A 288,358-nucleotide genomic window follows, 5' to 3' on the forward strand; every position below is an offset into this window, starting at 1 on the left:
GAATCCCCTGCAAACCTCAATTTTAGCTGAAAAAATCACTTTTTTCACACTTTTTTGTGTGGGAAAGTTGTGGCATCACCGGGCTCACTCAAATTTCCCACCTCCCAGCGTTCCCCTGGGTCTCCCAGTGAAAATGGTGCCTCACTTGTGTGGGAGGCCAAAGTACCCGCGACAGGCAAGGGCCCAAAACGTAGTGTGGTGACATCAAAATTGCCTATCTCAAAACCACCTGGTTTTGCAAGGGGGGTCACCTGGGTTTTTGGCCCGGTGCTCGGCGGCCATCTAGGGAAACCTACCAAACCCATACATTTCTGAAAACTAGACACCCGGGGGCTTCCAGGGAGGTATGGCTTGCGTGGATCCCCCAACGTTTCCTTACCCAGAATCCCCTGCAAACCTGAATTTTAGCTGAAAAAATCACTTTTTTCACACTTTTTTGTGTGGGAAAGTTGTGGCATCACCGGGCTCACTCAAATTTCCCACCTCCCAGCGTTCCCCTGGGTCTCCCGGTAAAAATGGTACCTCACTTGTGTGGGAGGCCCAAGTACCCACGACAGGCAAGGGCCCAAAACCTAGTGTGGTGACATCAAAATTGCCTATCTCAAAACCACCTGGTTTTGCAAGGGGGTTCACCTGGGTTTTTGGCCCGGTGCTCGGCGGCCATCTAGGGAAACCTACCAAACCCATACATTTCTGAAAACTAGACACCCAGGGGCTTCCAGGGAGGTATGGCTTGCGTGGATCCCCCAACGTTTCCTTACCCAGAATCCCCTGCAAACCTCAATTTTAGGTGAAAAAACAATTTTTTCACACTTTGTTGTGTGGGAAAGTTGTGGCATCACCGGGCTCACTCAAATTTCCCACCTCCCAGCGTTCCCCTGGGTCTCCAGGTAAAAATGGTGCCTCACTTGTGTGGGAGGCCCAAGTACCCGCGACAGGCAAGGGCCCAAGACGTAGTGATGCGACATTTGGGATAGGCAATGTTGATGTCGCATCACTACGTTTTCGCGGGTACTTGGGCCTCCCACACAAGTGAGGCACCATTTTGTGAAAAAAGGGATTTTTTCAGCTAAAATTGAGGTTTGCAGGGGATTCTGGGTAAGGAAACGTTGGGGGATCCATGCAAGCCATACCTCCCTGGAAGGCCCCGGGTGTCTAGTTTTCAGAAATGTATGGGTTTGGTAGGTTTCCCTAGATGGCCGCCGAGCACCGGGCCAAAAACCCAGGTGACCCCCCTTGCAAAACCAGGTGGTTTTGACATAGGCAATTTTGATGTCACCACACTACGTTTTGGGCCCTTGCCTGTCGCGGGTACTTGGGCCTTCCACACAAGTGAGGCACCATTTTTACCGGGAGACCCAGGGAAACGCTGGGAGGTGGGAAATTTGAGTGAGCCCGGTGATGCCACAACTTTCCCACACAAAAAAGTGTGAAAAAAGTGATTTTTTCAGCTAAAATTGAGGTTTGCAGGGGATTCTGGGCAAGGAAATGTTGGGGGATCCACGCAAGCCATACCTCCCTGGAAGCCGCCCGGTGTCTAGTTTTCAGAAATGTATGGAGTTGGTAGGTTTCCCTAGATGGCAGCCATGCACCGGGCCAAAAACCCAAGTGACCCGCCTTGCAAAACCAGGTGGTTTTGAGATAGGCAATTTTGATGTTACCTCACTACGTTTTGCGCCTTTCCTCTCGCGGGCACTAGGCCAACACACACAAGTGAGGTACTGTTTTTCTCGTAAGACTTTGTGGAACGCGGGGTGGGTGGAAATTTGTGGATCCACGCAGATTCCGGAACTTTCCACGACAGAAATGTGGGGAAAATGTGTTTTTTTGGACAATGTTTTAGGTTTGCAAGGGATTCTGGGTAACAGACCCTGGTGGGAGGCAGTCAAGTCACCCCATCCTGGATTTCCCTGGGTGTCTAGTTTTCAAAAATGTATAGGTTTGCTAGGTTTCCCAAGGTGCCCGCAGAGCTAGGGTTCAAAAACTACAGCTAGTCATTTTGCCAAAAAAGGGTCATTTTTCACTGCAAAATTGAGGTGTGACCATGTTGCGTTTTGCGCGTTTCCTGTCGCGGGCACTAGGCCGACCCACACAAGTGAGGTACCGTTTTTCTCGTAAGACTTTGGGGAACGCGGGGTGGGTGGAAATTTGTGGATCCACGCAGATTCCGGAACTTTCTACGACAGAAATGTGGGGAAAATGTGTTTTTTTTGACAATGTTTTAGGTTTGCAAGGGATTCTGGGTAACAGACCCTGGTGGGAGGCAGTCAAGTCATCCCTTCCGGGATTTCCCTGGGTGTCTAGTTTTCAAAAATGTATAGGTTTGCTAGGTTTCCCAAGGTGCCCGCAGAGCTAGGGTTCAAAAACTACAGCTAGTCATTTTGCCAAAAAAAGGTCATTTTTCACTGCGAAATTGAGGTGTGATCACGTTGCGTTTTGCGCCGTTTCCTGTCGCGGGCACTAGGCCGACCCACACAAGTGAGGTACCGTTTTTCTCGTAAGACTTTGGGGAACTCGGGGTGGGTGGAAATTTGTGGATCCACGCAGATTCCGGAACTTTCCTCGAGAGAAATGTGGGGAAAATGTGTTTTTTTTGGACAATTTTTTAGGTTTGCAAGGGATTCTGGGTAACAGACCCTGGTGGGAGGCAGTCAAGTCACCCCATCCTGGATTCCCCTGGGTGTCTAGTTTTCAAAAATGTATAGGTTTGCTAGGTTTCTCAAGGTGCCCGCAGAGCTAGGGTTAAAAAACTACAGCTAGTCATTTTGCCAAAAAAGGGTCATTTTTCACTGCGAAATTGAGGTGTGACCACGTTGTGTTTTGCGTCGTTTCCTGTCGCGGGCACTTGGCTGACCCACACAAGTGAGGTACCGTTTTTCTCTTAAGACTTTGGGGAAAGTGGGGTGGGTGGAAATTTGTGGATCCACGCAGATTCCGGAACTTTCCACGACAGAAATGTGGGGAAAATTTGGTTTTTTTGACAATGTTTAGGTTTGCAAGGGATTCTGGGTAACAGACCCTGGTGGGAGGCAGTCAAGTCACCCCATCTTGGATTCCCCTGGGTGTCTAGTTTTCAAAAATGTATAGGTTTGCTAGGTTTCCCAAGGTGCCCGCAGAGCTAGGGCTCAAAAACTACAGCTAGTCATTTTGCCAAAAAAGGCTCATTTTTCACTGCGAAATTGAGGTGTGATCACGTTGCGTTTTGTGCCGTTTCCTGTCGCGGGCACTAGGCCGACCCACACAAGTGAGGTACCGTTTTTCTCGTAAGACTTTGGGGAACGCGGGGTGGGTGGAAATTTGTGGATCCACGCAGATTCCGGAACTTTCCACGACAGAAATGTGGGGAAAATGTGTTTTTTTTGACAATTTTTTAGGTTTGCAAGGGATTCTGGGTAACAGACCCTGGTGGGAGGCAGTCAAGTCATCCCATCCTGGATTCCCCTGGGTGTCTAGTTTTCAAAAATGTATAGGTTTGCTAGGTTTCCCTAGGTGCCCGCAGAGCTAGGGTTCAAAAACTACAGCTAGTCATTTTGCCAAAAAAGGGTCATTTTTCACTGCGAAATTGAGGTGTGACCACGTTGCGTTTTGTGCCGTTTCCTGTCGCGGGCACTAGGCCGACCCACACAAGTGAGGTACCGTTTTTCTCGTAAGACTTTGGGGAACGCAGGGTGGGTGGAAATTTGTGGATCCACGCAGATTCCGGAACTTTCCACGACAGAAATGTGGGGAAAATGTGTTTTTTTTGGACAATTTTTTAGGTTTGCAAGGGATTCTGGGTAACAGACCCTGGTGGGAGGCAGTCAAGTCACCCCATCCTGGATTCCCCTGGGTGTCTAGTTTTCAAAAATGTATAGGTTTGCTAGGTTTCCTGTAAGACCTGGGTTCTCCAGGCCCTAAGGGGGTAACGAGACACGAGCGGTTGGGCACCCAAAGGCTTGTGTGTAAAGCGACCATACAACACACGCATCCTCTGAAGCAAGGAACGCACACAATAAGGGACGCCACACTGTAGAGATTTATGCAAATAACTCAAGTTTATCCAAGCAGTTCGAGATAAATGCAGTTCATGAGATAACAATGCAATTCATAAGATATAAATGCACTTCATGAGATATAAATGCGGTTAATGAGATAAAAATGCAATTCATAAGATATAAATGCACTTCATGAGATATAAATGCAGTTAATGAGATGACAATGGCAAGCTTCACTTATATTAGCATTGGGTTCGCCAGCACCATATTCACCAGCATGATATTCACCAGTAGAATATTCACCAGTATGTTTCCTGAAGGCTCTAGGCCACCCTCGTGTTTCTCACTCCCCGTGGTAGGGTTTGGGGAGCGCAGCGCCACTCCTGGGGGCGTGCAGGGATCCAGGGCAGACCTCGCGGGCCTACCGCTACCTTGGTTACCTGTAGCGCCTCAGTGGCGATCACCGCGCTCTACGCACTAAGCGGGCCTTGTACACCTCGGGACAAATCTGACGAACACAGTACTACTCGTAATAACTGAGCATTTGACTTCTGAGGAGAGCCCACGATCAATAGCAATGAATACCTCAGAACGGAGCATTCAGAACAGAGCGCTACTCGTAATCAATAGCAATGAATACTTCAGAACGGAGCATTTAGAACAGAGCGCTACTCGTAATCAATAGCAATGAATACTTCAGAACGGAGCATTTAGAACAGAGCGCTACTCGTAATCAGTAGCAGTGAATACTTCAGAACGGAGCATTTAGAACAGAGCGCTACTCGTAATCAATAGCAATGAATACTTCAGAACGGAACATTTAGAACAGAGCGCTACTCGTTAGCAATAGCAATGAATACTTCAGAACGGAGCATTTAGAACAGAGCGCTACTCGTAATCAATAGCAGTGAATACTTCAGAACGGAGCAGTTCACGGAGCACAACGAGTCGTACGGAGCGAGCCTCTCGTACTCCGGTGCAGTTCGTGAGACACAAAGTTTCTGAATAGTCAGTGGGGAACAAGGGGCGAATCCCTCGGAGGGGTCTCTCTGTCGTGGTGACCAGGGGACTCCCACGGAGAGGGAACCCGGGCTCAGGGTGCGGTGTGGCTCCCAGCCTGTAGGGGGCGCACCGGGGTCAGTCCCAAGCCTCCGGGCTTACCTTGCTCGACGTCGGGAGGCGTCCACACCGGCTCCGAAGTCCGCAGGCGATCCTGTTGCGACGGGGTCCGGCCACGGCCTCACGCACCTTCACCACAGCTGCGACGGCAGCGACGAGGCCCCGAGCTTCTCCTCGGGCCTCGCGATGATGAGGGGCACTCTTCTGGCCTCCGGGCCGCAGCGGTGAGCGCGCTTCAGCCTCCACGCCACAGGGGGGGCTCAAATTAAGCTGGGGAGCTCCGCGCTCAACGGAGCACGCTGCCGGGGATCCCAGGCCTGGTCAGGGAGCGCAGGGGTCACAGCGCTAAGACCTGGTCGATCCTCAGCGATACCACAATCGGTTAGGCATGTAGTTTCAAGGTTCAGTCTGGACACGCAGTCTCAGCATTCAGTTCCTGCAATCAGTTGCTCTAGAAAGTCTTGATGGCGCAGATGTATCTGGCGCCCTTAAGGGGTTCTGTTACAGGGGGTTAGGGAGTAAGTTGGCGACTAGGTCCTTCCTAGTCAGGCTGGGCAGAGGTTCCCTGGGTCCTCCTACTGCTGGGCAAGATCAGTGGGCTTTACAGGATCCCTCACTCACTTAAGAGGCAGCACCTAAATCCTGTCACTCTCAGAGGCATAAGTCCCTGGCTAGGCCCTACCGCCTACACTCCTGCGTGGATTCTCCAGCTCTGCTTTACCCCACTGGCCAACTAACTAGAAAAAGTTCCCTCCCTCACTTAAGTAGCCCTAGGTCAGGTGACCTCTAGCCAAGGCGGCAAAAGTAAAACCACACCTCCCTCTAGAAGGTTCCAGCACATTCCAGGTGCTTGCCCATTCTACCTATGGGATAAAAAAAGGCGGGCTGGTGTCGCAACATTGTTGTGGGGTTCCAGCCAGCTCCTGGCAGCTAGGGTGCTACTAATAAAGACCACTCTGCCATAGCAGGGGTCTGTGGCAGCCATCTTGGGAGAAGGGAGCACCTGCACCTTAACACTGATTAGCAATGAAAAGGCGCCCGGAGACCCAAGTCCAACATCAAAATGAGGGTGGAAAAAAATGAGGCACGATCAAAAATAGATGGGGAGACCACCCTAGGGCTGACAGATCCAACACGCGTCCCCCCCAGCCGAAAGAGGGGAGAGCTACCCAACCTCTAGGGAGTTCTCATCGCTAAGGCGGAAAAACCTGGAGAGACCGTCAGCATTGGGGTGGTCAACTCCGGGCCGATGTTCCACCCGAAAGTCCATCCCCTGTAGGGAAATGGACCACCTCAACAACTTGGGGTTTTCGCCTCTCATCTGCATGAGCCAGCGAAGGGGGCGGTGGTCGGTCTGAATGAGGAAGTGAGTTCCAAAGGGATATGGCCTCAACTTCTTCAGAGCCCAGACCACCGCAAAGGCTTCTCTCTCAATGGTGCTCCATCGCCGTTCCCGAGGGAGGAGTCTTCTGGATATGAAGGCCACTGGTTGATCTTGGCCCTCGGTGTTGAGTTGCGAGAGCACCGCACCTATGCCGTGCTCTGAGGCGTCGGTCTGCACAATAAATTCCTTGCTGAAATCTGGTGTTGCTAGTACTGGAGCGGTACACATCGCATGTTTCAGCGTGTCAAAGGCTTCTTGGCATGCAGCTGTCCATATGACCTTGCGAGGTTGCTTCTTAGAGGTCAATTCTGTCAAGGGGGTTTCGATGGTACCATATCCCTTGACGAACCGGCGGTAGTACCCAGTGAGGCCGAGGAAAGCTCGGACCTCTGTTTGGGTCTTGGGGGGCTCCCAAGCCAAGATGGTCTCTATTTTGGCCTGGAGGGGTTGCACCTTACCTCTGCCCACCAGGTGTCCCAGGTACACGACAGATCCCTGTCCAATCTGGCACTTGCTGGCTTTAATTGTTAGGCCAGCACGTTGCAGCGCCTGCAATACCTCCTGGAGGTGTTGCAGATGGTCCTCCCAGGTGCCACTGAAGACAGCTATGTCATCCAGGTAGGCCGCTGAGAAGGACTCCAGGCCAGATAGTACCTGATTCACTAACCGCTGGAATGTGGCCGAAGCATTTTTGAGCCCAAAGGGCATCACTCGGAACTGGTAGTGGCCCTCGGGGGTGGAGAATGCTGTTTTCTCCCTTGCTCCATCGGCCATGGGAATCTGCCAATATCCGGATGTCAGATCAATGGTGCTGAGGTACCTGGCTGCTCCCAGCCAGTCCACCAGCTCGTCTGCACGTGGGATGGGGTGAGCATCTGTCTTCGTGACAGAGTTCAACCCCCGGTAGTCCACACAGAACCGAAGCTCCGGTGTCGTACCCGGTGGGGCCGCTTTCGGCATCAACACCACTGGACTAGCCCACGGGCTGCTGGAAGGTTCTATCACCCCCAGCTCCAACATTTTGGCTACCTCACGATGGATGCTATCCCTCACTCGGTCAAAGAGCCAGTAAGACTTGTTCTTCACCGGGGGGCTGTCCCCTGTGTCCACATCATGGGTACACAGATGAGTGATTCCAGGCGTGAGGGCGAACAACAAGGCGAACTGTCCCAGGACATGGCGGCAGTCCCTCTGTTGCTCTGGGGTCAAGGATGGGGAGAGGACTACACCTTCCACCGAACCATCCTTCTCTTGTACCGCTAGAAGGTCAGGAAGAGCTTCACTCTCTTCCTCTTCGCTCCCATCCGTCACCATAAGGAGAGCAAGCTCTGATCGCTCATGGTGCGGCTTCAGGCGTTTGACGTGGAACACCCTGAGGGGCTGTCGGGGGGTCTTCAAGTTCACTACGTATGTGGTCTGGCCTCGTCGCTCCACAATGTCATACGGACCAGTCCACCGGTCCTGGAGGGCACAAAGCTCCCCAGGTTCCATGACCCACACCTTCTGTCCAATGTCCAACTCGACCGTCCGAGCGTTGCGGTCATACCACTCCTTCATCACGGTCTGGCTAGCCTCCAGGTTCTCTGAGGCCGCCATCCACAGCTTGGCCATCTGGCTGCGGAACGCCAGCATGTAGCTGACAATGTCACGGGGAAGCTTCTGCGAAGTCTTCTCCCTCCCCTCTTTCACTAAACTGAGGGGACCCCTAACGGGATGGCCTTAGAGCAACTCAAACGAGCTGAACCCGACTCCCTTCTGCGGTACCTCCCAGTAGGAGAATAACAAGCAGGGGAGGAGGACGTCCCATTAATGCCTCAAGCCCTCTGGCAGGCTCCGGATCATTCCCTTCAAGGTTTTGTTGAAGCGCTCTACCAGTCCGTTAGTCTGGGGGTGGTAAGGAGTGGAGAACCGGTAGGTCACTCCACACTCCTTCCACATGGCCTGCATGTAGGCCGACATGAAATTCGTGCCCCTGTCCGACACCACGACCTTGGGGAATCCCACTCGGGTAAAAATCCCCAATAGTGCCCGCGTCACCACCGGTGCAGTGATGGTCCTCAGAGGAATAGCCTCTGGGTACCTTGTGGCGTGGTCCACCAAAACCAGAATGAACCGGTGTCCCGCTGCGGTCGGAGGGTCCAATGGCCCAACAATATCAATACCGACCCTCTCAAAAGGGGTCCCGACCACGGGGAGCGGTTCCAAAGGGACCTTCAATTTAGTCCCAGTCTTGCCACTTGCCTGACAAGACTTACAGGTCTTGCAAAAGGTGTCTGAGGCAATCCTCATCCTGGGCCAATAAAAATGTGGGACCAAACGTGCAAAGGTTTTGTCCTGACCCAGATGTCCGGCTAAGGGTATCTCGTGCGCTAACTCCAGCAGGAAGGCCCGGTAACATTGGGGGACCACTATGGCCCTCGAAGATCCATGTACCGGCACCCTGGGCTCACTGTATAGGAGACCATCCTCCCAATACACATGATATCCTCTCATCTCCTGACTGGCCACTTGGGCTTCGGCCTGTCGCCGCATGCCTTCAAGCGTGGGGCACGCCCTTTGTGCCTGACAAAATTCCTCCCGGGTAGGGCCCCCTCCCACATGCCAGTCAGCAAGGGTCGGCAAGTCCTCCCCGGGAACGACATCCTCCTCCGCGGACTCCGGGGGCACCTCTGCGGCCTCCCCATCCATCTCACGGGGCGTGTCCTCTACCACCTTCTTCTTTCCTCTTCTGGTGTTGGGTTGGGCCCTGATTCCAGGCTCCAACCCAGGGTGAGTTCCATGCTGGGCAGCCATGGACCGCGTGACTACGCAAGTCCACCCTGGTAATCCCAGCATCTCGGTGTGAGCTCGAAACTCGACAGCTTTCCACTTGGTGTGCGCCAGGTCGTTCTCTAGCAAGCACCCCACAGGCAAGGCAGGGCTCACCGCAACTCTTAGTAGGCCTTTGACTCCTTCCCACTCAAATGGAACACGAGCCACGGGATAGTGACTCACTCTGCCGTCAGCCAATACGGCCGGATGAAACTCCTCGGGGACTACTTGGTCTGGGGACACCAGCCGCCTCACTACGGTGGTCATGCTGGCACCTGTGTCCCTCAGAGCCTCCACCTCCTCCCCGTTAACTCTCACCCTCTGCTGATATTTAGCAGTGTTCTGGGGCAGGGACACTACGGGGACCACCTCTCTATCCCCGAGTGAAACCAGGGTCAGGCCTGTCCACTCCCCTTCCCATCTAAGGGCAGCTCCACCCCAAGCGCTATACTACTCACCCCGGGACTTTTCCTGCCCGTTGGGACTGGGGTCACTTGCGACACTTGGGATCTCCCTTGTAGTGTCCAATCTCCCCACATTCGTAGCACCGCACAATCCTTGGCTGCTGACTCCTGTCAGGGTAAGTGGGTCTTGTGGAATTGGACGGGGATGGGGTTCCTACTCCCTTCCCAAACTTATTTTGGGGGCCTTTAGAGAACTCCACCTTTTTATCTCCCCCCTCTTTCTTCTGGGGGAAACCCTGTACGCCTTTCGAGCCATCTCCCCTGGGGCCCTTGTGAGACACCCGGGTGCTCACCCAAATATCTGCCTCCTCCGCAAGCTCACAGGGATCCATCAACTTGCGGTCCACCAGATGTTGGCGCAGCTCCGGAAAGCACTTATCCAAGAGGTGCTCCCGTAAAAAAAGATTGTACACCCCTTGGTAGTCTTGCACCTCGGTGCCACGCACCCAACCATCTAGTGCCTTGCGGGCATAATCAAAAAAATCTACCCACGTCTGTGTGGACAGCTTATGGCTGCCACGGAACTTCTGCCTGTACCTCTCGGGGTTAAGACCACATTTCTTCAGTAAAGCCTCTTTCATGGGGGCATACCTGACCTGATCCGCCTTGGCCAAATATAACAGGGTGTCCCTGACGTTGGGAGGTATATAACGATATAGGCCACCTCCCCAATTACTCTCGGGTACCCCATGGGCAGCCAAGGCTACCTCGTATGCCTCCAACCATTTAGCAATGTCGTCCCCCACTGTGTAGTTGGCAATGACCTCCTTTGGTAGGTAGAATTTTGACTCGTGAGAATCTTTAGGTATGCTGCCACCATTGTTGGACGCATTCAATTGGAGGGCGCGCAGCTCCAACTCTTTCAGCTGAAGCTCGTGCGCCAGCTTCTTTTCCTCCATCGCCCATCTCTTGTGTTCTCTTTCTCTCTCTCATGTTCCAATTTCGCTAGCTCCCACTTTAATTGCCTCTCTTCCCTCTTGTCCTCGTACTCCTCTGGAGACGCGCTCCTCCTAGATCCTGTCCTACTACTGGCCCCAGAACGTCTCCCTAGGGGCACATTTTCAGACATGTCCACATTAAGTATGTCTAGTACTTCTTGGGCGCTCTCCTCCTGAGGTGCATCTGGCGCCTCCTGTCCCTCATCCTCTCTCCCTTCTGGGTGGGACTCTACCCATGCCCTAATGGCGGTACGGAGTTCCGGTCCTATGGCCTTCCGCACCCCAGGCACCCCCATCCCCTGCCCGAACTCTCTCAGTTGCTTTACAGTGTACCCCTCGAGGTCAGCTAACCAGAATTCAATCGTGACAGGTGGGGACCTAGATACTAAGGAAGAAATTCCTAGGATATGAGTGACAGTTACCAGTAACCAGGATTCTTTTACACTCTCAGCCTGGACAGTGGAATCAATAAATACAGCAAATAATAGTTGCAGAGCTTTGAAACAACAGGCGTTTAATTGTGGCGCCCTCAGCTTCACGGAAGGGTGCTGTATGGTCACAGGTCCTAATATCCCACCGATCGCCAACAATGTAAGACCTGGGGTCTCCAGGCCCTAAGGGGGTAACATGACACGAGCGGCTGGGCACCCAAAGGCTTGTGTGTAAAGCGACCATACAACACACGCATCCTCTGAAGCAAGGAACGCACACAATAAGGGACGCCACACTGTAGAGATTTATGCAAATAACTCAAGTTTATCCAAGCAGTTCGAGATAAATGCAGTTCATGAGATAACAATGCAATTCATAAAATATAAATGCACTTTATGAGATATAAATGCGGTTAATGAGATAAAAATGCAATTCATAAGATATAAATGCACTTCAGGAGATATAAATGCAGTTAATGAGATGACAATGGCAAGCTTCACTTATATTAGCATTGGGTTCGCCAGCACCATATTCACCAGCATGATATTCACCAGTAGGATATTCACCAGTATGTTTCCTGAAGGCTCTAGGCCACCCTCGTGTTTCTCACTCCCCGTGGTAGGGTTTGGGGAGCGCAGCGCCACTCCTCGGGGCGTGCAGGGACCCAGGGCAGACCTCGCGGGTCTACCGCTACCTTGGTTACCTGTAGCGCCTCAGTGGCGATCACCGCGGGACAAATCTGACGAACACAGTACTACTCGTAATAACTGAGCATTTGACTTCTGAGGAGAGCCCACGATCATAACGCTCCTCGTAATCTTTAATCAGTTAATACCTCAGAGCAGAGCCTTTAGAACACAGCGCTACTCGTAATCAATAGCAATGAATACCTCAGAACGGAGCATTTAGAACAGAGCGCTACTCGTAATCAATAGCAATGAATACTTCAGAACGGAGCATTTAGAACAGAGCGCTACTCGTAATCAATAGCAATGAATACTTCAGAACGGAGCATTTAGAACAGAGCGCTACTCGTAATCAGTAGCAGTGAATACTTCAGAACGGAGCATTTAGAACAGAGCGCTACTCGTAATCAATAGCAATGAATACTTCAGAACGGATCATTTAGAACAGAGCGCTACTCGTAAGCAATAGCAATGAATACTTTAGAACGGAGCATTTAGAACAGAGCGCTACTCGTAATCAATAGCAGTGAATACTTCAGAACGGAGCAGTTCACGGAGCACAACGAGTCGTACGGAGCGAGCCTCTCGTACTCCGGTGCAGTTTGTGAGACACAAAGTTTCTGAATAGTCAGTGGGGAACAAGGGGCGAATCCCTCAGAGGGGTCTCTCTGTCGTGGTGACCAGGGGACTCCCACGGAGAGGGAACCCGGGCTCAGGGTGCGGTGTGGCTCCCAGCCTGTAGGGGGCGCACCGGGGTCAGTCCCAAGCCTCCGGGATTACCTTGCTCGACGTCGGGAGGCGTCCACACCGGCTCCGAAGTCCGCAGGCGATCCTGTTGCGACGGGGGCCGGCCACGGCCTCACGCACCTTCACCACAGCTGCGACGGCAGCGACAGGGCCCCGGGCTTCTCCTCGGGCCTCACGACGATGAGGGGCACTCTTCCGGCCTCCGGGCCGCAGCGGTGAGCGCGCTTCAGCCTCCACGCCACAGGGGGGGCTCTAATTAAGCTGGGGAGCTCCGCGCTCAACGGAGCACGCTGCCGGGGATCCCAGGCCAGGTCAGGGAGCGCAGTGGTCACAGCGCTAAGACCTGGTTGATCCTCAGCGATACCACAATCGGTTAGGCATGTAGTTTCAAGGTTCAGTCTGGACACGCAGTCTCAGCATTCAGTTCCTGCAATCAGTTGCTCTAGAAAGTCTTGATGGCGCAGATGTATCTGGCGCCCTTAAGGGGTTCTGTTACAGGGGGTTAGGGAGTGAGTTGGCGACTAGGTCCTTCCTAGTCAGGCTGGGCAGAGGTTCCCTGCGTCCTCCTACTGCTGGGCAAGATCAGTGGGCTTTACAGGATCCCTCACTCACTTAGAGGCAGCACCTAAATCCTGTCACTCTCAGAGGCATAAGTCCCTGGCTAGGCCTTACCGCCTTCACTCCTGCGTGGATTCTCCAGCTCTGCTTTACCCCACTGGCCAACTAACTAGAAAAAGTTCCCTCCCTCACTTAAGTAGCCCTAGGTCAGGTGACCTCTAGCCAAGGCGGCAAAAGTAAAACCACACCTCCCTTCTAGAAGGTTCCAGCACATTCCAGGAGCTTCCCCATTCTACCTATGGGACAAAAAAAGGCGGGCTGGTGTCGCAACATTGTTGTGGGGTTCCAGCCAGCTCCTGGCAGCTAGGGTGCTACTAATAAAGACCACTCTGCAGTAGCAGGGGTCTGTGGCAGCCATCTTGGGAGAAGGGAGCACCTGCACCTTAACACTGATTGGCAATGAAAAGGCGCCCGGAGACCTAAGTCCAACATCAAAATGAGGGTGGAAAAAAATGAGGCACGATCAAAAATAGATGGGGAGACCACCCTAGGGCTGACAGGTCCAAAACGCGTCCCCCCCAGCCGAAAGAGGGGAGAGCTACCCAACCTCTAGGGAGTTCTCATCGCTAAGGCGGAAAAACCTGGAGAGACCGTCAGCATTGGCGTGGTCAACTCCGGGCCGATGTTCCACCCGAAAGTCCATCCCCTGTAGGGAAATGGACCACCTCAACAACTTGGGGTTTTCGCCTCTCATCTGCAAGAGCCAGCGAAGGGGGCGGTGGTCGGTCTGAATGAGGAAGTGAGTTCCAAAGAGATATGGCCTCAACTTCTTCAGTGCCCAGACCACCGCGAAGGCTTCTCTCTCAATGGTGCTCCATCGCCGTTCCCGAGGGAGGAGTCTTCTGGATATGAAGGCCACTGGTTGATCTTGGCCCTCGGTGTTGAGTTGCGAGAGCACCGCACCTATGCCGTGCTCTGAGGCGTCGGTCTGCACAATAAATTCCTTGCTGAAATCTGGTGTTGCTAGTACTGGAGCGGTACACATCGCATGTTTCAGCGTGTCAAAGGCTTCTTGGCATGCAGCTGTACATATGACCTTGCGAGGTTGCTTCTTCGATGTCAATTCCGTCAAGGGGGTTACGATGGTACCATATCCCTTGACGAACCGGCGGTAATACCCAGTGAGGCCGAGGAAAGCTCGGACCTCTGTTTGGGTCTTGGGGGGCTCCCAAGCCAAGATGGTCTCTATTTTGGCCTGGAGGGGTTGCACCTTACCTCCACCCACCAGGTGTCCCAGGTACACGACAGATCCCTGTCCAATCTGGCACTTGCTGGCTTTAATTGTTAGGCCAGCACGTTGCAGCGCCTGCAATACCTCCTGGAGGTGTTGCAGATGATCCTCCCAGGTGCCACTGAAGACAGCTATGTCATCCAGGTAGGCCGCTGAGAAGGACTCCAGGCCAGATAGTACCTGATTCACTAACCGCTGGAATGTGGCCGGAGCATTTTTGAGCCCAAAGGGCATCACTCGGAACTGGTAGTGGCCCTCGGGGGTGGAGAATGCTGTTTTCTCCCTTGCTCCATCGGCCATGGCAATCTGCCAATATCCGGATGTCAGATCAATGGTGCTGAGGTACCGGGCTGCTCCCAGCCGGTTCACCAGCTCATCTGCACGTGGGATGGGGTGAGCATCTGTCTTCGTGACAGAGTTCAACCCCCGGTAGTCCACACAGAACCGAAGCTCCGGTGTCGTACCCGGTGGGGCCGCTTTCGGCACCAACACCACTGGACTAGCCCACGGGCTGCTGGAAGGTTCTATCACCCCCAGCTCCAACATTTTGGCTACCTCACGCTGGATGCTATCCCTCACTCGGTCAGAGAGCCGGTAAGACTTGTTCTTCTTCACCGGGGGGCTGTCCCCTGTGTCCACATCATGGGTACACAGATGAGTGATTCCAGGCGTGAGGGAGAACAACGAGGCGAACTGTCCCAGGACATGGCGGCAGTCCCTCTGTTGCTCTGGGGTCAAGGATGGGGAGAGGACTACACCTTCCACCGAACCATCCTTCTCTTGTACCGCTAGAAGGTCAGGAAGAGCTTCACTCTCTTCCTCTTCGCTCCCATCCGTCACCATAAGGAGAGCAAGCTCTGATCGCTCATGGTGCGGCTTCAGGCGGTTGACGTGGAACACCCTGAGGGGCTGTCGGGGGGTCTTCAAGTCCACTACGTATGTGGTCTGGCCTCGTCGCTCCACAATGTCATACGGACCCGTCCACCGGTCCTGGAGGGCACAAAGCTCCCCAGGTTCCATGACCCACACCTTCTGTCCAACGTCCAACTCGACCGTCCGAGCGTTGTTGTCATACCACTCCTTCATCACGGTCTGGCTAGCCTCCAGGTTCTCTGAGGCCGCCTTCCACAGCTTGGCCATCTGGCTGCGGAACACCAGCATGTAGCTGACAATGTCACGGGGAAGCTTCTGCGAAGTCTTCTCCCACCCCTCTTTCACTAAACTGAGGGGACCCCTAACGGGATGGCGATAGAGCAACTCAAACGGGCTGAACCCGACTCCCTTCTGCGGTACCTCCCGGTAGGAGAATAACCAGCAGGGGAGGAGGACGTCCCATTTACGCCTCAAGCCCTCTGGCAGGCTCCGGATCATTCCCTTCAAGGTTTTGTTGAAGCGCTCTACCAGTCCGTTAGTCTGGGGGTGGTAAGGAGTGGAGAACCGGTAGGTCACTCCACACTCCTTCCACATGGCCTGCATGTAGGCCGACATGAAATTCGTGCCCCTGTCCGACACCACGACCTTGGGGAATCCCACTCGGGCAAAAATCCCCAATAGTTCCCGCGCCACCACCGGTGCAGGGATGGTCCTCAGAGGAATAGCCTCTGGGTACCTTGTGGCGTGGTCCACCAAAACTAGAATGAACCGGTGTCCCGCTGCGGTCGGAGGGTCCAATGGCCCAACAATATCAATACCGACCCTCTCAAAAGGGGTCCCGACCATGGGGAGCGGTTCCAAAGGGACCTTCAATTTAGTCCCAGTCTTGCCACTTGCCTGACAAGACTTACAGGTCTTGCAAAAGGTGTCTGAGGCAATCCTCATCCTGGGCCAATAAAAATGTGGGACCAAACGTGCAAAGGTTTTGTCCTGACCCAGATGTCCGGCTAAGGGTATCTCATGCGCTAACTCCAGCAGGAAGGCCCGGTAACATTGGGGGACCACTATGGCCCTCAAAGATCCATGTACCGGCACCCTGGGCTCACTGTATAGGAGACCATCCTCCCAATACACATGATATCCTCCCATCTCCTGACTGGCCACTTGGGCTTCGGCCTGTCGCCGCATGCCTTCAAGCGTGGGGCACGCCCTTTGTGCCTGACAAAATTCCTCCCGGGTAGGGCCCCCTCCCACATGCCAGTCAGCAAGGGTCGGCAAGTCCTCCCCGGGAACGACATCCTCCTCCGCGGACTCCGGGGGCACCTCTGCGGCCTCCCCATCCATCTCACGGGGCGTGTCCTCTACCACCTTCTTCTTTCCTTTTCTGGCGTTGGGTTGGGCCATGATTCCAGGCTCCAACCCAGAGTGAGTTCCATGCTGGGCAGCCATGGACCGCGTGACTACGCAAGTCCACCCTGGTAATCCCAGCATCGCGGTGTGAGCTCGAAACTCGACATCTTTCCACTTGGTGTGCTCCAGGTCGTTCCCTAGCAAGCACCCCTCAGGCAAGGCAAGGCTCACCGCAACTCTTAGTAGGCCTTTGACTCCTCCCCACTCAAATGGAACACGAGCCACGGGATAGTGACTCACACTGCCGTCAGCCAATACGGCCGGATGGAACTCCTCAGGGACTACTTGGTCTGGGGACACCAGCCGCCTCACTACGGTGGTCATGCTGGCACCTGTGTCCCTCAGAGCCTCCACCTCCTCCCCGTTAACTCTCACCCTCTGCTAATATTTAGCAGTGTTCGGGGGCAGGGACACTACGGGGACCACCTCTCTATCCCCGAGTGAAACCAGGGTCAGGCCTGTCCACTCCCCTTCCCTATCTAAGGGCAGCTCCACCACAAGCGCTATACTACTCACCCCGGGACTTTTCCCGCCCGTTGGGGCTGGGGGTCGCTTGCGACACTTGGGATCTCCCTTGTAGTGTCCAATCTCCCCACATTCGTAGCACCGCACAATCCTTGGCTGCTGACTCCTGTCAGGGTAAGTGGGTCTTGTGGAATTGGACGGGGGTGGGGTTCCTACTCCCTTCCCAAACTTATTTTGGGGGCCTTTAGAGAACTCCACCTTTTTATCTCCCCCCTCTTTCTTCTGGGGGAAACCCTGTCCGCCTTTCGAGCCATCTCCCCTGGGGCCCTTGTGAGACACCCGGGTGCTCACCCAAATATCTGCCTCCTCCGCAAGCTCACGGGGATCCATCAACTTGCGGTCCACCAGATGTTGGCGCAGCTCCGGAAAGCACTTATCCAAGAGGTGCTCCCGTAAAAAAAAATTGTACACCCCTTGGTAGTCCTGCACCTCGCTGCCACGCACCCAACCATCTAGTGCCTTGCGGGCATAATCAAAAAAATCTACCCACGTCTGTGTGGACAGCTTATGGCTGCCACGGAACTTCTGCCTGTACCTCTCGGGGTTAAGACCAAATTTCTTCAGTAAAGCCTCTTTCATGGGGGCATACCTGACCTGATCCGCCTTGGCCAAATATAACAGGGTGTCCCTGACGTTGGGAGGTATATAACGATATAGGCCACCTCCCCAATTACTCTCGGGTACCCCATGGGCAGTCAAGGCTACCTCGTATGCCTCCAACCATTTAGCAATGTCGTCCCCCACTGTGTAGTTGGCAATGACCTCCTTTGGTAGGTAGAATTTTGACTTGTGAGACTCTTTAGGTATGCTGCCACCATTGTCCTTATTGGACGCATTCAATTGGAGGGCGCGCAGCTCCAACTCTTTCAGCTGAAGCTCGTGCGCCAGCTTCTTTTCCTCCATTGCCCATCTCTTGTTTTCTCTTTCTCTCTCTCTCTCATGTTCCAATTTCGCTAGCTCCCACTTTAATTGCCTCTCTTCCCTCCTGTCCTCGTACTCCTCTGGAGACGCGCTCCTCCTAGATCCTGTCCTACTACTGGCCCCAGAACGTCTCCCTGGGGGACATTTTCAGACATATCCACATTAAGTATGTCTAGTACTTCTTGGGCGCTCTCCTCCTGAGGTGCATCTTGGTACGGAGTTCCGGTCCTTTGGCCTTCCGCACCCCAGGCACCCCCATCCCCTGCCCGAACTCTCTCAGTTGCTTTACAGTGTACCCCTCGAGGTCAGCTAACCGGAATTCCATCGTGACAGGTGGGGACCTGGATACTAAGGAAGAAATTCCTAGGATATGGGTGATAGTTACCAGCTAACCAGGATTCTTTTACACTCTCAGCCTGGACAGTGGAATCAATAAATACAGCAATTAATAGTTGCAGAGCTTTGAAACAACAGGCGTTTAATTGTGCCGCCCTCCGCCCTCCGCTTCTCGGCAGGGTGCTGTATGGTCACAGGTCCTAATATCCCACCGCTCGCCAACAATGTAAGACCTGGGGTCTCCAGGCCCTAAGGGGGTAACGTGACACGAGCGGCTGGGCACCCAAAGGCTTGTGTGTAAAGCGACCATACAACACACGCATCCTCTGAAGCAAGGAACGCACACAATAAGGGACGCCACACTGTAGAGATTTATGCAAATAACTCAAGTTTATTCAAGCAGTTCGAGATAAATGCAGTTCATGAGATAACAATGCAATTCATTAGATATAAATGCACTTCATGAGATATAAATGCGGTTAATGAGATAAAAATGCAATTCATAAGATATAAATGCACTTCATGAGATATAAATGCAGTTAATGAGATGACAATGGCAAGCTTCACTTATATTAGCATTGGGTTTGCCAGCACCATATTCACCAACATGATATTCACCAGTAGGATATTCACCAGTATGTTTCCTGAAGGCTTTAGGCCACCCTCGTGTTTCTCACTCCCCGTGGTAGGGTTTGGGGAGCGCAGCGCCACTCCTGGGGGGAGTGCAGGGACCCAGGGCAGACCTCGCGGGCCTACCGCTACCTTGGTTACCTGTAGCGCCTCAGTGGCGATCACCGCGCTCTACGCGCTAAGCGGGCCTTGTACACCTCGGGACAAATCTGACGAACACAGTACTACTCGTAATAACTGAGCATTTGACTTCTGAGGAGAGCCCACGATCATAACGCTCCTCGTAATCTTTAATCAGTTAATACCTCAGAGCAGAGCCTTTAGAACACAGCGCTACTCATAATCAATAGCAATGAATACCTCAGAACGGAGCATTTAGAACAGAGCGCTACTCGTAATCAATAGCAATGAATACTTCAGAACGGAGCATTTAGAACAGAGCGCTACTCGTAATCAGTAGCAGTGAATACTTCAGAACGGAGCATTTAGAACAGAGCGCTACCCGTAATCAATAGCAATGAATACTTCAGAACGGAGCATTTAGAACAGAGCGCTACTCGTAATCAATAGCAGTGAATACTTCAGAACGGAGCAGTTCACGGAGCACAACGAGTCGTACGGAGCGAGCCTCTCGTACTCCGGTGCAGTTCGTGAGACACAAAGTTTCTGAATAGTCAGTGGGGAACAAGGGGCGAATCCCTCGGAGGGGTCTCTCTGTCGTGGTGACCAGGGGACTCCCACGGAGGGGGAACCCGGGCTCAGGGTGCGGTGTGGCTCCCAGCCTGTAGGGGGCGCACCGGGGTCAGTCCCAAGCCTCCGGGCTTACCTTGCTCGACGTCGGGAGGCGTCCACACCGGCTCCGAAGTCCGCAGGCGATCCTGTTGCGACGGGGGCCGGCCACGGCCTCACGCACCTTCACCACAGCTGCGACGGCAGCGACGGGGCCCCGGGCTTCTCCTCGGGCCTCGCGACGATGAGGGGCTCTCTTCTGGCCTCCGGGCCGCAGCGGTGAGCGCGCTTCAGCCTCCACGCCACAGGGGGGGCTCAAATTAAGCTGGGGAGCTCCGCGCTCAACGGAGCACGCTTCCGGGGATCCCAGGCCAGGTCAGGGAGCGCAGGGGTCACAGCGCTAAGACCTGGTTGAACCTCAGCAATACCACAATCGGTTAGGCATGTAGTTTCAAGGTTCAGTTTGGACACACAGTCTCAGCATTCAGTTCCTGCAATCAGTTGCTCTAGAAAGTCTTGATGGCGCAGATGTAACTGGCGCCCTTAAGGGGTTCTGTTACAGGGGGTTAGGGAGTGAGTTGGCGACTAGGTCCTTCGTAGTCAGGCTGGGCAGAGGTTACCTGGGTCCTCCTACTGCTGGGCAAGATCAGTGGGCTTTACAGGATCCCTCACTCACTTAAGAGGCAGCACCTAAATCACTCTCAGAGGCATAAGTCCCTGGCTAGGCCCTACCGCCTACACTCCTGCGTGGATTCTCCAGCTCTGCTTTACCCCACTGGCCAACTAACTAGAAAAAGTTCCCTCCCTCACTTAAGTAGCCCTAGGTCAGGTGACCTCTAGCCAAGGCGGCAAAAGTAAAACCACACCTCCCTTCTAGAAGGTTCCAGCACATTCCAGGAGCTTCCCCACTCTACCTATGGGACAAAAAAAGGCGGGCTGGTGTCGCAACATTGTTGTGGGGTTCCAGCCAGCTCCTGGCAGCTAGGGTGCTACTAATAAAGACCACTCTGCAGTAGCAGGGGTCTGTGGCAGCCATCTTGGGAGAAGGGAGCACCTGCACCTTAACACTGATTGGCAATGAAAAGGCGCCCGGAGACCTAAGTCCAACATCAAAATGAGAGTGGAAAAAAATGAGGCACGATCAAAAATAGATGGGGAGACCACCCTAGGGCTGACAGGTCCAACATTTCCCAATGTGCCCGCAGAGCTAGGGTTCAAAAACTACAGCTTGTCATTTTGCCAAAAAAGGGTCATTTTTCACTGCGAAATTGAGGTGTGACCACGTTGCGTTTTGCGCCGTTTCCTGTCGCGGGCACTAGGCCGACCCACACAAGTGAGGTACCGTTTTTCTCGTAAGACTTTGGGGAACGCGGGGTGGGTGGAAATTTGTGGATCCACGCAGATTCCGGGAACTTTCCACGACAGAAATGTGGGGAAAATGTGTTTTTTTTTGTCAATTTTTTAGGTTTGCAAGGGATTCTGGGTAACAGACCCTGGTGGGAGGCAGTCAAGTCACCCCATCCTGGATTTCCCTGGATGTCTAGTTTTCAAAAATGTATAGGTTCGCTAGGTTCCCAAAGGTGCCCGCAGAGCTAGGGTTCAAAAACTACAGCTAGTCATTTTGCCAAAAAAGGGTCATTTTTCACTGCGAAATTGAGGTGTGACCACGTTGCGTTTTGCACCGTTTCCTGTCGCGGGCACTAGGCCGACCCACACAAGTGAGGTACCGTTTTTCTCGTAAGACTTTGGGGAACGCGGGCTGGGTGGAAATTTGTGGATCCACGCAGATTCCGGAACTTTCCACGACAGAAATGTGGGGGAAATGTGTTTTTTTTGACAATTTTTTAGGTTTGCAATTGATTCTGGGTAACAGACCCTGGTGGGTGGCAGTCAAGTCACCCCTTCCTGGATTCCCCTGGGTGTCTAGCTTTCAAAAATGTATAGGTTTGCTAGGTTTCCCAAGGTGCCCGCAGAGCTAGGGTTCAAAAACTACAGCTTGTCATTTTGCCAAAAAAGGGTCATTTTTCACTGCGAAATTGAGGTGTGACCACGTTGCGTTTTGCGCCGTTTCCTGTCGTGGGCACTATGCCTACCCACACAAGTGAGGTACCATTGTTATCGGGAGACTTAGGGTAATTCAGTTTTGTAAAGGAACTGTTATTATCTATTGACTTTCGATGCATTTCTGCCTTCCAAATGAAAGATATTGTGTAAAAAAGAAGTCATTCTAAAAAATGACTGATAATTCTCATGCTAGTATGAGTATTCCCAAATTCAGAAATGTGCAAATATCTACTGTTTCTAAACTCTATATTTTGTTCTCATTTCAGAAATACATAGGTGTCTTTCATACCAATTTTTCCATGTACACTTTTTTACAGAATTATTACTATATACCCGGTACAAAATAAAAAACCATTGCAAGTTGCTGCTCAGTTTTTGGCTCTGGGTTCGTCGGGTTCTTAGTGAACCTACAAGTCCTATATATCCCCACAACCAGTAATGTCCAGCGGATGCAACGGTATATTGCTTTTGAAGAGCTGTCATAATTAGAAGAAGTTACAGGTGAAAACGTTGACACAAAAGGCTGTTTTTTTCAACTAATTTTCAATTTATCCTATATTTAACTGTTTGTTTCTATAAAAAAACCTTGATGGATCTTCACAAATGACCCCTTGCTGAATTCAGAATTTTGTCTTCTTCTCGAAAATGTATAGTTTTCCAGGATCCATTATTGCTTTTGTACCCATTTCTGCCATTAACTGGAAGGAGGTCAAAAGCTCCAAAAATAGCAAAAATCGTCCCAAAATATGTCCCAAAAAAATGCCAAAACTGTGTAAAAAATGTTGGGTTTCTGACAAAAGTCTGGTATCCCCGAAAAGCTGGGAAAATGATGATTTCAGCCCCACAAACCCTTTTTTGATAACATTTACAGGGAAAATCCCAGATGCTTTCATTTGCAGCCCATTTTTCCCATTTTTCCAAAAAAAAACCAAAATGTTGCTGTATTTTGGCTCATTTCTGTGACCCCTCTGGGAGAATCCACAAACCCTGAGTACCTTTAGAATCCCCATGATGTTGGAAGAAAAGGACGCAAATTTGGCGTGGATACCTTATGTGGTCAAAAAGTTACAGGGGCCTAAGCGCGCACTACCCCAAATAGCCAAAAAAAAGGCTTGGCACAGGAGGGGGAAAAGGCCTGGCAGCGAAGGGGTTAAAAAGAACAATAAAAGATGATGGTCTTGTTTCAGTGCAAGGTGCAAGATCAGGTTTGTCTGGAGTTCTTGAACTTTTAATTGTTGTGCTCTTTTCGGTCCCTGATTGATAGGGGTTGTGATGGAGGAAAGTTAAAGTGAAATTGTGCACCGTCCCCCCTCACCCCACCCCCCGAGAACCAAGAAGTTGTTGTCTGGTGAGACTGGTTTGATCTGGAGATGGGGTCTCTCCCCTTTCCTTGATAAGGCAGAGTTTCAATGGGGGAGGAATTTGTTAAGCTCTATCTAAGAGTACCGAAGAAATTGTTAGTTGATGTAGCTGGTTCAATCTGAAGGCAAGAATGTCTCCCCTTTCCTTGATAAGGTAAGGTTTACGGTTGGTAGGTTTGTTCAACCCGGTCGGACGCCTTCTTTAGGGCTCTTTCATCCCCCTGGAGGTATTTCTCTGCTCAGGAGATTGATTGTGGCTCAACTGAATTAAGGCAGACCAGTATTGCTTGTCCGCAGGAGCTCACCCCTGACTGATTCCAGAGAGGACGCAGCCAACGTCAGCAGAGGCTGCGGATAGACTTGCAAAGGTGTATAATGCTACCCTCGACCAGGGGGTGACGTGTAAACTTGAAGGCAAGAACCCAAGTCGGGATTTCACGTATCGGCCTTTTATCCTGCTGTTGAAGGCTTCTCCCAGATATTGCTGTGGTTTCAAGATCCCTAGTCAGCATTTCAAGAATCGGCCTTTAATCATGCCGTTGAAGGCTTCTCCCAGATATTGCTGTAGTTTCAAGGTCCCTAGTCGGCATTTCAAGTATCGGCCTTTTATCCTGCCGTTGAAGGCTTCTCCCAGATATTGCTGTGGTTTCAAGATTCCTAGTCGGTGTTTCAAGTACCGGCCTTTTATCCTGCCGTTGAATGCTTCCCCCAGATATTGCTGTGGTATCAAGATCCCTATTCGGCATTTCACGTACCGGCCTTTTATACCGCTGTTGAAGGCTTCTCCAAGATATTGCTGTGGTATCAAGATCCCTATTTGGCATTTCACGTATCAGTCTTTTATCCTGCCATTTAAGGCTTCTCCTGGATATTGCTGTGGTTACAAGATCCCTAGTCGATATTTAACGTATCAGCCTTTTACCCTGACGTTGAAGGCTTCTCCCGGATATTGCTGTGGTTTCAAGATCCCTAGTCGGCATTTCACGTATGATCGGCCTTTTACCCTGCCACTGAAGGCTTCTCCTGGATATTGCTGTGGTTTAAAGAACCCTAGTCGGCATTTAACATATTGGCCTTTTACCCTGCCGCTAAAGGCTTCTCGCGGATATTGCTGTGGTTTCAAGATCCCTAGTCGGCATTTCACGTATCGGCCTTTTACCCTGCTGTTGAAGGCTTCTTTCGGATATTGCTGTGGTTTTAAGATCCCTAGTCTGCATTTCACATATCGGCCTTTTACCGTGCCGTTGAAGGCTTCTCCCGGATATTTTACTCCCCAAAAACATATTAACTAGAAGAATGTATAAGGTCACGGCCACGGACTGGAAGGCTGCTTTAATTTCAGCCTCGGCCAGTAGCCTTACTGCTTATCCTACAACGGCAGAGGGGTTCTGTAATTGGATTACCAACACACTGGATACTGTTGCTCCAGTCAAATGTTGTGTCATTAATAGAGTCAAACCCTCAGCCCCGTGGTTCTTGGATGAACTTTGTCGAAAGCAAGAACGGAGGTGGCGGGCGGACCCTTGTCTTTGGGAAAAAGTGAAACAGAGATCCTTGCTGAAGGAATATAAGCGTGCCATCTTCCAGGCAAAATCCCGATTTTTTTACTGACAAGATTAAGTCAGCTGATAAATCATCCAGCATGCTCCTCAAAGTCAATAAATAAATTGCTGAACCTCCAGGAGCACCACTACTGAATCCTACCCAAGACTTTTGTGATGATATAGGCCTTTACTTTCAGGAGAAAGTCATGAAAAATGTTCAGAGCTCTCCCCTTCTGAGGAAACTGAGGCTGCCGCAGATCTTGCCTTGGCACCCTTACCTCCTATGCCCAGCCTGGCATCGTTTCCTGCTATCACAGTCACCCGCATAAAGGTACTCTTATTTGGCCTCAAATCCGGTTCCCCCACTGATCCTTGCAGGGTTTGCACACTTAGACTTGTGCCCGAACTTATAGCGGACTTCCTGTGCAAAGTTTTTCATAACATTCTTTCATCTGGGCATTATCCGAACATCTGGAAGGAAGGCAAGGTCTCACCCCTCCTTAAGAAGCCCAATGCCAACCCTTCAGAGTTGAAGAACTATAGACCTATCTCCCTTCTCCCCGCCCCCGCTAAAATGCTGGAAACAATTTATCAATATCAAACTTATTCAATTTATTGAAACTCATGACATCTTGGACAGCTCTCAGAATGGTTTTTGGGCAGGTCACAGCACTGAATACGCCTTGGTTGCAGCCTCAGATTGCATCCGCATGCAAGTTGACCGGGGCGGATCAGCGGTGTTGATTCTGCTGCACCTCTCAGCGGCGTTTGACACCATTTTCCCAGTTCGCATGTGTCAGCGACTGCAGGATATAGGTGTCACCGGGAAGTCCTTGGAGCTTCTCCACTCTTTTATGCACGGCAGAACAAATGTTGTCAGCTTCGGCGGTTTCAAAGCCATGTCCATCAGTCTTCCTTGTGGGGTCACCAGGGCTCTTCGCTCAGCCCAACTCTTTTCAGTCTCTATGTGACCCCCTTGTCTTCATTGGTGAGATCTTTTGGCTCCCAGGTCCGCTCCTATGCGGATGACACGCAAATCATAATATCCATCTCTAATGATTTGCAGCTGGTTACTCAAAGGTTTAATCTATGTATGACCAGCATAATACGTTGGATGAAGGACAACTCTCTTAAAATCAATACGGACAAAACTGAAGTATTGATTTCGTCCCTCAGTCCTTGATCTGGTCTGCCACCTGGTGGTCCGAAATCTGCGGTCCTCTTCCTGTCCCAGTGACAATGGCTAAAAATCTGGGAGTCAGTTTTGATGAGGGCCTGTCTTTTGATGCCCAGGTGAACCGCACAATTAGTACTTGTTTCCATATTCTAAAAACTCTTAAGAAAGTGCTGCCATACATGCCTTCGGATCTACATCGGCCCACCATCATTGCCCTAGTTACCTCTCGGCTAGACTATTGCAATTCATTATACCTCAATGTCAGCAAAGGCTCCTTGAACAAGCTTCTGGTGGTGCAAAATTCTGTGGCAAGACTTATTCTTAACATCCCTAAACATCAGTCCATTAGGGAAGGAATCCGTGCCTTGCATTGGCTTCCGATCAGGAAGCGCATCACCTTTAAGGCTCTGAACTTGGTCTACTAGGCCATGCATTGCACAGGATCATTACATCTTAAAACTTTGTTCCATTGGTACACCCCCCCGGGCGGAACCTTGAGGTCTTCTACTCAGGAAAACCTTGTCTCGCCTAGATTTCTTAGGTCCATGTGGGGTGGCCGCTCATTTTCAGTGGCGGACACTAGACTTTGGAATACTTTGCCTCCCTTTATCACCACGGTGAACTCACTCGAGTCCTTTAAGAAGATCTTAAAGAACTGGCTCTTTGCCTCGAAGTTGGTTATGGCTAGTCTCTCTTTCATCTCACCCAGCGCCTTGATACCTTTTGGTTTTAGTGCGCTTTATAAATAACCATCCTATCCTATCCTATATTGCAGTGGTTTCAAGATCCCTAGTCGGCATTTCACATATCGGCCTTTTATCCTGCCGTTGAAGGCTTCTTCCGGATATTGCTGTGGTTTCAAGATCCCTAGTTGGCATTCCACGTATCGGCCTTTTATCCTGCCATTGAAGGCTGCTCCCAGATATTACTGTGGTTTCAAGATCCCTAGTTGGCATTACACGTATTGGCTTTTTATCCTGCCGTTAAAGGCTTCTCCCACATATTGCCGTGGTTTCAAGATCCCTAGCCGGCATTTCACGTATCGGCCTTTTATCCTGCTGTTGAAGGCTTCTCCCAGATATTGCTGTGGTTTCAAGATTGTACAGCTATCTAATACCATCCAGGCAAGTGTACATTTCTCTAGGGTTGCCCTGTTGCCTAAAGATGACAATATTTTGGACCTTGTGTTGACAGCTCTTTTAAAGGTTTCATAACTCGCTGCTGCAGACAGTAATTCAGCTAGACCAAGCAAATCAATTGTTGCATTGAGATAGCCTCTGGTAGGTGAGTGAGATCAACACTAGGTCATCAGCGTGGAGAGGATTTGAGAGGAGTATGGAGTCAAACTTCGGGGCATTGGAGTTGATCGAGGTCAAAGAAGGGGGACAGTCTGCCAGAAATAGATTGAAAAGTGTAAGGGCCAGGACACCCTTCTGTTTAAGCCCACCAGCCGTTGGAATTGCCCTGGATACGTTGGCTACGCTTACCAGCTTGATTCTGACCCAGGTGTTAGAGTATGGATGCTCAATGGCTCCTGAGAGTACCGTGGGTACAAGCCAGCTCCTTAATTTCCTCCTGAGCCTACCTTGGTTTACACAATTGAAAGCGGCTTTATAGTCGATGTAGCAGAAGTAAAGAGGGATTTTGGCAGCTTTCGAGGACTCAAACAGTAATGACAATGCCATGATGCTTGTCAAAGTACTGATTTTTTTCTAAACCCAGTCTGGATGATCGTGATGATTGAGTTTTTTGCAGCTCAGTCGAGAAGAGGCTTCAGTAAAATGCCTGCATAGTACTTTGCTTCATTGTTGATGAGTCTGTAGTTTTCTGCTTCAGATCTGTCCCCTCTTTGAAAAGAGGCACTATAGTGGAGCCTTTCCAAGATGCTGGTGTCATGGCTCCTGTTAGGGCGTGATTAAATAGTGGGGCCATGTGCTTTGCCCATTTTGTCAGATCGGTCTTGTAGATGGCCTGGGATATTCCGCTTGGACCTGGGGCTCAGGTGGTTCTGCCCTTAGGTATCTGCCGATGTATGGCGTTTGTGATGATGGGCGTATGATGTATGGCGTTTGTGTCAATGATGTGCAAACGATGTATGGCATTTGTGTCGATGATGGGTGAACGATGAATGACGTTTGTGTCGATGATGGGCGTACGATGTATGGTGTTTGTGTTGATGATGGGTGTACGATGTATGGCGTTTGTGTCGATGATGTGCAAACCATGCATGGCATTTGTGTTGATGATGGGTGTACGATGAATGACGTTTGTGTCGATGATGGACGTACGATGTACGGTGTTTGTGTCGATGATGTGTGTACAATGTATGGCGTTTGTGTCGATGATGGATGTACGATGCATGGCGTTTGTGTCGATGATGGGTGTACGATGTATGGCGTTTGTGTTGATGATGGGTGCACGATGTATGGCGTTTGTGTCGATGATGGGTATACGATGTATGGCGTTTGTGTCGATGATGGGCGTACAATCTGCATCTTTGGACTGAGCGGCAGGCGTGCCATTTCCCTCCAGTGGAGCATCCCTTTCAGCTTCTGTTGTTACCACTGTGCCAGTGTGTCTGCAGAAGTGGGCACGCAGGAAGCTGGCCCATGCTTCCTCAGAGATGCTGGATTCCAGATGAGGCTGTGATGGATTTCTTGGGGCATTTACCAATCGCCAGAACGCCTTGTAGTTCTGCTGCTTGAAATCCTGTTGCTCCAGATAAGCCCTGCAGAAACATGTGCAGCTATCACCACAGCTACAGCACCTCGGCACTGCAGAAACATGCGCAGCTATCACCACAGCTACAGCACCTCGACACTGCAGAAACATGTGCAGCTATCAACACAGCTGCAGCACCTCGGCACTGCAGAAACATGCGCAGCTATCACCACAGCTGCAGCACCTCAGCACTGCAGAAACATGTGCATCTATCAACAGAGCTGCAGCACCTCAGCACTGTAGGAACACGGGCAGCTGTCAACACTGCTGCAGCACCTCGGCACTGCAGAAACATGTGCAGCTGTCGACACAGCTGCAGCACCTCAGCACTGCAGAAACATGCACATCTACCAACACAGCTGCAGCACCTCAGCACTGCAGAAACATGTGCAGCTATCAACACAGCTAAGGCACATCGGTACTGCAGAAACATGTGCAGCTGTCGACACAGCTGCAGCACCTCAGCACTGCAGAAACATGCACATCTACCAACACAGCTGCAGCACCTCAGCACTGCAGAAACATGTGCAGCTATCAACACAGCTAAGGCACATCGGTACTGCAGGAACATGTGCAGCTATCTATACAGCTGTAGCACCTGTACGCTACAGGAACACACACAACTATTACCACAGCTGCAGTATTCAGGATCACAGACAGCTATCACCACAGCTGCTGCACCTGGGCACTGCAGGAACATGCACAGCTATACACCCAGCTGCAGCACATCGGCACTGCAGGAAAACTTGCAGCTGTTACCACTGTTCCAGCACTTGTGCACTAGAGGAACAAGTGCAGCTATCACCACAGCTGCATCACTTGTGCACTGCAGAAACATGCACAGCTATCACCACAGCCGCAGCGCTTGTACGCTGCAGAAACATGCACAGCTATCACCACAGCTGCAGCACTTGTGCACTGCAGAAACATGCACAGCTATCACCACAGCCGCAGCGCTTTTACACTGCAGAAACATACACAGCTATCACCACAGCAGCAGCACTCGTGCACTGCAGAAACATGCACAGCTATCACCACAGCCGCAGCGCTTGTACGCTGCAGAAACATGCACAGCTATCACCACAGCCGCAGCACTTGTGCACTGCAGAAACATGCACAGCTATCACCACAGCCGCAGCGCTTGTACGCTGCCGAAACATGCACAGCTATCACCACAGCCGCAGCGCTTGTACGCTGCAGAAACATGCACAGCTATCACCACAGCTGCAGCACTCGTGCACTGCAGAAACATGCACAGCTATCGCTGTTGCAGGGATTCTGCCCGGGGACAGAACTATGGTTGCGATTATGGAACCTTAGTATGAAGGGACTGAGTTATTCTACCACCTTAGTACCCATGAGCCCGGGACCGACTAGCTATAGTGTCTCACTTGCTCCCCTACTCACTCCCAGAGGAACAAGTGGTTAGACACCCCAGAACACAACACTCCAGACTCTCTCAGGAATCGCGGTTGCAGGACACACCCTTTCGCTCACGTTCTTGTACTCATCCACAATTAGATCTGACAGAGACACGAACAAGTTTAAAATGTTTATTTTAATTAACGTGCTCTAGTATGCAGTATACATGCCACAATCAGCAGAAAAATGCCTAACACAAATAGGGTCAGCATAGCAAGTAGTCCGTAAATCTAAAAAGGAGATGTCATGGTGAAGGACAGCGTAGCCGTACCTCCCTCCCTTGTAAGGAAGCAAGATGATTATATATTAGAAGATCTCTGGGCGTTATCAGCAGACCCCGTACCTCAGTCTATAGATGGTAGTTCTACATCACAGGTGCTGTCATGGTGAAGGGCAGCCTGGCCGTACCTCTCTCCCTTGTAAGGAAGCAAGATGATTATATATTAGAAGATCTCTGGGCGTTATCAGCAGACCCCGTACCTCAGTCTATAGATGGTAGATCTACATCACAGGTGCTGTCATGGTGAAGGGCAGCGTAGCCGTACCTCCCTCCCTTGTAAGGAAGCAAGATGATTATATATTAGAAGATCTCTGGGCGTTATATATAGATGGTAGATCTACATCACAGGGGCTGTCATGCTCTTCTCCCGGGAAAGGTCCCTCTCCATGTGCGTCTTACCTATCCGTGTACCCTCATATGAATAAAGTATGTGTTCCCAAACAACAGCTGCATCGGCATGCTGTGTCTAGGTGCTAGGGCCTGACCAGAACAGAATAACAAGGGGCATTGTTGTTCGACCTTGTTCACAATGTTCAGACTAAATCCCAGGAACGAGCAAAGTGTAAAAAACAACAGTAGGTTCTATGTGGAAGTTTCAGTGTGGCACAAGCAAAATAAACTCATGTAATAACGTGGGTAAAGAAGCAGACAGTCAGCAGCGTGCTCCTGCTGACATAGGGAAGACGACAATGCCCAGATGGGCCACGTGACACCCTCCCTTTGGTCAGGATGGTAGTACTAACCAGATACACAAGTCAGAGGTAAGCAAAACCAAAGCGTCACTGTCAAATGTTCAAATTCAAAAAATGTGGACAAAAGGTGAGGAAAAAAAACATTTGGGACCAAAAATATATCCAATTACAGCGTATCATCAGGGCCCAATATATAGCTCCCCAAATGGAATACCATAACGTCCACTAAGGCGTCGAGACCTGTTGGAGCTTATGGCCAACTGTTGCCATCTAATTAAGCAAATCTAATGAACAGACATGCTCCTGATTTCCTGTTGTCGTTAGGAGCATTCCCGGACTACCTGTGTCAATTTCGATGAAACTCAGATCACAGCAGCTGAATTTCCTGGAGAAAGACTGCAACTTGCTGATAGGCTACCCACTCTTCTATGGGACTTTCTTCTTCGATATGTTGTTCCTGATCACGGTTCTGCTGTATCACAAGGTACGCTGGTACCTCCTGTATCTCTACTACATGCTCAGGACCTGGTGGAACTATCGTGGGAGAAGCGACAGAAAGAGGCAATATGACTTTGACGCCTTTATCTCTTAAAGCAGCTGTGATGAGGCTTGAGTTGTCCGCGAGTTCCTGCCCAACTTGGAAGAGCGGGGACTGCCGTTCTTCAAAGTGTGTCTGCATGCCAGGGACTTCGAGGTGGGCAAGGACATCTCGGGTAACATCATGGACAGCATTTATTAGAGCCGCTGGGTGGTGTGTCTGATCAGCCTCCATTACCTGCGTAGCCACTGATGCTCCTTGGAAGTGCAGATGACCACATACCGCCTTCTGGCGGAGAGGAGGGATTCCTTGGTGATGGTTTTCCTGAAGAAAGTGTCCATGAGGAGCCTCTCCCGCTACCACCAACTGGCCAAACTGGTGAAGAAGAAAACCTACCTTGAGTGGGAGGAGGACCTGGGTCAGCAGCCTCTGTTCTGGGCCCGACTATGTGAAGACATTGGAGGGGATAGAATCGAACAACAGGACATCATAGTCAAGTGAGATTAACAGGTGTCCTTCAGCCATTGTGATACCAGAAATAGGCATGCTATGGATGGAAGAGGCAAGCATCCCGAGTAAGACCTGGTCAGCACAGAGACCAGTTCCCTCACAAATGGCTGGCTGGGAGAGAGAGAGAAAAAGTCCCTGAAAATTAATGGGATGGATAGCCGAGCAGCAGAGAAGGCTCCAGAAGATACAGAAAGAGAGAGAGAGGCCAGCTTCTCCAAGACGATTGTGCTGGACAAAAGCTCAGCTCATTGAAGGAAACCCAGCATCTGGAAAGTGGACGGTTGGGACAGACATGCTCCCCGGACATTGCACCCAACAACGCATTTATATCTCAGCTATAAAAAATGTTATTGTCAGTCAGTCACAATACTTTATTCGGTATAAAAGAATACCATAAAAGTACAAGTAAAATACATCAATTCAACAATCTAAAAACCTACATAATACATATTTAATACGTCAATCATATTAGTGGCAAATTCATTTTAGCACAATACGTTTCTCTCAATCTTCCATCAGAGAGAGACAAACAAATAGTTATCTTGAAATATGATTCCTATGACAATGGTCTTAAAAACAATATGTTAAAAAAAACAATTTAAAAGAAACCAGTGCACCAAAATTAGTGCAAAGCGCAGCCACTAGAGGCATTGGCACAGTACAACCCATGTTACTCCAAATTCTGCCTATGCCTAACAACTAGTTTCAGAAAATTAACTATCGATTTGGCAAGCGGTTCAGCATCTAAAAATTGAAGGGCAAGAAATGCAGGACGACACCTGCGCAGGCCCCATACTTTTAAAATTGGTATGAGCCACTGTTTCCTCAAGTCCAGATCAAATTTACAAAACAGTGTTATATGAATCGTGGTTTGAGGAGAAATCTCATCACAAGGGCAGGGTTGTAGGAATTTTTCCCAGGTGTTAATTTTGGGAAAAGTGACCAGATGATGGAAAATGTTTAGTCTTAATCTAATTAGCAGGAATCTTTCATAGCCCGAGAAGTTAAAAGTTAAATAGGGCTGAACTGCCAGTGTTGTTTGGATTTGTAACGAGTGTTGCACGGTAACTTTGGAGACCTCACTGGACAGCCTCAAAGATTCTAAGTGCGCCAAACAAACCTTTTTAAGCTGTTTTCTCGGTATTGCAGCAATTAGGGTGGGGGAATAATAATATTGTAACATGCCAAGGTCGCTAAGGAATCTCTTAATATAAGCAATCCATCCGATCTTGTGTGCATTATCTAGGGAAATACAGTCCTCTATGAACCCTCGGCAGAGAGTGGTTTCGTTGGACGACCAAATGCGATGCCATAGGAGCAGGGGTTGGATCCTAATCAGATCTGTTAGATAAGACAAACCCGCTTCCAGATGACATGCGTAGGTCGATGTGCCCCGCGGGACTGCCAATAGAAAACTGTTTTCCACCCTTTGCACATCCGCGACCTTGGCATATCCCCAAACACCAGCCCCATATTTTATGCTGCCTATACATTTTGCCCTATAAATTTCTAAAAGTTCTAGCGTAGGTCGTCTGCCTAATTTGTTGCCAAAATTAGCCAAGGTAACTGTTGTTCTCATAAAGATGAGTTTCCTGGATTCGATAGCATACTTCCAGGAGCATTTGTGGTCAAATACAATACCCAGATACGGATACGTAATTGTGCTCTCTAATTTTTGGTTTTCAATAAACATGGTCTTTGTGTTCTTGCTCCTCGACCCGGCGGACATTACAAAGGTTTTTTTAATGTAAATCTTCAGGTCGAGGTTGGCCATGAAAGTATGGTATTTCACGAGAGCACGCTGTAATTCCATGGGAGTACGAGCTACAATTACAGCGTCGTCCGCATAGAGTAGAACCGGTATTGGGCGATTGTTTATAATGGGGAGGTCCTGTGACCCTGTTACCATGGCTTTTTCCTGGCCATTGGTGTATAGATTGAATAAAAATGGTGCCAGGACACATCCCTGCCTTACCCCGCGCTCTACTCTAAACGACTTTGTTAACTCGCCCCCCAGGCCGTATCTAACTCTAGCTGTGGCATCTGAATATAATTCACACAAAAAAGTTATAAGGGACTCCTCTATTCCCATGTCCGCTAAGATAGTCCACAGTTTAGTATGGTTAACACAATCAAATGCTGCTGAGAGATTGACGTATGCCATATATAGAGCCCCCCCCTTTAGCATTTACATATTTGCCTATTAATAAAGATAGATTAAGGGCTTGTTCTGTTGTTCCCAGGCCCTCACGAAACCCAAATTGCAGGTCAGATAGAGCTTTGTTATCTGATGCCCATTGCTGGAGGTGTTCCAAGATAACACGGCCAGCCACTTTCCCCAGCGAATCCAACAGGGAAATAGGGCGGTAGCAGGATGGTGATTGGCGGTCCCCTTTTTTAAAGATGGGCACAAGAATTGATTGAGACCACGAGTCAATAAGTCCCAAAGCACAAGATGCTTGGAGAACCCTAATTAAAATTGGCAGTCATAAATCCATGGTGAATTTAAAAAGATCAATTGGGACCCCATTGGGGCCTGGAGCTTTACCATTTTTGCTAGCCATTAGGGCGAGCTCCACCTCCTCGTATGATATATCGATAGGCAAGGGGAAGGATGTTGCTTTTGACCCGGATAGAGTTGAATGTGTTTCAGTTGAAGGGAGGCTAAATATCCGCTCAAAATAATCAACCCATAGCTGTTCATCAATCGCAACATCGATGCTAGGATTAATCGGTGTGTCTGATAGAAAGGGGTACTTCACAACCTTCCAGAAGGCGGCGCTGTCCCTCAGAGTACATAATTTATGCAGTTGGTCCCAAAGGTCTTTTTTCAGGTTATTCTTCCTGCATTTTAAGGCCCGATTATAAATTTTCCTGGAAGCTGCAATTTCTTTTGTATTTCTGACCTTTTTATGAAGGGCTGCTTTCAGGTTCTGGTAAGCTTTTGTACAGGAACTATCAAACCATCCCTTAGTTCTATTTTTGCCAGTTTTTATGTTAACAAATAGAATTTCCTTTATTGCTGCTAGCAATATTGCAAAATTTGCCATAATTCCCTCGTTGGTAGTGGCTGGGTCAAGGCATTTGTCAACCACTGGTCTTAGATTTGCAACCAGTGTTGCTGTGATAGCCTTCTGATCCACTTCTTCCCACCTTAAAGAATAGCCATTTAATCTATCTATTGTTAACTTATTTTGACTTAAGGTCGTCTTGATGTTAAACCTCTCACATTTTTTGGTGGTTTTTAGAGTAATACTATTTGGGTAATGGTCGCTAATAGCGATATCATGAGTTTTACAGATGATTAATTCATTTCCCGCTGACACAGAGAAAAAAATAAACTCAATTGTACTTAGCCTACCTCTGCCATTAAAAGTAGGCATGACGGGTATGGGAGGGTTCACCAGATCGTTGACAAGAGCAAGATCCAGACTACAGATAGTTCCATTCAAGCAATGCCCAACTGAAGTGTGGGGAAAATGAGTTACCGGGTCACTATTTTCATCCACAATACCACAAACTGTGTTTGCGCTCTGATTGCAAAGACTTTGATTAAAATCCCCACCCCATATTATAACCAACTCCTTGTGTACCTTATTGGATAATTCTTGGAGGCATAAGTATATTTCCTTCATCGCCTTTATTAAACCATCCGCAGAAAGATTATTATAAAAGTTCACTGTTACAAGGGCCTTAATATTATTCTGATGTAAAATAAGTATTTGGAAGTTTAAGTCCAATTTAATAGGAACTATACTAGTGAATTGAAGAAGATTAGATACAAAGATAGTCAAACCACCTTTTGCTCTACCAGAGGGAGAAGGCAGTGCTGGAGAAAAATATGTTTTATAGCCCTCAACGTGTAGTTCGAATGGCGCCCATGTTTCCTGTAAGCATAAGATGCCAAAGTTGAGAGCGAAATCAAGCCAGATGCCATTCGCAACATTTGCGCGCAGACCAGCAACATTCCAGAATAATATTTTCAGAGATGGATCATCTTTGTTTGTTACAGATTCAAGATCCATTCCCGTAAATTCCTCATAGTGGGTCATCTGGGTAATGTTGGAGGGGGCTTCTTCATTCACGTCACCATCTAGGTTCGAATTATCTAAATATGCACCAGGGGTAGATATATTGATCATAGTATTAGGTAACAGGCCCTCCAGCCGAAGTCAATCCACCCTTTCCAATTCAGAAAGTTTATCGAAATAGTTAAAAGTCGGGTTGTTATATCTGGTTCTAGTCCCTTCCATCAGTTCCACATTTGCTATACCCCTATGACAGGTAGTTGACGATAAGAGGGGAAATTGGGGGTAGAAAAAACTCAAGTCCCTGGTGTGAATTTCGCTCTCACCATAATGAGCGGCCAATTGCATATATGTTGAACCACCCGCCTGTCCCTAAAATTGATGACAATACAGTCCCCCGGCAAATCCTTTCTTCTATGACCCAGCCAACTTAACCTTCTCGCAAATAATATTTCCCCAGATATCTTAGACGGGAGTGGTCTGTTCTTATTTAGCCAATGCACGGCTTTATTTCTTAGCTCAGGGTAGGGGTCTGATTTTTCTTGGGGTAGCTCCGGAACGCCAACTAGCACTATGGTATATGGTGATGATTGTGGGGGTAAATCAATGTGTGCGAATGACCTCTTAGGATTACCAGTCGGGGAGTACTCCTTAGGAACACCAAGGTTATTATACACCTGTCCCGCAGATTCTGTGTCCTTACACAAGTCGCTCACCCCTCTTTCTAAAACCTTGGCTTCAGTTGCCCTTGAAGCCATCTGGGAAGGCCTAACAATAGTTTCAGTATTCTTCGTTGTTTGAGGCAATAAAGGCCTAAGGCCAGATAATGACTGGGTAGTTTTATCGGAACCAGGTTTTTGAGGTCTGGTGCTTGGTTGTGGATCAATGGCCTTCGTGGGTGCTCTATACGTCAGTTGCCCTGGAATAGTAGAGGTGTTTTTCATTATTTTCTCAAAATTATCTATTTTTTCCCCAATGCGTTTTACCCTTTCCAGGAGTGGTATCATTAGAGATTTCATGAGATGGTTAATTTTATCCAAAAGTCCCTCACTGTCTGAGAGAAAAGGTGGTGGAGTAAAAACTTTCTCTGTGGTTACAACATGTGAACCTCTATCATTTGTTAAGGTAGATACAAGGTCAGATACATTATTACTTACATTTTTCCCTTTTGTTGCATTTGATTTAGCAGCAACTTTCTTATGTTTATTACCACCTACGTTCCCCTTAACATTTCTTACAATTTGCCCATCGTTGTTAGTGTCTTTCAACTTACACCTGGCCTTCTGCCCTCTGGTTGTCACCCGCGAGGTGACACTATTTACGCTCAGCGGTGAGGCAGGGACCAAGATTGAACTTGATGGTGTCTCAGAGGACCCATTGGCTGTAAGATCCTCTGCCTGAGCAGAAGGAACAATGATGGATTTATAAAGAAAAGTAGTGGGGGTCAATGATAACCTTGTTGAAAAGGGCAGGAATTCAGGGGAAACATTGCCCGTGGTCGGAGCAGTGTCCTGAATTATGGGTATATGATGGGCCCCTGGAAGGGCAGCAAAGGATGGTGCCAATATCGAGTCCTGGGAGTTAATCGTGAACGTCGATATATTGGCGAAGGGCAGAGGAGGAAGAGAACCGACAGGGAGGGAGAGGCGGCGCTCTGTATTTTCAATGGTATTAGCCACCACCCCAATAGTTTTCTGCAGCATACGGTCAATTGCAGTCAGACTGGGTAGTGGTTGACTTAGAACAACTTTTTGCTTTGAGGCGGGGACAGATAGCACGGGGTTATTCTTCCCCATTCTTTACGACTATGGATAGAGGAATAGATGTTGTGGACGCAGATATCAGTAGGCGAATAAATACAACACTATGTATTACACAGGAAAGATACTATAACATGATAAAAATTAACCTGTGAGCTACAATTGCAATCTGTGTTAATAGCTTTTTTACACTTGCTGCTATTTAAAAGATCATCTATTATACATAACAGATTTAGAAGGCACAAAATCACAAAACCAGGAGGGGTGGCCCGACCCGACCTCTCCCGGCCACTAACGGTCACAAACGGTCCCGCCCTTGTCCCGGGCTTCTCCCGGGACGCTCCCGCTACGCGGGAACACTGGGATAGTTAAATAGTAATATCCTTAGAGGGCGTTGATCATTCCCAGCCCAGGTGTGCTCAGTGGGGGAATCCTGGGACTTGGAGTCCGCCTCCGCTGCTCAGGTGTCGCTCAACAAGCCCCCAAAATCCAAAATACAGGTGGGAGCCCCACGTCACTCTCCCAGAGCCCACAGTCAGAGGGACAACGCTAAGGTCCAAAAATACAGCCAACAAACCTCCACGCTGCGGCACCCTCGAAGCGGGTGCGGCGAGGTCAATTATAGCAGCTGGAGGAGTGGGCGTTGCTCGTTCCCAGCCCAGGTCAATCAATCAATCAAGCATTTGTATAGCGCGCTACTCACCCGGAGGGTCTCAAGGCGCTTGGGAGAGGGGGGTCCGCTACTGCTCGAAAAGCCAGGTCTTGAGTTGCTTCCTGAAGGAGAGGTGGTCTTGGGTCAGGCGGAGGTGGATGGGGAGGGAGTTCCACATCTTGGCAGCCAGGTAGGAGAAGGATCTTCCTCCTGTTGTGGCTCTTCGGATGCGGGGGACGGCGGCGAGGGCGTGGCTGGTTGATCGAAGCTGGCGGGTGGGAGTGTAGAAGGTCAAGCGGTCGTTGAGGTATCTTGGGCCTTGGTTGTGGAGAGCTTTGTGTGCGTGGGTGAGGAGTCCGAACGTGATTCTCTTGCTGACGGGGAGCCAGTGCAGGTTTCTCAGGTGTACGGAGATGTGGCTGTGTCGGGGAATGTCCAGGATGAGGCGTGATGAGGCGTTCTGGATGCGCTGGAGTCGTTTCTGGAGTTTGGCTGTGGTTCCGGCGTAGAGGGAGTTGCCGTAGTCCAGTCGGCTGGTGACGAGGGCTTGGGTGACCGTCTTCCTGGTTTCGGTGGGGATCCACCGGAAGATCTTACGTAGCATGCGTAGGATGTTGAAGCATGATGCGGAGACGGCGTTGACTTGTCTGGTCATGGAGAGGGAGGAGTCCAGGACGAAGCCCAGGTTGCGTGCGTGGTCTGTTGGTTTGGGGGCGCTGCCAAGGGCAGAGGGCCACCAGGAGTCGTCCCAGGCGGAGGGTGATGATCCCAGGATGAGAACTTCTGTCTTATCCGAGTTCAGTTTCAGGCGGCTGTTCGTCATCCACTCGGCTACATCTTTCATCCCTTCGTGTAGGTTGGTTCTGGCGGTGGCGGGGTCGTTGGTGAGGGAGAGGATCAGCTGGGTGTCGTCGGCGTAGGAGATGATGTTGAGGGTGCGATGGCTGCGAGCAGGCTCATGTAGACGTTGAAGAGGGTGGGGCTGAGTGATGATCCTTGTGGTACGCCGCAGATGACTTTGGTGGCCTCGGATCTGAACGGGGGTAGGCGGACTCTGTGTTCTTCCGGCGAGGAAGGAGATGATCCATTCCAGTGCCTTCTCCTGGATACCGATGTTGTTGAGGCGCTGCACTAGGGTGCGGTGGCAGACCGTGTCGAACGCCGCGGAGAGGTCCAGGAGGATGAGGGCCATTGTTTCCCCGTTGTCGAGCAAAGCTCGGATGTCGTCGGTGGCTGCGATGAGGGTGGTCTCGGTGCTGTGGTTGGCCTGGAAGCCGGACTGCGAGTGTTCGAGGGATCTGTTCGTCTCGAGGAAGGTGGCCAGTTGTCTGTTGATGGTTTTCTCGATGACTTTGGCCGGAAAAGGAAGGAGCGAGATGGATCAGTAGTTTTTGAGGTCGGTGGGGTCCGCTGATGGTTTCTTCAGTAGGGCGCTGAGTTCGGCGTGCTTCCAGCTCTCTGGGAAGGTGGCGGTGTCGAAGGAGGCGTTGATGATGTCCCGTAGGTGGGGTGCGATGACGGAGTCGGCCTTGTTGAAGACGTGGTGAGGGCAGGGGTCGGTTGGAGATCCCGAGTGGATGGAGTTCATCGTGCGGATGGTGTCTTCGGTGTTGACTGGGGTCCAGGCGTGGAGGGTGGTGGTGGGGGGCGTTGTTCCGGTCGTAGGGTGCGTTGGCTGTGTGCTGAAACTGTTGTGTATGTCTGCGATCTTGCTGTGGAAGAACGAGGCGAGCGAGTTGCAGAGGTCTTGCGAGGGCGTGATGTCGTTGTTTCCGGCGCTGGGGTTCGAGAGCTCTTTGACGATGTTGAAGAGTTCCTTGCTGTTGCGGGCGTTGTTGTCCAGTCGTTCCTTGAATGCGGATTTCTTGGTGATGTCTTCGAGTGGCGAGCTTGAGGGTGGTCATGTTGTCTGTAGTTGGGTCCCTGCGCCAGGCTTTCTCGAGGGCCCGGCGGTTCTTCTTGGAGCTCTTGAGTTCGTCGGTAAACCAAGATGCTTTCTTGGTGCCGGGTCTGGCGGGGGGGGTCTTCAGTGGAGCGAGGGCGTCTGCGCAGTTGCTGATCCATTTCGTGAGGTTGTTGGCGGCTTGGTTGGGGTTCGCTGATCTGGTGGGGGGGTTCTGGCTCAGGGATGTGGTGAGCTGGTCGGCAGTGATCTTGTTCCAGCTTCTGCGGGGGACCAGTTGCGGGTGGTGGTGAGTCGTGGTCCTTCTGAAGCTGAAGTGGACGCAGCTGTGGTCTGTCCAGTGGAGTCCGGTGGCGTGGCTGAAGGTGATGTCCTTGCTGGAGGAGAAGACGGGGTCGAGCGTGTGGCGGGCGTAGTGGGTGGGGGTGGTCACCAGTTGCTTGAGTCCGAGGTTGGCGAGGTTGTCCAGCAGGGTGGTGGTGTTGCGGTCGTTGTTGTTCTCCAGGTGGAAGTTGAGGTCCCCGAGGAGGATTTAGTCAGCGGAGGGGAGGGCGTGCGGGCTGATGAAGTCGGCGATGTCTTCGCTGAATTGTGTGCGAGGTCCCGGGGGTCTGTAGATGAGGGTGCCTCTGAGGGTGGTCTTGGGGTCGGTGTGGATCTGGAAGTGCAGGTGTTCGGCAGCTGTGAGGGTGTCTTCGGAGTTGGTCGTGATGCGGATGGTGTTCTTGTGGACGATGGTGATGCCTCCTCCATTCTGGTTGGCGCGGTCCCTCCGGGTGATCTTGTATCCGTCCGGGATGGCGATGGCGATGTCAGGTGCTGAGGAAGCGTTCATCCAGGTTTCCGTGAGGAAGGCGACGTCTGGGCATGTGGCGTCGAGCAGGTTCCAGAGTTCCACTGCGTGCCTGTGGACGGAGCGGGTGTTGAGCAGGATGCACTTCAGGTGCTTCAGGTTGGTGCTTGGCTTGGTGGGTGCGGTACGGGTCCGGATGCAGGAGAACTTGCAGGATTGGCAGGTGAAGGGTCCGTGGGTGCGTCTTGGGGTGGCTCTGCAGCAGCCGGGGCTCCGGCCGGTGTTGAGTGCGATGAGAGTGGCAGCGTTGTAGGTCTTGCGGGTGAGCTGGCATCTGCGGGAGCCAGGGGGTCTTGCGCTGGGCGCGGGCCAGGCGCGGACGGGCGCAGACGGGCTTGCCTTAGGCGCGCCCGCTGCGCGCGGCCGCTGCGCGGCCTCCATATGAGTGGGAGAGGGAGGGAGGAGCAGCTGGGAGGTGGGAGCGGGGCGGCCAATAGGGTGCGAGGGGGCGGAGCTACGGGACGCGGCAGCCAATAGGGTGCGAGGGGGCGGAGCTACGGGACGCGGCGGCAGGAAACGGGCGGCGAGGGGGAGACACGGGGAATGACAGAAGAAAAAAGGGACACAATCTGGGCACCAAAGGAGAGGGGAACAATCAAGGCAGCAAAATACACAGGTACAGTGGGGGAGAATCACTCACTCGTGGGTACAGAAGAGAAGGAGGGCACAGTCACTCTAACGCAGGCAGACACAATGCAGCAGCGGTCAGTGGTCACACAGGGGGCTGCGTGGCGGTGAGGGGAGCGACCTGCCTGGTAAACAGGGTCAGAGGTCGCTCTCTCTACCGCTGCGCGGCCTCCATATGAGTGGGAGAGGGAGGGAGGAGCAGCTGGGAGGTGGGAGCGGGGCGGCCAATAGGGTGCGAGGGGGGCGGAGCTACGGGACGTGGCGGCCAATAGGGTGCGAGGGGGGCGGAGCTACGGGACACGGCGGCAGGAAACGGGCGGCGAGGGGGAGACGCGGGGAATGACAGAAGAAAAAAGGGACACAATCTGGGCACCAAAGCAGAGGGGAACAATCAAGGCAGCAAAATACACAGGTACAGTGGGGGAGAATCACTCACTCGTGGGTACAGAAGAGAAGGAGGGCACAGTCACTCTAACGCAGGCAGACACAATGCAGCAGCGGTCAGTGGTCACACAGGGGGCTGCGTGGCGGTGAGGGGAGCGACCTGCCTGGTAAACAGGGTCAGAGGTCGCTCTTGTCAGGTCAGGTGTGCTCAGTGGGGGAATCCTGGGACTTGGAGTCCGCCTCCGCTGCTCAGGCGTCGCTCAACAAGCCCCCAAAATCCAAAATACAGGTGGGAGCCCCACGTCACTCTCCCAGAGCCCACAGTCAGAGGGACAACGCTAAGGTTCCAAAAATACAGCCAACAAACCTCCACGCTGCGGCTCCCGCGAAGCGGGTGCGGCGAGGTCAATTATAGCAGCTGGAGGAGTGGGCGTTGCTCGTTCCCAGCCCAGGTGTGCTCAGTGGGGGAATCCTGGGACTTGGAGTCCGCCTCCGCTGCTCAGGCGTCCCTCAACAAGCCCCCAAAATCCAAAATACAGGTGGGAGCCCCACGTCACTCTCCCAGAGCCCACAGTCAGAGGGACAACGCTAAGGTTCCAAAAATACAGCCAACAAACCTCCACGCTGCGGCGTTATTGTCAATAATAACTTCTTTCTCTGTGCTCAACCAAATAAAACCAAGCAATGATAAATGTTAACTTGTGCCGCATAGAAAGGCATATGTGAAATGAAAAGGCAGATTTATTATAATGACCTCCCATACATAGGTAAATATGGTCTGGTTTTGCAGGTAAGAAGTGCCAAGGTGTTTACTTTATGCAGGGCACTGGTGCATCTAGGCTCATACGTTTGGTATAACTCTCTCACTGCTGCACCCATGCTCAGCGAAGTCCTTCTAAATGGATCAGAAAGCATAACCAGAGGGTTGCCTAAATAAGGAATCCAGGCTTGGGCAGTGGCCCAGCACACTGCCCCAACCCCTCCTCACTCCCTTCAACCACATTCTAACAGCTCCTCAAAGGCTGTGCATCTGGGCACAATCATACTGAGTCTGGTGAGAGTGTCATCGAGCTGTGGGAACAGCAATGGGTATTCAGCGCACTACCTAACTTGAAAACCCAGTAAATTTAGCATTATTACAAACATTCTGCAAGCTCAGCTAGAGGAAACAATTAGACCAACTTTCCCAATAATTATTTAGATCCACAATTATTAGTTAGCTGATGAATACCAGGCTCATTCAGTGATGCTGGAACGAGGGGTGCAGAAGGGGCTGCATCAACCACTCACCTCACGGAAGGAGATTCAGAAAAATGGTCAGCGTGCTGCTTACACATCTTAGGACAACAAAAGTCAAGCACAAGAAAACGGCAAAAATATTTTTCTAACAAAATCATATTTTTTATGATACAGATCTATGATGTTACATGTGACTGGGAGCAAAATCCGAGCAATTTGTAACTTGAGAGCAAACACACAGGCACATGCACAGGAATAGGTTAAAGGAAAAAGTAATTTTTAAGGTTTCCTAAATCACGCTCTTTTATAAACGTGTAGAAAATATTTTAGCATCACTCTTATTGGAAATTGAAATGGGACATGCAACTTTTTAATATGGGAAAACATATTTGAAAGGTCAGCACTAACCAATGTCACCAAGTGTGTACTTTGTGTGATAGTAACCAGATTAAAACCACTCTTTTTATTGTTCTTTTTTAGACATTGCCCATTTCACTGGACTCAACACAATTAGAGATCAACAAATCAATGTACTTTAAAGCATCTTATTTTGTGACATCATAGCAAAGGCATTAATAATGTACATTGTATGTTCGGCATCATATTATGCTACTTTATGATATTTCAGTAAAGCTTCTACCGTGCTGTTGGCATACTCTCTCTGTTTGAGTTCATGACGTGTGTGCGTGTGCATGAACCCACTGAGCCCCACTGAACTACCATGGTGTTAGTAGGGGCTCACCTGCTGGTTAACAGAACCCCCTGGGTCTAGCTGTTATAGTTTAGACAATCCTAGTACTCAGCTACTCATAGGGTCTAGGAGACAAAATATACAACAAATGTTTGCCTACAAGCTCATAATTGGTTACGGAAATGTTGGGATCCTGTTTTAAAAAGTATAGGCTTGCACAGAAAGTATATTTACATAAATATGAGGTGACTACATCGTAAATAGATATTGTGTAGCTTTATGCAATTAGCATACGTTTATCACATTTCGCTGTTAATATGACTCTGCATGCTAAGCACTGAGCACTGATACTACTGTACTCTCCATATGACAAATCTGAATCCTGGTAGGGCAAACACAGTCCTTCATCCTTCTCAGGTCAATGCATTGAGTACCATTATATTTGGTAATACTAAGACATATTTACGCTGCTTGGAACAGGTAAATCAGAGTGTTACAACCTACTTCAAATGTTATCATAAATGCCTTATTACTGTACTTATAAGCGGACACGGGGAGATTCAAGGGGTTGCTCATTTAGCCAGAGACAGGCCCAGCTCAGCCCTTCTTTCTACTAAGGGGCTTTAGTAGTGGCATTTAGACTCTTGCTGGCAGAGCCAGTGCCACAACTAGCCACTGTGCCAGCCTGTGAGGATTCCGACAAGAGTTTTGGGGAACAGACGACCACGCCGGATAAGGTGTATCCCTATCTGAAAAGGCGGACTGAGCAAAAAACAATGCAATGGAATGCGATCCGAGCCTGTGGCAAAGATTCATTCAATCATTCCATTTACCACTTGTATTTCACATTATTTTGGGGTGCCTTACACCATTGCACAACACCACCATGGGCATTGTTTTTAAAGGGTGCTCAGTATTATGTTGCAGTATTGAAGGTTTTGTAAGTGCAACTCCTGCCCTGTAGAAGAAAGGGAAGCAGTAGGTTATTCCATCTGGAGGGTACTCTGTGGGTCCAAAATGAGGGTCTAAATCAGTCTATGAGTTGTCAGTAACAGAAGCATGGATAGATTTAGGTGCTATTAACAAAGTTTTCAGTTTTAACCTGAGAGAATTTACAGTGAGGGGATCAATTATCACATTCATAAGATGGAAGAGCTCTGGGATATCACGAGTAACAAAGATCTCAGCCAAGCTGGGGACTTTAAGTGGCAGAGCTGTGAGGGCTCAGAAGTGGGAGTCTGGGTGAATGAGAGCTTTGCACGACTGGTTTGTGAATCCAGCACTTCATGTGAGCACCTACACCTTTGAGGCACCAGTTTTTTTTAGGTCTCGCGCCTAGCGTTGCACTGCGCAGCAATGCTCGTGCAGTGCGAGACCTTTAGTAGGTGAAAAACGGGGATTTAGCACTGAACTAGGAATCTCACACGCTCGTGCGTGTGCGATTCCTTTTGTGCTACCCCATTAGCCTTTGCGTGCGTTTTTTTATAAAAGACTGCACGCAATTGGCCAAAGGCGGGCGCATTGCTCCGCCCACGGTCTATTGGTGTCTATTACACGCTTGGTGCGCGTAATAGAAACCAATAGGCCATGTGGATTCAATTATCGTGCCCAGACACGAGCGCGATAATTGAAACCACATGGCTTGCAGTGGTGCGTGCACCACTCGCGGGCTTCTTTTTTTTTTTTTGATTCATTGCACATGGAAGCAACAAAAGGCTGGAGTAAACATCAAAGCTATTTTCTTTGCCAGTGCTTGATTTCATGCGTTTGGTCTGCGCTGGACTGGTCTATTACAAGTATGTGGCTACCAAGTTTGGGTAGCAGCATATCTTTTTATTTTTGTGGCATGCTTTGCAATAAGAAATATAAAATATCAATTGCATCAGATTGCTAAGGTCAGAACGCTTGGCTTTGCCGATGATTTATTGTTTTTCTTTGCATTCTTTTAGCTTAGATTTGTTCCTCGTTTTAAATTCTGATGTGTCATAACGCGGGGCAGGAGAATCTATATACGCCAGACTCGGGAGAAAATGAGTTCTCTGGGAGAACCCTTAGATATAAAAGCCATCATTTGGTCTTTTGAAATATTACCTATGACGCCATCACCAAAGACGCAGCGCTTCTGATCTGGGTTTCCATTTAGGATCACATTGCGTTCTGGGAGTTGTAATATTGGTACACATAACGTGATCTAACAGACCCAACAAACCTGAAAACAATGATGTGCAAAAGACATGCCCAGGACAGGCGCATTGCCTCAGCGGTGACGTGAAGCCATCTGGTAACATTAGTATGTCACCTTTTCTAATGGATTCGAAAATGGTCTTGGCGTTACTCCAAAAGCAGGCTTCATGTCGTGCGAGTGTAGCATACTATTATTTCCCGCTGCCTGTTCGCCCCTTCCCTTCCTACAGAAGTACGTGTGAAGTTTCAAGATGGAGGAAGCTTGCATTGCTCAGTCTATAGTAAGTCTGCCGGGGGGTACGCGAATATTTCAGGAAGGGGGATACCTGCTCTCTGATTTCTGGATGAAACCAAACCTTGACTCAAATAAGTGCTAACGTGTTCCCACTTTTCTAGTTATCAGGGCATTGAATTTATCGGAGATTTACCCATTTTCGCCCCGCTGGCCTAAGAGCTCGCGCGCTGCATCTCACTAACTTGCCCCCGGGGCTGAAAAGGCACTTGTGTCGATGTCATGCAAACACTTAAGATGTTGGAAGTGGTGTGCCAGCTGTAATGTGACTCTCATTTCAGGCTCTCGACTCACGGTGGGAGGAGTTCCTCGCCCCTCACCTACAGGTAAATGTGGATTATTCCCAAAGGCACCTGCTTCTAAAAAGTCCACAGGGTTGGCTCCATGCCAGTCGTGTTGCAGCCAGGGAGATCTGCATGCGGCTGCGCCTCCATTGGTCCCGGAGGCTTGCAGGCCTGCGCTCGGCGCGGATACACAGTTTGCCGTCCCTGCCAGGCCTCCCCTTTGACACCGCCCATTTGGCGTGAAGTGATTCTGGTGGTGTAAAGCTTTGAGGGCGTGCTTCAGGAAAGATGAAGGGGCGCGTGGACAATGGCAAAGAAATGTCTTTCCTACTGATGAGGTAATTCAGTGGGTTGAACACCTGCTCCTGTGATCTATGTGTAACCTACAGCCAGTAAACGAGATCTCAAATTGCCCCAATCGCGCGAGGTGTTCTTGTGCTGTCCAAATTTTCACAAATGTGGTACATTCAATACAACATGTATTACAGGAAAAGCTACTCCCTCTGTAACATTCAGAGACATTTTAAGGCGTGGGCACAGTGGGCGCTGGCCAAGGGCCCCAACCTTTCAGGGGCCCCTGATAGAGCCAGTTCTGGACTGCAGAGTCTTGCCCTGATGACCATGAACAATTCTCAAACATATTGATTTCAATACTCTTCTCCTTTCATTTATTTTGAATGTGGGTGATGTGTGGGAGTCTATCACATACAGTTTGCAGAGAAATGTTGTGTTTTTGTTTTATGCAACATCAATAAAAATTTCTTTTAGATCGAAACAGGACCCCGCGCGAGAAACGGGAAGGTGTCACGTGGGTAATTTGTGATATTAGTGAGCTGCTGTTGCGTTACAATAGTGAACACACACGAGACTATCACTGAATTTTAGATGTAAACACATTTCGATTTGGCCCAGTGTGTCTGTGCACTGTCAGTGACCTGCCAAAGAGGGCGCGAAAGAGCTGAAACTAGATCAAAAATTCAAAGCTGTTCGAAACAGGGCCCCAAATATACATTTGTACCAGGGCCCGTGACATTAGATCATCAGGTAGGGATAATCCCCAGTTGTAATACAAGGTATTATTTCCTGCTGCATACTGTTAGACAGAGATATATAGCAGTTGTCATCTGGCGCCAGGTGGCTGCAATAAGTGGGGTTGCAAAACTGCCAGCCACCCGAAACACGAAGCAATTTCAATCCAAGTGTGCAAGGGAACAAAAAATCTGAACGGTTCACCTTGGAGAGGCGGGTCAGTGGCCGCCTGATAGTGCACATGGGGCGCGAGAGGTGACAGGTGGGGCCAGCGAGGTGCGCAACAGTGCACGGGGGAATCCGACGGGGCATGCGGGCCCCTCCATTCTCCTCTCACCCCTCCCCGTTCCCGTCGGCGGCACTGGGCAGGCATCGACACGGGCACACGCATGGTGACGTCAAACCCAACCTGAGAGACTTTGGCCAGGTGAGACGGCTGCGTCCATGGGCGTCCGCAGTGGGGGCAAGGAGGGGCAAGCGCCCCTCCTTGCCCCCCCCCCCTGCGGACGCCCATGGCTGCGTCCAAGATTCCTGGTGCTGGCGGCCTGGCCCGCATTTGTTAAAATGTCTGTCATGAACCCCGATTTGCACTACTCGTTTCTGCGTGTACGTGGCACTTTATATTTCATTCTGATGCGATATCTGACTATCTCTCGATCTTTCTATCAACCTGTCTATCATTTAATTTTACAAGTGTTTTCATTATTGTAATTATTAACAAAGCAACTTCAATATTACGCAGCTTAAACCGATTTCCTCCTGCTCTAAAATACGTCCTATTTTTACCCATATCTATGGCATATTTTCTTACTGACAAGGATAAACGTTTAAGTCAGAAATGCAAGCATATAACCAAGTGACCAGTAGATCTTTAGGCAAACGCCACGCCTACAGAGATATTAAGGCACATAGTCACGCATCCACCTATCTACCCCATACCACATAATCCTGGCATTTATCCATCCATGCAACCATCAGTATAACAAGCATTTGCAATGCAATAGGTCTCGCATTATTAAAGTTTCAGCTATTGGCATTGCTAAATAATGCAACACCAATAGCGCAAACTTTAACAATGCGAGACCTATTGCATTGCATATGCTTGTTAAGTGCCAGGTCTTCAGACTTGCAGAAAGTGAGAACAAAACCAGTTCCGTCCTGCTCTGTGACTGTAATATGAACCCGGAAGTCCCAGCGCAGCCAGAGAGGGGCAGACGCACAGACACGCCCACCTAACAAAGAAAGAAACTGAAACTTAAGTTCACTTCCTGCATTTCGGCATCATGGCGGCAGCAGCTCAGCTTGGGAACCTCCAGGAAGAGGCCACTTGTTCCATCTGTTTGGAATATTTTACTGATCCGGTGATGATCGATTGTGGACACAACTTCTGCCGCTCCTGCATCACTCAGAGCTGGGAGGGGAGAGATGGAAACTGCCCCTGTCCACAGTGCAGGGAAATATCTTCTGGGAAAAGCCTCCGACCCAACAGGCAACTGGGGAACATGGTGGAAATTGCAAAACAGCTTCAGCTGCCCCCCGTGAGGCCCCCGGAGGAGAATCTGTGCGAGAAACATCACGAGAAACTGAATCTGTTCTGTGCAGAGGATCAAAGGATGATATGTGTGGTGTGCTGGGAGTCCAAGGAGCATACAACACACTCAGCAAGTCCTCTAGAGAAGGCTGCAGAGGAGTACAAGGTATGTCTATAGGCATTCAGGGATCACAGTTTCACACTATGATCCCCATTGAGGAGCCTGCATATGACTATAGGGGGGGGGAGGGGGTGTGCGTGTGTGTCAATTGAAGATCACAGGGCACAGGCGCGCAACACCCATTGAACAAGGGCTTCAGCCCCCCCCCCCACCCACCCCCCCCGTCGTGTGTGGCAGCCCGGGATGAGACCGCTTCCCGGGCAGACACAAAGCCGCGCCCGAGCATAGTGCCAATATCGGCAACCGTTATCATATCATACATCAGTACATAATCATAATAAAACACACGACACTGAATGTAAGTGGAGAAATATTGCTGCAGGTTTATTAGCATAATAAATATGCAAACACGGTGGGTTATCTTACGGGCGATCCCAGGGCAGGCCAGCCCCATGGCGCCTGCCCGTCTGATAAGCCTAGGGTCACCATGGCAGCGCCAATTGGTGACCACCAAATGTTGGGAGGGTCCACCCCTCCCATCCGTGAACCTCCAGTCCACATGCTTCACCACGCCCCCCCGTGATGGGTGGGCGGAGCATACATGGCAGCCCCCGGTTGCTCAGACCCACAACCGCCTGTCGGTAGCGGGGCGCCGTAGGTCTTCCAGTGGACACGCTAAAAGATCCCTGGGTATCCTGGCTTAGCACCACACGGTGCTGCTGCATGCTATACCCCTTGGTATGTGCAGACCCTGGATCGCCCTGTAACTCCTCCTGCAACACAAAAGTGAAAGTTGTTAGAAAAACCTTCCCCCCCCTTCTTGTCCCTCCTGATGCCGGGTAAGCGGATGGGCGGGTGAGGCAAAACGAGCGGACAAGAGGGCGAGGAGGGGGCGGGGACCGAATATGTACCCCCCTCAAGGCTCCTCCCCGCCGGAAGCAGCTACCTGCTTGGGGTCTCCCTAGGTCAAGCCCAGGGACAAGACCTCCCACCCCTGTGCCTTCCTGTGGCACTAAGGCGGCCGCCCTCAAGGGGGCGGGCCGCTGCGCAACCCCCACCCCGGGCAGCCTTACATAGTGCCAATATCGGCAACCGTTATCATATCATACATCAGTACATAATCATAATAAAACACACGACACTGAATGTAAGTGGAGAAATATTGCTGCAGGTTTATTAGCATAATAAATATGCAAACACGGTGGGTTATCTTACGGGCGATCCCAGGGCAGGCCAGCCCCATGGCGCCTGCCCGTCTGATAAGCCTAGGGTCACCATGGCAGCGCCAATTGGTGACCACCAAATGTTGGGAGGGTCCACCCCTCCCATCCGTGAACCTCCAGTCCACATGCTTCACCACGCCCCCCCGTGATGGGTGGGCGGAGCATACATGGCAGCCCCCGGTTGCTCAGACCCACAACCGCCTGTCGGTAGCGGGGCGCCGTAGGTCTTCCAGTGGACACGCTAAAAGATCCCTGGGTATCCTGGCTTAGCACCACACGGTGCTGCTGCATGCTATACCCCTTGGTATGTGCAGACCCTGGATCGCCCTGTAACTCCTCCACAGCCTTGGGAGTGGCCACCGTCACTACCAGGGCCCCCCACCAAGGTAGACCTATTTCCTTACAACCTGCTGCAGCCAAAGCTTCCCCTAGGTCCAGTAGGAAAAGAACCGTGCCTAAACCAGGGAGGTGCACCCCATCTCCCTCCCGGCACCCTGTGGACTTGGCGTGTGTAAGACCATGCCTGATGAAGCCCAAAACCTCTTTGCTCTGCGCAACTGCGCATGGCTCCAGGTGGACCTTTTTACCTACAGCAACTGATACCGGGCTTCTCCCAGGTCCAGCCAAGACAATCTACGCCCAGCTGGACCGGCGGGCGGCCTGCCCCACAGGACAGGTGCCCTCATCCTTTCTAACTCCCCCGTGGATTGTGACTGAAGTGACCGTAAACCTAAAACTAGGCGTTGGTCCAATGTAGCCTTTGAATGGTTGAAGAACAATCCCCTTGACAAGACACTCGTGCCTGACAGTGCCAATGCGGGAGGGGTAAGAGTTGACAAGCCCGCCTTACCTCCTCCTTCACTCAGTTGGAGTATGTCCATCGCATTCCAAGAGTCTCCACCAAATGAGAAGCCTTGCCCTCCCAAACTTTTGCTAGTATACCAGGGAGAGACAGGGCTGAGTGACCACAGAGGAGGACCAACGTGTAAACTTCTTCACTATCTTGGATACTGGGTGCGCCAATTGTTCTCCTGCTAATTGGTAGCCCAAAAGCATTACCCTGGGGTTTCCCTCAATCATGTGGACATATCGCCCCCGAGGAAGGCCACTTCCACAACCTGCATAGCTGCCAGCCCGTGCTGGAGGGCAGGATACGTTACCCGGTACCGATACTCGCGTCCATGGTACCTGTTTCGTCGAACTCAAGGACGGGCTACTAAGTGAGCAACCAGGCTCCGCCCACTCCTGCCTGGCAGAGCCCTTGCGGGAGGAGGTAAGGGTTGACAGGCCTACCTTCCTTCCTCTTTCACTCCGTTGGAGAACGCCCATCGTATTCCATCAGTCACCACCCAAAGTGAAGCCTTGCCCTCCCAAAATTCTGCTATTATACCAGGGAGAGGCAGGACAGAGTGACCACAGAGGAGAACCACGTGTAAAATGCTTCTCTATTTGAATACTGGGAAAGCCAAATTGTTCTCCTGCAGATTGTAGCCCAAAGTGTTACCCTGGTGCTTCCCTTAATCATATGGACCATGGCCCAGTTGGAAGGCCACCTGCATAGCTGCCAGCCAGTGCTGGAGGGGGGAGAAGTTACCCGGTACTGATGCTCGCATCAAGGTACCTGTTTCGTCTAACTCAAGGGCGTGCTACTAAGTGAGCAACCAGGCTCCGCCCTAGAACCCCGAGGCCAAACCCAAGCCCCTCCAAGTTCTGCTGCCTCACCTGCCTGTTAACACGAATCCCAGGGCAGACCACCGGCCTATAATCCATGCTTGGCCATGCCGAGCTAAAATACCTCTGAACAGCCTGACAACAAGCTAACCACCAGCAAAGAGTTCTGAATGTTTCTGACGCTGCCAAGAAACATGCCATAAAAGTAACAATTCACCTTCTATGAAACAAACGTGCCCTTGTGGCGATCCGAGTAGTGCTCCCGCCAGGCCGGCAGCCCTACTCAGGCAACCCGCACCCTCTTGGCACTGCCACACCCCCGCCCCAGCTGCCCTCGAGTGCCTGGTCGTGTGTAGCCACAACCTAGGTTTCATCACTGCGTCATACCGGGGTATGATGACCCATCTAACTCGACTGCTGAGTGCCTATTGCACCATTGCAAGTATGCCTTTGCCTGCTCAGAGTCTGGCTGAAAAGTTGGAAGGCATTGACCCCCCAGCCCAGGGTGAAGATGTCAGCATTACAGTACCTGGTGCTATAGACGGTCCCTGACCCTGATGGGACAGAAAGCAAATCCCTTGCTCCTGTTGAGCACGAACCCAAAACCAATTGCTCACCATGGTTTAATACCTTCCTGCTGCTAATCATTCCTAGCTGAATGTTGACAAATCCATGTTCTGTAATGGCACTACTTCGCAGCCTGCACCATTCTGCCAGTGCCGAAAAGACCTTTGGCATGCTGCCTGGCCTCATCAATCTTGCCCTGTTCTAGCAGCGCCCGCTTCAGCCGTGGAGCAAACAACTCGCCGGTACCCCCAAACTGGCCCTGATGCGAGACAAACCGGGCCAAGGCACAACAGTGGGTGTACTAACTAATAGCAGGTCTAACAGCGTCAACAGGCACCCTCAGCTTACAATAGGCGTGATGGAGTGAGGGTATCCAGTGAGAATCCAGATGACAACTTCCCATCTGACCGACCGTGGTGGGACCCACTCCTGTATATTCTAGTACACATGGCGGCATGCCATTGAGACCACCATCCAGTCCCCGATAAGTACCACTATCTGCCTATGCTACAATCTTGCCTGTTCCTTCCTGCCCAGATATACCACGCGATGGTTGCTCTCCTCCGTCACTTGGCCCGACCACACCTAGCAGAACAAACACAGCGAGAGGAAGCAGCCTGTGACCTACCCCAAGACTCTACGAAATCCTCCTACCAAATGACGTGGGAGCTCGCGGACCCCTATTGCTCCAGGAATTGGAGGGGGGGGAAGGGCCGTCCTATCTGGAGATGTGTGTAGAGGAGGACCGCGGCCTAGAGTACCTATTGTAGGGTGCAACGATCGCCTGATGGTCTGATACTAATAACCGTAGTAACAACTCAATCAGCACAGGGCTAGTTGCCCCCCCCCCCGTCTTACAACCGTGCGTGACAAGCGGGGGGATTAAAGGAAGGCTAACCCCGGTCAAACACAAAGCACCACCACGTGGCTGTGCCCAAAAACCACCAACCCGCATCAAACCGACCTGATGGAAAGACAACCAGCGCCTAAAGCTCTACCCCCGCGGATGACCCTGCACATATATGAAACGCACACCCCCACGCATAGTCTGAGATAGGCCGCAAGATGACAGAAAACATCAACACCATATCTATTGTCGCTTTGACCGCCGACTGCGAGGAGACACGCATGCGGCATCCCGGAGGACACCACACCTCAAATCGTTCCAAGACCGCGAAACATAGCCAGACAGAAGCATGTTGCACCCGCTCCCCATGATCAATATAAGGGAAATCGGGAACACAAATTAATGACTAGTGTAGCCAACCGAGTCGGTAGCTGTGCTGAACACCCAAGGCCTCCCCCAGGGCAAAGCCGGCCAAACCCCGGAAGCGTGCTTTGCAGGCCGAGGCAACTTGTGCGTGCTTGCACCCCGTGACCACACCCGAGTGATGCACCCGGTGTCCCCTCTTGTGTCGCTGCAACCATAAAACATCATGTAAACCTGTCCCTGGTGACACCCTGAGTACCTGCACCCGGGTCTCCTTGTGCTTGAGGAAGCTATTCTGTGCCTAGGTGACGCCCCTCTCGACTGGTGATTTGCTGTTTCTGTCATTGCATGCCGATATATGATCCAGCAAGACATCCCCGGCACGTCAAGGGTGTAGGCTTAGTCACTGGTAGTTAGTTGCCTAAGAAATCAGCAGCAACTGGGCTAGTGAATAAAGTTGCAACGTTAGCTTAGAGCGCTGACTGTTGCTTAAGATGCAGGCCCCTGCCTAATATTGCTGCCCATACCAAACATGATGCCCCTAGCCATACATCTAGCAGCCGGGCCGTTATGCCACACCCCTTCCCCGGCTGCCTACCTAGTTTGTCTCAAGTGCAAACCTATTAAAGACAAGAGCCTTCAGAGTCCAGGGTCTATAGAAGGATTGCCTCATATGCTGTGGCAACAGGCGAATTTCCCCCCAAACAGTGAGCCACCCAAGGGAAAACTACAGCACCGCCCAGCAGCACTACACTCCTAGATAAGTTGGCAAATACTCCATTATCTTTAGCTTAATAAGGCGGTGCAAATATAAATTGAAGCACGCATAATGTGGGACCCTTTTCACGTACTAGCCCTTAAACCCTAGCTTAGGCCCTGCCACCCGTGAGCTGTGCAAAACCACCGATCGATCCCCGTACCGGCTGGCCGTAACAACCGTATCACTAAGAAGGGATGGCAACGGAGCGCATTATATAATCGCGGTTGTTCCCTAATGCCCTATCCATTCTCCAATCTCCAGCTGGACTCGTTCTCTTCCCGAGCGAAGGTCAGCGGACAAGAGGGCGAGGAGGGGGCGGGGACCGAATATGTACCCCCCTCAAGGCTCCTCCCCGCCGGAAGCAGCTACCTGCTTGGGGTCTCCCTAGGTCAAGCCCAGGGACAAGACCTCCCACCCCTGTGCCTTCCTGTGGCACTAAGGCGGCCGCCCTCAAGGGGGCGGGCCGCTGCGCAACCCCCACCCCGGGCAGCCTTACACTTCACAGGTCTTTAAAAAGACCATGTGCATGTTAATGAGGCCTCGCTGTTGTTTAACCCCTTCTAAGAGCCCCTGCAGCTCCACTATGCCTAGATTGAGCCCCCCCACCCCCGAAATTGTTGGTTAGCCCCCTCCCCCCCCGAAATTTGGCTCTAGTTGCGCCTCTGACAGGGCATGTCTGTGGATATTCAGGGATCACAAAGTCACTGTGAGCCCCATCAAGGAGGCAGCCAGAAAGCACGAGCTATGTGTCACACGTCACTCTGTGTCCCTCATAGAGTCGGCTGCAGAAGACCACAGGGTATGTGTGTGCTCAGGATTCACTAGTGAATACACTCCTGGAGGCCTTCAGAAGTTTCAATGTCTCTGGGTCTTCAGTGATCAAAGGCGCCCTGTGAGTCCCATAAAGATAGTTGTCCAAGTGCACACGTTATGTGAGTGGGTGCTCAGAGCTCACTAATGAAGACATGCAATGAGTCATACAAAGGAATACAAGGTATATAAGGTGGATTTTAGGAAATCACAGGTTGTTCAAGCCTCAAAGAAGGGTCTGGAAAAGAGGACAAGGCACGTCTGTGGGCATTCAGGGGTCACAAAGGCACACCGAGCCCCAATGAAAAACCTGCAAACAAGCACAAGGTGCATGTGGGTGTTTAGGAGCGACAAGTGAAGAGCACAAGGTATGTCTGTGAATATTCAGGGAACACAAAGTCACCTGGTGAGCCACACCAAGGGGCAGCCGGAGAGCACAAGCTGTGTGTGAGTGTTCAGAGGTCAACAGTCACCCTTTGTATAGGGTGACCAGATGGCTCTGTGTCACTGGAACGCCGTTTTTCTTTTCCTGGACTTTGCTTTTATATATCATTTTTATCTGGTGTGTTGAAGCAGTAGGATTCAGTAAAATGAACCAAGACCACAGTGCCTGTGCCTGTGGCATGGCGTCATCTAGTCACCATACCTGTGAGTGTCATTGAGGAGACTGCAGAAGAGAACAGGGTATGTCTGTGGATGTTGAGTGAATCAAAAGTCATTGGAGAGTCCATATAGGGGGCTGCTAAGAGCTCTTGGTATGTCGGTGATTGTTTATAGGTTATAATGTGCCGGTTGGCACACAAAGAGAAGTCTGTGCAAGGAGTGTATGTGGGTGTTCAGGATTTATAAGTGAAGACACTCTGTAAGTTACCCAGATGAAGAATCTGCAGAGGAGCACAAGGTAGGTGTGTTGGTGTTCAGGTACTACAAGTGAAGTCACTTGTTAAGTCCTTAAGAGGATACAGAGTATGTTTTCGGGTGTTAAGAGATCACAATTCACCCTGTGGATCCAATAGAGAAGTGTGCCCAAGAGCACACAGTATATATGTGGGAGGTCAGGATTCACAAGTAAAGACATCCTCCGAGTCTCACAGGGAATACAAGTTACGTATGTCTGCCTGTAGGGATCACAGGTGGAACACTATGAGCCTCATAGAAGAGGATACAGAAGAGCACAAGATATGTCTGTGGGTATTCAGGGATCAAAGTGGACTCTGTGGATCCCCTGGAGAAGACTGCCCAAAGTCACAAGGAATATTTGTGGGTGCTTAGGGATCGTAAGCAAAGGCACTCTGTGAAACCTATATAAACAGGAAAAGAGCACAGTGCGGCTGTCGGAGCGCTAAGACAACAGGTGTATACCTTGAGCCACAGAGGCGGCTGCAGAGGATCAGAAGGGATGTGCGTGGGTGTTTTTGGATCTCACGTGGTACTCAAAGGGTTCAGTGTGGCAGTGACAGTTGTTGGTGTCAGAAGGCTTTATGCAGCAATGTAGGGTGTAGCACACAGGCCCACAAGGGTATCAGACACAGCAGAAGATGTGCATCAATGCAATGTGTAGCACACAGGCCCACAAGGGTATCAGACACAGCAGAAGATGTGCAGCAATGCAATGTGTAGTACACAGGCTCCCAAGGGTATCAGACACAGCAGAAGATGTGCAGCAATGCAATGTGTAGTACACAGGCTCCCAAGGGTATCAGACACAGCAGAAGATGTGCAGCAATGTAGGGTGTAGCACACAGGCCCACAAGGGTATCAGACACAGCAGAAGATGTGCAGCAAAGCAGTGTGTAGTACACAGGCTCCCAAGGGTATCAGACACAGCAGAAGATGTGCATCAATGCAATGTGTAGTACACAGGCTCCCAAGGGTATCAGACACAGCAGAAGATGTGCAGCAATGCAATGTGTAGCGCACAGGCTCCCAAGGGTATCAGGCACAGCAGAAGAGGTGCAGCAATGCAATGTGTAATACACAGGCTCCCAAGGGTATTAGACACAGCAGAAGATGTGCAGCAATGCAATGTGTAGTACACAGGCTCCCAAGGGTATCAGACACAGCAGAAGATGTGCAGCAATGCAATGTGTAGCACACAGGCTCCTAGGGGTATCAGACACAGCAAAAGATGTGCAGCAATGCAATGTGTAGCACACAGGCTCCTAGGGGTATCAGACACAGCAGAAGATGTGCAGCAATGCAATGTGTAGTACACAGGCTCCCAAGGGTATTGGACACAGCAGAAGATGTGCAGCAATGCAATGTGTAGCACACAGGCTCCCAAGGGTATCAGACGCAGCAGAAGAGGTGCAGCAATGCAATGTGTAGCGCACAGACTCCCAAGGGTATCAGTCACAGCAGAAGATGTGCAGCAATGCAATGTGTAGTACACAGACCCACAAGGGTATCAGACACAGCAGAAGATGTGCAGCAATGCAATGTGTAGTACACAGACCCACAAGGGTATCAGACACAGCAGAAGATGTGCAGCAATGCAATGTGTAGTACACAGGCTCCCAAGAGCATCTGTGCAGATGACTCCCAGCAATGCAGGGTTCATCAGGCAGAGGTTCAGCTGGACTGGTTGCTTGTCACAGACCCCGTAGGAGCCAGGTGCCTCTTTTCTGTTGCAAACTCTGTAAGGGGCTGGTGTCTGAATTGTATTTCAGATGCTGGAATGGGTTGGAACCTGCCCTGATGTAAACTCTCTCTGAGGGCAACTACCTGATTCCGGTCATAGGCCCTGAGAGCGGCTGATGTCTGCTCCCTATCTCTTATTGTCTCTTTCTTGCCTTCTACTTTGTGTGGTGTCTGCTGTCTGTTCTCTCTCACAGACCCTGTATGAGGCTGGCACCTGCCCTCTTGATGTAAATGTGTGTTTTCTGTGTACATGGCGCTGGTGTCTGCTCTCTCACTTTGGCTGTCTGTTTTCTCTGTCACAGACCTTTTATGAGGCTGGTTGCTCTCCTGATGTGCCTGTCTTTTCTCCATCTGAGATCCTATAGGAGTCGGGTACCTGCTCTCTCAATATGTCTATTCTCAGTCACAGACCCTTTATGAGGCTGGTTGCTCTCCTGCTGTGCCTGTCTTTTCTCCATCTGAGATCCTGTAGGAGTCTGGTACCCACTCCCTCAATATGTCTATTCTCAGTCACAGACCCTTTATGAGGCCGGTTGCTCTCCTGCTGTGCCTGTCTGTTCTTCATCTGAGATCCTGTAGAAGTCGAGTACCTGCTCCCTCAATATGTCTGTTCTCAGTCACAGACCCTTTATGAGGCCGGTTGCTCTCCTTTTATGCATGTCTTTTCTCCATCTGAGATCCTGTAGGAGTCTGGTACCCACTCCCTCAATATGTCTATTCTTAGTCACAGACCCTTTATGAGGCTGGTTGCTCTCCTGCTGTGCCTGTCTGTTCTCCATCTGAGATCCTGTATATTCTCAGTCACAGACCCTTTATGAGACTGATATCTGCTCTCGTCCTGTGACTGTTCTCTGTCATAGAACCTGTAAACGCTTGGTGCCCGCTCTCTCGTTTTTGTTGTCTCTTCTCTGTTGCATACTCTCTATGGGGCTGGCACCTGCTCTGTCACTGTGTCTGTCTGTTCTCTGTCACAGACCCTGCCTGGGGTTGGGGCCTGCACTCTTCCTGTGCCTGTCACAGACTGATCATTTCTTTGGTTGTCTGTTCTCCCTCACAGACCCTGCATGGGGCTGGCACCGGCTCTCTTGCTGTGTTTCTCTTTTCTCTGTCACAGACCCAGCCTGGGGTTGGGGCCTGCACTCTTCCTGTGCGTCACAGACTGTGATCATTTCTTTGATTGTCTGTTCTCTCTCACAGACCCTGCATGGGGCCGGCACCTGCTCTCTCGCTGTGGCTCTCTTTTCTCTGTCACAGACCCTGCCTGGGGTTGGGGCCTGCACTCTTCCTGTGCCTGTCGCAGACTGTGATCATGTCTTTGGTTGTCTGTTCTCTCTCACAGACCCTGCATGGGGCTGGCACCTGCATGGGACAAGGTCAAGAGAGGGTTCATCAGTCAAGAGGGTGCATGTTATGTTCTATCCATTTAATGAAGCTCAATGAAGCACACCTGGAGCTGCATCTTGCCACTCGGCCTGCACATAACTCGCACCTAATAACTGAAACAGTCAGCTTTTCAACAGTTTTTGTAATTTAGCAAAATCCGAGCAGCAGCAGCTATAGAGTGAAAGCTGATTCCATGCTGTCGGACAGTGTAGTAGAACGCTCTGCCTCCATATGTCGAGGCACGAATGCGAGTGTAGGAGAGTAGAATCTGCACTTATGTTGCCCCCACTTTTTTTCTGATGTATACACTGGTTTCTGGCTATAGTCTGGCTGGGACCCTACTAATCAGGGCCCCAGCCTCTCTGTTCTCTCTAAACAACTTGGAGTGCATATTAGATGCACTAGTGATTGGATACTGTGGTACCTTATGAGCCCCTAGTATATGGTACCTTAGGTACCAAGGGCATAGGTACTTCACAGGCCTACGAGGGGCTGAAGCATGTATTATGCCACCCCTGGAAAGCAGACTAAATCTGACACCACAGGCCTGCTACGGCAGCCTAAGTGAGGTAGTGTTAGCACTCCTCACTGAGGTATAGGTTCCCTATATCTCACCTTACACACACATATAAACCTATCAGTCACCCCTAAGGCAGGCCCTATCAATCCTGAGGGCAGGGTGCTTGGTTTCCATGTGAGTGGGTGCCTCTGCCTGAGCTGGGCCCTTCTGCAGCTTTCAGAGTCTATTCTCTGTAGCTGTTTGTGGATGCGGTCAAACCATATACTCTTAAGTGCATTATAACCTAGCGGTAAATGCTAACTTTGGGATGGCTGCATCAAAACATGTTGTGTTTGGTGTAACCACCTTTCAGACAGGATTTAGTGTATTGGGGCTGGGTGGGTGCATTCCTAGAGTGCTTTGAAGTCCTGCACTGGGGGAGCAGTAGGCTCGTCTGTGCATATGCCAGCTCAAACTGGTTCAGGGGCTACCAGCCTCTGCTCTGGCGTGAAACTGGACAATGGAAAGTGGGTGTAACCACCCACTCCCCTGACCCTCCCATAGGAGTGGTCATAGAGCTAGTCCCTCCCTTTCCTTTAGTATAAGATACGGAAACCTTGCCATTGCAAACTAGATCTCCCTGGTCGACATTCTGAAGAAGAATCCTGGACCTTCGACGTTCCACTACCTCTGAAAGACTGAAGAATCTCCCTTGGAGTCAAGGAGTGACTCCCCTGCTTGGCAGGCACCAAAACTTTGCATCAACGGTCGCAAACTTTCCCGCTCCCGCTGGAGTCCGAAGTCCCTGCAGCCCCGGAAGTGGATTTCCTGACTTCTCGACGGCCATTGTAAGTCCCCAGCAAACCTGATGCGAGTGAACCCCACGAGTGACGAGGAGCAGCTATTGTCGAGTGCAACCCCTTCACGACGTTCTGTGAACTTATGCATTGGACAAGCCTCCAGCAGGAATTCCATAGAAAATCAGAGGCCTACCTCGTCCCGAGTGACCGTGGGCTCCTGTGAAGTGAATCCTCCCGAGGTGTCTTCGCGATCCCTTGCCGGTTGGCTTGTGGGTCCCCTGAAGACTTTTTCATCGAACCAAAGGGATCCCCTGGTTGCTCCAGGCCTGACCTGACTTACCCTTGCTGGGTGAGTCCCTCAGACCTTGCTGGTCTGCCCTGCTGACTCTCTTCACATTCCACGAGACTTGCTGTTGCCAAGGCTTGTTGGCTCCAATCCGGTTGCCAACACCTCAGTAAGCTGCAGACTTCGTTGGACACTCCGAATCCAGCTCCTGGTTGTCGTCAACACCTCCTGGACCTCGTGGCTGAAGAGTCAAGACACCCCTGGTCACCTGAAAACACCTGACTTCTGTGGGCATCCAGCTTCCTGGCCCCGGGTCACTGGCAAGTGACTTTGAACTCTGTCTCCACTGCTTTCAGGTCTTCTTTCTTCAGAATCCAGCCTTGGATTCCACCGGACACTTCTCCTGTCTTCACAAGCAGCAAATCTTCTTTGGCTCCCATTGAAAACGACGCAGCGACCCGACACCAAAAGACACCTATGCACCCGGCTTCCCTGGGTGAGGTAACTCAAGTACTCCGGTGCCCTAGTGTGTGTTCGCACTAGAACTACTTACCCTGTAAGTGACTTGCTTGTAGACTCTCCTGAAGTATCCTAAAACTTTAAAATTCCAACCGCGACTTGCTCCATTGAAGTCTATTGGGATCCGCGGCTGTGTTCTCACACTGCATGCGTCTCCCGCGGGTCCCTTACTTACCTGCCTTGGGTGGATTAGTGAGGCCCCAGCGCTTCTGAAGACCTTAGGCCTTCTCCCTTGTCAAGTCATTCTTCTTGTGCCTCTTTACATTCCTCAGAGACTTAGCCTGAAGGCTGCTCTCCACAGCTGCCACTAGGATAGCTTTCTTTAAAAGGTTGTCTTAAACCTATCTACCATAAGAGTCGGATTGGTGCAAGGTGGCCACTTGTAACGTCCTGGCTTTCTCGGGGTTGGGACAAACAGACAACGGACCAGAGAAAGGGAGGTTAAGGAGGATTTAATAAACAGATAAACAACTACAGACAACAAAGAATACCGGTACTGGAATCACCAGTTAAAGTACGATACCCATTCACAGCTCTTCTAACCGTCCTCCGCATGCACACCGGTCCCGGTATGCTCCAACGGAGGGCACAGTGCTAAGCAGTGGCCGACAATGCCACTCGACCGCTGTGAAGGGTAGTTCCAAGGTTGTGGAATATACGGGGGGCACGTGGGAGTCACCCGGCCGGGCTCTCTACCACCTGGGAACAGCCGCTCTACCAGTTTCCCCCAGAGTACTGCCACAACACAAAGACGCTGGGAACACCTCCTAGTGTGCGTCTCTTTTATCCGGGTTTAAGTGATGATACCCAAGGTGGTGCAGAGAATGGATGGGAGCAGCCGCTCTACCTATCCCAGTTCTCCTACGAGTGTCGATGGCTAAGACGCGGAAACACCTCCTGGATAGCGTCTTAGCTCTAAGCGTGTGTTCACCCAAGTAACGAGGGTTGGGAGCTTCGGCTCGCACCAACCTCGATTTCTCCAAATTGTCAGGCCGTTGGGAGCTTCGGCTCTACCAACGGTACTTGTGCCCAATGACGTTGAATACGGCTCTCAGAACGGGACAGGACACGGGCAGGAAGCACACGCCAGCACCTCTCCTCCGCTCCTTAGAATGTTCCTTCCGCCGCTCCACTCTCCAACGGGTCCGTGTACCTCAACCAGGTACTCCGGCAAAGATCAGAATATCCGACGCCGAGTCCCAGTGATCTTCTCCTTAAGTAGTACTCTCGGCGTTGTATAACATGAAAACTAGGCGTTACCCTTGGTGTTATGTAACCAGAACTCTTGAGTTGCATAACATGAAAACTAGGCGTTACCCTTGGTGTTATGTAACCAGAACTCTTGAGTTCCATGAGGCAATTGTTGCCGGAGGGCATTCTGGGAGTTGTAGTCCGCTCTCCTCCAAGCGCACCAGGTTCACGGAAGTGGCATCGTGGGAGGGAATCCATGTGCGGGAGGGGATTCCTGACACCACTTTAACTAGTGACCAGCATATGCCAGGCCAACTTCTCACATTGGTGGGCAGCGTGTGGGATTACAGCTTGCCCCTGTTTTACCAGAAAATCTCTATTTGAATTACTAACTGAAAACCACTAAAGGTACTCAAGGTACATATAAAGTCAAGCTTAGTATCAACAAGTTCTACTGAACTTAGAGCTGTGAGTGAAGGGATAGCACACCCTTGTTACAGCTCAAGCTAGGATCAGTAGGCCACAAACTAGTGTAGGTAGTACAAAACTGCACAACACTAAACTGTCCTTAAGCGTTGGAGCCAGTGGGTCCACCCAGCCTCAGTATAAGGACATTACTTTCTTTGACTTGAAAGCCATGTGTGCTGCAAGGCACCTGAGGATAGGACAGAGTCCCTCCACACTACACCTGATAGATCTGCTGATAGCAGATGATCTTAAGTTAGCTCTAGGAGCTAAGGGGTCTGAATCAGGGAGTGGGTCAGCTATAGTCTCTGGGTCAGATGATGAAAATCAAGATGACCTGGACTCTGTGGTTGAAGGGCCAGATCCACAGGGATCTAAAAAGGACAGAGGAATTCTCCCTAAGAGAACTGACAGAGTGGAGGAGAGGCCTAGGTCCCTTTCTAGGGAATCTGACCACTCATATCACTCTGGCAGAGAATCTGTCCACCAGAGGAGCTTATATCTTCCTAGAAGAGAGACCTCCTCTGAAAGAATGTACAAACTGCTACAGTATGAGGAAGCAAGAGTTGCCCTCAAGGCCAAGCAGTTGGCATTAGATGGAGAAGCCTTTGAGCTCCAGAAAGCTTCTAGAAAAGAGGGTTTAGAACCCCTTGGTGGCAGCAACAGTGTCCCTAGAGTCAGAGATTATATTCCAGACCATAGGAACCTGTCCAAGGTTGTTCCTCCCTACCAGAGTGGGGATGATATCCACAAATGGATAACTGCTATGGAGAGGGCCTGTAGAGTACAACAGGTCCCCCAGAAACAGTGGGCAGCAATCTTGTGGCTCTCCTTTTCTGATAAAGGTAGAGACAAGCTCCTCACTGTTAGAGAAGAGGATGCTGATGATTATGAAGTCCTGAAGAGTGCATTAATAGATGGGTTTGGCGTAACCACTGAACAATACAGGTTGAAGTTTAGAGACACCCAGAAAGCACAGACTCAGGACTGGACTGACTTTGTTGATTGTGCAACCAAGGCTCTGGAGGGTTGGCTGGTTGGTAGTAGAGTTACTGATTTTAAGGGATTTCATAATCTTATGATGAGAGAACAGATTCTTAATAATTGCCAAAACCAGTTGTTGCATCAGTACCTGGCGGACTCTGATCTGACCTCTCCCCAAGAATTGGGAACGAAGGCAGACAAATGGGTCAGAACCAGGGCGAGGCAGAAAACCCAGAACCAAGGGGGTGACACTAAGAAGCAAGATCCTAAAGGCTCAGAGAAAGGTGGGGATAAGTCAAAAGAGCAGAAGTCTTCACCAGGGCCCCAAAAATCTGCATCTGGTGGGGATTCACAGTCCAACAAGGGAAAAGGCCAAAAGCAGCCCAGGTGCAAATTCTGTAAACAGAAAGGGCACTGGACTTCTGACTGTAACAAGTCCAAAGACCAAACCACCACCACTCCTGCCCCTAAGGCAACTGTTCCCCCTAGTACAGCTACTGGTGGAGGTGGTAATCAGAATAAGGGTGTAGTAGGGTTGACCCTGGGTTCTGAAGTGGACTCTGGCCTAGTCAGAGTACCCACTCAGGCATTGTTGATTTGTGATGGAGACATTGATATGTCCTTCCTAGTGAGCCCCAGTAATCTGGGCAAATACAAACAACATCCTGTAATAAATGGCAAACAGGCTTTGGCATTCAGGGACACAGGTGCTAGTGTCACCATGGTGGCAGAGGATCTTGTGGACCCTGGACAGATCATCCTGGGCGAAATGTACCAGGTTACCCATGCAAGCAAAGTCAGGACCAACCATAGCCTGGCAGTTGTGAATTTCTCCTGGGGAGGGGTAACTGGCCTCAAGAAGGTAGTAGTCAGTGCAGACCTCCCTGTCGAATGTCTATTGGGCAATGATCTAGAGACTTCAGCCTGGTCTGAAGTAGTTATGGACTCATGCTGAGATGTTGGGCATACCTGCAGAGTTATTTGCTGTGACCAGGTCACAGGCCAAAATGCATAAAGCTGAACCAGCTCTGGATCCTGAAACTATGGACCAGATGCTACCAAAGAGGAGGAGCAGTAGGTTTAAGGCAGTGCCTTCCCCTCTGCCTCAGATCACAGATTCCCCTCCTGAGGGAGGAGAAGCAGATCCTGAAGAAGGAACTGCCCCAGAGGAACTTGAGCCTGATCAGGTTGAGTTCTTGGGGGCAGGGGACCTTCTAGGGAAGATCTGAGCAAAGAACAACAGTGTTGCCCCTCTCTTGAACCCCTCAGATAGCAGGCTGCTGCTGGGAGTGCTAGTGGGTCCCATAACGTTTATTGGGATGAGGGACTCCTATATGCTGCGGCTAGAGATCCAACCCTTGGAGCCACCAGGAGGTTGGTAATACCTCAGAAGTTTAGGGGGTTCCTCTTGACCCTAGCACATGACATCCCTTTAGCAGGACACTTGGGCCAAAACAAGACCTGGGATAGGCTTGTTCCACGTTTTCATTGGCCACATATGTCAGAGGACACCAAGGAGTTTTGTCGCTCCTGTGTCACTTGCCAAGCCAGTGGCAAGTCGGGTGGCACAACAAAGGCCCCCCTGATACCACTACCTGTGTTGGGGGTGCCCTTTGAAAGGGTAGGGATTGACATTGTTGGTCCACTTGACCCTCCAACAGCATCTGGGCACAGGTCTATCCTGGTGGTAGTGGATCATGCCACCAGGTACCCAGAAGCAATTCCCCTGAGGACCACCACAGCCCCAGTGGTGGCAAGAGCCCTCATTGGAGTTTTTTCCAGAGTGGGTTTCCCTAAGGAGGCTATATCTGACAGAGGTACCAACTTCATGTCAGGGTATCTAAAAGCAATACGGAAGGAGTGTGGTGTAAATGACAAATTCACTACTCCCTATTACCCACAATGCAATGGGTTTGTTGAAAGGTTCAACAAAACCCTAAAGGGAATGATTAAAGGCCTTCCAGAAAAGCTTAGGCGAAAATGGGACCTTTTACTTCCCTGCCTTCTATCTGCATACAGGGAGGTTCCACAGAAGGGGGTTGACTATAGCCCTTTTGTACTTCTGTTTGGGCATCCTGTAAGAGGTCCATTATGTTTGATGAAGGAGGGCTGGGAGTTACCTCTCAAACCTCCCAAACAGAATGTGATGGACTATGTACTTGGTCTCCGCTCCAGGATGGCCGAATACATGAAGAAGGCAACCAAAAACCTGGAGGCCAGCCAAGAACTACAAAAAACTTGGCATGACCAAAAGGCTGTGGTGACTGTGTACCAGCAAGGACAGAAAGTGTGGATGTTGGAGCCTGTGGCACCAGCAGCTCTCCAAGACAAGTGTAGTGGCCCCCATACAATTGTTGAACAAAAGGGAGAAGTCACCTACTTGGTGAATCTTGGAACTCCCATGAGCCCCCTTAGGGTGCTCCATGTCAACAGATTGAAACCATATGTTGACAGGGCTGACATGGGCTTGCTCATGGCAACTGATGAGGAACAGGAGGAGGAGAGTGACCCTCTCCCTGGCCTGCTCTCACAGAACCCTGATGATGGGTCAGTAGATGGTGTTGCTTTGGCAAGCAGCCTCACTGATCATCAGCAAACTGAATGCAGACAAGTTCTGCAACAGTTTAGACATATGTTTAGCCTGACCCCTAGTCGGACTACCTGGTGCACCCATGAGGTGGACACTGGAGACAGTCTGCCTGTCAAGAGTAAAATCTGCAGGCAACCTGACCATGTCAGGGACTGTATCAGGACTGAAGTCCAGAAAATCTTGGAGCTAGGTGTAATTGAGCCTTCAGATAGCCCTTGGGCTAGTCCAGTAGTCCTTGTGCCTAAACCTCATACCCAGGGTGGTAAGAAAGAAATGAGGTTTTGTGTAGACTACAGAAGCCTCAATGCAGTCACCAGGACTGATGCCTATCTAATTCCCAGGGCAGATGAACTGATTGATACTTTGACCTCAGCCAAATATCTGAGTACATTTGACCTAACAGCTGGCTACTGGCAGATCAGGGTTAGCTGAGGATGCCAAGGCCAAAACTGCATTCTCAACCCCTAGTGGGCACTACCACTTTGTGGTGATGCCCTTTGGTTTGAAAAATGCACCTGCCACTTTTCAGAGGTTGCTGAACAAAGTTTTGACAGGTATGGAAACTTATTGCTCAGCTTATCTAGATGATATTGCTGTCTTTAGAAATGTTTTCTAGGCCCTGCAAAAAGAAGGCCTCACTATCAAGGCCACTAAGTGCCAGATAGGGCAGAGACAGGTTGTGTACCTGGGCCACCTTGTAGATGGAGGCCAGGTTCAACCTTTACAGAGTAAAATCCAAACCATCATGGGAAGGGTTGCTCCAACCACCCAGACACAGGTCAGAGCCTTTTTGGGCCTGACTGGGTACTATAGGGGGTTTGTTAAGGGATATGGATCTATAGTGACCCCCTTAAATGATCTGACCTCTAAGAAAATGCCAAAAAAGGTTCAGTGGACAGCTAGCTGTCAAAAGGCATTTGAAGACCCAAAGCAGGCCATGTGCACTGCCCCCGTCTTACAGAGTTCAGACTACACCAAAAAGTTCATTGTCCAAACAGATGCTTCTGAGCTGGGTGTGGGAGCTGTACTGTCTCAACTGAATGATGAAGGTCAAGACCAGCCAGTAACTTTTATTAGCAGAAGGCTGACCCCTAGAGAGAAACGTTGGTCAGCTATAGAGAGGGAGGCCTTTGCTATGGTGTGGCCCCTGAAGAAGCTGAGGCCATACTTGTTTGGCACTCACTTCATAGTTCAGACTGACCACAAGCCCCTCCTATGGCTCAAACAGATGAAAGGTGAAAACCCAAAACTTTTAAGGTGGTCCATTTCCCTACAGGGGATGGACTATACAGTGGAACATAGACCTGGGACCCAACATGCCAATGCAGATGGACTCTCAAGGTATTTCCACTTAGAACATGAAGACTCAACTGGTCAAGGTTAGTTTAACGTCCCTGCGTTTGGGGGGGGGGGGGTTGTGTAGGAGAGTAGGATCTGCACTTATGTTGCCCCACTTTTTTCCTGATGTATACACTGGTTTGTGGCTATAGTCTGGCTGGGACCCTGCTAATCAGGGCCCCAGCTTCTCTGTTCTCTCTAAACAACTTGGAGTGCATATTAGATGCACTAGTGATTGGATACTGTGGTACCTTATGAGCCCCTAGTATATAGTACCTTAGGTACCAAGGGCATAGGTACTTTACAGGCCTACGAGGGGCTGAAGCATGTATTATGCCACACCTGGGAAGCAGACTAAATCTGACACCACAGGGCTGCTACTGCAGCCTGGGTAAGGTAGTGTTAGCACTCCTCACTGAGGTATAGGCTCCCTATATCTCACCTTACACACATATAAACCTATCAGTCACCCCTAAGGCAGGCCCTATCAATCCTGAGGGCAGGGTGCTTGGTTTCCATGTGAGGGGGTGTCTCTGCCTGAGCAGGGCCCCTCTGCAGCTCTCAGAGTCTATTCTCTGTAGTTGTTTGTGGATGCGGTTAAACCATATACTCTTAAGTGCATTATAACCTAGCGGTAAATGCTAACTTTGGGATGGCTGCATCAAAACATGTCGTGTTTGGTGTCAAACGCCTTGGAATCATACCCCCACACCAGTAATGGTGTGGGAGTATGATCCTACCCTTCTAGAGGGATAGACATGTACCTACTGTGGAAACACGGTAGAATCCTGAAAGAGCCCTGGCATCACAAAATGGATGCCATCAGCACAGACACTGGGCTGCCCTCCTGCTCCTGACCGAAACTCGCAGTGGAGGAGGCCCAACAATAGGCATCCTGTGACAGGGAGGTGTAACCACCTTCCAGACAGGATTTAGTGTATTGGGGCTGGGTGGGTGTACTCCTAGAGTGCTTTGAAGTCCTGCACTGGGGGAGCATTAGCTCCTCTGTGCATAAGCCAGCTCAAACCGGTTCAGGGGCTAGCAGCCCCTGCTCTGGCGCGAAACTGGACAAAGGGAAGTGGGTGTAACCACTCACTCCCCTGACCCTCCCATAGGAGTGGTCATAGAGCTAGTCCCTCCCTTTCCTTTAGTATAAGATCGGGAAACCTTGCCATTGCAAACTAGATATCCCTGGACGACGCTCTGAAGAAGAATCCTGGACCTTCGACGTTCCACTACCTCTGGAAGACTGAAGAATCTCCCTTGGAGTCAAGGAGTGACTCCCCTGCTTGGCAGGCACCAAAACTTTGCATCAACGGTCGCAAACTTTCCCGCTCCCGCTGGAGTCCCAAGTCCCTGCAGCCCCAGAAGTGGATTTCCTGACTTCTCGACGGCCATTGTGAGTCCCCAGCAAACCTGAGGCGAGTGGACTCCACGAGTGACGAGGAACAGCAATACCCGGGTACCGTGCACTATTGTCGAGTGCAACCCCTTCACGACCTTCTACGGACTTGTGCATTGGACCACGTGTGGTCCAAGTCGCCAGCAGGATTTCCACCGAAAATCAGAAGCCTACCTAGTCCCGAGTGACCGTGGGCTCCTGTGAAGTGAATCCTCCTGAGGCGTCTTTGCGATCCCTTGCTGGTTGGCTTGTGGGTCCCCTGAAGACCTTTTCATCGAACCAAAGGGCTCCCCTGGTTGCTCCAGGCCTGCCCTGACTTATCCTTGCTGGGTGAGTCCCTCAGACCTTGCTGGTCTGCACCGCTGACTTTCTTCACATTCCACAAGACTTGCTGTTGCCAAGGCTTGTTGGCTCCAATCCGGTTGCCGACACCTCAGTAAGCTGCAGACTTTGTGGGACACTCAGAATCCAGCTCCTGGTCGTCGTCAACACCTCCTGGACCTCGTGGCTGAAGAGTCAAGACACCCGTGATCACCTGAAAACACCCGACTTCTGTGGGCATCCAGCTTCCTGGCCCCGGGTCACTGGCAAGTGACTTTGAACACTGTCTCCACTGCTTTCAGGTCTTCATTCTTCAGAATCCAGCCTTGGATTCCATCGGACACTTCTCCTGTCTTCACAAGCAGCAAGTCTTCTTTGGCTCCCATTGTAAACGACGCCGCGACCCGACACCAAAAGAAACATATGCACCCGGCTTCCCTGGGTGAGGTAACTCGAGTACTCCGGTGCTCCTGTGTGTGTTGGCTCTAGAACTACTTACCCTGTAAGTGACTTGCTTATAGACTCTCCCGAAGTATCCTAAAACTTTAAAATTCCAACCGCGACTTGCTCCATTGAAGTCTTTTGGGATCCGCGGCTGTGTTCTCACACTGCATGCGTCTCCCGCGGGTCCTTTACTTACCTGCCTTGGGTAGATTAGTAAGGCTCCAGTGCTTCTGAAGACCTTAGGCCTTCTCAAGTCGTTCTTCCTAAACCTCTTTTTTAGTATATGTTCTGGTACGCCCCTAGGGCCCCAGCCATATAAGTGCTTAATTTGTTGTGAAACATTGATTTGTGCATATGTTCCTGACTTCTAATCGCATAAAGAGATTAGTAGAGTGTGTCTAGAAATAAATACATATATATTTTATATATATACCTGTGTGGTGTCCTTTCATTTGGTAATTCAAGAGATTATAAGGTAAAACAAGCTGCTTTACATTCCTCTGAGACTTAGCCCCTGAAGGCTGCCCTCCACAGCTACCACTAGGATAGCTTTCTTTAAAAGGTTGTCTTAAACCTATCTACCATAAGAGTCGAATTGGACTGGTGCAAGGTGGCCACTTTAACTAGTGACCAGCATATGCCAGGCCAACTTCTCACAGCGAGGAATGGTTAGAGCGCCTTGTCGCTGGTTCTGAGTGTGCGAGCAGGACATTAATAACGTAATGTGCCTTTCAGATACAAAGGAGAAATGCCCATCAAAGCTTTGTGGGTAATGCAGCATCTTTTGAAAACAATGCGCTTTCTGATTGGAAGCCGGTGGAGGGCCCTGTAGATGGGGGCAGAAGGAGAGCCTGATGGGAGGCTACAAACGAAACAGACAGCCATATTGTGCACCACCTTTAGGTTGGACAGAAGGGTATCGCTCTCTGCCATAAGCCAAGCGTCGCTATTATCCAGACAGCTTTTTACCAAAGCCCGGACCAAATGTTTCCTAGCCGGAGATTGAAGTCGGGGAAACACTTTCCTCAGAATCTGCGTGATCGCAAAGCATGTTCGTCTTGTAGTGGCTATGTGGCTTCTTATAGACAATTCCTGGTCTATTTTAATTAGGTTTCTTGCAGATTGTCTTGGGCAGAGGACTGACCCCAGATCAGGAGGCCACCGGTCAGGAGACCAGAGATGCTGGGCTGCAATATTCCTCATACAATCCCGAAATCGGTATATGGCACCGTCAATGTCGAGTCCCAGGGAGATGATCAACTGGGTATGGTCGGTATAAGAAATGTCTTCAAAAGCAGAGGCTTTAACGATCTGAGCCAAAGGAGCGACATAGATGTTAAACAGCGTCGGGCTCAATGATGAGCCCCGCGGTCCTCATTTGGCGATGGAACCAGATGATATTTAAATGGACCCAGGGTGATTATTTGAGTCCGGCCATCTAAAAAGTGTAACAGTTTAAGGAGAATTTCTGTTGCTGGAGGTGAAATTAGCACAAGACACGCAAGATTACCTGTGTATGATGAATACACATTTGAATTCCATTTTAGAAAATGTTTATCAATGATTGCCAATGGCTGTGAGATGTAGACGCTCATATTAATTTTGACATGGCATTGAAGTACGGGTTTATTTATTTTTTATTTTACAGAGTTTTATATAGCACGAACTTGACCCGAATGGGGTATCAGAGCGCTTTACTTAGCACCAGTTGTATTACATGAGGACACATTCATTTTTTGTTAGGCACAGGGATATTAAGTGATTTGCCCAGAATCACAGGATTTTCAGCATCTTTGCCGAGACTCGAACCCAGTTCCCCAGATTCGAGGTCGAATGCCCTAGACGTTGGGCAACTCCTCTCCCCTACTACATGGTAGTAGATGGTCACTTTCCTTTTGACATAGGAAAAATGCACATATTGTCACAGGTGAGGATTATTGAGATTGTATGACAAATGTGTGGTATATGTAAAATGGGGACTTTCTGTTTTATTCCGAGCCCTGACGAAGTCGCTGGGCGAGATGCCCAAAATGACAAAACACGTGTTGACAGTGGGCAAGGAAAAGTAAAGAGTGAACATGAAACAAAAATGAACTTTCTATTTGAAATCTAATTGCAGAAATTGCATGTCTAAATTCACGTGTGCCTAAGGCTGTATAATTATCTAAAAGATCGGCCAACCACTGAAGGACAGTACCTCTGACACCGATCTCATGCAGTCTGCTTATCAATATTGCATGAGAAACGATGTCCAAGGCCGCTGAGGGGTCCAGCAGCACAAGCATAGCAGGGGCGGCCACATCCAAAGAACGGCGGATGGAAGCAGTGACTGGGACGATAGTAAGCCAGGTTTTTGGGGTCCACGTTAGTTGTTTTAAGTATGAGGAAGAGCACCCGAGCCATCTTCCAAGCTGCTGGTAATATCGCGGACTCTAGAGAAAGGTTGAATAACGATAGGATGGAGGGAGCGAGCACTGCCGATAGAGCATCAAAAGGGATGCTGTGCCGGATCCTGGGAGCATGAATGCAGACGGATTGCTGTCTGTTTTTCCCTTCTTGCGTTGTTCTGTCTCCATTCTGGTGTTATCCATGCTCTTGGTCTTGGGTGTCTCCTGGACGTGGCTAGTTTGTTTGCCGGGTAAGCTGGGGGTCTTGTTATTGACGTCTTTAGAAGTGATGCAAAGGATCTGAAGATGATCTGGGCTGGAAGGAGCAGCCAGTGTAGGTCTTTTAAAGTGAAGGTGATATGATCTCTTCAATCCCACGATGAGCTGCGCCGCTTCATATAGGCTACCGTTCAGGGGTGCTAGGGTGGTGTTGGGGCGACCGTTGAACAGGGCCTTGCCTCTATTCCCTTGTGAAAGGACTTGTAAGTGTGTTCTGAAGTCATCTTCCAGGATAAACAATTTCACTTTCTTTAAGAGAGAACATTGAAATCAACCTTTCTTAGTCGTCTTCGCAGTGTGTTGCTTGAATGAGAGGTCTGTGCCGCGGGTGGGGGTAAACCCTGGTAGGTTTAAGTCGGAGACCCAGGCTTCAATCTGTGGCTGTTTGAGCTGTTGGGATCCAGAAAGAAGTCAGTCTTTTTGGGGTTTAACTTTAATACATTTGTTGACATCCAAGACGGGCGGGATTTGAGGCTGTGGCTGGGTGAGGATATTTTATGTAGCGTTGAGTATCATCTGCAGGCTGAAGGATCTTGATGCTGCTGTCTGTAAGGATGGATCCCAGAGATCCCATGTAGAGGTTAAAGATGAAGAGAGAAAGGATGGAGCTCTGAGGTGCTTTGCAGGAGACGGGGATTTTCTGTGATCTTGCTGAACCTATTTGCATGAACTGGTGCCAGCTGGTGAGGTTGGATGTGAACCATTTCAAGACCGCGTCTGAAAATCCCACTCGGTTTTTCAGGGTGTTGATCAAAGCTGGATGGTCGTCTGTGTCGAAGGCTGCAGAGAGGTCCAGAAACAGGACCATGATGTCAGGAGTTTTTCTTGTTGTTGAGGAGGAGGGTGTTGTTGTCTGCTTGGAGTGTGGCTGTGTCAGGGCTGCAGCATGATCTGAAGACAGATTGGTCGTCCTGTAGAATATTAGCCATGCAAAGTGCCGCTGTAGAGTATGGCAACTGCTTTCTTGTTGATCTTCCCTATAAATGGAAGGTGGTTAATGGGTCAGAAGTTTGTGAAGTCGGCTGGGCCCAGGGATGGTTTCTTTGGCAGTGGAAAGATCTGACTTCTCTTAACAGTGCTTGAAAGTGTCCTATGGCTGAGGGAGATGTTGACAGTGTGGTAGAAGGGCTTAAGGGCCTCTCCTTGAAGCAATTTGATGATGGATGAAGGAAGGGTCTCGTCTTCATAGGAGGTTTCCTTAGACTAGAGTTTAGGATATTGGGGTGATCCATGCGTGAGACTGGATTGAAGAAGATCCATTGGGTGGCGTGACAATGGGGGATGGTTGGAAGCGGAGCGAGAGTGGAGGTGGTGATAATGTTGATCTGATTTGTTTGATGGCATTGCATTTGTCAACTGATGCAGGGACTGTGGGTTCTGAGAGAGGATTGGTTCAATGCTTGACAGCCTTGAAGAGTTTAGTGTTTTTAGTAGGGTGTTTGGCTTCTCCTGTTTTCATATGGCATGTTTGTTTTCGTTACGCTCTGACATCTGTGGTGGTCTGAAGTGTCTGGCAGGTCATTGAATGTATTACAGAAGGAAGTCTGATGGAGTGGAAGGTAACTATTCTTCTTTTCGATTGTCCTTGATACTCAGGTGTAGTATATGCATTGGTCCAGTTGAGGATGGAAAGGTGGTCGGTCCAGTTGAGAATGGAAAGGTGGTCGGTCCAGTTGAGGATGGAAAGGATGTCGGTCCAGTTGAGGACGGAGAGGTGGTCGGTCCAGTTGAGGATGGAAAGGAGGTTGGTCCTGTTTAGGATGGAAAGGTGGTCTGTCTAGTTGAGAATGGAAAGGTGGTCGGTCCAGTTGAGGATGGAGAGGTGGTCGGTCCAGTTGAGGATGGAAAGGAGGTTGGTCCTGTTGAGGATGGAAAGGAGGTTGGTCCTGTTGAGGATGGAAAGGTGGTCTGTCCAGTTGAGGATGGAAAGGTGGTCAGTCCAGTCGAGGGCTATAGGTGTCTAGCCGCAGATATTGGAAGATGCTGATAGAATGAGGCCTGGTGTGTTGACTTTGTGTTGGGTTATTGATAGCTGTTTCATTTCCAATGTCTTTAGAAGTGTGTAGAAGGCGTCCTTCATGTATTTTGTGTTGGAGGTGGAAGTCTTCGAAGAATGTGCGGTGGCTACGTTGAATGAAGGCAGTTAGTGTATACTAAGGATGCTGTTTTGGAGATTGCTAGAGGTCAATAGTAGGAGAGGAGCTTGAAAGAGTTGGGTCTTGTAGAATTACTAACAGTGAGGGTCAGAATGTCTTGTGTATGACTAAAAGCCTCCCTCGTCCTGGTTTGAGTGTGATCTATGTATGGAAGCATCTAATTTTAGGGATGAGGACGCCCAGGATGTGCGTAAAGGAGGGTGTGAACCAGGCTGAAGGTTGAAACTAGGTTGTATCACTGCACAGTATGCATTAATGAACATCAATCAAGAAATGCACATATAATGTACCTTTTTCCATTCTTTTAGCCAAAAATGCTTCCTGTTTATTCTTGATATATGGGCTGCATACATGGTTATTCACTTGTTTGTGTGTTGTTCTAAAATATGTCATAATGTCTCTAGGACAAAGATTGTTTTTTGAAATAGTGCCAAGTCTAAATCTCTCCATGCAGTTAGGCTTAAAGTGAGCACAGTGTCTTTCTAGGCAAGAACAGGACCAAAGAAGTGACACCGTTGTCTGTGTCCTTGTCTGTGACACTGGCGCTGGTGCTCACAACCCTGATATGTGTGACTAGTACATACAATCTGCATATGTGTGGCTGGTACTTACACTATTAATGTATGACTGGAACATACAGTCTGGGCACGTGTGGCAGATACTGTAGTGACTCTTTTTTGTGAGTAAGACCACACTCTACAAATATACACTTATTTCTTGCAATCTCATCCCTGCAGGTAAAACTTCAAGAGTGGCGGCGTCTCCTGAAGAAAGAGGAGGAATATATTCTGGAGTCGAAACTCAAGGAAGAGGAACAATATAAAACCATGAGGGTGAGTGGCTGCAGGGAGTGCTGTGTCTCTGTGTGTCTGTATATGTCTGTGCCGTGTGTTTGTGGTGACACACAGAGGCTGATGAGTTGCCCTACAGACTGGGTCATGGTCCACACCAAATAGATATACTGACCGGGGTCAATGTGCTTGGATATTGGGGCTGAAATCAGCCAAGGGCTCGTCCTAAAATAAATAAAAACACGAATTACTCTTCTGACCTTCAGGTAGTACTTACATACTGGTGTGTGTTTAGTGTATGTGTGCACAGATATCGCATTAGCTGGCTGTGAGTATATACCAGTGTGTGTGTTTGTGCGTGTACGTGTTTAAATATGTATTCATGTATGGATGGCCCTGGAGTTATTCATGGGAGTGCATGCATGTCTACTCATCTCTGTGTGTGTGTGTTTTTGTGGGCATCAACGAGTGTTTCTGTGTGTCTTCGTATGCATGTATATATGTTGAGCCATAGAGTATCCAGATGCATTTGCTCATATCTGTACATGTGTATTTGAGGGTTGTGTATGCTGCAGTCTGGATTTATTGACTGTGGGTTTGTACTTGCATATGTGAATGCCTGTCCAGGGGTTTGCTTATTGCATAATCTGGTGGTATTTGTGAGTGGGCAAAAACATGTCATCTGTATGTGTGTGTGTCTATGAGCTTGTGTGTGCATAGGTCTGGAATTATACATCAGTCTGTATGTGTGTGCGTCTGTGAGCTTGTGCGTGCATATGTCTGGAGTTATACATGAGTCTGTATGGTGTGTGTCTGTGAGCTTGTGTGTGCACAGGTCTGGAGTTATACATCAGTCTGTATGTGCGTCTGTGAGCTGTGTGTGCATAGGTCTCGAGTTATACATCAGTCTGTATTGTGTGCGTCTGTGAGCTTGTGTGTGCTTAGCTCTGGAGTTATACATCAGTCTGTATTGTGTGCGTCTGTGAGCTTGTGTGTGCACAGGTCTGGAGTTATACATCAGTCTATAAGTGTGTACATCTGTGAGCTTGTGTGTGCACAGGTCTGGACTTATACATCAGTCTGTATGTGTGTGCTTCTGTGAGTTTGTGTGTGCATAGGTCTGGAGTTATACATCAGTCTGTATGGTGTGCGTCTGTGAGCTTGTGTGTGCACTTGTCTGGAGTTATACATCAGTCTGTATGTGTGTGCGTCTGTGAGTTTGTGTGTGCACAGGTCTGGAGTTATACATCAGTCTATAAGTGTGTACATCTGTGAGCTTGTGTGTGCACAGGTCTGGACTTATACATCAGTCTGTATGTGTGTGCGTCTGTGAGCTTGTGTGTGCATAGGTCTGGAGTTATACATCAGTCTGTATGGTGTGCGTCTGTGAGCTTGTGTGTGCACTTGTCTGGAGTTATACATCAGTCTGTATGTGTGTGCGTCTGTGAGTTTGTGTGTGCACAGGTCTGGAGTTATACATCAGTCTGTATGTGTGTTCGTCTGTGAGCTTGTGTGTGTACAGGTCTGGAGTTATAAATCAGTCTGTATGTGTGTGCGTCTGTGAGCTTGTGTGTGCACAGGTCTGGAGTTATACATCAGTCTGTATATGTGTGCGTCTGTGAGCTTGTGTGTGCACAGGTCTGGAGTTATACATCAGTCTGTATGTGTGTGCGTCTGTGAGCTTGTGTGTGTACAGGTCTGGAGTTATAAATCAGTCTGTATGTGTGTGCGTCTGTGAGCTTGTGTGTGCACAGGTCTGGAGTTATACATCAGTCTGTATGTGTGTGCGTCTGTGAGCTTGTGTGTGCACAGGTCTGGAGTGCCACTGGCCCCACTATTCAGACTCTCACTATACACAGATTCCTATTACCACACATGTGCTGCACATCCACTGTACACACGTGCACTGGACATGCACACGGAAGGTTAGCACATGGGACTGGGGCTCACACCAAAGCAGTACAATAGATTGCACTCTCATCGGACATGGAAAGAGGTTGAGTCATAACTAATGATCCACAAAACTTGGTACGCTGCCACCACCACATAAGGTGGCTAACTCAGCACAAGGGAAGTAGCGTCATCTCGGTCATGAGTGCACGCTTGGCGCGCCCCTCCACATCAGCAAACAGGTTCTGAAACTCACTCTATCAAGGATGGGCCAAGGATTCTGCACAAGTTATAGTAGCGGATTACACGGCCAGGCAAGGTCAGGACACCAGTTTCACATACAGTCAGGCACTGATTGCGGGCATACACCCCTGTTTATCATTCTGAAGGGGGAACAACCTTTACAACGCAACTTTTACAACGCACTACCTTTACAACGCATTTTTTACAACGCACAATCCATTACAACGCATGACATTACAACGCAGGACACTACAACGCATTTCTAAATACTACCTTTACAACGCATTCCATTACAACGCATACTACCATTACAACGCATACCATTACAACGCATAATATAGTAATATACTATCCAACACTTACCCTACTGTTGCACCCCCTGGAGTTAGAATAGTAATTTTTACCCCTATACTATCCAACACTTACCCTACTGTTGCACCCCCTGGAGTTAGAATAGTAATTTTTACCCCTATACTATCCAACACTTACCCTACTGTTGCACCCCCTGGAGTTAGAATAGTAATTTTTACCCCTATACTATCCAACACTTACCCTACTGTTGCACCCCCTGGAGTTAGAATAGTAATTTTTACCCCTATACTATCCAACACTTACCCTACTGTTGCACCCCCTGGAGTTAGAATAGTAATTTTTACCCCTATACTATCCAACACTTTCCCTACTGTTGCACTCCCTGGAGTTAGAAAAGTAATTTTTACCCCTATACTATCCAACACTTTCCCTACTGTTGCACCCCCTGGAGTTAGAATAGTAATTTTTACCCCTATACTATCCAACACTTACCCTACTGTTGCACCCCCTGGAGTTAGAATAGTAATTTTTACCCCTATACTATCCAACACTTACCCTACTGTTGCACCCCCTGGAGTTAGAATAGTAATTTTTACCCCTATACTATCCAACACTTACCCTACTGTTGCACCCCCTGGAGTTAGAATAGTAATTTTTACCCCTATACTATCCAACACTTACCCTACTGTAGCACCCCCTGGAGTTAGAATAGTAATTTTTACCCCTATACTATCCAACACTTTCCCTACTGTTGCACCCCCTGGAGTTAGAATAGTAATTTTTACCCCTATACTATCTAATACTTACCTTAAATGCAATTTAATATTATGCGTTGTAATGGTATGCGTTGTAAAGGTAGTATGCGTTGTAATGGATATGCGTTGTAAAGGTAGTTTTTAAAAATGCGTTGTAGTGTACTGCGTTGTAATGTCATGCGTTGTAATGGATTGTGCGTTGTAAAAAATGCGTTGTAAAGGTATGCGTTGTAATAGTATGCGTTGTAACGTCATACATCCTTCTGAAGACATTCCCGTCCTAACATACCCTACCGTACAGATCACTGACTACCTTCTGTGGGTTAACTATGGTGTAGGACATTAATTACCCAATCACGCTCTGGGACCCCGATGGTAGATTTTTCACATTACCAACATATCCCCAAAACTAGGAACCCCGTCCAGACGAAGGCTGCTACAGAGGTCCACAGAGGATAGAAACACCGTGTTCACAACTTGACAGAGAACTATGGTTGCCATTGGCAGTCACCCCTTACCCTATTGCAGGACATTATTAATCCAATCACTCTCTAGGATGCAGATTGTGAACAGGCCCTGAAGCTGGGGAACCCTGTCCTGACGAAGACCCTTATAGGCCCACAGAGGGTAGAAACAACAAGGAAGAGGACTATGAATTCCAAATTGACTATGAAATGGGATTCCTTTAAATCAACAGTGAAGCATATAATTGATATGCCCCCCGCCGGATGTCACAAAAGACCTTTCCTTCATCTTGAGCGGGCTAAAGGTGCCCGCATTACATCAAACTCACAAAATGTTAGTTAATCATGGTGGTGATGAGGTATTCGTTTCTCAACTTAATAACATACACTTTCACAATTACAATTCTGTATGCAACAAACATGCCAATGATACTAAATATCTCTAAAACTATTAATGCAAATGTGTTGTTTCCTTAGATACTATGACTTATCCGTGTTTCTTCGGAAATTGAATTAAGGCTACTTCATTGGCACTACCTGTATACTAGTAAACAGCACAGAAGCAAAACCCTCTACCTGTATACTTATGGCACAGCACAGGAGCACAACACTCTACCTGTATACTAGTGACAGAGCATAGGAGCAGCGCAAGAGCACTACCCTCTACCTATATACTAGTGACACATAAAGGAGCACAACCCTCTACCTGTATACTAGTGGCACAGCAGAAGAACACAACCCTCCACCTGTATACTAGTGACACATTCAGGAGCACAACCCTCCACCTGTATACAAGTGATACTGCACAGAAGCACCGTCCTCTACCTGAATACTAGTGGCACAGCACACAAGCACAACCCTCTACCTGTATATTAGTGACATAGCACAAGAGCACACTCCCCTACCCATATAGTAGTGACACAGCAGAGGAGCACATCCCTCTACCAGTATACTAGTGACACATACAGGAGCACAACCCTCCACCTGTATACTAGTGGCACAGCACACAAGCACAACCCTCTACCCGTATAGTAGTGACACAGCAGAGAAGCACATCCGTCTAACTGTATACTAGGGACAGCACAGAAGCACATTCCTCTACCTGAATACTAGTGAATAATCACAGGAGCTTAAATTTCCACCAGTATACTAGTGAAACGTTTCAGGAGCATAAACCTCCACCTGTGTACTAGTGACACATACAGGAGAAAAAACCATCCGCCTGTATACTAGTGGAACAGGACAAGAGGGCAATCGTCTGCCTGTATACTACCGACACAGCACAGGCGCACAAACCTCCACCAGCATACCAGTGATGCAGTACAGGAGCACAACCCTACCTCTATACTAGTGGCACAGCATAGGAGTGCAACCCTCCACCTATATACTAGTGACACAGCACAGGAGCGCAGCCCTCCTCCTGTATAGTAGTGATATAGCACAGGAGCGCAACCCTTCATCTGTATACAGGTGGCACATCACAGGAGCTCAACCCTCTACATGTATACTAGTGGCACAGCACGAAAGCACACACCTTTGCCTGTATTCTAATAGCATATCACAGGAGAACATCCTCTACCTGTATTCTAGTGAAACATCACTGAAGCACAACCCTCTACCTGTTTACTAGTGGCATATTACAGGAGCACAACCCTCTACCTGTAGACTAGTGGCACAGGAACGCAACCCTCCACCTGTATACTGGTGACACATAGAGAAGCACTAATACTACTATACTATACTACTGTATACTAATGGTAAGGCACAGGAGCTCAACCCTCTATCCATATACTAGTCGCACAGCATAGAGGCGCAACCCTCTACCTTTATGTAAGTGACACTGCACAGGAGCACAACACTCTACAGGTATATTAGTGGCACATCACAGAAGAACAACCCTCTACCTACATAGTAGTGACAGCGCAGGAGATCAGCCCTCCACCTGTATACTAGTCACAGCACTCTACCCTCTACTATGCACAACCCTCTACTTGTGTAGTAGTGACACAGCAGAAGAGCGCAACCGCTTATCTTTATACCAGGGACACATACAGGAAGTTAGTCCTCTACCTGTATAGTAGTGATGCAGAATAGGAGCACAACCCTCCACCTGTATACTAGTGACGGCACAATGCTCTAACGTTAGGTGTGGCTCCTCTATTATCTTTATTTTTTATTTGTTTGCCCGCGCCCCTCCCCTCAGTAGATGCCAGCCTCCACTGTCTACCTTTGTATTAGTGGCTCACCACAGGAGCGCACCCCTTTAACTGTATACTAGTGACACACCACAGGAGCGCACCCCTTTAACTGTATACTAGTGACACTGCTCAGGAGCACAAATGTCTACCTCTATACTAGTGACACAGCACGGAGCACAAAGCTCTACGAGCACAAACCCCTATCTCTATACTAGTGACATATGCAGGAGCTCAACCATCTACCTGTAAATTAGTGACACAGCACAAGAGAACAATTCTCTACCCTTTATACTAGTGACACAGCACAGGAGCACAAACCTCTACCTGTATACTAGTGACACATACAGGAGTACAACCCTTTACCTGTATATTAGTGACACAGCACAGGATAACACTCCTCTACTCGTATAATAGTGGCACAGCAGAGGAGCAGAACCCTCTACCCATATACTAGTGACAAATTGCAGGAGTACAACCCTCTGACTGTAAACTAGTGACAGCACAGGAGAAAACCCTTCTACCTCTATACTAGTGACATATACGGAAGCACAACCCTCTGCCTGTTTACTATTAACCGCCTCCACAAGGGTATGAAGGCCGTCGCCGAATGGATGAGGAGCAGCCGACTGAAGCTGAACTCAGACAAGACGGAGATCCGCATCCTCGGACCAACCCCATCAGCCTGGGATGACTCCTGGTGGCCAGCCACGCTGGGAGCAGCACCAACACCCACTGACCATGCACGCAACCTAGGAATCATCCTCGACTCCTCCTCTTCATGTCGAAGCAGGACAACGCCGTCTCCTCCTCCTGCATGCTCCGCAGGATCTACAAGTGGATCCCTACCGAAACAAGAACAACAGTGACACAGGCCCTCGTCAGCAGCAGACTGGACTACGGCAACGCACTCTATGCAGGAATCTCAGCCAAACACCTACAACGACTGCAACGCATCCAAAACACCTCCGCCCGTCTGATCCTCTACATCCCTCGCCCCAGCCACATCACCCCCCACCTGAGAGACCTACACTGGCTCCCCGTCGACAAAAGGATCACCTTCAGACTCCTCACCCACGCACACAATGCACTCCACAACACTGGACCAGCCTACCTTAACAGCAGACTCAACTTCTACACCCCCGCCCGCCAACTCCACTCTGCCAGCCTCGCCCTCGCTGCTGTTCCTCGCATCCAACGAGCGACCTCCGGCGGCAGATCCTTCTCCTTCCTCACCGCCAAGACCTGGAACACCCTGCCTACCCCCCTGCGGCAGACCCAAGACCTACTCACCTTCAGAAGACTCCACAAGACCTGGCTCTTCGAGAAGTAGCAGCACCTCCCCCCCACATCCTCCTCAGCGCCTTGAGACCCTCGCGGGCAAGTAGCGTGCTTGGCAAATAGATTGATTGATTAACACATCACAGGAGCACAACCCTCAACCTGAGTACTAGTGGCAAAGTACAGGAGCACAACCCTGCACCTCGATATTTGTGACACATCACATGAGCTCAACTGTCCACCAGTCTAGTGACACAGCACAGGAACACAACCCCCTACCGGAATAGTAGTGACACATCACAGGGGCACAACCCTCTAACTCTATTACTAGTGGCACAGCAACACAACCCTCCACCTGTATAATAGTGACACACCACAGCAGTGCAATCTTCCACCTGTATACTTGTGACACATTACAGAAGCGCAACCCTCTGCCTTTTTTTTTTAAATTCTTCAAATTTCTTAGTGCGTGTCATCTTTGCCTTCAAGCCCTGAACTGCAGAATAAAGGATCATGCAATCATCTATACATCAGAGAAAAAAAACCTGCCTCCCTTATTAAGCAGCTGGCTCTCCTTGGAGACCCCGAATAATACTAAGCCTGCTTCTGGGAATATTTTAGAGTGTAAAGTTATCGGGGACCAATGGGTATATTTTATGAAGGGTTACCAGAGTATAATTTTCCATCCAACGAGATAAGAACGACTTTCTTTTAAAATGTGCTGCTCGTAAAGATGTATGCCCTATCTCTGAGAGAGCATACCAATGCCTTTCTGATTAATTGCATTGTGTTCTTTTGAGAACCCTGGACAAGAATCCAGCAAATTATTTTTTCAGTGTCTGGTTCCTAAGCAGTCTATACCAGTTTCCTATTCCCGCCAATTTGCTTTTACAAAGTTCACGACTTGTAGGGCGCATACCTTAGCTGTCCCCCAAAATATTTGCTACCAAGAAGTGGACCATCCGTCCAAAACTTAAAAAGAACTGTTTACACTGTCCCCCACATCTGGAAAGAAGCTTCTCCCAAGAGATACATTTACCTCGTAAAGGAAAATTTCCACATTCTTTAAAACCTATTGAATTCCAAAACTTCATCTCCCTATCTGATAGCGATAACCCTAAAAACTTGCTCTGACGGAGGTGCAAAACTGAAGTATCAAAAATGGCCTGATAAAATTTACTAAGAGCTCACAATCGTCCTCTGAACCCCTGAAGAAGCTTGCATCTAGTCTTTTTGGGTAGTTTAGCTTTTTTAATAAAGCTGGTAGACTTATTTCAGATTCATGCACCATTTTGGTTAAAAAAGAATCATCAATTACCCTGCCCCTATCCAAAACCCTCGCCAACGTGTTAATTTAGGCTGCTTGGTAATCACTCTGCATGTGAGGGAGTGCTGATCCACCCTGTGTTTTTTCTAATTGTAAAACACTCAGATTCACTCTAGATACTTTTTTTTTCCAGACAAAAATCTGTATCAATGCATCTAGCTCCTGAAAAAACCTTTTAGGGATTTTAATTGGTATATTGGAAAAAAAGTAATATTCATAATGGTAGGACTGTCATTTAAATCAAGGTAGCTCGTCCAATTAAGGTTAAGGGAAGCAGACACCATCTTTCCAAAAGCCTTTTGCTTTTGCTAAGCGTTGCCTCACAATTCAAGCGATACAAATGAGCAAAATCATTAGTTAGATATATTCCAAGACACCTTATAGGAGTTTTGAACCTTGTTGGGACTGTAGTTTGGCTGGGAGATCTGGAGCAGCTACATTAAAAAGTAGGCCCTCTGTTTCGCTTCGATTGATCTTATAACTCCCTATTCCTGTAAACTCCTCCGTCCTCTGCATTGCCCCTTGTATCTTTAACTCCTCTGGTTGCAGGTAAAGAGTAATGCCATCTGCAAAAAGCTTGAGCCTGGCTATCCCCTCGATTGGTGCCCTGATATCATTTTTACTTCATTTTTCCAACAAAGGGTCGATAAAAATTAAATGCAATTTAGAGAAAAGGGACACCCTTGACGTGTGCCTCTATTAATTGAAACGGTGCCAACCATTTAATCATTTATCATAACTTTGATATCTGCACCACGATGTAGATTCACCAACATTGTGGTGAATTGTGAGGGGAAATACAAATGTTTTCAGGCTATAAAATAAAGGATCCCAGTTTACAAGATCAAATCTCACATCTCAAATTTTCAGCATCGATCATCATTATTAACGCATTTATGTGGTTAGTTGTAGAATAATCTGTTGCCTGTGTTAAAAACTGTGTGTTCGCTGATCTTTGTGGATTAATGACCACGTGGCTGGCCTTATTTGGGTCGCCCAGACTTTCATCGTCATTTTATAATCTGTATTTAGAAGGCTGATGGGTCTGTACGAATTTATATTTTTCTGATTATTGCCTGTCTTAGGGAAGCTTACAATAGTTGATTCTTTGAAAGAAGAGGGGACTTACCCCACCCTCTGTAATATAATTAAAAAGCTATACCAAAAAGGGCACAAATTCTCTGGCAAATTATTGATAGAATTCTGAGGTTAATCCATCATTTTCGCATGCCTTCGCATTGGGCTTTCTTTGGAGTGCTTCTAAGATTTCCATAGGCGTAATTGTCTCCAGCATTGCCTGAGTTTGGCCATTGGGGAGCTGGATAGAAGCATAGTATTGTTCGATACTGGACGTTAAAACTTCTCCTGTTGTTGCTCCACTGGTAATGGGATTCTCCACGATTTTAATCGTAGCCTTTTCAATTTCATTCCAGGTGGACCAGGCTAAAAACCAGCCTATGTGCTGATTTTCTTCGTATAGCTTGTGCTGGAAAGCGTTAAAATTGCTTATCTCCTGTAATGTAAAGAAATCTTCGAGATTTTGTTTTGCCAAACCTAGCTGTGCAGCACCGGGCGCTATTTCATTGGCCCCCTCACTTGCTCTTGTAGCTTGCTCTACTGCAGCCTGGAGCCCCGCTATTTGCCGTGTACGTTCCCTGGCTTGATTTGCTTTGAAGGCGATAACCCTCCTCTCATTGTGGCCTTAAAGGATTCCCATACTGCAAACAGAGAAGCAGTATTTCTACTGATAAGAAAAAACTCAGAGATGAATCCTTTCATCTCAGTTCCTCACTCTGAATCAGCCAGGAGGGATCTGTTTAGTTGCCTCCTCAGCCTATCTCTTCTGGCTGATCCTAGTTCCACCGCAGTGGAGGCCACCGAGTGGTCAGGAAAGCATTAGCCCAGGTATCAGACTGCACCCTATTTATTGTCCGAGAGGTTAAAAAAATCTAGTCGGTATGCAGTTTTAAGTCAATATGAAAAGCACGTATATTGCGCGAAGCCTGGGTGATTCTCACGCCATGGATCAACAAGCTGTAAGCTTGATTTTAATACATCAATCATTTTTTTAGTTTTTGGTTTTAGCTGCTTCTTTGCCTTATTGGATGTATCCGAAGCCAGATCTTTAATGTAATTAAAGTCTCCCCCCGAGATCAGCAGACCGACTGCCCCCATTGCTATATTATGGATCTGGACTAGTGAGTCAAAATCATCACCTACAGGGCCATAGTAATTGACTACGTTGAAACACAGCCCTTTTACCGCAACTTTCAGCCACAACCATCTGCCTTAAGAATCTCAAATCACTGCCCGGACATCCCAATCAATAACTCGATCTAGATAAATTGCTACCCCCTCACTGCAGCTTGGGCTGATGCAAAGAAGGCCATAGAATATTTATGTGGAATAAAGATCTTTGGGGTATTACATTTGAGGAGGGTCTCCTGTAAAAAATAACTTCAGGTGAAAAAGATGTGAGCCACCTCATTAAGCTCCCGTATTAATGCCTATTTATAATACCGTTGGCATTACAAGAAAAGATCCTGACCTTCTGCATCTCAGTAGGTATTACTCATCCTATCCCCAAGTTACAAATCACCCCCACTAAGAGGGCTGCCACCACCATGTCCCAACATTGAAGAGATACCACTACCAAGCCCTGTAAATACTTGCAAGCAATTTCCCACCCAAATCGCAGCCCGATCGATTCTCTCCTGCTGCCCACACTCTTTCTTGCCCATTATATTTCTGCTTATTGTTTTTTCCTTTAAATAGAACAAACGATTCTGTCGGGTTTAAACAATTTCTTAGATTGATATATTTACTTTAATGAACCGAAACGTATTAATAGCACATATAAAGAAACAATCCAACACACCGACAAACAAAATAGAATCAATCATATATTGAAAAGGGAATTGAATTCCCCTGGCAGTCACAAATACAAATTTAATTGCAGTAAGACAATAAGTGACTGTGGTGAAAGCGTGACATATAGTGATTAGTGAGATAGACAGTACACTGTATACATAACAAATACATTGGTGACATGAACAATTATTTGTTTAGAGTATTGTCCTATATGATTTTACACATGTAATGCAGGAGCCCTTGATGAATCAAATCGTGATCAAGAGAACTGTATGGACATATGTTAAATTTCGACGTTTAACATGTCATTGGTGCAAAATGATGCTATCTAGGATGTAGCTTAACTTTAACTTCAAAACATGATTTTGTTAAGGCACAATATGCATTAATCATTCATCCTAGGCATTCTTGCTACAAAGGTAGCAACTGTGAGGTAATGCTGGCTAGAATGCATCTTAACTTCTAAACGTGATTTTGCTAAGAAGCCACATATATGCATTATCAGCCATCCTTTGTGTTGACACTGCAGCTGCTGCAATAGTTCATTCGCCTGCTGGACTGAGCCTAAAATCTGTATTTGCCCCTTAATAGAACCTTCAACTTTAACTGCTGCACCAAGGCAGCCTGGACTTCCTGTTTTTTAAAAAGTTCCAGCATCGACTTGTGACAACGTGGAGCTGCCACTGCGGACATGTGCGAAAAGATGTTAAATCGAGACCCGTCTGAAGCCTGAAATACCTTTTGCATAAAGCAACCAATAAGATTGATTTGTTTGTGCGGAAGTCTCCAAAGTTGACGAAAAAAGTGCGCGGGTACTTGGCATTGGTTGGCTGATGAAATGGAACATGATGTGCCCTCATGATTGAAAAGTGCTCCATATTGGGAGTACACCCTGGGCATCCATTTTTTTTTTAACCAAATCAGAGTTATGTCCTGGGATCCTGCCCCGTCTCTTGTCCCTCTGGGAGGCCTGTGAAATGTAAATTTAGGAGTCTGGATCGATTTTCAAGCTCATCCAGCTTCATATGAACTTCTAGCATCTCCTTTTGATGTTTTACTTCAACAGTTCGAAGACTTTTTTGAGATTCTTCCACATCCGCTATGCTCTGCTCTGCTTGCGCGAGTCTCTGATTTAATTGCAATATATTATTGTTGATTGATTCGAGCTGAGTTTGAACTTCCCTGTTGGCCTTTTATCGTGCACGTTTCAACCCCTGTATCTCTTGCAAAATCGTCTGAAGAATCTCTCCGATCTGAGTTTGTTAAGAGAGGCTTCCCAAGCATCCTTTGCATTCTGGGCACCTTCAAGAGCCCAGGTGGTCAGATGGAAGTTTGAGATGTTGACTGTTCCTGTTATGTGTTCTCAGCTTGCACGACCTGGGGCACTTGGCTAGTGCCTAGAGCCAACGGAGCAGACTAAGCCAAATCCTGCGTTCCTATCCTCGATTCCCCGGGCATTAGCGAGACCTTGGCAACCCTCTTCGAACTAAATTAGGGGTATGTTGGTTTCTCACTAAGGGCATCATTAAGATGGCGGGCGGACAAATCCTTTCGTAGAATGGGATCGCCCGCCATAGGTGCGGGGGTCCCGTGGGTGACATTAGGATGTGCCTGCCACACTGGCAGGCGCATCCTGCATTCTTGACATTGCGGCGGGCGGTGCTCTCAGCATCGCCCACTACAATGCCAAAAAGGCATGTCGTGCAGTTCCATGCACAACCCGGTGCCTGCCATGTTGTGCATGGAACTACAGGGTGGTACCTGTGCATCCCCCACCCCCCAGAATCCCTGGGGGCCTGCTACGGGCTCCCAATGACAAGAACCGCATGCCTTTCCGTGGCGGGAAAGGCGACACCCCGCATGCATCATGATGTGGATGGCGGTGTCTAGCAGACACTACAGCCATATTAACTGCTTTTCAGCCCGGTAGGCAGTCGGGCGGGTTGCCTACCGGTGGAAAACCGGCAGACGGTCTTTCCGTCCGCCGGGCTCCCCCCACCATAGTAATATGGCGGGGGAATTGGCATGCTGGCACATCACAAGCGCTCAGACCTCTCCTTGTATACTTATGGCACAGCACGAGAGCACGCACCTTTACCTGTATTCTAGTGAAACATCACAGGAGCACAACCCTCTACCTGTATACTAGTGACACACCACAGGAGCGCAACCCTCCAACTGCAAACTAGTGACACATACAAGAGCACAGCACTCTACCTGCATACTAATGGTACAGCACAGGAGTGCAACCCTCTAGCCATATACTGGTGACCGTGCTGCAGCGTGGAATGCAAAATCCCTCCCTCCGTCACAGATCATAGATCACACAGACACACTCACTCACTACATTCGCTGGTGGGGCCCATAACACCAACATTCATTCTCTGTTAATCAATCAATCAATTGAATTTGTAAAGCGCGCTACTTACCCGTAGGGTCTCAAGGCGCTGGGGGAGGGGGATCCACTGCTGCTCGAAGAGCCAGGTCTTGAGCTGTTTCCTGAAGGAGAGATGGTTCTGGGTCAGTCGTAGGTGGGTGGGGAGGGAGTTCCATGTCTTGGCCGCCAGGTAGGAGAAGGATCTTCCTCCGGCGGTGGTCTTACGGATACGCGGGACGGTGGCGAGGGCGAGGCTGGCGGAGCGGAGGTGGCGGGTGGGTGTGTAGAATGCGAGGCGGTTCTTGAGGAATGTGGGTCCCATGTCGTGGAGAGCCTTGTGTGAGTGGGTGAGGAGTCTGAACGTGATCCTCTTGCTGATGGGGAGCCAGTGCAGGTCTCTCAGCTGAGGAGAGATGTGGCTGAAGCGGGGGGTGTCCAGGATAAGTCGTGCAGAGGCGTTCTGTATGCGCTGGAGTCTTTTCTGTAGTTTGGCTGTGGTTCCAGCGTAGAGGGTGTTTCCGTAGTCCAGTCGGCTGGTGACGAGGGCCTGGGTGACCGTCTTCCTGGTGTCGGTGGGGATCCACCGGAAGATCTTTCGGAGCATGCGCAGGGTGTTGAAGCAGGATGACGAGACAGCGTTGACTTGCTTGGTCATCGTGAGGGAGGAGTCCAGGATGAAGCCCAGGTTGCGAGCATGGTCCGTTGGCTTTGGAGCAGAGCCCAGGGCAGGGGGCCACCAGGAGTCGTCCCAGGAGGGGGATGTTCCCAGGATGAGGACTTCCATCTTATCTGAGTTCAGTTTCAGCCGGCTGAGCTTCATCCATTCCGCGACGTCTTTCATTCCTTATTGGAGGTTGGCTCTGGCGGTGGCGGGGTCGTTGGTGAGGGATAGGATCAGCTGGGTGTCGTCGGCGTAGGAGATGATGTTGAGGTTGTGTTGGCGTGCGATGGCTGCGATGGGGCTCCTGTAGACGTTGAAGAGGGTGGGGCTGAGCGAGGATTTTTGTGGGACGCCGCAGATGACTTCGGTGGCCGTGGACCGGAACGGGGGAAGGCGGACTCTCTGGGTTCTGCCGGCGAGGAACGAGATGATCCATTCCAAGGCCTTTCCTTGGATCCCGATGTTGCTGAGGCGCTGTATCAGGGTGCGGTGGCATACGGTGTCGAAGGCTGCCGAGAGGTCCAGGAGGAAGAGGGCAGCTGTTTCCCCGTTGTCGAGCAGGGACCTGATGTCGTCGGTGGCTGCGATGAGGGCGGTCTCGGTGCTGTGGTTTGCTCGGAAGCCGGAGTGCGAGGGGTAGAGGGATCCGTTGGTCTCGAGGAAGGCGGAGAGTTGTTTGTTGACGATCTTCTCGATGACTTTGGCCGGAAAGGGGAGGAGCGGGATGGGGCGGAAGTTCTTGAGGTCCGTGGGGTCCGCGGTGGGTTTCTTCAGGAGGGCGCTGAGCTCGGCGTGTTTCCAGCTCTCTGGGAAGGTGGCGGATGCGAAGGAGCTGTTGATGATGTTCCGGAGTTGGCTTGAGATGATGGAGTCGGCTTTGTTGAAGATGTGGTGTGGGCAGGGGTCGGTAGGGGAGCCGGAGTGGATGGTGTTCATCATGTGGGTGGTATCTTCGGTGCTGACCATCGTCCAGGTGCGGAGGGTGGTGGTGGGGGGCGCCAGATCGGTGGTAGGGTGCGCGGTCTGTGCGCCGAAACTGTTGTGTATGTCGGCAATCTTGCGGTGAAAGAACGAGGCGAGTGAGTCGCAGAGGTTCTGCGAGGGTGTGATGTCGTTGTTGCAGGCGCTGGGGCTGGAGAGCTCTTTGACGATGCTGAAGAGTTCCTTGCTGTTGTGGGAGTTGTTGTCCAGTCGTTCTTTGAATGTGGTCCTTTGGGTGGTGCGGATCAGTTGGTGGTGTTTGCGGGTGGCGTTCTTGAGGGCTGTCATGTTTTCTGTAGTCTGGTCGTAGCGCCAGGCTTTCTCGAGGGTACGGCAGGTTTTCTTGGAGTTTTTGAGGTCGTTGGTGAACCAGGAGGCTTTCTTGCTGCCGTGTCTGCTGGGGGGGTTCTTCAGTGGTGCGAGGTCATTGGCGCAGTTGGTGAGCCACTGTGTGAGGTTGCGGGCTGCTTCGTTGGGGTCCGTCGTGTTGGTGGGGGGTTCTAGCTGAGGGAGGTGGTGAGCTGGTCGGTGGTGATCTTGCTCCAGCTTCTGCGGGGAACCTGTTGAGGGTGGTTGTGGGTCGTGGTTCTCCTGAAGTTGAAGTGGATGCAGCTGTGGTCTGTCCAGTGCAGTCCGGTGGAGTGGCTGAAGGAGATGTGCTTTCTGGAGGAGAAGATGGGGTCAAGCGTGTGGCCGGCGGTGTGGGTGGGGGTGTTCACCAGTTGCTTGAGTCCGAGGTTGGCGAGGTTGTCCAGCAGGGTGGCGGTGTTGCTGTCATTGTTGTTCTCCAGGTGGAAGTTGAGGTCTCCTAGGAGGATGTAGTCTGAGGAGGTAAGGGCATGTGGGCTGACGAAGTCTGCGATGGCTTCGCTAAATTGTGTGCGTGGTCCCGGGGGTCTGTAGACGAGGGTGCCTCTGAGGGTGGTCTTGGGGTCGGTGTGTATCTGGAAGTGAAGGTGTTCGGCGGCAGTGAGGGTGTCGTCGGAGTTGTTCGGGATTCGGATGGTGTTTCTGTGGACGATGGCGATGCCTCCTCCGGCTTGGTTGACGCGGTCCTTTCGGGCGATCTTGTAGCCATCCGGGATGGCTATGGCGATGTCGGGAGCTGAGGAGGCGTTCATCCATGTTTCTGTGAGGAAGGCGACGTCTGGTGATGTTGTGTCGAGAAGGTTCCAGAGTTCGACGGCGTGCCTGTGGACGGAGCGGGTGTTGAGCAAGATGCACTTGAGGGGGCAGTTGCTGGAGCCTGGCTTGGTGGGTGCGGTGCAGGATCGGGTGCAGGTGAAGTTGCAGGCGTGGCAGGTGTATGCTCCGTGGGTGCGTTTCGGATTGGCTTGGTAGCAGGCTGGCTGTCGGCCGGTGTTGAGTGTGTGGAGGGTGGCGGCGTCATATCTCTGTCGGGTTGGCTGGCTCCGGCGGAGTTCAGGGATTCTGGTACTGGGCGCGGTCCAGGCGTAGACGGGCTTGCCTTTGGCGCGCCTTTGGCGCGTGGCTGCTGCGCGTACGCGCGGTCCCCGCCATATATGGCGAAGTGGGAGGGAGGAGCAGCTGGGAGGCGGGAGCGGGGCGGCGAATGGGGAACGGGTGCCAAGAGAAGGGGCGGGCCGCAGGAGAGCAGTGGCGGGGAGCGGAAGGGGGGTGGAAAGAGCAGGAAGACGGAGCGGGAGAGCGAGGGCAAGCCTGGGCAAGCCTGGAGAGCAGGGGCCTTAAGGAGAGGTGGCAGCAAGAGAGGCCAAGAAGGCAGCAGCAGCAGAATCAGGGCACACGGGGGCCGTGCGGAGTGGAGTGACTGGGTCAAGGGTCACTGCTCACTGCCGCGTGGTCCCCGCCATATATGGCCAAGTGGGAGGGAGGAGCAGCTGGGAGGCGGGAGCGGGGCGGCGAATGGGGAGTGGGTGCCAAGAGAAGGGGGCGGGCCGCAGGAGAGCAGCGGCGGGGAGCGGAAGGGGGGTGGAAAGAGCGGGAAGACGGAGCGGGAGAGCGAGGGCAAGCCTGGGCAAGCCTGTAGAGCAGGGGCCTTAAGGAGAGGCGGCAGCAAGAGAGGCCAAGAAGGCAGCAGCAGCAGAATCTGGGCACACGGGGTCCGTGCGGAGTGGAGTGACCGGGTCGAGGGTCTGAAAATCTGTTTTCTAAGGAGGTGATTGTTCCATCCGCTGTAATGAAAGGAAATACCCTTCTCTATTCAATAGGGCCTAAACTTCACCTTTTAGTACTCCTCTCATGGATAGGCCATGGATCAACTAGCTGCAGGTTGAAGTGATTATCTTAAAACTACAATCAATTTACATTAATACATTTTCTCATAATAAACAACCCAACGCAGTTTTTGTAATAATAGTAATTTTATCTAAATAATTGCAAAAGATCGATTGTTAAATCAAGCAGCTGACCATCATATTTACCTATTCTGGCTAAAAGTCGTTTTTCTAAGTCAGAATCTTGGTCATCAGTTCAATCTGTCAGAGTTTCTGGAAACAGCTGTCCTGCAGTGTCACCGTCCTCTCCGTCAGCATAACGTCAGGAAATCGATAAGTACCAGGAAGGGAAGAGATGCAACCTCTCTATTCTATGGCCTTTTGTAATAAAATTACATTCTAAAAGTAACTGATGATATTTTAGAGAGTCTCTGATTGGTCGATGAAATCCGTACCACCACTTTCTCATCCGAAAAATGTGTCTTTACATATAGTTCATGTTTGTGAATTAAAAATGTATCTTCTTTTGTTTCTTTCGGGCATCTGGCTAACATCCCAGAGCGTCCTTGGAGGGCACGGTCGGGTTAGGGTCGTATAGAGGCCACTGTTGCTGACGGCAACGCATGCGCACTTCACCCAAGCCTTGTTCAGCGTTGGCAGTCGGGTTCAGCGCCAGATATCAGCTATCTTTAGGCAGGCCATAATGGACAACTTAAGCAAAGAGACACAAAAACGTAATTAATACATAGAAACGACTAATAAAATGTTATCGCTAATACCCATATGTTTGTGTATTTATCTAGCAGAAGCAACACTCATTGCGGGTTATACTCACATTTATAGAGCACAAGTTACAAATACATCACGGAAGCAACATATAACATGTAAACTTTATTTATCTATGATTAACATGCGTACACTGTTTAGTTCACGTATTAATTAAGCCATGCAAATGCAATTCCCACGTGTATTCTTTGTTAGTAAGATTGATTAAATTCCACAGCAAACCAAATAATTTGATTACTATTAGTTAATTAATCTTATTAATCTTAACATGCAAAATGGTTAGGGTATACACACTTTAATATAAAACCCTGCTCCGGCAATCCCCCCTTTGGTGATTTTATCACCACAGCAACACTAAATTTCTTTACCCCTTTTACAGAAACTCAAAATGTATTCTTGCTCTTATTTATAATTCAGTTTCTTCTTCATCTCTTTTTGCCTTTTTATACATACTTTCTTTCCACTCTTCTAATGTTATCTCTTCTAAATCTCTATCTGGATCCTTTTCTTTTCTTTTCAGTTTTTCTCTTTTTATTTTATTCTTTGTTTTCTTGTTTCTACAACACATACAACCTAATCTTAATATTAATAATATGAAAATCACACATGTTAATGGAAACAATATTTTACCTATAAAAGTACTACCTATTTTAACTAAGAAGTTTTTAATAGCAGCTATTTTCTTACCAATCTTTTCCCAAACACCTTCAACCTCCAGTGGTACAATTTCGTCATGCAATTCTGTAATATTTTTAATATAAATTTTCAGATCTTTACTTTCGTCTGGAGTGTAAGTGCAACAATGTTGAACTTTCAGCATTCCACAGACTCCACCCTCCTTTGCCAATAATATATCAAGGGCAAGTCGATTTTGCATTACCATAGCACGCATGGCAACCATTTCAGTATCTACCAATATAAATCCTCCAGCGGTGCTTGTTGACAAGCTATCCACTACTTTTGATAATCTTCTAATTTTGTCTGCAAAAACATCACCTATAATCTCTGTCCAGGATTCTCTTTTACTACGTACTAAATGACTACCTAAACTATGTACACCATCTTCTCCTCTGTCCATGTGAAAGATTTTTGGAAAAACCAGGCCAACATAACATGTGCCATACCAATGGTCTGGCAAACGATAATATGCCCTGTTCCCACAGATAAAATAAAGTCCAGGGAAAACTGGATCTCTACCACCTTTAAATCCCCATCCACCCATGATTCGGTATGTATCATGGCACTCACTATTACCTACAAAATAATTATCATATGCAGTTTGATTCCTTCTAATACACATCTTCCTTTTCTGAGGCAAATCTAAAGCTATAGTTGGACTAGCTTCACCATTCAAATGTTTTTCTTTTTCTATATCCCAGACTGTTTTCTCCCCTTTTCCTTCTGCTACTTTTCTTTGCATTTTCAATCTGCTTTCTTCAACCATGTCTAAGAATGTCTTTTCCTCTTTCTTCAAACTGCAAGTCAAATTGTTTCTAAAAATATATTCTAATGTTAGTTCTTTTAGTTTCTAAGAAAAATTCACCTAATAACTTAGCAGGTCTTACTTTGTTAAATTTGTTATTAGCAGGTACTTGCGCAAAAATGTTATCTACATCTGAAAAATAATATTCTAATTTACCTGTCTGATAAAATAAACTAGCTATTACACTACATGCTATTCCATAAGTTGCTGGAAGGTGATGATAAGTCACTCCTTCTGAAACAGAGGCAGGTAACTGCATGCATACGTAGCAGTCCCTTACGTCCATTGTTTTTACATACTCATACAATAACTTCGAAAACACATTATTTGAAAAATAATTAATAGACCTATCTTTATGTAAATAATGATTATCTATTCTAGTCGGAACTACCTTTTGACGCGCTCACTCAATTCCAGGCACCAGCACTTTCTTCAGAGACTCAGTCTCCCAGGTGGCATTGCTCTCAGGAGGGAGGCGGCTGCATCCGGCATCGCGCATAAAAGCGCCAACAAACATCGCGGTGCGGGACGCGCTCACTCAATTCCAGGCACCAGCACTTTCTTCAGAGACTCAGTCTCCCAGGTGGCATTGCTCTCAGGAGGGAGGCGGCTGCATCCGGCATCGCGCATAAAAGCGCCAACAAACATCGCAGCGCGGGACGCGCTCACTCAATTCCAGGCACCAGCACTTAATTCAGAGACTCAGTCTCACAGGTGGCATTGCTCTCAGGAGGGAGGCGGCTGCATCCGGCATCGCGCATAAAAGCGCCAACAAACATCGTGGCTCGGGACGCGCTCACTCAATTCCAGGCACCAGCACTTTCTTCAGAGACTCAATCTCACAGGTGGCATTGCTCTCAGGAGGGAGGCGGCTGCATCCGGCATCGCGCATAAAAGCGCCAACAAACATCGCGGCTCGGGACGCGCTCACTCAATTCCAGGCACCAGCACTTTCTTCAGAGACTCAGTCTCCCAGGTGGCATTGCTCTCAGGAGGGAGGCGGCTGCATCCGGCATCGCGCATAAAAGCGCCAACAAACATCGCGGCGCGGGACGCGCTCACTCAATTCCAGGCACCAGCACTTTCTTCAGAGACTCAGTCTCCCAGGTGGCATTGCTCTCAGGAGGGAGGCGGCTGCATCCGGCATCGCGCATAAAAGCGCCAACAAACATCGTGGCGCGGGCCATGCCCGGGCGAAGCCCGGGCCAAGGGCGGGCCCGTCCTTGCCCGTCATCGCCAGTAAGAGCCAGGGCAGGGCCAGCCCCCTAATTCATGGGCCCCTGTGCTTACACTTGGATTGATGAGTAAGGTACTGTGATCATCTCTGTTGTTTTTACTGTGGGAGCGCTTTTTACTTACCAGCACCTAATGACTGAATGCTGAGAATGGCGCGCGGTCTGTGAGGATCTCAAATAACTCACACGGATCCACACAATAATAACATTGAAAACAGGGTGATAATAGGTGGAAAAGTGACCGGATTGGGGTGACTGTTGAGACTGCTGAGATAGTGCGCAGGTGGGGATATAAGGCAGCGTCATCAAGGTTCTGTGTTTCCTGCGTTTCATGCGTGGGGGGGGGCGATAACATTGACGCTCTCTACCTGAAGGAGGTCTGTGTAGGTCTGTGTAGGACTTTTAGTCCCAGGAGCCCCGTGATTGCCTCACCCGAACTCACCTGAATTTGGGCCTCTCCAACGCCCACTGACTTCCAGTTAAGAGGCTACTTATTCGGCGCGCTGGAGAAAAGCCCGGGGCAAGGGCCGGACCTTTTAAACGCAAGCTTGTGCCCCGGTGTTAGGGGTTGTGTGCATTATTATTATTATTAGTATAATCTGTGTTTTTGCATTGTTTATTTGATTATTTATTCATTATTTGATTATGGCAGGTAGCCGTGAATCAATTGGGAGAAGCTTTAACATTGGTGTTGCTGGGACATTAGATAACTTCATTATAAGAGCTACTTCGGTCCTGGAAAAAGAGATCGCATTAGCGGAACGCCGAGTGTCTCTTGAATTGGACTATACTAAACGTTCCTCGCTGGGGAGATTGGCCAGAGTTCCCTCCCCAGTTCAACCTCCACCTGATGGCCTAATTCAGTCCCACCCGGTTGACTCAGTTCTGTCCCTATCTGATCAGATTGTTCATCCAGCAATTGAGGGACTACCACAGAGTTCTGCTTCAAATCCTGTGACATCACGGGTGTCAACGAGATCTACACCGCATTTGTTACCAAATAAATCTGTGCCCTCCCCCCTAGGTGCTCATGCAGGTAAACGTAAACGGGGTGGAGGCTTATTGAGACAGATAAATGCGAAAGCTGGTAAATCAAACAATGGTACCAAAATAGGGAAAGGGAAGTATAGTGACCCTCCTGATCCCCCTACCAATAATGCCACCCCGGGCTTGGTGCAGATACCCCCACCCAATGAAATAAGGGATGTTCCATCTCTAAATTTAGGTGCTAGATTCTGGGAAGAAATGGAAAATTTGGTCTCTTCAATTGTCTCTCCTCTAAATGAGCGGCTAACGTGTATTGAAGAGCAACTCCGAGCCATTGATATGAGGGTGGGCTCAAATGTTGATGCGGTGAATATATTAACAACAAAGGTGGAGAGTTTATCCGCACCAATGTCGGTGCCATGTCAGCAATCCTCTTCAAATAACCCAGGGCTCCCAGTTGTGCAAGCAGGTGTTTTACCATCTCCCAATAACATTCCTATTACGAGGTTGGTTGCTGCACCTGTTAACACTGATGCAGCGGACAACATATCGCATGAGAATAGGGGGTTCCATCCTTCTGCCCCTAGAGTTGCTAGTACTGGAAGCCAACTGAGCAGTGCTCGAACTGTAGCAAAGCCAAATAGGGTCCTTTTGGACTTACCCCCAGATTGTGCACCCTATGTAGTGGTTTTGTCTGGGGTTCCAGGGCTTGGTAGTAATACCCCAGAATCTTATGACGAACTTAAGAACAAATCCTTACATTGGTTGAACAAACATAGACCCTTACCTTTACATGTGTTTAGTGAGATCATTCATGTGCGTAGAGTAGGTTGGGTGGGAAGCCGAAAGAAGGATTCTACAGGTATTGTTCTCAACTTTAGAGATAAACGAGCTGTGAAATTTATCTGTGAACGGGGAATTGAGGGTATGGCATCTTGCATTAAGTCCCATCCTCTCTCTTATTTTTACCCTCATGGAAATCACTTGGGAAGGCAGAAACGGTCGGCCCCAGCTTACGACACCAGGGAGCGAGAAAGGGGGTGGTTAAACGATTGTTTATATAACATTCCCATAAACAATAGTTTTGGAGTTTTGGATCAGGTGGATTGACTTTCCCTTTCTACAGGGAGTTCTGAACCCAATGTTGGGATGGCTTTTTGTGATGGTGGGGGTGGTAACAGGCCGGAAAATATTGATGGTGAGATTTTTGGTGGTTTCACAATGGCTTTTGGTGAATTAGAAAGGCCGGCCATTGTGATCCCTGTGTATGAGGGTTCAGGTTTGGGAAGGGAAATATCCCAGGGCCAAGTGGTATTGGAAGCCCCCACACAGTCTGTAAATGCTCACTTTTTGCCAGGTCAGAGTAGTTATCCTTCTTTGTTCACGTTTGCTTCCTGGAATATTGCAGGTTTACAGTGCAGACTCCCGGTAACAGTTGTCAGACTTTGTGGAGGAGTATGACATCTGGGCTTTTCAGGAGACATGGGCTGTCAAACCCACTCACCGCTTAGGATATCTAAATTTTTTTAAAGCAGCAGTGAGAGGGAAACTAGGTAGGTCCTCGGGGGTCCTTACACTTTGGGTTAGGCAATCAAACAACTTTTGTCTGGAGGAGATTCCTACAAATAGCCCAGATATCTTCGCTGTTAAATTACACCGACCTGCCCAACAGGATATTCTTATTGTAAATGTATATATGCGAGGGATGCCAGGGGGGCAGAGTTCGAAAACCTTTGCTGATTTTGACTCCTTTTTTGATTTAGTGGGGCACGATTGTATCACGATCATAGCGGGGCATTTTAATTGCACATTTGAACCCCTAAACCATGAAGAGGAAAATATTATGGATGAGGAGGACACCGAGTGGAATATTCCTCCTCTCGATTTACTACCTATAGAAATGGTCAGAATCGGCCTTACAACTGCTGGGCTTTTGTTTGGAACGTGGCTTTAGGGCAGCCAATGGACGATCAACTTCAGACAAAATGGGTAGGGCCACTTTCGATAATGGTCTGCATAGAAGCAGAACTGATTATATTCTAATCAAGATTGAGTACTGGTCTATTTTAGGTGACATGTCTATCCTTGAACATCCAGAAAGTGATCACAATCCTTTGCTTCTTAGTCTCAATCTTATTGTAACGTCGACTGGTAACGAACCAACAGAGGTGGCCACTGCTGATGCCCTACTAACAAATGATTTACGTAGGGTTCGATGGGCAAGAGTGTTTAATGATATGGAGGCCCTAGAAAATATAAGATCAGAGATTGTACGGTCATTGATTATACTGCGATCCTTTAAATCTCAGGCTGAAATTAACGATAGTATCCTCAATATTCATGAAGACCTATTTTTGAGTTTAAAATCCCATTTTTCTAACACCACTAGACACCAGAAAGCAATGAGTCAGTATAGAGATAAATCATGGTGCAATAAGTTGTGCCGTGAATCTTACAAACTTTTGTCTCTGGCAATTAGGTCTAAACTGATGCCCAATATTAGGACGGCCAGGCAAAACTATAGAAAAGTCTTGCATTGTGCCAAAAAAGAATGGGATGAGCAGCATTGGAAAGATCTTCTCGATGCTAGTAGATTAACAAACATGGCCAAGTTTTGGCATATTGTGAAATGGGGTAATGGTACACAATCACAATCCCCCGCAAATTATGTTTCCCCAGACGACTGGGTAAATCACTTTGGTGCCCAGTTTTCCGTGTCAGGGGTAGTGACTGATCCCTTGCTGTCTGACTTATTATTGGAGTTTAATTTTTGTACTCCAACTAATAATCATATTTTACCGTTTGTCAGTAAGGAGGCAGAGGATGCCCTAAATAAGGCCCCCAGCGGTAGGGCCTCGGGCATGGATTGTGTTCCTGTGGATCTTTTCAAGTATGATACTGCCAACTGGGTGCCCTATATAGTATTTATTGCGAATGCAATAGCTAATCGGGCACGCATCCCAGATTCATGGCGGGTAGCCGAGATCTTGCCAATTTACAAGAAGGGTGACCGCTCCAATCCAGGAAATTACCGTCCGATCAGTTTGATCGATTGCATACAAAAAATTGTTGCAAGGATGGTTCTCGCGAGAATACAGAGTTGGATGGAGCTTGACGACATATTGTCCCCACTACAGGCTGGGTTTCGACCATGTGTAGGCACCATCGAGCAAGTCTTTAGGTTTTTATTGATTTATTGGCGTGTGGTGAGCTTGGGTGGTGGTACCTTCTATGCTGCCTTCATTGACTTCAAGTCTGCGTTCGATTTGGTGCCTAGGAGTAAACTATGGAGGGCATTGAGTGAAATGGGGATGCCTTTGGATTTACTGGCCCTAGTTATCAAGCTACATGACGACAATTTCGCACGTGTTCGCTGGGGTCTACAAGGGCAGGTTACAAACAAATTTACTGTGTCACGCGGGGTTAGACAGGGGTGTGTTCTAGCGCCAACACTCTTTTTGTTGTTCATCAACAGGGTAATGGAGCACTTCTCTGCTTTTCCAACGGCTGCTCCATCCCTGGATTGCACCAAAGTACCGTTACTTATGTTTGCGGATGACACTCTCTTGTTATCTAAAACCCAGATGGGATTGCAACGGGCACTGAACAAATTTGAAGAGTTCTGCTCTGACAATGATCTACAGGTTAATATTGATAAAACCAAATTCATGATCCTCTAAGCAAGTGGATGGCTCTGTAACTATGAATAATACCAAGTTAGTCCAGACCAATGTAATGACCTACCTAGGAATTACATTACAGTCCAAATTAAAATGGAAACCCCAGATTGATGTTTTTTCCCTCAAGTTCGCCCAGTTGACAGGGTGTTTAATTAAAGAACAGCGATCGTCCTTGACCAAAAGGATAGGTCCTGCCCTTAAAATTTACAATTCTAGGATTAGCTCTGCGATCCTGTATGGAGCAGAGCTATGGGGCTTCTCTGACCTATCCATGTTGGTTAAGGTTCAAAACAAATTCTTGAGGAATCTGACAGGTCTTCCTGGTTCTACTCCATTAAAGCCCCTCTTAATGGATTTGGGATGTTATTCCATTGAGGATGTGGCACGTTACAGGCCGCTGGCTCTTTGGCGGCAGATATGGATTACCCCAGAACTTGATCTATTTGCCAGGGCAATCCTGGATGTTGGATCAGTAGCAGGTTCAGGAAACATCCCATGGTTTAAGGAAGTTAGAACGCTTTTGGTGGATATGGGGATGAGTAACCTGTGGTTAGATCCTGTTAATAGCCAATTTCCTACAAAAAAGGTCTTTAAAGAAACACACTGGGCACTAGTGTGTCATAAATATATAATGAAGACTGAGGCTACTTCCCTGACTGGACTATTCTTCAAACACAAGATCGTCCCCCTTATGGAGGACTATTGGGACATTATCACTAGGTCTTGTGATCGTAAATTGTATCACCAATTTAGGGTTGGTAGCCTTCCCATCAAAACCTTCACCAAATCTTGGAACGGCCTGCAAGATGATGTCTGCTGCAAATGGTGTATGGGCCAAAAAGAATCTATCGCCCATATATTCTTTGTATGTCCAGCCTACACTGCCCCACGTAACAAGTGGCTGATACCTATTTGCCGAAACTTAGGCACACGTGTAGGTTCTGAAGCGCTGAGGATTCTGAGAACTAACACCCAGGAATCCTTGGTTATAGCGGTTGCTAAATTTCTCGGTTGGATGTGAATTATTAGGGCCGGGAATATACAAACAACAATAATCTAATTTGGGGACTTCCTGATTGTTGCTAATAGAGTTGTTTCTCTGCTCTCATTCTGATAACTGACGCTATAGAACTGATAATAATCGTGTGGTTTTAACTTACCGAGAATTTTTATTAACAATTTTTATCTTTCTATTTGTTTTTAAAGAAATTTGGATCTTATTGTATGGTATTTTTAATCAGGTCTAATATGCTTTATGAACAAACTGGATTACATTGTATGGTATTTTTAATTATGACGATTGTCATTTTTACTTGTTCTCTTGTTATTGTTATGTCTTTTATGATGAAATATCGAAATAAAGACTAATGAAATGAATCTTCCCTACATTAGTAAGGTTATCAGTGTGTCCTTCTAGTGTATCTATAGTAACCTTGAAAGAAATTAGTAGAGCAAGTGTGCTCCACAGAAGCATTAATAATCCTGTACAACAACAACACATTTTACACCATCTTTTCATGAATGTACATCTACTTTTGCTACTATCTGTGTTAGCCATCTTGTTAGAACTGGACTGTGTCTTTTGACTTAGCCTCTTCTACTTCACGACTAGTTTCTACTTTTTGAATTCTTTACATTCTTGATTCTACCAGTTTTCTATCTTTTGACTTTTATTATTTTTCCATCAGTTGCTTCTTGAATTTATTCAGTTTGGCATCTCATCATTTTTCACTTCTTTCTCGTCATCCCAATACAGAAACTCCTGAATTTCCGTTTCTTCTTCTCCGATGTCGGACAAGATTGCTCTCAGGATTTCTGCTTCTTCTTCCTCTTGAACCACTTTTAGTAAAGTCTCCTCTGGATTTCCTTGACTATCTACCTCTTCATCATTTTCAGGCAGAGCCACGTACGTCCATTCCGATGACTTATACTTCTGGTTAGGTTTCCTCGTTCTTTTACTGTCTTTACTCTCAGTTGTTTCTCCTTCTTTCAATTTTTCTTGGCTTGTCACTTCATTCACCTGTTCAGCTCTCGGTGGATGCACTCGTGTCAGCCGATATCTCAATCTCTTTATTTTGTTTGGCCACACCTCATCTCTCTTAACTCTTTTCTGTTTATCTCCTTTATTATTCTTTTCTTCTCTCCAAGCTCTTTTCCTTAATACTCGACCTTCGGGTACTTCATTCTCACTTTCTTCAGACTCTGTTTCAACTTGCTTTGTCTTTTCAACGGCTTCTTCTTCTTCCACCTTTTTTGTTTTCCCTACTTCTGTCCCTCCTCGGGTCTCTGTCACGCAATCTTCCTGCTGACTACTTGTCCCTTCACCTAACTGGGTGTTGCAGTTCCCTACACCTCCTCGGGGGTCTTCCGCAATCTGTCCCTCTCTCTCTGTACCTGTCCCTTGTTCACTTGAATCAGTTATTTCAGGTGGAATCTTTCTCAACCTTTCGTCTGAAACTTCTTTCTCCCGAATTTCTTTTATTGTCTCTTCATTGACTTTTTCCTTCTTCTTTCTGTGTTCTTTTCTAGAACTTTGTGTTCCTTGTTCGTTTTCAGAATCTGAACTGATGTCAGAAATCTGCAATCTTCTTCTCAGAGAGATACTTCCAGGGACCAAACTTTGTTTTGGTTCTGTCTCCCCCCTTTCAGGGTTTTCTTGTGTTCTCTGCTCTTCATTGTCTGATTCAGTACTTGACTCTGAATTGTCATAGTACTCTTTTTCTTTGCTGTCAACTGGATTTGGTATCCTCAAAGTATGACTAGCATGGATCCAGTTTTTCAATCCAGCACACTTCACAGCTGTTGTCGTGGTCAGAATGACTTGTCTTGGTTTTCCCCACCTCGGAACCAAACAGTTTCTTCTTCTGTGGACTTTTATCCTTACCCAGTCTCCTGGGCTTAGATCATGGGCTTGCTTCCTTTCAAGGGTGGTGGCATCCGCTCCAACCTGATGAAACACAGAATGAACTGCGTCAGCCAGGCCTTTACAGTATTCCAACACCATGTCATCAGTTATAGTCATCAGCTTGTTGACTGGAATGAACACATGCTTCATTGCTCGTCCCATGATTATCTCATGAGGACTTAACCCTGTAGTTCTGTCTGGTATCGCTCGAATTGTCATGAGCACAAGAGGCAAGACATCAGGCCATTTTTATACCCGTGGCTAAACACATTTTCCCTATTCTGTTTTTGATCGTACCATTCATCTGTTCAACCACACCAGAAGTCTCTGGTCGATAGGCACAATGTAGTTTCTGTTGTACATTCAATACTTCACTAATCAATTTTATGATCTCATTGTGAAAATGCCCTCCTCTGTCTGATTCAAGGGTTACTGGAAACCCGAACCTGGGAATGAACTCTCTCAAAAGAAGCTTTGCCACTGTCATCCCATCATTTCTTCTAGTTGGAAATGCTTCCACCCACCTGGAGAATAGGCAGACTATGACCAGAACATACCTCAATCTGTTACAAGGAGGCATCTCAATGAAATCCACCTGCATTCTAGTGAAAGGCCCTCCTTCTCGACCTATGGTTCCTAGACTCACCACTGTCTTTCTTCCAGGATTGTATTGCTGACATATTAGACATCTCTGACATAGGCTCTCTGCTACAAGCCTAAACTTGGGGTTGTACCAGGTCTGCTTAAAAGACCTGATCATGGCATATCTCCCTATGTGTCCCTGGCCATGATACATCCGTGCCTTGGTAGACATCATGCTATCAGGCATTATTGGTCTTCCATCTCGATAGACCCACACACGGTCCTTTTCTCTTGGGGCACACCCTGCTTTTATCCACTGTTTCATTTCCTCATCTCCTGACTCTTCCTGCAATTGTCTCACTTCTTCCCATATTCCCACAACGTTAGTAAACATCACTGAGCAAGAAGCCATTTCCCTTTCCTTTGCCCGATTGACAGAATTCTGGTTCCGTGCACAATACTGTGCCATATCATTAGCATACCTGTTTCCGGTAGTGATATAATCACTACCCTGACCATGGGCAGCACATTTCACCACAGCCAATTGTTTAGGCAGCTTTATCGCCTCAATCAATTTTCCAACCACTTCCGCATTTTTAATAGGGGTTCCACTTGAGGTCAGGAAACCTCTTTGTAGCCATATTTGGCCAAAATCATGGACAACCCCGAAGCCATACTGGCTGTCCGTTATCACAGTCACTCTCACACTTTTCCCAATTTTACATGCTTTTGTCAAAGCAACAAGTTCAGCTACTTGAGCTGATCTCACTCCTTTCAGGTAAGATGCTTCCATAACTGCTGCAACCGTGCACACTGCATATGCTGCACTTAGTACTCCTTCATCTGTTCTCAAACATGACCCATCAACGAACAACACAAAATCACTCTCTGGCAAAGGTACATCTTTTATATCTGGTCGTGGCTTTGTGCAATACTCAAGCACGTCCAAACAATCATGATCTGCTTCATCTCTCACTTCCACTTTCTCAGCATCTGGTAACAAAGTTGCAGGATTCACATTCAAACACCTTGCAAGGCTCACATTTGTTGCACCTAATATGACCTTCTCATACTTAGTCAGCCGACTATGTGTCATATACTGAGTACGACTCCTTGTTAAAAGAATCGCCACATCATGAGGTACAAACACTCTCAATGGATATCCCATCACGATTCCTTCACTCTGTTCCAAACTTCGACATGTTGCAGCCACTGCCTCCAAACACCCAGGTAAAGCTGCAGCCACTTGGTCTAGCATTGATGAAAAGTACGCAATTGGTCTTCTCAATCTTCCATGTTTCTGAATCAACACAGAAAGTGCACATCCATTTCTCTCACTGCAATACAACTCAAACTCTTTATCGTAATCAGCCATGCCTAGTGCTGGTGCTTCACACAAACCTTCTTTCAATCGTTTGAATGCTGCCAATTCTTCCTTGTTCAATTCCAGGGGATCTTTTACATCACTCCTGGTCAAACGCACCAAGGGCTTTGCGATCAGGGAAAAGTTACTAATCCACTGACGGCAGTACCCTACCATTCCCAGAAACATTCTCACCTCTCTTTGAGTCATGGGAGCTCTCATTCCTTTTATGATTCTGATTCTGTCTATTGTTATTATCCTCAGTCGTTTCTCAATTTTATGTCCCAAATACTGTATTTCCTGCTTACAATACTGCAATTTTGCGGGGACACTTTCAGTCCTCCATCTGCCAAATGATTTAGTAGTGCTATTGTGTGTACCTCGCAAGCTTCACGTGTTTTCGACGCCACCAAAAGGTCATCAATATACTGAACTAGTACTGAACTTTCGGGCATTTGCAGACTTTCTAATGACTTCTTCAACAATTGGTTGAATATTGAGGGGCTTTCTGTATACCCCTGTGGGATTCGGCACCATGCCAAAATCCTCTCTCCAAACCGAAATGCAAAAAATTGCTGGCTGTCATGATGTAATGGGATGGAAAAAAAAGCTTGGCATAGATCAATTACTGTATACCATTCCGCATCATGTTGAATCTGGTACAAAATCACTGATGGATTTGGCACAATGGGACAACATGGCACAACGATTTTGTTTACCTTTCTCAAATCCTGTACTATCTTGAATTTTCCATTAGGCTTTTTAAGTCCCATTATTGGTGAATTACATGGACTACTCAGTATTTCTCTTAGAATTCCTTGCTTAATCATTTTCTCAATTATTGGAGTAACTCCTTCAATTATCTCCGGTGTCAATTTATATTGGGGAACATTTGGATAGCTTATTCCTTCTTTTACTTTTATTTTCACTGGATCTACATTTCTCATTAGCCCTACGTCTTCTCCAGTAAAATCCCACACTTCTGCCTTTACAGACTGCTTCAATTCTTTAGGTAATTCATCAGGATTGAATACTCTAAAGGTTCCGGTAACTTCACTTTCTTGATTAGCTATTGTCATTTTGTACAGTACATCCTCATCTGGTGTTTCAAATGCTATTCCCTCTGAAGTACAGAATATAGTGCAATTCATCTTGCACAACATGTCCCTACCTAATAAATTCACAGGACTGGTGTCGCACACTACAAAGCGGTGCATTTCTGAAAATTTCCCTATGCTAACTTTCACTGGTTCTGTAAGGTAAGTTTTAATCTGTCTGTTGGATACACCAACCACTTGGATCGTTTCATCCGAGAGAGGAAGATTCTTGACATCAGCTGATCTAACAGTTTATCGAGTAGCACCAGTATCGACTAAGAAAGTAATATTTTCATTATTAACCTTCCCATCTACAAATGGTCCTGTCTGGTCTACTTCTAGAGTTGCGCCAAGTACGCACTCCTCTTCGTCCCTTCGGCACCGTCAATAGCTTCCTTCTGAATCACTTTCATCACGTTGCAGCCAATACTGTGAAACTGCGCGAGCGCGTGATGGTTTATTTACCTGTTCTTCATTGTAGAATCCTGATTCATTACTATACTTCTGAGTGTTTCTGCTCTGCGGGAAAGGTGGTTTTGGCACCTGATTCTGTGAGGTAACCACCTGCTGCTGTTGCTGCAGTTGACCACTCACCTCATTCTGCACCTGTGGATTCAATGATGGATTTTCATTATTAGTACTCGGAGGATTTTTACACTCGGATTTCCAATGCCCTAACCTACCGCAATTATGGCATGGGAACTTCTTTTTACCTTCTTCTATATTACCTTTCCCTTTGCCTGGGCCAAATCTGGGTTTAGTTCCTGTGTTATTTGCTTGTTCGACTAACTAGGCTTCCTGCCTTTCAGCTACCTTCACCTGTGCCCACATTGCCTTTTCTTTTTCGCTGTTTGGCCTCTATTTCATCACTGAAATATTTGGCATGTCTCAAAACTTCATCTATTTTCTTATTTTGCCCATCTACCGTATGCTGTTTTATCATATCACCAATGTCTGGACGTAAACCATATACAAATCTGTATACGAAATGACTCAAATCCTTATCACTCAGGTTCTCATCTCCACTGAACTGCTTAAAGGCCAAAATTAACCTCTCATAGTAGGCATGTACTGATTCCTTACTTTCTTGATGTGTTCGGTCAATTTTTACCCAATCTGTCTCTTTGGGGGGTACCTTATTTTTCAAAAATACCATAACCTGTTTATATTTCTTCATTACCTCTGGGTCAGGGGCTCCTGTCTTAGGATCCCTAGGGTATTCCTGACTTGGCCAATTAATCATAAGCTTGCACTCTGTCCACAAATCTGCTGGCACTATTATGTCAAATAAGCTATTCAAGTCAATCCATAGTACTTTTGGCAATTTCACAAATCTGTCTACCTGCCGATACCACTCGACAGGCTTTTCGCGCAATCGAGGGAAATCATTTGTGAATGACAAAATGTCCTGTCTTGTCCATGGGACGTGTACATATCCTCCTCCAGGAATCTCCCTCATAGGGTATTCAGTTGCTACTTTTCCATTTTCTCTAAAAGGGAATGCTGTAACTGTCTTGTCTGGGGCATCATCTCGTTTTCGATACCACTTACTTCTCCATTTATCCACGTCTCCCCATTTTCTCAATAAAATGATTATGTCCTTAATCTGACCTATCTGTCCTGTGGTGTTCAGATTCTCAATATCCTTTTCAGTAAAATCAACTCGATAGGGTTTCTGTAAGGCTTTTACCTTATCAATATCTATACCCATCTCATACGCAACTTCTCCTAGTCTTTCATGTAAGTTTTTCGCTCTCCATGTCACACTTTTACATAAAAATAATATTTCTTCATCCTGATAGTTTTTCAATTTTTCTATGGGAATAGTCCCTGCTATTAATTCTTCCAATACCATCCGTAACTTGGCTACATCAATTGACTGGGATTCCTTATCTTGTTTCTGTAACCCTCTTAACCATTCACTTAGTTCCTCCACTGAGGGTCCTACTGAGCTTTCTGTGTTACCCTGTTCTGTATTTCTCTGGGGTTCTAACAATGTTTATACTGTCATTCTACTCTTTTCTGCATAATTCTGATTTATAAATAGATTATTTGAAACATGGGGTTCAAACATATTTATTGTCGGTCCCCACAGATTCTCAATTTGACTCCGTTCTGGACTCTCAACCAAATTATGGTTCCTGTATGGTGCCGTCAAACAATGTTCGCTATCTTTTTGCTTCTCAAAAATGGGCATTACTGGACCTATGGTCACTGGAACTGTTACAGCTTCTAAATTTTTAGTCAATTCTCTTATTTTCTCGGTTAATTCTAGAGTAGTTATGGCCAATTCTGCTGAATTTTCACTACTTATCCTATTCTCTGCCTTCTTTTCTATTTCTCTATTGGAGCTACTCTTTTCTAAATCTGGTGACATAGTTTCAGTTTTAACAATTCGTAATGTTTCTCTCATTGGGGCACTTGGTGTCAACATTTCTGGGTCTGGTCGGTACGGTGGTGGATTTTTATAAAACCCATCATCCAGCAGATCATCATCTGATTCATTCGCTCCGTAACCTCTTGATTCCACATTATTCCTTTTTTCCACACATTTTCTTCCTTCATTCTCTCCTATTGTTCTTACAGGAAACACACCCTCAGTCATACTTGCATTTCGCCACCTTTTCATTCGATCATCATGCATTTCATGCCCAAATCGTCTACTAAATAGATGTCTGTAGCCTTTAACATTTCTTTGTGTCTCTCGTTCATGCATTTCGTCTTCCCATTCCATCAATGCCTCAAATTGCGTCGGTCTAGGTCTTGGTTCTAGACACATCATCGTGTCCCGTAAATTCCTTAAAACAGCCAAATTAAAGGAACCATGCTCTGGAAATGCCAGGACTCCATCGTCCTTGGTATATTTTACCCAATTGTCTAACCAAATACAAATATGGTACCCATATTTCGCAATCATCAAAGATGCGGGGGGTTTCGGTGGAGGAAGTAACTGTCCTTCCCTAGTCTTGACCTGTTTGTCTTTCTTAAACACTTTTTTATTTTACCAAACCACGACTTTTTCTCCTTGTCTGGCGGTTGGTAATACATTTTCTTGGTTTCCGTGTATCGCTATTCTTCTCTTACAACGGTACCGTTATTCTGTCCACTCACAGCGCGACTCACACTAACGCACCAATCAGGAGCGTTTACGTCACCCTGTATTTCTCCACTCCTAGCGCGGCTTTACACTATCACACCAATCTGGAGCGTTTTACAGTTCTGACCAACTGTCCAATCCCAGCGCGGTCGTTCTGACGTCAGCAGCCGCTGCAGCAGCTCTGCTTCTGTCTACCCCTCCTTTACAAGTCCGCTCAGTGAACTCGTATTGTAACTCTTACAATTCTATTAGTAACAACACAAAAATATCTCCATTGTCCGCTTCGCTAACCAAAGAATAGCAATAGACCTTTCTCACGAGAATTCCGTCTTTACTGAGAGCAGCGCTTACCTCTGCCCTACTACGGAATCGTTACTTCCGTTGATAAAGTAGCGCATCCCTCTACTTCACCCTTCTAGCAAGCATCAACTAACTGTTTCTCTAGTATTTAAGACACATAATTGGAGACCTAATGCTCCTGAGAAATAAAACCAGAGTTTCGCAATTAATCGGAATGGCTTTTCATTCACACACTTTCATACAGAAAATGTAGTACATTCACACAGAATCCTGTCTTTCCCGAGAACAGCGAACAGTCTGTCCTACTACAGAATTATAACACTCGTTAACAAAGCAGCGCTTACCTCTACTTTGTCCTTCTAACAAGCTCAGAGAACACCTGCTACCTTTTCAGTGATAAGCGTTATCGGTATGCCATTTGGTTTCCTGGTTCTTAAAGACCAAAATTTCACAGGTAACCATCACTATCATACACACTTCTCTCAATACAGAAAATATTTCTAGTGGCAACACACGAGGATGTCACCGAATCGAACCCAGACAATGCGCCGTGCAACTTCAATTGTTACACGTTTTCTCCTGTGTACCTACAGGATAACCACAATTCCGTCTTTCCCGAGAGCAGCGCTTACCTCTGCTCTACTACGGAACTGTTACAAACTTCCGACTCCCTACATCCCAGAAGCCGTGCAAACAACATATAACTTAACGTAACTCATCATAGAGTGTTAGTACATAAATCAATACCAATCAGTAATCAAAAATCAATAAGCTATTTACAAGCAATGATCACCAAACCACAACAGTAGTAAACCATTTCTCTGCTACCAGGAAAAACTGCTGCAGCGTGGAATGCAAAATCCCTCCCTTCGTCACAGATCATAGATCACACAGACACACTCACTCACTACATTCGCTGGTGGGGCCCATAACACCAACATTCATTCTCTATTAATCTGTTTTCTAAGGAGGTGATTGTTTCATTACAGCGGATGGAAGGAAATACTCTTCTCTATTCAATAAGGCCTAAACTTCACCTTTTAGTACTCCTCTCATGGATAGGCCATGGATCAACTAGCTGCAGGTTGAAGTGATTATCTTAAAACTAAAATCAATTTACATTATTACATTTTCTCATAATAAACAACCCGACACAGTTTTTGTAATAATAATAATGTTTTTATCTAAATAATTGCAAAAGATCATTTGTTAAATCAAGCAGCTGACCATCATATTTACCTATTCTGGCTAAAAGTCGTTTTTCTAAGTCAGAATCTTGGTCATCAGTTCAATCTGTCAGAGTTTCCGGAAACAGCTGTCCTGCAGTGTCACCGTCCTCTCCGTCAGCATAACGTCAGGAAATCGATAAGTGCCAGGAAGGGAAGAGATGCAACCTCTCTATTCTATGGCCTTTTATAATAAAATTACATTCTAAAAGTAACTGATGATATTTTAGAGAGTCTCTGATTGGTCGATGAAATCCGTACCACCACTTTCTCATCCGAAAAATGTGTTTTTACATATAGTTCATGTTTGTGAATAAAAATGTATCTTCTTTTGTTTCTTTTTGGGTATCTGGCTAACATCCCAGAGAGTCCTTGGAGGGCACGGTCGGGTTAGGGTCGTATAGAGGCCACTGTTGCTGACGGCAACGCATGCGCACTTCACCCAAGCCTTGTTCAGCGTTGGCAGTCGGGTTCAGCGCCAGATATCAGCCATCTTTAGGCAGGCCATAATGGACAACTTAAGCAAAGAGACACAAAAAAGTAATTAATACATAGAAACGACTAATAAAATGTTATCCCCTCGCTAATACCCATATGTGTGTGTATTTATCTAGCAGAAGCAACACTCATTGCGGGTTATACTCACATTTATAGAGCACAAATTACAAATAAATCACGGAAGCAACATATAACATGTAAACTTTATTTATCTATGATTAATATGCGTACACTGTTTAGTTCACGTATTAATTAGGCCATGCAAATGCAATTCCCACGTGTATTCTTTATGTTAGTAAGATTGATTAAATTCCACAGCAAACCAAATAATTTGATTACTATTAGTTAATTAATCTTATTAATCTTAACGTGCAAAATGGAGAGGGTATACACACTTTAATATAAAACCCTGCTCCAGCAACCGCACAGGAGCACAGCCCGCTACCAGCAGTGGAGACATAACTGACTCTACAGAATTTCTGAGTCCAGTCCTTCTTGGTGACGGCAGCCTCCGAAACTGCGGTGTGACATACCTCACCTGGTAACACACTGGTTCCTACTCAGTGTGACATACATCACCTGGACCCGGGCACGAGAGGCGTTCTATAGGTACCGAATGGGTGCCGAGCAACGAGGGCGGTGTTCCATATGCTCCCACCCTTCTCCCGGGATCCCTGAGGCTTCATACGGATATGCCTCTGAGATAAACTCGTTTCTCTCCACCACTATAATTGTTGGCGGGTAATTTTTAATATAATTTTTCACACTCACAGTCCTCGGCAGGGTGAGCCTTAGCGCGCTCATACCACCGGGACTCTGCACCGCCACATAGTGAATCTGGTCTTCTAATTTTTGACCCTCACTCTTCTCCCTTTTTAATATTTCCAATTAGCAAAACAAATAAAATTGCCTTTTTGACTCAATTGGAAGCTTTTAAATTCACTGTCACCTCACACGAACCCCGCTCCGCAGTAACCTGGCGTTGCACCACACTGGGATGGCATTCGGCCATACCCAGTGGAGCCCGATGATGAAGCATGTCACCAACCAGGTTGGCGAGTGAGGGCTTTATATAAAACCTATTTAGGTTTTCTCTCCTTAAACAACATACAGTGTTATTTTGAGTCAGCAGACTTGTGCTCCTTTGACCCTAAGAGGTTGTGTATAAACCACACGGACTTCGTTGTTTTTTGAGATTTATCCCTTGAGGGGAGTAGTCGTGTTGGGTTCCCTTCCTCTCTCGTTGTTTTTGTGTATACCTCACCTGACAACACACATGCTCCTGTCCTAATCCACAGTGTGACACAGCTCACCTGATAACACATAGGCTCTTGCTCTGCGCTACAGTGTGACACACCTCACCTGATAACAGTCAGGGTCCTGCCCTAATCCACAGTGTGACATACCTCACCTGATAACATGCAGGCTCCTGCGCTAAGCTACAGTGTGACATACCTCACCTCATAACACACACGCTCCTGCTCTAGGCCACAGTGTGACATTCCTCACCTCATAACACACAAGCTCCTGCTCTAGGCCACAGTGTGACATACCTCACATGATAGCACACAGGTTCCTATGCTACAGTGTGACAACCCCACCTGATAACACACCAGCTTTTGCTGTAAGCTTCAGTGTTACATACCTCACCTGATAACACACAGGCTCCTGCTCTATGCTGCAGTGTGACATACATCATCTGATATCATACAAGCTCCTGCTCGACGCCACAATGTGACACACCTTACCTTATAACACACAGGCTCCTGCTCTAGGCCACAGTGTGACACACCTCACCTGATAACACACAGGCTCCTGCTCTAGGCCACAGTGTGACACACCTCACCTGATTACACACAGGCTCCTGCGCTAAGCTACAGTGTGACATATCTGACCTGATAACACACAGGCTCCTGCTCTAGGCTGCAGTGTGACACACCTCACCTGATATCATAAAAGCTCCTGCTCGGTGCCACAACGGGACACACCTCACCTGATAGCACACAGACTCCTGCTCTAAGCCACAGTGTGACATACCTCACCTGATAACACACAGGCTCCTAGCTAAGGTGTGACATATCTCAGCTGATAACACACAGGCTGCTCTAAGCCAGTGTGACATACCTCACCTAATAACACACAGGCTCCTAGCTACAGTGTGACTTACCTCACCTAATAACACACAGCCTCCACTGCTGTGATGTGACATACCTCACCTGAAAACACACAGCCTCCACAGCTGCGATGTAACATACCTCACCTGATAACACACAGCCTCCACAGCTGCGATGTAACATACCTCACCTGATAACACACAGCCTCCACAGCTGCGATGTAACATACCTCACCTGATAACACACAGGCTCCTGCTCTGGTCCTGCTCTAGGTCACAGTGTGACTTACCTCACCTAATAACACACAGCCTCCACAGCTGCGATGTGACATACCTCACCTGATAACACACAGGCTCCTGTTCTAAGCCACAGTGTGACGTACCTCACCTGATAACTCACAGCCTCTTATCTTAGGATTGGAGAAGATTTCTAACCAAACTCCTCACCCATCTTCTATAGGAATTGCTGAAGTACCTGCAGATATCGGTGCAGTACATTCATTTATCTGGTAGTTCTCCATCCAATAACAGAATACACATAATTTGTTTATGATTCTGAACATGAAATAACCACACCAGTGATTCCCCCTCACTCTGAATGGGGGCCATAGTAGAACACACCCTCAGCATCTCCTTCTGGGCGAACACATCCAGTGTCCTGGCAGGACAGTGGCAGCCTGCACACCACCTACATCTACTCTTTCATCCCAAGTGCTCAAACTTCCCGCCCCCCACTCATTTAAATTCTTTTGTGCCAGTCATACCCACTCACACTTGACTTCAGCCAGTTTCCACTCAGCCTGTCTCTGGGTCTTTGACTTTGTCTGTGGTGGGTTCGCTTCCTTGCAGTTTCTTCAGTGATCTAACTCTCTGCAGCCTCTCAAATTCTGACCTCCCCACAGCTTGTGAGGTGTCTGAGGAAAGGGGGAGGGCAGGAGTGGGAGAAGGACAGAAGACGGTAAAAGGGAAGGTAGTAAGAGGCTGCAGTTCAGAAATTGGGAGAAGCACGCTTCCCCCATAACTCCCACTCTAGGGACAGCTTTTAGGAAGCTATTTAATATCTAACCAGCTTTTGTGTTTTTCTTTATGATAGGACAAGTTAAGAACCGAGAAGAATAAAATTGAATCTGGGTTTGAAAAACTGCGGCAACTCCTGAAAGAACATGAGCAAACACTTTGTGAAAAATTGGAGGAGATGGAGAAGAAAATCACCATGGTAGAAAATGAAAATATCACCAAATTGTCCAATCAAATCACCTCTCTCAGCGCCCTGATAACGGCAATAGAAAAGAAGTGTGAGGCGCCAGCGTGGGAACTCCTGAAGGTGAGATATCAATCAATCAATCAATCTATGAACTTGGATTTGTAGAGCACGGCTAATCACCCGTGAGGGTATCCAGGCACTGGGCTTTTGCTGGGATCAGTTGAAAAGCCAGGTCTCGATTCCTTTTCTGAATTCAGGGAAAGAGGATGATGTTCGGAGGTGCAGGGGGAGGTCGTTCCAGTACTTTGCAGTGAGGTAGGAGAAGGAACATCCTCCACTGTTGCTACTTCGGATGTGGAGAGTGTGAGTGAGGGCGAGGCAGGTGAAGGGCAGGTGTCTGGAGGGTTGGTGGAAGTTCAGGCGTTGGTTGATTTATGCTGGTCCTTGGTCGTGGATGGCCTTATAGGCGTCAGTCAACATCTTGAATTGGTATTTTTTCTGGATGGGGAGCCAGTGAAGGTTCCTGAGGTGGGGGGTGATATGGTTCCTCCCGGGGAGTTCCAGGATGAGTCCGGCAGTTGAGTTCTGTATCGTCTGGAGTCTCAGGAGTTGTATGATGAGTCCTGCGTAGAACGGGTGGTCGTAGTCCAGTCAGCTGGTGACTTGAACTTGAGTGACAGCTTACCTGGTGTTGATGGGGAGCCAGCTGAAGATCTTTTGGAGCATGTTGTGGGTGAGTAATCAGACGAAGGAGACTGCATTGATCTGGTCTTTCATGGTGTGTTTGCTGTCCAGGGTGATGTCGGTTTGGGTGTGCATCAGAGTTAAGAGGGCCATCAGGTGTCGTTCCACAGGGAGGTGTTATTCCCAGAAAATCAGCACTTACGTCTTATCCATGTTGAGCTTCAGGCAGTTGGTCTTCATCCAGTCGATGACGCTCGTCATGCAGTTGTGGGAGTTGGTCCTGGTGGTGGAAGGGGTTTCTGTGAGCGAGAGGATGAGCTAGGCATCGTCTGTGTAGGATATGAAGTTGAGGCAGTGGGTTCTGACGATGTTGGCCAAAGGCGTCATGTATGTGTTGAACAGGGTGGGGCTGATTGAGCTGCCTTGAAGGACGCTGCAAATTATGCTCTTGGGTTTCGAAGCGGAGGGTGGTTGGCAGATCTTTTGGGTTCGTCCTGTGAGGAAGGATGTGTTCCATTTGAGGGCGTCTCCCTGGATCCAGATGTGGTGGATTGTTTTGATGAGGGTGTCGTGTGATACGGTGTCGAATGCTGCTGAGAGGTCGAGAGGGATCATGGCTGCTGTCTCCCCACGGTTGAGGAGGGACCTACTGTCATCGGTGGCGGTGATCAGGGCAGTCTTGGTGCTGTGGTTGGCGTGGAAGCCAGTTTGGGAGGTGTTCAGCAGATTGCTGCTCTCCAGGTGCTCGTGAGTTGATCCCCTTCTCAAGGACTTTGGCTGGGAAGGGGAGCAGAGAGATGGGGCGGTAGTTTTTGAGTTTGCTGGGGTCGGCGGAGGGTATCTTGAGGAGCGGTCTGACCTCTGCATGTTTGCATTGATCAGTAAAGGTGGCTGTGTTGATGAGTGCGTTGAGAATAGAGGTGGTGGGGGCAGAGGTCTGTGGGTGCTCCAGAGTGGATGGAGTTCATGATGGCTGTGGTGCTCTGTGTGGTGAGCAGTTTCCATGTGGTGAGCGGATGGTTGGGTGTGGCATCAGTTGACATGAGGAGGCTGTAGAGGTAGTTGTTAATGCAACACACCAGGCAATTCCAGTGAAAGTTATTAACATGGAAATGATATAGCAAATTGTGTAAAAAGCTGAGCCAGCGTCTTAGAGAATTGAGAAAAAAAATCCTCCTTTTTTAAGAAGTTTGAAAATATTTCAGTTCTAAAGCAGTTACTTTTTTCCTGAGACAGATAGGCACTTACGTTTGCGTTCACCGATCTTTTGTTAGGGTGAACAGCTACATAACTAGGCATTTGGAATAGATAATGACACGCTCACTGTTTTTTTTCAGCTCCAGATAAAGATTGCCACAGAAAACGCTTTAGATTGAAGAAGAGTGACAATTACATATCACATGTAACCCTTGGTCATATTACAGAGTGTGTGACATGAAAGTTCGCAAATTTCTTCCCGACAGCACAAGAAATTTGATTTATAACTGGATTATCATGAAACCGTGAACGGCAACCAAATTCCTCACCAATTTGGCTTGGGGTGGGATTAGAGGGATAAACCTCCTCATTGTGGTCATACGCTGTCACTTTTGACAGTGATGCTCTGCTCAAATAAGTTGATTAGTTTACAACCCGGAAGCTTCCTGAGAAATCGCTCCATGGAAAGGGCACTAGATGAGGGTGACAGAGAGCATCCAGGACATCCCTCCGAGGGTGAAGGAGAGCATCCCCCCGACGGCAACAGATCACATCACTCAGAGATTGACAGAGAGCATCCAGAAGATCTCACCGAAAAAGACTGGGAGCATCGCCCCCGAGAGCGATAGGGAGTATCCCTCCGAGGGCGACTGGGAGCATCCCTCCGAGGGCGACTGGGAGCATCCCTCCGAGGGCGACTGGGAGCATCCCTCCGAGGGCGACTGGGAGCATCCCTCTGAGGGCGACTGGGAGCATCCCTCCGAGGGAGACTGGGAGCATCCCTCCGAGGCCAACAGGGAACATCCCTCCGAGGGTGGCAGAGATCATCCCTCTCTGGTTCCACAGCCAGTTCTGAAACAGTCTAAGTTGAAGTAGTTTATAATGACCACCAATGTAGCTAAAGGTTTGGCGTATAGTTTTGTGTGAGTGATGAGAAATGAAATGGGACCAGTAAGACCCACAGTCCAGGGGAGGCTCATCCGTCTCACAAGAGAGGACCACTCTTTCCTCCTGCTAGAATGATGGACCTGGACCCATTGATAGGACCTCGCAATTGAGTCTAGGATGCTCTCCCGTGACCTTTTGATGTAGCCTCTCTTACAGTTACAGGAAGAAGACTCCTGACCTGGTGATGAACCTCTTGTGCCAGTTGAGGACGGTGGCCCATGACCTGCTGATGAACTCAAACGGTCCTATATATTTGGGTTATCTGATGATAGTGGTCCTGCGCTTGCCACTTCCCTCTAAGTCAGTAATTCTGCTATCTTAGAATTTCAATAGACAATACACAGATGTGGGGAGAAGTGCCCTACAACAGAAGGCTCCTCTATTCTACAGGCAGCTGACAGCTCCTCTGTTCTATAGGCAGCCGACAGCTCCTCTATTCTATAGGCAGCCTACAGCTCCTCTATTCTATAGGCAGCTGACAGCTCCTCTATTCTATAGGCAGCCTACAGCTCCCCTATTCCATAGCCAGCCAACAGCTCCTCTATTCTATAGACAGCCGACAGCTCCTCTATTCTATAGGCAGCCGACAGCTCCTCTATTCTATAGACAGCCGACAGCTCCTCTATTCTATAGGCAGCCTACAGCTCCTCAGCTCTATAGGCAGCCGACAGCTCCTCTATTCTATAGGCAGCCGACAGCTCCTCTATTCTATAGGCAGCCGACAGCTCCTCTATTCTATTGGCAGCCGACAGCTCCTCTATTCTATAGGCAGCCGACAGCTCCTCTATTCTGTAGGCAGCCGACAGCTCCTCTATTCTATAGGCAGCCACAGCTCCTCTATTCTATAGGCAGCCTACAGCTCTGCTTGCAGGGGTTCTTTCCAGGTTGCCCTCACCTGTAAGGAAGCAGCAATCGGGGATCCTGGCTCTGGAACTGGTTCAATGTTTACAACTGTGAACCCCGTGTGCGCCGTTGCTATAGTGATTCACAATAAATGACTACACCTTGACGACCACTGTCAGAGAACCAAGATTTGTGATATAATACTCTGTGACATCAGAGCTTTTGGGGAAAGCTGAATATAAGTCTATCATAGTAATTCATGACCATCAATGATGTAAATGGTGTTTTAGGTTCGATATGATTCAGAATGTGTCAAAGAAAAATATCTTTCTAGTAAAGATTGACTTTTTTATACCTAAAAAACATATTGTTTCTTATTTACATGTTTCTCTAAAATTCTACGCTATTTATCTCTATCAGTGCTTTGTGGGTCTCGACACCGGTCAAAGAGACTCCTGGCGCAGTGACCTGGGTTTCTTACCAGTATTTGTCCTAGTTTTTTTAGATGTAGATGAAACTTCGAGAGCTCCATCTCTGGAGCTGGCTTCAGGGAGTTCTGACATTTTATTCATTGGCACAGACTGGTCAGGCTAAAGTCTTTGTCACTCAGTCTTGGCAGGAAGAGAGAGTGGAGCTGGGTGTGCCGTGACAGAGGAAACTAAGACAAAGGCTCAGAAGAGAGGCCTTCCCTCCCGGCTGCTGCACAGAACTGCATTAACTCTTCTGGGGATAAAGAATGCAGGAAGTGGGCAGCGAACGACCTTCAGAGCATCAGTTGTCTCCCCCAATCCTTTCCGTTCACAGAAGTCTGGTCCACTTCAAAGACCTCAGGAAGGTTTCCACAATCTACCTCCTTATCTGTCAGGCTCCCTCCATCCTCCATCATATGTACCATTCACACACAGGGGATCCAAAATGGACTCCTGTCCCCATACATTTAATCACAATAGACACACTCTGAGCTCACCCTAACCCCCACATGTAGCACGCTTGTATCATGCACTGTCTCCGTTGGTGTCTAGGTGCTATAGATTACAGCATGTAGCTAAATTGTACAAAGATCATAGTGTATGAGACTCCATTAGGATAACTCACATCACTGCAGAGGTCCAAATACCTGTATTCAAAGCGTGACAAACAGAGTGTTCATGGGAAGAAAACAACTTCCATTAGCTACTCTAGCTGAGCTCTCACTGTGTGTGATATCACCTGTAGGTCATGTAAAATGTCTCCTCTCCAGGTGGAAACCATTCATGATTTATAATATTATGTGAAGTTCTCCATGTCCTGGGTCATGTGACACAGATTAGAATATAACAGACAATGCAGTGTCATGTGACCCCATTCAAAATATCACAGACTGTGTCATGTGGCCTCATTCAGTAAATCCTACACTGCACTGCTTCATGTGATAACATTCAGAATATCACAGATTGTGTCATGTGACTTGTTTTAGACTAGCAGACTGCGTCATGTGAAATTATTCATCTCACCCACTGCTGTATCATGTGACCAGGGACGTTGAGTCTAGGAGTGGACGGCAAACTCCGCTTCTTTGACACAGTTTTGCCACATCCTGTGCTCTGCTTGGAGCATGGAGTTTGGCAAAAACTCGTCCTGCCGCCGGCAGAGCAGAGTTTGGCGCCCGCCCTACCAACACTGCTCAGAAATCAATCTGCTCCCAAGTATGCGAGTGGGAAAACTAGCTGCTTACATGGGCTTTGTGGGCTTTGTGCATCTCTGAAAAGCCCGAAAGCTGTAAAATGCCTGCATCCATCCGTGCCCACACTTTCCAGTTACAGTCCGAAAACTATGCCCTTTAACGTCCTTCAACGTCCCCTTTCATTCTCGCGACAAACTTGAATTCAGAATATAAAACTTCTGCTTCCACCAGTAACACTGAAGATGGTGCTGAAGTACGGCAGGATTTGCAGTTGCTGAGGTTACAGTGTTACAGAGTTGTTACAGAGTGCTATAGCCGTTGGCCTGAGACAGGTTCAACTTCTCTTAATAAATAGGTAAGTGGTCCCCGCTTCCTCCCGATGCAATGCCCCTATAGGCCAATACTTAGTCACAAAGGGTGCTTCGTGTTTTTTGTTATTATCTGCTGGTAAATAATATGCGCAGTTCACTGGTTTTTTTAAGTGAGACTTGTATTTTTTTTGCATCTTGCCTTGCTTTGCGATTTGCAACTCTAGCTTCCGCCTGCATCTGTTTGAGAGTATTGAGCAAGATGTTAGACGGTGTGTTTTGACTCGGTGCGCCGGCGGATTCCTCCTCGTGATATGTTTGAGAAGTTCCCAGATAATCCCATGCTAATCCTCTCCCAGTACTTCCCATGAGCCCAGCCGGCTGACTGCTTGGCTTTATTTTGCTCTTCCTTTTTCTTAAGGTTGAGTCGTTTCCTGTACATACGTCATTGCAGTCGCTCCCTGTCGAGCTAGAATCCGTCAGCTCGTCCTCCCCTGATATTACCATCTCCTCTTCTCCCTCTGTGCTCTCCTCTAAGCTTGCGTCTCCATGCTGCACAGAGTGAGAGTCCGAATCCTCATTTAGAGAAAATAATTTTTCTCCATCTACCTCACCGATGCTGTTTTTCTCCGTTAGCGCTGTCGACACTGGCTCGCAACACCCGTGCCGTCCTGCCTCCTCCACTGGGCTAATACATTTGTCCACTGAAGCTGCGGACCTGACCCCCTTGATATGACTCTTTTGTACAACTTCAAGGGCCTTAGGGGTTCCTAGCTCTGCCTCGAGCAACAAAATTGCCTCCATCATCTCATCGGTTGCACCCTGTTTCGCTAATGAGTCGATTTTGCTTGCCTGGGGGCCCTCAGTGCTCACGGTACTCACAGTACTCACGGTGCTCACGGCTCTCTCGACTGACAGTGACAGTACCAAACCGGACTGTGGAGCAGGCTGCATCGAGACTCCGGCGTTGCCGATCTGCTGATCCCCCTGTTGCTTAGCAACCTGAGCGTCCGTGTTTGACGTGCTTTCCGCGTCCTCGAGGACGCTGAGACCGGAGCTGAGGCTGCCGCTGGTTTCCTCTCCGCCGGTTTCGTTGCGACTCACAGCGGATTGAATGGAGAAGACTTCCGATAAGGTAGGTTGTCTAAGGGTAGTCGCTCTGCTTTTTTCCTCGCCCCTTCCTTGCCCCAACTTTTTCTCAACTCCATCCTCCTGCTGCCGCACTAATCTTGTCATCTTCAGATCGGTGGCTCCATCTACTCGGTCAGTTGGGCCCGTGGGGGTATTTACAGCCGCTTTTTCCCCCCTCCGTGACTCAGCTTTCCTAAGCCTTTGCGCTACTGCCGCTGTCTTCCGAATTGCTCCTAGATCCTTTGGGGCTGGCGGCGTCACCTTAGCTGGTTCCATAGGAGTATTCTCGAGCTGATGTACTTCCTTATGCTTCTCCTGTTTCTCCTTCATTTTGTCCGTCTTGGCAGAGCGCGGGGGCATCTTGTAGAACTGATTGCCAAGCACTGTCAGTGGCAGTGTCAGAATACTCAACGTTCTCCGCGTGCTCTCCCACTTCCTCCAGGCCCTCTTGAAGGCTACCTTCAGCCAGCTCCGTTTAAGTATCGCAGGTAACTTCCACGTTTCTGGAGAAATTCGAGTCGGCGCAAGTAGGGTTGCGTGCCAGAGACTGATCATAGCCTTTGGGGGGGGGGCATTTCCATCACCAGTACATGTCTCAGGGCGCTAGATTATTACCACCGGGAGAGGTATGGAACAGCGACTGCTCAGCTCAGCCTGTCCGCGGCCATCTTGCCTGTCATCTCCCACTCGTTTGAAACATAATATGCGCAGTTCACACAGCATGTCGCAACTTGGACAATAACATCACAACATTGGAATTCTCTATAGGAGGGTGACACAGGCAGCGGACGTGTGCGGAATAGGAGTACGACTGTCCCTCTTGCAAATCCTGCTCGTTCTACAGTGGTAACTTTTTACTGCATGAAACCGTTAGTGCTACCAGTAATCCGTGTACACCAGGGGTCTCCAACCTTTTCTGTAGAGAGAGCTACTTCTGATCAGTAAAATCATTGGTGCTACTAAAGGCCGAGCAACTGGTGCATTGCTCCCAGAGTCCACCCCTAGTACCCATTAATAAAGTACCGCTTGCAAGTGGTCCCTCGGCACAAACCGGAGGCAGGAACCTATTTTACATTTCTCTCATTATTTTATTAGTTTATAATGCTTCCAGTGAGGGTCTTTAGGCGCTGTCCATAGGCCGTAGTCGATAGGAGATTAAGGGGCACATGCATCAAGCAAACCAAAAGCGATTCCTTAATAGCGAGAAATAAGGAATCGTTATTAAGGAATCGCTTTTGGGCATGCATCAACAGATTCGGTAAATCCTAGCGATTCCTTAAAAATCGCTATTTCCACCGATTAAGCAATAGCGGGGCATGCAAACTCCGAATAGCTAATAGCGAGTTCGGTAATACCGAATTAGCTAATAGCGAATTCGGTAATAGCGAAATCGCAATTGACCGCGTCGCACCGGGAACGTGCAGATGACATCACCAACCAGGAAATACTGCAGCCCCACCCACATTGCATCGACAGAGGAGCAAACAGGAGCTGTGACTGAAGACTGCCTGTGCAGAGTGAAGCCACAACAACTGTGCCATCCTCAAAACAAATACCTGATGGAGAAGGAAGCACCATCCAGCGCTGAGGCTGCACGCAAGCGCAAGCGCAAGTTCTCCGACAGGGAGCTGGAGCACCTGATAGAGGGAGTCAGCAGCAAGCACGATCGCCTCTTCGGTAAGCTGTCCCTCAAGGTGCCTGAGCAAGGGAATCGCCGCATTTGGCTGCTCATCCGGGAGAGGGTGAATGCTGTAGGTGTGACGCCCCGCAGCATCGACGACCTCAAGAAAAGGTGGTACGACCTGCGGAAGCGTGCAAAGTAGAGGATTTCAGAGAGGCTCCGGGAGGCAAGCAGAACCGGAGGCGGCCCTTCCACGGTCCAAGCAAACACTGCCCTGGAGGATCTGGTGGAAGGAACAATCGAGCGGGAAGCAGTCGTGGGAGTGACCCAGATGGACACGTCCGGCGCAGCCACAAGTGCCCAAGGTAAGATGCATGCCTGTGCCCATACCCAGCATAGCGTAAATCCGTTTCCATGCCCCCAGCAAGATCTGAGTGTGTATGCAGCTTTGGCACAAACAGCTTTACTCCTAACACTAGTGCATCATGGGAGTTGTAGTCTAGTAAGCCCAGTGTGCATGTACAGGCGTAAATGCAATGACCATTCACCACATCAGTTGAACATGGATAGAGACTGTTTATTTAGTGGATCACAGAGGGACATGTATGTGTACAACACTACGTAGGTGTAACTATCCCACTAACCATGCACTGTTTCACACACAGATGCATCTCCTGGGGATTCGGACGACAGCGGGCGGCTGATAATATCCGAGACACCTGTGGATTCCGACCTGGAGACAGCGCAGGATGCGCATACATCACCTCCACCTGCCACCCCACCAGCACCACCACCACCAGCACCACCAGCACAGGCACCAGCGCCACCAGCACCAGCCACACCCTCTGCAGCTACAACAGCCACAAAAGCGCAGAGGCGCAGGTCCAAAGTTGCGCCCTTGCAGGTGATGGAAACACCCTCCACACAATTGGGACACAGTCTGCGCACCATCACACCACCTGATGCACCACCTGGACGCGCAAGACTCACACAGCGGCGCAGGGCTCGGCCAAGTTCCGTCTCCTCAGGCGACCTGGATCTCCCACACACTTCTGCCATCGAGGAGAGGATGCTGCATGTACAGCGCCTGCAGGGACGACACATGGCAAACATTAGCTGCAATATCGTGCGCCTTGCTAGAGAAATGCGTGGCATGACTGCGGCGGTTACGGACATGAGCACGGTGGTTAGGGACATGACCACTGTGGTGGCAGAGGGCAATGCTCACCTCAGGGAAGACATCCATGAGCTCACCCGTGCCATGAGGGAGGGCCATGAGTGCGAGAAGAGGAGGCATCGACAGCAATTGGTGCGTTCCGCCGCCGCTACAAAGGCGATCACACGTCACAGCAACAGTACCGCAGTGTTGGCACGCCGCTCTGTGTCCTTGCAGGTGGACCTTGGGCACTTCTGCGGGGATGTTGCCAAGGCACTAGGGCAGATGACCACTGCTGTTGAACACCTACAGGGCAGCACATGCAGTGCTGCTGCTTTGGGAGGGGATGACGCCAGTGAGGCTGCCTCCAGTGTCAGCAGCGTGTCACTGGCAGAGGCCAGCACCAGGCGCCGCAGTTCGCGGGCCTCCACGGGGACAGGCCGTGGTGAGGCATTGGAGACACCTGAGCGGAGGCTTGGGGTACGTGGCAAGCGCCACTAGACAGATACACAGACATGCCGGACCATGGTGGGGCAACCATGGACCTCCCCTTTCTGAGTCTGCACAGGCGTGACTTTAACGCACATTTGATTTTACTTTTTTCCTGTGGAGCATTATTTCCATTGCTTGTTTTGTTGCACATACCGCAGTGCTACTGTGCATTAAACAGTTGCACCCCAAACAAACTTGTAATGTTTCATTCTCACCTGATTCTGAAATGATGTTGCATGATGTATGTCCGCCTCCTGTGGCCCTCTGCTGTGTTAGGGACGTGTGCCTGTCGTTGTTGGGCGGGTGGTTGGTCATCCCGGTGGTGGTCATTCCTGTCAACCTCTATGGGTATCCCCCTTCTGGTCGCAATGTTGTGCAGCATTGCACATACAGCAATAATCCGGCAGCAGGTTTCAGGTTTGTATAGCAAGGCGCCGCCAGTCTTATGTAGGATTCTAAAGCGACTCTTCAGAATCCCAAGTGTCCTCTCTATGACATTCCTAGTGCTTATGTGTGCTGCGTTGTGGCGGTGTTCCTGTGGGGTTGCTGGATTGATGTATGGGGTGAGTATATATTCACGCAGGGCGTAAGCACTGTCACCTAGAAGATAGAAGCAAAGACTTAGCATTGGTGATGTCCATACATGTGTGGTGTTGGTGTGGGGAAGCGTAATTTGTACGTACCAAGCAGGAGTCCCTCTCCAAATTCTCCGTTGATTAGACGCCTGTGGATTCCACTGTGGTGGACTATGTAGGAGTCGTGTGTGCTCCCCGGGAATTGTGCCACTAGGTCCATTATGATGTGATTGGCATCGCACACAACCTGCACGTTGATTGAGTGGTAGGACTTGCGGTTCCGGAATATGTACTCATTTGCTGCGGGTGGACATATGGGGATATGCGTACAGTCGATGCATCCACTTACATGGGGGAATTGTGCCACCTGGTAGAATGCCTGTTTGTTGCGGTCCAACTGCTGTGGGGTTGTGGGGAAGCTGATGTGGGTGTGTAGCATTGTCAGCATGGCATCTAGGAATTTCTTGAAGAAGCGTGAGAGTGCGCTTTGCGATACGCCTCCGGCTACCGCAATTACCCCCTGGAAACTCCCTGAGGCCAGTAGGTGCAGGCTGCATAGGACCTGGACGTGCGCAGGGATTGCATTGGTCCGGTGTGTCTGGTGCTGCAGTGATGGTTCCAGGTCTGCAATGAGGCGCATGATCATGGCACGTTTAAGTCGATACTTCTCGTACACCTCGTCCTCGTTCTGCCCGAGCAAGGTGATGCGCAGTCTGACAACTCTCTCCTGGACCCTTCTCCTGCGCTGTCCTGCCGCATTGATACGCATCCTCCTTGCAAGCACGTAGAGGGCTGCCATTTTGTGGTAGCCAACAGGGTCTCCTGGGCCACATTTAAGGGTTTGGTCATTGGCACAATCAGTTGCACATGTTGAAAGTGTTTTTTTTTATTCATGTGACTTTTTTTTTACTTTAACTCCAGGTTCTGATTCCCCTTATTTAGCTCAAGCAAAATAGCGATTTTGGGGATTTTCGGTATTTGCGACTTTTGTTGCATTGGGGTGCGATTCGTTATTTGCCATTGGCACTTTCCGGGAGCTAATAGTGATTTCGGTATCTGCTCATTCGGTATTTAGCGATTCGGTAAATTTGCTTTCTGGTTATTTGCGATTCGGTATTTTACCGGATTTATTTTGCGATTCGTTATTGGCTCACATTTTGGGTTCATGCATTGGAAATCGTTTTTTTTTTATTCGCTAACGGGTGTTATTAACGATTCGGTATTTTACCGACTGGATTTTTGCTTGATGCATGAGGCTGTAAGTCATTTGCCCAGAATCAGAGGATGTGGAGCCTATGCCGAGACTCGAACCTGGATCCCCAGCTTCGAAGTCGGCAGCTCTGGCTCTTATGCCACACCCTCGCAGTCATTCAAATTCAATGAAAAGAAATGTAAAATAATGTTCCTGGCTCCGGTTTATGGCCAGGAATGACTCAGATCACTTTATGTATTTAAAAATAAAAGCTCTGTGCGAAACGCTGCTTTAATTTACATGATCAGGCCTCGAAAAATTTAAAAATGCAAGTCTAGTGACCTGAAAAGAGTGCTGCTAATAATTAAATAACGCACACACAAGCCGCAGCTGGCGCGTGGGGGTTTCTGGGATGGGATTTTGCGAGAGGGATGCTATAGGAACACCCCAAACAACTCTGTATGCTCACGTTTCCAGTTATCTCCGGACACAGAGTTGTGAACATGCACCACCCGCTCGCCCAACAGTCAGCCTGCACTGCCAAAAGAACGAGTATTTAAGGGGCCTTTCCCGAGATAACAGTATAATTTTTCTTTTAGTTTTACTTAGCGCGAACTCGGCCCGAAGGTCTCAGAGCTCTTTACATGAGCACCAGTTACATTACAGACGGGCTCATTCATTTCACGGGGAGATTGACTGATTTGCCAGAATCACAGGATGTTGAACATCCCTGTCGAGACTCAAACCCGGTTCCCCAGCTTCGAGGTTGACCGCTCTAGCCGTTAGGCCACATTATGTCCCCTAATTGTGTCACACTCCAGAATTGTGAAGCTGCCTCTGTTGTTTAAGATGTGGGAGCTGGAGCGGATTCCAGGGTCGTGCAAGTGCCATCTAATATAAAAGCTTTTAGCTAACGGGGGCTGTTGTTGGTTATTCATTTTGGCACCCAGAAGGTCATGCTGCAGGGTGCTGAAGAGGAACCCCCCCATCATGTCACTTGACTCTGAAGAGAAGGGCACACTGCACTGACGGAAACTCACCAGCACAAATATGCAGACAAAAAGGCTTTTTAAGTGTATTCATGTTTACATTAGACTTTTAGTTACCTGAATTCAACGATGAGGGGCTGCAAGCGTGTCAAGCTATATCATTTCCAGAGAAAGGCTTGGTGGACTGGGTGTTTGTTTGTTAAGTGCGACTACTCACCCGTAAGGGTCTCAAGGCACTGGGGGGTAGGGGAGGGGGGTCGCAGGTTGCAGTCCATCAAGGAGGGGGTCCGCCAGCTTCTATTTCGAGAAAAAGCTTCAAATCCACAGGCGCCGCACTAGCGAACCTATCAATCAATCAATCAGGAGGTTTACAGAGCGCGCTACTCATCCGTGAGGGTCTCAAGGAGCTGGTGGGGGTAGCAGCTCCGGATCAGTCGAATATCCAGGTCTGTAGGTCCTTCCTGAACTTGTGCAGGGTCTGGAAGCGTCTGATGTTCACCGGAAGCTTGTTCCATGTCTTGGCTGCGATGTAGGAGAAGGCTCTCCCACCTGCTCTGTTTCTGCAGATGCGGGGACTTCTGCCAGGGTTAGGTCGGTGGAGCGGAGGTTCCTCTTGGGTACGTGGAACGATACTCTCTCATTGAGGTATTTCGGTCCGATGTTGTAGAGGGATTTGCAGGTGTGGGTGAGGAGCTTGAAGGTGATTCTCTTCTCGACGGGGAGCCAGTTAAGGTCTCGTAGGTGTTGGGTCATGTGTTCGTGACATTATTCAAGCGCTGCAGACAGAGCGGCAGCACACAAGGGCTGGTAGAGGCAGTGTAAAAACATGCCGCCTTGTATATCAGCCAATGGGAAGCGGCCATCATGGACTGGAAGCACACCAGTCACTTACGGTGGGCAGTCTAAGACTGCTCATGCGGGACTGACGTCACTCGCTTTGCCCCCACTCCCCACCGAAACTTAATAGCCAATGGGAGCAGTTGGTGTGTGCGACAGCGGGCAAGAATGGACAAGAGACCAAAAAGGCCCAAAAATAAACAAAATTGCAATGACAGGATACAAAAGTGGGGTCAGGCTGTGAGGTACTGACAGGTTGTCGGCGAGCCACCTCTAGCTCGCCATCGACTGGTTGCAGACCTCTGCTTTAAATGTTTCTGGATTTTCTCCCCCATAATTCTTGATAGTAATTTCATTAAAAATTAGCCAACATACGACCACGGGACACTTGCTTATTATTCTGAAATTTTACCATCCTGAAGTCGTACTTTAATGTACCAACATACAACCACAGGACGCTTGCTTATTATTGAACATTTATCATCCTGAAGTCTATCCTGAAGTCGTACTATATTACCGTTTTAGTGCCGCCTGGCCTTCCTAGATCGTCTCCGAGGTTGCATGGATACTTAAATGATGAAATTTACATTTTACCAATCAGAAATTGTATATTTTTGTGCCTCACTCATCTGGCTTCCCCTTGTGATTTTATTTGTATCTCCTTTTTTGTTTATCTCTCTACACCCTTCAATTTCATGGTCTGTTTTCATTATGTTTTTTACCATATTCTGAACATCTTCTCAGGTATCTCTAATATCTGTTTATCAGGTTAATTTTCTGTCTTGTAAAACATCTTAAGAAAAGATTAATCCTGTTAAATATTTTTTTACCATAACCGTTACTTACTCGCAGCGCTTTTCGCTCTCGTCTTTGCTACTCCCTGGGCTGCGCATGTTGATGACGCAGGAATAGTAGAGCGACTGAAGGGAATGCAACAAGAGTTAGAAAATGACCCATCACTGCATGGGTTCGTAATAAAGCCATGCTGTGATTGGCCATGTCCTTCTGTAAAGCCAAACCTGCTTCCTCCAAGACTAGGCCAACTCTTCACCTCTTGAGCCAATCCAGAAGCTGCTTCACAGCAGAAGAGCAGCGTTGGGATTGGCTGGAGCAGGCGATGTCAGTGCTCCTTAGGAGACTGGGAAGGCTGCGGATGTGATCCCTGGCTCACTAACTTTGTGCAGGTAGGAGAGGTCTTATGTGTGCATGTCGGGTTGGTCATAGGAAGACACCTGTCCAACCCGACATGCGCACTTGCACATCTTTTGACCCAGACACTCTTCCGGTGCGGTCTATAATGATTCCCCACCCCCTCATAAATTGAAAGTCTGCAACTTGCAATGTGCAGCCGGCCCGCAGCTGTATTATAAGCACCACGGCCAAAACTATAAACTATCTAAATGCATATTAGGGTCCAGGGGGGCAGCAAATACAGGGGGGCAACACCTCCATAGAGAAACCACTGCTTGGTGGATTTACATCTAGTACATCAGGGCTTGTTGCTTCCGTATGTCATGGTTTTCCTCCCTTATACCAAGAAGTATCTCCATTGAAGTAGTTCCAGTATTTTGACACAGTTACCCCCTATGCCAACAATTTCTCCAGTCTGCCAGTAGCATTGGTTTTCACAGCTGCCTGCCCCTGCCAACATTTACCTCCAGTATTCCAGCAGTAGAATTTTTCCATAGGTCCCTCTATAAGCCATGAATTACCTTCAGTATGTAAGGGCCAATGGCAGACTAGCAAGCATTACATCATATTCTCACTTACATTTATTCAACCACATTCAATCATTCATTCTCACCTAGTCTACCTCACTCTCACTCATTCGTACTCTCACTCCGACATACTTACTCATACTCACTTGCTCTAACTCCTTTATTCTCAATCACTCTGTATCACTCATTCTCTCTCCTTCATTCACACACACTCTAAGTCTTACTCACTCATACTTTTTCACTGGTGCACTCACTCTAATTGTCGCTCATTCAGACTCACTCACGCTCACTGCCACTCATTCTCACTTATTCTCACTCCCTTTTAGTGGCTCTCTCACACTACCTGTCACTGACACTCACTTTTACAACCACACACTCATGCTCACACGTACAAACATTCTCACAAAGCACGTACCCAACATACATTTAGAAGCATTTTTTTATTTAAGACATCTGTCACAAAAGTTCTCATTCTAGATCCCCGTGCCACACTTTTTATTACACTAACAGTGAATAATAATCTATTATTCACTATTAGTGTAATATAAAATTGGCGGAAAACAAAGGTGGAGCACGGCTCCCATAAGGGTGAGCTTCCTCTTTGTTCTTGGTACTCATTTTGCTTCCTCTGAAGCCAGAGGTCGCACAAGCAGTGCTAGGGGTCACAAGGGGCAAGCCAGGAGTCACAGCTGCAACCCCTGGTAATCCCTAAATGATGTAAATGCATGTGACCCTGTTGAGAACGTCATACAATGTGCCAAGTGACCTCATTCAGAATATCAGAATGTGCTGTGTTTTGTGACTCCATTCAGAATGACACTGTGCTATGTCATTACCATTCTGAATATCAGTTTCTGTTATATCTTGTGACCTCATTCAGAGCATCACAGTTTGTGCTTAGTCATGCGATACCCCAGTATGTGCTGTTTCATGTGACTCCAGTCAATGTTTTCTAACCATACATAGTTAAGTGTTTCACTCCTAAAAATACTGCTATATCTTTAACATCTCCTGTGGAAACTGAATTCACTCTATTTGTCTCTCTGTTTTGCAGGATGTCAGAAGCACCCTAAGCAGGTAAGGCTGGTTTATTATCCTCCTGTCAGTGTGTAAGGAGCAGGTCTCAATGCTGCTGTGTGTGAGCTCAGTAGTGGCTTTTACACAAAGTGTTAGGAAACTTTCAGATCCTCATAAAATCACTTTGCATTCCCCAAAAAAAGCTTTACGTCCTCAGAAACCTTCCCTGGGTCATCAGGAAACTCTTCAATTTTCATAAATCCCTGCAAGTTTTCAGCAAACTCTTTTGAGTCTTGAAAAAATTGCCACAGAAATGAGCTGCTGTCCTCACAAAACATAAGGAGGAATCTATTTAAAATATATACAATTGTATGTATATGCGACCATGCTGAGTAAAATATAGTACTGTGCGGAAAAGTAAAAATTAGTACATCGTAAGGAGAGCGAAGTCTCCTGAGTAGTAGAAAGGGAAGTTCATATAACAACATATAAAAGTAGACCAGTTTAGAAAGGAAACTGGTCACCCAGGTGAAACGAGGGAAGTGATCCCATGTGTAGTGGAATGCAATGCAAAGGGCCTATGTATGAATATTTGTCTTGTGAATATCCTAGTGGAGTGGGAAATAAGCAAGAAGCCTATTATGACTGACTGGTGGTGATCGGTTAGTATAATACTAAAAGAATAGTCAGTCCTCATACCGGACGCAACCATGAGGACTGAGCATTTGTACGGATCATTGACAGACTATCAATATTAAAAATATCGATGATCAATATATAAAAAAAAATATATTAACTAAAAAAATATTGACTCCAATACCTTAACAGGTAAGTACACAAATATTGAATCAAAAATATAAAAGTTAAAAATATAGATGTAAAAAAATATTAATTTAAAAATACAATTAAAACAATATATTAAATATTTATAATATTTTTAAGAAAATTTGTTACATTTAATATATATTTTAACTAAATATAAAGAAATAAACTAATTAAAAATATATAAACACACAAACATAATATTTTATACATATATTTACTTTCAAATAGTTTAATCACTATCTTTATTTAATTTTCAGTTTTAAATGATATAAAAATAAAATATATATATATATCAATAATTTATAATAAAAAAAACATTTTATAATTAATTCAAACATTTAACTATAAAAAAATAATTAAAACGTACATTTCACAAAACAAAAAATACAACAGTAGAGAAAATGATGGATAGCTGAATAATTAAATTTACTATTCCAACTCCAGTGAGTGCAACAGTAGGGAAAGTGTTGGATATTTAGGGGTAAAAATTACTATTCCCACTCCAATGAGTGTAACAGTAGGGAAAGTATTGGATAGCAGAGGGTTAAAAATTACTATTCCCACTCCAGTGAATGCAACAGTAGAGAAAGTGTTGGATAGCGGAGGGGTAAAAATTACTATTCCCACTCCAGTGAGGGCAACAGTAGGGACGGTGTTGGATAGCAGAGGGGTTCAAATTACCATTCCCACTCCAGTAAGTGCAACAGTAGGGAAAGTATTGGATAGCTGAGGGGTAAAAATTACTATTCACACTCCAGTTAGTGCAACAGTAGGGAAAGTGTTGGATGACGGAGAGGTAAAAAATACTATTCCCACTCCAGTGAGTGCAACAGTAGGGAAATTGTTGGATAGCGGAGGGGTAAAAATTACTATTCCCACTCCAGTTAGTGCTTCAATAAAGGAAAGTGTTGGATAGCGGAAGGGTAAAAATTAATATTCCCACTGGAGTCAGTTCAAAATTAAAAACAAACAAAATATCAACAACACAAAAGATATAACAAAATAAAAAACACATAAAAATATTAAAAATGGAAACATATTATAATGTTCAATAGATGTGACATATCTAAAAATATTATATTAAATAAATAAAACAATTTTTTACAAACAAAGAACTTTTTTTAATTAGAGTCTCGCTCGGGTGTTTGTGAGTCCCCAAAAGATCTGATTCTGTGTTTGAGGAAGAAGCAGAGGTAACTGCCTCTACTAAGGTACTGGCTGCTTCTCGCTCCTGTCATTGTTTTGGTAGGTCCAGTGTACCATCAGATTGCACCTCGCTCTTGTGGCAGATCTGGAACAGCGTCTACATCAGCTTTATCTCCTTGGAGCAGCCGAGGGGCCATTGGAGCAGCCGAGGGGCCATCTCCGTGCCACAGTGAACCCTGAGCCCATCCCGTGGATGTCGAAGGCTGACATTCAGAACTACGGACCTCCAGCCAGCCCCGAGTGTTCTCTGGCGTTATGAAAATATGAGAACGTCCATCCAGCAGCACCTTCAGTTTGGTGGGGTCTTAGCTTTTGTTTGACACTACCAAAGGACTGCCGTTGCAATTGGACAGCTCTTGTGTAGTCTGGGAATATTCGTATACTGCTATTTTCAAATATCGGGTCTCCATGGCTCCGAACCCCTCATAGAAGTTTATCCCGGTCTCTGTAGTTCAGAGATTTCCCTAAAATAGTTCTGGGTGGAGCTCCTGGTTCCGGCGTTGGGGCCAATGACTTCTGGGCCCTTTCCACCACGAAAAATAGTGGGCATGCCATCTTGATCTAGTCTTCCATGAAGGTCTCTGGGAGGTTACCCTCGGCGCCCCCGGGGAATCCCACAAATCGTAAGTTACATCTGTGGGACCAGCCGTCCACATATTCCATCCGTGCCTCCAATCGACTCAAGCAGATCTCCTGGGCGGCCACCGTCACCTTCAATGTGCAGATCTCCCCCTGCACTTCCCTGACCTGTGTCTCTGTTTCCACTAATCGCTCCTCTACCGTGCGCAGGTCGGTGCGGAGGAGGTTCACGTCTATGGCCATGGCTTCGGATTTGTTCTGAGGCTTCAATTGATGCCAGAATCTGGGCCCCCGAGGGCTCCATCGCAGGTTTTGTCGCCTCTCCAAGAGACTGTGATGTGGTGGTACCCGCTCCCTGTGCCTTGAACTGGTCAATCCTTGCCTGCTTGGTGCCCCTGCGCAGTTTGTCCTTACCCATGACACCGTGAGGGCCTGCAACTTTCTCTCACTCAATATCTCCAGGGTTCCTGGCGGAAGAGCTGCAGTTGAGGTTGCTCCCCACACCTCAACCACATTTGTAAAGCGCGAACAATCACCTGTAAGGGTCTCTAGGCGCCGGGGGCCGTCGGGAAGATTAAGCAAGCTATTGCCCAGAGTCACATGGTGCTGGGCTAATCTGCCGCCGGCGCCGGGGATCGAACCGTGATCCCCAGATTCCGGCGTCAGTCACCCTGGCCGCGGTACCACACCTCTTCCTGAGGTGTGTCTTCCTGTTGTGTGTCTAGAATGGATGCCACCAGTGTTGCCAGTCCAATTCCCCACAGGCAGGCTGTGTGAGGCACTCCAGGAGTAGCGGTGGGGTGCAGCAGCACAAAGGATGCAGAGTTCTCACCTCCTGGTATCACCTACAGCTCTGATTCAAATCCAGGGTCCTGGAGTTCAGATGCATGAGCAGGGATGGCGCCAGGCAGTCATGTTACTGTGGAGGCTATGCTCTTAGTTCAGAACTAGTTAACCACGAAAATCCTACAGGAGGAGAATGCCAGGTGCTATGTTGGGGGGTCTCTCTGTGGCGAGCCAGTCACTAAGAGCAGAGGCGTGCCGGGGCTCCATCCCAGGCTGCAGGTGCTAACAGCAGGCCGTTCCCACCGCTATCGGGGTATCGGCTGCCCCACTCTACCGCCCACACTCCGTTCACCTCCTTGCGGCCGCTCCCCAGGTCCGCCCCACAGCTTTGCAGACCGCCTGGGCGCCGACAGAGAGGGAGTGCCACATAGGCCTCTCTACGGTTTGTGTATCAGCGCGTTGGAGATAGCTCCAGAGGTGTCACTATTTCCATGCCGCCTGGCGCCGCCCTATCTGGAGATCAGTTTCAAGATTTTCAGAGTCGAAGGGGCGGCAGGAGGATGGAGTATGCCTGTGTCTGGGCTGAGCGCCCGGCTATCTTGTTGGCCACGCCCCCCCAATTTTATCTACCATTAATAAAATGAATGGCCATGCAGATCCTATGGATCCCCCTTAGGATAAATGAACAGCTTGATCCTATGGATGCCAGAACCAAAGATGAAAAGAAGAATCTTAGTAAGCAATAGTGCCTCGAGATTACAGCGTATAGTGAGATGACTTCTCCTCTCTGCAGAGGTAGTATGGTGCACTAATCCCATTTAAAGTTCTAGAACAGGGAAGACAGGGTTTACAGTGGCAGGGATTGTGTGTTTATTGGTCCAAGGTTCTAGAGCACCAATGAAGGGGTTTAAAGTTGTAGGTATTGTGTGATAATCCCTTCAAGGTTTTAGAGCAGTGATTGTGATTACAGTGTTAGCGGTTGTGTGCTAATCCCACCAAGGTTCTAGAGCAGTGATGATGGTGATTACAGTGTTAGCGGTGGTGTGCTAATCTCACCAAGGTTCTAGAGCAGTGATGATGGTGATTACAGTGTTAGCGGTGGTGTTATGTTATGTTATTTTCATTTATACAGCGCACAGCTACTCGGAAGTGTCCCGGCGCTATAGACCACTGGGGAACCCGTCCTGGCTATCCCTGTGAGATGGTCCCTTTCTGGGTATCTCCAAGGTGAAACCAGGCATCCCCTGCGTCTGTGGGGAGCCGTTGTAGAGATGAGGCAAGCTTAATGCCCAGAGTTGCCGAGTGTGTTCCTGGTTAGAGTAGGTACCGAGGCGAGAATTATCGAGTCCGTTTTGACCCTGGTCCACGACCCTGCCGCATCGGGAATTGAACCCTGGTCCCTGGCCGATTCTCTGCTTACAGATCTGCCACCTCTAACCCGTGAGCCACACCTCTCCACACTGTGCTAATCCCACCAAGATTCTAGAGCAGTGATGACTGTGATTACAGTGTTAGCGGTTGTGTGCTAATCCCACCAAGATTCTAGAGCAGTGATGATGGTGATTACAGTGTTTGCAGTTGTGAGCTAATCCCACCAACATTCTAGAGCAGTGATGATGGTGATTACAGTGTTTGCGGTTGTGTGCCAAACCCTTCAAGGTTTTAGAGCAGTGATTGTGATTACAGTGTTAGCGGTTGTGTGCTAATCCCACCAAGGTTCTAGAGCAGTGATGATGGTGATTACAGTGTTAGCGGTGGTGTGCTAATCCCACCAAGGTTCTAGAGCAGTGAGGATGATGCGTTCAGTGTTAGCGGTTGTGTGCTAATCCCACCAAGGTTCTAGAGCAGTGGTGATGGTGATTACAGTGTTAGCGGTTTTGTGCTAATCCCACCAAGGTTCTAGAGCAGTAATTGTGATTACAGTGTTAGCGGTTGTGTGCTAATCTCACCAAGGTTCTAGAGCAGTGATGATGGTGATTACAGTGTTTGCGGTTGTGGGCTAATTCCACCAACATTCTAGAGCAGAGATGATGGTGATTACAGTGTTAGCGGTGGTGTGCGAATCCCACCAAGATTCTAGTGCAGTGATGATAGGGATTACAGTGTTAGCGGTTTTGTGCTAATCCCACCAAGGTTCTAGAGCAGTAATTGTGATTACAGTGTTAGCGGTTGTGTGCTAATCCCTCCAAGGTTCTAGAGTGGTGATGATGATGATTACAGTGTTGGCGGTGGTGTGCGAAACCCACCAAGATTCTAGAGCAGTGATGACTGTGATTACAGTGTTAGCGGTTGTGGGCCAAACCCTTCAAGGCTCTAGAGCAGTGATTGTGATTACAGTGTTAGCGGTTGTGTGCTAATCCCTCCAAGGTTCTAGAGCAGTGATGATGGTGATTACAGTGTTAGCGGTGGTGTGCTAATCCCACCAAGGTTCTAGAGCAGTGATGATGGTGATTACAGAGTTAGCGGTGGTGTGCGAATCCCACCAAGGTTCTAGAGCAGTGGTGATGATGATTACAGTGTTAGCTGTTGTGCGCTAATCCCACCAAGGTTCTAGAGCAGTGATTGTGATTACAGTGTTAGAGGTTGTGTGCTAATCCCTCCAAGGTTCTAGAGTGGTGATGACGATGATTACAGTGTTGGCGGTTGTGTGCTAATCCCACCAAGGTTCTAGAGCAGTGATGATGGTGATTACAGTGTTAGCGGTGGTGTGAGAATCCCACCTAGGTTCTAGAGCAGTGATGATGATGATTACAGTGTTAGCGGTTGTGTGCTAATCCCACCAAGATTCTAGAGCAGTGATGACTGTGATTACAGTGTTAGCGGTTGTGTGCCAAACTCTTCAAGGTTCTAGAGCAGTGATTGTCATTACAGTGTTAGCGGTTGTGTGCTAATCCCTCCAAGGTTCTAGAGTGGTGATGACGATGATTACAGTGTTGACGGTTGTGTGCTAATCCCACAAAGGTTCTAGAGCAGTGATGATGATGATTACAGTGTTAGCGGTTGTGTGCTAATTCCTCCAAGGTTCTAGAGCAGTAATGATGGTGATTACAGTGTTAGTGGTTGTGTTCTAATCCCACCAAGATTCTAGAGCAGAGATGCTGGTGATTACAGTGTTAGCGGTTGTGTGCTAATCCCACCAAGGTTCTAGAGCAGTGATGACTGTGATTACAGTGTTAGTGGTTGTGTTCTAATCCCACCAAGATTCTAGAGCAGTGATGACTGTGATTACAGTGTTAGCGGTTTTGTGCTAATCCCACCAAGCTTCTAGAGCAGTAATTGTGATTACAGTGTTAGCGGTTGTGTGCTAATCCCTCCAAAGTTCTAGAGTGGTGATGATGATGATTACAGTGTTGGCGGTGGTGTGCGAAACCCACCAAGATTCTAGAGCAGTGATGACTGTGATTACAGTGTTAGCGGTTGTGTGCCAAACCCTTCAAGGCTCTAGAGCAGTGATTGTGATTACAGTGTTAGCGGTTGTGTGCTAATCCCTCCAAGGTTCTAGAGCAGTGATGATGGTGATTACAGTGTTAGCGGTGGTGTGCTAATCCCACCAAGGTTCTAGAGCAGTGATGATGGTGATTACAGAGTTAGCGGTGGTGTGCGAATCCCACCAAGGTTCTAGAGCAGTGGTGATGATGATTACAGTGTTAGCTGTTGTGCGCTAATCCCACCAAGGTTCTAGAGCAGTGATTGTGATTACAGTGTTAGAGGTTGTGTGCTAATCCCTCCAAGGTTCTAGAGTGGTGATGACGATGATTACAGTGTTGGCGGTTGTGTGCTAATCCCACCAAGGTTCTAGAGCAGTGATGATGGTGATTACAGTGTTAGCGGTGGTGTGAGAATCCCACCTAGGTTCTAGAGCAGTGATGATGATGATTACAGTGTTAGCGGTTGTGTGCTAATCCCACCAAGATTCTAGAGCCGTGATGACTGTGATTACAGTGTTAGCGGTTGTGTGCCAAACTCTTCAAGGTTCTAGAGCAGTGATTGTCATTACAGTGTTAGCGGTTGTGTGCTAATCCCTCCAAGGTTCTAGAGTGGTGATGACGATGATTACAGTGTTGACGGTTGTGTGCTAATCCCACAAAGGTTCTAGAGCAGTGATGATGATGATTACAGTGTTAGCGGTTGTGTGCTAATCCCACCAAGGTTCTAGAACAGTGATGATGGTGATTACAGTGTTTGCGGTTGTGGGCTAAGCCCACCAAGATTCTAGAGCAGAGATGCTGGTGATTACAGTGTTAGCGGTTGTGTGCTAATCCCACCAAGATTCTAGAGCAGTGATGACTGTGATTACAGTGTTAGTGGTTGTGTTCTAATCCCACCAAGATTCTAGAGCAGTGATGACTGTGATTACAGTGTTAGCGGTTGTGTGCCAAACCCTTCAAGGTTCTAGAGCAGTGATTGTGATTACAGTGTTAACGGTTGTGTGCTAATCCCACCAAGGTTCTAGAGCAGTGATGATGGTGATTACAGTGTTTGCGTTTGTGTGCTAATCCCACCAAGGTTCTAGAGCAGTGATTGTGATTACAGTGTTAGCGGTTGTGTGCTAACCCCTCCAAGGTTCTAGAGTGGTGATGACGATGATTACAGTGTTGGCGGTTGTGTGCTGATCCCACCAAGGTACTAGAGCAGAGATGCTGGTGATTACAGTGTTAGCGGTTGTGTGCTAATCCCACCTAGGTTCTAGAGCAGTGATGACTGTGATTACAGTGTTAGTGGTTGTGTTCTAATCCCACCAAGATTCTAGAGCAGTGATGACTGTGATTACAGTGTTAGCGGTTGTGTGCCAAACCCTTCAAGGTTCTAGAGCAGTGATTGTCATTACAGTGTTAGCGGTTGTGTGCTAATCCCACCAAGGTTCCAGAGCAGTGATGCTGATGATTACAGTGTTAGCGGTTGTGTGCTAATCCCACCAAGATTCTAGAGCAGTGATGACTGTGATTACAGTGTTAGCAGTTGTATGCTAATTCCAGCAAGATTCTAGAGCAGTGATTGTGATTACAGTGTTAGCGGTTGTGTGCTAATCCCACTAAGGTTCTAAAGCAGTGATCATGGTGATTACAGTGTTAGCGGTTGTGTGCTAATCCCACCAAGGATCTAGAGCAGTGAGGATGGTGATTACAGTGTTAGCGGTTGTGTGCTAATCCCTCCAAGGTTCTAGAGCAGTGATGACTGTGATTACAGTGGCAGGATTTGTGTGCCTGTCTGCCTCTGTAGTGAGGGTGTGTGGTCAAAGTTCTGCAGCTTTCGATCATTCATCTTTGCTGTTCATAAAATAGATATTTTCCGCTTTGATGGTGAGCAGTGACAACCCGACAAGGATGAAAGGATGAGATTGCCTTGCTGGAATTCACAGTTGTGTCTTACTGGTCAAACAGCAATTACCTCACTGAGCCCTCTTGTAAACTCAGGGATATATTTTTAGAGGGGTTTCTGCTCTAAAGTTCTAGAGCAGCGATGATGGAGTTTGCAGTAATAGAGGTTGTGTGCTAATCCTCCCAAGGTTGTAGAGTAATGGTTTACATTTTTTGTCCTCGTATCACCATCCAGCAAAGTAAGCTGTGAGCCAAGACACGACCACCTGGAGTGTCCAGCCTATGTGTCTATTGAATATTTCTTATAGTTTTCCCCTTTTGTAGGAAGGAGAACGGCCCATTTCTCATCAAGGCAGAGGACGTTACGATTTACTTTGCCATATCACAAAGGGACGCCATTTTTCCCCAACTGAGGCCGACGTTTGGTCCAAATCCAGTCTACTGACATCTCTACAGATCTGACCCATTCTGGTACCTTTGGCGAATTGGTAGTAATCATGTCTTACAGATTTTCTCTCTTGCTAGCGATATCAGAAAATATATCAGCGAGGTCTGATCCGAGTTTAACTCGTCCCTGTAAGGGCACAAGTCCATCCCAAATAGGATCAGGCAAGGGCTTACCTTAACTTCGCAGCCAATAATTTCTCGAAACACCTGACTTACCTACCCCTAGAAGAAGGCCAATAACGGGCAGTCTACGAACATGCGTATATCATCCGCCTCTGTGTCACCGCACTTCTTATATTTTGATGGTTCCAATGTGATCTTAGCCAGCTTCGTTGGTGACCAATAGGGTCTATGGATAGTAAACAAATGATTCTTTTTAAGCGGTACTGTTTTGATCAGTGTGTATAACAGATTTAAAGATACTCGCAATAATTTCTCTTTAGCTAGCGCCAGAAGATCCTTTTCCCAGTGCAGGTATGGAACTCCCAATTTCTCATCAGTTGCGGAAATAAATACCCAATACCACTGGGAAACCTCTTTTTTAGGTTGTTACTTAGCCCTTACCCACTTGAGAAAATCCTCCTGCACCGAACCACTCACCTCTGACTACGTTTGGGATTCCACCAAGAACAAAGCTGCAGGCATTTACATTTTGAAAGCCCCCCTTCAAAAGTTCAGAGAGCTCTTTTCATGTTACCCCAGGTGGAAAGATTGCTGTGCTGGAGAGGGTAACTAAGTTTATCTTGAAGTCACTTGGATGTTCCAGGAGAGCCCCAAATTGGTGCCAGGTCCACATAGCAATCTATCCCGAGAATTTTCCTAAAGGATTCCCTCAACCGTACCTTTAACCTACCTTGTTTAAAAACTTTGGGTCCCTAAACTTAAAAAAAAAGTTTTCAAGCCTAAATGCTTCAAAGTAGCTCTATACAATTGACCCATGTGAGAATTATCTAACTCTCCAGCCAAGAGCCGGGAATTCTTGAACTGGAAAGCATAACAATAGGCTTGAAAATCCAGGAGAGCCAGCCCCCCCTTGCTCCAGTCTCATCCGGAGTTTCTTTCATGAGATCCTGGCTCCCCTGGATGCCCATATAAAGCTGCCGACCCTCCTTTGCTTCAGTCTCCTGTGGAGCTTCTTTCATGAGATCCTGGTTCCCCTGGATGCCCATATAAAGCTTCTGACACTCCCTCGCAATTTCTGCAAACGTTTTTTATTAAAAGGAAGTGGTTTAGTGTTAAACAAGAAGAACCAGAATCTTAATGATGTTCACCCTTCCATAGATACTGTGGGGCAAATTTTCCCTCCATCTTGTAAGGAGAGCATTTATATCACGGTGTTGTTTGAACATGAAATACCTTTGAAAAACGAGACGTTTGGCAAAACAGGAACAGTTCGTTTAATTAAACATAGCGTCAGGGAGAACAGTTACAGGCACAGGGTCTGAGGAATGTCTCAATTTACAATCGATCTGTATCATTCTTATATACAATTCAATAAATATAGGCAATAAAATGTTTCTGGGGATCCTTGTAGGGAGAGGAATGTAAGTTGCTGCCTATAGAGTCATAAATACATTTTTTTTTTTTTTGGAAACCTTTATTAAAGATTTCAAGAGATATACAAGTATGGGCCTACAACCTTCAGGCCGGCCGCTAGTAGACAGTGAGACCATGAAACATATTCATAAACACAAGCAGTAAAAAGTCCCACGGATCAAAAAATCATTTGCGGCCACATTGCCCAAACATCCCAAATGGCGGTTTCATTTTAAATGAAAAAACGAGAAACAAACCCACAAGGCGGCAAAAATCTAGGCAACAGTATGTACTCCCCTCGGGAGGGCTCTACCAACCTACAAGAATAAGAGGGGTGGAAGGGCAGGGGCAGAAACAAAGTGGTTACGGTAACACAGAATCAAGAGAATGTGCAGACTAGGGAGACAGGGCCGCCGCCAGGTCGGGCGTCAGTGGCGGGGTACAGATCCCGCCGCGGTAGGAGTTCCAGGGGCCCCACACCTTTACCCATTTCCCAGGCTTACCTCTCGCCACATACACAACCTTTTCTCGGAACATACACCAATCCATATTCCAATCCATATTTTCCTTCCATACTGAAATCGTGGGTGACCTCTGGGAGCCCCACAATTGTGCTATGTCACGCTTGGCCACCATATATCCCAATGTCACCCACCATGTTTGCGTCACCGTATAATCAGTCGGCTCCCACACATTCAGCAGACACCTCCTAGCCTCGGGGAGCAGCGCAACATGCGTGACCGCTTGCAACACCTCATGCACACCACGCCAGAATCGAGTCACCTCCGGACATTCCCACAAAATGTGGAGGAAGGTCCCTAACATGCCACACCCACGCTTACACATCCCATCCACCGCGTATCCCATGCGCATCAGGCCCGGTCCCGTAACGTAAACCCTGTGGAGTATTTTGAGCTGGACGAAACGAAGGCGGGCCGGTATGGCCACCTCTTTCGGGGAGGCCACCGCAGATACCCAATCCTCGTCGTCCAGCTCCAATCCATCAGCGACCCATGCCTCACGGAGGGCGGCCAGCAGTCCCGAGTGATCGTTGATGAGCTTTTTATAGATCAATGAGATATTGCCGTCCGGTACATGCCCATCTAGCACTCTATCCTCCAAGGGGGAGCACTCCGGGATGGACGCGACCTCCGGGAACACGGAAGACAACGCGTGGCGAACCTGTACATACCGGAAGTACTCCCTGTCATGCAACTGGTATTCCGCTTTCAGCACATCAAACGTTTTAAATCCCCCCTTCGTCCAAAGATCGCCCACCCTGCTAATGCCAATCGTGTCCCACTTCTCGAAGCCTTTCGTCGTCCACAAACAACCCAGTCGTTCAGAGGCATACAGTGGCGTCGCCCGGGTCAACCGATCTTTCCACCCCATCGCCGAGTTTGCCGCATACCACACCCGTACCGCGACCCGTGTCGGACCAGTCAAACGTGCGTCGAGCGATCTAGAGTAGAGCGCACGATTGTAGTCGCCACCCGGCAACAACAATTTGTCCATTTCAAAAGCCGGATTAAGGGCGGGCCCATAAAGCCCGTGGTTTATCGCAGCCAGCTGGGAGGCCCAGTAATAACGTTTGATGTCGGGGAGGGCGACCCCCCCATCGTACCACGGGAGCGTCAGCTTCGCGAGGGCGATCCGCGGCCTCCCATCCCAAAACAGTTGGCGTTGCAGACCCTCCACCTCCCGGAAGTAACTAGCCGGAACGACATCCATCGTGTTTTGCAAGGCATATAAAAACCGTGGCAACGACATCATCTTAAACAGCGCCGCCCGGCCGAGCGGCGAGAGCGGCAAGCGCCTCCAACGCGCCACATCCGCCTTCAAACGTTGGAGGGGGGGGGAGTAGGTTCTGTGTGTATCGGGCCGCAGAGTCCAGGGTAATAAAAATACCCAGATACTTAAATCCCTGTGGAGCAACCTGGATAGGACAACCCCGCGGGAGGATAGGGGCCTCCCCTGAGAGGACATATACACAGGATTTAGCCCAGTTGATGACTAGGCCTGAGTTACGGCCAAAGGAATTCAGCACATCCACTAACACAATCAACGATTCACGCGGGGAAGCAAGATACAAAAGAATATCGTCCGCGTAGAGAGAGACTCGATCCTCATACTCAGGAGTCAAACGGAGACCACGAATCGAAGGGTGCCACCGCAGCCACTCCGCCAGGGGCTCCAAGGCGAGCGCAAAGAGGAGAGGCGACAGCGGGCAACCCTGTCGCGTGCCCCTACCCAATTCAATAGGAGCCGACACTCTACCATTCACCACCACCTGGGCTAGCGGTCCGGAATACAACAATTTCACCCAGCCAATGAATCCCGGGCCAAACCCAAACTTCTCCAGCGTCGCCCAGATATATGGCCACTCAAGCGTGTCGAATGCCATAGTGGCGTCCAGGGACGCCAAAATGGCTGGCTCACGTATGAACGCAACCCTCGAGAGCACCCCATGCAGACGCCACAGGTTAAGCGCGGTGTTGCGATGAGGGATAAAACCGGACTGGTCCTGATGGATCAAGTCGCACACCACGCTGACCAGCCGATTAGCCAGCACCTTGGCCAGAATTTTTGGTTCCGCATTCAAAAGCGAAATGGGCCTGTAAGAAGTGATCCGATCACGCGGCCTCCCCTCCTTGTGAATAACCACAATAGTGGCTAGACGCTGGTCCAGCGGGAGGGAACCCGCCGCCCGGGCCGCGAGGAACATATCACGAAGATGCGGCGCCAATGTATCCGGCCGCAATTTGTACAATTCAATGGGAAGGCCATTAGGACCCATGGCCTTGCCAGAGGCGACTGGACGTATGGCCAGAGCGATCTCCTCAGACGTCGGAGTCGCGTCCATCAACGATTTATCCTCCTCCGAAAGGGAAGGCAACGCAATATCTTTAAGCAGGTCGCGGGAATCCTCTTCCGAGCGAGAAGATACCGGGGAATACACCCCGCGAAAATACTCTGCGAAGCAATCAACAATTTCACCCGGATCAGTAACATACACACCCTCCACTCTCTCAACCAGCGGAACAACTCGACTCGCTCTCTCCTTTTTATCCAGCCACGCGATCAGTTTTCCAGCTTTATCACCCATATCATACAGTCGCCCCTGCTGCTCCCTACTCAGGCCCCTGGCTGCCTCGGTGACTAGGGCCTTGTAGTCCGCTTGTTTGATCCTGAGAGCATGCAGTTTGTCGTCCGTGACACCACAATCCAGGTCACCCTCCAACTCCGTTATCTCAGACTCGATACGGGTCACCTCCTCCCGCTCACACCTCTTGGAGTGGGAAATGAGGGACAGGGCCTCCCCCCGGAGTACCGTTTTGAACGCCTCCCACAGAGAAACAGCAGACGACACTGATCCCACATTATCTCCAAAATATTGCTCAAGGGATTTAATCAAATCTGCGCGAATCGCGGGATTACGCAGGTACCAGGGGTTGATCGGGACCACCCTCCCCTCCACCCCCGGGACAATATCAAAGTGCAACAAGAGAGGGGAGTGGTCTGAAATACCCCGAGCAAGATGCCGCACCTCCCCGACCCTCCCTGCCTGTGCCGCTGGCATCAGAACATAATCAAGTCTCGAAAGACTACCATGAGCCCCGGAATGAAAGGTGTATTGTACCTGCGCAGGATGTTTTAGCCGCCAACAATCCACCAGACCCAGGGTATCTAAGAGGCCAGACAACCAAGTTTGGGCCCGGGGGAGATCCCTGGGTGGGTGACGATCCTCAGTTCCGGAGACCACAGCATTAAAATCCCCACCAACCACTAAGATACCCTCCGGCAGCCCAAGAAGAAGGCGCCCCAAATCAGCAAAAGTAGTCGTCTGCAACCCCGGCGGGACATAAACAGAAACCAAAACAACTACTTTACCCTTCCATCTACCCACCAGAGCCGTATATCGCCCCCTGTCATCATGGAGCACCTCGTCAACCTCCAACGGGTGCGAGGTTTTAACCATAATGCCCACACCCCTCGAACCAGAGGTGAAGCCCTAATGGGCCACAAGGCGATAGCCCCGCCTATTCATAGCACAGAAGGAGTTACCAATAAGGTGTGTTTCTTGCAAGAACACAATATCAGGTGAAATCCGTTTTAAGAACTGCAGGACCACCCCCCGTTTTATCCTGTCCCCCAGTCCGTTAACATTCCAGGAAAGAAGTCTCAGTCCCCTACCCCCCATCACAGCCAAAACCAATCTGTCCCCTCCCAGAGAGCACCTTGAATAGAACACAACAATATGTCTGCCTTGTGGTACAAACAAACAATACCCAACCCCAACCCAACATTCCAAACAAAACTCCCCCCTCCCTGCACCCCTGCATGAGCCCAAACAGCCCCCCCAACTTGCAGTGTGCCTGTCGCCCCTGCATGAACTAAACTACAAAGACCCCCTAGAGGAGGAAAGAGAACTCCCTCGAGACACACCACAACCTCCACGGGAGGGGGAGCAAAGCACGACAGTCAAGAAACCCTGAGCACAGCCGAAAGGTGGCATCATCAGGAATTAGCCCCAGTATCAATACCGCTGGCCCGGTCCAGTGGGCACTCTCCTCCCGCGGCCCCCACACCCTCTCGATCATGTCCCCTAGGCAAAGTGTCCAACCAGTCCCCGACCGTCTCCGGACGGTCAAAGAAATGAGAGCGACCCTCGGACTCCACACGCAGTCTGGCCGGGAAAAGCATGGCGTATTTCAAGTTCATATCTCAGAGCCGCCGCTTAACGCCCATGAAACCCAGCCTCTGCTTCTGGACCGCTTGAGTAAAGTCAGGATAGAAGTTCACCTCCACGTTCTCCAGCTTAAGCGGCCCCTGCACTCTAGAAGCTTGTAAGATCGCATCCCTGTCCCGAAAGTTGAAGATACGGGCAATAAGAGGCCGCGGGGGAGCTCCGACCTTCGGCTTGCCACCAGGAACTCTATGGGCCCTCTCCACCGCAAAGAATTTACTCAAACCTCGAGGCTGCAGACGATTAGAAATCAGATCCTCCACAAAGAGATCCGCCGCCGAATCCTCCAGTCCCTCTGGCACCCCGATAATGCGAACGTTGTTCCTCCGGGCCCGACTCTCGGAATCCTCCAGTCGCCGATCCGTGAGCGCACTGGCCTGCCGGAGCCGACGTACCTCCGTCTGGAGGGCCGCCACCTCAGTCATGAGGCCCGACGCGGTGTGAGCCAAAGAATCCACCCTGTCATTTGTCTTGGAAAGATCTGCCCTGACAAGGTTAACATCGATGAGAACCGCGTCGAGTTTGTGCGCCAGGGTATCAAATTGTTGACCCGCCGAGGTCTTCATCTCCGCGATGGCGCCCATGATGTCCTGCAAAGTCAGATCCGTCGGCAAATCCGGGGCATCTGCGGGGCACTCAGGGGACCTATGCGACCCGCCGGGAGAACCCTTCGGTAGGGTATAGCGATCCATAATGTTGGCTTGAGTTGCAGCACCACGCCGGGTCAATTTGGCCTTTGGCCTCTCACCATCCTGCTTCGTCGCCATCGTCCTGTATCCCGTACACCCACGAGTCCTACCGCGGAGAGCGAACAGTCGAGGCCAAGGACCCCAGAGGTCGCCTCAGAAAGGCGGAGCAGGTCCCCGCAGGGCAGGCAGGGTCCCCCAGCGAGGCAACCACCACACACAGAAGGGCAGTGATCCCACTCGCGACAATGGCAAGAGGGCTCAAAAGCGAAAGTGAAAGTGTGGGGTACGCGACTCGCCAGGCTCGTCCCGCCGTTGTTGTTCACTTCTCCACTGGATCACCCCCCAACTCTAGTCCGGGGTCAGGAGAGGAGCAGGCCGCAAACTTCAATCGATGCCCAGCACGGCACACGGGGTCCGATTGAAATACGGAAAACGGGTACCACCTCGGCTCAGGTTCACCAACACAGTCCACTCAACCGAATCAGGATGAAGACAGGATAAATGTAGGAGGTCGCGGAGGTCCTCGGGAGCCTCGCACCTACGCGGCCATCTTGGTTGCGCGCTAGGCTCCTCCCCCCCATAAATAAATTTTAATTGATAATCCAGTTGGGCCTCGACCTTGCATGGACAAAATGCGGCCAGTGGTTAAAGTGTCCTGATGTCTGGCTTGGGGAGCACTTGATCACTGCGTGTTCTGTGTTCGGATTTTCTCTATGTTCCTAACTCATGTGGCATCTGACTTTATGGTGTTTTTGGAGCATGCGTACCCCCTTCAGCCATGCGTGCTTTATTGGGGGCCAATCTCCCTTAACCATTGTAGTGTCGCTTCACTAATCTGTGGGATTGATCTCTGGTTTCCCGTCCATGCATTTGTCTGCAGACTATGTGGCCTGTCAATCAGTAAACTTGGGACTAGGTCTCAGTGCTTGCCGGACTACGTATTTGCGAGTCGAGGTTGATGCGTCGTTCACAATGGGCGAATTTGTTAATAAGGTCGAGATGTTGCTCACATAAATGAATGTATCATTTGTCATATCAGGATCGATCTTTTTCAAAATTTACAATGGGATACCTTAAGTTTACATCCGGTATTTCCTCCAAACTCTGAGTTACGATGATCCCAGGATTCCTAATCTGGTTTCTGGTTTGAAGCCCTACCTTCTCTTTAGCCGATTTCATAATCTCTGTCTTCCCCTATTGATTAGATACCCTGACAGACTCCCAAAATCATGCATCTCAAGCTGTGGAACAGAGAGCTCTGGCTTCGATGCATACAGAACTATGTCATCAGCATGCAGTGCTAGTCTGGTTGGTAACCCTGCAGCTTCAAAGGGAAGAATGGTCTAATCCTGCCAAATCATCTGGGAAAAGGGCTCAATATATACACAGAACAGAATTGGTGACGAAGGACACTGCTGTCTAGTTCCCCTGGATATCTGAAACGAAGCTGTAAGTTCGCCATCAAAAATCTAAGCTGCCGGCACCATATATAGCATTTGCACAACTTCAGTAACATTGCTGTTGAAACCATAATCCTGCAATACCTCCCAAAGATGGACACGATCAACCGTATCAAATGCTTTAACAGCATCAATTCTTGCCATTGTCAACAGGAGATTAGAGGCCTCGGCCATATCATTCGCACCGACAAGTCATTGGGTTCATTCATACAGCTTCCTTCCAGGCACAAACCACTTTTGATCGAAATGGATCAACTTTTGAAGGACATCTGATAACCTCTTAGCCAAGATTCCTGTAATCATTTTGTAATCACAGTTCAACTAAGATAGAGGTCTATAGGAATCTGCTAACCTGGCGTCTTTACCCGGCTTAAGGATCATAACTACAGTTGCCTCATATTAGGAAGGTGGAATTTAACAGCCTTCCAGAGAGATCTCATTAAAATAAGATACCCAGAAAGAGACCAAAGAGTTCAACAATTTTTATAGTGTTCAGATGGGATCCCATGTGGGCCTGCTGCTTTCCCTTTACTGAGCCTCCTAACCTGTTCCCTTATCTCTCCCTCTGTGATCCCATCTGGGCCTGCTGCTTTCCCTTTACTGAGCCTCCTAACCTGTTCCCTTATCTCTCCCTCTGTGATCCTTCCCCAACGGCCTAAAATCTGCGTACCGTAAGACGTGGGAGTTTTTGTTTTGCAACCAGTTTTTCATTACTAAGCGTCTGGGTTCAAATCTTTCTTATATATCCCACTAAAGCTACCCAACATCTTGGTTGTAGAGGAATGGTAACACGGTGTGACACGGAGCCCGGCCCCGACAGAGACTGCTCATGCCCGCCTCTCATTGACTGTGTGTCCCCCTTCATGTCCCCTCTTTCCCTCCAGCACCCGGTGTCCCGGGACGGAACGACAGCCTTCGGAGGCCCAGGCTCTCCTGGAGAACACTGTTTCTTTAATTGGAGTGAACTAGCAGCAGACCACGCCCCCGTGGAGGACGTCACTGATACGGAGCCAACATATCCCGGAAGTCGAGTACGAGAGGGGTGTGTGATCACAGGAGAGGAGAAGCAGAGAAGAGGAGCGGAACGAGAGAGGAGAGAACCGAGGGAAGAGCGTAGAGGAGGAGACGACGGACGAGACCAACGGACATCGAGCAGCGGTGCCGGTAGCAGAGCCAGGAGGCCAACGACCCTGTGACTCGCCCCGCCACGTTTCCGTGGGAGAAGCGTGGCATCACCAGGTACGGGCTCGTATAGCGGGCTGGGCAGGACGCCGTAGTGAGCCTAGAACCTAAAAAGAACCGTATCCCCGACTGTACCCTTCCTCACTACCTTCGTCACTTAGGTTAGGAGTACTGAGCACGGTGAACCTCCTCCACTCCCTGGCCCCTTTCTCGGGATTTGTTGTGAACGCCGTACTGACACACCTTTCCCTTCTGTCCTTTCTTTACCCCCCCCCGTCCTGAGGACCGGATACGCGCCCTGTCCCGAAGACCTCGGCACCCTGGAGCGGAGTCGGAGAGGGAAGACGCCCCCTACCCATCGCCGGACCCAAGACCTCGAAGAAGAGAACACTTTGCCGTATTATCGCCCCATGATAGAAAGGAAAAGTGTGCTTAAAAAGAATAAAAGAGCACGAGAAAGCACTACTGTCTCCGAGCCTCATTGCATCCCGCGACAAGTGCTGGAGAATGCGGGCATATTTCCTCGCCCCTTTTCTCACCAGCGAGGCACAAGCGGCCTATCAGGTGGCCAACGCGACCGGCACAGTACCTTACGTCACTATCAAGGCCATAATTTTGGACCATCTGGGGCTAGATGCCGAAGCGTACAGAGTGCGTTTCAGGAAAGAAAGAGGGAGACCCGGCGAGAACCCCAAGACTCTGTTCTTCCGCCTAAAAATGGCTGCTGACAAGTGGTTGACTCCAAACACCAGCACAAAAGAGGATATAATGGACAAGGTGTACCTTGAGCAATACCTGGAAGCTCTACCGTTCAGTACCCAAAGGTGGCTACGACAACAACCACTCTTGACCGTGGCTCAGGCCATTGAGATGGCGACGTCATACGCTCGAGCACAACCACGGAACGCTCCATGGGAGACCGAGAAACCAACACGCCCCGCGCCGTTGAAACCGGAGAGAAAACCACGCCCACTCGGAGAAAGCCTCCCTCTAAAGCCCTACAAACCCGAGACCTACCCCGTCAAAGGACCGCAGTGTTTTGAATGTGGGAATTGGGGACACATCGCCCGCTTATGTCCTCACTGCAGGCCCACAGAAGAGCCCATGGAAGTGGGATATGTCCCCAGATCGGTCTTGTATACCGCGGAACTTGGGAGTTCCTTCTACGTAAGTGTTAGGGTGAATGGGAAAGCGGTCCGGGCTCTCCTTGATTCAGGGTGCTGACAGTCAGTGATACAAGGGAGGTGGGTAGAGCCCAAACAGCTGGTTCCCCAGTGCGTTGTGAATATCAAATGTGTCCATGGGGATGTCAAACCCTATCCGGTAGCAACCCTAAGTCTCGAGCTCCCGGGAGGGGCCCAACATAGAGTAAAACTGGGAGTCTTAGAGTCCTTACCCGAGGAGTTGATTATAGGGACAGACAATCCCGAGTTTCTGGATCTCTTTTCTCGGTCCACCGCTAGGACATGCTCCCCTACACTGACCTCCCTACCTAAGGGGCAAGCCCACCCTGCGTATGTTACACCAGAACCTTGGGTGGGAGACAAAAACTTCAGTTTCGCACAAGCAAACGACCGCTCTCTCTTTAACGCCTGGGAGCAGGCTCACCAGTCGAAAGACGACCCCAACCCCACATACCCACGGTTCACCATCAGGGAGGGATTGTTGTACAGAGAAGGGAAGAAAGACGAGCCCCCACAACTGCTAGTACCCTCCCCCTTTCGTGAGCAAATAATGTTCTACTCCCATTCTCATCTCCTTGCAGGACATATAGGGAGTGAAAAGACGACCCAGAATGTACTAAGATATTTCTATTGGCCCGGGGTCTACAAAGACATCAAACTGCATTGTATGGCCTGTGAGGTTTGTCAAAAGAAAAACATACAGCGCCCACCCCAAGTTCCTTTGCAGAATTTACCTATTATAGGGACCCCCTTCGAAAGGGTGGGCATGGACCTAATAGGACCCCTGCCAAAAACCAAAAGGGGGAGCCAATACGCGCTGGTCATAGTCGACTATGCCACCCGCTTCCCCGAAGCCTTCCCGTTGCGCAACCCCACCACCCGCGTGATAGCTGACAAGATGATCGAACTGTTCTCCCGAGTGGGTTTCCCGAAGGAAATACTGACGGATCAGGGTTCGCCGTTTATGTCCCGCCTAATGAAGGAAGTTTGTCAACTAGTAGACCTACGTCAGATAAGAACATCCGTCTACCACCCTCAAACCGACAGCCTAGTTGAACGATATAACGGGACCCTCAAGACCGTCATAAAGAAGATGCTCGCAGTGAGTGGGAGAGAATGGGACGCTATTCTTCCGTTGGCCCTGTATGTCATTCGAGGGCAAACCCAAAGCAGCCTGGGATGCTCGGCTTTTGAGATGCTCTACGGGCGGCAGCCGCGTACGCTACTAGAGATGACCAAAGAAGGCTGGGAGAAAGATACGGGGGAAAACCATGGAGTACTGGACTACACACAAGACCTGAAAAATAAGCTGGGAAAGCTACGAGAACTGGCCTACGTCCACCTGACCCAAAGCCAAACCCGACAAAAGCACTGCTATGACAAAGGAAAAAAATGGAGACACCTAATGATAAACGACTGGGCTTTGGTGTTATTACCTTCGGCCACCCGACGATTTCACACTGAATGGATGGGACCGTATAAAGTCACCGCCACCATTGGAAAAACCAGTTACCGATTACAAATAACGCCGAGGAAAACACAAGTGTACCATATAAACTTACTAAAAAAATGGATAGGCCCTCCTCCCAAAGACGTACACTTGGCGAGTACGCCCACCGGTACGCTAGATTCTACGTTGGGGGACCTGAACATAAACGACGAGCTTACTCTCCACCAGAGGACTACGTTGCTCGATACTCTCAGTCCATATGACCGTTTGTTTTCGGATGAGCCCGGGAAAACCACTGCGATAGAGCATCGAATCGATACCCCTCCAGGAACCTTAGTGAAAAAAAAACCGTACCGTATTCCAGCCGCCAAACGACCGGCTATACGGAAGGAGGTCCGGGAAATGTTACGCCTTGGGATCATACGGCCGTCCAGAAGCGAATGGTCATCACCGATTGTAATGGTACCGAAACCTGATGGGAGTACCAGGTTTTGTATGGACTTCCGGGCCCTAAACCAACTGTCAACATTTGATGCCTACCCCATCCCACGGGTGGATGAACTCATCGAGCAATTAGGTGAAGCCAAATATATCAGTACGCTGGACCTAACAAAAGGGTACTGGCAGGTACCCCTGAGGGAGGAAGACCGCAAGAAAACGGCGTTTGTAACCCCTGATGGGTTGTTTGAATTCAACGTCCTTCCTTTCGGCCTGCATGGAGCCCCCGCAACATTCCAGCGGTTAATGAATGAAACGCTTCTAGAACACTCCACCTTCACATCAGCATACCTTGATGACATTATCATCTTCAGCACCAGCTGGGAGGAACATCTTCGTCATCTATGTTTAGTCCTACAAGCCCTAGAGAGAGCGGGGCTACACATAAATGCAAAAAAATCCAGAGTAGGGTATCAGAAGGTGAAATATTTAGGATACATACTGGGCCACGGGGTCATCGAACCCCAGATCGAGAAGGTCAGGGCTATTTCAGACACTCCTTTTCCCACCACCAAAAAAGAAATGAGGGCCTTTCTCGGGCTGATAGGCTATTATAGAAGATTCATCCCCTCTTTCTCAGAAATAGCTGCCCCTTTAACAGACACCCTAAAACGACAATATGATCAACAGGCTTTACAGACACCATCACCGTCAATGTGGAAAGCCTTTAATACCCTTAAAGGGATCATTACCACAAACCCGGTATTGGCATCCCCTGACTACAACGAGCCCTTTATACTTCATACGGACGCCTCAGACTATGGGGTGGGGGCAGTGTTATCACAAAAGACCGACGGAGGGATTGAGCACCCCATACTGTACATCAGCAGGAAACTGTTCCCCAGGGAGGTGAAATATCCCACAATAGAAAAAGAGTGTTTGGCTATCAAGTGGGCGGTGGACAAGTTGAGGTATTATTTGGAAGGACACCCATTCACCCTTTACACGGACCATGCCCCATTACAGTGGATGAGCCGCAACATGTCGAATAACCCCAGAGTATTACGCTGGTTCCTGTCCCTACAGCCCTTTTCGTTCACCGTCCTCCACCGTAAGGGTATTGAGAACTGTAGCGCGGACTTTCTCTCACGGCACCCTCTCCCCGATCGGGAGAATCCAAGGGGGGAGGTGTGTGACACGGAGCCCGGCCCCGACAGAGACTGCTCATGCCCGCCTCTCATTGACTGTGTGTCCCCCTTCATGTCCCCTCTTTCCCTCCAGCACCCGGTGTCCCGGGACGTAACGACAGCCTTCGGAGGCCCAGGCTCTCCTGGAGAACACTGTTTCTTTAATTGGAGTGAACTAGCAGCAGACCACGCCCCCGTGGAGGACGTCACTGATACGGAGCCAACATATCCCGGAAGTCGAGTACGAGAGGGGTGTGTGATCACCGGAGAGGAGAGGAGAAGCAGAGAAGAGGAGCGGAACGAGAGAGGAGAGAACCGAGGGAAGAGCGTAGAGGAGGAGACGACGGACGAGACCAACGGACATCGAGCAGCGGTGCCGGTAGCAGAGCCAGGAGGCCAACGACCCTGTGACTCGCCCCGCCACGTTTCCGTGGGAGAAGCGTGGCATCACCAGGTACGGGCTCGTATAGCGGGCTGGGCAGGACGCCGTAGTGAGCCTAGAACCTAAAAAGAACCGTATCCCCGACTGTACCCTTCCTCACTACCTTCGTCACTTAGGTTAGGAGTACTGAGAACGGTGAACCTCCTCCACTCCCTGGCCCCTTTCTCGGGATTTGTTGTGAACGCCGTACTGACACACCTTTCCCTTCTGTCCTTTCTTTACCCCCCCCCCCCCGTCCTGAGGACCGGATACGCTCCCTGTCCCGAAGACCTCGGCACCCTGGAGCGGAGTCGGAGAGGGAAGACGCCCCCTACCCATCGCCGGACCCAAGACCTCGAAGAAGAGAACACTTTGCCGTATTATCGCCCCACGATAGAAAGGAAAAGTGTGCTTAAAAAGAATAAAAGAGCACGAGAAAGCACTACTGTCTCCGAGCCTCATTACATCCCGCGACACACGGTTTACACTGGCAGGGGTTGGATGTGATAATGTTGTGTTGTGGGTGCTGTCAGGAATTCACGTGGACCTCAGGTAAGAAGGTATTTATTAAGTATATACATAAGACCCGACCAGGAGCAGATGTAACCTGTTAGTCAGCCCCCCTTTCACTGAGCTAACCACTGCTCCTAGAAGACCCACACAAGGCACTCCGTGGCATCACATGAAGCGCACTTGTCTCACCGAGCTATCTGACTTAGAACATCCACATCCTGTCATAAGATGTTAAAGGTACTTTTGTATATAGTTAGAGCTTTGACTGTTGTGTATGAACAGTAACTCACACTGAGCTCTAGTCCGCAGGCGCTGCTCTTAATACTGAATCTTATTTCAAATACAGGTCTTATGTGATGTTCATCCTTTGTTTCTGTCGCTGTCATTGCTCTTTAATACAAAGATGATGTGTGTGTTATTACAGGTGTAATAATGTGAAGATTCAGAGCTCAGAGGTGGTGAAGAGTTATAAAGGTAAATACCATTGCGATGATTAGCTCTGAATATTACTGTTCATGGAAATTATATGGTATTGTGTGGTGTGCTATGGTAAGGTGTCGTATGCTATGGTATGCTGTGGTGTGCTATGGTGTGGTGTGGTATGGTGGGCTATGGTATGGTGTGGTGTGGTATGCTATGGTATGGTGTGGTGTGCTACGGTATGGTGTGGTGTGCTACGGAATGGTATGGTATGTATGGTATGTTATGGAATGTTATGGTGGGATGGGATTGGATGGGATGGTGTGGACTGGTATGTTATGATGGTATGGTGGGTGTAGTATAGGGTGAGATCATTGTATAATATGGTATAGTGGTATGGGATGGTGGTAATGGATGGAATGGGATGGCGATATGTATGGTATGGTGTGGTGTGGTGTGGCATGGTATTGTATGGCATTTAGTGGTAACGTACACTCACGTCAGGGTAGTTACTTGATTTGTCTCTAAACTTTGTCTTTTCTATAGTTCTACTTATCTCCATTCTGTATACGTGCTGCCACATTTCCTTTGTTTAAATCATTCTTCCCCTTGGACATTCATGCTAAGTTTATTGGAAATTCAGTGCGTTAATTTCACACCTCACATTAATGATACTGTTAGGCTTGACAACTGCGAGCAATTCAGTTTCTGCAGTATTCTGGGACTAGTGAATGGGAAATTACCTCAGAATTTGGTATTTACCACATAACACATTCTATTTTCCAGAGTTTTAGCACCAACAGGGACCTAGACCATGCATCTACTCTGACCTAACGCATGTACCTACACTGAGCTAGTGCATGCACCTGCACTTACTTAATGCATGCACTCACACTAACCAAGCGTAAGCATCTACTCTGGCCTAGTGCATACACCTACACTGACCTAGTGCATACACCTACACTGACGTAGCACATGTATCTACACTGACCTATCACATGCATCTACACTGACCCAGTGCATGCACCTACATTGAGCTATCACATGCACCTACACTGCCTTAGCACATGGATATACACTGACCTAGCACATGCATCTACACTGAGCCAGCACATGCACCTACACTGATCTAGCATATTTTCACCGACACTGACCCAGCATGTGCACCTACACTAACCTAGTTCATGCACTCTCACTGACCTAGCGCATGCACCTACACTGACCTAGCACATGCACCTACACTAACCTAGTGCATGCACTCTCACTGACCTAGCGCATGCATCTACACTGACCTAGCGCATGCATCCACACTGACCTAACACATGCACCTACACTGACCCAGCGCATGCATCTACACTGACCTAGCACATGCACCTACACTGACCAAGCGCATGCATCCACACTGACCTAGCACATTCATCTACTCTGACCTAGCACATGCACCTACAGAGACCTAGCACCTGCATCTATACTGACTCAGCGCATGCACCTACACTGACCTAGCACATACACCTACAGTGACCTAGAGCATGCACCTACACTGACCTAGCGCATGCACCTACACTGACCTAGCACATGCACCTACACTGACCTAGCACATGCACCTACACTGACCTAGCATATTTTCACCGACACTGACCCAGCATGTGCACCTACACTAACCTAGTTCATGCACTCTCACTGACCTAGCGCATGCATCTACACTGACCTAGCGCATGCATCCACACTGACCTAACACATGCACCTACACTGACCCAGCGCATGCATCTACACTGACCTAGCACATGCACCTACACTGACCAAGCGCATGCATCCACACTGACCTAGCACATTCATCTACTCTGACCTAGCACATGCACCTACAGAGACCTAGCACCTGCATCTATACTGACTCAGCGCATGCACCTACACTGACCTAGCACATACACCTACAGTGACCTAGAGCATGCACCTACACTGACCTAGCGCATGCACCTACACTGACCTAGCACATGCACCTACACTGACCTAGCACATGCACCTACACTGACCTAGCGCATGCACCTACACTGAACTAGCATGTAGGCACTTACACTGACCCAGCACATGGACGTACACTGACCCAGCACATGGACGGGACTGACCCAGCGCATGGACGTACACTGACCCAGCCCATGCACCTACACTGACCAAGCACATGCACGTACACTGACCCAGCACACGGACGTACACTGACCTAGCACATGGACGTACACTGATCTAGAGCATGCACCTGCACTGACCTAGCGCATGCACCTACACTGACCTAGCATATTGTCATCTACACTGAACTAGCGCATGCATCCACACTGACCTAGCATATTGTCACCTACACTGACCTAGCGCATGCATCCACACTGACCTAGCGCATTCACCTACACTGACCTAGCACATGCACCTACACTGACCTAGCGCATGCACCTACACTGACCTAGCGCATGCACCTACACTGACCCAGCGCATGCACCTACACTGACCTAGCGCATGCACCTACACTGACCTAGCGCATGCACCTACACTGACCTAGCGCATGCATCTACACTGACCTAGCACATGCACTGACACTGACCTAGCGCTTGCATCTACACTGACCTAACACATGCGTCTTCACTGACCTAACACGTGCGTCTACACTGACTAAGCTCATAAACCAACACTGACCTGGCTCATGAACCTACTCTGACCTCGCTTGTGACCCTACACTGACCTAGCGCATGCACCTACACTGACCTAGCGCATGCATCTACACTGACCTAGCACATGCACCGACACTGACCTAGCGCTTGCATCTACACTGACCTAACACATGCGTCTACACTGACCTAACACGTGCGTCTACACTGACCTAGCTCATAAACCAACACTGACCTGGCTCATGAACCTACTCTGACCTCGCTTGTGACCCTACACTGACCTAGCGCATGCACCTACACTGACCTATTGCACGCACACAGTTTATAAGATCTTCCCTCACAGCCCACACTCACACCATGCACTCGCAAATTAGGCCTGTCACATTACGCACATATGCACTCATGCACTCATGCCATGCTTGCACGCACACAACACCAGACAACAGTAGAGTACTGCTGCACTGATTTCTGCAGATAATTCCTGAATGCTATTTGTCGTTTTCCTGCTAGAATTTCTGTAATTTCTGCCAAAGTGGATTGTGTCACCTGTAATATCTGGTTGAGTGGAACTGCATGTGGTAATACCGTATGTGGTAATACCGTATGTGGTAATACCGCATGTGGTAATACCGCATGTGGTAATCCTGCCTGTGGTAATCCTGCCTGTGGTAATACTGCCTGTGGTAATACTGCATGTGGTTATGCTGCACATTGCAATACTGCATGTGGTAATGCTGCATGTGGTAATACTGCATGTGGTAATACTGCATGTGGTAATACTGCATGTGGTAATACTGCATGTGGTAATACTGCATGTGGTAATACTGCATGTGGTAATCCTGTATGTGGTTATGCTGCACATGGCTATACAGCATGTGGTAATCCTGCATGTGGTTATGTTGAATGTGGCTAAACTGGTAACAGAGCTACTCCAAGGTATACAGTAGTAGTCAGTACACTGTATTAGATGGTACAGAGTGATTGGGCTACTAGAAAGCATACTGTACTACATTGCATTAGATGGTACAGAGTGACAGCTACTCGAAGGTGTACTGTACCAATTAGTACACTGTATTGGATGTTACAGTGTGACAGAGCCACTCCATGGCATACTGCAATTGTCAATACTCTATATTAGATGGTACAGGGTATCAGAGCTACTAGAAGGTATACAGTACTATTCAGTACACTGCATTAGATGGTACAGAGTTCCTTGAAAATATACTGTACAACTTAGAATAGCTCTATCACTCTACACAATCTAATGCAGTGTACTGACTAGTACCTTATACCTTGGAGTGGCTTTTTCACTCTGTACCACCTAATGCAGTGTACTGACTAGTACAATACACCTTCTACTAGCTCTGTCAGTGTACTGACTGGTCCTTTATCCCTTCTAGTAGCCCTCTTATTCTGTACCATCTAATGCAGTGCACCGACAAGTACTGCATATCTTAGGGTAGCGTTGTCACGCTGTGCCATCTAATGCAGTTTGCTAACTAGTCCTTTATCCCTAATAGTTTGGTAACTAGTACAGTATACCTTGGAGTAGCCTTGTCACTTTATACCATCCAATGGAGTGTACTGACTACAATGCTGTGTACTGATCAGGATAGTAGACCGTCTAGTAACTCTGTCACTCTGCCATATATTAGAGTGTACTGACTAGTAAAGATTATCTTGGAGTAGCTCTGTCTCTCTGTACCTTCTATTGCAGTGTTCTGACTAGTGCAGTATACCTTTCAGTAGCTCTGTCACTTTGTACTATCTAATGAACTGTACTGACTCCTACAGTATACCTTCTAGTAGCTCTGTCACTCTGTATCATATAATGCAGTGTACCGACTAGTACTGTATACCTTTCAGTAGCTCTCTTACTCTGCACCATCTAATGCAGTGCGCTGATTAGTACAGTATACCTTCTAATAGCTCCAATCAAGAGTATATTCTTATTTAATTTCAGGGGGAGTAAAAACAGCCAAACTGATCTATTACAGCCCTAATCCATTTATCCATTTACAAATCTCCAAAGAGCTAGGGAAGATTGCAATTATTAGACATAGGTGTATAAAAAGATAATCTACCAATTCCCTGGGTTCTATGAATAGCACTCCATACTTTAGAGGCACTAGAAAGAGTTTTAAAGCAAACTTTTTTGTAATAACTGTCGTATTATTGTTGCCAAAAACATCCTCCCGTCTCTCCCCCCAACATAAGTTCAAACTGAGAAGGAACCTGCATTCGTCCTGAACAGCTTGCGACTATATATCATTGTGGAGGCCCAAAAGTATAGTTTCAGGTTCGGGTGAGCCAAACCCCCCTTGTCCCTCGGTAGGATGAGAAACCTAAGGGCTCAGCGAGGTCGCGGATATACCCTTTTAAACCGCGAGAATATATTTTCTATTGCTATAAACCATTGAGGAGTGAATTCTAAACAGATGGCCCTAAAAAGATATACAAATTTTGGGAAAAAGAGCATTTTTATCTCACTACACCTACCCCTATGGATAAATGTAGGTTATTTAACCTTGCAAGATCTTTTTTAGTATTCTCCGTTAGAGGCTCCATATTGTCTTTGACCACATTATCCAAACTGGAGATTATACTAATACATGGCCTTTTCGACTACCCGGTTGTCTATGTCATGTTTTGACCACTTGAATAAAACCCTCCCTAATACCAATTCTAGACATGGCCGTCCATAGATATTGGGAGGAGACCCTATCAAAAGCATTTTCTGCATCCAATTGGATAAGAGCCATAGGGTGTCCCGCAACATTGGTGATATCAAATAATGCGATAACTCTCTGGACATGGTCAGTTGTAGATCCTAAAAAATGGGAGCACCTGCACTTCATATTTTACAAATTAAGCACTGTTTCAAGCTCAGCGTATTCGAAAGAAACATGTAGTTCAGTCTAGCATGAGTCATATGCGGGTTAGAAAAATAAGTGTACCCTGGGTCGTTTGGTTTTATCAGGTGCCAGCAATCAATCAGACCATGGGATAGATTCCTTAATGCCTGAAATGCTTTTGGTTTCCTACCTGTATATCTCCATCAGGCCTCTAGGGACAAATCACTGGGTAAGTTAATATTATAGTCCCCGCACAGAATAAGTGGGAGAGGCCAATGAGCAAGTTCACTGGAGATGGTATCAATTACACCAGGATCGTCGCCATTACATCCATATACTGTACATAGTGTCAGTTTCTTACCCATACTATATTGACATTCAGTAATCGCCCACCGGCCAAACTTATCAGAGCATGACCGTGTGCATTGGATCCCGCCTCCTTGAGCCAATATAGAACACTGGCCCCCGCGTTGTTGCACTAACCACCCTATACCCCAGTGTTTTTAATACATGCAATTGTGATCCTTCGATATGTGTCTCTTGGAGACAAATAATATTTGCCACAAACGCTTTTAACCCAACCGCTGCCCTCTGCCTTTTATTGTTGTCACTGAGACCACAGATGTTGATAGTTGCGATTCTAAGTCTGCCCATGTCGGCTTATAACATTAACCAGATTCTGGCACCCCATCACTGTACAGCAATCCCACCACACCCATCCCTCACTCTTTTCATCTAATGTGACAAATGTGATAAATGTGACAAAAAACACTATTGAACCAGCCCCTTTTATCACCCGTCTGAGGATCGCATTCCCCCCCTTTCCCCACCCCCCCTTCCCCACAACCTAGGGAATCGGGCTCAACCATGAGCCTGCGTGAGGACGTCCAGACCACTCCTCTTCTCCCTCCACCTCTCCCCCCCCCCGCCAGTGATCAAATATACATAAAAAAATACAGCCCTCCCATAAAGAGGAATCTCCAGCGCTTTCCCTAGAATGCTACAGACTTATTTTTTACCACTGATGGCCCCTGCTAAGATATCATCCAGTAGCTTCTGGGCTTGGATTTCAGACGTCAAGCTAAAATTCTGGCCCTGAAAGACAACTTTCAGCCTAGCTGGATTCTGCAAAAATACTGCAGCCCCTGCTCTCTGGAGAGGGGTTGTAAGCTGTCTAAGCCGCCATCTCCTCTCAACAGCAGCGTGTGCGAAATCTGGTTTGGCAAAAAAGGAGAAACCCTCACAACTTCTTTCAGCATTAGGTCTGGCTAGGTCATACACAGCCTGGCATAACAAAACATTTCCAAAATAGACCAATATAGCACGGGGCAGCGCCCGCTCACTGGACGAGGGCCTTGCAGGTGATAAGGGAAATCGATGGACACATTGTACTTCCTTGTCCCAATCCCAGTGAGAAAGTTCGGGTAGGGAACCTTTCAGCCGGGTGCAGAGCGAAGATGTCCACAATAGATCAAATTTTTGGGTTACAACTATTACATTGGAAGCCAGTGTGTATAGAGGGTGGCAGCCTCTAGCTAATTTTTGTGGACCTATCTGCATCTGACTTGGTGCTGAGGGACAAACTGTGGGCTATTTTATTGGACTTGGGGGCTCCACCTTAACTTTGTCACCAGCTGAAACAACTGCATGAAGGCAATTTTGCCCAAATTAGGTACAGCAAAAATGGTGAACTTACTGCTCCCCCATACCTGTAGACAGAGGTGTACGCCAAGGCTGCGTCTTGGCCCGACCCTTTTTTGCCTTCTTATTAATGGCCTAGTTGAGGCTTTGATTGCTGGGAAGGATATTGATGCCCCTAACCTGGCGAACCGTGAAGAACCTGCCATGATGTTCGCAGACGATACCCTTCTGCTCTCAAAGTCAACTATGGGAATTCAGAGGGCCTTAGACAGCTTTTATGTTTTTTGCAAAAATAGGGGGTTGGAGATCAATTTTCAGAAAACCAAATACATGGTATTTAGTGCAGGTAATAGTGTTCGGTCAAATCCTTGCCTAGATGGGAAACCCCTAGAGAGGGTGACCGTCTTTGAATATCTTGGAATCACGCTCACCGAAAAAATGGACTGGGGTGCCCAAATCAAGAAAGAAAAGTTAAAGCTGGCCCAGACAATGGGGAACTGACAAAGGTATACAGAAGTTGTACCCATAAATCTGTTGGGCTGGTGGTGGAAGTCTACAAAGCACAAGCTAGGGGTGCTGCCCGGTATAGGGCTGATATATGGGGTCACTGTCCATCTGGCTCTATAGAGAAAATTGATAATTATTTTGCCACGCAATTGTTGGGTCTTCCCCCAAGCTTACTGCTTACACCACTTCGCATGGACCTTGGGATTAGACCAATTGCAGACGATGCCGCTCTTAGACCACTTTTATTCTGGCGACGTCTGTGTAGTACCCCAGAACTGGCTGTATACAGGGAAGAGCTGAGCGAAGTGTTGAGCTTACAAGGTGCGAGCAAACTACCATGGCTTGCCTTCATCAAGAGTGATTGGTTGTTTGTGTATATATACCATTTTGGTGCATTTTGTATTGAGACACATTTTTTTGACTTGATGTTTGGGCTCTTTGGATTTGCAACTCTGAGTCAGATTGTGTGATCTCGATGCTGTTTGAGAGTGGATGTGAATGGTTTCATTTGATCGGCTTCCCAAGGGGATTGTTTTTTTTACTCTGACCACAAGATGGCCGCCACTGTTGACCTCACCACGATTTATTTCGACTCCTGGACAATCAAACAACTGGTCATCGACCAGACCTTGATCTTAGCCCTCAACCGACCTGGATCCTGCACACCCTTCAGGACATTTACCCTGTGAACTTTCCCTCGACAGCTGAGACCTTGCTACCAGACCGATGCCCGGTGGAGCTACCCCGATAGCTATAGGGGAGATGGACTGTGGATTCCCTCTTAGGCCGTCACCTACCCAGCCGGACATTGGGCAGACCTTCCTTCGTCTCTCCTGCCATTATCTCCCTCCTTCCACCTACACCCTTCCCCTTTACCCCCTATCCGCCCTATTTATCCTTCCTCCATACTATTTAAATGTGTTTCGTATAACCGATGTAACCTGTAACTGATTTTAACTGTGTAATAATGTGATTCCTAATGTAAAGCACTCTGATACCCACGTGTCTAGCCAGCGCTTCTAGTAACTTCTAGTAACTGAGGTAACGTGTAACTGATGTAATTTTGTAATTTCTGTGGAACCTTATGTAAAGCGCTCTGATACATCCGGGTCTAGCCAGCGCTATATAAAACTCTCAAAATAAATAAATAAATAATACTTTTGCGGCCATAGGAAGGGGTAATTTGTGGAACAATGCAGAAATCTGCCTGATAACATCTAGGAAGGACCTGATAGAGAGTTACATGGAGCACAACCTTACCCGGGTACAGGGGAGTTCTGTAACTAGCTCATTAATTGCAGTGTTTTTAGAAATAAAAAAACAGTATTGATTAGAACCTGCCTTGGACGATATCCAGCTGGCCCTTACCAAGAAGTTATACCTGCAGTTTAAGCATGGGTTACTCCCGTTGCATGCTTTCACAAATAAATGGCCGGGTTCATCCAATTTGGGACGTCCTGCATGTAGCAATGCAGTGGAGACGGAATATCATACAATATTTTTCTGTCAAGGGTATAAGAAGGCGAGACACCGATGGCTATTACAGCTATACAGAAATCTGGGAACTAAGCACTGTGCTGAGGTTTTTAGGATTTTTAAATATGACACCCACATGCCCATTGTGTATTCAATATCACGTTTTTTATTCTACATGTGGTGTGCACGTCCAGCTATCCTAAAGATGAGCCCATAGGTTCTGCCTGATTATTTTATCATATCTTATCAACTAGGTTTGGTACTTTTTAAATTAGCATTTTTTTTAAGCTTAAAAAAACTTTTTGTATCTGTATATTCTTCTAAATTTCTGATCATGTGACGGCTGTGATGTTAGCAACACAAACTTTGGTTTCTTGGATATTTTGTCAAGGCCTAATATTGCTCATGTAATGCACACCCATTTTTATTGGTATTTTATGAAATAACAATGTAATGCACATGCACTTTATGAATAACTCTACCCCTTAGAGCAATGAGAGTTTTTTACCTTCATGGAAGGAAAATTCAATCGAATGAAATGTATTTTATTTTTATCTGTGCTTTTATGGTCCTACTGACCGAAATAAAGATTTCTATCGCTCTCTCTCTCTCTCTCATATTAATTATAAATTTCCTTATGTCATTGCCCTCGCACTTTTCGGGGATCCCTAGCAACCTTAGATTATTGTGGCGCTGGCGATTCTCATAATCCTCAAGTTTCCACATAACATCTTTCAGGGGGCTCTCCTGCGATGTAGCCTGAACCTTCAGCGTGTCAACTGTATTTTCTAATGCCTCAGTACATGTCTCTACTATATTTAATCTCTCCAAGATATCAGTACAGATTTTCCCAGTCTTGCGTACAGATCCTTGGAGTTTTTGAGAGGCCAGCCGTGCTTGACAATTATCAGACTTGACATCATCCTGGAATAGTCGCAGGGATGGTAAGATTAAAGCTAGGGAGGATTCATCCACCTTTCTATTGTTTGATTGCTCAACTTCAGCCCCTGGATTCCCAATTGATAGTTTTTCTTTTCCATTTACACCTTCAGGGGGTAACAGTTGTGCAGCTGAATAATCCCAACCCAATTCCTCCTCAACCTCATTATCACCTGGGTTTTTCTTGAACTTTCCTCCCAGATGTCTGTTTGGGTTTCTTAGAGATGGCACCGTTCTCTTGTCGGCTACTGTTACTGGAGAAAGAGCCTCCGCCATCGTTAATAACAAATAGGCTGGTGTCAGATCCCTCTGATTCCTGAGTTAGAGAAAAAAACTTTGCCAAAAATCTGGGGGTAAGCAACCAGTCTCCATAGTTTTTCTTTGAGATTCGTTCCCTATAGATGTGCCATGCTTACTTTTGCTCGTCATATCTGGTGTACTAACACCCTTCTCATCATTTGATTTATTAGTAGGTATATCGGGGGCAGTTATCATTACTTCCAGTCTCATCCGCCGGGCAAGTATGTGAATGTGCTTCCAGAATAGTATTATCACAGTTTGTCAGCCAAGGGGTCACCCTTTTAGCTAGGGGTTTCTCATTTTCCTCCTCTTGAATACCGGGTATTGCAGTCTGTGTAGGGCTGTTCACAAAGTTACACACATCCCCATTACCATCACCATTTCCTTGATTTTGCTGTCTTTCCTGCCCAACCTTTTCCCTAATGTCTAGTGGTAGAAACATGCTCGAGATGGAAGGTTGCGACCTCCCTACCTCTCCGGACGCCTGTAAGCGGCGGGGAATTGTCTTTACATAAGACTCTATTTTTTCCTTTTCCTGCTTGTCCCCCTTACCACCACAAGGGTCTCCCTTCCTACCCTCCAATTTGGCATCTGCCCCTTTACGCCGTGATTGTATGGAGGTGGTAGCAGGGGCCGCCGTCCATGGTTTCCCTTTTCCTCGAGCAGCCATCCTCGCTAACTCTGCTGTCTGCGTTCCAGCCTGTGGAGTATTGCTGTATCCAGACAACCAGGACAATCGGAATCCGTCAGCGTGCGCGGCCTCAGCAGCTGCCGTCAGCAGCAGGCGTGTTAGAGACTCCCAGCGGCCGAAGCAGGAGCCCGGTCTTTCCCAGCACAAGCGTGTCCAGCGCCCTCCTCATTGTTCTGACGGAGTGGGCCCGTATAGATCTCCGGTCAGATAATAGCCCCAGTGCATAATCCAGTTTCAGGGCACGGAGAAATACCTAGCAGGAGAGGAGAGAGGCGAGTGGTGGCCTCACTCAGATGCCAACTTGCCTCCTTTGTTCCAATAAAACTTCAGCAGTCTGTTCCCGCGTCGTCCTCGCAGGAAGCAGCCCCTACTTTATAATAATATACAGTATCCCTCTAGACCTATTTTGCTTTGATTAATGTGGGTTCACAAAGGAAGTACAACCATCTAACAAATACGTTATTTTTTTATATTTTTTATTTAATTTCTTTTGTTCATTCTTTAAATGTACCAATAAAGTTCATTTCTCATTTTTATAAAAAAACATACAAGACATTTAAACATTTGTTCCTATTATTGTGTATACAGATTTTTACAAAAAACACATAGTACGCTTTGTATGTATATTTTTAGATTTTACAGAAAATAGAGTTCCTACAGAATGGAAATGGATATTGTTCTGTAACAACATACAAATTTTGTATAAAGCATTACTTCAGAGAATTGAATTCAAAAAGACAAAACATGTCACCCCACCAGTCATACCTCATCATACTCCTCATTCATATCACTCTCATACATAACACACACTCTATACCCACCCCAGAACCAATCAGCATGCACAGACAGACCAAGACAGGGGTGAACTGCTCAACCCTCTGATACTGTGCTGAGAGCTGGGGTGTATTCAAGCACACTGGTCGACGCGCGTTTCGATGGCTTATTCTCCTTTAGTTGCCATCTTTATCAAGACCTGTTACTTCTCAGTTAGGTAACGGGCATGGATGGGGAAATACAGTTTCTGCAAAGACAATATAGGAAGTTAATTATATACATTTTACAACGATTATGATGGTGTGTTCATAACCCACAAGAGAATTTTTAAATTATCTCCAAAAAACGTTAAAAAACGTTTAAAAAAACTCAAGAACATCCGAGCTGTTGGCAATACAAATGTGCCCCTAAAGAGAGTGCATTAGTTACGAATAGTAGACCACCTCCCATATGAGAACATAGAGAGACAAAAATTCTTAAGAATAGTAAACATTATAGGGACTCCTAGTTATGTGACTATTCTTGGTCATCAAACTGCTAACCAGATTCATGTAAAAATTAAATGAACTAAACCACAATCTACGTTTGTTATCTGTGCACACATAGCTCACACACCTTTATTTCTGCGTTGGCCTTCTTACAAGTATTTTTGAAATTTGAGGATTAGGATGATTCGTTCCGCTTCACAATACTTGATATGAATCTTATCTAAGCAGGTTCCGCTTAAGATACCGACTTTCTTATATTCATCTTGGATCTGCATCTAACGACAGGGAATATTTTCGCGAGTAAGGTTATTACCTTCACAGATAATCTGATTTGGGTCATAATTTTTACAGCAAAGGTCTATGTTTTTTTTAAATTATATACGAATAGAACTAGTCATCTACTTACTTGTATAAGGGTTGCTCGTGTATTCCCTTATCTAGTTTCTTTTTATTCGTCTTTTAGTTGATCCCAACGTGATGGTTATCGTCCTGTGTGTCAGTGCTTCTCATCTGCTAGGTGAGCCTATTGATGATCGAACGAAAGAGAGGGGGGGGGGGGGTTTGCCTATTATTCAGTTGAAATTTACAACAGAGCTAAAAGAGGGTGCTAATAACATTCCTGTGCTCCCGCTTCGTTGGTAATGTTTTTTTTCCCGTAAGAAGAGCTTTTAGTTATCTGTCCTGATAGGTTCCATACCCAATACGGATGGAGTCTTCCCCTGTATATCAATAAACCTTTATACTACCCAAAACGGTAGGGTTGTTTACTACGCCTTTCTAATAGACTTTTTATCTTTCAATCTCCATGGGTAACTGCAAAATTAATCAGAAACCCATCTATATGTAGTCTCTCCCGCATATTGTCCCGTCTCTTACTTGCAATAGTCGGTAATCCTTAACGCCGTAACCGCATGTAGTCGTTCTGCCAAGATCCAAAGGGTAGTGAGCGCTGTTTTTATATGTTTGGTGACGTTCTGAATCAATTTCAAATGTAGAACACCTGCAAGGCATTATGACGTAATGCTATTACGACAACTCACTCTATGTTACCTATTAGTTATTGTATTACCATTGGCGCCATCTTTGAACGGATGTTATAAAGCCAGAATGTTGGTCGATCCTTCTATTGATATAGTGATAGACTCATTAAATTATCTGATTTTCTTCTACTATTGAGTATAACCGAAAAAGAGACACATAAATTCTTCATCGATGATTTGGCAGAAAAAGATCTTAATAACAGTTAATATCATCGGGCCCGCAATAACTAATTTGTCGAATCCCTTAGTATGTGTTCCACGCCAACATGGAGTGGATGTGTGTACCAGGAAGGAAAGCGTGTGGGTACTTCAACAATGATTCTCCCGAAGGGAGGTCAACGACAGTTCTTATCATCAAAAACGTGAAGGCTAATTGGTTCTAGCATTTTGTATATGTTCCACGCCATCTTGGAGTGGGTAGTGTAAAAATACTCGGTATTCAATCGCCTATCCTCAGCCACGCTGTGATTGTTTGATCTAATATAGACCTTCCCCGTCAGATATGTGGGTAAGAGTTACATATGGCTTTTTTTAAAAACTTCCATTTTTCATAGGCCGGATTGAAATGGATGTTAATCTTGTCACAGGAAAAGTGGATTAATGTTTGATTTTCATTAATAGAAAATTTGCGCCATCTTAGAACGGTGCAATTGTCATTGCCCTAGACTGGACTGTACATCGTTATCTTAAAGTGGCATGTTTTTAGGTATCACATACCGAATGTCCAATGATGTATTCATATTACCATGGACCGAACCTATAATGGACACAGAAGAGGCTTAGATTTCGGATCAAATCAGCAGATGGTTTGTTCGGTAACCTTGAAAAGTTCCTCTCATCTTGGAATGATGTAATCTTAATATGTTACCATCACTGTTACTACTAGGCCTTACAAAGAGGTATGTTGCCATCGCTGTAGTTACTGGACCTCACAAGGATATGTCGCAATCATTGTTTCTTGAGGCCAATTGTGCCGATACTGGTGTGTCTGTTCTGTATGGTGTCATGCCAATAGTATATACTGCTCAGCCAGCCTATGCACATAGTCTAAAATGTAAGAAAAGCACACTATTATGCCCTACTGTGTTTTACAGTTTTTACGTTGTGTGCCATATTATTTCCTCATTAAGACCTGTCTTGACTGAGTCTAGGGTATAGGTCCAATAAGTTTCCCGTGTTTTGCGTACTTTTTTGATGTCTTGGCCTGGGATGTGTTTAACCTTTTCTGGGATTAGCCATTTCAACTCATTTTCACTATGCTTAAGGTCCATGCAATGTTGGACCATGGGGCATGCTAGTTTCTTAGTTTTTATCGCTGATCTGTGTTCACTATAGCATGTTCTAAACTCGCCCCTACTTTATACCTTCTAGTATAAACTGAGAAGTCCGTCTGTCATGGCCCAGCAGAGGGGGCGCCGTAGAGCAGGAAGGGCGTGAATGCGTATGACTGAGGGGCCGGTACACTACAACTCCCACAGTGCACTGGGAACCACAGCCGTCAGTATATAAGCCCCGCCCCCACGCAAGGCGGTGCTTGACACTCAAGTTCCGAATCTATGCCGTGAAGCTTCGCTTCACGTAACGCTGTTTACCTCGAGCCAACAAGGAAGGAACCGCAGCACGGAAGCCTGCTAACACCCGCACCTGCTTCGCACCACAGAGACTCTCCCGCCGCGCGGGAGAACCGCGATACCTGAACCCTGCCGATTCCGCCACACTGTCCCTGGAAGGCGGTTGGCCTCCGCGCACCCTTGACCCGACGGGACGCAGAGAAACACTCTCTCCCCGGCGGGACTCGCAGCAGGCTCTTCGAACAGTAGGAGAGCGCTGCGCATGCTCCCCGCACCAGTCATTACTCCGCTACCTCCACCGCCCAAACTTCAGACGGAAGTTGGGTGAACTCCAACCTGTGTCCCCACACTTTATTCTTTACTGGCATACCGGTGACAATGCCCTGGGAGAATTGAACTTCCCTGCCGGAGACTCTCCCAACGCGACACTGCCACGGAGTCGCGCTCTCCCCCCGCAAGAGCCCCTGGTTGTCAGCGTCCCCTTTGCCAGAGTGCTGTTAACCTTGGTACAGGAGGGACTGTTCTTCACATGGTGCGCTTATGATAGCGCTGGATTTCAGCTGGAAGAAAGTCAACGTCGGTGCCAGACTTGCCGAGCTTGGCGTGATTGGATAAGTATCCTGCAACTTCCTTATTCAAGACTGTTGTCTAAGTCTAGTGCTGCATTATTGATCCTAAGAATTCGCCTGTTTCTACGCCTGCTTCCTTGCAAATACACATTGTGAGCTATAGTCTAAAGAGGTGGGAGGAGGTTGGGAAACGCTTGATTGTAGAACTTGCTGAATGTATGTTGTGCTCTCATTTCAGAGACTAGAGGGAGGAGCTGAAGCAAGACCTCATCCTTCCCGCCAAGTGCGTCCGCAGTGCAGGCGACAAATCTATTTTTTGTTTCCTTTGTCCCTTTTTTCCCTTCCCCGGTAGGAGTGTTATCTGTGCCGCATATATATACGCTGCGCGCAGGTGTCACTTCTGAGGGGAGGAGATTACCTAGCATCGTTCCTGCTGTATCCGGCTGTCAGGTTAGTGGCACTCAGTTATACCTGACCACGACAGAGTGTCAAGCCCACGGATATATACAGCCCGAACGATGGACACTAACACCGTCCTCACGTCAGTATTAGAGACCATGACCGCCCTCAGGATGGAAGTAGATGCGTTTAGGGGGGATGCGCTAGAAATGCGTAGTGAGATGAGCACGATGCGAAGAGAGGTTGCGGGGCTATCTCGCCCAGGTCCCAGCACGCAGAGAGGAGCGCAGTACATTAGGCAATGGACCCTACCTCCGCCTCACACTAGCAGTTCCCATGCAGGGCATGCCTCACAGACAGACGGGGGTACAGGAGGCCCGGCTACCATCCAGGTTATTCAGGCCGCACACTTGCCTTTAGCCCCCCCTGAACGTTTCTTTGGGGACCCTAAGAAATTTGGTAATTTCATGGGGCAGTGCAAACTCCATTTCATGTGCAAACCTGCTGTATTTCCAGATGACCAGACCAAAACCGCCTTTGTAATGTCCTATCTAGGAGGAGACGCGGCCAGCTGGTCCTTCCCGCTCATAGAAAGAAATGACCCGGCTCTGAGAGATTTTGACTCCTTCTGCGAGGAAATGCGCAAATTGTTTGATCGGAAGGCCCATGCCCTCTCACTAGACCGAGAACTAATCACCCTGAAACAGGGGAATCAAGAACTATTGACTTACATTACCTCGTTTAATAGACTGGTTTCCGAAACAGATTGGCCTCAGGAGAAGCGCACATCCTTATACTATCAGGGGTTACGAGGCGAATTGAAAGATGTCCTCGCGCAGGTGGTGCATCTCCCCACTTCATGTGATGAACTCATCGATCTCACAGTTCAATTAGATCATCGCTTACAAGAACGGCGAGGGGATAAAACCCGCCTGGAAACCCGTTATACTACCCCGCGACCTCGACCTATTAGCACCGCTCCTACCCCGGTTATGGACGGGGTAGAACCCATGCAAATCAGTGGTATTCGTGGCCCTCTAAATCAAGAAGAAAGGGAGAGACGGCGGAAGCTACGTCTGTGCCTTTATTGTGGAAAATCCGGGCATTTCATAAAGGAATGCAAGGCCAGAACCCGGGCCCCTTACAAAGACGTAAAAAGCCCACAAAAAGTGAACACCACAGACACCCTGTTTGAACCGTCGGAAAACTAGCCAGCTCAGACAAGAACCAGACCCCTTGTTTGAGGCCCGGAGAGAGAGAGGTCTGTCCTGCCCTTGCCAATACTATCCAAAGTGCAGTAGCTCACATGAATGTATGCGTGGAATTAGCAGCTACGGAGGTCGGAGTGGTCTCAGTTCACGCCTTACTTGATTCCGGTGCAACCGGGAACTTTATGGATCAGACATACGCAAAAGAAACAGGGTTTCGAACTGTAAAAAAGTCTATCCCCGAGATGGTAAAAGCCGTGGACGGCACAGAGTTAACCTCTGGACCAGTGGAGTATCACACACAAACTCTCGCGATGACCATAGGTGGGAATCATCGTGAAGACATTCAATTTGATTTGATCGATGCCCCTCAGCTTACCTTGATATTAGGGATGCCCTGGTTAACTCTCCATGACCCTCTCATTCAATGGGCCGCACGCACAGTATCTCTGAATTCAACGTATTGCAAAGAACACTGCACTCTCCGTCAAAAGGAAGGACCGGCAAAGAAAGACAACCCTGCAGCATTCCTAGCTAGCGGAAGTAGCTCCCCCAATATAGGCTGTACGTCACAAGTACCCCCAGAATACCACAAGTATCAAGACGTGTTCGATGAGCAAGAAGCCAACAAACTACCTCCGCACAGGGCCTATGATTGCGTCATTGACTTGGAACCAGGGGCCAGTATCCCGTGTAGCCGCATTTACGCTCTAACGGAAGCGGAAACCACCTATCTACAGCAATATCTGAATTCGTTACTGGCCAACGGATTCATCAGACATTCCTCCTCCCCTGCGTCATCTCCTTTATTTTTCATTCCGAAGCGTGAAGGAGGATTGCGGGCCTGTATAGACTATAGAGCCCTAAACAGGATTACCAAGAAGAACAGGTATCCTCTTCCCCTCATTCCGGTACTTCTGGATCAATTAAAAGGAGCCAAATTCTTTACGAAACTGGACCTCCGAGGAGCGTATCATCTGGTCAGAGTGCGGCAGGGGGATGAATGGAAGACGGCATTCAGAACAAAGTTTGGCCTATATGAGTACCAAGTCATGCCCTTTGGTCTTTGTAATGCCCCTGCCGCCTTCCAATACTTCATGGATGAGGTATTGAGGGGCCTCTTAGATGTATCCTGTATCGTCTACATTGATGATATCCTCATCTACTCAACTTCATTAGAGGAGCACAAGCGCCACGTAGCAGCGGTATTGGAGAGGCTCCAGAATTCCTCACTGTATGCCAAACTAGAAAAATGCTTCTTTCACACTCAGGAGGTGGAATTCTTGGGTTATGTCATTGGGCCCAATGGGGTGTGTATGGATACAAAGAAAACGCAGGCCATCCAAGAGTGGAATTCCCCTTCTAGCGTTAAGGCCTTACAGAGTTTCTTGGGGTTTGCGAACTTCTATAGAAGGTTCATACAGAACTTCTCTACCCGCATCCAACCCATGACCTATCTACTGAAGAAAGGAGCTTCCTTCAAGTGGACAGCTGAAGCAGAAGAAGCCTTCCAAGACCTAAAAAGATGTTTTTCCAGGGCCCCGATTCTGAGACATCCGGATGCCCAACTGCCCTTCATACTGGAAACAGACGCGTCCTATTACGCGTTAGGAGGAATCCTGTCTCAAAGACATCCGGACACCGGGCAACTTCACCCCGTTGCCTTCTTTTCGAAGAAATTGTCAAGCTGTGAAATCAATTACAGCACCACTGATAAGGAGCTGTTGGCCATAAAACGCGCCTGTGAGGAGTGGAGACACTATCTGCTAGGGGCTAAGCACACCGTTGAAATCTATACGGATCACAGAAACCTATTGTTTTTGAAGAGTGCTAGGGCTTTAACCCCTCGACAGCTACGATGGTCCCTGTTTTTCGCGGATTTCGATTTCCTCATTAAATACCGACCAGGACCACAAAATGGAAAGGCAGATGCCTTGTCGAGACCCGTGCTCGAGGGTCCTTCAGTACCTGAGACTGTAGAAGAGCCTCCTATCATTTTACACAAGGCGTCATTCCCGACGATGTCCACGGCTGCTCTCTCTACCCAGCTCTTCCTTACCGAAGTAAAAAGACAGGTGATGGCTATGGATAGAGCCGCCTGGGTCCAGAAAGAGCCTCATCTGAGAAAAGACATGGATGATCTACTATTTCAAGACGATAAACTGTATGTTCCCAGTAAGTCGTTACGAGAACAAGCCTTACACTGGGTCCACGACACTGTTTTAGCCGGTCATGTCGGAAGACAAAAGACAGAACAAGCGGTGTCACGCTATTTCTGGTGGGAGACATTACACCAAGACACCGCCACCTATGTGGCAGACTGTGCCGTGTGCACCCAGGCCAAGGCATCTCACCAAAGACCCAGCGGTCTTCTGAGACCTATTCCCACGCCCCCGGCTCCTTGGCACACCATATCCATGGATTTTATAGTGGAAATGCCGCCCAGCTGTAACAACAATACCATCCTGGTGATTGTAGACCATCTCACCAAGATGGGGCACTTCATTGCCCTCCCCAAGTTACCCACGGCAGCAGAAGTGGCCTCCGTCTTCCTCCAACAAGTGATTAAACTACATGGAATACCTGCTGTCATCATCACGGACCGAGGGACCCAATTCACTTCCAAATTCTGGAAAGAACTGTGTGCCATACTGAAAGTAGACGCCAGACTATCTTCTAGTTATCACCCCCAAACGGATGGGAAAACAGAAAGGCTCAATCAAACCTTAGAGCAATATCTCAGATGCTTCACCTTGATACACGCAGAGGAATGGAGTACACTCCTATGGACAGCGGAGTTTGCATACAATAATGCCACCCATTCCTCCTTAGGATGCTCTCCGTTCTTTTGTCTTTTTGGCTTCCATCCCAACATGTTACCTTTCGTCAATCCCGTCATCTCCAGACTCCCTTCCATTCAAGAACATCACGCACACCTCAAAATCGTGTTGGACACAGCTAAGGCACATCTCGAGGAAGCCCGGATACGAGATAAATCGCAGGCTGATAAAAAACGGACACCTGAACCCGCATACACTGTCGGTGATAAGGTCTGGTTGAGCACTAAACATCTGAGACTCAAGGGTAATAGTAGACTAGCTCCCAAATACATAGGTCCGTACCCTATCAGCAAAATCATCAATCCTGTGGCCATGAAACTCACTCTGCCCTCCTCATGGCATATCCACCCCGTAATTCATGTGTCCCTTCTGAAACCCTGCCGTGCCAGCACACGACTTCCCGATAGGCCTCCAGCTATAGAAGTAGACGGGGAGGATGAATATGAGGTGCAGGCTATTCTAGATTCCAAGATCCTACGAGGTCAGATCCACTATCTCATAGAGTGGAAGGGTTATGGGCAAGAAGACAGGTCCTGGGAACCCAAGAAAAACATACATTGCCCCGGGTTAGTGAGACGTTTCCATAACCAACATCCCTCTAAGCCAGGAGGTCCGCCGAGACGGCGGACATTGAGAGGGGGTACTGTCATGGCCCAGCAGAGGGGGCGCCGTAGAGCAGGAAGGGCGTGAATGCGTATGACTGAGGGGCCGGTACACTACAACTCCCACAGTGCACTGGGAACCACAGCCATCAGTATATAAGCCCCGCCCCCACGCAAGGCGGTGCTTGACACTCAAGTTCCGAATCTATGCCGTGAAGCTTCGCTTCACGTAACGCTGTTTACCTCGAGCCAACAAGGAAGGAACCGCAGCACGGAAGCCTGCTAACACCCGCACCTGCTTCGCACCACAGAGACTCTCCCGCCGCGCGGGAGAACCGCGATACCTGAACCCTGCCGATTCCGCCACACTGTCCCTGGAAGGCGGTTGGCCTCCGCGCACCCTTGACCCGACGGGACGCAGAGAAACACTCTCTCCCCGGCGGGACTCGCAGCAGGCTCTTCGAACAGTAGGAGAGCGCTGCGCATGCTCCCCGCACCAGTCATTACTCCGCTACCTCCACCGCCCAAACTTCAGACGGAAGTTGGGTGAACTCCAACCTGTGTCCCCACACTTTATTCTTTACTGGCATACCGGTGACAATGCCCTGGGAGAATTGAACTTCCCTGCCGGAGACTCTCCCAACGCGACACTGCCACGGAGTCGCGCTCTCCCCCCGCAAGAGCCCCTGGTTGTCAGCGTCCCCTTTGCCAGAGTGCTGTTAACCTTGGTACAGGAGGGACTGTTCTTCACATGGTGCGCTTATGATAGCGCTGGATTTCAGCTGGAAGAAAGTCAACGTCGGTGCCAGACTTGCCGAGCTTGGCGTGATTGGATAAGTATCCTGCAACTTCCTTATTCAAGACTGTTGTCTAAGTCTAGTGCTGCATTATTGATCCTAAGAATTCGCCTGTTTCTACGCCTGCTTCCTTGCAAATACACATTGTGAGCTATAGTCTAAAGAGGTGGGAGGAGGTTGGGAAACGCTTGATTGTAGAACTTGCTGAATGTATGTTGTGCTCTCATTTCAGAGACTAGAGGGAGGAGCTGAAGCAAGACCTCATCCTTCCCGCCAAGTGCGTCCGCAGTGCAGGCGACAAATCTATTTTTTGTTTCCTTTGTCCCTTTTTTCCCTTCCCCGGTAGGAGTGTTATCTGTGCCGCATATATATACGCTGCGCGCAGGTGTCACTTCTGAGGGGAGGAGATTACCTAGCATCGTTCCTGCTGTATCCGGCTGTCAGGTTAGTGGCACTCAGTTATACCTGACCACGACACCGTCAATGCACAACTAACGAGATTCATCGGAGAAAACTCCATCCTCCACCCCTCCCAATTTGTATTCCGCAGCAACCACAGCACCGAGACCGCTCTACTAGCCGCCACAGGTGACATCCACACCGTCCTCTGTAATATCTAATATGGAGTACTGGCCAGCTATGCCAGCCAGCCCACCATCTCCTCCTGGACCCCAGGCATGACTGAAGACAATACTTCAACCATGAAAGGCATCCACTCGGGGTCCCCCAGAGACCCCTGCTTGCCACACATCTACCACAGAGCCGCCACCACCATTGCTCCAGAACTACAATGCACCATCAACGCCACCTTCAAGACTGGCATCTTCCCCGACGACTGGAAACGCGCAAAAGTCAGACCCCTGCTCAAGAAGCCCTCCGCAGACCCCACGGACCTCAAGAACTACCGACCCATCTCCATCCTCCCCCTTGCAGCCAAAGTCACCCAGAAGACCGTCAATGCACAACTAACGTGATTCATCGTAGAAAACTCCATCCTCAACCCCTCCCAATCCGGATTCCGCAGCAACTACAGCACCGAGACCGCTCTACTCGCCGCCACAGACAACATCCGCACCCTCCTCGACCAAGGACACACCGCAGCCCTGATCCTACTCGACCTCTCGGCAGCGTTCGACACCGTCTCTGACTGGATCCGCTCATTCCTTACCAGCAGAACCCAAAGAATCAGACTGCCACCCTTCCTTTCTGAACCCACAGAAATCAGCTGCGGAGTACTCCAAGGATCATCGCTCAGCCCCACGATCTTCAACATCTACATGGCCCCCCTCGCCGCCATCGTCAGACAGCATAGACTCAGCATAGTATCCTACGCCGACGACAACCAGCTCATCCTCTCCTTCACCACCATACTCAGCTTACAGGAAGGAATGAAGGACGTTGCATCCTGGATGAGCAGCAGCTGCCTAAAGCTGAACTCGGAGAAGACAGAGGTCCTCGTCCTTGGACCCTCCCCCTCTGCATGGCACAACACCTGGTGGCCCACCGCGCTCGGCAGCCCTCCCACCCCCATGGACCGCGCCCGAAACCTCAGCATCGTACTCTACTCCTCCCTCTCCATGAACCGTCAGGTCAACGCCGTCGCCTCCAGTTGCTTCAAAACCCTACGCATCGTCCGAAAAACCTTCAAATTGATCCCCCCCAAATCAAGAAAGGCCGTCACCCACGCACTTATAACCAGCAGACTGGACTACGGAAACACCCTCTACGCCGGGATCAACAAGTCTCTGGTCCGCAAGCTTCAGACCATACAGAAAACCGCAGCCAGACTCGTCCTCAGCATCCCTCAACATGAACACATCACCTAACTCCTGCGGAACCTCCCCATTGAGAAAAGAGTTACTTTCAAGATACTCACCCATGCCTACAAATGCCTCCACTACATCGGACCCCAATACATCAACGAGAGAATCTCCTTCCACGTACCCAAGAGAAACCACCGATCTGCCGCCCTTGCCGAAACCCCATGCATCTGCCGAGCCAGAACATCTCCTACATCGCAGCCAAGACCTGGAACGAGCTCCCGATCTACATCTGGCGCACCCCCATCCTGAACAGCTTCAAGGAAGACACTCAAGATCTGGCTCTTCGACTGAACGGAGCTGCTCACCCCCTCCACCCCGCACCTTGAGACCCTCACAGGTGAATATTGCGCTTACAATTCCCCTGATTGATTGATTGACCAGTACAGTATGCCTTGGAGTGACTCTGTTACTTTGTACTATCTAATGCTGTGTACTGACAAGTACAGCATTTATTGGAGTGGCCCTGTTTCTCTGTAACATCAAATACAGTGTACTGACTAGTACAGTATTCCTTCAAGTGGCTCTCTTACTCTGTACCATCCAATGCAGTGTACTGACTAGTGCAGTTTATGTTCTAGTAGCTCTGTCACTCAGTACCATCTAATGCAGTGTACTGACTAGTACTGTATACCTTCTGGTAGCTCTTCTACTCAACACCGTCCAATCCTTTGTACTGACTAGTACAGTATACCTTGGAGTAGCTCTGTCACTTTGTACCATCTAATGCGGTGTACTGACTAGTACAGTATAAGTTCCAGTACCTCTGTCTCTCAGTACTAACTAATGCAATGTATTGACTAGTACTGTGTACCTTCTAGTAGCTCTCCTACTCTGCACCATCTAATGCAGTGTACTGACTGGTACTGTTTACCTTGTAGTAGCTCTGTCACTCTGTACCATCTTAAGGAGTGTACAGTACTGTGTAACTTGGAGTAGCTCTGTTACTCTGTGCCATCTCATGCAGTGTACTAACTAGTACTGTATGACTTCTAGCAGCTCTCTCACTCTATACAATCTAATCCAGGGTACTGACTAGTACTGTTTTCCTTGTAGCCACTCTGTTACTCTGTACTAGCTAATGCAGTGTACTCAGTAGCACGGTATACCTTCTAGTAGCTCTGTTACTCAGTACTATCTATTATAGAGTACTGACTAGTGCAGTACACCTTGGAGTATCTCTTTCACTCAGTACCCTCTAATGCAGTGTACTGACTAGTACTATATACATTCTAGTAGCTCTCCTACGTGACACCATCCAATGCAGTTTACTGACTGGTACAATATACCTTCTAGTAGCTCTGTCACATCGTACCTTCTAATGTAGTGTACTGAATAGTACATTACACTTCAGTAGCTCTGTTACTCTCTGTCATACAATGCAGTGTACTGACTATTACTGTACGCGTTCCAGTAGCTCTCTTACTCTGTACCATCCAATGCAGTGTAGTGCCTTGTACCGTATACCTTGGAGTAGCTCTGTCACTCTCTATCATATAACACAGTGTACTGTCTAGTACAATATACCTTGGAATAGGTCTGTCATTCTATACCATCTAATGCAGTGTACTGACTAGTACTAGATACCTTCTAATAGCTCTGTCACGCTGTGCCTTCTAATGGAGTGCACCAAGAAGTACAGTACACTTCAGTCCCTTTGTTACTCTCTGTCATCTCATGCAGTGTACTGACTAGTACTGTATTACTTCTAGCAACTCTCACACTCTGTACAATCTAATCCAGGGTACTGACTAGTTCTGTTTTCTTTGTAGCAACTCTGTTACTCTGTACTATCTAATGCACTGTACTGAGTAGTACTGTATACCTTCTAGTACTTCTCTTACTCTGTACAATGTAGTAGTTTTGTCAGTCTGTACTAGCTATTGCACTATACTGAGTAGTACTATATACTGCGGAGTAGCTCCGTTACTCTGTGCCATCCAATGCAGTGTACTGACTAGTACTGTATACCTTCTAGTAGCTCTGTCACTCCGTACAATCTAATGCAGTATATTGACGAGTGCAGTAAACTGACTAGTACAGCATACCATGGAGTAGCTAGTACAGTGCCCTACCTGCTGTCCTCTCTATGTAGTGCTGTTCTGTGTAGTGTGTGTTCTAGATGAATGTGCGCTTTAGTGTAGTGAGCAGTCTAGTGCCGCACGCTTTAGTGTAGTGAGCATTCTAGTGCCGCGCGCTTTAGTGTAGTGAGCGGTCTAAGGCTGCGTGCTTTAGTGTAGTGAGCGGTCTAGTGCCGTGCGCTCTCTAGCGCCATGTGCTCCTTCCAGATGTGATGTAAACTAATCATTCGTAACACAGAAGCAGTAATAACAGCCTTTATTTGTGTCATTAAATCTCTAATTCTGAATCTCTTCTCTGCAGTGATGGTGACTCTGGATCCTGACACAGCTCATCGACTGCTTCTCCTGTCTGAGGGGGGGAGACGAGTGAGAGTCGCAGACACAGCACAGCCCCTGCCGGCCACCCCCAAGAGATTCTCCTACAACTACAACTGTGTGCTGGGGAGCGAGGGGTTCACCTCCGGCAGACATTACTGGGAGGTGCAGCTGCTGCAGGAGGGGGGGGGCGGTGGCATGTGGGGGTTGCAGCGGAGTCTGTGAACAGGAAGGGAAGGATCAAATGGTCACCTGAGGGGGGAGTATGGGCTGTTCAGGGGGAGAAGGGTCAGTACTCTGCTCTCACCTCCCCTCAGACCCCTCTGTCCCCTCGTGAGAAGCCCCTGAAGCTGGGGGTGTATCTGAACTACGAGGGGGGACGACTGTCCCTGTACAATGCTGACTCCATGGAGCTTCTCTACACCTTCTCGCAGGCCCCCTTCACAAAGAGGCTCTTCCCGTTCTTCCGTCTCTATGGAGCGGAGATGAGGCTGGTGTGAGAGCTGCAGGAAGCTTCAGCCCCTCATCCTTCCCCTCCCACCCCCCTACAGGGGAGGAGCGGAGCTGAGGCTGGTGTGAGAGCTGCAGGGAGCTTCAGACCCTCATCCTTCCCTCCCATCCCTACAGGGGAGGAGCAGAGCTGAGGCTGGAGTGAGAGCTGCAGGGAGCTTCAGCCCCTCATCCTTCCCTCGTACCCCCCAACAGGGCAGGAGCGGAGCTGAGGCTGGTGCGAGAGCTGCAGGAAGCTTCAGACCCTCATCCTTCCCTCCCACCCCTCCCTACAGATGGAGGAGCACTGGTGTGAGAGCTGCAGGGAGCTTCAGACCCTCATCCTTCCCTCCCATCCCTACAGGGGAGGAGCGGAGCTGAGGCTGGTGCGAGAGCTGCAGGAAGCTTCAGACCCTCATCCTTCCCTCCCTACAGATGGAGGAGCACTGGTGTGAGAGCTGCAGGGAGCTTCAGACTCTCATCCTTCCCTCCCACCCCCTTCAGGGCAGGAGCGGAGCTGAGGCTGGTGCGAGAGCTGCAGGAAGCTTCAGACCCTCATCCTTCCCTCCCACCCCTCCCTACAGATGGAGGAGCACTGGTGTGAGAGCTGCAGGGAGCTTCAGACCCTCATCCTTCCCTCCCATCCCTACAGGGGAGGAGCGGAGCTGAGGCTGGAGTGAGAGCTGCAGGGAGCTTCAGCCCCTTATCCTTCCCTCATCCTTCCCTCGTACCTCCCAACAGGGGAGGAGCGCTGGTGTGAGAGCTGCAGGGAGCTTCAGACCCTCATCCTTCCCTCTCACCCCCCCCCCCCCTACAGGGGAGGAGCGGAGCGGAGGCTGGTGTGAGAGCTGCAGGGAGCTTCAGACCCTCATCCTTCCCTCTCACCCCCTCCAGCAGTCATAACAATGTGACCAGTAGCACAAGCAGAGACGCTTTTGAATAATGCAATGCTCCCGTGACTGGAAAAGGAGGTTTCTTTAATGTAGATTTATTAACGTAATGAGATGTGCAGAGCCCCGCCCCCCTTAACTGTCATCTACAGTTCAAACACCAACATTTCAAAGAATCTTCAAACACCAACATTCCAAAGAATCTTCCAACACCAACATTCCAAAGAACTTTCTTCACAACAACCCTCCCACGTCGCCAAGACAACCAGAAGCCTCACGTGAAACTATGTATCTCTTTTCCTTGTACATTTTTAAACAAGGGCAGACAATGTTTGCCGTGTGAATCATGCACCAAACCGCATGTAACATATGATAAAGTCTCTGCAGAATTAAACAAGCATTGGCATAGCCAATAGGTCTCGCCTTTGGGACCTTAGAAGTGTTTAGCCAGAGCTTTTGGCTTTGGCAATGTTTTTAAGGTATGTTGTAGATCAGTGTGGCTGCTGTGCTCCGTCCTGCAAATTTAATGTCTAGTGCAGTGACGTGGGGCAGTGGCATGGTGTGGAATGTAGTGGCGTGGTGTTATAATGTGTGTGTTAGGTGTGGATGCATGTTGGTAGTATGCTGGGGTGCATGTGGGTGGTATATGCATCTTTACAACAAAAATCACCAATTGTAATTAGATTAATAATGTGTGTCTGCAAACTATTAAAAGGGCAATAAGGGTAAATGTAATATGCATGGCCCCATGGGCCAATCTAACATGTTTATAATAGTAAAACATCAATTGAAAACAACGAAACTGTCTGTAACTCTTACGTTTACTGTTAGTGTGGGAACAGTGTATTGTACGGTTGAGCTTAGAAGGTGTGATGCAGTGACTTATGTAATGTTGTATGGTTGGGACAAAGTCAGTTAGTTAGGAAATAAGTAAGCACTTTTAAATGAGAAAACAAATAAATATTGAATGTTAATAGCATCGCTCGCTGTTGGTTTTCCCCGTGCCTACCGTGTAAAATAGGATGCGGTGAGGGGCTCCTGCAAGGGGTACCGAAACAAACACATACCATAGTTGACTGAGGGCCTTTCATTCCCAAAGCAATCAGAAACGAGAAAAGAAAAAGAAGTGCAAAACGCACCAAAATAGACAGAGGGGGAATAACACTTGTAACAGGGCCAGTCACCAGCGACTGAAACCACCCACCAAAAGGAGAGACAAATGCCTAAATGAACCACTGAAAGGAAGGGTATTAAGACAGACACACAAAGGAGCTCAGAAGAGAGTGGTGGGGCAGGGGAGGGGTGGAAAGGAGAGGACAACAAAAACAAGCATTTGCAATGCAATCAGTCTCGCCTTTGGGACCTTGTATGTATTTAGCTATGCAGCCTGGGTGCTGAAACATCTACTGTTCTTTAACATGGAGGGAAAGTAAGCACAAACTGCGTGATATGCATGGAGTTCCAAAACTGTCTCCACCTTCTGCTCGTACACAGACTTGGTTGAGCCTTACAGAGAGCATCACACAAAGAAGCAACACAGTAGCCCAACTCCTAACCCGAGTACACACACAGCCAGCACCACTTCCCTTGCCACTCCTCCTCAACTAAACACTTACACCAATGTAAAGAAAACACAATACGCCACCTGATACGTCCCTCAAGCCTTTTCCTACCAATCAAATGGTACACTTAGGAGGACCCATAAAGCTCCCCCTTGCTGCTCTCTTCTTGTTCCTCCAGCTCACCCAAGACCAGCATCCCTGTCCCTGTAGTGCCCTTTTTTTCCCCTAAGGAAACTTTCAACTAGCAGAGCTCCTCCACTCGCACTAATCCACCGCAGGTTTCCTCTGCTTGTCACAATGAAGTTTGGAAATCCACCGCAGGTTTCCTCTGCTTGTCACAATGAAGTTTGGAAATCCATCTCAGGTTTCCTCTGCTTGTCACAATGAAGTTTGGAAATCCATCTCAGGTTTCCTCTGCTTGTCACAATGAAGTTTGGAAATCCATCTCAGGTTTCCTCTGCTTGTCACAATGAAGTTTGGAAATCCATCTCAGGTTTCCTCTGCTGGTCACAATGAAGTTTGGAAATCCATCTCAGGTTTCCTCTGCTGGTCACAATGAAGTTTGGAAATCCATCTCAGGTTTCCTCTGCTGGTCACAATGAAGTTTGGAAATCCATCTCAGGTTTCCTCTGCTTGTCACAATGAAGTTTGGAAATCCATCTCAGGTTTCCTCTGCTGGTCACAATGAAGTTTGGAAATCCATCTCAGGTTTCCTCTGCTGGTCACAATGAAGTTTGGAAATCCATCTCAGGTTTCCTCTGCTGGTCACAATGAAGTTTGGAAATCCATCTCAGGTTTCCTCTGCTGGTCACAATGAAGTTTGGAAATCCATCTCAGGTTTCCTCTGCTTGTCACAATGAAGTTTGGAAATCCATCTCAGGTTTCCTCTGCTGGTCACAATGAAGTTTGGAAATCCATCTCAGGTTTCCTCTGCTGGTCACAATGAAGTTTGGAAATCCATCTCAGGTTTCCTCTGCTTGTCACAATGAAGTTTGGAAATCCATCTCAGGTTTCCTCTGCTTGTCACAATGATGTTTGGAAATCCATCTCAGGTTTCCTCTGCTTGTCACAATGAAGTTTGGAAATCCATCTCAGGTTTCCTCTGCTTGTCACAATGAAGTTTGGAAATCCATCTCAGGTTTCCTCTGCTGGTCACAATGAAGTTTGGAAATCCATCTCAGGTTTCCTATGCTGGTCACAATGAAGTTTGGAAATCCATCTCAGGTTTCCTCTGCTTGTCACAATGAAGTTTGGAAATCCATCTCAGGTTTCCTCTGCTGGTCACAATGAAGTTTGGAAATCCATCTCAGGTTTCCTCTGCTGGTCACAATGAAGTTTGGAAATCCATCTCAGGTTTCCTCTGCTTGTCACAATGAAGTTTGGAAATCCATCTCAGGTTTCCTCTGCTGGTCACAATGAAGTTTGGAAATCCATCTCAGGTTTCCTCTGCTTGTCACAATGAAGTTTAGAAATCCATCTCAGGTTTCCTCTGCTTGTCACAATGAAGTTTGGAAATCCATCTCAGGTTTCCTCTGCTTGTCACAATGAAGTTTGGAAATCCACCGCAGGTTTCCTCTGCTTGTCACAATGAAGTTTGGAAATCCATCTCAGGTTTCCTCTGCTTGTCACAATGAAGTTTGGAAATCCATCTCAGGTTTCCTCTGCTTGTCACAATGAAGTTTGGAAATCCATCTCAGGTTTCCTCTGCTTGTCACAATGAAGTTTGGAAATCCACCGCAGGTTTCCTCTGCTTGTCACAATGAAGTTTCAAGTTTATTTTTTAATTGATTTTGACATACCCCGCGGTCTACAATCAGCCTATTAAAAAGATTGGTAATAAAAATATATAACACGTTCCTCATCATTCATAAGTCCAAATAATAGTACATCCATTCAATAAACAGGTGAAAAACATTTTTTAAATGTGCACACTACAAAACACACAAATTTATTTGGTGGATTTTGCAGCAAGTCCATCAAATCCTTAGGAGAGTCCAACGTAAATGTTCATATTAAAGGAAGCAAATATGCATCTCTAGCCTCTTTCAGTGCTGGGCAGTGGACACTATCAATAGACATTAATAGAAGTTATGCACGATAAACATTCACAGATAAGTCTAAGGTGTGTGTTCAATCTCTGCAGCAGCCTACTACCACACAGCTCCCCCATTCATCCTCCAATTAAAGAAAGTTGGAGATAAAGTCTTGTATATTGCTCTGCTTTGCCATAAAGACATCTGTTTTTTCCACTACATACTAAACCCATCTGCTAAATCCCCCATTACTGCACTGTCGGCTGAGCCATCCTCATTCTCTGAAGTTTGCTACACTGCAAGTGCTGGGAAACTGAAGTATTTGTTAGAATCACGATGATCGAATACATTATGGTGCCGGGAAGGTCTATATCTACCAGCGATAAAAGATAATAAATGTAGTATCCAAAAGCTAACCAAACGGTCAGCACAGTGCGTTTTCAAGTTATCGTTATTTGCATTCGACGTTTTTGGCTGCATGTTTTTGTATCTCTCCATAAACCATTATCTGACTGTCACTCTGTGTCCTAGTTCAACAGCCAAACAGAAGAGGGGTTTGGGGCAGCAAAATGGTACGGGTGGCCGCCAGAGAGGAATAGGTGGACAGCATAGAGAGATGGGTAGACTTGGAGAGAGGTTTGGGGCCGTAGAGTGGAATGGGTGGATGCCAGAGAGGAACTGGTGGATGTTTTAAAGATATGGGTGGAAAGTAGAGAGGTTTGAAGACAGCAGAGAGGAAAGGATGGACAGTAGAGAGAGGTGAATGGACTATTGGGTAGGATAGGTGGACATTGTCAAGAAGGCCAAACGGAACTCTCCACAGAGGCAGAATGAAGATAAGTTCCCAATGCCCTCCTCCCAGAGCTCACTGCATTAATTCAGCTGCTCCAGGCAGGGGGAAAGGGGAGTTGGACAGAGAAAGAGACACTCGAGCTGGCCTGGCTCCCTCCTCAATCTTCAGCGGGATTTCTGGGAGACCTAATGCACAGAAGGAGACAGAATGCCATTCAGTACCCTTTCTAACCTACTTAACAGATCTTGTTCACTCGCTCTCTCTCTCTCTCTATCTGAGCTTTTCTCCTACCAGATCTTTTGCTTGAGTATTGCCTCTCTTTATATTGTTCGATGTTGTTCTGGTTACGGCTTTCTATAACCTGTATATGCACAGAAAAACCCTGGGTTACTCTCCACTTACTTCCTTCAAGATTCCACCATAACATTACTCTTCTACTCTTTCTTACCAGTCTATGTTCTTAGCAGATATGACAATTCGTAACCGTAGTTCTGAGAACCTGTAGTTCTTACTTCTACTACAAGTCTTTGCTGCTTGGAAGGATGGTTGCAGTGAAGTCTCAAGTCTCCCTTGCTCTCAAGGTAACGCGCAAAAAGGGACAGGGAAGGATAGTCAGGAGGAAGGGAAAGTTCAAGGAAAAGCGCATAGGGCGGTAAGGGGAGACAGAGCTTGAGACGAAGCAAAGTTCTGCTGAATGGAGAATGAACTGGACACCAGTCTCTCTGAATCTGCTACTTGAGATAACTGAGTGAACACTCTCACCGTATCTGCTGCCGGTCTCCAGGCGGACTCCTTACTCAACGGTAAGCCTACCGGAGGACGAGAGACCCTGGATATTCTGAAGTTACTCTGGAACTCTGATACCACTTCTCCTTACTTCCGCGACTCTGGTTCAATTCTCCAACTGACTAAGGTTATTTCTCTCTCAGACTTTAAGTCTACAATTCTCTCTGAGATGCGTCTCCATCCGCTGACAACAGTCCTGCGGAGACAAATGAATTTCCTAGTGCCAGGAGTTCTTTTGTGAGGAGCGTGAACTAATGCTCCCTCACACGACTATGGTTAAATTGAAGTGCGCAGCAAGACGCGCTTCGTGAGGAGACGAAGTCTCGTGATCCCGCGAGACTTCAAACGCAATGGGCTAGTCAGGAAAACTCGGCGGCCATCTTTGAACGAAATCTAAAGCTCTAAATACTTGTCCATAAATTGCAGAGGGAGGGCTTAACCCAAACTCGATGCAGTCCTAACGAACTGCGCGGCGTGATTGTAGCATTCAGCCCCATCCTGACAGTACCCCCTCTCAAAGACCGATCCATCGGTCTAGGTTTCAGGGGATGTTGTGCATGAAATCGTCTAATTAGTCTAGGAGCATGTACATTCTTTGCGGGTTCCCATGATCTCTCCTCAGGACCAAACCCCTTCCAATCCACTAAATAGTGTAGGGTTCCTTTGCTTCTCTTGGAATCTAGCACTCCCTTTACTTCATATTCTAAATGTTTGTCAAACATCACTGGGGGGGGAGGTTTGTTTAGTCTGAGGTTAGGAGCTGTCTTCTTTAGAAGGGATACATGAAACACTGGATGAATTCCTAACTGAGCAGGTAATTTTAATTTGACATTGACCGGACCCTGAATTTGTTCGATGACAAAGGGACCTATGAAGCGAGGTTGGAACTTCCTATTTCCCTTTAACCTAAGATGCTTTGAAGACAACCATACTGAATCTCCAACTTGATACTGCTGTGTCTTCCTCCTGTGTTTGTCGGCCTGTTTCTTGTAGCCTGCCTTAGCCTGGTGTAAGTTGGATTCTGCAGATTTACGAGCCCTACTCAGATCTGTGAATAAATCACTGACTGCTGGAACTCCAAAATCTCCCTGGTTACTAAAGGGATTAGGATGCAGCCCAGAGTTTAGGTAGAAGGGAGAATAACCTGTGGAAGCGTGTTTGGCATTGTTATGCGCAAATTCAGCCATCCATAATAAATCTGGCCAGTCACCTCCCTGATCTAAGAGAAACAGGCTCAAGTACTGTTCAAGCTCTTGGTTCACTCGCTCGGTCTGACCATCGGTCTCAGGGTGATAGCTAGTAGATAGTCTGACCTCCACTCCCATTCCCTTCATGAACGCTTTCCAAAAGTGTGACACAAATTGGGGTCCCCGGTCTGAAATCACTATCTTGGGAACTCCATGGACCCTTACAATGTTTTGCCTGAAAAGACGGGCTAATTCAGAAGCTGAAGGGATCCCTTTGACTGGAATGAAGTGGCTCATCTTGGTGAAGGTGTCTACTATTACTAAGATGGTGTTGTAACCCTTACTCAGTGGAAGGTCTACTATTAAGTCTAATGTGACAGTGTGCCAAGGATGCGGTGGTGTGGGCAAAGGCTGTAACAACCCCTGTGGAGCCTGCCTACTAGCTTTTCCCCGGGCACAGATCTCACAAGACTCTACATATTTCTTTATTTGAGAAGTCATATTAGGCCATCAGAAGTATCTCTGAACCAGATCAATGGTCTTCATTGCTCCCTTGTGACCAGCCAACGGCTGATCATGGCAGTCTTTCAAAACTTGTTCTTGGATCTCCTTAGTAGGAAGGTATAGGGCCCCGTCTTGATAAGGCAAGGAATTGATTACTTGCCGACCTTCTTCTTGACTGGCCCACTCGGCCATCTCTGCTTCAGACATTAGCTTTCGGATTGCTTCTTGATAATGGGCCTCAGAAATGGAACACACAATCTTGGATTCAGGAATTATGGGTTGCGGAGTCACTGAATGTTCGGTGTCTTCGGTTTGAATACGGGTCAGGGCATCCACCTTCCCATTCTTGTTTCCTGGTCGATAAGTTATCACAAAGTCAAAAGCTGCGAAGTATAGAGACCATCGTAGTTGACGGGGAGTTAACGTTCTTGCAGATTTTAGAAATTGAAGATTTTTGTGGTCGGTAAACACTGTAACGGTGTGTCTGGCCCCTAACAAATGATGTCTCCATTCGACAAAGGCGTCTTTCACAGCCAGCAGCTCCTTTTCAGCGATGGTGTAGTTTACTTAAGCTGAATTCAATTTCCGAGAATGATAGGCCACTGGATGTAGTTGCCCAGTTGACTTGTGTCGTTGAGACAAAATTCCACCAATTGCTTGATCAGAAGCATCAGCTTCCACAAAGAAAGGTTCTGTAGGGTCTGCATGAAGCAGGATGGGAGCAGAGGTGAAACTCGTCTTGAGAAACTCGAAAGTATGTTCTGCCTCCACTGTCCAGTGGAACTTCACTCCCTTCTTCAGCAGTCTGGTAATTGGAATGATCTTCTGCGAGAATCCCTGGATGAATCGCCGATAGAAATTAGCGAATCCTAAGAATCTCTGAATCTCTCTCACATCCTTTGGTGACGGCCAGTCTACCACCGCTTGCACCTTCTTTGCTTCCATGGTGATTCCTCCTGGAGATAACACGAAACCTAGGAATTCCACAGTTCGCACATTGAAGGCGCATTTCTCCAGTTTTACAAAAAGTTGATGCTTGCGCAATCTCTCCAAGACAGCCTTTACATGATTTGAATGTTCTCTTGGGTCAGCGGAGTATATTAAGATGTCATCCAAATAGATCACTGCGATCCGATCCACCAAATCTCCCATAATATCGTTGATGAAATGCTGGAAGGCTGCTGGAGCGTTACACAAGCCAAAAGGCATGACTTGATACTCAAATAGTCCGTACTTCGTCCTAAAAGCAGTCTTCCATTCATGGCCTTCTTTCATGCGGATGAGATGATAGGCCCCTCGAAGATCCAATTTTGTGAAGATTTGAGCGTCCTTTATCTGATCTAGGAGGACAGAAATCAGAGGCAAAGGGTAACGGTTCTTGACCGTTACCCGATTGATCGCACGATAATCGATGCAAGTTCTCAGAGACCCCTCGTTCTTTGGAATAAAAAATAGTGGCGAAGACACTGGGGACTGAGATGGTCAGATAAATCCGTTAGCCAGGTAACGATCTAGGTATTCTTTCAGATAGCCGTTCTCCGCTTCCGTTAACGCATAAACCCTACTGCAAGGTAATGCAGCCCCAGGTTCCAGATCGATGGTGCAGTCGTAGGAACGATGTGGAGGGAGTTTCTCGGCCTCCTGTTCACTGAAGACTTCTTGGAATTCTTGATACTCTGCTGGAATTTCCAAGGTATTTATTACTCCAATAGACTCTCCACTAAAAGACAGCAAGGTGGCCAAAGATGGTTCGGAAGGTTCGCTCACTGAAGAAAAGCAATGGTCAGCACAATAGGCGGAATCCATCTCGATGGTTCGATCTTCCCAATCGATGGTAGGATTATGCAGGGTCAGCCAAGGAAGTCCCAAAATTATCTGAAATTGCGGGGCATCAATCAAATTGAACTGTAAAGCCTCACTATGACCATTGGACTGAATCAATTCCACCACTTTGGTTTGATGAGTGATCGGACCTGACGAGAGGTTAGTACCATCAACAGCCCGGACTGATTCCTTCTGCTCCTTACGCATTGCCAGGATTCCCATCTTCTTGGCAAATTTTATATCGCAGAAATTGCCAGTGGCACCTGAATCGATCATTATTGCCACTCCTGGCCGCTCTTGCCTCCTAAATCTTAATTTCATCTGTAAGGTTAAATGTGGTGCCCGAGTCTGAAGGGTGTTCGAAATTTGGTGATCTCTTGGAGTCTGATTTTTCTCCTTCGCCATCTGAGCGACTCCGCCTACAGATGGTTTTGGGAGTTTACCGGATTTGGGGTCTTCGGCCTCTTTGGACACTCTCTCACAAAATGCCCAGATCCCCCACAATACATGCATAGTTTCTTCAGTCTCCTTTGATCCTTCTCTTCCTTACTCAAAGGGCCTCGAACAGACCCAATCTGCATTGGCTCACTTTCTACCGTTCCACCAGTAGACTTGCTGGGTTCTGTCTTCATTCGATCAAAGCGTGGATAATTCCAGCGAAAGTCCTTCGTCTTCCTTTCTCCTCTTCTCTCTGCGCTGCCGAAATCGATTTCTAGAACTAAATCCACCAGCTCCGAGAATTCAATAGGTCGCTTTGGAATCTGTGCTAAGGTATCTTTGATGTCATCACGTAGGCCTCGATAAAACAGAGCTGATCTCTTCTCCTCTGGCCAATTGGTCTCCACCAATAGTTTATTAAACTGAGTTAAGTAAGAGATAAGATCCTTATTACCTTGACGCAGTTCTAAAAGTTCATTGTCTGTAGCCTGAGATACTCGGCGCCTGTCAAAGATTCTGAGGAATTCTGTCTTGAACTGTTCTAAATTATATAAAAAAGGATCGTCCCGAGATACTAATGGCATGGCCCAATTTGCAGCATCCCCTCCCAAATAGGACAAAATAAAAGCCACTCGTGATTGAGCATCTGGGAATAAATTGGCACGACACATAAAATGTAAGGAACATTGGGTGAGAAAGAGCTGCGCCTTCTGAGGGTCTCCACAATATCTTTCGGGGGGGGCCAAAGGAATGATGGGGGACACAGAGTGTACAACCTGAGCTACAGTGCGTGGGTCTTGTTTTGTTTGTGCATCACTAGGAAAGGTTTGAGCGGAGGTTGCCCCTGAGGATATCTCACTAACTCTCTGGGACAATAACAGTGTCTCCTGTCTAGAAGCCATAACCTCCTGCCTTAAACTCTTATTTTCATCACTTAGGGTGCCTAATTCCCTCTGAATACCCTCCAACATATCCCCTAAGGCCTTTAAACTGAAACCCTCCGCCATTCTGCCCAGGTGAAGGAAACTCGTGGGCACTTCAATCTGTCAAGAAGGCCAAACGGAACTCTCCACGGAGGCAGAATGAAGATAAGTTCCCAATGCCCTCCTCCCAGAGCTCACTGCATTAATTCAGCTGCTCCAGGCAGGGGGAAAGGGGAGTTGGACAGAGAAAGAGACACTCGAGCTGGCCTGGCTCCCTCCTCAATCTTCAGCGGGATTTCTGGGAGACCTAATGCACAGAAGGAGACAGAATGCCATTCAGTACCCTTTCTAACCTACTTAACAGATCTTGTTCACTCGCTCTCTCTCTCTCTCTATCTGAGCTTTTCTCCTACCAGATCTTTTGCTTGAGTATTGCCTCTCTTTATATTGTTCGATGTTGTTCTGGTTACGGCTTTCTATAACCTGTATATGCATAGAAAAACCCTGGGTTACTCTCCACTTACTTCCTTCAAGATTCCACCATAACATTACTCTTCTACTCTTTCTTACCAGTCTATGTTCTTAGCAGATATGACAATTCGTAACCGTAGTTCTGAGAACCTGTAGTTCTTACTTCTACTACAAGTCTTTGCTGCTTGGAAGGATGGTTGCAGTGAAGTCTCAAGTCTCCCTTGCTCTCAAGGTAACGCGCAAAAAGGGACAGGGAAGGATAGTCAGGAGGAAGGGAAAGTTCAAGGAAAAGCGCATAGGGCGGTAAGGGGAGACAGAGCTTGAGACGAAGCAAAGTTCTGCTGAATGGAGAATGAACTGGACACCAGTCTCTCTGAATCTGCTACTTGAGATAACTGAGTGAACACTCTCACCGTATCTGCTGCCGGTCTCCAGGCGGACTCCTTACTCAACGGTAAGCCTACCGGAGGACGAGAGACCCTGGATATTCTGAAGTTACTCTGGAACTCTGATACCACTTCTCCTTACTTCCGCGACTCTGGTTCAATTCTCCAACTGACTAAGGTTATTTCTCTCTCAGACTTTAAGTCTACAATTCTCTCTGAGATGCGTCTCCATCCGCTGACAACAGTCCTGCGGAGACAAATGAATTTCCTAGTGCCAGGAGTTCTTTTGTGAGGAGCGTGAACTAATGCTCCCTCACACGACTATGGTTAAATTGAAGTGCGCAGCAAGACGCGCTTCGTGAGGAGACGAAGTCTCGTGATCCCGCGAGACTTCAAACGCAATGGGCTAGTCAGGAAAACTCGGCGGCCATCTTTGAACGAAATCTAAAGCTCTAAATACTTGTCCATAAATTGCAGAGGGAGGGCTTAACCCAAACTCGATGCAGTCCTAACGAACTGCGCGGCGTGATTGTAGCATTCAGCCCCATCCTGACAGACATTAGGAATGGATGAGCTGACTGTACAGGGGGGAGGTGGACAACAGAGAAGATTAGGTGGACAGCATAGAGAGATGCGTAGATGAAATGAAATGAAAAGAGGATTTATTGAGCGCGATGGCTACCCTGAGGCGTCCCAGCGCTAACGGACAGGCATGTGGGTGAAAATTGAGACACTTAATCAGATTTATTAAAGAGCAGGGTTTTTAGCTGTTTACGGAAAGAGAGCAGATTGGGCTCTGATCGGAGATGAAGGGGGAGGGCGTTCCATAGTTTGGTCGAGTTGGAGGAGATTGAGCGGCCCCACATCTGACTCTTTTGATCCTGGGGATAGTGATGAGGAAAGAGGAGATTGATCTGAGATGTCTGTTTGGTATGTAGGGGATAGCCAGTGATTGATTAATGAGAGCGCCGGTTTTCCAAAAGGCTCGATGGATGATGCATAGGCTCTTAAATTCAATTCTTTGCCTTACTGGTAGCCAATGAAAATTCTTCAGTCCGGATTTGGTGGAGAGTCGATGAGGGATCTGGAGGAGAGTTCGGGCTGCACAATTTTGGATGACCTGGAGCTTGTGTAAGGTGGCCTGAGGGGCCCCCAGGTAAAGGGCATTCCCAAAGTCGAGGCGCGACAAAATTAGACCTTGGATCAAGGTTTGTCTTGCCTGGAAGGGTAAGAGAGGAAGGATTTTCCGAATGAGCCTGAGCAAACCAAAACACGTTGCTGAAATTATGGCTGCTTGGCAATTAAAATTAAGAGATTTGTCCAGCCAGATGCCTAAGCTCTTGATTGAATCCTTGGTTGTGGGGGCAGATCCGAGGCAGGTGGGCCATAGATGATCGATGGTAGGATTGGGGGCGTTACCTAGGAGCATCAGCTCGGTCTTGTCTCCATTCAATTTGAGACAAGACGATGTCATCCATGAGTATACTGCTTCCATACAGTCCCTCAGATGGTTGGGTGCGGTGTGTAGTTGGTTAAGGGCCACCACTAGCTGAGTGTCGTCTGCATAGGTGATTATTTTTATTCCAAAAGGACGGACAATCTCAGCTAGGGGGCTCATGTATATGTTAAAGAGCGTAGGGCTCAAGGAAGAGCCCTGCGGCACTCCGCACCCGAGAGGCTTACTAGGGGAGATGGTTTCGCCCTCGAAGACCCTAAATGAATGATCTGACAGGAAAGATTTGAGCCAGGCCAAGGCGTTCTCGGAGATTCCTAGGTTCGCGAGTCTTAGCAGTAAGATGGTGTGATTTACCGTGTCAAAGGCAGCACTTAGGTCAAGGAGGATGATGACGGCAGATCCTCCTTGATCCATGATCTTCCTTGCCTCTTCTGTAATTGCAATGAGGGCGGTCTCGGTCCCATGCATGGGACGGAATCCCGTCTGGGAGGGGTCGAGTAGATGATTATTTTCTACAAATTCAACCAGAGCGTTGTTAATGTGTTTATCGAGGATCTTACTTAGCCATGGTAGTAAGGAGATTGGCCGGTAGTTCACTGGGTTGTCTGGGTCCAGGTTGGATTTTTTAAGGAGAGCTTTCACCATGGCCTGCTTCCAGGGGGGCGGGACAGTCCCGGTGGACAACGAGGCATTAAGCAGGTTGAGGATGGTAGGTAGGATGTGGTTGGTTACTGTCAGCAAATTGTATGTAGGTGCTGGGTCGTTGGGAGAGCCGGATTTCACCTGACGCATGATGATTTCTAGCGAGGTGGAATCAAGATGTGGAAGGTTCCTGAGTGTTACTGGGGTACAAAGTCCCAGCTCACGCAGCTTGGTGGGTGGGAAGGGGGGTTGGATGTGGGGGAATGAGGTGTAGATGGTTTGTATCTTTTGGAAAAAAAACTCAGCCAGGTTATTACAGCGAGTTTGTACATTAAGGGGGTTAAGGGGTTTGTCTGGCAGCTTAAGGAGGGTTTTCACGATTTGATATATTTCCTTTGGTTTAGAGGTAGCTGTATTGATTTTATTTTCGAAGAAGGTTGCCTGCGCGGTGTGGATTTCATTTTTGTAGGTTCTTATTGCGGCTCTGTAAGTTATTTTCATGGAGGGAGAGTAATCCATTCGCCATTTCCTTTCAAGTTTTTTACAGAGGCGTTTCTTTTCCCGTAAGCCAGGGGAGTACCAGGGGGTGGTTCGAGTACTGCGTTTGGACTCCGTGCGTTTTAAGGGAAGCACGAAGTCAAGTGAATTCGAGATCCATTTATTATAATTTTCATTAGCTAGAGTGGGATTAGAGGTGTTGGGTGGTGTGGAGGTCTCGAGACTCGTTACCCAATCAGACTGGGAAAGTTTTGGCCAGTTGCGTTTCGTGTGGATGACTGTAGTGAGGGGAGAGTGGGAGAGTGGATTTAGCCAGGAGAAGGGAATGAGGAAATGATCTGTCCAGGGCAGAGGGAGAGGGGTTCCTACTGAGAGCTCTGTGCAGTTACTGAAGATGGGATCAAAGAGGTGCCCTTTGGCATGGGTGGGTTTTTGCACTAGCTGTTTAAGCTGAAGTGCCGAGAGGCTGATAGACAGTTCTAGGGCGGTGTGGTCCGTGGCATCATCAAGATGGATGTTCAGATCTCCAAGGAGAGTAAAGTTGGATGTGTTAAAGGCTAGATTGGCTAAGGTGTAGGGCAGGGAGTGGAGGAATTGACCCAAGGACCCAGGGGGGCGGTATATAAGTATCCCCGAGAACGTGCTTGTGGGTGAAAAGTCTATGGAAGAGGAGAGGCTTTCACAGTCAGGTATAAGGTTAGTATAGCTGCGGCACCCAAAGGAGTCTTTATAGATGACTGCTAGGCCACCACCTCTTCCCGTTATGCGGTCTTCACGTAAGATTTGATATCCTTGGGGTAGAGCCTGAATAAGGTCAGGTTCTGAATCGGAGTGAAGCCAGGTCTTGGTTAAAAATAGGATATCTGGTTTAAGTTCTTCTAGAAGCATGGATAACTCTGTGGTGTGCTCGGGGAGCGACCTGCAGTTAAGGAGGAACATATTCCGCTGTGAGGTTTTGATTGGGGGATCAGGTAGAGGCAGAAATCCACAGTGTGGGCAGACTGTGTATTCGCATGCCGGGTTCCAGGTAGAGAGGCAAGGAGTAGTTGCCTTAGCTCTTAGTTTCAGTAAGGAGTCGGGGCTGTAGCTTCTGGTATGGGTGAATACCCGGGCAGGGGTTATGGCCCCAGGCCCCGAACGGCCGCTGACGGGCGCAGATGGGCTTGCCTTTGGCGCGCCCGCTGAGCGCGTCCGCTGCGCGTGGCGTATGGCATACAGCTTTTATACAACTGAAGATCAGAGTGCAGGATATGACGTTGCGCCCTCCTCCCCTCTAGCCCGGAAGTTGTTGCTATGACCGCGCTCCCTCCACATCAATCGGGATGAATTCCCGCGGTGGACCGGGGAGAATGCAGGTGTTGGGTGTCCAAGGGTGCAGGAGTGCGAGTAAGTGATTCAATGGTTTTGACAAATTAGATTTTTAGACAGTTTAAAAAAAATAGTTTGGCGATTGTTTAAAAAGAGCAATACATGAAAAATACACAGAGGAAGGTACCGTGAATGATACTATATGAGAATTCTGTCACAGCGCGCGTCCGCTGCGCGTGGCGTATGGCATACAGCTTTTATACAACTGAAGATCAGAGTGCAGGATATGACGTTGCGCCCTCCTCCCTCTAGCCCGGAAGTTGTTGCTATGACCGCGCTCCCTCCACATCAATCGGGATGAATTCCCGCGGTGGACTGGGGAGAATGCGGGTGTCGGGTGTCCAAGGGTGCAGGAGTGCGAGTAATGATTCAATGGTTTTGACAAATTAGATTTTTGACAGTTTTAAAAAAATAGTTCGGCAATTGTTTAAAAAGAGCAATACATGAAAAATACACAGAGGAAGGTACCGTGAATGATACTATATGAGAATTCTGTCACAGCGCGCGTCCCGTAGATGGAAGTGAAATCTGGGGAAAGCAAAGAGGGATGCGTGGACAGTGGGGAGAAGTGATGGACTTTACCAGTGGGTGGGCTAGTTGTACAGAGGGACGGGTGGAAAATAGGAATAGAGAAGGGGGTATACCGAGCAGAGGTTGGGGAAACGTAGAGTGTGATGGGTTGACAGTGCAGGTAGGTGAAAAGTAGAGGAGATTGGGGGGGAGTAGAGTTCATGTGGCCTTTGAGATTAAAGGTGAGATAAACCGATCGTCATGGATCGAGGGAATGACATCCGGGACCAGGGGGAGATAGGCAAAGAGAGTGGGCCAGAGGCAGGCTATGGGCAAGAGACAGCAGCAATTAGTATGTAAAGAGGAGTGAGGAAGACCACTGAAAGGAGGGGTTGAGAACAAACACCCTGCCCGCCCCTCCCCCAAACCCAGTCCCCAATAACCCTAGAAGAAAGGCAGAGAACTGTAGCTCGGGTGAAAAGGTGGATTGTGAGCAGCACGCAAGAACAGAAAATACTGTTGAAGAGACAAATAAGCGGCAGAGGGTGAACTAACTGCATGCTATAAGAAGGAGTGCCGAAAAAAAGATAAAGGGCATCCCGGCTAACATAGCAGCATGGAAAAGAGAAACCAAGGATGGGGGATGAGAAACAACAACAGGAAATTGAAGACAAAAAGTCAGAGAACTCCTGGGTGACGAAAGAGACAAAAACAATAATAGGACCGATAAATAATAGGGAGAGTCATTAGGGCAGAGAGATATAAACAGAAGGGAAAGAGAAAAGTGTGGGGGAAGCAGATGGAGGAAGAGTGACAGATATGTTGAATCATAAAGGGTACCAGCAGAGGAGACAGAGTGCAGATGACGGGCGCCAAAGGAAGAGCAACTGCAGGATGGGTCAAGAAGTAGCTAAGGGAGGGTGCAAGAAACAGCAGAGCTAGACGGCGGGGAGTGATGGGGGAAACTACAGTAACAGGAAAGATATAGAACAGCTGGGAAGACGAGGTCACAATAGGGAAACTGGAAAGTTGGGAGGAAAAAGAAGAGAGAAGGTGAGCGAAGATGTGGCGTAGTGACAGAGCTGCTGCTTTTTGAACTGGGGAACCACCAGATTTGAGTCTTGGCGTTGACTCAACAACCTGTGATTCTGGGCAAATCACTTAATCTACCCGTGCCTACCAAAAATGAACATGTCCTTGTGTAATGTAACTGGTGCCCATGTAAAGCACTCCAATACCTTCGGGTTGACTTTGCGCTATATATAAAAACTGTAAAAACAAATACGGGGGCGGACTATAGGGAAAGACCGAGAAACAGCAATGGGGGGAGCAAAAGGAGAGGCAAATGGGGAGGGGCAGAAACAGCTGGGGGGAGTGCAACGGAAAGGACAGAGAGAAAAACGAGAGTGGCTGATGCAGTGAGGTAATAGCGGAGGAGAGCAACAGTATAGGATGAGCTAAACCAGCAGTGAAAGAGACGCTATGTGAGAGGTAGAAGCTGCAGGTGAAGAGAAACACAGGGAGTGGTGGGTAAGAGAAAGCAAGAGCTGACGCAGAAGCCGGAGCTAAAGGCAGAACAGTGGGGGAAGAAATGCAAGAGAAGAGTTAAAAAAACAAAGGGCAAGGATAGGGTGAAAGGGGTGACAAAGGCATAATGAGAACATCGGGGAATGAAAGGAGGGATGGGTAAATTCTACGGAAAGGAGAGACAAACAAGAGGACATAGTAACAACACAAGTCGGTGAGCTCCAAAGAAATAGAAAGTGGAAGCACGGAAAGCGAACCAAATATGGGTGTAAGTGAAAAAACAACAATAATATGAGAAACGGTAGGCGGAAACAAGCGAAACCGCAAGAGAAGAACCAATAACACTCACAAGGGTAAAGTAAAAGAAATAGCAGGGGAAATATCATCTAGGAGTACTGCATATGAGAAAGTAAGTAAAACAACAGGGAAGAAGAGCAACAGCATGTTTAACAGGAACATGGGGAGAGGAAAAGAATGCTAGAACCCCAGGTGGTAAGATCATCTTCAAAGAGTAAGGCAAATGAGAGAATAAGAAAAACATCTGGATGAGGAAGAGAAACAGAAGGGCTTAGAGAAACATGGGGTAGAAGATCCCCTTTGGAGAGTAAGGCAAATAAAAGAGTAAATGACACATCGGGACGAGTAGGAGAAACAGCAGGGGTAAGATCATCTTCGAGTAAGAATAAGCCAAACACCTGTGTTGGGAGGAGAAACGGCATTGTGAGTAAGAGAAACACTGGTAAAGTGATAAAGTACGAGAAACAGTAGTAAGTAACATCACCTTCGAGTAAGGCAAATGAAAGACTAAGGAAAATATCTAGGTAGGGAGGAGCAACTGCAATGTGAGCAAGAGAACCCCTGGGAGAGTGACAGTACAAAAAATGGTTGGGGGTAAGATCCTCTTCTAGACGTAATTCAAATGAGAGAATAAGGAAACATCTGGATGAAGAAGAGAAACAGCAGCGGGAGAGTAACAAAAACAGGGGAGTTGAGAGAAACACAGGGAGGAGAGAGTGCGAGAAAAAGCAGTGAGCAGGAACCAGTTCAAGGAGTAATTATTTTAAACAACAATGGTCCCTAGAGAAGTTCAAATAGGAAACCAAGCAATAAATATAGACTCAATCATTGCTATATTAAGTGGACATGTCCAGCTGGACAAAGGTCTGATATTTACCTATAAATAAATAAACAGTCGTTAAACATTAATACATAAAATGGGACACAAGCCTGTGTCCTACTTAACCAATTGAGTACAGAACAAGAAACGAAAGAGCAACAAAAGGAGGCTCAAGCAAAACTCGTGGTTTGTTACATAGGAACAATTTCACAGTGTCAGAGAGCAAATCGCAAAGAGCACCTTTACAATTTACAAACCGAAAATTTTGAGCGTATAAGGTGTTTTAAAGTGTCGACGGCGTTTCGATCCATTGGGGAAATATACGGATCATCATCAGGACATTCAGTTCATGCATGTTAGATAGAGCCTTATTAACCTGGGAGAACAAGGTAAGGAACGAAAATACATGAACGAAGAATTAGGAGAGGATTTAGGAATGCATGGGTACGCATTTATACTGGTATTCAATTGGTGACAACGCAGCATGAAAGTCAGGTTTAGGAGAGTGTGGTGGCGCTTGATGATGCCAATATCAAGTGGTCAATTAGGGAGGGCCAGATAAGTGATTGGTACATTAATGTTGCCATGTGAAAAGTATAGGGATTGTGCGTAATGGGTCTGGTAGTGGTGGGATTGTAGTGATCCTGGATGGACCAGCGGAGCACTATCAAGCTGTTAAATTTGGAAGGGGCGGAGTCAGTGCATGTAACAGTGAGGTAACACTGTGGAAATTCCAAAATCTATCGTTCATCGGCCGGAGTGGACCATTTAAGGGATCAGGGCCTACAGGCGCAAAAAAACAATGTTGAAGAGAAGACAGTTAACCAGAGTAAGAATGCTAAGCATATAACCAGTGCCATGAATTAGAAGAATTTACAATGTATAAGCATTTAGATGTAAGATACACGAACAATTTCAGCCCATCTATGAAAAAACTACATGAAGAACAGTACAATAAAACAATTGATTTCCGGTGCACAGTACTGTTAGTAATTGCAAGCAAGGTACGTTGGTGAACAAGTGCGGTCCTAAAGACTACATGGTAATAATGACACATGTTCTGTCCATGCCGATCAGCGTAGTGGTGAAAAAGGAAGAGTGCACAATGAAAAACGGAAGACATGCTGCATGAAATTGGAGCGTTCAAACGGGGTATGGAGTTGCTGCTTACCGACAAGTTTGTGGCGGAGAACTTGGGGTAGGGAAAGAGGGCTGCGTAATTGGCGGCTCCTGTGGGAGAGAAATGACCAGGTTACGATATAAAACAAGCATTAAGAGAGGGCGGGCGGTCGGGTGTCGTGGTGCGGGACTCACCAGAATTAATAGCAGTTAAGGTCACGGTGTGCTTGGGTGGAGCCGCTTGTGCGTACTCTGGCGGCACAGTAACCTGGAAGGAAGGGACGGATTAGTTAGACAATATTTGTGGCAATGTCGGGCCGCATATAGCTATTACGGGCCAAGGCATACCGATGTGAAATTAAGGAGGGCTGGATAGCGGGATTCTCCGTCCGGCAATGCTGGAAAAGACGGCATGTAGAGGGCGTGTGTTGTACCACTATGTGTTCATAAAGATATTCAATCACACTTGCTAGCACCACACAATGTTAATACTTGCTGGTTCCATTGTGACGTGCAATGGAACTTCGGGAAGGTATAAATGTGACGTCATTGAATGCATGCGGGTCTTTCCCTGTCAGCTGTTCACCTGACAGCTGCGCTCCTTGCCGACTGCTTGTAAGCCTTTTTAGTAATTAAATAAATACATTTTACCATTACTACCGCATCGCCTACCTGAAGCTGTGGATTTTGGGCGGACTACACCTCCCAGGGGGCCTACTGCTATCGCCCGCACCTGGTGTCACTTGGCTCTCCTGCCGGCGCCGTTAAAGCGCCTCGCCGCTCCCGCTGCCGCGGGAGCCGCATCGCCTACCTGAAGCTGTGGATTTTGGGCGGACTACACCTCCCAGGGGGCCTACTGCTATCGCCCGCACCTGGTGTCACTTGGCTCTCCTGCCGGCGCCGTTAAAGCGCCTCGCCGCTCCCGCTGCCGCGTGAGCCGCATCGCCTACCTGAAGCTGTGGATTTTGGGCGGACTACACCTCCCAGGGGGCCTACTGCTATCGCCCGCACCTGGTGTCACTTGGCTCTCCTGCCGGCGCCGTTAAAGCGCCTCGCCGCTCCCGCTGCCGCGGGAGCCGCATCGCCTACCTGAAGCTGTGGATTTTGGGCGGACTACACCTCCCAGGGGGCCTACTGCTATCGTCCGCACCTGGTGTCACTTGGCTCTCCTGCCGGCGCCGTTAAAGCGCCTCGCCGCTCCCGCTGCCGCGGGAGCCGCATCGCCTACCTGAAGCTGTGGATTTTGGGCGGACTACACCTCCCAGGGGGCCTACTGCTATCGCCCGCACCTGGTGTCACTTGGCTCTCCTGCCGGCGCCGTTAAAGCGCCTCGCCGCTCCCGCTGCCGCGGGAGCCGCATCGCCTACCTGAAGCTGTGGATTTTGGGCGGACTACACCTCCCAGGGGGCCTACTGCTATCGCCCGCACCTGGTGTCACTTGGCTCTCCTGCCGGCGCCGTTAAAGCGCCTCGCCGCTCCCGCTGCCGCGGGAGCCGCATCGCCTACCTGAAGCTGTGGATTTTGGGCGGACTACACCTCCCAGGGGGCCTACTGCTATCGCCCGCACCTGGTGTCACTTGGCTCTCCTGCCGGCGCCGTTAAAGCGCCTCGCCGCTTACGCGCAGCGGACGCGCGCGGACGTCGCCGGACGAAGCCCGGACAAAGGGCGGACAGTCCGGGACAGGAGCGGGTAGGAGCGGGTTACTATCTTTTATATATCGCTGGTCAACATATGTACGCAGTTAATTAGTGTACCAGCTTTGTGTTTATTGTTATTGAATGTGCACCAGTCGGTATTCATAATGCCCAAAGCTAAACCAGCAGCTGCGTCGTCCACTATGGATAATTATTTAGTAAAAATGGTGGACAAAATTAACCAGGAAAGGAGAAAGTCCCTAGGTCGACCGGGGCCACTTAGTTTAAGTCATTGTCCTCCTACCGAGTCAGTTTCCCAGCCATCTTCCCCCCTAAATGGTAGTGTCCATACGAATTTATCAAATAGCCCTAATTTGGGAGATCTTAATGACTCTATAAGTGAGAATACAGATACTACCACGCCCACAGTTGAATTAACATCAGCCGTGGATCTGTCTCTAGACCCAACCCCAAATGCGCAGGCCCCTAGGACACAAAGATCATTACGTTCTTGTAGAACTAACAGTAAAACCAATCAGCCTAAACGAGGGGGGAATCACCCCGTGAAAAGAACTGACCCCTCAACGTCTAATATCCAGCATGTCCTAACTAAGCCACAGGAAGGGTCCACGATCAGTTTGGATAAGGGGCAACTAGACTTTTTGCTGAACGCTCTAGAGGCTAAGCTCGACCTCCTTGTTAAACCCCTACTGACTAAACTTGCTACAATCACTAATGAAGTAGCTAGACTGGGCGGTTTAGTGGATACCCTTATAAGCTCAGTAAATACCATTAAGGCTGTATCTGTAGTTGACAAAGAGAAAGCATCTGCTGTGGTGTCTTCCCATCACCAAATATCTGACACAATGATGATCAATCGCAATAATGCTAGTTCTGAGAACGCTCGGGTAGCTACCCCTGCTGTACCGGTTATACCTAACTCCCCTTTGCAGCTGCCGGCTCAGACTAAATCCACTCTTAATCAACTATCGAGGAAAAATATGGACCCCAATTTAAGTAATAACAGTTCTAGCAGACCCCAGCCAGATTTACCACCGTCCTGTGCACCATTTGTAGCAGTTTTAACAAATGTCCCCCCTATTAATACCTCTGGTAGCAACCACGGGTTTGTTGAATCACATTCATCTTTAAAGAACAGAACCGTGGATTGGCTCCATAGGCACTGTGGTTTCCCAGTTGCACTTTCGGGGGATATTCTAAGCACTAGAAGAACGAATTGGGTGGGGAAATCACCCAAGACTTGTGGAGGGGATTGTGTCGTTATTAACTTTCGGAACCCCCAACTTACATCTACAGTGCTGATTAAAGCTGCTTCTCTTCCGGCCCAGGATGGAGGAATATCCTTGCGCCCTTTGGGGTTTTTTTACAGGGATTTTAGAATTCAACCTGATGTTGAGTGTCGTCAAGGGAGGTCTAGTGGCCTGAACATGTGTGATGGCCCCAGTATCTCTTTGTTTAATAGATTCCAGCCCCTGAGTGGCCTTGACTGTAATGACTGACTGGGGTTACCTTTGGTGGTTTCAGAACCTGCTATTGTTTCCGTGGGAAGTGGAAATTGTAGCCCGATCGAGGGGGCCCATGAACCAGCTGACACCATCTGTATAATAGACCCTAATGTCAAACTAAACGATGCCCTAGTGGACAGCAGAATTGTAAGGCCTGACAATGGTGTTACGGACAGGACTGACCAAACTACGCCTACCGCATTTGACGATAGAGGCCGGTGCACTATTGCATGTTGGAATGTTGCTGGTCTCTCGCAAAAGGATACTTGTTTAGGATGGTCTGATTTTATTAATAATTTTAGTATTATTTGTTTTCAGGAAACCTGGAGCTTGGTACCCATTAATTATTCTGGATTTGTTTCCTACAACTTGCCGGCTGTGGCATCCACTTCAGGCAGAGCAAAGGGTGGGCTTCTGACTCTGATTTCTGTAGAGGTGCCACTTATTGTAAAGAAACACGTAACCATTGGGGTCCACTCCCAGGTTTTATGGCTTTCTGAGGAGCTGGGTAGAAATATCCTTTTAATCAATTTTTATAATAATGTGTTTGACAACACTAGACAGGAGGTGGCTTCTGCTTTAGAATCCGCTCTGGCGGACATAGTAACGGGTAACAATGTTATGTTTGATTTTATCTGGTTAGGCGATTTTAACTCTGCTGTCTGTCCACCTCTGGTCCAAAGGGCATGTGGTTTTGTTAATGGTTGTGGGGAAGATGTTTGTCATTTCCCCCACAATTTATACGGAGAATCACTTAACAAAATCCTGATGACATATGATATGGAACCATTGGAGAATTTGACAGGGGACTCTGGTGAAACTATCCCCACTTTTACGGGCCGGAATGCAAACACTGTGATTGACTTTATTTGCATCTCATCCAGCCTTAACCAGTGGTGTACAGCCCCTCTGATAGTGGAAAATTTTATCAGTGATCATAATTGTTTAACTATGGAAGCTGTACTCTGGAAGGCGAATAAGGGTCCTAAACCTAACATCATTGCTAATATTGAACCCCATCGTCCTAATGGCATTAGAATCAGGTGGAAAGGGGGGAAAGCAGATATTTTGTCGAACTCCATTATTAATAGCTGTTTGAATGATATTACTGCTATTTTAGAGAACAAGGAAGTACCGGATGTAATCATCCCCACGTTTATTAATATTAACACTGTCATAGATGCCAAATTTACAGTGTATCTTAAGGGAAAATCATGCAGGTCTAGAGGATGGTTCGATCATGCTAGTACCAATGCACTTAAGGGTCTCAAGGAGGCACTTGCTGCTAAGCCTAGGGACATTAATTTGATAAGGGTACTCAGAGCCAGCTATCGGTCTGCAATCAATAAAAGGAAGGCCGAATTAAGATCAGAGGCATGGGATAATTTAGAACAAGCTGCTGAAACTTCAGACTCTTCCCTATTCTGGGCTACTGTTAACAGTCCATTCCTTAAAAACGAGGAAATGCCAGAGCTGACTGCCAACGTCAGCGTGGAAAGCTGGGTCTCCCATTTTTCAATGATTTTTGAGTCTAACATAAACCCGGATGTAGAGCGAATCGACTGGTCTGCCATTCCCTTAGACATCTCCATCACTGAGGTTGTGACCAGTATCTCTGCCAGCAAGGGAGGAAAGGCCCAGGGGCCAGACGGGGTACCCATCGATGTCTACAAAAAAGAGCCAGAGATCTGGGGCCCGTTATTAACGACTGTGTTTAACGCAGCAGTCTCCCTCGGTGTCCCACCCACATGGGAGGAATCTATCATAGTTCCAATATACAAGAAGGGGGATAGAAGTGATGCTAAGAACTACCGCCCAATCTCCCTTCTAGATTCCTCCGTGAAAATCATGAGTAGGGTGCTCTTGGTTAGACTTGAAGAATGGGCTGATTCTAATAATATCCTGGCCAATTCTCAATATGGTTTTAGGAAGGGACGGGGAACAGTAGAACAGTGTCTTAATCTTGAACTTTTAATAGGGAAATACACGAGGGCAAAGAAAGGATCTCTTTATCTCTGCTTTGCAGATCTGAGCAGCGCCTTCGATATGGTGAACCATAAGATCTTATGGGAGAAACTCCTGGAAATGGGTGCACCTGAGGGCATTGTTCACTTCCTGGCCCGGCTTTATGCCAACCTTAGATCGAGCGTACGTTACGGCTCGGCTGGGGAATGTACCCCTAAGTTCCCCATTAGACGAGGTATCAGGCAGGGTTGTGTATTGGCTCCCCTGCTTTTTACACTCTTTATTAACGAGGTTGATTCGGTCTTAAAGACAGTTGCGGCCGATACCCCTAAAACCCCCGATTTTGATATTCCTGTCCTACTTTATGCAGACGATGCCGTTATTTTATCTAGGACCCCCATCGGTCTGCAACGTTTAATGGACAGATTTTCTCTGTTCATTAAGGACAGAAAGTTAAAGATTAACAAATCTAAAACCTTTGTCATGGAGTGTGGCAAAAGTTGTAAAAAGCCACATTCCTTTTTTATTGAAGGGCAAAAGGTTTTAACAGTGGATACTTTCAACTACCTAGGTATTACCTTTTCTAAATCTGGTAGTTGGACTAACGAGATTAATTATGTAAGGGGTAGAATGGCGAAAAGTGCCCATGGGGTATTTCAGTTCGCTTCTAAATTAGGGGATAAACGGCTCATGGACATGTTAAAAATTTATCAAATGAGGTGTCTTTCTATTAGTCTCTATGGTGCCGGTATCTGGGGGCATGTATCAAGTAGCAGTCTCCAGGTGGAAGAAAACACCTTTCTCAAAAGACTTTTAAGTCTACCTACTTCGGCCTCCACTGATCTGGTGCACAGGGAGTTTGGGATCCAACATCTCTCAGACCATGTTGCCCTTAGACCGCTTATGCTTTGGCGTGCAATATGGATAAAGGAAGAGACATCTCTAAATAGAGCCATTATTGAGGATTGTCTCACCGCCGATAAGCATCTATTGATCCCATGGGTAAAATTTGTTTCTGAAAGTTTTTCTAAAATTTTTGATCTCAATATATCAGAGGATCATTATGCAGCCTCTAGTTTTACCAAAAATGAGCTGAAAACTACTTTTATGAATCACAGAAATGAGAAGCGTGGGAGGACTAGTGACAACTTAATAACCTGTCGTTTTTATGGAAGTTTTAGTGAAACGATAGGGTCTCAACCTTATCTGAGTTTTGTTTCTAGACCCTCCCATCGATTTGTATTGACAAGGCTCCGTTTTGGTATTGTTCATCATCTGGTCGCATTTCCAAGCATTAAGAAACACCCAACAGGCCCTTGCCCATGTGACCATATTACCGCACAAAGTACTGTACACTTCTTATTGTTCTGTTCTTTTTATGGAAACCTCCGATCAGCTTTTTTAAAACCTGTTTTTAAGAAACATGGAGTCAGGACTGTAAAAGACACTATGAACCTGCTATTTAATATGCCACCTGATGTATGTTTTTATACTGCCACTTTTCTTTTGCGGGCTATCAAAGCAAGGCCTAACCTGTCATTTTAAATTGTTTTTAACGTATCTATTTATTGTATTGTTAAAATGATGAAGTTTTTTATGTATGTTTTGTGCTTTTATGGACTTTGTTTTTAAGCTCCGAATAAAGCCTTATGAACTGAACTGTTACTAAAATCTCCAGTACTTTACTTATTACCCTCCGATACTTCAATTTGGCGACTAGGACTTTTTTCGGAAATTATATGGAGGATTCTACAGGCCCGAAACAGTCTTCAGAAGGAATCTACACTACAGAATCTACGTTCACAAGAGAAATCTTTCAGGCGAGTTACTACATTATTTGTTCTTCAAAACAAACATTCTGATGCTAATTGTTGAATGCGTTCTGTATTCAATTTCTTTCTGTCACTAGATACCTGTGAAGACGTTAACAGTTGATGCTGGCAGTTTGTTTATGTTAACTGCCTCTTCGCTTCTCAGCTGTAACGGTCAGGTGACATATTTGCATAGAAGTCTATGGACGCAATGCACGCAACGTGATGTGCGTGACTCCATTTTGTTCAGGCACTTGTAAGTATTGCATACGGAGACTGCCTGTGTGTTGCATACAGAGACTGCCTGTGTGGAAACTATTTAAAACAAGTGAAATACTGGAAGCTTAAAAGAATCGTAAAAAGGAATTCAGATATTTATTGAACAGAGTATTGTTGCGATACACTGCTTTTATCTTCGGCAAAATATTCAGCAGTATTTGTGCTTTTCATAGCCACCAGAGGACGCTCCTCCCTAGTTAATACATTTCATTGCATTTGAGTGTTGTGTTGTCACTAGACTGAGCAAAATAATAGTTTTAAAATATTAGATTCAAAATTGCGTCCACTATTAAAGTAGAAAGAGACTTTTGTGCAGTTAACATGTCTCAGAACTCAAACATAAGTGCTCCAGTACAATTTTTACAAGAACCTGGCAAACCTTCAATGAAATGGAGGAACTGGTTACGCGCATTTGAAAACTATTTAGTGGCAATTGATGGGTAAAAATACGAACCAGAAAGAAAAAAAGCCATCATGTTCGGGTTACTAGGAGTTGCAGGCCAGGAGATTTTTGATAGTTTACCCGAGTATGAGGTTCCAGCTGGTCAGTTCATTCCGTTAGATGAATTTCAAGAAGCAGTTAAACGTTTAGAAAAACAGTTTGATGAGGAACCCAATATTATGATAGGCAGGCACAAATTTGCTATGAGAAAACAACATGAAAACTAGAATATTGAAGAATACAACGCCTGCTTGAGGGTGTTAGCCACAAAATGTGAATATAGTGATATGGTAGATGTATATATTAGGGATCAATTTGTCTTCTATTGTTATGAGAAAAAGATTCAAGAAAGACTGTTGTCATTAAGAAATCCAATGCTTCAAGAAGTAATTGACATTGCCAAAAGTATTGAGCTCAGTAAAGCTCAAAAGAACTATCAGCTACTCAGAATCCGAAAACAAATGTATTTTCCCTACAGGATAAAAAGAAATATGGCCAGAAAAATGAGCCAGTAAACAGAACAAGTAATATTGCAGATTCTAAAACCTTTGTCTGTTTCAGATGCGGATCAAAATTTCACAAAGCTGATTTTCCGGGATGCCCAGCGATTGGTAAGAAATGTACAAAATGTTACAAGTTTGGCCATTTTGCAGGTGTTTGCAAAAATTTTAGACCAGTTAATTTTCAAAAAATAAAAGTGAGTAACGTTGAAGAATTTGATGAGGAGATATGTTCGAACATTGTACTGTCCAGTCTTGTGTCCATTCTTCTTCTCAGTATAGTTTAGATGCTGTTCTTGGAAAATACGAGTCGTTATTCGAAGATCGCATTGGGTGCGTAAAAGGTTACGAGCATTCTATCAAGATAAAGAATGCCATACCTATCAAACATAAGGTAAGACCAGTACCTTTGTCAATCAGAAAAGATTTGCAAAAGTTACTTGATAAATTAGTTGAGGAAGAGATCATTGAACCAACGGAATCTTCCGAATGGTTTTCGGCTATTGTTATCATTAAGAAAAAGAACGGCGAACTCTGCCTATGTGCCGACTTGAGATCGCTCAACAAAAATATTTTGGTGGATTGCCACCCATTGCTAAAAATTCAAGAGATCTTAGCGGCTACCTCTGGATCCAAATATTTTTCTCTGATTGATCTGAAGTCGGCCTATCATCAAGTTAAACTCTCTGATGATTTCAAAGACTACACTACTTTTGTGACCCCGTTGGGAGCATTCAGATTTATTAGACTTCCCTTCGGATTGGCATCATCCGCCAGTGTTTTCCAAAAATTGATGGAAAATATCCTCAAGGGTGTTAAAAAATTTCAGGATGATATTTTGATTCATGCTTCTACAGTTGATAAACACAACTACATTCTTGATACCGTTCTTAATAAGCTCAATGAGAGAGGTATGACCGTAGCTAAAAACAAGTGCACATTTTTACAACAGGAGATTGAGTATTTAGGCCATTTTATCAGCGGAGAAGGCATCCGGCCCAAACTAGATTTAGTAAAAGCTATCTCTGATGCACCCAGACCAGATGATAAGGATTCACTTAGGTCTTTCTTGGGCCTCAGTGACTACTAAGCACGATTCATTGAGAATTACGCGGACAAAGTTGAACCGTTAAGGTGCCTACTACGTAAAGGAGTCAGATTTGATTGGTCCTCTGAACAGGATTTGGCTTTTTCAGAGATTAAACTTGCCATTGTCAATGCCCCTAATCTACACCCATTTGACTCTGAAGGCACAAATATTGTTACTGTGGATGCTAGTGCTGTGGGTATAGGAGCTATATTCACACAAAAGGTCAAGAATTCCGTTCATACTGTGGCTTTCATTTCCAGGAGGTTAAATGATTCCAAGAAGCACTACAGCCCGATAGAGAGGGAGAATTTGGCCTGTGTATGGGCAGTTGAGAAACTGAAAATGTACCTGTGGGGTAAGCAATTTGAATTGATCACTGATCACAAGCCTCTCACTTATATGGTAGACGGATGTGGCAGAGGTAACGGTAAGGCCACTGCCAGATTGGTTAGACTTATTGCTGGACTCAAGAGTACAATTTTACCATGAAGCATATAGCAGGCAAAGATAATATTCGTGCAGACTTTTTGTCTAGGTTACCTATCATATCTTCAGAACTACAACTGGAAGAAGACACAGAGTGTGTAGTTGCCGCAGTTGATATTGTGACAAACACAGAACAAACTTGTAATGAATCTGAGTGGTTAGAACTTGTCAACAAAGATTCTGTATTGAATAAAGTCAAAGAGTTTATTGGAAGTAGATGGCCACCAATAAGAAACTTGACCTCTGAGTTGAAAGCATTTTGCCAAGTCAAAGATGAGCTCAGTCTTGTGAATAATTTTCTCTTTTGGGGCGATATGTTAATTCCGCCATCTGAGTTGAGAAAAAGGTTAATTGAGATAGCACATAGAAGCCATCCTGGGTCTACCATGACTAAAAAGATGTTAAAAATGTACTATTGGTGGCCAGGAATGGATACTGATGTAGACTTGTTTGTAGATGGTTGTGTAGTATGTTTGAAATCCGATAAACATTGGAAACCCAGGGTAAATGAAATGCAAATTGTATCCATTCCTAATAAGTCTTGGAACAAAATTGCTATCGATTTTGCCGGTCCATTTAACTTGCTGGAAATTGATTGTAGATTTTTGATTGTTATTACTGACTATTACAGCAAGTGGATTTATTTTGACTTTGTTACGACCATCGACACCAGTACAGTTATATCATTTTTAGAAGGATGCTTTGCCATTGAAGGACATCCTTGTACTTTGGTATCCGACAACGGAAAGCAATTGACATCGGAAGAAATGGTTTCATTTCTAAAGAGCAATGGCAATGTTCAAGAAAAAACTCCCTTCTTTTCTCCTAAATCAAATGGACAAGTTGAGAGGATCAACAGATTTTTGAAAGAAGGAATTCAACTTGCCATTGTATCCAAACTTCCTGTTAAAAGATTCTTACAAGGGAAAGTAAACATGTACAATTTTACTACTAATAGATTTGCCAGCCATTCTCCTTTTTTCCTATGAGAGGCAGGTTGTGTAAGACAAAGCTTACCCCCAATCTTGCTTGCTGTGAGAGAAATCAATCCAGTGTGTGCGCCGGCAAAAAACTCCTTACCAGTCCCATCCTTCGGATTTGGAACTCTCAGAGTATGACTTGCATGCACCCAGTTTTTCACACCGGCACACTTTACTGCAGTTGTCGTAGTCAGAATAACCTGTCTTGGCCTTCCCCACCTTGGAACCAAGCAATTTCTTCTTCTGCGTACTTTAATTCTCACCCAGTCTCCTGGACTCAGATCATGAGCTTGCTTCTTCTCAAGTGTGGTAGCGTCTTCTCCAACCTGGTGAAACACAGAATGAACTGCGTCAGCCAGGCCTTTACAGTAATCCAAAATCATGTCATCAGTTATTGTCATCAACTTGTTGACAGGCACAAATGCATGTCTCATTGCACGTCCCATTAATATCTCGTGCGGACTCAAACCTGTGGTTCTATCTGGAGTAGACCTAATAGTCATCAGCACTAGAGGCAAGACATCAGGCCATTTCATTCCAGTGGCTAAACACATCTTACCAATTCGGTTTTTTATTGTGCCGTTCATCTGTTCAACGACGCCAGAAGCCTCTGGTCTGTATGCACCATGTAGCTTCTGCTGTATGCTCAATGCTTCACAAATTAAACCCATGAGTTCATTGTAGAAGTGTCCACCTCTATCAGACTCAATTGTCACTGGGAACCCGTACCTAGGAATCAGCTCTCTTACCAGTAACTTTGCAACTGTTATTCCATCATTCCTCCTAGTTGGATAGGCCTCCACCCATCTTGAGAACAAACAGACTACCACCAGAACATACCTCAATCTGTTCACTTGGGGCATTTCAATAAAATCAATTTGCATTCTGGTAAAAGGACCTCCTTCTCTGCCTATTGTTCCTAGACTCACCACTGTCTTTTTCCCAGTATTGAACTGTTGACAAATCAAACATCTCTGACAGATGCTCTCTGCAATTAACCTGAACTTTGCATTGTACCAGGTTTGCTTGAATGACCTAATCATTGCATCCCTCCCCAGATGTCCTTGACCATGATACATTCTTGCCATTGTCGACAGCATGGAGTTGGGCATGACTGGTCTACCATCTCTATAGATCCAAACATGATCTGTCTCTCTTGGGGCACAACCTGCCTTGATCCAATCTCTCATTTCCTCATCTCCTGCCTCATCCTGCAACTGTTTCACTTCATCCCACGTTTCTAGGACATTAGTAAACATCACAGAACAAAAAGACATCTCCCTTTCTCGTGCCCTATTAATCGAATGATTGTTCTTTGCACAATACTGTGCTATGTCATTGGCAAAACGATTACCAAGAGTAACAAAATCATCTCCTTGTCCATGAGCAGCACACTTCACCACTGCTAACTCTTTAGGCAGCTGTATCGCCTCAAGCAACTTCCCAATCACTTCAGCATTCTTTATTGGAGTCCCACTCGACGTCAAGAAACCTCTCTGTAGCCAAAGCTGGCCAAAATCATGAATGACTCCAAATCCGTACTGACTATCAGTCATCACAGTCACTCTCAGATTCTTTCCAATTTTGCAAGCTTTTGTCAATGCCACCAATTCAGCCACTTGAGCAGATCTTACTCCTTTCAAAGGCGAAGCTTCCATAACTTCTGAAACCTTGCACACCGCATATGCTGCACTCAGCACACCATCATCAGTTCTTAGACATGATCCATCCACAAACAGCACATGATCACTCTCTGGCAATGGCAAATCTCTTATGTCTGGTCTTGGTTTCGTGCAGTAGTCAAGCACATCCAAACAATCATGATCAACATCATCTCCAACATTCACATTGTCAGCATCTGGTAACAACGTTGCTGGATTCACATTCACACATCTCTCAAGAGTCACATTTGATGCTCCCAGAATGATTTTCTCATATTTAGTTAACCGACTATGTGACATGTACTGAGTCCTGCTTCTTGTCAAAAGAATTGCCACATCATGAGGTACGAACACCCTTACAGGATATCCCATTATTATGCCCTCACTCTGTTCCAAGCTCCTGCATGTAGCAGCTACCGCTTTCAGGCAACCTGGCAAACCCACAGCTACGGGGTCAAGTGTCGATGAGAAGTACGCAATCGGCCTTCTCAGTTGTCCATGTTTCTGAATTAACACTGAAAGTGCACATCCATTTCTCTCACTGCAATACAACTCAAACTCTTTCTCATAGTCTGGCATTCCCAAAGCAGGGGCTTCACACATTCTGCTCTTCAACTCTTCAAATGCTGCCATTTGTTCTCCATCCAGTTCCAATGGGTCTCTCACCTCACTTTCAGTCAACTTAATCAGTGGCTTTGCTATCAGGGAGAAATTACTTATCCACTGACGACAATAACCCACCATCCCCAGAAACATCCTCACCTCTCTCTGGGTCATCGGAGCTCTCATTCCTCTGATAATTTTGATCCTGTCATCAGTCACTTTTCTCAGACCCTTTTCAATATTGTGTCCAAGATAATGCACCTCTTTCTTGCAAAATTGCAATTTGGCTGGAGATACCTGTGGAGAAGTGTAGCTCACTGGTTAGAGGAGGCATACCCTGAAGCAGAGATCAGACCCGGGACCTGGGTTCGATTCCCGACGCGGCAGGGTCCAGAACCCAATTGTTCACGGACTCGATAATTCTCGCTTCGGTGCCCACTCTAAGCACGAGTTCACACTATGCAGCTCTGGGCAACAAGCCTGCTTAATCTCCACAACGGCCCCCCGCGGCGGGATGCCTGGCTTTCACCTTGGGGATGCCCAGTACGGGTTATCTTACAGGGAAAAACCAGGATGGGTTCCCAATGCAAGCGCCAAGATGCCCGTAGGGTGATAGCTGCGCTCTATAAGTACCTCAATCAATCAATCAATCAATACCTTTAACCCTCCATCTGCCAGATGATTCAGTAAAGCTATGGTATCTACTTCACAAGCTTCACGTGTCTTCGATGCCACAAGTAAGTCATCGATATACTGCACCAGTACTGAGCTTTCAGGCATGATCAAACTCTCCAATGACTTTTTCAACAACTGATTGAATATCGAAGGACTCTCTGTATACCCCTGTGGGATACGACACCATGCTAAAATACGCTGTCCAAACCGAAATGCAAAAATCGGCTGGCTGTCATGATGCAATGAAATTGAAAAGAAAGCATGACACAAATCAATCACTGTGTACCACTCAGCATCATGAGGAATCTGATACAAAATCACTAAAGGATTTGGCACAATGGGACAACATGCCACCACAATTTTGTTAACTTTCCTCAAATCTTGTACAATCCTGAACTTTCCATTAGGTTTCTTTAGCCCCATTATCGGTGAATTACACGGGCTACTCAGTAACTCTCTCAAAACACCCTGTTGAATCATCTTGTCAATTATAGGGGTTATTCCCTCAATTATTTCCGGTGTCAATCTGTACTGAGGAATATTAGGATAAACAATCCCCTCTTTCACTGAAATCTTCACTGGATCTACATTATTCATCAATCCCACATCTTCTCCAGTAAAATCCCAAACTGCTGTTTTCACTGTGTGTCTCAACTCCTGAGGCAAATCACCTGGCTTAAACACAGCATATGTACCAACAATCTCACTCTCTCTATTATCTAGAGTCATCCGGTACAAAACATCCTCATCTGGTGTCTCAAAAGCTATTCCATCCGGAGTACAGAAAATTATGCAGTTCATCTTACACAATAGGTCCCTACCTAACAAGTTCACTGGACTGGTGTCACAGACTACAAATCTGTGCATGTCTGAAAATTTCCCTATTCTTACCCTTACTGGTTCTGTAAGACGAGTCTTAATCTGTGTATTGGCTACACCAACCACTTGGATTGCTTCGTCCGAGAGAGGAAGATTTCTAATATCTGCTGACCTGACAGTTGATCTCGTCGCTCCTGTGTCTACCAAAAAAGTAACCCTCTCCCCATTTATTTTCCCATCTACAAATGGTCCTGCCTGGTCTATTTCTAGAGTTGCACCAAGTATGCACTCTTCCTCCTCTCTTCGGCACCGTCAATAGTCCCCTTCAGACTCACTCCCCTCATTCTTTAACCAGTACTGCTGTACCAGGTTAGAACGTCTCGGTTTGTTTACCTGCTCATCATTGTAGAATCCTGAGTCCTGGTTATACTTTTGGGACCCTCTATTCTGCGGCAAGGGCGGTTTTGGCTCTTGACTCTGCTGTCTGACAACCTTCTGCTGTTGCTGCTGTTGATTACACCCCTCGTTCTGCACCTGTTGATTTAAGGGTTTATTTTCATTACTCACTAATGGTGGATTGGTACACTCGGATCTCCAATGCCCCAATTGTCCACAGTTGTGACAAGGGAACTTCTTTTTGGCCTCTTCTAAATTCCCCTTTCCTTTTCCCACATATCTGGGCCTATTTCCTGGATTATTTGCCTGTTCCACCAACTGTGCTTCTTGTCTCTCAGCAACTTTCACCTGTGCCCACATTGCTTTCTCTTTCAGCTTTCTTTGTTTTGCCTCAATCTCATCACTGAAGTACTTTGCATGTCTCAGGATTTCATCAATCTTTTTACTCTGCCAGTCAACTGTATGCTCACGTATCCTTTCACTGATTTCAGGTCTCAAACCATATACAAATTGTTGGAAAGGCGTTCGCCGGAGAGGGGCTCGATACCCGTCTTGCCCACCCCTTTGACCCACCTCTCCCAAGTAGGCAGAACCAGGCGCGCACACCCTGAGCTTACACTACGAACAGAGGGACACCACACGTGTTTCTTCGTAAGACGATAGGTTCTTTTATCGAAGGGTTCAAGGGATCTTTATGATCCAAGTTGCAAGTAGTACATCAGTGCCACAAGAGACTACAAATCGGTGGTAGGGGAATGGGGGTAGCGGGACAGTCTTTGAATATAGTGTCTCTGCAAAGTACCCTGCGGACAGCTCACAATCCTCGAGCTGGAGGGTGTTGTTTCTCTTGGCGATCTCTTGCCAATCTTCCTTGAGGGGAGAGCCGCGAGTCACTCAGCAGGCACAGGTAGTTCAGGGTTCGGGAGCCGCGACCTCGTCAGCAGGGCTCAGGTGGTGCAATGGTCGGGGGCCGCGAGTCACTCAGCAGGCACCGGTGGTTCGGAGTTCGGGAGCCGCGACCGCGTCAGCAGGGCTCAGATGGTTCAACGGTTGGAGGCCGCGAGTCACTCAGCAGGCCTAGGTGGTTCGGTGTTCGGGAGCCGCGACAGCATCAGCGGGGCTCCGATGGTTCCAGGTCTTCTCTCCCGTTCGTCCCTCCGGCACCCCTTATTATACTCCCCATGCCCTTTGAAGTCCGGAGTCCTCGCAGAGAGGGGTCTTGGTGACTGAGGGGGTTCGGCGGGATTTCCTGCCGCTCACTCCTTTGGTCTTTTCAGGTGGGTCTGGGAGGGACCCCAGACGCTCGGCAGGTGAGGCGCCTGCGCCACAGGGGCCTGGTGGCCGATCGAGCCCTCCCGGGGGAAGGCGATCCGAGGTGTGACTGGGCTGGCGCCTCTCGGTCTGGCTCGGGGGGTTCCCGCTCCCTTGGTCGGACATGCGTGGTAGGGTGTCGAGTCTGGCGGGGGCTCTGGCCGGCCCTCGGGTCAGTGTGGCTGGGGCGGCCGGAGTCGGAGATGCCGTGTCTTGGGGGTGGTTGCAGGTTGGCTGGATGATCGGGAGGGCCTACGCCGTGAGGCCGGTCTCACACAAATCTGTATACAAAATGACTCAAATCCTTGTCACCCAGATGTTCATCTCCACTGAACTGTTTAAAAGCCAGTATCAGCCTTTCGTAAAAAGCATGAACTGATTCTCTTGCTTCCTGATGTGTTCGATCTATCTTAACCCAGTCTGTCTCTTTCGGGGGTACTTTATTTTTCAGGAACACAATTACCTGTTCGTACTTCTTCATTACCTCTGGGTCTGGTGCTCCCGTTTTCGGATCTCTTGGGTACTCCTTAGCAGGCCAATCTACAACTATTTTACACTCTGCCCACAAGTCTGCTGGAACAATTATATCAAACAGACTATTCAGGTCAATCCACAGCACCTTTGACAATTTCACGAACCTGTCTACCTGCCTATACCACTCGACGGGCTTTTCTCTCAGTCGAGGGAAATCATTCGTAAATGACAAAATATCCTGTCTAGTCCATGGGACATGTACATATCCTCCTCCAGGAATCTCTCTCATAGGATAAGCATCCACTGTATCCTCTTTTTCTCTCATGGGAAAAGCTGAGTAAGTCCTGTCCACTGAATCTTCCCTTTTCTTGTACCACCTATCCTTCCATTTTTCCACATCACCCCATTTTCGCAATAAGGCAATCATTTCCTTAATCTGTCCTGTTCTGCTAGCACCATTTAGATTTTCAATATCCTTGTCAGAGAAATCCACCCTGTAAGGCTTTTGCAAAGCTTTCACCTTATCCATGTCAACTCCTTGTTCACTCGCTATTGCCCTTAACCTGTCATGTGTACTTTTAGCCCTCCAGGTGATACTCTTGCACATAAATAACAACTCTCCATCATGATGGTTTTTCAGTATATCTGTAGGAATTGTTCCTGCAATAAGCTCCTCCAATTCTATGCGCAACCTGGCTTCATCAATTGCCTGTGAATCTTTATCCTTCTTTTGAAGAACTTTCAACCAATCATTCAAATCTTCAGCTGTTATTTCAGTAGACCTTTTCACTGCACCCACTTGTTCTGTCATCCTCTGTGGTTCCAAAATCGTTCCTCCCAAACAACCAGTATTTAATCCTGAATTAGGCTGTACATCTAATCCTCCACTACATGTGTCATGTCTCGACTGTCTCAAATTATTTTCTCCCGTTCTCATTCTTTTTTTTTTTTTTTTTTTTGAAAACCTTTATTGACAGTTCAATAGAGAACAAGTATGGGCCTACAACCCCCCGGGGCCGGCCGCTAAGCAATCAGAGCAAAAACAGGCAAGTGCAAACACAGGCAGCACATCGGGTAGCAGAATCGTGATGCTAATACTGTGAACAGCGTAGGTAGGGCACCAGGAGAAAAAGGTTTTCTTTTATAATGAAACGAGGCAGAAGGATCAGGTGCCAGACAATTTTCAAACAGCAATTACAGGTATGCAGAGTAATAGACGTAAACGATTTACAGCAATCTATTAGGTCAATGGCGCAAACACAAGAACATCAGGATGAGGAAGAATATCATAAGCAGTTGCGCCTGCAGTCCCCCGCCAGAACTCCCGGAGAGCACCCCGGAAATTGTGGTACACATGGAGCGGCAACGAGTCATAGCAAAGGAGGTGTATCACACTGATCCCAGAAAAAGAAAAACAGAAAGAATCAGAGAAGAAAAAGGAGGCCATGGAAAAAGAGATAAAAGACGAAAGAATCCCCTCCCCCAACCCCCCACCCTGCACCTCTGCAGATGAGTACGGCCCCCCCCCCAGCAGTGTGCCTGTCGCCCTGGAACCAGACCCGAAATATAGGAGAATAGGGAAAAAGAAGTAGGAAAAGAACCCCACTAGACGGGGGGGTAGAGAAAGTATTAATAAACTGGAGGAGGGCCTTCAAAACATACCCCCGGCTTCTCCCTCCCGCACGGTAAGTTTCCCCCAAAGTGAACAATAAACAGCACAAAAGCGATCTTCTCAAAGAAAGATGGGGAGCATTGTGCACCTATTATGCTGTTAGCTATGTCAGGAGAGCACGCAACCCCTGAGCCCGCCCGTCCACTAGATGACCACCCCTGAAGGATCAGCCTTATCCCTGACCACTCTTTGGAATTCTGCCCATGCCTACCCCTCGACCCAGCACCATATCCGACGTTCCAAGGTAGAGGATTGTCAAAAAACGTCCGAGAAGCGACGCACACAGGTGGGGTGGAAGTCTCTGAGCATCAACACAGTCCGCAGCGTGGAGAAACAGGCTTCCCAGTGCTGCCCCAGGATATGCACTGCACTCAAGGTCCAGGAAGGCAGAAGCAGCCAAAGCAGACAATAGTTGCTGGAGTTGTCCCTGGGTCGCAGGAGGGCACGTACGGGACGAGGCTACCACATCCCACTCAGGTCCAATGCCTCCAGGACAGATCAGGCCCTCAGCCGGACGAACACACTGTAGCATACTGGCCTGAGTGTCCAGCCGTGCACTAACCTCAGGGGTGGCCGCCAAAGTGTCCTCCTGTGCGCAGTGTGGGTAGTCCCTGTGTACGTGCGGACAGGTGGGCCGCCATTGCCCCAACGCCGACGCCACACCGTCGAGCTTACCCCCCAAGACCCCGACACCATGAATCAAGGAGTAGTGAAGAGCACCAAGGGCCTCGAGGAGGTCGCCGTACCCCAGCACAGCTCTCTGCGATCGCGCCGCCACACTCCCAAAAGTCGCACTCTCACAAGCCCGCTGCGACCCAGCGGACAGGATGGTAGGCTTCATCGCAACAAGATGGCCGCCAAGTATGCCCGACCCTCACCGGGGCCGGGACCCTGGGACAAGCGTCTCGATGGCCACGTCGCTGGTGACCGGGTTCCGGGGGCAGGCGAAAAGTTATCCGTTGCGTGGTCACGGGCAATAGTCGTCCCCACTACGGACCCGCTCCCGTAAAAATCCGGGGGCGGCCCGCAATGATCAGGGCAGGATACGGGCGGCGGCCGGGCAGCTCACCATCAAAGGCAGGGGCAGCCACCGGAGGATCTTAGAAGTGCACCCACGGGCATGCACTCGGTCCGCTACACTTGACAGTAGAAACGACCACGACGAAATGTAGGCCGAGTTTGGCACCGCTCCGGTGGACCGCCTCCGCCCAGTCACAACAGGCCGCTGTTGTTGAACTGCCACCCGGCCACGGCGTCCACTTGAGGTCCCGGCTCCAGGGCCGCACAGGCCGCAAAGTTCAAATGAAAGTTTCTCCGGCGATACCGCAGCCAGAAACCTCGGAGTCACACAGTCGGGTGCCACTCTCCTTCAGAAACACGACCGCGTAGCACAGGTTGAGGATCTCGTGCAGGATATCCGTGCGGGATGCGGAGGTTCACGGAGCCGGGAGTCCCCCGTTCTCATTCTTGATTCCTCTAAAGTACAAGTACCAACCAAACCATTTCCAACATAGGGAACTGTCAAACCATTTTCACCCATTCTTTGTTTATCAAAAATAGGCACAACCGGACCTATCGTTACAGGCACTGTAACTGCTTCAAGATTTTTCGTCAGCTCTCTAATTTTCTCAGTCAGCTCAGATGTAGTTCTGGCTAATTCTCTTGTTTTCTCGTCACTGACTCGATTCTCTCTCTCTCGCTCTCTCTCTCTCTCCCTTTCCGTGAAAGAGCTATCACTTTTCAGATCAGGTGTCACAACCTCAGTTTTAATAATTCGCAAAGTATCTCTTACAGGAGTAGCAACTGGCGTGCTCTCTTCTGGTTCTGGTCTATACGGAGGTGGTCTCTTGTAAATCATGTCATCCAAGACCTCATCCTCATAATCATTAGCTCCATACCTTCTCACTTCTGCATCAGGCACCTTTTCTGCACCTTTCCTCCCTTCCGCTTCTTCAACAGTTCTCATAGGATATAATCCCTCTGACATACTAGCATCTCGCCATCTCCTCATTCGATCATGATGAGTCTCACGATCATATTTCCTCCCGAACATATACCTATAGTTGCCTCCACTCCTCTGCTTTTCTCGCTCATGCACCTCATCTTCCCATTCCACCAACGCCTCGAACTGTGTCGGCCTTGGTCTAGGCTCTAGACACATCATTTTTTCCCGTAAATTTCTCAACACGGCCAGATTAAATGAACCATGTTCCGGGAACGCTAAGACACCATCTTCCTTAGTATACTTAGCCCAGTTATCTAACCATATACAGGTATGATACCCATATTTCGCAACCATGAAGGATGCAGGAGTTCTCGTCGGAGGTAGCAATTCACCCTCTCTAGTTATTATGTTTTTATCCTTGTCGAACCACCTTTTAATTTTACCGAACAAGGATTTCTTCTTCTTTTCCTCAGGTTGGTAATACATTTTAACGTTTACCAATATTCTCTAGTTCCTTCCGCAACTGTACGATCTTTTTGTCCAATAACAGCGCGACTCACCCCAACGCACCAATCCTGGAGCGTCTACGTCACCCTGTACTCCTTCCAATCCCTGCGCGGCTCACACCAACGCACCAATCCTAGCGCGAACACTGTTCTGATCCACTGCCCAATCACAGCGCGGTCTGTATGACGACAGCAGTCGCTGCAGTCGCTTCTGCTCCTGTCTTCTGTCACTCGTCTACCCCTCCTTTACAAAGTCTTCTCAGTAGACTTCGTTTCAAATTCTACAAAATCTATTAGTTACAACATATAAACATCTCCATTGTCTGCTTCGCTAACCACAGAATAGTAAAGAAATTCTTTCTCACAAGAATCCCGCTTTTCTCTAGAACAGGGCTTACCTCTGCTCCACTACGGAATAATTACTTTCGTTGACACAGTAGCACATCCCTCTACTCTGCCCTTCTAACATGCATCCATTAACTGTTTCCTCTAGGACTGCTCCAAAGAGTCTTACAATCAACTAAATGCTCATACATTCACGCACTTTCACACCAGAAAATGTAGCACATGCACACAGAATCCTGCCTTTCCCGAGAACAGTGATCAGTCTGTCCCGCTACAGAATTATAACATACGATAACCAAGCAGCGCTTACCTCTGCCCAGTCCTTCAGACAAGCTCAGAGAATACCTATTACTTCTCCCGCGATAAGCTTTAACGGCGAACCTTACGGATCCCTGGGACTTAAGACCAGAGTTTCACAGATAACCTTCGCTACCATACACACTCCTTTTATACTGAAAATATGTCCCTAATAGTAACACACGACGATGTCACTGATTCCGAACCCAGACAATGTGACGCGCAACTTCAATTGTCACACGTTTTTCCCCGCATACGTACAGGGCCAACAATCCCGTTTTTCCCGAGAGCAGCACTCACTTCCCTCTGCCCTACTACGGAACCGTCACCAGCTCCCCACGTTCCAGAAGCCGTACACACTACATAGAACTCAATACGACGACCTCAACATATAGTATTAGTACATATACCAACATCAACCAATAAATCAATGAATCAAAAGCCTATGTACAAGCAATCTATCAGATCAAGACATAATCTAAAACCATCATACTGCTACCAGGAAACTGCTGCAGATCGGCGCATATAAAATCTCCCTACTTCCACGGACAGAGTAAATCCACAGTCGCACGCACATACACTCATCATACGCTAGGGCCCATCACACTAAATTCACACTATTACTCTATCCACACTGAATATAGGAGAGAAACCTAAACCAATCTGCATCTAAACGAGGTCAATGCGACCATAAAGAAATTGCCCTGAGTCATGATTTTAAACATAGGAAATACATTTGAAACTCAATAAATGACAAAGAAATAACCACCCGACACTGGAATTCAAACAAATGCTTATTTATTTAAATTAGTTCTAATGAAAGTCAATCAATAGCAAAATCATTATTCTCATAGTTACCTATTCTAGCTAAATGGGTCAGGACAGGTCTCTCAGAAAAGTCTCTCGAGCTGCCGTCCTCAGCATAAGTTCAGGAAGAAGTGGCCTCAAAAATCCAAAATGTAATGACCGCAAAGAACACGGACCCTCTCTAGTCTAGTATATTTATACCAAAACTATCGGAATAAAAGTTACAAACAAATTCTGAATATCCGTTGAGCCGCTGAGCAGAGCGAGCAGGAAAGGATGTCACTTGGTAACATTTAGAAAACCTCCGCTCAGGAAAAATCACAAAAATAAAAACACGGAAGAAGGAAACTCGAGTTTGCAAGTGTTTCATTTATGAATGCTCTTCCTTGGTACCATAGCAGAGCCACCGCAGGCTTATCTGTGTCCATTGTGGCTTCATTCTTCTCCAAGGACAATTGGAATCATGCCCAGAGCTGCTGTCCTCACGGAAACTTTTAAATCAGACAGAGGCTGTGGTCAGGTGACTTTCAACCATGTTCAGCAAGGCCTCTCGTCAAAATACAATCACTCGAGCGCAGGCTGTGAATGGCAGCCATCTTTGTTTAGGCCAAAACAGACCATCTTAATTAAAAGAAACACAAAACAACGTTACCACATCATAATGATTATACAGTGTTAATCCCCACTAATACCCTTATGTGTATGTAATTACCTAGCCGTCTGCAACACAAAGAAGCATTAGCACACGTTATTTTAAAAGCGTAAACTCGAAACAAATAGCACTTTTACGACACTCATTTAATAAAATTGCACATTATTAGTAAGCAACATATATGCATCCCACGTGTGGTTTCTCTCATTAGTAATGTTGATTAATTTAGACCTTCAACAAAACAAGTAATTAATGATTATAAATTTGTAATTTTAAACATAACATATAGACAAATCTGGAGCTTAAAACTCGATAAATTTTCAACAGAAAACTCTGCTCCAGCAATCCCCCCTTTGGTGATATATTATCACCACAAAAACCAACCCAAAAAAAAATTTAGTCCCAATTTTAGGAGAAATTGAAAATGTCTTTTATGACACAACATTAAACACCAGACTCTCTCACATCATCCCTCTTTGACTCCAAGTAAACACACTCCCTCAATTCTTCTAATTCTATTTCTTGTGGGTCTCTCCTTGACCTCTTTTGTTTCTTTTCAGTATTTCCTCTAATTATTCTCTTTTTCCCTCCCCTGTTTTTACAACACAAACACCCCAATCTTAATATCAATAAAGCACCAATCACTATTGTCAATGGAAATAATATTTTACCAATAATGGTACTACCTATTTTAGCAATAAAACTCTTAACAGCAACTATCTTATTAGCTATTTTAGTCCAGATACTTTCAGCTTCCAGTGGTACTAATTCCTCATGCAAATCAGTAATATTTTTGATATACACCTTTAGATCTTTGCTTTCGTCAGGAATGTAAGTGCAACAATGTTGAACTTTCAGCATTCCACAAACTCCACCCTCCTTGGTCAATAGAATATCAAGGGCAAGTCGATTTTGCATAGACATGGCACGTACGGCAATCATCTCCGTATTTACCAAAAGAAACCCTCCAGCGGTACTTGTCGATAAGCGATCCACCACTGTTGACAGTTTCCGAATCCCATATGCATTTAAAGAAATTCCCACTGCTGGAATTAAAGCTCCAAAAATATCACCCACAATTTCTGACCAAGTTTCTCTCTTAAAACGTGTTAGTAAATTAATGTGCTCTACATCTTCTATCCTATCTATATGAAAAATCTTTGGAAAGAACAGGCCCACATAACACGTGCCATACCAATGGTCAGGCAACTTGTAATAAGCCTTGTTCCCACAAACATAATACACTCCTGGGAAAACTAGATCTTCTCCACCTTTAAAACCCCATCCTGTTGCAATGAAGTATGTATCATGACACTCACTAGTCCCAACAAAATAATTATCATATTGGGATTTCTTCCTGGTAATGCATAGTTTACCCTTCTGTGGTGCATCTAAAGCTAAAGTTGGACTAGCCCCATTCCTCAATTCTTTTCCCATCTCAATATCCCAAATTGTCTCACTCACTTTATATTTCCCTGCCTTTTCGTGCATGCTCATTCTCCTTTCCTCTACCATGTCTAGGAAAGCCTTCTCCTCTTCTTTCAAACTGCAAGTTAAATTGTTTCTAAAAATGTAATCTAATGTTAATTCTTCTTTCTCAATAAAAATCTCACCAAAAATGTTAGCTTCTTTAGCTGGATTCAGCTTTTTATTCATAGGCAATTGCCCAAAAATATTATCTTTGTTAGACATCTCATAATCTATTTTCCCTAATAAATAAAAAACACTACTTAGCACACTACATGAAATTCCATACGTAGCTGGTAAATGGTGATAAGTAACACCCTCAGAAACGGATGCAGGTAATTGTATGCAGACGTAGCAATCCCTAACTTCCATTGTCTTTACGTATTCGTACAACAACTTTGAAAAAACGATACTAGAAAAATCATTAATTGACCTATCTTTATGTATGTAAATGTTACTAATTCTAGTCGGAACTATTTTCTGTGAACTCTTCTCTATGTTAGTCTCATTTTCAGCATGTATTCCAAAAGTACCTATTGTAACTCTAAAAGTAACTAGTAAAGCTAGTACACCCCATAATAGCATTAATAATCCAGTACAGCAGCAGCACATTCTACACCATTTCTTCAAGAAGGCACATCTACTTTGATTATTCTCTGTGTTAGCCATTTTACTACTTTGGCAGTGTCTTTTGACTTAGCCTCTTCTACTCCACTACTGAAACACTAAACTACTAGATTATTTCAAACAGCTAATTTCAAATTTTCTTCTTTTCACTTTTCTCCAAATGACTCCTTCAGTTCACTCAATTTGGATTTTCATCACTTTTCACTTCTTCCTCAGCAACATCAAATTGTATCAGATCTTCAACAACATCCTGAGCATCCGACTCTTCTCCAATGTCAGTCAAGATAACTTTCAGGATTCCAACAGTTTTCTCCTCAACCACTTCTCGTACGGTCCCCTCTGGATTTCCTTGACTTTCTGCCTCTTCACCTTCAGACAGTGCCACGTACGTCCATTCCGGTGACCTATACTTCTGGTTAGGTTTTCTTATTCTCTTGATCTCCTCTGGTTCTTTTGTGACCTTTTGTTTTTCACCTTTTGCTTGATTCTGACTCGACACCTCGTTCACCTGTTCAGCTTTTGATGAATTTGCTTGTGTCAGTCTGTACCTCAGTCTCTTTATCCTGTTAGGACAAAGATCTCCTCTTACAACCCTCTTTGGTCTCACTTCTTTATTATTTCTTTCTCCGATCCAAGTTCTCTTTCTCAGAACTCGACCCTCTGATTTCTCATTCTCACTCTCATCTGATTCTGTCTCAATTGCCTTTTGTTCAACAACAGTTTTCTTTTGCTCCACAGTCTTTTCCACCACCGATTGAGATTTACCTATTTCTGTCCCTCCTCAGGTCTCCGACACGCAATCTTCTTGCTGTCTGCTTGTCCCTTCACCTAGCTTATCAGGAATGTTCCCTACACCTCCTCGGGGGTCTTCCGCAATCTGTCCCTCTCTATCTTCTTCTGACCCTGCTTCTTCAGGTGTAATCTCAAGTGGATTTTCAACCTCCTCATCTGATTCAGGTGTAACCTCTGTTGAATTGCTCTTTTCTCTTCTTTCTTCTCCACTGCTTGTTGGAACTTCAGGCACTCTTACAGAATCCGATCTCTCCTCTGAGACTCTCAATGTTTCCCTTGAAGCCTCTCTTGGAAAGAAAAAAGAATCACCTGACTCTCTTTCTCCTTCACCCCTTTCAGGATTCTTTTTTCTTCTCACTGGTTCAGTTTCTGCATCATCACTGGAATCTGACTCTTCAAAAAACTCCTTACCAGTCCCATCCTTCGGATTTGGAACTCTCAGAGTATGACTTGCATGCACCCAGTTTTTCACACCGGCACACTTTACTGCAGTTGTCGTAGTCAGAATAACCTGTCTTGGCCTTCCCCACCTTGGAACCAAGCAATTTCTTCTTCTGTGTACTTTAATTCTCACCCAGTCTCCTGGACTCAGATCATGAGCTTGCTTCTTCTCAAGTGTGGTAGCGTCTTCTCCAACCTGGTGAAACACAGAATGAACTGCGTCAGCCAGGCCTTTACAGTAATCCAAAATCATGTCATCAGTTATTGTCATCAACTTGTTGACAGGCACAAATGCATGTCTCATTGCACGTCCCATTAATATCTCGTGCGGACTCAAACCTGTGGTTCTATCTGGAGTAGACCTAATAGTCATCAGCACTAGAGGCAAGACATCAGGCCATTTCATTCCAGTGGCTAAACACATCTTACCAATTCGGTTTTTTATTGTGCCGTTCATCTGTTCAACGACGCCAGAAGCCTCTGGTCTGTATGCACCATGTAGCTTCTGCTGTATGCTCAATGCTTCACAAATTAAACCCATGAGTTCATTGTAGAAGTGTCCACCTCTATCAGACTCAATTGTCACTGGGAACCCGTACCTAGGAATCAGCTCTCTTACCAGTAACTTTGCAACTGTTATTCCATCATTCCTCCTAGTTGGATAGGCCTCCACCCATCTTGACAACAAACAGACTACCACCAGAACATACCTCAATCTGTTCACTTGGGGCATTTCAATAAAATCAATTTGCATTCTGGTAAAAGGACCTCCTTCTCTGCCTATTGTTCCTAGACTCACCACTGTCTTTTTCCCAGTATTGAACTGTTGACAAATCAAACATCTCTGACAGATGCTCTCTGCAATTAACCTGAACTTTGCATTGTACCAGGTTTGCTTGAATGACCTAATCATTGCATCCCTCCCCAGATGTCCTTGACCATGATACATTCTTGCCATTGTCGACAGCATGGAGTTGGGCATGACTGGTCTACCATCTCTATAGATCCAAACATGATCTGTCTCTCTTGGGGCACAACCTGCCTTGATCCAATCTCTCATTTCCTCATCTCCTGCCTCATCCTGCAACTGTTTCACTTCATCCCACGTTTCTAGGACATTAGTAAACATCACAGAACAAAAAGACATCTCCCTTTCTCGTGCCCTATTAATCGAATGATTGTTCTTTGCACAATACTGTGCTATGTCATTGGCAAAACGATTACCAAGAGTAACAAAATCATCTCCTTGTCCATGAGCAGCACACTTCACCACTGCTAACTCTTTAGGCAGCTGTATCGCCTCAAGCAACTTTCCAATCACTTCAGCATTCTTTATTGGAGTCCCACTCGACGTCAAGAAACCTCTCTGTAGCCAAAGCTGGCCAAAATCATGAATGACTCCAAATCCGTACTGACTATCAGTCATCACAGTCACTCTCAGATTCTTTCCAATTTTGCAAGCTTTTGTCAATGCCACCAATTCAGCCACTTGAGCAGATCTTACTCCTTTCAAAGGCGAAGCTTCCATAACTTCTGAAACCTTGCACACCGCATATGCTGCACTCAGCACACCATCATCAGTTCTTAGACATGATCCATCCACAAACAGCACATGATCACTCTCTGGCAATGGCAAATCTCTTATGTCTGGTCTTGGTTTCGTGCAGTAGTCAAGCACATCCAAACAATCATGATCAACATCATCTCCAACATTCACATTGTCAGCATCTGGTAACAACGTTGCTGGATTCACATTCACACATCTCTCAAGAGTCACATTTGATGCTCCCAGAATGATTTTCTCATATTTAGTTAACCGACTATGTGACATGTACTGAGTCCTGCTTCTTGTCAAAAGAATTGCCACATCATGAGGTACGAACACCCTTACAGGATATCCCATTATTATGCCCTCACTCTGTTCCAAGCTCCTGCATGTAGCAGCTACCGCTTTCAGGCAACCTGGCAAACCCACAGCTACGGGGTCAAGTGTCGATGAGAAGTACGCAATCGGCCTTCTCAGTTGTCCATGTTTCTGAATTAACACTGAAAGTGCACATCCATTTCTCTCACTGAAATACAACTCAAACTCTTTCTCATAGTCTGGCATTCCCAAAGCAGGGGCTTCACACATTCTGCTCTTCAACTCTTCAAATGCTGCCATTTGTTCTCCATCCAGTTCCAATGGGTCTCTCACCTCACTTTTGGTCAACTTCATCAGTGGCTTTGCTATCAGGGAGAAATTACTTATCCACTGACGACAATAACCCACCATCCCCAGAAACATCCTCACCTCTCTCTGGGTCATCGGAGCTCTCATTCCTCTGATAATTTTGATCCTGTCATCAGTCACCTTTCTCAGACCCTTTTCAATATTGTGTCCAAGATAATGCACCTCTTTCTTGCAAAATTGCAATTTGGCTGGAGATACCTGTGGAGAAGTGTAGCTCACTGGTTAGAGGAGGCATACCCTGAAGCAGAGATCAGACCCGGGACCTGGGTTCGATTCCCGACGCGGCAGGGTCCAGAACCCAATTGTTCACGGACTCGATAATTCTCGCTTCGGTGCCCACTCTAAGCACGAGTTCACACTATGCAGCTCTGGGCAACAAGCCTGCTTAATCTCCACAACGGCCCCCCACGGCGGGATGCCTGGCTTTCACCTTGGGGATGCCCAGTACGGGTTATCTTACAGGGAAAAACCAGGATGGGTTCCCAATGCAAGCGCCAAGATGCCCGTAGGGTGATAGCTGCGCTCTGTAAGTACCTCAATCAATCAATACCTTTAACCCTCCATCTGCCAGATGATTCAGTAAAGCTATGGTATCTGCTTCACGTGTCTTCGATGCCACAAGTAAGTCATCGATATACTGCACCAGTACTGAGCTTTCAGGCATGATCAAACTCTCCAATGACTTTTTCAACAACTGATTGAATATCGAAGGACTCTCTGTATACCCCTGTGGGATACGACACCATGCTAAAATACGCTGTCCAAACCGAAATGCAAAAATCGGCTGGCTGTCATGATGCAATGAAATTGAAAAGAAAGCATGACACAAATCAATCACTGTGTACCACTCAGCATCATGAGGAATCTGATACAAAATCACTGAAGGATTTGGCACAATGGGACAACATGCCACCACAATTTTGTTAACTTTCCTCAAATCTTGTACAATCCTGAACTTTCCATTAGGTTTCTTTAGCCCCATTATCGGTGAATTACACGGGCTACTCAGTAACTCTCTCAAAACACCCTGTTGAATCATCTTGTCAATTATAGGGGTTATTCCCTCAATTATTTCCGGTGTCAATCTGTACTGAGGAATATTAGGATAAACAATCCCCTCTTTCACTGAAATCTTCACTGGATCTACATTATTCATCAATCCCACATCTTCTCCAGTAAAATCCCAAACTGCTGTTTTCACTGTGTGTCTCAACTCCTGAGGCAAATCACCTGGCTTAAACACAGCATATGTACCAACAATCTCACTCTCTCTATTATCTAAAGTCATCCGGTACAAAACATCCTCATCTGGTGTCTCAAAAGCTATTCCATCCGGAGTACAGAAAATTATGCAGTTCATCTTACACAATAGGTCCCTACCTAACAAGTTCACTGGACTGGTGTCACAGACTACAAATCTGTGCATGTCTGAAAATTTCCCTATTCTTACCCTTACTGGTTCTGTAAGACGAGTCTTAATCTGTGTATTGGCTACACCAACCACTTGGATTGCTTCGTCCGAGAGAGGAAGATTTCTAATATCTGCTGACCTGACAGTTGATCTCGTCGCTCCTGTGTCTACCAAAAAAGTAACCCTCTCCCCATTTATTTTCCCATCTACAAATGGTCCTGCCTGGTCTATTTCTAGAGTTGCACCAAGTATGCACTCTTCCTCCTCTCTTCGGCACCGTCAATAGTCCCCTTCAGACTCACTCCCCTCATTCTTTAACCAGTACTGCTGTACCAGGTTAGAACGTCTCGGTTTGTTTACCTGCTCATCATTGTAGAATCCTGAGTCCTGGTTATACTTTTGGGACCCTCTATTCTGCGGCAAGGGCGGTTTTGGCTCTTGACTCTGCTGTCTGACAACCTTCTGCTGTTGCTGCTGTTGATTACACCCCTCGTTCTGCACCTGTTGATTTAAGGGTTTATTTTCATTACTCACTAATGGTGGATTGGTACACTCGGATCTCCAATGCCCCAATTGTCCACAGTTGTGACAAGGGAACTTCTTTTTGGCCTCCTCTAAATTCCCCTTTCCTTTTCCCACATATCTGGGCCTATTTCCTGGATTATTTGCCTGTTCCACCAACTGTGCTTCTTGTCTCTCAGCAACTTTCACCTGTGCCCACATTGCTTTCTCTTTCAGCTTTCTTTGTTTTGCCTCAATCTCATCACTGAAGTACTTTGCATGTCTCAGGATTTCATCAATCTTTTTACTCTGCCAGTCAACTGTATGCTCACGTATCCTTTCACTGATTTCAGGTCTCAAACCATATACAAATTGTTGGAAAGGCGTTCGCCGGAGAGGGGCTCGATACCCGTCTTGCCCACCCCTTTGACCCACCTCTCCCAAGTAGGCCGAACCAGGCGCGCACACCCTGAGCTTACACTACGAACAGAGGGACACCACACGTGTTTCTTCGTAAGACGATAGGTTCTTTTATCGAAGGGTTCAAGGGATCTTTATGATCCAAGTTGCAAGTAGTACATCAGTGCCACAAGAGACTACAAATCGGTGGTAGGGGAATGGGGGTAGCGGGACAGTCTTTGAATATAGTGTCTCTGCAAAGTACCCTGCGGACAGCTCACAATCCTCGAGCTGGAGGGTGTTGTTTCTCTTGGCGATCTCTTGCCAATCTTCCTTGAGGGGAGAGCCGCGAGTCACTCAGCAGGCACAGGTAGTTCAGGGTTCGGGAGCCGCGACCTCGTCAGCAGGGCTCAGGTGGTGCAATGGTCGGGGGCCGCGAGTCACTCAGCAGGCACCGGTGGTTCGGAGTTCGGGAGCCGCGACCGCGTCAGCAGGGCTCAGATGGTTCAACGGTTGGAGGCCGCGAGTCACTCAGCAGGCCTAGGTGGTTCGGTGTTCGTGAGCCGCGACAGCGTCAGCGGGGCTCCGATGGTTCCAGGTCTTCTCTCCCGTTCGTCCCTCCGGCACCCCTTATTATACTCCCCATGCCCTTTGAAGTCCGGAGTCCTCGCAGAGAGGGGTCTTGGTGACTGAGGGGGTTCGGCGGAATTTCCTGCCGCTCACTCCTTTGGTCTTTTCAGGTGGGTCTGGGAGGGACCCCAGACGCTCGGCAGGTGAGGCGCCTGCGCCACAGGGGCCTGGTGGCCGATCGAGCCCTCCCGGGGGAAGGCGATCCGAGGTGTGACTGGGCTGGCGCCTCTCGGTCTGGCTCGGGGGGTTCCCGCTCCCTTGGTCGGACATGCGTGGTAGGGTGTTGAGTCTGGCGGGGGCTCTGGCCGGCCCTCGGGTCTGTGTGGCTGGGGCGGCCGGAGTCGGAGATGCCGTGTCTTGGGGGTGGTTGCAGGTTGGCTGGATGATCGGGAGGGCCTACGCCGTGAGGCCGGTCTCACACAAATCTGTATACAAAATGACTCAAATCCTTGTCACCCAGATGTTCATCTCCACTGAACTGTTTAAAAGCCAGTATCAGCCTTTCGTAAAAAGCATGAACTGATTCTCTTGCTTCCTGATGTGTTCGATCTATCTTAACCCAGTCTGTCTCTTTCGGGGGTACTTTATTTTTCAGGAACACAATTACCTGTTCGTACTTCTTCATTACCTCTGGGTCTTGTGCTCCCGTTTTCGGATCTCTTGGGTACTCCTTAGCAGGCCAATCTACAACTATTTTACACTCTGCCCACAAGTCTGCTGGAACAATTATATCAAACAGACTATTCAGGTCAATCCACAGCACCTTTGACAATTTCACGAACCTGTCTACCTGCCTATACCACTCGACGGGCTTTTCTCTCAGTCGAGGGAAATCATTCGTAAATGACAAAATATCCTGTCTAGTCCATGGGACATGTACATATCCTCCTCCAGGAATCTCTCTCATAGGATAAGCATCCACTGTATCCTCTTTTTCTCTCATGGGAAAAGCTGAGTAAGTCCTGTCCACTGAATCTTCCCTTTTCTTGTACCACCTATCCTTCCATTTTTCCACATCACCCCATTTTCGCAATAAGGCAATCATTTCCTTAATCTGTCCTGTTCTGCTAGCACCATTTAGATTTTCAATATCCTTGTCAGAGAAATCCACCCTGTAAGGCTTTTGCAAAGCTTTCACCTTATCCATGTCAACTCCTTGTTCACTCGCTATTGTACTTTTAGCCCTCCAGGTGATACTCTTGCACATAAATAACAACTCTCCATCATGATGGTTTTTCAGTATATCTGTAGGAATTGTTCCTGCAATAAGCTCCTCCAATTCTATGCGCAACCTGGCTTCATCAATTGCCTGTGAATCTTTATCCTTCTTTTGAAGAACTTTCAACCAATCATTCAAATCTTCAGCTGTTATTTCAGTAGACCTTTTCACTGCACCCACTTGTTCTGTCATCCTCTGTGGTTCCAAAATCGTTCCTCCCAAACAACCAGTATTCAATCCTGAATTAGGCTGTACATCTAATCCTCCACTACATGTGTCATGTCTCGACTGTCTCAAATTATTTTCTCCCGTTCTCATTCTTGATTCCTCTAAAGTACAAGTACCAACCAAACCATTTCCAACATAGGGAACTGTCAAACCATTTTCACCCATTCTTTGTTTATCAAAAATAGGCACAACCGGACCTATCGTTACAGGCACTGTAACTGCTTCAAGATTTTTCGTCAGCTCTCTAATTTTCTCAGTCAGCTCAGATGTAGTTCTGGCTAATTCTCTTGTTTTCTCGTCACTGACTCGATTCTCTCTCTCTCGCTCTCTCTCTCTCTCCCTTTCCGTGAAAGAGCTATCACTTTTCAGATCAGGTGTCACAACCTCAGTTTTAATAATTCGCAAAGTATCTCTTACAGGAGTAGCAACTGGTGTGCTCTCTTCTGGTTCTGGTCTATACGGAGGTGGTCTCTTGTAAATCATGTCATCCAAGACCTCATCCTCATAATCATTAGCTCCATACCTTCTCACTTCTGCATCAGGCACCTTTTCTGCACCTTTCCTCCCTTCCGCTTCTTCAACAGTTCTCATAGGATATAATCCCTCTGACATACTAGCATCTCGCCATCTCCTCCTTCGATCATGATGAGTCTCACGATCATATTTCCTCCCGAACATATACCTATAGTTGCCTCCACTCCTCTGCTTTTCTCGCTCATGCACCTCATCTTCCCATTCCACCAACGCCTCGAACTGTATCGGCCTTGGTCTAGGCTCTAGACACATCATTTTTTCCCGTAAATTTCTCAACACGGCCAGATTAAATGAACCATGTTCCGGGAACGCTAAGACACCATCTTCCTTAGTATACTTAGCCCAGTTATCTAACCATATACAGGTATGATACCCATATTTCGCAACCATGAAGGATGCAGGAGTTCTCGTCGGAGGTAGCAATTCACCCTCTCTAGTTATTATGTTTTTATCCTTGTCGAACCACCTTTTAATTTTACCGAACAAGGATTTCTTCTTCTTTTCCTCAGGTTGGTAATACATTTTAACGTTTACCAATATTCTCTAGTTCCTTCCGCAACTGTACGATCTTTTTGTCCAATAACAGCGCGACTCACCCCAACGCACCAATCCTGGAGCGTCTACGTCACCCTGTACTCCTTCCAATCCCTGCGCGGCTCACACCAACGCACCAATCCTAGTGCGAACACTGTTCTGATCCACTGCCCAATCACAGCGCGGTCTGTATGACGACAGCAGTCGCTGCAGTCGCTTCTGCTCCTGTCTTCTGTCACTCGTCTACCCCTCCTTTACAAAGTCTTCTCAGTAGACTTCGTTTCAAATTCTACAAAATCTATTAGTTACAACATATAAACATCTCCATTGTCTGCTTCGCTAACCACAGAATAGTAAAGAAATTCTTTCTCACAAGAATCCCGCTTTTCTCTAGAACAGGGCTTACCTCTGCTCCACTACGGAATAATTACTTTCGTTGACACAGTAGCACATCCCTCTACTCTGCCCTTCTAACATGCATCCATTAACTGTTTCCTCTAGGACTGCTCCAAAGAGTCTTACAATCAACTAAATGCTCATACATTCACGCACTTTCACACCAGAAAATGTAGCACATGCACACAGAATCCTGCCTTTCCCGAGAACAGTGATCAGTCTGTCCCCCTACAGAATTATAACATACGATAACCAAGCAGCGCTTACCTCTGCCCAGTCCTTCAGACAAGCTCAGAGAATACCTATTACTTCTCCCGCGATAAGCTTTAACGGCGAACCTTACGGATCCCTGGGACTTAAGACCAGAGTTTCACAGATAACCTTCGCTACCATACACACTCCTTTTATACTGAAAATATGTCCCTAATAGTAACACACGACGATGTCACTGATTCCGAACCCAGACAATGTGACGCGCAACTTCAATTGTCACACGTTTTTCCCCGCATACGTACAGGGCCAACAATCCCGTTTTTCCCGAGAGCAGCACTCACTTCCCTCTGCCCTACTACGGAACCGTCACCAGCTCCCCACGTTCCAGAAGCCGTACACACTACATAGAACTCAATACGACGACCTCAACATATAGTATTAGTACATATACCAACATCAACCAATAAATCAATGAATCAAAAGCCTATGTACAAGCAATCTATCAGATCAAGACATAATCTAAAACCATCATACTGCTACCAGGAAACTGCTGCAGATCGGCGCATATAAAATCTCCCTACTTCCACGGACAGAGTAAATCCACAGTCGCACGCACATACACTCATCATACGCTAGGGCCCATCACACTAAATTCACACTATTACTCTATCCACACTGAATATAGGAGAGAAACCTAAACCAATCTGCATCTAAACGAGGTCAATGCGACCATAAAGAAATTGCCCTGAGTCATGATTTTAAACATAGGAAATACATTTGAAACTCAATAAATGACAAAGAAATAACCACCCGACACTGGAATTCAAACAAATGCTTATTTATCTAAATGAGTTCTAATGAAAGTCAATCAATAGCAAAATCATTATTCTCATAGTTACCTATTCTAGCTAAATGGGTCAGGACAGGTCTCTCAGAAAAGTCTCTCGAGCTGCCGTCCTCAGCATAAGTTCAGGAAGAAGTGGCCTCAAAAATCCAAAATGTAATGACCGCAAAGAACACGGACCCTCTCTAGTCTAGTATATTTATACCAAAACTATCGGAATAAAAGTTACAAACAAATTCTGAATATCCGTTGAGCCGCTGAGCAGAGCGAGCAGGAAAGGATGTCACTTGGTAACATTTAGAAAACCTCCGCTCAGAAAAAATCACAAAAATAAAAACACGGAAGAAGAAAACTCGAGTTTACAAGCGATACATTTGTAAATGCTCTTCCTAGCAGAGCCACCGCAGATTTATCATTGTTCACTGTGGCTTTATTCTTCTTCCAAGGACAATTGGAAACATGCCCAGAGCTGCTGTCCTCACGGAAACTTTTAATTCAGGCAGAGGCTGTAGTCAGGTGACTTTCAACCATGTTCAGCAAGGCCTCTCGTCAAAATTCAATCACTCGAGCGCAGGCTGTAAATAGCAGCCATCTTTGTTGAGGCCAAAACGAACCATCTTAATTAAAAGAAACACAAAACAACGTTACCACATCATAATGATTGTACAGTGTTAATTCCCACTAATACCCTTATGTGTATGTAATTACCTAGCCGTCTGCAACACAAAAAAGCATTAGCACACGTTATTTTAAAAGCGCAAACTCGAAACAAATAGCACTTCTGCGAAACTCATTTAATTAAACTGCACATATTAATAAGCAACATATATGCATTACCACGTGTAGTTTCTCTCATTAGTAATGTTGATTAATTTAGACTTTTAACAAAACAAACTATTTATTAGTGATTACAAATTAGTAATTTTAATCATAACATATAGACAAAACTGGAGCTTAAAACTCGATAAATTTTCAACAGAAAACTCTGCTCCAGCATCTCCGCCGTCTTCATCCAGTGTCTTTAATCCCTTGATGTGAGAACTATTTCTGGTAATCCGGAAGGGAGCCTATGCAGCTGATATCATTGTTCTATTGACATTTATTATTGTCAGTGGTTCATCTGAGAATGGACTGTCTGATTTTCTTGATTGTCGCTGACGCACCAACACTGAGTCCCCTTGCTTCAGGTCCAATGCCGCTCTCAATGCTGCCAGGTAAATCTGTGAGTAGCTAAACCAGTCCGTTGTTCTCCTCTGCATTCTGGGCCTCGTAGTCTTTGTCTAATAATGAGCTAAACATGGCCAAAATGTCAATATAAATAGTCGGACTGAATGAGCAGTTTGTTGGAAATAGCTGCGAAACGCAAGAGCTCGGCGCCAGTTATTTTCAACTGCGGAAGGGGCGTTAAATCCCTTTAAGGCTGATAAAATTGACAACCTGGGTGGATAAAAGCAAGGGGCCGCCAGTGTCCCAGCAGGGGCTCTGACTGAGCTCTATGAGCGCGCCAGGCCATTCCCTGAATGCCCCCAGTGGAGACCAGGCTTCATGGGACCCCCCTCTCCCGCCCCCGCTGCATTACAATGGCTTCCTGTGCAGCTCTGAACAAGTCAAATGTCTGCATTTTAAACACTTAAATTACAAACGTTTCAATTGGAGATAGCTGGGGTGGTGTTTATTTGGTGGCAAAATAGCAGTAAAATTAGTGGCCCAGTCTGGCGACCTCTCAAGGCTGATTTGCCATCGGTTGGTAGTACACAGTTTTGAAAGAGATAAGAGTCCAGCAAGTACACTGCCTGTTGTGTACTTTGGAGAGCTGGCTTTTATAACCAGTGTCTCCTCACTTGCCCGGTGTTATCCTCTGCAAATAAATTCATGACCATTTGTTACACTCGAACTGAACAATGGGTGTTGGGGATGCAGCTGCGCACGCCGCCCATGCAGTATTGAAGGATAGTTGCAGCCGCCGGGCAATATTTAGCAGTTTATATAACTCTTGATTTTAAGCAGTGACATGCCCTGTAAGGGCAGCACGCGTGCTGCTTCCGCGTATCGATCTCCATGTCTGCAGAGCAAAGCTGTGTACAAACTAAAAGGAAGGGCTATAAATTTAAAAAACTTAAAAGTTCTAGAAGCTACATCTGCTTATTGTCTAACATTCTAATAGCTAGCATCATGAAGTAGCTGGTGGGCGCATGTCAGCGCTGTAATACAAACAGTCCTGAATTCCGCGAGGCGTGTACACACTTGAGAAAAGTGGGAGGGGGCAAACATAGAGCGCAGGCTGCTAATTAAAAACAGCAGCTCAAGACAAATGATGAGGGCAGGCACAGGAATGCAGAAGGCTTCCTGCGCACGCTGCTGCTCGCTCCCGAGACCCCTAGGCTATGGGAGTGAAAGTTTAGATGGAAGGTTGGACTTGCACCCGTCTTTGGCCATTTGCATGCTTTTATTATTGAAAGCCACACACAAAGGCCAATGGAATGTGTGGGAGGAGGCCGACCCACATGGAGAAATCTCTTGAAAGTCTGAAGTGATTCCAAGAGGCCCTCACCTAGTGTACCGCATGCGTGCTGCACTAGGCGAGACCTAAAAACGAATTGGATCTTCATTTAAATTGTTTATCATTATTGAAGTAATGCTGCTATCTAGGGGCTACAGGAGGAATCACTTGTTGACACATTTTGATCACTGACTTTGAGAGGCTAAAGTACCAACACTATGTATCAGTGCTTAATTTGTAAAACAATATTGTAAGTGTAGGTCCCATTGTGTTCCTCCGGTGTCTGTCACTAATGCAGCGAAATGCAGGTGTTGCCAACTACATAGGTTGCCCAGCAGTGGTGTCAGGACCCTAAGGCAAGCAAGAACAAGCATTGTAAAAAGCCAATAGGTCTAGTCTATGCAAGATCTATTGTCTTTCTTAATGTTTCTTTTTAGCCCTGCTATACAGCAGCACAGCTGCTGTGCATCATAGCTAAAAGGAAAAAAAAGAACTGCTATGATGTGGTCAATGGTGGCCACATCATATCCATTTTCGTTTTTAACTTTTAACCATGCTGCACAGCAGCCACATTGCTGTACAACATTGCGAAAAAAGCACATTTATAAAGCCAAATGGCTCTCATACATGCAAGAGGTATTTGTATTTGTCCCAAAAAAAATTGCTCTACTTCTACTCCCCTGCAGCTCTCCTACTCATCCTCCCTGAAGAGTAAATTCAGAGCCAGTTCTCAGGCATTGCATGGGGCCCAACTCACAAAGAGTATCCACAGTCGTGGCGTCATGGTGGAGTCTCCACACTCCAGTTTCTCAATGCGGAGATTCCACCACGAATGCGGAGAGTCTGCACAACTTGGAGCGTCCCCCGTGACTGCAGAGACTCCTTCATGCCTCAGAGCCTTTGCCATGCCTGTGAAGACTCCACCACGACTTGGAGCCTATGCCCCCACTGCAGAGACTCAACCATGACTTAGAGCCTCTACCACGACTGCTGAGACTCCGCCATGACTCGGAGCCTCTGCCACGCCTACTGAGACTCCACCATGACTTGGAGCTTCTGACATGATTGCAGAGACTCTGCCATGACTCAGAGCCTCTGCCAAGTCTACGCAGACTCTGCCATGACTGCGGAGACTCTGCCAAGACTCTGAGCCTCTGCCACGACTGCGGAGACTCCACCATGACTTGGAGTCTCTGGCACGATTGCAGAGACTTCGACATGACTCGAAGCCTCGGCCACGCCTACTAAGACTCCACCAAGACTTGGACCCTATGCCGTGACTGCAGAGACTCCATCGCCTGCTTAGCATGGAGAAGTTTGTCGCTTTGTCCCGCACGCATCTGTAGATCAGCGCATCATCCTCTCTTGCGGCAAGGATTCAACGCATCGCCGGTCTCGCGTGAGGAAAATCATCGCTACAGCTCCTTTGCGACATTTTGGTTGTTTTGCTACAGAATCCAGGTACTTTGTAAGTAAAAGGGTCGCAGAGACCACTGCTTTGACCTGAACTTCTCTTTGCACACTTTGAACTATTTTTGCAGCATTTCAAGAATAATCCTATTTTACAGTAGTGTGGCTTTTTACCGTTATTGGAATGGAATGGAATGGAATGGAACGGGATTTATAAAGCGCATGGCTGCCCGAGAGCGTCCCAGCGCTTGTGTCTTGGTCTTGTGTCTTGGTCTTGCGTCCCAGCGCTTGGTCTTGTGTTAAGTCTATATAAAGATACTTATTTTTCTATACTTATTTGTATGGTGTCCCTTTGTAGTGTTCTTCACTGTGTTACTGTGTATGGTCATAAATGCTTCACACACTGCCTCTGAGATAAGCCTAGCTGCTCGTGCTACGTTACCACAGGGTTGAGCAGGGGTTATCAAAGGGTGTAGCCCCCTTACTCTGACTTAGGAAGAAGGGTCCTTTAAGGTCTGGTTGAATCGCTCCACTAAACCATTACCATTGTGGGTGGTAAGGAGTTGTGAGCTTGTAGGTCAACCCGCACTCCTCCCACAGGGATGACATATACTTGAATATGAAATTGGTTTCACGGTCAGATACCACCTCTCTTGGGAAACCCACATGGGAAAAGGTCCCCATTAACACCTGGCCTACCACTGGCGCCGTCGTTGTTCTGAGAGGGATAGCCTCAGGGTACAGGGTTACATGGTTCAACAAGACCATGGGGATCCATTGGCCCCACAATGTCCATCCCAACCCTCTCTCTCAGATGAGGTTCCTACTGCTGGAAAAGGTTGCAGAGGAGCCTTACACTTCCTCCCACTCTCACCACTTGCTTGGCAAGTTGGACAAGAGCTGCAATGCGCATCTGACTGCCTTTCCCTTTGGGGCCAAAAGAAGTGGGTGACAAGCCTGTCAAAGGTCTTGTCCTACCCCAAATGTCCTGCCAAAAGCATGTTGTGAGCCAGACCCAGTAGAAAGGTCCTGAAGCGCTGGGGTACCACCAGCACACAGACTGACCCAGGCTTAGCGACCTTAGGCTGCTCTACAGGAGACCATTATCTCAGTATATCCAGTGTGATCCAAACTGATCACCAGCTCCCTGTTTTGCAGCCCACCACCGCATACCCTCTAGAGAAGGGCATTTTTTCTGCACCCTGCAGAATTCTTCCCTGGTGGGAACACTCTCTTGCTGCCAACAGGTCAGCTCAGATACGTCCCTAGTTCAACCACTTGCTCTCCTGTAGGTGTTGGGGCATCCCCCTTGAGGTCAGCCTCCTCCCGGACCATGGGAACCTCAGGGGCATGTTTCCTGCACCCCCTGCCCTTGGCAGAACTTGAGCCAGTGTTTCAGGCTCCAGGTCCTTCTGATCACTCATACTGGCTGCCATGGCTGAGTGGTTTTGCAGGACCACTCTGGCAACCCAAGAATCTCCTAGCGACACCTGAGCTCAACATCCTTCCACAAGGACTGCTCCAGGTTGTCACCTAGCAGACAGTCTACAAGAATGGTAGATCTCACAACCACCCTCAAGGGACCTGAAACCACCACCATTCAAAGGCAACCTGTGCCACCATACACTGGTGCTCTGAGTTGTCCACAGCAACTACTTGGTGGAATGCCCCGGGGACTACTTGCTCCTCAGAGACCAGGTGAAACCGGACTGAGGTCCCACTGGCTCCAGTATCTCTGAGAGCCTCTACCCATCTCCCATTGATGGTCACCCAGGCACAGTATTTCTTATTGTTAGCAGGCACATGGTTTCCTGGGATCATCTCACCATGTCCTGGTGAGACAAAGGTCATCTCTGTGGTATCCCCACCCTCCTGTGGGTTCCCCTACTCCCTAAGTGCTACACTAGCCAACACTTTGGACTGCCCACTAGTGGGTAGCTGCGTCCTCTAGGGACACTTGGGGTCCTCTTCAAATGACCCACCTGCTCTCAAGCATAGCACTTGCGGGGGCCGGTCTCTGCAGGCTTCCCTGAAGAGACCCCTTGTTTCTTATATCCTGGGGGATGGGAACCTTTTCCCTGGGTATTAGTTTGGAGCCCTTTAGAGAACTCCTGTGATTTACACTTGTCCCCCCCCACTCTTCTGCTGGAGACCCTGCCCACCTTTGGTGGAGTCTCCCCCATATACCTTCTTGTGGACCCTGGTACCCTCCCAGTGGTCTGCCTCCATAGCAAGCTTCCTGGGTTTAGTCATCTCACTATCAGACAAGTGCTGATGCAGCTCTGCAAAACATAGCCTGGACAAGTGCTCCCATGCAATCAAATTTTAGAGCCTCTGAAAATATGTCACATTACTGCTCTTCACCCAACCATCCAGTGACCTGCATAAAGAATCCTCACATTCCAACCAAGTGTTTTCATTAGTTTTCCTACTGAACCTAAACTGATCCCTGTACTTGTCAGGAGTGAGACCTACCTGTCGAGAAGGGGCTCGTTCATATCAGCGTAGGTGAGGCTTTGGCCCTTACCCAAAGCCACTTAAGTATCCCTCCCCTCTTCTGGGAAAAGAGGCCATAATCCTGCTTCCCGATTCTATTCAGGTATCCCATTAACGTGTATATTTGCCTCATAACCCTGAAACCACCTTTGTAGGTTATCCCCCTTCTTGAATTCCTTGCCTACATTCTTGGGATGTACACAATTCTATCTGCCTGCACTGAGGAATTGCTGCCCCCATCTGTACTGGACCTACTTCTTAACTCCAGCTTCTTAATACCACGCTCATGATCCAAGATAATCTTCTTTTCATCCATGGCTATTCTTTTGTCTTACCTCTCATTCTCCAGCCAGAGTTTTTCTAGTTCAAACTTCTTTGCTTCCCGTCCGTACTCCAGCTCCTGTGGGGACACGCCACTTCTGCCTGGTCTGTAGGGTTCCCCCTCCCAAAAGCACATCCACCCTAGGAATAGGCTCCTCTGCCTCCACACTGAGATCTCCAGAATGCTCACTGGCATGTCTGGCTGCTACCTAGGCACTAGATACCTTTTGTAGGTCCTCTTTCCTGGTGAGGCCCCTGATTTGGACTTTGAGGTTCCTGCAAATAGCCTTCAACTCCCTCACATGTAGGTTTCTAACCTATCCTCCTCAAAGGCCACTTCCAAGGATGCAACAGATGATGCTCTTGACTCAGGCATGATGCAATCGAAGGTTTAAGTAAAAAAACAATGGGATCACAAAAATAGACCAAAAAGAAACAGTTTGTGGTACGTAGTGGTCTGTGGTAAGGTAGTAATGTACACAAATCACTGTAGGTCAAGTGAAAACGCAAGTTCAATCCTCACCGCTGAGAACCAATGTTAGAAATAGGGGTCTCTAGCTGGCAATGGTTTGCAACTTTGTGCAAATAGGGACCGTTCCTTCTAGTCGGGATAAGGGAGAAACACTACTGAAAGAACCACTGCTCATCCCCTTGGTAGCTTGGCACGATCAGTCAAGCTTATCTCAGAGGCAGTGTGTAAAGCATTTGCACATAACGTACAGTAGTACAGTGAAAACGCTACAAAAGGATATCACACCAGTTTTAGAAAAATAACCAAAATGTATCTGTGCAAACAAGACCAAAACAATAAAAGACCAACATACAGTAATCGGAAATATGCACTTTGCAAGAATGACTTTGAAATGCAGGGACATATTTATAAGGGAAGTGGCTCAGTGAGGCGTTAGCCTTCCTGGCTTAACGCCTCACTCCGCCACTTCGGAAACACAGGGCTGCACCATATTTAGAAAAACATGGTGCAACCCTGCACGTCCCCCTGCGCTGGTGCTACACTTAGCAGAGTAGCACCAACGCATGGTGCAAGGGTGTCTGCATGCAGGGGAAGATTGTTTATGTGCACATAAACAATCTTTCAATGCAGTTTCGTAACTTCTATGTGTGCTGCTTAATGCACATAGAAGTTCCAACATTGAATTGTTTTGCAAATTATTGTTTATGTGGAGCAAAGGGTACCTTCCTGCACATAAACAATTATTGGCCTTTTGTTGTTTCCATGTGTGTGCACAATGCAACACACATGAAAACAGCAAAAAACGAGGAGAAATTAAAGATTTCTCTTTGTTGGGCCAGGATAAAATCAGGTTTTCCCTGGTCTTAATTCTGCAGCTGCCTCCTATTTATTCCTCCCTTGTAAATAGGGAGCAGCTTCAGAATCCATGGATGTTGTGGTGGAACACTCACAGCAACACGTATTGCCCTCCCCTTTCACGCTAAGCATAGTGTGAAATTGGCTCTTATTTACAAGCCAGCATTGAGCCATATTGAACTGCTTAACGCTGCCTTGTAATTAAGGCGAAGCCCCTATCGCCACAGGAACATCGTAAAAAGTGGCTTTCCCATGGCGATAGGGGCTTGTAAATATGTCCCCAGTTCCTTAAAGCCGGTAGCTCTGTCCGGGGCTACCGTGGTGCTGAAAACAACAGAATTCAACAGTTTTGGCGGAACACATTGGTGTGGGCTGGTCATGGCAACCATTTCGGTTGGTTTTGAGTCGTGTGGTGCTCTCAAGTCACGGTGCAGGCAGCGACTCAGTGACGGTCGTCCAGCAGCATTGGTGAGACAAGGGCTGCGGTGCAAATCAGGGCTGTGCTCGTTGCGGTGCTGACAGGTTACGGTGCAGGCAGCTGTGCCGGTTGAGGAGAGCTGGTGTCAGTCGGCCCGTGTGACTTACGAGCGGTGTCCCCAAACCACGGAGCAGTCACGGGTGTTGAGGTCAGCGTGCAGCGATGTCGGCAGTGAGCCCAGGGTGGCGGAGTGAAGCGAGGCAGTGCAGTGCCCACAGGTGGCGGTGCACACAGAGGCTCGGTAGCGGTCTGCAGCAGCGGTGTGACCAGGATTGCGATGCAAAATGTGGCGGTGTCTTTTGCGATGCCTTCAGGACACGAAGCAAGCAGTGGTGTCGGTGATGGTGTTGGCTACTTTCCTCCTCTGTTGCAACTGAAACCCACAGTTCCAGAATCGGTACTCAGAGGTAAGTGAAGGCTTTGCTGTCCCTGAGACTTCATGAACAGGAGGCAAGCTCTATTTCAAGCCCTTGGAGATACTCAGCAACCAGTGATGAAAGCTCAGTCCAGTCCTTTCACTGCCCAAGGAAGAAGCAGCGACTGCAGGCCAACCCAGCAGAGCAACAACATAGCAAAGGGGCAGTACTCCTCCTGGCAGCTCTTCCAGCTCTTCCTCTTGGCAGGTTCCTTAATCCAAGTGAATTCTAAAGTTCTGGGGTTTGGGCCCCAATATTTATACTCAGTTTCTCTTTATTCTCCTTGGCAAAGAATGTCTGTGCTCAGTCCAAACCAGTTTGGTCCTCTATGGCCCAGCTTCCTGGCAGGAGTTGGAGACATCATTGTCCAAGGCAGGCCAAGCCTATTCAGGTTCAAGGAAATCTCCTCCCACTGCTATAAATGCAGCCCATGTCCATTGAGCTCAGCCCTGACACATCGAGGAAAGGCAAGAAACACCTCAACCCCCCGTGAATGTCTGAAGAGAATGCGCATCCCCAGCCCCTGTCACTCCAAAGCCAGACAATCAATCCACAACCCAGCAGAGGTACACAAAATGGCTAAGCAAGAAATTGTTTTCTAAAAGTGGTATTTTTAAACACAGAACATTAAACTCTTCTTTACCAAAGATGCATTTCTACAGTCTGAGTTCAGGCATACTAAACTCTATGTCTCCATCGTGTCCCAATGGCAATATATACGCCTAAAATGGTACCCAGTACTACCAATTCTATCCTATGGCACAGTTAGCCTTTCAATAGTGAAAACAAAATATACTGTATTTCTCTATCAGGACAAGTAACACATACACCAGTACATGTCCTACCTTTCAAATACACTGCACCCTGCCCATAGGGGTACCTTGGGCCTACCTTATGGGTGACTCAAGTGTAATAAATGGGAAGGATGGGGCTTGGTAAGTGGATGCAGTTGCCAGGTCAATATAGCAGTAAGAACTGCATGCAGACACTGCAGTTGCAGGTATGAGAACCCTCTGAAAGGCTGCTTATGTGGGTGGTGCAGTCAGTGCTGCTGCACACTAGCAATATTCGACTTACAGGCCCTGGTACTCTTAGTGCACTTTACTAGGGAATTGCCAGTAAATCAAATATGCCAATCATGGTAACACCAATCCGTAGTGCAACTTTCAATAGGAACACTTGCACTTTAACACTGGACCGCAGTGAGAACGTGCGCAGAGACACTAAGTCAGCAAATACAGGGCCACAATCAGGAGGTCAGAAAGCAAAGAGACTGTGGAAACATGCCTAAAGATGCCAGGTCTAACAAACAGTGTTAGACTTCCCTAGGGATTCGTTCTGAATATATAGACAGCACTGACTACTGCTTGCAGGCACTCCCATCTTTGCACCACATTTGAATAATGGTACCTATTGAGAAAGCTCATTTTAAACCCTGCTGCGCAGAGGCAGTTGCTCATATATGTCGGTCGACACCCAAAGTTTTGCATACTATCACTATACATACATGCAGGAGATCTTCAGGTACATTCCTCACCTTGTAAGTCCACAGGGTGGCCAGCGGAGCTCAGACCCACAACTATCCCCAGCACCGATGCCAAAAACCCCTCAATTATAATCAAAAGCAAACTGGACATGTCTGCACAAGTTAACACCATCACTGCATCCTGCTTCCACACTGCCAAGTTACTGAATAAAATCTTCAAATTGCTTCCATGCTACACCAGAAAAACAGCCACTCATGCCCTCATTTTAAGCAATCTGGATTATGGAAAAATCCTATACACTGGCATCACCAAGCAAAACACTAGGAGACAATAAAAGATCAAGAATTTGGCAACCAGAACCATCCTCAACATCCCACACAGAACTCACATCTCACCACACCTCAGAGAGCTCCACTGACTCCTAATTCACAAATATACACCACTGAGCAACTTAGGACCTAACTACCTGGACAGCATATTCTTCCACCAACCCACCAAACACATCTGGTCAGCAGAACTTGCACACTTTCTCCTCATACACAGAACCGAATCTGGAATTAGGACCTTCTCATGCATAGCTCCTGAAGCATGGAATGATCTACAACATCACATCAGAGCCGATTCATCTCTTTTTAAATCCTGCTTAAAGCTGAAGACCTATCTATTCAAGATGCTTTGGGCAGGAACTGACACTCACGCAGACTATCACCAGGATACCCTCACTGGTGACAGCGCATTTTAAACATACATAACAACCATAACACCAACATAAATTCCAAGGCACTATCCACCTTCCTTGCAACTCTCTGTGACACTGTTTGCTATCATCTTCAAGTAACTCAAGAAATACAAAGGGGCATATTTAAAAGAGAATGGAGAAGCGTGGCATTAAGGAAACATTGCTAACGCCACGCTCCTCCATTCTAAAAATGCAGGAGTGCGCCATATTCACAAGAATGCGGCACACCCCTGCGTTTCTCCTGGCACTGGCTCTGAGTTCAGCTGCCTAGTGCCAACGCATTGAGGGAAATGATTATTTATGTGCAGGACGGTCTCCCTTCCTGCACATGAGCATTCATTCATGGCGCTGTAAAACTTCTATGTGTGCTGCTTAATGCAGCACACATAGAAGTTGCAAAACATCCTTTTTTTAATGGCACTTTGCAGTTTCTATGTGTGCTTAAAAGACAGCATGCATGGAAACAGCAAAAACGAGGAGAAATAAAGCAAGAGTTAAGCGGTAAGAGTTGGTGGCAGCTACTCCCCGCTGGGCGCCGAGCACGAACATTCTGTTAATGTAACTCGCTTTTCAGAGGCTAATAATTGTTTTAAACGCACATTGTGCAGTGACACTGAGCTGAAGCTCGCTTTTTTTTAAATAATTGAAACTGTTGTTGTGTATATGTTGTTTTTAGATTCACCCTGAAAATAAGAGCACATACTTGCACTCACCAGTGACATTCTATGTGAGCCGTGGACTGTTTCCGCGTAGTTTAGAGGCAACCGGCATCCTAGCCAATCGCGGTTGTCGAGGGCGGGACAGGGGCGGCACCTGACGGAGTGTCGAGCGGTTAGCGCTCTAGACCTCCGCTTCCTGGAGAGTATTTAGCCACTCGGAGGCCCCCAGCGCGCAGCGATGGCGCGCAGGGTAGGCGCCTTTGACTGCGCCAAAGACGAGCCTAAGACCAGCCCGTCTGTGCCCGTCCGGGCCAGGCCGGGTCACGGGGCAGGAAACGCTAGTCCGGGTAAGATCACTGTGGATCAGTTAAGGTCTATGCGCCCAAGTAGCAATAGTAAATGCTCTGTCCTAAAGCCTTCCCTAACGGGTATACAAGTATGTCCTCACTGTACATTTGCTCTTACAAATGTTCAGCCCTACCCAGAGGTATCACACAAACCTAAGCCATCAACTCAAACCTCTGTTTTAAATTCTCGCACATTCACATTCTACACTGTGAATTGTAGATCACTGCCTCAACATAAAGCTGATATCTACCACCTCCTAGCTGAAGAAAAACCTTGTGCGCTATTTCTAACAGAGACCTGGTTGCAAGATGGTGCAGGTCCCGATGTAGCCGCTGCCTTACCCTCTAACTATGCCATTGTTAGAGTAGACAGAGATAAACAAGTAGGAGGGGGCATCGCTGTGATCTTTAACAGGGATTTTAATTGTGATTTTGAAACAGTAAATATTCCTGGATGTGAAGCAGCTTTTTTTAAAATTTCATTGAATCCAAATTTTATGTTTTCTGGATTTCTAATTTATCGTCCTCCGGGAAACAGCAGTGGTTGGGCTGCGAACTTGGCTAATTTCATTTCGCCTTACTTTCTGAATGCCCAAAACTTGACCATACTGGGGGATTTAAATCTTCATTTGGATGACAAATCTAATAGCATAGCTGTTAACCTGTTAGAGGACTTTAATACTTTGAATATGTCTCTACGAAATGAGGGTCCCACTCATAAAGCTGGGCATCTGTTAGACCCCATTATTTCTAGTGTACAGGAGCTAAAATGGTTGAAAACAGACCCTATTTGTTGGTCGGACCATTTTTTAACGCTTTTTAGTATTACTCTTGAACAATTTAATTCGCCAGGCTCTGCTTGCCCTCCAACTTTTATGAGAAATTGGAAAAAGCTAGATCTAACTGAGTTACAGAACGCGTTACAGGCATCCCTCCCTGTTCTGGGTGCTGATATGGAAAGAAATGCGCTGGAAGCCCACACTTGGCTAGAGAGAGCAGTTGATATCTGTCTGCCCGCTACCAGGTGTAGAGGGAATGTCCATCGTCCCCCGGCCCCCTGGTATACGGAAGCACTGAAACTAGAAAAAACCAAGTGTAAGGGACTTGAGAGGAAATGGCGCAAACAGTATGATCCTCTTAAAAAGGAAGCATATCGTAAGGCCAGAAACCTCTATCACACGGCCTGTGCTAGAGCTAAAGCATCCTACGTAACAGAGACCATTAATACTGCTGCCAATAAAGCACGGACCCTTTTTAACACAGTTAAAGAATTAGCCGGAGCTAATTCTATGGCAGTTGCACGTCCCCTGACCCCTCAAAAATGTCAAGACCTTGCCACATATTTTGTGGAAAAGATCGAGACTATTCTTGCCAACATTAATGTTCCAGTGAGGGATGACAGGAAAGTTCCTCCCTTAGAAAGCCTACCAGGAAACCGGCTTGTCTCCTGGCCATCCATCTCCCTGGACACCTTGAAATCTTTAGCCACCTCTATCAAGTCGGGCTCTCCATGTGACCCTCTCCCAATTAATATTCTGAGCCAACTGGACGACAGTGCTTTGGGGATTATTGCCGAGACACTAAACGCCTCCATTCATCTGGCAACTGTCCCAGCGTCCTGGAAGCACGCCATGGTCAGCCCTCTGTTGAAAAAGCCGTCAGCTGATCCAGAGGTACTGGCCAACTATCGTCCGATTTCCCTGCTGCCAGCATTCTCAAAAATACTGGAGAAGCACATCCATGGTGTACTTTCAACTTACACAGAGAATAACAACCTACTCCATTTTTCCCAATCGGGTTTTAGGGCAGGCCACTCCACCGAATCTGCCCTCCTGGGAGTCACGGAGAAGATCAGGGGACTTTTGGACGACGGGCAAACGGTTGCTCTTGTTCTGCTTGATTTAAGCGCAGCCTTCGACACCATCTCACACAACAGACTGCTTGTCAGGCTGAGTGAGGATGGTGTCGGAGGGGCAGCGCTGGACTGGATTAGATCCTACTTGAGCAACAGGACGTTTCAGATCTCGTCCTCAAAGGCCCAGTCGGACATTTTTCTGTCACCCCACGGTGTGCCTCAGGGCTCAATTTTGAGCCCGCTATTTTTCAATCTGTATCTCCGCCCCCTCGCCGACTTGGCAGAGCGGGTAGGTCTAGAACTTATGACCTATGCGGACGATTCGCAGATTATTTTTTCCCTTACTAACTCAGAATCTTCATCCCCCTCTGTGCTGAAACTAGGCCTTCAGGAAATTTTCAGCTGGATGTCTACGAACCAGCTAAAGCTCAATGGGGAGAAGACAGAGATTCTTCTCCTGGGGAAAAATAAAGATCTGTGGCAGGATACCCATTGGCCACCATCTTTGGGCGCCTTCCCCACCCCGGCTACCCAAGCTAGAAATTTGGGGGTGTGCATTGATGATTCATTATCAATGAAACAGCAGGCCAACAAAGTGGCTGGTGTCTGCTTCACGATCCTTAAATGGCTGCGGAAGATTATCTGGATGGTGCCTGTGGATACCCAGAAGACCGTAGTCAATGCATTAATTACATCTAGGCTTGACTACGGTAACATCTTATACCTGGGTTCCAATCTAGTCGTGATCAGGAGATTGCAGCTGGTCCAGAACTCCGCAGCCAGGTTGCTGTGCAAGATTCCTAGGACAGCAAGGATCTCGAAGCATCTGAGGAACCTGCATTGGTTGAGGGTAGAGAACCGAGTTCGGTTCAAAGCCTTGACATACATGTTCAAGATCAGGGCAGGAACTGCACCAAAATACCTGCAAAAATTGGTTAGGCCCCATGTTCCTACACGCAATCTCCGTTCTTTAAATGGAGCAAATTTCGTGGTTCCCAGGTTCAAACTGGCCCGAATAGGGGGGAAATCTTTCTCCCATCTGGGACCAGTTCTTTGGAATTCCCTCCCCTTAGCCTTACGGAAGGAGGAGAATTTTGCCAGTTTTAAGAAAAACGTTAAAACTTGGCTTTTTAATAAATAATTGTGGTCCTTGTCAGTTACTGCCTCTATGTTTTGACCTCTTAGCCCTGGCGCCGGGAAACCCTTTGTGGGTATCTGTGCGCATTACAAATGCAAAAAATAAATAAATAAATAAATAAATTTCTCCTCGTTTCGCATGTTTAAGACCAGGTATTCTCAGTTCTCAATTTTGGAACTGCATCCTATTTACGCTACTCTTGTAAATAGGGGGCAGCATCAAAATCAATGGGTGTTGCAGTGGAACGCCCACCGCAACACCCATTGCCCTCCACTTTCACGCTAAGTACAGAGTGAAAGGCTTCCTTATTTACAAGGCACCGTTCAGCCATGTTAAGTGGCTTAACGCTGCTTTGTAAATAAGGCAAAGGCCCTATCGCAAACACAACATCACTAAAAGTGATGTTGTGGTGGCAATAGGGGCTTGTAAATATGCCCCAAAGTATCCTGATTTGGCAGGAAAGAGTCACAATCCTCAATGACCGTACCCATTAGAGAAATATGGGTTACTAATTCATACTGCATTGCACTGTTGGCTTGTCTTTTATTTTTGCAGACTATTCTAACCATATACCAGTGTTTAAACTCATCAGAGCTATGCTATTTTTAGATCTTTGTGTACATGCAAACTTCGGATTTAGAGAATACTGTATTTTGCCAAGGGGTATCGTTTCAGGACCATGTACTGTTTTGCATTTGCTGTGCCTGTATAATTTGACCTCACTGAAGATAAACTATCTCTCAACAGTCTCCTGATTAGTGAATCATTACTGTATATAGTCTGTACATTATTATGTTTCGTTTACTTTTCATTTGGACTGAACTGTTTATACTGCAAAAATATTTTAGATGTTAAGAGTTATTTATCAGATGTGTGCATACAACCTTGACTGAACCTTTATACTTTTGTTGTTTCTTGGATTACAGTGCTGTTCAGTACACACCACGGAACCACTCTGTTTACCCATGTTATCCCAGAGATTAAAGGATGCTTAAATGACCCCTACTTTCTGTTGTTGACCATGTACCTTGATTGTTGATTGTGATAACGCCGGATTCTTATCTTATCTTACCATCTCTTACCACTCTTAAGAAACCTCGGCCACCTGGACCTTTTTACCTGCTGTGGAGTGTAAAGGGGAGAGAACTAATTCATTCATATAAGACCAGTAACCAAACAATTCCAACGCTAAAGAATCACTAACTCCGAGTTAAGTTTTAGGGGGTTTATTACAAAGCCAAAACTAATGGACATACAAGCACCTCATGATGAGGTTAAGAAAGTACATGGGCACAAATGCAAAATTTTACCTACGCAACAACCTAATTCGATGAAGCATAACAAGGATAATGAACTCTAAAAATATCAAACAAAAGTTAACTGCTCCAATATCTAAATCGGTCTTCATAGATACCTACAAATACATTGTTTAGTCTGTCCCTACTCTACCGCTAAGGTTACATCCATTTTAAGCATTTGCCAAGGAAAGATCAGGAAAAGGTGTCTGCTCGTGAATACTTCCTAAGAAGTACACTCACGTTCAAAGGGTTAGTAGCAATAGCCACCAAACTTGTTCTAAGTCTCCTTCCTCAATATCGATCTCTTCCTTCTACCCTCTTCTGCTCCTTCTCTCTTCTGACTCTCCTCCCTCGGGGCACTGTCCCTAATACAAAATGCACAACATGGAGGACACGCCTTCGTTACACCTCTTCTGGCTGGACACCTCCTGGAGGTAATTTTCCATTGAAACCTGCACTTCGTCCAATAACGGTTGAAACGTCCTTGAGTCCCAGGCTGACCATTTGATGTTACATTAAATCACAATAACATTCAATTGTCTTGAAATCGAGCCAAGAGGCCTTGGTAAAGCACCCATTCCCAACTGCATTCATTAGAATGTTCTTCAAACTCCAATTTGATAATTGGTGGAAACTGTACAATAACACAGCAACTCTCAGAGGACTGCAAACAGTTTATAGCTTATGAACAACACGGGACCTATTAGCCGTGGGTGATTTGAGTATCGTTAGCTTTATCCCTAATGTTTAATTACTATAAGATGCAAAGTTGATGATCTGTGCTCCATACTCATTAGTCATTGATCCCTGCAAGATTTAAAACTTCTAATTGAACTGAGATGTGCGTCTACCGTGGAAAATTAACCCTGCGTTCCCATAGATATTCAGCCTCCCAGAGTTGTTTAATTGGAAAAATAGTTTTTAGATGTAATGATTAGAAATCAGAACTTTCCACTGTCCGTGCATCTAGAGACAATTGAACGTAATTCTAAATCCGTCAAGTGATATGCCCTGACAAATGTATGTGATTTGGTGGTCGTAGTTTCACTGGACTTCCGGAGTTGAAACTGGCTCTTCTGGAGAGCGCATCTCCGTCTAAACCATGTGCACCTTTAGTGATAACGGGTTTGTTTTAACACAAACTTTCTGTCAATGGGTTGTCGTTTATCCTGCGTTAGTCAACAGCCAGATATTCCAAACGCCTATTGCTTAGCCCGTGATTCCCATTTCTGATGTCTGACTGGATATTTTAAAATAAATCCATTTTACACTTTTTCATTGCAAGCACAATATTGTTGAATTGCGGAGCATCTATGTAAAATGTCCTACAAACAATGCCTTAACAATATAAAGCCTCATGTTTCCAGTGTGTACATTTGAAAAACGTGTTTAACAAAACCTAAACCAGTTTTTGGCGATATTGTTGTTTTGAAATCGAAACTAATTTGGGGTAAAAATAATTTGAGGGAAAAAAGATATAATAGGTGACTCATAACCATGAACACTCTTCCGCTGTTGGGAATAGAAACACGTCTGTGAACAGGCCTTATTGGGCTTATTTTATATGTGAGAAATTGGCGTGTTGTTTGAGGGGCGGGTATAACCATACTCAAGCAACAGCCAATATCCTTGTGGAGGGGAACACCAAAAAGTCACTCAATTAACCTGTGCTTAACCCTCTCATAACTTGACAAAAAAACTGTCAGACTTTACTTAGAGGTAATGTGTAAAGTATTGATGCAGCACTCGAACAGAAATAAAGTGAAGACACAACACAAGAAAAATCCCACACCAAGTTAGGAAAATGGAGTAAAATGTAGTAAGTTATTTGACACCAAAATGACAAGAATACAATCAATAGAACCAGAGATATGCAAATTTAAAGGTTTATGTAAAAATAGGGCTTAAATACCCAAAGTGCCAACTGGGGTTATCTGGTCACGCCTGACCGAGACAAAGGGCCTCATTACAATGGTGGCGGTTCCTGTTCAGGCACCGCCATAGGGATTACAATGAAAGTTTCCGCCTTTTAAACCGCCATGAAAAGGCAGGCGGAGAGTGACTTGGGGGCCCATAGCGACCTCCTCTTCCCCCTGGACCTCCCACCCATGGTACCTGCCACATAGTGCAGGGATGTTTGAGATATGTTTTTTTGTATTGCGGAGTGTGCTGCAGCCCACACCACACTCCGTAATACAAAAGATACACATTGCGACCGCCTTCAAGGTGGATGAATCCTAATAACTATGATGGTACCACCGACAGATAGTCAGGAGGTCCCATTCCTGACAGGATGGCGGTCGGACGAGAGTCACGCCTTGGTGAATTGTACTGCATTTGTTCTGATGAGGAGCTGTGAGGGATGCTTCAGGTTGCATTGTGCTGCATTGGTTCTGATGGGGACCATAGCATGGCTGGCAGAGCAATCTTATCCCCACTTCCAAGGGTATAGCACTGAGAAGGCACCACTTGGAGGGTTAGGACTCACATCAGGCAGAGGTCAGGTGCAGGGTTCAAAATAGTTGGAGTCTTTTCTGTCCCTGAGGTGCTAATCAGGAGGCTAGCCAACTTGCCCTTGGAGTCACTCTGGTGGTCTTGGGTTCAAGGTGCAGGTCCAGTCCTTCTTACTCAGGCAGCAGGCCAGCAGAGCAGCAGAACAGTCATTCTTCTGAGTCCTCCACAGGTCCAGAAGTGCTCTGACGGGTGGGTCTGAGGGTCTGCTTTTATATCTGGTGCCTCCTTTGAAGTAGGAGACATTTCTAGAAGTTTTTCTTTACAAAGTGCTTGAAATTGCCTGTCTCCCTGCCCTGGACCCACTCAGTTTGCAGGTAGAAAAGGCTAGTGTCATTTTTTTTGTGTGAAGGCAGGGCAGGGCACAGCCTATTGACTTGCAGGTGGAGCTCTACCACTCATCCTGCCTGGGATGGCCGGAGATTGCCCATCAAAGCACAACTAATCCTTCCATTGTCTGGCTGTCTTGAAGTAATATACAAAAGCCACCTGCCTGCCCTGGACCCACTCAGTTTGCAGGTAAAAAAGGGTAGTGTGAAGCTTTTTGTGTGAAGGCAGGGCAGGGCACAGCCTATTGACCTGCAAATGGAGCTCTGCCACCCATCCTGCCTGGGATTGCCGGAGATTGCCCATCAAAGCACACCTAATCCTTCCATTGTCTGGCTGTCTTGGAGTAATATACAAAAGCCACCTGCCAACTGCACCCAATCATGTAACCCAGGAACAGGCTGCAGGCAGCAAATAGTTAACAGAGGAAAGAGCCAATGTTCTAAAAGTTACATTTTCAAAATATGACTTAAAATTTTCGGTTACCAAAAGGATTTTATATTACAATTTCTCAGACACCAAAGACAACTTTCCCACCTGTTCCCAATCAAAAGTTAGCACGTTTCAAATGTTTTAAATTAAGACAATGTTATCCTATGGGAGAGGTAGGCCTCACAATAGTGTTAAACAAATTTGGGTCCTTTTCACTACCAGGATATGTAAAATTTCAATCTAAATGCCCAAAGTTTAATTAAAATGCACCCTACCTATGGGCTTTTTGGGGCCTACCTCATGGGATACTTATATATATATATTAAAAATGGAGTTTTAGGTTTGTAATGGGGGGGTATTTAGCCAAGCCATATTGGTAGTTAGAAACTGCTAACAGTCTGCAATGGCAGGCCTCAGGCACCGTTTAAGGGCCTACTTAAGTTCGTGGAACAATAAGGAATGCAGGCCCACTAGTAGTATTTAACTTACCAGCCCTGGGTATATGGTATATTACTTTAGTAAGGATGTACACGTGAATTAAATATGCCAATTTGGTGTAAGCCAATTTTACCATGCTTTAGGGAGTGAGCATAAGCACTGTGGCACATGTTTACAGTGGTAAAGTCCTAAGGCCAACAAAGACAAATTTGTTAAAAATAGAAGGGGTGAAGAGAAAACGTTTAGGGGAAGACAACCTGACTGAACTAACAGTGCAATTTTCTTTTTACTTTAAACACCTTGTAGTCTTGACTTTCATTCATATGGGAAATGTTTGATCTAGATTTATGAAAAAATATACAATTATTTTACATCAAGGTTTAACATTAAAATACTTGCACTACATTTTTTTATTATTGATGCCTACAAATTAATTTTCAACTTAAATATTTTTTTTATAAAATGCGAAGTTCTCCCTAAACTGCTGTAATAATATAGAGAAATTTATAAATACCATTTCTCTACCTATTAGCACTTTGGCAAAGTGATAATAAGTAGGGAACAACAATAAAACCTTCTGCTTACACAGATCTAAGACCCTAACCCAGAACGCAGCGACACGCAGAATGTAGAATGGAGCCAAAGTATGCTAAAAACAACATGACTGCTACCTCCGTTTGGTAAACATAGTCATTAGGCAATCACATACAGCCTTTTCATGTGCATGTACCGTGGTATACAGATAATTTCCTTCACTCTATGATACTTCACTGTACTCTATTCTATTCTGCGCAACTCCACTCTATGACACTACATTCTATGCTACGCCAATCCTCTGTACTGTACTACACACTGCACTATTCCACTGTAAGACACTCCACTGTACACCACTCTATGCTATGCTATTCCACTATAAGTATCTCTGCTCTTTGCCACTACATTGTACTCCAGCAACACTCAACAGTATCCCACTATACACCACTCCACTGTACGCTATTCCACTCTAAGCCACTCCACTCTACTTCACCCCACTCTACACCACTCCACTCTATGCTATTCCACGATATGCCACTCCAATCTACAACACTGCACTCCACACCACTACACAGTACGCTCTTACACTATATGCCACTACAGTCTACCCCACTACACTCCCACCACTCCACTCTTCAACACTTCACTTTATGGTATTCCACTCTACAATACTTCACTCCACACCACTTCACTCTAAGCGAATCCACTCTATGCCTCTCTACTCTACGCCACTCTACCCCACTCCACTGTATGCTATTTCAGTGTATGCCACTTCAGTACATGCCACGCCACTCTACGCTATTCCAATGTACTCCTCTACACTGTACCTCACTCCACTCTTCACTAGTCTGCTCTACAACACTCCCCTCTTCGCCACTCTTCTCTATGCCACACCACTGTACTGTACTCTACTCTATTTCTCTGTATGCCACTTCCTTGTACACCACTCCATTATACGCTATTCCACTGTATTCTGCTGAACTGTATGACACTCAAATCTATGCCACTACACTGTATGCTACCCCACTGTACACCACTCTAATAGATGTTGTTCAACTGTACTCCATTCAACAGTAGGGAAAGTGTTGGATAGTGGCAGGAGAACATTTAATATTCCCACTCCAATAATTGTAAAAGTAGGGAAAGTGTTGGATAGTGGAGGGGTAAAAATTACTATTCCCACTCCAGTGAGTGCAACAGTAGGGAAAGTGTTGGATTGCCGAGGAGTAACAATTAATATTCTCACTCCAGTCAGTTCAAAATTAAAAACAAACTACATTTTGACAAAAATAAAAATATTTAAAAAACAAAATAAATTAAAAAATGTATAAATATGTTAAAAATTCAAATACAAATATATTTAATATTAAACATATTATAATGTTAAATACATATAACAAATACCTACAAATATTATATTAAAAGAAATAATAATAATTTCCAAACAAATAAACATTTTCAATTACAAATTAATTAGAAAAAATATGAATTATTACATAAATTTACTTTTTTATTTCCTACCCTATAACATGACACAATTCACATCCCACATCTAAATTTTAAAAAATGACTTCCTTAACTAACATAATTAATTACCAACTAAAGAAATATTATTTATTAAAAAATAAATTAAAGCTCATAAAAATTATTTTATTATGAATGACTCCTCGGCGCCTGACATCGCCATAGCCATCCCGGACAGCTACAAGATCACCCGCAGGGATCGCGGAATTGGAGGACGTCTAGCCATCGTCCACAAATCCACCCTCCAGTGCTACACCCACGCAGACGACACCCTCAACAACGCCGAACACCTGCACTTCCGAATCCACATCGACCCCAACACCACCCTCAGAGGAACACTCGTCTACAGACCGCCCGGACCCCGAGCTCAGTTCTGCGACTCCATCGCCGACCTCGCCAGAACCTACGTACTCGCCTCCACGGACTACATCCTCCTCGGGGACCTGAACTTCTACCTCGAGAACAACAACGATGCCAACTCCGCCACCCTCATCGCCAACCTCACCAACCTTGGCCTCAGACAACTCGTCACCGCACCCACCCACGCCGCCGGCCACACGCTTGACCCCGTCTTCGCCACAAGCACCCACGTTGCCTTCAACCACACCACAAACTCCACTGGACCGGCCACCGCGGCATCCATTTCACCTTCCAGAAACCAACCACGCACCACCGCACCCAACAGCTGCCCCGCTGCTGCTGGAGCAAAGTCACCGAAGACCAGCTGACCTCCACCCTCGCCCAGAACCCTCCCACCAACCCCACCAACCCAGACGCCGCCACCAGCAACCTCAGACGATGGATCGACGACTGCGCCAACACCCTCGCCTTGCTCAAGAAAGCCTCCAACAATCACACCAGCAAGAAAGCCACATGGTTCACCGAGGAGCTCAAGACCTCCAAACGCACATGCCGGAAACTGGAGAAGAAATGGCTCCACGAACGTACATCGGAAAGCCACGCAACCCACAAGGACGGCATCTGCAGCCATCACCACCTCATCAGAACAGCCAAGAGATCCTCCTTCAAAGCCCGCCTGGAGAACAACGCACACAACAGCAAAGAGCTATTCAACATAGTGAATGAACTCTCCAACCCCAGCGCTAACACCAACGACATCCCGCTCTCACAAGATCTGTGTGACTCACTGGCCACCTTCTTCCACCACAAGATAGCCGACATCCACGACAGCTTCAACACCACGACCACCCCGACAACGCCAGACTCGACATCCTCTCGAACACCACCAGCACCAACCACCTGAACTTCTGGTCCAACGTCAACGACGACAAGACGCGCATGGCCATGAACTCCATCCACTCAGGATCACCATCGGACACCTGCCCACACCACGTATTCAACAAAGCGGACGCATCCATCGCAGCCCAACTACGGAAGGTCATCAACATCTCCTTCAAAACAGCGACATTCCCGGAAAGCTGGAAGCACGCCGAAATCAACGCCCTCCTCAAGAAGCCCAAGGCGGACCCCAAGGACCTCAAGAACTTCCGGCCCATCTCCCTGCTCCCCTTCCCGGCGAAGGTCATCGAGAAAATCGTCAACATGCAACTGACCTGCCACCTCGAGGACAACAACATCTTAGACCCGTCCCAGTCCGGATTCAGACGAAACCACAGCACCGAGACAGCCCTCATCGCCCCCACAGACAACATCAGGCGCTAACTTGACAACGGCGAGACATCAGCCCTCATCCTCCTGGACCTGTCAGCCGCCTTCGACACGGTCTGCCACGGCACACTAAAGACACGCCTCCAAGAAGCCGGAATCTGAGAGAAGGCCCTGGACTGGACCACGTCCTTCCTCTCCGGCAGAACCCAGAGAGTCCGCCTCCCACCCTTCCGATCTGAAGCCACCGACATTATCTGCGGCGTACCCCAGGGCTCATCCCTTCAGCCCGACCCTGTTCAATGTCTACATGGCCCCCCTCGCACAAGTGGCCTGCCAGCACGACCTCAACATCATCTCCTACGCCGACGACACTCAGCTCATCCTCTCCCTCACCAAGGACCCGCACAGCGCCAAAACCAACCTCCACGAGGGAATGAAGGCCATCACAGAGTGGATGAGGAGCAGCTGAAACTGAACTCGGACAAGACAGAGGTCCTCATCCTCGGCCCCACCCCCTCTGCCTGGGATGACTCCAGGTGGCCGACCACACTGGGTACAGCACCGACACCCACGGACCACGCACGCAACCTAGGATTCATCCTCGACTCCTCCCTCTCCATGTCAAAGCAGGTCAACGCCATCTCCTCCTCCTGCTACAACACCCTCCGCATGCTCCGCAGGATCTACAAATGGATCCCGACCAAAACAAGAAGAACGGTGACCCAAGCCCTCGTCAGCAGTAGGCTGGACTACGGCAATGCACTCTACGCAGGAATCCCTGCCAAACACCTACGACGACTACAACGCATCAAAAACGCCTCCGCCCGACTGATCCTCAACATCCCTCATCACAGCCACATCACCCCCCACCTGAGACACATGCACTGGCTCCCCCTCAACAAGAGGATCACCTTCAAGCTCCTCACCCACGCACACAAAGCACTCCACAACACCGGACCTGCCTACCTGAACAGCAGACTCAGCTTCTACACCCCCACCCGCCAGCTCCTCTCCACCAGCCTCGCCCTCGCAGCCGTCCCCCGCATCCAATGAACAACCTCCGGCGGCAGATTTTTCTCCTTCCTCGCCGCCACGACCTGGAACACCCCCCCTACCCACCTGCGACAGACCCAAGACCTGCTCACCTTCAGAAGACTCCTCAAGACCTAGCTCTTCGAGCAGTAGCAGCACCCCCCTCCCCTCAGCGCCTTGAGACCCTCACAGGTAAGTAGTGCGCTTTACAAGTGACTGATTGATTGACTTCCCACACTTAACCCCTGTAATCCCCACAACCCAGAGCTAAAATTAAACTGTAAAAAAGCTAGTTACACAATTAAAACCTATTTTCAATTAAAAAACTAATAGTATTTAGCAACTGATTATAAAGTAAGTAAAATTAATTTACTCCCCACTCTGTACCCCTATAACCATAAATCCCCCACACAAAACATATAAACAAATACCCTAATTAAATATAAATTAATTGATTAATATTAATGATCAACTAATTTTGAATTAATTAATCAAAAATTAATTCCCACCCTTTACCCCTATAAACCTGACAAGCCACACCTAAACTTAATTACACACATTTTGATATTTAATTTTCAATTAATAAATTAATATTAATTAACATCTAATTATTAATTAATTAAACATAAATTACTTCCTACCCTCTACCTCATAAACCCCACAACCCACACCTAAAATAAATCACACAATTACCATAATTAATTATCAATTAATTAGCTAATATAAACTAACAACTAATTATTATTTAATTACACATAAATTACTCCCCACCCTTTACCCTTATAAACCCCACAACCCTCACCTAAGATTAAAAAAACAATTTCCATAATTAATTTTCAATCAATGAATTTATATAAATTAACAACTAATTATTAATTTATCTGCCCTCCTCCTGGCCTGTCGGTTCCTTGGTGCCACTCAACCTTGTGTGTTTGTGTATACATCACTTGGTATGACCTTCTGCTGATGTGCGGGCGGTAATGCCATTTTGCCATTTAACAGCTATTAAAACCTAGAACCGCATACCGTGGGTTTCACTGCAGGGTAGGATTGGTTTGTTTTGGGAGAAGTTTTAGGGCATCATTAGGATGGCGTAAAAAGAGACCGCCTGCCATAAGGGCGGCAGTCCCGTGGGGGTGATTAGGATGCGCCCGCCACACTGGCGGGCGCGTCTTGCATTTTTAACATTGCTGCGGGACGTGCTTTCAGCATCACCCACCGCAATGCCAAAAATGCATGTTGTGCATATGCATGCACAACGTGGCAGGCACCGCGCTGTGTTGTTGCTGCACATCCAGGGGGGTACCATACGTACCCTCCATGTGCCCCACCACCCCCTCAACATCCTGGGGGCCCGCAACAGGCCCCCAACTTCAAAATCCACATGCCTTTCAAATGCTGCCTCCCACCTGCATCTTGATATGGATGGCGGTGTCTAGCAGCCACCGCCACCATATTAAACCCTTTTCCGCCCGGTCGAGTCATCGACCAGGCGCAAAAGCAGCGGACGGTCTTACCGCCCGCCGCGGTATCCTCCGCCATACTAATATGGCTGGGGAGAAATGGGTGGCGGGCGGGGAAGGATGTTCCTAATCCTAGTGGACCACCTAGTGTTTTGAAACCATCCAGCATAAGATCCCATTCCATGGAGATCGGGCGTTTTCATAGTCCATGTGCCTCTTCGTGCCTAATTGCGCGCTTTCGGCACCACACCAGCGTACAACCTCTTCCTGCCACGTAGGTAAGGTAGGGCCTCTAGCGGATTTCCATCTCATGGTGATAGAGTGTATAGCCAATATGAGAGCAAGATCTAGGAAGCTCAGTTGCACTTTCAAAGCCCTTGTGCAATTGCGGAGACCTAACAAACACTCCATTATGTTGTCCTCAATATGCAAATGTGTGATCTCCCCAAGTGCGGTTCGGACCCCACCCCAGTAATCACGAAGTTGAGGACAAGCCCAAGAAATAGTGGTCTGCTGACCCCAGCAGGCCACCACCGCTGTGATTATGTACCCTTCCACACGGGTCCAAATTGTGACAGTCCTGATAAATATTGATGAGGAAGGTCAATAAGCACAAAATTCTATGTCCTGGATTTTTTTTTTTGCGAGAGTATGGCTGGTGGACCGGTCACAGCCTAAATACAGAACAGACCCAACTACTAACACCCATATGAGATGACACACAGCAACTGTTTGCTGCACAAACGGATGGGTGTATGGCCAATCTAATTAGCCTCTCGTCCATCTTTCTGCCCCAGTCCTAACGTTATGAGCAGGTCTCCTGCGGGCAGAAACATTATTACCTAAAAAGACCTAAAAAGTTCTCCCTACATTGCTCAAGTCACATGATCGTAGAAAAGGGAGAACTTAACAAGACGAAATCCTGTTTCTTTTTTTTCTCCAAATGAAAGCTATTGCCACCCGACATCAGAGGAGTGAATTTTCTTTATTATAACATGATCACTTTGCTTTTCCCCCCTTCTGAGACTTGCCGATCAGTCTCTAAGTATTATCTTACTGCCTTGCTGAGCAGGTGAGACAGTTGCACACAGAGGACAAGACTAGTAGGCCTCTTTATTTCTTATTTTATATGTTGGTTGGTTATTTAATGTGCCATTTGAATATATTACATTCGCACTTTATAATGCTGGGCGTTGCCTCACTATTAGAGGTTTAATCTTTTTTTCTGGGTATCCTGAACAAACGCGCCTGACTTAAAGATGGAGGCTAACGCCAGATCCACCTGAGTCCGTGGCCTAGAAATGCAACAAACTCAGCTAGTGTTCATCTTTGTGCAGGCAGCGTGGATTTAAAAAAAACAGCTATGAACATGGAAAACCATCTAGGCCCGTCCTCAGAGTTTCATTCTATAATAGCACATCAACAGATTGTGCAGGCAGCAGTTTAGGGTCCTCTTGACAAAATTCCTAGAACTTAGGTTGATGAACCCACTGTAATTGACTCGGAGAAGGAGGGCATAAAGTCTTGCTTTGTGCAGGTAGGAGCACTCACTGAACTTTTTCAACATTTAAGAGATAACTTAGGGGTCTATTAGGATGGTGGACAGATGGCCGCTGCCGGGACGGCGGTGGCAACTGCCGGACCGGCGGCGGACATCCGCCCGCGATCGCAACCCTGAAAAACACCGGTCCCATTAGCATGGCGGTGACGACCCTGGCAGTGAGAATCTCCGCCCGCCACTTTTCAGCCGGTACCAGTCCGCACGCATGCTTAGCGGGCGGAGCTGGACCGCTACAATGATGCCGGTGCAGGGCCAGGCTTCGCTGCATGATTACGATGCCGGTGGTAGCTAGCCTTTCCGCGGCACTGGAACCGCCATGGAAAGGCATGCGGAGAATGTCTCCGGCGGCCCACTGCGGGTCCCCAATGCTTTGGGGGGTGTGTGGGTGCTGTGGAAATGTGGATTTTCCTGATCAGTTATGTCCCCTATCTTGGACCCCAACGGTTCTAATTGCATGTCACAAGTACATGTATGTTCCCTCCAGTTCCAGTTTCCAAGACGCAAACATATGTGTGTCTACCGTCGACATGTTCTCTGTCAGATCCGCCATCAATGGGCTGGATATTCGATTCCTAATTATAAAAGGCCACCGACTTTATATGGCTAAGTTACTCCATTTTTACAGCTCAGGCAAGTAGGCCCGATTCTGTCCTTAAAGCCTTCCCTGCTCTCTGTCTCTGACAGCTTCAGCTTGAGCTCGCATCTGTATCCATGAACTTTGTCCTACTCCCTGTGCAGCTAACGGTGCCTGCCTCGGCCAGTTTTCGCCTGCCTGCCAAGAAGCTGTATTTCACCTTCGAATTATCTACTTTGCTCTTCAGCCGATGCATTCCTGTCCAGTGATTTAGGTAAACATTTCCTCTAAGCTCACAAGCAAAGGACTCGGCCTTTCCGTCCTCCTGCAAGTAATTCATAGCCCTGTTGCCATGGAAAGTTTTCTGCCCCTCGCATCTCATAGAGACACTTAGACGCTTGTACACGCACACACAGTCAGTATAGAATAGATTCTGTCCGAGAGTCTTTTCTTGTGGATAACATAGTTCTCTAAACATAGGATGTTAGATATGATTTGGGATTAGGTTGACTTGACCCCCCAGACTTCTCGTCTCCACATGTAGAGCTAAATGTCAAGTCCCCGTCACCCCCTAGTTGCACGTCAATCACACGTCATGCTGCTGCGCGCGCATCTATGTTAAGTATTATCTTATAGATCCACCTATGCATGATAATCAGAGCCAATCATGTTTCTTTCTACTCCTTATTACGCCTAGTTTCTATTACGTACCAATATGTCATCTCTCTTATCAATTGTTACGCCTTTTGCATTCATTTCATTGTAATGTAAGACCTATAAAAGTTACTTCTTGTCAATAAAGTATTGTACTTCACTTCCTGAACCCTCGTGGTGACGGAACCTGAAGGCCGCCACTCGAGTCGGCCATTTTGGAATAAAGCCCATTCAGAAAATCTCTTATACCACGGATTCTGCCTCTTGTTATTCTGAGCTATTTTACTTTATTTTAGATTCCGCATGAAATTCAGTCAAGGTAAAAAAAGAATATTTACCACATAATGGCGCCCGAACAGGGACACTTTCTCATCTCACGCGCCGGTGGTGCGTTGCAGGCCCGGTCTCCTGCCACAGCTGGACGGACCATAAACGCGTACCAGCAGGATTTCCTGTAAGCTCCCTCCGGACAAGCGGGGGCGACTGAGGCTGCGATCAACCCAGACGAGGCGGTGAGAAGTGCGAAGTATCCCGACCAGAGCCTAGCTGAGAGAGCAAGATCCGAGGTATACAGAGGCCCACCAGGTTTTCGAGATCCCGATGTCCAGAGGGTCCGCTGTCCGCAGTCATCGAGTCCCGTTCATTCTCTGAGGCCTTCCGTTTCAAGGAGCTACTCGGTGAGTACCATCGCCGGGGAGGCGTGTTGACAGCACATAGGTTGTGCCGGTCAAGACGGATTTGGGTACACAAATCCGGTCTGCACTGTTTAGCAGTGTATATGTACTGTTTAGCAGTATATCAAGTATTCCGAAGTATCTAGTTATTGTCAAGAATTCTGCTTGGTGATTAGTCATGCAGACTGTCATCATCGTCGGTCATTTTTAAAATGTTTAATGTTTAAATGTTTAAAGTGTTCAAATGTCTTGCATATTGTGGTATGAATGATTGTTCATTGTTCACCGTTCATTATTGTGTTTTCCGTATTAAGTGAATTCAAGAGTAAGTATCAGATCAGTTGTCGAGATGCCGCTCTTCTCGAAGTTAAGACAGATTACTACCAGAAAAGGGGTGCTCGAAGAAGCAGTTCCTATTCCTCCTAGGGACACCCCAGGGCATTTTATGTATCACAAGCATGGCTTAGATGCCATATTGTTTCTTGATCTATGGGTAGATTATACCAAGGGATTGCCGGAAAGTCAAAGGTGGCCCGCAGCGGGAACCTGGGATGCAGAGTGCATCATGAAAGTGGAGGAAGAGTTATGGAAAAGAAAAGTCAGACAGTCACAGAAAGACGCTGTTGAGTTATGGCGTAAAGAATCTCATAGACGTACAGAAAAAGCACGTAGACAAGAAGAGAGGAGTAAAGAGAGTTCAAAGGAAGTTCAAGAAAATATATTAATTGAGGAAGGTATCCGAGTAAAATCAGAACAAGTAGATAGACAAAGAAACGCTCTTATGAGTGGTATGTATCCCCTCCTAGCCGAAGGACTACCTAAGGCTGTTCCAGAGATGCCCAAAGACTTGCCACCCCCATTATTTCCAATTAAGGTACATCCAAAAGGGCATCCCAGAACCGCAGAAGATGTTTTTCTTTCCTCATATCTAGATGACGCAGCTCCCGAGTATGCTAACCCCACACCACATAGACCGTCTGGCGGAGGGGTTCAACGTCAGGATCAGGTATCTGTCCCCGTGCAACAGCAAGTCCCGACGCAAGCTCCGGCAAGCACGTCTGTTTCCGCATCTGTCCCCGCAGTCGATTCTACAGTGGTATCGACACCTATAGTTGCTGTGTCACGTTCGACGAATCCATTCACACCCGACGCCCCTGAAGGGGCCACGGGAGGTGCAAGCAATACTTTTACGCCACCTAGAATAAATAAACTTGTTTTTCAAGAATCAGCGCATTCACGTACACCCAAATTCGTAAGTGAACGCACGCTTAAGGAACTCCTTATAGATTGTAGGTATGACCCGGTGGTCGGTAAAGAGGACGAAATGGTCCTGGCATCATTACGTATCAGACGAGCCGCAGAGTATTTAGCGAGGTTACCAGGAATGACTACGCATCTAGATAACATATATCATTTTGTCCAAACAGGGCGAGACCCAGAATGTATTAACAGAGCTATGGAATTCCAGAAAGTAGAGATACAGGGGGAACTGTTACGTTTCCTCATAAACTGCGTGATCAGAAATCAAGACCGTCCGGGGGTAGACCCGAATACAATGCTTATTCTCACAAGATGGAGCCAGAATATATCAGAAGGGAGACACGATAAGAAAAACTGTATAATAGCCATGTGCCGAAAAATCCGTAGAGAAATAGAACGTATTCACGAAGAAAGATTGGAAACAGACGAGTTCGAGCAAGATGAAGTCTCCGAATCAGGGAATTCCGCAAGACAGTCAGAAACCATAGCATACGTAGGCAGAGGAAGATCCTGTAATAATACTAGATGCTTTTCTGATCCCATACACTCTGTATGTCCAAATAATAGCAGAACGTATCCGACGCCTGTAATAAATTTAAAGTCTCCTGAACATCTGTTCCAAGCCGCAGATAAACTACTACGAGAACGAAGGGGTTACCACCTCCTCGATTCCATGGATGAGCAAGAATTGGCCAGATCAGCCGTTCACTGGATTGACAGTCCTGAAAAATACGGTGATGAGACCGTAGCACACACGTTTTTTAACCTTAGTGCAGATGAACAACGTTTAGCTGGAATCTATATGATTCAGCAACTCCTTATACTATATAAGAGCCAACATGCTGACCCTGGTCCTTTACCTGATATATTAACTGAACTACTCACGAACAGATGGAGAGGTTCTAGTAACAAGTTAATTAAAGAAATATTAGTGTCACGTAAACAGTATGTCCTTTTTGTAAATCCGGATTCTTTCCCGCTGCCCCGCAGAGAAAGAACGCCGTATTATATGGATAGACAAAACCCCTTACGAGAAGTGCACCCAATAAAAGGCGAAGACAATGAGTTTCACCGTGTATTTGTATACACACCCATATCAAAAATTGAATTGTTAGAAATGAAGAAAGTAGTACCAAGTCATGACAAAGACCCAGCGGGTTTCCACCGAGAAATTAAGGACATGTTGCTGATGGGAGAGTATACCTATCCTGATATTATGACGATATTAAAGGTGCTCTTACCTGCTGGTATTTATGAAAAACTGAAAGAAAAAGAGTGGGAAGTGGGAGACCAGAAGATAGATTGGACAGCATTAGAAACGGAAGAAAAGGCCCGAGCTGCAGGTTCAGGGCTCGGGGATAAAGTCAAAGCCTTACCAGGTTTACTAGTACAAGTACTGCCACGTTTGTTAACTACGAAAAAGGAAGATTGGGGTGCAATCACGGCCTGTAAACAAAAGCATGATGAAGACACAAGTGACTATTATGCCCGTTTTGAAAAATGTTTTGGAATAAATAGTGGTATAAAAACAAGTAGTGAGTCGTATCCACATTTATTTGTAACAAAATTAGTAGAAAATGCATTACCTCCAGTAAAGAATAGAATATTGAAATTCGAGAGTACCTGGCAATGTAACACTCCGTCCCAAATGCTACAAATGTTACAGTATCATCACAATAGAATTAGAGATGAACAAGAACACGAACAAAGACGTATGAAAGATACAAAAATGAAAATGCTAGTGTCTCAGACAGTATCGGCTGAAGGACATAAAAAGGGTATGACACAGTCCGATTCAGCAGGACCGGTAAAAGGGACATGCAATTATTGCAAAAAGCCAGGTCATTACGTACACGATTGTCCAGTTTTAAAACACAATATCGCCATAGGTAAAACACAAGAAAGATCACGGCCACTCAGACAAGATCAGAATGAACAAGGAGCTATGCCACATTCGGCACATTCCCAGGCCATGCCAGCCGCACAACAGCCAATACAGTTTGTGCCAGCTGCACCACCGTTGCCTGTTACTGCCACACAAACCACCACACGACAAATGTATCAGACCGCACAGTATGAATATCCTGAGTATCAGCGTTACGCATGAACCAGCCTAGAGAGGGAAGTTGACTTACCGCTTATCGAGATTCCTGTAGATCAAGAAGGACCTTATGTACATAGTGAATTATTAGGTCAAGATAGAAAATTCTTACTCGATACAGGGGCAAGTCGTACAACTATAAAACGTAGTGAAGTTCCAGGGGCACCCCTCTCAGGCTCTCAAAATGTTTCCCTTGGTTTTTCAGGAAAACCTATTGTTAACGAAGTATCACAACCTCTTCCACTTACGATAGGACCTTTGACACGAACTACAGATTTATTGCTTACTAAATCATGCCCAGAAAATTTGTTAGGAATTAAAACTCTGAAAGCCCTAGGAGCCATAATATGTTGTTCTCCGGGAGGAATAAGGTTGTTTTTACGTGATTTTAAAGGTCACTATGTGTCTAGAGACATGGATCCCCGACTACAGACTTTACCAGCACATCTATGGGCACAAGGCCCTACTGATGTTGGTTGCATGAACATTACGCCATACCGAGTTACACTCAAGGCAGGAGTGGTATTACCACGAATGCGACAATACAAGTTACCGCAAGATGCTGTAGTGGCTTTGCTGAAAATCATTGATGAGTTAATTGCCCAAGGAGTAGTTGTAGAAACAGACTCCAATGTATGTAATTCACCGATAATTCCGATTCTTAAACGAACTGACCCTACTGCTCCGCCAGTATACCGACTGGTTATTGATTTGCGGGAACTAAACAAGTGCATTGTGCCACAATTTCCTGTGGTCCCCGATATATCATCATTATTGACAGCAATTGATTCCGAAGCAACATTCTTTACTGTAATTGATCTCAAGAATGCCTTTTTTAGCGTCCCAATAGATCCGGAAAGCCAATATTTGTTCGGATTCAGTTTAAATGGGCGCAGCTTTAAATTCTCACGCGCTCCCCAAGGATTCACAGAAAGCCCCAGCATCTACAGCCAAGCACTGAAACGAGAACTTGACAGTATCCACATGCCAGTCAATACTGCACTGCTTCAATATGTCGATGATCTGCTGATCACCGCGAGAAGCGAACCTGAATGTGAAAAGGCTTCTCTGACAGTTTTACATTTTCTAGCCGACAAGGGACACAAGGTGTCCCCTTCTAAGCTGCAATTCTGTGTCCAGCGAGTTATTTATCTTGGTCACTCGCTGTCCAAGGAGGGAAGGCAGCTTACACCAGATCGCATCCAGTTAATTGCTAACATGTCAATACCCCAGACACAAAAGGAGGTGCGGGCTTTCATAGGCCTCACTTCATATTGTAGGCAGTGGATCCCTCAGTACGCATTTCTAGCAAAACCACTCATTCAGTTAACCACACAGGAGGCAGCCACATCGACTGTTCTCCCTTGGACTCAGGAACATACACAAGCTTTTGAAAGCTTAAAGGAAGCTTTATGTCAAGCACCTGTTTTAGCAACACCATGTTATAGCAAACATTTCACACTCTTTGTCACAGAACGCGAAGGTACTGCTTTATCAGTACTCACACAGGAACAAGCAGGATCACGCAAGCCATGTGCTTATTTTTCCAGTACATTAGATCCCGTAGCTCAGGCTTTGCCCGCATGCCTGAAATCAGTGGCAGCAACAGCTTTAGCAATCAGACAAAGCGATGCCATAGTGTTAGGACATCCATTGACAGTACAAGTACCACATGCAGTAGAAGTTCTTGTGAACCGAACACAAACACAACACTTGACCATAGCAAGACTTACCGGTTATGAACTGACATTGTTTCAGCCACACATAGAGATCCGACGGTGTAATACATTGAATCCTGCTACACTATTACCTGTAATTGGAACAGACCCACTAGCTCATGATTGTGTTGAAATTATTGAAATAAAGACGAAACCTAGACAAGACTTGACAGACGTTCCATTGTTAGATCCAGACCTGACGTTGTATGTAGATGGATCGTGCATGAGAGCAAGTACAGGAGACTTAGTGGCCGCGTATGCAGTCACAACAGACACTGAAGTTATTGAGACAAATTGTATAGATACCTTGTCAGCCCAAGCAGCAGAACTTATTGCTCTAACACAAGCCTGTATTCAAGCCACAAATAAGAAAGTTAATGTATACACTGACTCACGTTATGCATTCGGAGTTGTACACGACTTCGGCGTGCTGTGGCGAGAGAGAGGTTATTTAACCTCCCATGGTGCCCACATTCAGCACGGAACCCTCATTCATGCCTTGTTAGACGCAATACATCTACCAACTGCCATATCGATTATGAAATGTAAAGCACACACGAAGGTTACTGATATCATTTCTCAAGGCAATGATTTAGCTGACAGAACAGCTAAACAGACTGCTCAGAATCGCACATTAGACATGACAAAGCCAATAGTTCAGACACCAACACAGTGTATGACAATTAAGGATCCCGCACTTGACGTAATTGACATACAGACACATGCTACTGCAGAAGAATTAAAGAAATGGACTGAACTAGGAGGGATCCAGACAGATCAGGGATGGATGACGAAGGAGAAATCTGTATGGTTTCTTCCTGACTCTATGGTCCAAGCCATTATAGCTACAATTCACAGCCCGGCGCATTTAGGAGAAAAAGCTATGCTAGACAGCATTCAACACATTTGGTTCAACAAACATTTACGAGCAGCAGCTAAACAAAAAGTCCGTACCTGTATGATATGTTGTCAGTTCAACCCAGGAAAAAGTGTTCCCGTAGAACAGGGTGGATTCCAGACTCCTGACCATCCTTTTGAAGTACTCCAAATGGATTATATCCAGATGGAACGATGTCGAGGATTCAAATATGTTCTGGTAGTTGTCTGCGCTCTCTCCCGATGGACTGAGGCATACCCAGTATCAGATTACACGGCCCCGACTACTGCCAAACAGTTAGTTCGAGAATTCTTCCCACGGTACGGTTTACCACGTGTTGTATATTCAGATAACGGCCAGCCTTTCTCATCCGAATTAATGAAACATGTCTCACTTTTGTTGGGATACCAGTGGAAATTCCACTGTGTCCGACACCCCGAGGCAGCAGGTCTCGTGGAACGACATAATCAAATTTTGAAAATCAGATTGTCTAAAATATGTAAGGAGAAAGGTGTTGACTGGATAGTAGCATTACCAGTTGCACTATTTTACATAAGAATGGTAGCACACTCTCGAACAGGGCTATCCCCGTATGAGGTGATCTTCGGAAGACCACCAAATATGTGGGGGACGCCTATACCACGTAAAATAACTGATGTTAATTGTAATATGCTGACAGATTACTTGGCTTCCTTGATGTCTGCACTACAATCTTGTCGTTCACAGGTAGCTGCAGCTTTTCCTGACAACACTGAGGTGAAACCCCATGACGTTGCTCCGGGGGATCTGGTGTTTGTGAGGAATTTCGATCGGAAAACCCAATTGGAGCCCAGGTGGAAAACACCGAAGCTAGTCCTGCTGACCACAAGAACAGCCGTGAAAGTGGAGGGCCGCAAAGGATGGATACATTCCAGCCACGTTAAGAAATTTCATGGACTATCCTCGGATATAGACACTGTGCCCTGCACTCCCTCACAGACTGATTCAAAACTTCCTTTTGTTGAACAGAATGACTCTCAGTGCTATAAATTAAAGCTTAGGCCCAAACAGTCGAGCAATTTGATTGTTTAAGTCCTCTCCAAGGTGAAGCGGTTGAATTGTCTCCGACATGTATCCCTTGGACGTGAGTAGAGAAAATACCCGAGAAATGTTGAAACGACAGGCGTATTGTAAATCACTGCGTAGCTACTGTATGAGGACATTATTAATTTTGTTTTTATTGAGTGTTTTAATAATTATTACGAGTGTGATTTTGCACATATATCATCCTATTTCTGGACATGTTTATAATGTTGCTGCTGAACATTCTTTTAGCGACCTACCGCCACATGAATTATCTTATAGACTTGCGCTGCGCAATAACACTTTCATTAGTATGTTACATCATTCCCATCAGACTAGTAATGCCACCAATTGTTGGGTGTGTGGCCGACTCCCTCCCTATCAGAATAACAAAGGAGTTCTGCCTTTCTTTCCACATCCGTTCACACACAACGGCTCCTGTGGAGCATGGTTTAGTTTACTAAATTCCATAGACCCAGACACAGCAGTTTATCAACAACATTGGATATGGGGAAATCTGAATCTAGTTTTATTCAAAGTCTGTCATCCTAATAAGGAGGGTCGCCCCAGTAGAACAGGAACTGATCTAGAAAATGAAGTGTATAAATTAGGTAATTTTACACCTAATCTTATGATTCTGAATGTCAAATCCGAAGTTGAACTAATTCTGCCCACTATGTCAGTATTTCCAGTTAAGGGTGAATTATGTGTAAGAAAAGTTGGTTCCATACATATGGGCCATAGCCAATGCGTTACTACAGTAGAATATAGTGATCAAGGTAAATCTTCATTTAGAGCTTCTCGCCATTCTTACTTTATATGTGGTCAGACGGCATATATGCGTCTGCCTCTAGATTGGGATGGTACCTGTTACATAGCATTCCTTCTGCCACCTGTTTTCCTAGCTCCACCTGATTATTATCGGAATGTTCATTTAGTACACAATAGAGAGCGAAGAGATCTCCCAGTTGTCGATTATACTGAGACGGCATGGGACAAGTATGTAGATTTCAATAAAGGTATCTTTCCCTATATAGGTACAATATCAAATAGTAAGCTGATACGTAGACTAACCAAGACTCTCGAAGCTGTAGTAAACGAGACTATAGCCGCCCTAGGCAATCTGACAGAGGAACAATCAGTGATGAGAATTGTTGTTCTCCAGAATCGTCTTGTCCTTGACGTCATCCTGGCCGATAGGGGCGGAGCTTGCAGGGTCATCGGATCCAGCTGCTGCATATTCATACCAGAAAATTCGCCATCTGTATATAAAGCTATAACACGCCTTCATAAGATTGTGAGCCAGATACACGAGAATCCAGGCACTTGGACGTGGTCCGGGTGGTTTTGGAGTGTGATATCAGCCTGGGGATGGAGAGTTCTATCCTTCCTAGGTATTGGCCTTCTTATGCTCTTCAGTTGTTGTTTATGCCTGCAATGTGGACCAGCGATTTGTGGTCTGTGTGCCACATCATGCATTCCATATCAAGGTTCTCGTTCAAAATGCCGGAAGAAGAAGGAAGAAGAAATGATGCTCCATGAGCAAATCGATGGAATGATGAAGATTGATATCTCTTGAAGGGCAAGTAGGGGACAAGGAGGGAATGTGGAAATGTGGATTTTCCTGATCAGTTATGTCCCCTATCTTGGACCCCAACGGTTCTAATTGCATGTCACAAGTACATGTATGTTCCCTCCAGTTCCAGTTTCCAAGACGCAAACATATGTGTGTCTACCGTCGACATGTTCTCTGTCAGATCCGCCATCAATGGGCTGGATATTCGATTCCTAAGTATAAAAGGCCACCGACTTTATATGGCTAAGTTACTCCATTTTTACAGCTCAGGCAAGTAGGCCCGATTCTGTCCTTAAAGCCTTCCCTGCTCTCTGTCTCTGACAGCTTCAGCTTGAGCTCGCATCTGTATCCATGAACTTTGTCCTACTCCCTGTGCAGCTAACGGTGCCTGCCTCGGCCAGTTTTCGCCTGCCTGCCAAGAAGCTGTATTTCACCTTCGAATTATCTACTTTGCTCTTCAGCCGATGCATTCCTGTCCAGTGATTTAGGTAAACATTTCCTCTAAGCTCACAAGCAAAGGACTCGGCCTTTCCGTCCTCCTGCAAGTAATTCATAGCCCTGTTGCCATGGAAAGTTTTCTGCCCCTCGCATCTCATAGAGACACTTAGACGCTTGTACACGCACACACAGTCAGTATAGAATAGATTCTGTCCGAGAGTCTTTTCTTGTGGATAACATAGTTCTCTAAACATAGGATGTTAGATATGATTTGGGATTAGGTTGACTTGACCCCCCAGACTTCTCGTCTCCACATGTAGAGCTAAATGTCAAGTCCCCGTCACCCCCTAGTTGCACGTCAATCACACGTCATGCTGCTGCGCGCGCATCTATGTTAAGTATTATCTTATAGATCCACCTATGCATGATAATCAGAGCCAATCATGTTTCTTTCTACTCCTTATTACGCCTAGTTTCGATTACGTACCAATATGTCATCTCTCTTATCAATTGTTACGCCTTTTGCATTCATTTCATTGTAATGTAAGACCTATAAAAGTTACTTCTTGTCAATAAAGTATTGTACTTCACTTCCTGAACCCTCGTGGTGACGGAACCTGAAGGCCGCCACTCGAGTCGGCCATTTTGGAATAAAGCCCATTCAGAAAATCTCTTATACCACGGATTCTGCCTCTTGTTATTCTGAGCTATTTTACTTTATTTTAGATTCCGCATGAAATTCAGTCAAGGTAAAAAAAGAATATTTACCACAGTGCACTGGGGGTACCCATGGTACCCCCCTCCCTACATGTCCCTGTACCAGGTGGCAGGCACTGTGCAGTGGCTGCCACGCAGTGCAGTGACATGCATGACATGCTCCTTTTCACACCGCGGCGGTGCTGCTGGCAGCTGCAACTGCCATAATGTTAATCGCCAGAATCCGACTGCCGCGGTCGGATTTCGACTGTGGAGCATCCTAATTGGACCGGCGGTTATGCTGCGGTCCTTGCGGGTGGTCTTTTCCCGCTACCAGGGCCGACGGGGAGAATTTCCGATCGCCATCCGAATAGGTCCCTTAAATTTCTGTGCACCCACATCCGGGGGTGATGAGGATGATTTCTTTACCCTTTATAAGAGGGTGGTCCCAGAATCCTTACCCCTCCATAGCGCAGTATGCCGGGTGCTCATGCATGTGTGGAAAGATATTGACAAGGTATCTTTGCCACAGTTCCTGTCTAAAAGGTATCCTTTTGAAGAGTTCTCGAAGGAGTTTCCCCCCTCTGTTGAGGTCGATAGTCTGATTCTGAGACTCTCCTCCCAATGCATGCTGATGTACGAAGATACCCTTCCTTCTGACCAGACTGTGAGAAAAGAGGAAAGTGCATACACAGAGACAATCATCTCGGTTCGAGCCAATGCATAGGTGATCTATAGTAAAGTACTTTCAATCCTTGACTGGTCGTATGAATGAGAGAGATGACACCTCTGCTCTATTATGGAGCAGCAAGTTCGATTTTTCTCTAAAATTTCTTTGGACAACCTGTGAGCCTTTGCAGCTGCTTCAAGAGCTCATATTACAGCCAGTCCCACTTACGCTTACTTTCATGGAAAGGAGACATCAGGCAAAAAGCAGTTCTGATAAAGTTGCCTAATAAAGGTTCTAAGATCTTCGGCCACAGCTGGGAGAGATGGTGAAGCAGTCAGTCGAGAACAAAAAATGGATGGCCCTATGCACGCTTTTTCTAGAGGCAGAGGCTTTGATTATCAGTGAGCTTTCGAACTAGGTCTATCTTGGGGAGGTGCCAACCCCTTTTGGGGTAAGGAAGGAGGCTGGGGGCCATACTGCAGACAAATCCCAGTCCACTTCCGCTGCCACCTCCCCTCCAGCCCATCCAAAAGCATGACTATGCCAACCTGCCGGTGGAGGGGGAGGAGGGGGGGGGGGGGTTCTTTTATTTCTTTCTTTTCTTTTCTATTCTACTAGGTTTTCCGCAAAGGGAAATGTACAGTCAATACAGCCTGTCATGTTATATAAAGATATTAGAGGTGTATACAAAGGACGGATAGGTATGTATGCAATTCAGAGCGTCAACAGTATTGCAACACATAACATGACCATGGATATAGACAATTTTACGAAATTCCTGTGAGCCGCCAAATTCAATGGCGTCAAATCCGGGTCAGGCAATACACCCTGCACTCCCTTGTAACCCCCAGCTTCTATCCAACTTTTACCTCAGGGGTCTATGAAGTGTATGAACAGTCCCCATACGTCCTCAAACATTGGGAGTTGATCCTGCAGTTTATAGTTGCTTTTCGCCATGCTCTGTCAATTTATATAGTTCTGACATCCAGTCCGAGAATGTGGGTGGCAATGCCATGGGATACATATTGTTGCTATAGTCAGAGCTGTTGATATGCACCTTTTCCACAAGGAAGTTGTGTCCTAACGCGTTTGACATGCAAAATGTCTAGCTTTGCCGATTCAGTAAAGGGGAATAGACTGGGACTGTGTAGCATGCAAACACAAGGAGATGATGGACGGTGCGCTGAAACTTTTCAGACACTCACCCTCAGTCACAGATCTGGGTTGAATCCATCATCGTTCTTTAGCTCAGTTCGCCACCCCAGTTCAGACCCAGCTAAATGCAAATCAGCCTTGTCCCTGTTCCTCATGGGAACAGTCCAGCCTGAACTGCCAAGCCAGGTCTTCCCTGGACTGGAAACAAGAATCCTGGTACAGGTTTCGAGGTAATACCCCTCATCAGCTATGCTAGCTTGAATCCAGTGACAAAATGAGCAAGGGACCCACGTCTGGCCATACCCTGTTAACTTAGGGGGTACAAAGCAAACACAAGGAGATGATGGACAGAGCCAGAACAAAGCAAACACAAGGAGATGATGGATGGAGCACTGAAACTTTTCAGACACTCACCCCCAGTTACAGATCTGAGTTGAATCCATCATCGTTCTTTAGCTCAGTTCGCCACCCCAGTTCAGACCCAGCTAAATGCAAATCAGCCTTGTCCCTGTTCCTCATGGGAACAGTCCAGCCTGAACTGCCGAGCCAGGTCTTCCCTGGACTGGAAACAAGAATCCTGGCACAGGTTTCGAGGTAACACCCCTCATCAGCTATGCTAGCTTGAATCCAGTGACAAAATGAGCAAGGGACCCACGTCTGGGCATACCCTGTTGACTTAGGGGGTACAAAGCAAACACAAGGAGATGATGGACAGAGCCAGAACAGAGCACACACAAGGAGATGATGGATGGAGCACTGAAACTTTTCAGAAACTCACCCCCATTTACAGATCTGAGTTGAATCCATCATCTTTATCGGCGTGGACAAGTTGGCAATGAGTGCGGACGCGTAGCACAGAGCTCCACAACAGGCTGCCCAGAGATCCTGACAAATACCTGCCTATGCTTGCTTCATGTTGTTAGGTTTGAAATTCCCCTTCCCGTTGTGCACTTACACAAGCTATATTAGGTTAGCAATATGTGGCTAAATAGATGCCATTTGTATTCACGTTATGCAACCCACTGTGTTATCCTTGCAACATGTAAGCTTTAGTTAGCTTGTGTGACTCCATTTTGTATTTCGCAATCACTAGAAGACTGCTTGGGCTGTGCTCATACTAGGTCTTATTTCTACTTCTCGCTTGCCTCAGCAAAACACTGTACTTCGTTATTATTTTCTCTCCTGTTCAAGGCTGTAACTCGACTTGCTAATGAACTGATACTCTTTCTCTGCATTCCAATCTCAATGTGTAGCTCTGCTCCCACGTTAGGAGACGCTGAGACTCGACACAATGGCCTTGGAGTACTGATAGTGCACCCATCTGGCAGGTGTTGGCTCATCTCTCTGTACTTCCTTTGTTCATGCCCGGCTCAAGCCGGTAACTTTCCATTAGAGGCGTGGCTGAAGTCTCCAGAAGGGTTTATTATGTATTGGCGTACCCTGGTGAGTCAGTCCCCTCGGCAGACATCTTAGGGTGAAGGCCAGACTGGGCTCCTCTGCAGAGTATATACTGAATAAAGTAAGTTTGCATTCTCTACTGTCTGAACAACTCTTCATTTGGGGAAGGCACAGCAGGTGTTTTATATAACCCGCGTGGCCCTAGAGGGCCATGTCCTTCAATGTCTGAATATTTAAGGTGCAACATCGCCGGACAGCGTGGCACTCTCCTACGACTCAAGATAAGCCGCAGCCAAGCTCGGCGAGCGTAACCGGAGGAGCAGCGGATCCACGCCGCACAATCCTGTGAACTGCGACACAGCCCTGCGAGCCTAGCTGCGGGAGTAGTCGATATCGATTGGACCCAGTTGCAAGAGCCGATGACAGACACAGAACTGACTGTGGCTGGTGTTCCGCCCTTTCAGAGGGCCGATGTGGTATGGATTGGTGTTCAGGTGCTAGATGCCCACCACACATGGGTTTTCTGCTCTGGGCCTAGCTTCACTGGCCTACACCGAGGGACCTGGGATCACCAAATGCGGTGGGACGGCGCTTGGTGGCTCGACCTCTGCTCCCTCTCTGCCTGCATGGACGAGTGCGGTGCTTCCCGAGGGGGACGAGTACCGCTGCCATACTCAACTCCTGAACAGGGGCACACGCCGGGGGGTGCGGAACAGTGACTGGTTGGGTCTTGAGCAACTTTGTAGAGGCCTACATCCAGGACTACGACACCATGTACTGTGTGAGCACACACAACACTTAGGAGACTGCTTGATATCAGCCACGAACATCGGCGGTTGACGTGGAACAGGCCGTGTCTAGAGATCTGTCCCGGGTGAGGGATGCCGGTCGGGTGCTGGACGTGCACCGCATGTGAATTGACCACCCCTGGCCTAGTCTCACTAATCTGCACATTGAGCGCAGGGATTGCCGGTGTTCTGTCGGGCCCCGCTCCCCTCCGGTATGCGCTCCCCATAAGCATTTGCACATGCGTATTTCAACGCGCACGACCAACATCAAAAGTTTGCATGTTTTTCTGCGCTCCCCAGCACAGATTTCAACGCGCGCAAGCAGCAACAACACTTTGGCGCGTTATTCTGCGCTCCCCAGCACAGCCGCTAAGTATGCTCACACGCACAACAAACATAAAATGTTTGGCATGTTTTTCTGCGCTCCCCAGTACAGCCGCAAACTACCGTCATTGGTCAGACGTTCCGATGACGTCAAGCACTACGGTGAAAGAGCCATAAATGATCCTTGACAGCTACCGTTACCTATCAGATGTATTAACATATATTTCTCCTCCTCCGCGCTACCCTCCCACCCCTCTCGAAACTTCTCAATGCTGCAGTCACACCCTCGCACAAATTTCCACACTCCGTAAAAAGAATAATTAAACTTTTCTTTTACTTCAATTGCAAGGTGAGTTTTTATTCCTTTTTCCTTTCTTAATGTGCTTAATTTTACTCTTTTTTTGCCTGAATTGCTAATACTCAATTTCATGTTTCATTTTTAAACAATACTTAAATAAAGTGTTGTGTTTTGATTACTCAACTGTTTTTCATTATGAAACGTTTTACCTTTTCTGTTGCCAGGGCTAATTGCTTATACTATGTCGGTATACAAACATTTGGTGCTGTGTTAACTGTTAATGTTACAGCAATTGAAGCATGGCAACTTCCCTTCACTATGTAATTTTTTTAATAATTCAGTGGCCATCTAAATTGAAAGAACGTGAGGAAGTAGGAGCACCTATGTTTTACAGTGCCACCTAAATTATTTTTTCTCGTTATACGTAAAAACTGGAAATGTTCATTTTTCAATATCAACAATGCTGTGGATTATTGTACTGTATATTTTTTTAGCATTTATAAAATGCTTCCTTCTCTTTAAGAGTTCACACAGAGTTCTGATTTGTTTTTGTAGTCCATACATCTTTGCATACTACATGGTGTTTATGGTGCTGAACATGTTTTACCCTAATTTATAAGTTTCTTGACGTGTGTGAGTAACAAAGAGGCTTCAAACATAGTACAGCACATTTTTCTCTGCATAAGCTAATGGTGTTGCACAGTTTGTGCAAAACAGCCATGCATACTCATGCGTTACATTGATGTCTTTCTGCGACTGAGGTTGTTTTACGCCTCCTCATGCCTTACTGAAATTGATATTAGTAATACACAAGTTATTTTTGAACTTTCATTCAATCAGGGTTTTGTACAGCGCACTACTTCCCCGCTAGGGTCTCAAGGTGTTGAGTGTGTTGTCTTTTTTTGGGGGGGGGCTTTGAGTAGCTTCTTTGTGATTATTCGAAGTGCAAGGTCTTGAGGTGCTTTCTGAATTTGCATTGTTTTTTGCTTTGGTGGATTTGGAGTTCATTCGGAGTTCATTCCAAGTCTTGGCTGCGAGGTAGGAGAAGGATCTTCTATTTGCTCTTGTCCTGTGGAAAATAGGTCTGGTGGCTAGTTCGAGGTCAGTTGAGTGGAGGTTTCTGTGGGGGTGGGGGTGGAAGGAGGTTTGGTCATTCAGCTATTGTGGTCCGTTGTTATGGAGGGCTTTGTGTGCATGTGTGAGCACCTTGAAGGTTATTCTTCTTTCTATGGGGAGCCAGTGGATGTCATGGAGGTTTTGGGTAATGTGGTTGTATTGTGAAATTTTGAGGATGAGTCTGCCTGTGCGTTCTAGACAGTCTGGAGTTAGCGGAGGAGTTTTTTCTTGATTACCTGCTCAGAGAGTGTTGCCGTAGTCAATTCTTCTTGTGATGAGTGCATGTGTGAGGTTTTTTCAGGAGTCAGTGGGATCCACTTGAATGTTTTGCAAAGTATGCATAGGTTTTTGAACCTTGCTGAGGATACGGTGTTGATCTGGCAATTTATTATGAGTGAAGAGCTCAATATGATGCTGAAGTTGCGTGTGTGGTCTTTTGGGGTGGATGGTTTTCTAAAGGCCAGTGGCCACCAGGTGTTGTCCCATGCGTAGGGTGTGCAGCATAGTATTATGGCTTCTGTATTCTCCGCGTTGAGCTTCAGCCAACTGTTGCTCATCCAGGTTGCGATGGCTTTCATCCCTTATTTGAAATTTCTCCTGGTGATGTCAGCCTACTTGGTGAGTGTGAGGATGAGCTGGCTGTCATTGTTGTACAAGGAAATTTTTAGTCTTTGCTTTCTGACAATGGTCGTGATGGTGGCTATGTAGACGTTGAAGAGTGTGGGGCTGACGGAGGATTCTTGTGGTACTTCACATCTGATATCTTTTGTTCCTGAGAGGAAGGGCAGGATTTGTATTCTCTGTGTTCTGCCTGAAAGGAAATATCGTATACAGTCGAATGCTTTTTCCTATATGCTGGCATCATGGAGCCTGTTGACTATTGAGCGGTTCGATATGGTTTTGAAGCCTGCTGATAGGTCGAGGAGGATGAGGTCTGCTGTGTGGCTTTGGTTGAGGAGCCTGCTTATGTCATTAGTGTCAGTGATGATGCTGTTCTCGTTGCTGTTGTTGTTGTGTAATCTGGATTGAGAGGTGTCTAGGACATTTTTTTTCCCTATCAAATGTGCTAGCTTGGTGTTGACGTTACAAAAGGGGGTGGTGATGGACGGAGCATCAGAACCAATCAAACACTCACACCCAGTCAACAGATTTGGGTTTGATCCATCACCGTTCTTTAGCCCACTCTGCCACACCAGTTCAGACATGGCCATATGCAAATCAGTCTGACCCTGTGCCTCATGGGAACAGTCCAGCCCGAACTGCCAAGCTATGCCTTCCCTGGACCGGAAACAAGCTTCCTAGGACCGGTTTCTGGCATTTCAGCCGTCTTCAGCCAGGCTTGCTTGAATCCAGTGGCAAAGTGAGCAAGGGACTCACGTCTGAGCATACCCTGCCAACTTATGGCGAACAAAGCGGTACAAAAGGGGGTGGTGATGGACGGAGCATCAGAACCAATCAAACACTCACATCCAGTCAACAGATCCGGGTTTGATCCATCACCGTTGACTTGTTTTGGCATGGTTTTTGTAAATCCTTATTTGTGTGGGAGCTGCCGGGCCCTCACCATTATAACAAACATTGGCAAAAGCAAACATTGTTTTTTGTCTCTAAAAGCACACATTGCCACAGTTGTTCCTGGCACTGAACAAAATGACTGTGTAGATATGCTCCTTGTGAAAGAATAGAATGCTGTTACTCACAGTAAAGCTAGCCGATAGACAGAATTTAATAAACACAAAATGTCATGGTTAACACCCGACCTAATTATGAGACCAATTATTAAATAAAGTCTCAAAAGTGCCTCCATGTCCTTGTATTAAGTGCAGATATACGGCTTTCCTGAATTCGCAAGACTCTACTGAAGTAGGCCAAGAAATAGTACTCCTAGAAAATATTTGTGAGCTGCATTGTAGCATGAGCAATATGCAGGTGTAGATTCTTTTGTGCCCCGCTGCCCATTTTGCCTTTTGTTCCCCGTTCTCTTGTGTGCCCTTGTTCCTTCTGTGCCCCGCTGCCCATTTTTGCCTTCTGTGCCCCCTGTTGTGCCTGCTCGCCCCCCTCGCCACTCCTGTTCCCGCCGCTGCATCCCCTGCAGCCCTGCCCCCCTCCGTGCCCATTCGCTGCCCCCGGCCCCCTGCCTCCCGACTCCCAGCTGCTCCTCCCTCCCACCTCCCCTTAAAATGGCGGCCGCATGCAGTGGGCATGCCTAAGGCAAGCCTGTCTACGCCCGTCCGCGCCTGGACCGCGCCCAGCGCCAGAACCCCTGGCCCCCGCACCAGCCATGAAGACCGCCTCCGATACGACGCCAGCACCCTCATCGCTCTCAACCCAGGATGGACCCTCACCTGCTGCAGAGCCACCCCGAAGCACACCCACGGTCCTTTCGCCTGCCGGAACTGCAGCTTCTCCTGCATCGAAGATGCAGAGACACCCGCCATGACAGAACACAACCAGCTCCGATGCATTCAACACTCGCTCAGCATGCAAACACGCCATTGAGCTCTGGGACCTACTCGAAACCGCATCACCAGATGTCGCCTTCCTGACCGAGACCTGGGTGAACGAAGCCTCCTCCCAAGACATCGCCATAACCATCCCCAACGGATACAAGATCGCCCGCAGAGACCGCACCAACTGAGTCGGAGGAGGAATCGCCATCGTCCACAAGAAGACCATCAGGGTCTCAACAAACACCGACGACACTCTCAGCACCGCCGAACACATGCTCTTCCAGATCCACACGGACCCCAAGACCACCCTAAGAGGCACCCTCATCTACAGATTGCCCGGACCCCGACCACAATTCTGCGACGCCATCACGGACTTCATCAGTACGCACGCACTGACCTCCACCGACTACATCCTCCTCGGAGACCTGAACTTCCATCTGGAGAACAACAACGACAGCAACTCCTCCACCCTGATAGACAACCTCGCCAACCTCGGACTGGAACAGCTCGTCACAACGCCGACCCACATCGCCGGACACACACTCGATGCCATCTTCTCCTCAAGCCCCCACGTCTCCTTCAGCCACGTCTCCGAACCCATCTGGATCGACCATCACTGCATCCACTTCACCTTCCAGAAACCCGTCGCACATCACCACACCCTACAGATCCCCCGTCGCTGCTGGGGCAAAATCACCGAAGTGCAACTACAGACAAACCTGGCACTCAACCCACCAACCAACCCCTCAAACCCCGACGATGGTGCGCGCACCCTTAAACGATGGATGGACGACTGTGTCAACACCTTAGCCCCGCTGAAAAAACAAACCCTCAGAGAGACCAGCAAGAGAGCCAACTGGTTCACCTCGGAACTCCTAGTGTCAAAGCGCACCTGCCGGAAGTTGGAGAACATATGACACAGCGAAAAGTTGCCGGGCAGCCGCGCAACCCACAAAGACGCCATCCGCAACCACCTCATCAGGACAGCCAAGAGGACCTCCTTCAAAGACCGCCTCGACAACAGCGCACACAACAGCAATTAGCTCTTCAACGTCGTGAAGAAACTCTCCAACCCCAGCTCCAACGCCAACGACATCCCGCCGTCACAAGCCCTGTGTGACTCCCTTGCCACCTTCTTCCACCGCAAGATTGCCGACATCCACAACAGCTTCAATCCCCGGATGACCCTAACAGGCCCCAACACGCTGGACCCACCACATCCCACCGACCACGACCCCCTGACAACCTGGGCCAACGTGAGCATCGAAGACACAATCAAGACCATGGGTACAATCCACTCCGGCTCGCCGTCTGACACTTTTCCACAACACATCTTCAACAAAGCCGGCAGCTCCATCGAACCCCACCTGAGCAACATCATCAACCTCTCCTTCGAAACCGTGACCTTCCCTGAGAGCTGGAAACATGCCGAGATCAATGCCCTTCTGAAGAAACCCAAGGCGGACCCGAGCGAAATCAAAAACTTCCGGCCCATCTCCCTGCTTCTGTTCCCAGCTAAGGTCTTCGAGAAGATAGTCAACATCCAGCTCACCCGCTACCTCGAAGACAACTGCATCATGGACCCCTCCTAGTCAGGATTCCGCAGAAACCACAGCACTGAGACCACCCTCATCGCCGCCACAGATGACATCAGGATCCTACTGGACAACGGCGAGACGGCGGCCCTCATCCTTCTGGACCTCTCTGCCACCTTCGACACCGTCTGCCACCACACACTATGCACATGACTCCACGATGCAGGGATCCAAGGCAAGGCCCTGGACTGGACCTCCTCCTTCCTCTCCGGCAGAACCCAGAGAGTCCGCCTCCCCCCGTTCCAATCCGAAGCCTCTGAGATCATCTGCGGTGTCCCGCA

At 47.5% G+C, this 288,358-nt stretch overlaps 1 protein-coding gene and 1 pseudogene across 2 annotated transcripts; both read left to right on the forward strand.

Moving 5' to 3' along the window:
• The first annotated feature begins 49,317 nt into the window (after positions 1-49,317).
• Positions 49,318-185,220, forward strand: LOC146869606 (E3 ubiquitin-protein ligase TRIM39-like; annotated as a pseudogene). The gene is made up of 6 exons (XR_014962377.1): positions 49,318-49,760; positions 76,378-76,473; positions 116,429-116,659; positions 132,948-132,970; positions 157,303-157,352; positions 182,849-185,220. The product of XR_014962377.1 is annotated as an E3 ubiquitin-protein ligase TRIM39-like (transcript).
• On the forward strand, positions 124,224-128,523 carry LOC146869607 (uncharacterized). Its single transcript, XM_085608586.1, has 2 exons — positions 124,224-125,299; positions 125,600-128,523. Exons 1-2 carry the CDS (start codon positions 125,266-125,268, stop codon positions 126,589-126,591), a joined length of 1,026 nt encoding a protein of 341 aa, XP_085464712.1. The 5' UTR covers positions 124,224-125,265; the 3' UTR covers positions 126,592-128,523.
• Positions 185,221-288,358: the final 103,138 nt, after the last annotated feature.

The sequence above is a fragment of the Triturus cristatus genome, chromosome 1_1 (genome assembly GCF_964204655.1).
Source record: "Triturus cristatus chromosome 1_1, aTriCri1.1, whole genome shotgun sequence".
Classification (NCBI taxonomy): domain Eukaryota; kingdom Metazoa; phylum Chordata; class Amphibia; order Caudata; family Salamandridae; genus Triturus; species Triturus cristatus.

What these genes read in the sequence shown, in the direction of transcription:
- LOC146869607 (XM_085608586.1), top strand. Translation starts at nt 125,266, where the DNA reads ATGGACACGTCCGGCGCAGCCACAAGTGCCCAAG. An exon ending in CGCAGCCACAAGTGCCCAAG is followed by an intron (nt 125,300 to 125,599) that starts GTAAGATGCATG and finishes TTTCACACACAG; the next exon opens with ATGCATCTCCTGGGGATTCG.